The sequence below is a fragment of the Cupressus sempervirens genome, chromosome 2 (genome assembly GCF_028749045.1).
Source record: "Cupressus sempervirens isolate cs-2001-9-10 chromosome 2, ASM2874904v1, whole genome shotgun sequence".
In the NCBI taxonomy this organism is placed as follows: domain Eukaryota; kingdom Viridiplantae; phylum Streptophyta; class Pinopsida; order Cupressales; family Cupressaceae; genus Cupressus; species Cupressus sempervirens.
The window spans coordinates 757064876-757322951 of NC_143119.1; the positions used below are offsets into that span (position 1 = coordinate 757064876).

At 37.1% G+C, this 258076-nt stretch overlaps 3 protein-coding genes across 3 annotated transcripts; 1 reads left to right on the forward strand and 2 right to left on the reverse strand.

Moving 5' to 3' along the window:
* Positions 1-53269: 53269 nt before the first annotated feature.
* Positions 53270-241774, forward strand: LOC149575627 (putrescine-binding periplasmic protein-like protein). Its single transcript, XM_089815393.1, has 7 exons — positions 53270-54257; positions 127803-127957; positions 162836-163084; positions 187896-188030; positions 188377-188556; positions 188760-188921; positions 241043-241774. The coding sequence occupies exons 1-7, from the start codon at positions 53477-53479 to the stop codon at positions 241511-241513; spliced, it is 2133 nt and encodes a 710-aa protein (XP_089671519.1). The 5' UTR covers positions 53270-53476; the 3' UTR covers positions 241514-241774.
* Positions 154724-155698, reverse strand: LOC149575628 (uncharacterized). Its single transcript, XM_089812240.1, has 2 exons — positions 155620-155698; positions 154724-155484 (listed from the first exon to the last, which is right to left on the reverse strand). Exons 1-2 carry the CDS (start codon positions 155651-155653, stop codon positions 154901-154903), a joined length of 618 nt encoding a protein of 205 aa, XP_089668366.1. The 5' UTR covers positions 155654-155698; the 3' UTR covers positions 154724-154900.
* Positions 155791-158384, reverse strand: LOC149575629 (uncharacterized). The gene is made up of 5 exons (XM_089812241.1): positions 158077-158384; positions 157240-157885; positions 156885-157117; positions 156130-156767; positions 155791-156025 (listed from the first exon to the last, which is right to left on the reverse strand). The coding sequence occupies exons 2-4, from the start codon at positions 157854-157856 to the stop codon at positions 156565-156567; spliced, it is 1053 nt and encodes a 350-aa protein (XP_089668367.1). The 5' UTR covers positions 157857-157885; positions 158077-158384; the 3' UTR covers positions 155791-156025; positions 156130-156564.
* Positions 241775-258076: the final 16302 nt, after the last annotated feature.

Here is a 258076-nt window from a genome sequence, read left to right on the forward strand (position 1 = left end):
GTTTAATCATCGATAGCTTTCATTTCAACATTCAAGTTTTCAAGATTGGTCAACACCTCACTTGTCAAGCACTCTATGTACTATTTCAATACCATGTTCTTGCTTTTGAGTTAATAGTTCTTCAGGTACATTTTCTTGTAAAACATTAATTTTGTTGAACAATTGTAAACTCTTAGAAAGTGCATTATTATTTTCATGTATGTATGTATGTATGTATGTATGTATGAATGTATGTATGCATGTATGTATGTATGCATTTATATATGTATGTATGTATGTATGTATATACATATATATTTATGTATGTATATATATATATATATATATGTATGTATATACATATACCTATATGTATATGTATATGTGTGTGTGTGTGTGTGTGTGTGTGTGTGTATATACATACATACACACACATATATGTGTATCTATGTATGTATGTATGTATGTATACAAAGAGATCTTGTGGATTGTGGATTATGGATTATAAACAGAAAAGAAAACACAACATTAATCACTCCCCATTCATTTTGATTAATTGTGGAGAGTTGCATGCGAAAGAGGGCAGAGAGCTCCAAAAAGGATGGAGAGCTCTAAACATTGGTGGTGATCAATGGAGATCTAGGATTTTATTGCCATTCCCTTTTGATCACTACATTTCATTGTCGTGTCATGCCCTTATGATCTTTATGCCCTTGCTCTATGATTTTATTCAAGGTGAGAAGAGGTACCTATGTAAATATTCTTTTTTTTCCTTCTAAACATATACCTCTTGTTCATAAATAATAGCTTTGGTAAGATTCAAGGATAATTGATTATAATGATTGTATGCATATGTGCATATATGTATGTATATCAATTCATTATGTGAACTGCTTTAGATGCATACATACACACTTGCATAGTACTTGTGCTAAATTAAATTAATTATTCATGTCTTGAATTCATATGAGCAATTATCCTTGCATTCAATCGAAACTATTCATACCAAACTAAGTATGCAGAAATCTGTACTTACAGATTGTATTATCTCTTGGTGATTGAGTAAAGATCTCGTGCATAATATTGTCCAAGTAATGATCAGATGCATTCACATTAAGTCATAATAGGATCAAGTAGATGATCCATTTATGTTACTTCATACTTGTTTTATTGAATATTTTTTTTAACATAATTAGTAATACTAATATTATATAGTTGTGGCTAGTACTCTTGTTTATTTTATTTAATCATATACATTTAAGACTATTATTTTCCTTAAAATTAGATTGTATATTTATAATAGGTCATATGGAGGACTGCATAAAATAAAAGACCATATGTAGGTCAGAAAATAATGCCTATGTAATTCATGTCTATATTTGACCATATGCACGTTAGAGAACAAGGGCTACATGCAACTTTAGTCCCTGCCTATGGTGGGGTAGAAGGAAGGTGTGTATGGGTAGATTTGGGAAATTAAAGATGACAATAATGTTCACAGGAAGGAAATGATAGAGGGTAATATCAAGATACAAATGTAGGAAATTATAATCAATCACTATTCATATCTTTGAAAAAAAAATGCAAATAACTGCAAAACGTAATTTTACTAACATAGAATGTGCTCCATGTCCCAAAAAAGTTGTCTGCAAAACAACATCACAATAATTTTTTTCAAATATCATCTCAGGATTTTATCCTCTAAGAAAGTAGGGATTCTAAGTGAGTAGGGATATTATAATTTTGATAGTGAAGATATCAGTTGGTCTCCAAGAATGACACACAAGCCAGAAGTATATCTATATGGCTCCATTATAGTGTCATCTTACTAGTAAAGTAGTATTAATTCCAAATAGTCCACAAGTTTGAATATCTCTCATGGTATGAGCTTTATGTATGAGTGTAATTTATTATTTAGATAAATCTTTGGAACTACTATGCAGTTTGATAAAATGATAATGATGGACAAAGTATGGTAATTGAAAGGTCAGATTTGGATTACTCAATTGCTCAATTTCTTGAGTTCATCTCTGACATAATTATGATTATGTATAAGAGGATTATATGTTTCTTCATTTTTTCCACTATCTATGTTCATTATAAATATGTACTCTTGCTTGTTTTTAGCACATTATTTGACAACAATTTTCCTTTTGGCTATTGTTAGGGCCTAAGCTTCAGAATCAATGTATGATAATTTGCATGGTAGTAGAATTTCTTGAATTTATCGACACAGTGCTAAGTGGAATCCAAAAAAATATATTTCAATTCTCCATTGGGGACATAATCGTATTTTATTTATTAATTTTGGATGTAGTAATAAGGTTTTTAGTTTAGGCCATGGGAGATAATTTGAGTTGTGAACATAAAATTGGGAACATTTGAGCTAGAAACAACATCTAATCTTTTGTAAGTCTCTCTCCTCTAAAGACCCAATACACAGAGCCATTATCATCATAAGTAAACTCACTCTCCTCAAATGAATTCATCAAAACTATTCATACCAAACCAAGTATGCAAAAATTTGTACTTACAAATTATATTATCTCTTGGTGATTAAGTAAAGATCAAATACAATTTTCCAAGGTGAAAAAATTGCATATGCAGATGTATGTATATATGTATATATGTATGTGTATATGTATGTATGTATGTATATATGTATGAATGTATATATGTGTATGTATGTATGTATGTATGTATGTATGTATGTGTATGTATGCATGTATGTATGCATATATGTATGTATGCATGTATGTATGTATGTATATACTATATATGTATATATATACATACACACACACACATGTGTGTGTGTGTGTCTATGTATGTATGTATGTATGTATATATACAGAGAGATCTTGTGGATTGTAGAGTTTAGTGGAGATCTAGGATTTTGTTGTCGTGCCCTTATGATCGTTGCATTTCGTTGGCATACCCTTGTAATCTTTGCATCTCATTGGTGTGCCCTCATGATCTTTGTATATGTATGTATCTATCTATCTATCTATGTATATATGTGTATATATGCATATATTCACACACATATGTGTGTGTGTCTATGTATGTATGTATGTATAGATACATAGAGATGTGTGTGTCTATGTATGTATGTATATATACAGAGAGATCTATGTATGTATGTATGATTGTATACAGAGAGATCTATGTATATATACATACATACATACATAGACACACACATATGTGTGTGTATGTATGTATATATACACATACATATACATAAAGAGAAGCTTCTATAATCACCTCCTGGTGGAAATATAAAGAGACACATGTTTAGAAGGAAAAGAAAAGAATATTTACATAGGTACCTCTTCTCCCCTTGAAGAAAATCATAGAGAAAGGGCACACAGATCACAAGGGCATGATATGACAATGAAATCGTAGAGCAAGGGCATGAAGATCATAAGGGAACGACAATGAAATGCAAATATCACAAGGGCACGACAATGAAATGTAGCAATCACAAGGGCACATCTATTAGGAATAAGGTGTCTCAACCTTGTATAATTCCTATTCTTATTATTTGTTTTGTAAAATGTATTTCTTGCAAATAATGTTGATGTGTTGACATCTTGAATCGTGTGTAAGGAGATCATGACTAAAATGGTTATGAGGGATTCCCATGACACATAAGAGCTATGTTAGGAAGATTCAATGACAGGTGAAGACATGTGGCAACTAAGATATTTGAGTACTGTACAAAAAATTTTGGGGTTCCTATTTTCTCGGAGAATGGTAAAACCCTAATATGGTTTACCTTTGGGAGTAGCCCTAAAGTGAAGCACATGTTATAAGCATTTTTAGGGTTGCGAAGAGATGAGATGCGAAAAAGGTGTATTGTTGGTACTGTGAGTAGCTACTGGAGTCTTCTGTTGTTGATGTTGAACTTGCATTGCAAGTGTATTGTAATCTTGTTTTGAAGATAATGCATTGTGCAAGTTCTGAAGGGGTGGGGTTGTTTTACCAAAAGGTTTTTCCCCACCGAAAAATCCTTGTGTTATGTGTTCCTTTCTCTGTTTATTTTTTGTATGCATGGTTGGCTGCAATATTGTTGTTTACATGCTATTGAATCTATAAGTGTAGAAGATTTTAATAGGATTTGCATCATACTTTCCTTATGAGATTAGTGTAGGAAGTTGTTTCCACACCTGAGTTTCCTTACAAATGGTATTAGAGTTTGATCAACTTTTGATCCTAGTTGTTGGGTAGGGTTTTTTGAGCTAATCTCAAGTCGAGTGGAAGTCTTGTGCAAAGCATCCTGAATCTTATTTGCAGATTGAGATGGCGAGTTCATCATATGGAAGAATGGAGCTGGAGAAATTTAATGGCACTAATTTCGAGTTGTGGAAACTCAAGATGGAAGACATGTTGGAAGATTATGACCTATGGGAAGCAACTACAAGCGCTACAAGACCAGCAACTATAGCTCAAGCAGATTGGGATATCAAAGATAGCAAAGATAAGGGTCTCATAAGACTCTGTTTAACCGATGTAGTCCTTCTGAATGTTCTAGATGAGAAAATCACATATAGTTTGTGGGAGAGACTTGGGGCTGTGTATCAGGCCAAATCTTTGGTGAACAAGTTGTTCCTGAGGAAGAAGTTGTATTCTCTGTGAATGGAGGAAGGTGGATCCTTAACGGATCATTTAAATGCATTTAATCTGTTGGCTACATAGTTTACATCAGCTGGTGTCAAGTTAGAGGAGGAGGATCGTTGCTACACACTTTTGTGTTCTTTACCAGATTCATGGGACCATCTTGTGATGGCTCTCGGAAGCACATTAGTCACTTTCAAAATGGATGATGTGGTGTCTTCATTGCTATCAGAGAAGATGCGAAGAAAGGCTTCCGTTTTGAAAAAAGAAGCCCTTGTTGTTCGTCGGAGATCCATAGAAAGAGGAAAGAAAAATGACAATAAGTCTGACAATAAGGGTAGATCCAAATCTCATGGGAAGTCAAAGACTTCCAATAAGTCCAAGGCAAAATTTTGGAACTGTAATAAGACTGGGCACTTTCGTAAAGAATGTAAAGAGCCTAAGAAGAAGAAGAAAGCCTCAGATTCTAGTTCTGAAAAATCTCAAGAAGATGGCGATGCATTCATCGTAGCTTTGGCAGCTCATGCATCTGATGATATGTGGTTGGTTGACTCGGGTGCATATTTTCACATGACCTCTCATTGAAACTGGTTCTCAAGATATGAAGAGTTCGATGGTGGAAAGGTGTACTTGGGTGATGATTCTCACCTAAAGATAGTTGGACGCGAAAAGGTCACTGTCAAATTTCCTGATGGACGAGTAAAGAGAATCAATGGAGTTATGCACATTCTAGGTTTGGCACAAAACTTATTATCTGTAAGTATGCTAAATGATGTAGGTGTGCAAGTTGTTTTTTCTAAAGATGGATTTAAGATAATGAGAGGAGCTATGGTGCTTGCTAAGGGTACTAGGAGAGGTACTTTGTTTCAGCTTGATGCACACATTTCTCAGTGTAATTGTTCTTCTGTTTCAAAGAAGAGAGCAGCCATCACTTCATCCCCACCATCTGAATGAGCAGTAAAGAAGACTTTGGTTAGTGGTTATGATGGTAGTGCAACAAGTGTACCTAAGGGTGCAAACACTTTGGAAGGAAAGATTCCTTTAGAAAAGACAATGTTGTGGCATATGAGATTTGGCTACATTGGTGAGAAGGGTCTTAGAACCCTGAAAAATAAAAATCTTGTTGAGGAGTTAAATGATTGCAATCTTGAGTTTGACTTCTATGAACACTGTGTATACGGTAAACAAAATCGTGTTCAATTTTACTCTAGTTCTCACAAATCTTCTAATGTTTTGGATCTTATTCATTCTGATGTATTTGGTCCTGTAAAAGTTCCTTCAATCTCCAAGTCTATATTTTTTGTATCTTTCATAGATGATTACAGTAGAAGGACATGGATTTATTTCCTTAAAAGTAAGACACAAGTCTTTAGTCGATTCAAGGAATTTAAAGCCCTTGTAGAGAATCAGACTAGTAAGAAGATTAAGTGTGTGAGAACTAACAATGGTGGTGAGTTTTTCTCAGCAGAGTTTGAATAGTTCTGTAAAGAACAAGGTATCGAGAGGCATAAGACAACTCCTTATACCTAGGAGCAAAATGGAGTTGCAGGGAGAATGAACAGGACACTGATGGAGAAGGCTAGGAGTATGCTTAGTGGAGCTGGTTTAGAACAAAGGTTTTGGGCTGAAGTTGTGGCCACTGCTTGCTATTTGGTTAACAGATCTCCTACATCAGCCCTTTTTGGTAAGACACCCATGGAGGTGTGGTCTGGTAAGAAGCCTTCAATTAGACATCTTCGTGTTTTTGGTTGTGAAGCTTATGCACATGTTCGAAAGGAGAAAAGATCTAAGTTGGAAAACAAAGTTGTTAAATGTATTTTCATCGGGTACAGTGTTGGTGTGAAAGGATACAAGCTTTGGGATCCTGTGACTAGTAAGGTGTTTTATAGCAGAAACGTTATTTTTAGAGAGCTAACATCTTCTCCTATTGTGCTACAACCAAATGAAAAAGAAAAGGAAAAAGATGTTGTTCAGTTGCCTCCTACCCCTGAGAAGACTAAACAGAGAGACCATGTTGGGTCTAATGATGAGGAGAGCTCTTGCAGCTCTGATAGTTCAGAAGAAGAGGGAGAACAACCTCAACCTCAGCCCTTCAGAAGATCCACGAGAGAAAGAAGGCAACCAAAAAGGTTTGGTTATTCTATGTTAGATTCCAGTTGTGCTTTTGCTTTGATTACTAACACTGATGAGCCTAGATCTGTGAAAGAGGCTTTGGGCATGGAAGATGCAGGTTCCTGGATTGAGGCTATGGATGATGAGATGGCTTCATTAGAGAAAAAAAAAACATGGGACCTTGTACCTTTTCCTAAAGGGAGAAAATATGTTGGCTGTAAATGGGTGTTCAAGAAGAAATTTTGTGCAGATGGCAGTGTTGAAAGGTACAAAGCTAGATTAGTTGCAAAGGGGTATTCACAGGTAGAGGAAATAGATTATGGTGAAATATTCTCTCCTGTTGCAAAGTTGACATCCATTAGATTTCTGTTATCTCTTGCTGCATCATATGATTTAGAGATAGAACAGATGGATGTGAAGACAGCTTTCCTTCATGGTGATTTGGAGGAAGAGAGTTATATGTCACAGCCTGAGCACTACATTGTTAAAGGTAAAGAATCCTTAGTTTGCAGATTAAAGAAATCTCTATATGGTTTGAAGCAATCTCCTAGGATGTGGTACCTTAAGTTTGATGCCTTTGTGTTGTCAATTGGATTTGTAAGATCAAAATTAGATCATTGTGTTTATTTCAGAATTGAAAATGATCGCCTTCTTATTGTTGCATTATATGTTGATGATATGTTGTTGTTTGGGAAGGGTAAGGGTATGATTTCTGATTTTAAATCTCAGTTGTCAGTACAGTTTGAGATGAAAGATCTTGGGGCAGCTAGGTACATCTTGGGTATGGAAATCAGTAGAGATAGGTCTAACAGAAAACTTTGGTTGAGTCAGAGTAAGTATGTGAAGTCTATGTTGGACAGGTTCAGCATGGCAGATTGTAGACCACTATGTGTTCCTATTCCTGTGGGAACAAAGTTATCTGTAGATGATTTTCCAAAATCTCCTAGTGAGGTGGAGGACATGAGTAGAGTACCTTATGCTAGTGCAGTTGGCAGTCTTATGTATGCTATGGTCTATACTAGACCAAACATTGCCCAAGCAGTGGGAGTCCTGAGTCGATTTATGGCTAATCCTGGACGGATACATTGGGATGCAGTTAAGCGAGTATTCAGATATTTAAGGGGTACATCAGATTACTCCATATGTTATCATGGTAACTCTTCTGGATCTCAGCATTCAGTTTGTATTCATGGGTTTGTGGATTTAGATTGGGCAGGTGATATTGACCATAGGAGATCCACCAGTGCTTATGTGTTCACTATGTTTGGTGGTGCCATCAGTTGGATGAGCAAGCAACAACCTGTGGTTGCTTTGTCCACTACAAAATCTAAGTACATGGCTGCTACTCATGCTTGTAAGGAAGCCATTTGGCTTAAGAGATTGTGTTCTAATGTTGGTGTTGATGCAGAACAGATTACTATTTGGTGTGACAGTCAGAGTGCTATTTGCCTTGCAAAGAATCCAACTTTCCATGCCATAATGAAGCACATTGATGTGTAGTATCACTTTGTGAGAGATATGGTGGAAGATGGAAAGGTAAATTTGGAAAAGGTAGATACTGTGAAGAATGTTGCAGATGCATTAACAAAACCAGTGGGCATTGAGAAGTTTAGATGGTGTTCGGAGTCTATGGGCCTTTTGGCCTATAGCGGTTAGTTCCTGTTATGTTCCTGTTGCTCTTACAAGGTGTTTGACAAGTGGGAGAATGTTAGGAATAAGGTGTCTCAACCTTGTATAATTCCTATTCTTATTATTTGTTTTGTAAAATGTATTTCTTGCAAATAATGTTGATGTGTCGACATCTTGAATTGTGTGTAAGGAGATCATGACTAAAACGGTTATGACAGATTCCTATGACACATAAGAGCTATGTTAGGAAGATTCAATGACAGGTGAAGACATGTGGCAAATAAGATATTTGAGTACTGTACAAAAATTTTTGGGGTTACTATTTTCTCGGAGAATGGTAAAACCCTAATACGGTTTACCTTTGGGAGTAGCCCTAAAGTGAAGCACATGTTATAAGTGTTTTTAGGGTTGCGAAGAGATGAGATGCGAAAAAGGTGTATTGTTGCTACTGCGAGTAGCTACTGGAGTCTTCTGTTGTTGATGTTGAACTTGCATTGCAAGTGTATTGTAATCTTGTTTTGAAGACAATACATTGTACAAGTTCTGAAGGGGTGGGGTTGTTTTACTGAAAGGTTTTTCCCCATCGAAAAATCCTTGTGTTATGTGTTCCTTTCTCTGTTTATTTTCTGTATGCATGGTTGGCTACAATATTGTTGTTTACATGATATTGAATCTATAAGTGTAGAATATTTTAATAGGATTTGCATCATACTTTCCTTATGAGATTAGTGTAGGAAACTGTTTCCGCACCCGAGTTTCCTTACAACATCAACAAAATCCTAGATCTCCACTGATCTCTACCAAGGGCATGACAATAAAATTTCCACCAACATTCAGAGCTCTCCACCCTCTTTCGTGTGCAACTCTCCACAATCAAAACAAATGGGGAATGATGTATGTCATGTTTTTTTTTATTATCTAAAATCAATTTTACATTGTGTTGTAACTCTGACATAGGTGTTTGATGTTTGATAGATTTTAATTCAACATTTCAGTATTCAAGTTTTCAAGTTTTCTCTTCATTATATTTTTGGTTTATCAATGATTTCCTCCAGTTTGATTATAGTGCATCTCAACTAGTTGCTCCAATGATGCAATCACCCATCTAGCTCTAGATTATGCAAGAACTTGTTGTTTTACAGAATCTAGATAGGTACTAAGAGTTCCAAAGACATAAACCTGAAGACCATCATGTGTGTGTCCCACTTTAGGGAAAAATTGGATGTCGTGTTCTTGTGCATATATTTTAATGACTTCCTTCAAACTTAGTAGAGGTGCACCCATGGAATTATTCAAGTGAAACCCACTGCCCATGGAATATGAGGCTTGTTGTTAAGCATATGTTGCTGCTACTTATTGCTATTGAAGTGCCTCAAATTAGCATTGCTCTATCACCCTTAGATAGCTTACATTCTCTCTAGCCTCGGGTTGTTCCACAGTCGTACCCTCTACAACTTGATTTATCATTTCAAGGGATACATTTAGCTAACTTCTTATCCTCTCATTAGCAAGAAGCTTGAGGGAAAATAGTCCTTTCCACCCTAAAAACCACTTTGTTACTTCATTAAAATTGGGACTTGAACAAAGCCAATGATCCAAAACCTACTGCCACTTTGGAAAAAATGTTGCCTCCAACATTACAACCATATGATAAATGGGAATAACACATGCCCAAGCCATAATCCAGTGAAATTACTCTAGTTGTTGATTAGTTGGGTTGATTACAAATTCATGTAGAACTGTAAAATGAACAATTAGTTGTTCCCAGCTAGCAAGATCAAATACAGTTTTCCAAGGTGATTAAATTGCATATGTAGATGCATCACTTGCATGTCAGGCATGAAGTGCATTCCCTGATTGATAATGAATGGTTGGATATAAAGGCTACATACACTAGCCCAACAATGGAAGCCAAGGATGTAACCATACATGTATTGCCACAATCTTCCTATGATCATCCTAAGTATCTATTGTTGATGTTGATTTGGGCATCACTATATGATCTAGAATGTTATGAAGTACTAAAGTCGGTAGTAACTTCTCCCATGTCTCCATAAAATGTAGCATAGGTTTAGGGTCCCTTGGCTCCCAGAAATTTGTAGCATAGGTTTAGGATAGTAACTCCTTACACTCAACTCTTCACTAAAGTTATTCTCACTGTCATAATGACTTTACCTCTAAACCCATGCAAAGGATGTTCAAGCGGTTTCCAACCTTGAAACACTCTTATAAGCAATGGAAAAGAAAATGCAAATGCAATACATATATTACTATTTATGTATATGTATGTATGTATATATAGACACATGTATATGTATGTGTGTGTGTGTGTATATGTATGTATATACATATACATATGTATATGTATATATATATATATATATATATATGTATGTATGTATGTATGTATGTATGTATGTATGTATATATGTATGTGTATATGTATGTATATATGTATGTATATATATATGTATGTATATATGTATATATATACCTATACATATACATACATACAAACACATGTGTGTGTACCTATGTATGTTTGTATGTATATATAGAGAGAGAGATCTTGTGGATTGTGGAGATCAGTAGAGATCTAGGATTTCGTTGTTGTGTCCTTGATATCATTGCATTTTGTTGTCATGCCCTTGTAATCTCTACATCTCGTTTTTGTGCCCTTGTGATCTATGTTTATGTATGTATGTATATACATATGTATATATGTGTGTGTCTATGTATGCATGTATGGATATAAATAGAAAGATCTTGGCACAACAAAAAATAAATAAAACTCACACAACGTATGTATATATGTATGTATGTATGTATGTATGTATGTATGTGTGTGTGTGTGTGTATGTATGTATATATATGTATGTATGTATGTATGTATGTATGTATGTATGTATGTGTATATATATATCTATATATATACATACATACACACATGTGTGTATCTATGTATGTTTGTATGTATATATAGAGAGATCTTGTGGATTGTGGAGATTAGTGGAGATCTAGGATTTTGTTGTTGTGCCCTTGTGATCGTTGCATTTTGTTGTTGTGCCTTTGTGATCTCTACATCTCATTTTCATGTCCTTGTGATATCTGTATATGTATGTATGTATATATATTTGTATAAGTGTGTGTGTGTGTGTACATACATACACACACATATGTGTGTGTCTATGTATGCATGTATGTATATAAATAGAGAGATCTTGGCACAACAGAAAAACAATAAAACTCACTCAACATGTAGCATGGCCACAGATGCAATGGAAACACCTATTGGTAAGTAGATTCCTCTTTTTCTCTCTCATTTTTCATGTGTTTATTTCACTCAAACTATTATTTCTTAGGGGGCATTTTATAATACTATATTCATTTTATGCAAGACATGATGAGGACATTCTTGGATGTACCCATGTTAGATGGATGGGAATCACTAAAGAATTGTGATGAATTTCTCATGAGAAATGAAGATGGACTTTTCCTGAGAGTAGTAGGAGTTGACGAGGACATTCTAGGTACTTTAAAGATTGGTCTTTTCTTAAAGATTGATCTTTTCTTAAAGATTTTAGATGTTAATGGGGAATCTAGATGTTAGGGGGGGTGGGGCCAAATGAGCTTCCACCTTCATGTGGTTGGCCCTGATTAGTAGAGAATATTAAACTATTCTTGAAACTAAGTGAAGTTCAACATTAGCCTATGATTGCATGATAACTAACTATGTAAATCTCTTGGTTTCAGGCAATTCAAAATGAGGCCATAGTTCAATATGCAACCTCAATTTGTATGCATACAATATCAGGTGGAGCTAAAAAAACCCAACAGATTTTCATTTTTGTTAGAGGTTTGCATGGATCTATCAAATAAATGTAAATGTGGTGAATTTTTCAGCTCCCCCTATTTTCCATGCATATAGAATGTAGTTGCACATGCATTCTTGATTTAGAGTGGCATTCACAAGTTTATCAAATTAATGGTATGATGTGAACAAGGAATGTATTGATGGAATGAATGAGTTTTATTAATGAATGAATGAATTTTAGGTATTAATGGGAATTTAGATGTGGCGGTTGGCACAAAATGAGCTTCCACCTTCACGTGGTTGGTCCTGATTAGTACAGAATATTAAACTATTCTCGAAACCAAGTGTAGCTCAACATTAACCTATGATTGCATGACAACTAATTGTGTGAATCTATTGTTATCCTCAAACTCATATTGCTTCCTGAATTATCAAAGTAAACATAAGAAATATTTTAGAGCTCATTATAACTGGAGAAGTTGGGTGCTCTATCCATGATTATTAAAGCCATAAAAAGAAGGCATTGAGTTCACCTATTGAGGAGGAATATCTCAAGACCAAAGGTGGAACCATGCCATGACTAATAAATCCATACAAGAAGGCATTGCCTTCACCTTGATAACATGCTTTGGAGATGAAAGGCGGTATGGCGACTGTCTATTTGCAATGTCCCTTTCCATGTTCCTCAAGTGATTATTCATTCTTATCTGACCATCTTCGCCCTCCTCAACAAGGAATTTGTTGAAAAGAGTTCCCCAACCAAGTGTTCTATAAAACTCAATGTCCTATGCTACAATGGTCTCATTTCTTCTTTCTCTAATGAAGAAACATGTTGCATCCAAGAACATCTCCTTCTATTGCTTCCCTAGAGAATCATACTGACTTTGAGCCTCTTTGTAATGTCCTCATGGAGAATTTGGGAATACTTATTCAATGTTTGCCACCAAATCATTTTTTTAATAATTCAGCAAGTCATCGCAATGTCCAAGCTCAAGTGCTCAAATTCTCCTCCAAAATTGCTCTCCAAACCTATAGCACAACAATAAAATCTTGATCTATGAAAATGAGAAGGAGAGAGCTCCTTATAAAGGAAAGTGTGGAGAGGAATGCATCCTCACGAGCAATCTGGTATAAATCCCTAAAAAGGTAAGTGATAGGAAAAAGGCCAACACTTAGAAATATGTGCAAAAAAAGAATCTTTATTTATTTTTATTTGATTTATTTAATTTCTTTCTTTCTTTTATAAAAAAGAGAGCTTTAAGTGGGGAATTATTTATTTAATTAAAAGAGAGATTTTTGTTTAATTAAATAAGATAAGATCATTTAATTAAAATGGAGATTTCCTTTTAACTAAATAAGATTATTTATTTATTTAAAAGTGACGTTTTCTTTTACATCCCTTTTAAATAAATAAGATTATTGATGAAATGATAAAACCTTAGGAAATATTGAAATAATTGAATTAATTACGATTTGATCAAGAAAATTGATTTGAATTGAAAATATTGTAAGGCATTGATTTAGGAAATTGATAAATTGATTCCATCATTTGATAAATTGAAGAATGGGGGTCCATAGTTTAGGCAACCATTTTAAGGTGCATACATTTGCCCCTCTTTGACTAATGTGTGATACTTATGGGAACATATGTAGTCAAAGAATGTCAAAGAATGTAGTTGAAGTGTGAGATCAAGTCGAGATCACAAAACAACCCAGACGTGTGATCGACGAATGAGAACACATCACACCCTTGTAAATAGGTAATTGACATGTCCAAGATAAGAATCTTAAGAGAGGTTGCCTCAAGTAGAGCAATTGATAGGATTGATAAAGTTGAATCAAGGATTGAAGTTTGATAGGTATTACCCCCTCATGATCGAAATCGAAATGAGATAGAGGAGAAATAAAAAATTGATAAATTTGATCAAATCAAACTAAAGATAAGGTTCTTGATGTAAGATGAAAGATATAAGGATAACAAAACCAAGGTAGATCATCAAGCATGAAAGATTATGCCCCAAGGTTGAATTAGAAGAAAATAAATGGGGTGAAAGTGAATGGAAGATAGAAGTTTGGAAGAGGTGGAAAGAAATGGAGAGAAGAAAGAGAATTTGCCTTAAGAAAGAGAATGTCCCAAAATCAATCAACTGTTTAAGATAGAAAATTTTGATTGAGATCACAAAAGAAGATAAGGAAATGAAGATCAAAACATGACCACAGTTGATTAAGAGTCCACAAGAAAGATGGAGGGAAAAAAGAACCCTCTCAAACTCATAATGCAACCTAAAAATGCAAATTAACATGAAGTATAACAATGCAAACTACATGAAAATACAAAGGTGTACTTGGAATAGAGAAACTATAACATAAGATTTTGTGTTCATCATTCATTTAAGAATGTTAAGGAACTTATTTTCATCATTGGGCCATTATTAACAGACATCAAAAAATCACACAATCATCACTAGTCACAAGCACAACTATAAAGATATGAATGTGATTTATATTGGATTGGAATGTGGAAAGATTATAACATAAGCATCAAAGACATAAAGGTTAAGATGACTTTGATGTTAGCTTACCTAATTTAATGTAGCAAAACCATGCTCGTATCAAGGCATAGATGTCGGGATGACCATAAGAATGGTTGTGCAAAAATAGTCAAAGATGATGCCTCAAATCTCCTAAGTATTTCAAGGGGACAACAAGAGACGCTCTAGAGTTTCAAGACCACACCCACAAGCAGAAAGAAAATAAAAACATTCCCCATGTCCCAAGTCCTCTAGCTATGCATACTAGAGAGACTTATTAGAAAGGGACACTCAAAAAAAATCAATAACAGTCAGCACACAAAGAAAATATCATGACATAGCTCAAGCATTAAGTGTTTTGTTTTAAAATTAAGTGTGTTAACTAGGATCAAATGTTTTCCAATAGGTAAGATCACATGACAAAACTGGGTAAGACCAAACTGACAAGTGTTGAAAAACACTCAATGTTAGGGGTTGTATTGAAAAATATAGTTGGGGTGGTGTTAAAAAAATACCATTTGTGAGGTGTCCTAAAGACTAACGCATCCAAGAGACCAAAGCTAACATAGTTATGTCCACTAGACAATGAAAAATACCAATTCCAAACCAAGGCAACAAGGACAAGGCATGATGGAGAAATAAATGCTAAGTGTCGAGGACATGTGCTAAGAAACAAGGTTGCAAAGGCCTCAAGTAGCACCCATTTCCAGGTTTTCACCACTTAAATTTTATTGCAATTTATTTTTATTTTTTCAATTTTTCATTATATATATACATATACATACACACACACACACACACACACACACACACACACACACACACACACACACACACACACACACACACACACACACACACACACACACATAATTTTTTTGGAGATACATCAAAGCACCTATTGCTAGGTTTTCATTGAGATTATCATTTTTTCAGGACATTTTTTTACTTTTAAATTTTTTGACAATATATCATTTTTTTAGATTTTATCAGGATCAATAAGCATGTACAAAGGATGCCCCCAGACAAAATGGGCATCATGGATAGAACTTCTTCAAGTGCAAGATATTGATAGGATCAGGGAGTTGTTCTCCCACTGCTGGAGACAGTAAATAAGGAATTGACCCAAAAGTTGTTGTAATGATGTAAGGTCCAAGCCAATTAGATTCAAATTTTCCCTTTTGATCTCTATGTTGTTTATTCTTAGGATTTTCATGTAGGACAAGATCTCCCACTTGGAATTCTCTAGGGCAAACCCTTTTGTTGAAGGCTTTGGACATCCACTTTTGATAAACCCTCATATGGTCAAATGATGCTTGACATTTCTCATCTAGAAGTTCTAAAGTCTCATGGCACAGTAATCTTCATCTGTAACTAGACCTTTGAAGGAAACTCTAAGTGGAGGAATCTGAACCTCTAAAGGTAACACTGCTTCAACACCATATGTAAGGGAAAAAGGAGTAGCCTCAGTATGGGTACGAATACTCGTTCTATAGGCCCACAAAGCCAAATTTATCTATAAGTGCTAATCTCTACCACTCTTACAAACTGTTCTATGTAGGATTTTAAGAATGGTTTTGGTTGGTGCCTCTACTTGACCATTTCCTTACTCAAAGTAAATGGAGGACCAATGTTGTTTAATCTTGAATTTCTTGCAGAGTTGTTTAAGGTGTTTATTTTTGAACTAGCCTCCGTTGTCAGTGATAATCTTAGAAGGCACTCCATATCGATAGATGATATGGTTCAAAATGAATAGAGAGATTGTCTTGCTCGAGACAATAGAAAGTGGGACAACTTCTACCCATTAAGTGAAGTAATCAGTAGTAGTGATAATAAACTTGTATCCACCTGATGAGTTGAGATAAATTTGCCCAACAAGATCAAAGGCCCAATGCTGAAATGGCCAATGAGATATAGAAGGAATGAGCTCCCAACTTGGAGTATGTATTAGGTTACCATGTTTTTGACACTTTTCACATGACTTTACAAAAGCTACTGCATCAATCTACATCATAGGCCAATAGTACCTCACCCTAAGCAACCTTCAGGCCATGGCAAGCCCATTGGAATGTCCCACACAGATGCCCTCGTGGATGTCAACTAATGCTTGGTCAGATTCTTCCTTTTCTAAGCATCTAAGAAGTGTTCCATCTAGACCCCTCCTATACAAATCACCAGAGATAAGGGAATGGTGAGAGGCATTTCAGGTAAGGTTTTTGGGTTCAGATCAGTTAAAGGTTTCAAGTATAATGTCATCACGAAGGTATGTGTAAATGGCATTGTTGACCAAATTTTCCCTCCTGCCAAAATCACCACATTTGAATTTAAAAGATAAATAGCCACTTCCCATATTTTTTAATATTTAATACAATGGAAATATAATATTGTAAGTGTACATGGTATATTCACGTATTCATGAAACCTTAATGCAGAGTGCAAATAAAATGACAACGAACTAGACTAAACCCAAGAAATCATTGTCAAATTGTAAACTCTATGAACATCTCATGTTTCCCTAACTACAATCACTAAGAATGCTCTCAGACCAGCATCTCAGTGACAATTCCAAATTTGGAGTATGCTTAAAATGCAGATCTACTAGTATGTAATACAAGATATAAGATAAAAATGTAGATTATATGCAAGTAACAACTCTTAGAATGTTATCAAAATGGACATGCAATGAGCTAAAAATGTGTTAAGATGATACTAAATAACATGAAAACAAAGCTAAAAGGCTATCAAAATGACATAAACTTGCTAGAATAACAATGTTAATATGCTCAATATGACAACTTTGAATATACCTATAATGCAGATGCTTAAAATTTGGGTCCCTTTGCTCTTGAATTCTCCTTCTATTTATAGGATTTTAGAAGGGGTTGGGGTAAGAATCTAGGTTTTTACCTTTGACTAGTGAATGAATGTGAAATTGAAAATATCTCATAAGAGACAAGAAAGAGCCCAAAAGTTTTGATTTTGAGGATAAATGAGGATTTTGTTCAATTCTTTTAAAATAAAAGGAGGATTTTCATTTTTGTGATGATAAATGGATTTATTGATAAAATAAAAGTTCCATTTATTTTCAAAAGCTTTTTTTTTTCCTTCACCCTATTGAATTTCATTTTATGATTTTGAATTGTTTTTTCCTCTTTTTGAACTTGGTTTAGGTCTTATTAATTTGATAGATGATTTAATCGATTAATGACCTGATGTAATCCTTAATTTGAAAGTTTGTTGTTTTCCTCTCAACTTGTGTTGTTAGATTGAGATTTACAGTGTTTTAAGTCTTTGCCTATTTTTGGGTGTCTACAAATGCCCTCGTTTAAGCTAATATGTGAAGCATATTAGTTCAAAGACTATCTCGATTTTTTGATTTTAGGCCAAATTCTAATGATTGGATGTATGTTCAATGATATTTTTATGTTTCACAAGTTGATATGATGTCTGGCTATCATCCATGGCTTGTTATCTGAATGTCGTTGATTTGATTGATGTTGCGATGTGTATGTTGGATACCCTGGTTTTATTTGATGTTTGAAATTTTGGCTGAGGTAGAATGTTTTTGATTTTTTAGAAAATTTTGATGTCCCGATTTGGACACCGATTTTTTAGAAAATTTTGATGCCCCGATTTGATATGGATATACTACCCCCTAAGAAATGAAATTGGAAAAAAAATGAATAGATGAAAATTAAGGAGGTTCCAATTTTATTTCTAAAATGTTCAGATACGTGGCGGATAAAGAGGATCAAGTTGGTTTAAATACAATACCCAATTCACAAAAATGAGCAAAAAGGTTCTAATGTTGGGTAAATAGAGTGAAAAACTGATATAAACACCCCTAAGGAGGATTAAATAGTTAAAAAGGGCATTAACCCTAGTCATTTGCACACTCTCTTTTGACATTTGGCAATTTGGAGCTTTGAGCTTGCGAGGATGGTGGTTCCTATACAAGAGCATAAATTTGAGTAGGGTCGCAGGTACAAGTGTCTAGCAAACTATGATGCCCTAGTAAGTCCTCGAGGGCCTCCATTGTTAAGATTTTGGCATGTGTATCTGAGTTTTTGTGAATTTTGCACAAATTTTTGAAGTAGATGGGATAGTTTAGATATTTTAGCGCATTTATCTTTTCTTTTAGCACATATGTATTCTTTTACCACATGCAAACACTCTTTTAGCGCATACGTGGCGTGAAATAGCTCATATAAAACCTTAGGTTCAGAGCAAAATAGTGCATTTATTAGGGAAATAGCGCATGTGTAGCTTTAAATAGAACATCTGAGTGTTTAGGCACATTTGAATGATCTTATAGCATGTATACATTGTGTTTTAATGCTTTGGTTTATAATAGCACGTGTGCATTGTTAAAGAGCGCATATGATCATTTTGATAGTGCTAATACTTGTTATAGCACATCGGGCATAAGAAATAGTGCTTTCAAGCATTGTAATAGTGCATAGGTATATTTTAGCACATTCAAGGAATTTGGTAGCGCATATGTCCAAGGAAACAATGCAAATGAACTTTGAAGAACGAAAATAGATTGTAAAGCCTAAATTGAGCGTAAGATGACACATAAGGCTAGAGTCTAGGTTTTTCGGTTAGGGATTCATCATAACGAGTAAACAATAGTAATCAAGTAGGCATGAATTGATGTTGTAGGATCAGTTTGATGATAGATTGGTAAAGAATGATGCCACAACTCAGGATACAGAGTAGGGAAAACAAATAGGTCTGACTCAAGATAGAGAAGGACAAGTAATAGGTCCAAGATAGAACTAGTAGCTGATTAGCTAGATATAGGCAATATACTGATGTAAGATGATCATTTGGGATGAAAACTGACATTTTTGTGTGTTTGTTTGATGCAAACAGGTACGTGGGTGCAAGCTCATGATGTGAGGATTGTATCCATGGCACATAGAGGCAGGAGGTAGATTTTTGGTCACAGATCGCCAGGTGATAGACAGATGTGGGTTCACTTATTTATTACAGGTGCCCCAGTTCTTAGTGAACAGAGGGCTATTGATAGTTGTGGCTAAGTGATGGCACTCAGACCACAACACCTTTCATTTGCTTATGGGTGAGATGACTGTGATGCCAAAGGATGTGTATCAATTGTTGTAGATCTTGACAATGGGAGATTTAGTGTACTATGATCAGACTACAGATGGTGCTGCCTTCAGAGATTTGTTTGGAGATGATAGCATTGGGGATGATAGTGTATCATGGTTCTAGATGCAGCAGTATGAGCCATTGCTGGCAATTTTGGTAGGATTGATAAGAGGGTTTTTGTTGCCAGACTGATGAGGGTGAGGATGTCTAGTTGGATGGGGTCAGTTGATACAAGATATGATTGATCAGCCATAGAGCTTTGCATGGGGTAGTTACATTTTTACCCACTTATATCATGACTTGCATCAAGTTGTATATTCCAGAGCTTCATCACTATCAACAAGTGCGATATTGTTACAGCTATGGACATGGGAGCATTTACCCATTACTTGGCCTATATGTGTGCGAAAACATTCGCATGATATGCCTTATATATACTTACAATGGTGTGATCATGCAGCCCCATTTGGGCAAGACAGAGTATTGGCAGTAGATTTTGGATGACATTGATGAGGTTGTATGGAGATCATATAGGTTTACTGAGCCATGGTTCGAGGACGATGACGAGATGATATATTTCTTTGGTTCGAGATATTTGCTTGGCTGAGTGCCTACAGTAATCGAGAGATTTTGTTTTAGGCGAGTTGTGAGATAGTTTGGTGGGCAACAAGGCATGCCACAGGGGTTAGCACATTATGCTCAGGTTCATTCAAAGAGGGCAATGTGGGGGTCAACCTTGGAGTATGAGGCATTCCTGGAGGCTTTTTTGCAGATGATAGATATGTCACAGCCATGGGCATTACAAGACAAAGAGGCAGCTGCAGGGATGGAGGGGGATTATGCAGGATTGTTTCGTGAGTATCCATTCCTGAGGTACACGGATCCGATGGAGCCAATTCCAAGGATTGATGAGTTGTCGAGTGGGGGAGAGGATGGAGATGATGAGGGTGGTCTGGGGAGAGGTAGAGGGAGACAATGGGCCAAAGGGAGGACAATAGGCATGGTTAGAGTACGAGGGAGATATGGAGGGAGAGGGCAAGTAGCCATGGTACTACTGCAAAGGGGTGCGGCATGAGGTCTAGTGTAGATACCAGGAGATGTACGTACAAGGATAGGTAGAGGGATTCAGGGCCTGGAGGTGCGAGGTTGAGGGGTGGTGGTACAGGGGTAGTTGTGTGCAATAGTGTAAAATTTGTTCAATCTATGATAAAGTGGTTGTAATGGTTGGGCAAATTATCATGAGATGTGTCAATAGAAATCTGTAGCAGAATGCATGGAGTGTGTGTTGGCAGAGAAGGTCAGCAAAAAAAATTCAGTGTTAATTATGGCACAGTAATGGTAGAAGTGTACCTGGTACAGGTGCAATAGGAAGTAGATGCAAGATAAGGTTGGTAAAGGAGTCTAGGTGAGTGATGGCCATAAATAGCTAGATAGCATGGTAATGGAACAAAGCAAGGTGAAGAGTAAAATGTGGTCGTTGGATTGATTGAGAACTCTAAGGCAGTGTGTAAGTGAAAGCATGTCAGGCTCACTAGATCAGTGGTAGAAGAAGGGTGATGCTAGCTAGGGAAGATGGATTAGGCAAGGGTCAATAATTCCCAATATCTATTTTAGCTTTTTTATTCGATCCATCTGTTGTTTCGAAGATCCTTTTTGCCTTCATCATCTCCAATATAGCTCCCTGAGCCCACTCTTAGCCCTTTTAGCCCACTTTGGTCTCCTTGACTCTTTAGGTGCCTCCACACGGTCCTGACTATCTCCACAATCCAACAAATCTCACTCACATCCTCGCTTCACCCCCACCAGTTGAAAAATTGTCAAAAATTATCAAAAAAATTAAAAAATTGTAAAAAATTATATTAAAAAATCAATAAGTGTCAAAAATTATCAAAAAAATTCAAAATTTGTCAAAAATTATCAAAAATTTTCAAAAAAAATAAAAATTGTCAAAAATTATCAAAAACATTTAAAAATTGTCAAAATTTGCCAAAAACATTCCAAAGGGGGTAATAACTACCAAAAATAGCCGGAAAATTCAAAAAAAATTAAGAACATGCCAAAATTCCAGTTAGACATGACTCATCTTGACTCAAATAAGCTACTCAACTATACATAAATTATTGGGTATTTTTCAAACCAATGATCCATTGATTTCATGTCGAATTGGTGTCTGTCTATAACTATTGCTCCTTTGCGACAGGTTTTTGTACCTCGACCAATTTTATATGAAATCAATAGTGAGGCCCACTATATTGAAAAATATTTGAATATTTTATGGCATATTTTATGGCTCCATTATCTCTAGCAAAAAGGTTTGCGTACTTCGACCGATTTTATATGAAATCAATGGTGAGGCCCACTATATTGAAAAATATTTGAATATTTTATGGCATATTTTATGTTACCATTATCTCTGGCAAAACCAAAAAAAAAGGTGCCTCAACGACTTTAGGAAGCAATGTAGTTATGTCCTAAAACATCTCATTGGGCTTTGGAAAATCTAACACAACATGAATAGCAAAGAGGATCCAATAGCATCCCCTTTCTTTTCTGTAGCCAAGGAAAATAATTCCCGACAGATTATTAGTCTTATTTATATTGCAGTGGCCACAATTGATCTAGACCCCTCCAACAAATATATCAATGCTATCCTAAAAGGCCTAGATATCTATCGGATTCTTTCATCATCTCCTAACAGGGGGCACAAAATAAGTGTAAGTTTGAGAGTTTGCAGGGGTCTCCTTGTCTTTTTAGGCCCCTCAAATGCCTTTTTCAGGCCCCCGAAGTGCCTCTATAGGCCCAAATTCATTTTTCAATGCCCTATTTTGGCCCTCTCAGGCCCTCGAGAAACCATTTTAAGACCAAACACCTTTTCCAGCCCCCAAGGCAAATTCTTAGGCCCTCAAGTGCCTTTTTTGGTCCTAGATGTCATTTCCTTCATGGACACCCAAGCATCTTTTTCAAGGCCCTTCTTGGCCTATTTTGGCCATCAAAGCCTCCCATAGGTCCCAACACCTTTTCTAGTCCCATGGTGGGTGCCATTTTGTATACGGTATATTCACGTATTCATGAAACCTTAATGCAAAGTGCAGATAAAATGACAATAAACTAGACTAAACCCAAGAAATCATTGTCAAAATGTAAATTCTATGAACGTCCCATGTTTCCCTAACTATAACCGCTAAAAATGCTCTCAGACCAACATCTCAGTGATAGTTCTAGAATGAGAATATGCTTAAAATACAGATCTACTAGTATGTAATACAAGATCTAAGATAAAAATGCAGATTATATGTGAGTAACAACTCTTAGAATGCTATCAAAATGGACATGCAATGAGCTAAACATGTGTTAAGATGATACTAAATAACATGAAAACAAAACTAAAATATTATCAAAATGACATAAACTTACTAGAATAACAATGCTAATATGCTCAATATGACAACTTTGAATATACCTATATGCAAATGCCTAAAACTTGGGTCCCTTTGCTCTTGAATTCTCCTTCTATTTATAGGATTTTAGAAGGGGTTGGGGTAAGAATCTAGGTTTTTACCTTTGATTGGTGAATGAATGTGAAATTGAAAATATCTCATAAGAGACAAGCGAAAGAGCCCAAAAGTCTTGATTTTGAGGATAAACGAGGATTTTGTTCGATTCTTTTAAAACAAAAGGAGGATTTTCATTTTTGTGAGGATAAATGGATTTATTGATAAAATAAAAGTTCCATTTATTTTCAAAAGTTTAATCTTTTTCCTTCTCCCTTTTGAATTTCATTTTATGATTTTGAATTATTATTTTCCTCTTTTTGAAGTTGGTTTAGGTCTTATTAATTCGATAGATGATTTAATCGATTAATGACCTGATGTAATCCTTAATTTGAAAGTCGGTTGTTTTCCTCTCAAGTTGTGTTGTTAGATTGAGATTTGTAGTGTTTTAAGTCTTTGCCAATTTTTGGGTGTCTAGAGTAAGGTCGGGAGTCAAAAATCAAGGGCCTACAATGCTACAAAAGTTTGTAAGATTGTGCAAGGAAAGGTGAAGTGTTGTGATGTTATGGTGGTCGTAAGATCGAGGAGCCCAAATTATGAAGGTAAGATGCTACGACAAGGGGTTCACCATAAGATCGTAATATCAAAATGATGTCAAGGGTCATCATAGAATTGGTAAAGTGAAACATAAGGTCATCTGATATTATGATATGGCATAGAATTGGTAAAGTGAAACATAAGGTTTACAATATTAGGCCAGACTCATAAGATTGGGGAGTCCTAAGATCAAGGAATCGTAGGATCGGGAGAAGAGAGAGAAAGGCTTAAGATTCTATGTTGATTGAGTGGTCAAAGGTCTTAAAGGGCTCATTTGTGATTTTACAACAAAAGCCTTAATCCTAGCATCGAGAGGGAGAAATGTTAGTGATATGATGCTACAAAAGTCAGAGGATATTATAAGATCAGGGATAGGATTGTAAGGACAAAGGTGAAGATGTAAGATGTTACAAAGTTGTTGAATCTCATAAGGTCGTAAAGGGAATTTTGCTTGTTTCTAATCTTACGCTTGAGAAACATGTGGGACCTATTTCATTATGGGTCATAGGGTAGAAAAGTTGTCAGAGCACATTGGAGGGCCAGTTTCATTTTCATTGTCAGATGTAGGAAGATTAATGGATAGTGCTTCATCACATTGTGGAAGTGTCTGAAAGTTAAGGAAAGCGGTAATGCACTTATTTGATATGTGGACAAGTGGAGCGACCAAGGTTTAATGTGGTACCATTTGGATGTCAGATCGATGTTGAGTAGTGCATGGGCCCAAAAGATATAAGGATAAGCATAGTAATGATAAAAGTTTTCAACGATTGTCGATCTTTCGTAGATCAATGATCAACACACTCTCACATCATGGAATTGCGAGGACTTTAAACAATGCGAGGAAGCACTAGAACAACACATGTCCTCATAGACCTAGTTTGAAAGAAAGGCAGTCATAGTTAAAGCTAACCATTATGTGACATCGTGGTTAAGTTGGAGGTTGGCGTGGTTAGTAGGTTTTGTGGTCAAACATGTGAAGATGTCGCAATGTGGCAGAAAAATAAAAGAATATTGGTCCACATGGCACTTTTTGGTTGTAGAACTCGGTTGAGTTGTTGACCTTGTTGACTGATGAGCCAGAAATAGAGGGAAGAATTGTTTTCTTGCATGATCTGATCTTCATGATTGATTCCAACCACTTTCCAATGCATGTCGTGCCCATTGAACAAAGAAAAACATTCCACCACCTTTGGTTTTATCCATCTACTTGGTCAGAGTGATTTAATGGCATCGTTCTATCTTCTCAAGGCTCTTTTTTGGGAAAATGTTGGATTTCTTTATATTTGAATCCATGCCAAGATCATATTTTTTGCAGACCTGCATGATTCTTCTCTATACTCTTAAATGGTAGTGGTTGAATTTGGTTTAGGACAGAAAATATCTTAGTTATGCCTAAGCTATACAGGCAATTTTTGTAAATTTTGTTAAAGTCAACTCTTTTCTGTTTTCTCTGATATTGCTTTGCAAGTTCACTATAAATTCCATTTGCCTTTGAACTTATATGATACTCTACCTTATCTCCTCTAGCCATTGATGTATTGTGCAAGACCTATTTTCCTCTCATTGGTCTATTGTGAATATCTACAAGTTTGCATGACTGTATCTCTTTGACCTATGAATGACATATAAGTGAATCTTCATCTTCCTCGTGTCATTTATTGGGTTTTTTGATCTGCATGTGATTGTTAGATTAAAACAAATCTAGATGTGTATATCTTTTGGTGTCATGATGGTTCAAAAGTGCATGTATGGGCAGAGATTGGTTTGAACACTCTATTTTGGTGCATCACCCCCTTAGGTTAGAATAAGTAGATTTTTTTTCATGCATTCCTTCTCCCTTTCCCTTTCCAACTGTAGTTAGGTGCACCCTAATAGTAAAGGAATTTGACCTTATCTGAAGACTCAAACTCATAGTTCAAACCCCACAGCTTCGAGGTTGTTTCCATGTTTGACAAGGTTCTCCTTAGGTAAAAAATTTAGACAAGGGTGCAAAATTTTGTGACAATAAGCACCATAACAAGACGACTCGCAACCAACAAGGGTACACATGACATGACTTTCTTGGGATTCATTGATAGGATGATGTAGCTCTTCCACCAGGAATTCAAATCTAGATTCATGTTGATCTAACTGAAGGAGTGAAGCAAGTGTAGCCATAGCATCAACTGCTTTGTTTTCTACTCTAGGGATTTGTTGAAACATGACAAATGTGAAGTATCATTTCAAGTAATCAACCATTTACTTGTGAGGTACCATTTTCTCAATTTTTGTTTGATATTCATCATTGACTTCGTTGATTATCAACTGTGAATCCCCATATATGTGTAACTCTGTGATTCTCCATTCTATGGCCATCTTAAGTCCATTTGTTAAAGCTTCATACTCAACAATATTGTTTGTACATGGGAACATTAACTTGTAAGACTTAGGAATTGTGTACCCATGAGGAAAAACAAATAACACACTAGCTCCTAAATCATTTTCATAAGGGATCCTTCAAAGAACATCTTCCATGTTCTTTCAGTCATACACATGAGGTGTTCATCTGGGAAGTCAACTTGAATAGGTGCATTACCTTGTATTGGGAAATCAGCCAATTGATTTGTTATGGCTTGTCCTTTGATTGCTTAAAACTCAATGTACTATGTGTCAAACTCTAAAAGGATCATCATCCATTCAGCAAGTCTACCAGTGAGGGCAGCCTTACCTAGTAAACACTTGAGTGGGTTTATTTTTGTTATGAGGTGTATAGTGTGTGCAAGCATGTAATTTCACAAATTTTGGGAATCAAACACAATTGCAAGGCAAGCTTTCTCAATGTTGGTGTAGTTAACCTCATATGAAACAAGAGTGTGACTAATGTAGTATATTGCTCTTTCTTTCCCATGTTAATCAAGTTGAGCTAGTAATGAGACCCAAAGAAGATTTTGTCACTAAAATATATAGAATAAGTGGTTTCCCTGGGATAGGAGGCATTAAAATAGGAGGATTTGCCAAGTATTTCTTGATTTAATCTATACTCTTTTCACAATCCTCATTCCAAACACATTTGATTCCTTTGTGTAAGTCCTTGTTAAAAGGTTTAGCTCTATCTTCCAACTATGAAATGAATCTCCTTATGGATTGAAGACCTCCTTGAAGACTCCTCATTTGATTAATGTTTCTAGGAGGTGGCATATCTATGATTGCTCGAACTTTTTTAGGGTCGACCTCTATTCCTGTTGCTGAAATGATGAATCCCAATAGTTTTCTAGAGGTGATTCCAAATGAACACTTTTTAGGATTTAACCTTAATTGAAATTGTTCCATGTGATCTAGGATTACTTTTAAATCATCTAAGTGTGTGTCTCTTTTCTTAGACTTGGCCAAGGTGTCATCCACATAATCTGATTGTATCCAAAAAAACCATCCATCAAGGAATAAATCTCATAACCCATAGTCACATCCACTATCATGTCTATGTTTGGAAGTGGAAAATCATCTTTTGGGCAAGCTTTGTTAAGATCTTGGAAATCTGTGCATACACAAATGAATTTGTCATGTTTATATACAACTACTATGTTTGAGATCCATTCTTCATAAGCTATAGCTCATATAAATCCAACACTCAATAGTTTCTCTAATTCTTCTTTGACTAGGAGAGCTATGTGAAGATGCATCTTTCTCAATTTTTGTTTAACTGGTTTGACACCCAGAACTATGGACAAGTGATGCATGATAAGATTAGTGTCCAACCCTGGCATATCTGAATAAGTCCATGCAAAGTTGATCTTCTTTTTTTGTAAGAACTTAGTGTAAGTTTATTTTTCTTGTGGCGACAAGGATTGAACCAAGTGTACTAGCTGTGGAGCCTCATCTGTACCCAAATTGATTGTTTGTGTTGGTTCAATAAGCATTAAAGATCTATCTTAAAACTAGCTAGGGAGATGATCAATTACCTCATCCTTAGGCATCTCAAAGAGGTTTTCAACCTTGGATGCATCATTTCTTTTTACTTTTTTGGGTTTTGACACTGCCACACAAGGGTTTTCGCCATAAGAAATCCTATTCTTTTGATTTTCTTTTCTTTTTATTTTGTGACTAAGTTACTTGATATCTGGCTCTATCATGCTGGTAGCAAGTTCACTGGTGGAAGAGACTACCGCTTCAATGGCATTCAAGTAATAGGCTATCTCATAATCATTTTGAAACATTAAGAGCTCAGGTTCTTAATAGCGTTGGGACCAATCAATGAGGTTAGGATGAATAAGAGGTAAGTCAATGACTAGTTCAAGGTTGTAAATGTGAATGATACAATCTTTGGTGCCCTAAGAGTCAGAGTTCGTCAAGTATGCCTCTAAGTTACCCAAATCAAGATTTGTCCTAACAAGTGAAGAATCGTCCACTAAGGTAACATGTGGGTTCAAATATTCTAATCCTACATATGACTCATCATATAACTCAAGTCGAGAACTATAAGTGTGGATGACATCAACATCCATGTCAACTGTGGAAGGCTTTGAGAAGGAGTCCCACTAGTACTCATATGAACTTATTTCTGAACTTCAATTAGGATTTTTACACCATGAAGGTTTGGGACATCATGATGTGGAAGTTCTAATGTCATCAAGGGTAACACCTCTTTTCATCAAATGAACAAGATTCTTTTATTGACATTCTCTGATAGGATCTTCTACATCCGATTCATCTTGTTCTAAGGTTGCAACTATCTCATGAGTGACTAGACAATCTAAATCTCCCCAAAGGATATTAGTGGAAGGGTCCCAATATTCACACACATCTTGTTGATTTGTCAAATTACATATGTATTCTGGTTTATCTTCACTATTTGACTCATCAAGAATAGGAGTAGCATTCTTGTTGTGATTCACAAATCCTATGCCAACCGTCTCCTTAGACTTGCATCCAAAAAGAGCATGATCAAGGGGTTTGAATCTAGCATTCAATCTATGACCAAGAGGGCCATGTCCAGGATAGACCATCTTTTCGACAAAAGTATACCCTCTTCCATAAGCCTTACGAGAGGGAGAAAAGTTATCATTGTGTATGTATTTCTCTTCTCTAAAAAGACAGTCTCTAACAACCCTCTCTTCTTTCTCATCTTGAATAGGCACTAAATACTCTACAAACATGCCAAATAAAGTCATAGTTGAAGAGGAAGGTCTCATTTCTTGTGAAGGCTTACAATAAGACCTAGGTGAAACTAGTAGTGATGTGAGGGAATTGAGTTGCCCATGCCAAGGTCTACTGACTTGAACTTGTCTTTACATTCAGCTAAGGTTGCACTGAAGTCTTCTACTCCTCTATTTAGGGGAACATGATCACTGACTAAAATTGATTTAATAGATAAAGTGTTATCCCTGGGTATAAAAATCTCTATTCCATTGTAAGGGAACTTAACACACTGATGATAGGTAGATGGCACTGCTTGCATATCGTGAATCCACGATCTATCAAATATTGTATGCAAGGGGACCAACGTCAACCACTTGGAATAAAATATCTTTTTCAACAGGGCCAATCCTAATTGGAAAGACGACCAACCCTTTAGAACTTCTTTCTACCTCATCATAGGCTTTTATAGTGATCTTTTTCTAATATCTATGACTTTTTAAGAATAACCTAACTCCATAAAAATACTTAAGAAACAATTATTAATCCCAACACCCCCATCTATCAAAATGCACCTAACACGATTTTTGTGGATCATGACCTCAATATGAAGTGCGAGATTGTGTGGGTGACTCAAAGCTTTATCATCATCCTTCGAAAAGGTAAGGTAATGAGGGCTAGCAATATGGTTAACCATGTTTTGGAATTGATCAATGCCTAAGTTTTTGGGGACGTTCGTTGTGTGTAAAACATCCTTCAGGGCTTGCTTGTGTCTCAAGGACAACTTGAAGAGCTCAAAGATTGAAATCTGAGCTAGGGTTCTTTGCAACTGATCAACAAGATTATAGCTCGACTTAGCATTGACTATTGGTTTTAAGATGACATTCTTTGATGTCACTTGCTTTGGTTTACTTGGTTAACCTAAACTAGGTCCTCTAATGACAATGGGACCTTAACTTTGTGTCACAACATTGAGAGTTTGAGATGACATTCTAGAGTTAGGACCCCTTAGCACTACAACAAGTTCATCAAAGGTAGGAGAAGATTCTATGTCTAAATCATAACCATAGGGATTTGTACCCCTCATCATGTTGATGTTTTCTTCTATGACTTCAAGCATGTTGATAGTATTCTCTACATCTGTGTGAGTGCAATTGACCTCAACCTTTCCATTCTTAGGTTTAGAGGTCTCCCCCTTCTCTTTCTCATACTTGGGCAAAGGTTCTTTGAATGCCTTATGATCAACATTAGTGTTCAATCCATCTACCTTAAGTTTTCCATTCTTAATGAGACCTTGGATGATATGTTTGAGTTTCCAACAGTTCTCAATATCATGTCCAATACCATTGTGAAACTTACAAAAGGCTTTCTCATCCCACCAATGTGGCTTAACATCAGGTATAAAATGCTTCGTGGGATCTTGAGGATGTGCAAGGTTGTTAGCAATGAGTATTTTCAAGACATCCTCATTTGAACCAATAAGTTTTGAAAATTGACATCTCTCTTTCTTAGGTTTATCTTGGTATCTTGGCTTGTTCTCTTGTTGATTAGATGCATTGAGTTTCAAGGCTTGAAAAACACTAGACAAGTGGAGAACAACTTGATCATTGGGTTTGGAGAAGTTCACAACTCCATCATTGACCACTTGTTTGTTTCTATTCTAATGTAAATTCTTTCCTTTATCCTTGTTAGGGTTATTGTTATTTTGACCACTGATGTTGTCATTTCCATGTTTGGTCAAAATTCCTTGTTCTTTCAAAACATCCTCAATCCTACATGTGGTTTCAACCATGGTATCGAGAGAATCAAAAACCATCTTCCTAACTTCATACCACATTTTGGGAACCAAGTTGCTAACAAGGATGTCAATCTTCTCATTTTCAGGGATGGTCCTAGAGTAGCAAGAGCATTGTCATCTCCACCTTTGCAATAAAGTGATAAAGGATTCCCCTTGATTTTGCTTTAAGTTTCATAAGTCCAACATGGTGATAGATCTCGAAAGGTTGTATGCAAAGTGTTAGAAAAATCTATAGACAAGATCTTTGAAAGTCTTAATGGGGGAGTTATGTTGGTGAACCATTCCATCTCTTGACCTTTAAGACTCCTTGGGAACAATCTCATGAGGTACGAATCATCTCGGTGGAACTCAAAACCCATGATATAGAATTGATGCATGTGATCACGTGGATCTCCATTCCCATCATACTTGTCATATTGATGGATCTAAAACTATCTATGAAAGTATTTCATGTTAACAATTTTGTCAAAAGGATTAGGATAAATTGAATCAAGTGAGAATGAACTCTTGGGTGCCGACATATTTTCCATCATACTCTTAATTTGTTTGATCTCTTCTTCTTGAGATGGACCTTGCTTCTTAATCTTCTTGTCCACATCAAAGTTGTAGGGAACTCTAGCACCCTTCTTGATTCAACTATCTACGAACTTGTCCTTATTTTTCTCTAAGTATCTCTCCACATACTACTGTAAGAGTGGTTCTTGTTGTATCTTCATGAAGTCTTGGGAGTTGAGATCAAAACTCGAGCTACTACCCCCATATTATGAATCATGGTGAGCATGTTGTGAAGGTTGTCTTGAATTCCTAAGAGGTGTTCGTCTCCTTTAATGATCATGTCTTGAAGCCCTCCTTCCTCTAGGGTTGGGAGATCATGAAGGTGTTCTTGAATGTCTTCCACTTTCTGGAGTCTTAGGGGGGGTGGATGGAAGAGAGTTGCTTCCACCACTAATACACATGTTGTTAAATTTATCATTAAGTTGTTGAGCCAAGAGTCTATCTTGATTCTCCTAGTAGGCTTTCCTTTCTATATCAAACAAGGTTTTTCTCTCCAACTCTAGGAGTTTAAATTGCTCTTCTTTTTCAGCTTGTTCATCTAGGAAGGCATTCTTTTCACATACAATTTTCTTAAGTCTTTCACTCATGTATCTTGAAGTTGTTTTGAGTGGTGAACTTGGTCTTGAATGTCTAAACAAGTCATTGGTGTATGTTGCATTCACATGAGTGCCATAAGGTTCATCATCTTGGTCTTCATGTTGTGATTGTTCTTCTTGATAGGCTTGCCTCTTATCTCTTTCCGCCCTTCGGTGTGCATCTAGATATCTAGTTGAGATAAGCTGTGAGACTAATTGATTTTCATGGGAGGGGTTGCCAAACCAAATAATATCTCTATGTTTTTCAAATATGTCATCAAGGCATTTATCCATTTCTTCCCTCTCTCATTGAGTCATTGTGTAACTCATATCCATATTTGAACAACAATATGCTAAGGGTGTACTCAACTCACTAAGGTTGCTCTTGGGATCAAACCGAAATTCTAAGTTGTTCCTAGGTGATTGATCAAATATAGGCTCTTTTCCTTTATGTATCTTACAAGTTTGAACTAAGGGTAATTGTTTAAAGACTACTTGAGGTCACTTTCCTTGATCTACTTGATATTTTGTTGTAAACAACATGAAAGAAAAGGTACTAAGTTATAGGATGACCCTAAGAAACATTGGTACCAAAACAAGATAGTAAAAGCACTCACTTGTCCAAAAGAGAGGTGTTAAGATAAAATTTTGCAAGAGACATAAATCAACACTACCACAGAGGTTCTCAGTAAATGGGTAAATACCCTCATGCATAAGGATCAGGAGGATGATTTACCCAAGTTATATTGATTGAATTTGAATTTGTATGGAAGTGAATGGACAAGAGATTACTAAGACTCTCTAAGTGTGTTATCAAAGGATCCAAAGGTTTATCTTCTCAACACAAATGGTTTGTAGCTCACCAACTCCAAGTAAGGTCACTCGTGAAATTAGAGATTACTAGCTCAAGAGGTCAAAAAGCAAGAATCCAAACTGCAAACAGGCTTCTAACAATGTGGTAAGTGACTTGATCTAACCCGGATCAACTAAGGAAGACCGAAACTGACAGGATAGCAAATCGAGCAAGTTAAAAAAGTTGGTTTTTGACTTGGGAACTCAATTTTTGTTTGTTTTAATTGACCAACTAGATGCATTAACATATTTTTATCATTAATCAAACAAATAAGACAACAATCAGGGAGCTCAACAAAATAATTGTCTTCAAACAATGAGCAAGTGACAAAGCAACCTTGCACATGAACAAGAATGGTGACACAGTATTCTACTCTCTAAGGACTCTACTTGTGTAAGTTCTCAAAATATTTTTGAGTCACGCACATAGTCCTAGAAAAGAAAAAGTTGGTTGCACTATGGTTTGTAGTAATGGTCAACTCTATAACTCTTGCAATCTCAAGTGGATGAAATGCAATCCCGATGCACCAAGGTTTTGACACAATCCAAGAATTTAATCAATCAAGGGCTACTGAAGAGATCTGACAACCCAACAAGAGACCACACCTATGGAGATTTATCCAATAAGGACATTTATATGGCGACTGTTGCTCCACGACAAGAATGGATAATACCACTTGAGGTTTTGTCCACGTGGTTTACCCAATAAAGAGAGTGTCCAAGTTATGGTTAACCCTCTCTAACAAGGAAGACTCACAACATGGACCACATGGTGACTTGGTTCAAATTCAAGGTTTCCAAATTTTTGGTGCTCCCAAAGGGAATAGAGTATAATCCTCTAGCCTCTTCACCTCACCAAAACACAACAAATAGATTAATTGACCTGCTAAATTGCCGATACCAACTCAACAAATTTTTTCTATTGACAACGATTTTTGTTTCTCTCAAGAGAGAACATAATGTCAGTTTCCAAAGACTCGACAATGTTTGAACCTAGAGTTGATCAACATCTTCCCTACCTAAAAGTGGTTCCATTGTCAAGAAGAGCTTGAAGCCCACTCTATCAAGATCTACAAATAGTGTTCATAGGGACTAATTACTATGTGTAACAGATATGCGAGAAAATAAATCTATGTAGAAATTGAAATGTGATCTATGAAGACAAGAAATCACTCAAGTAAGATACGTGAGAGGTTCATTTTAATGAAAGGAAACCAAATTTTATAGAACTTTAAATAAAATACCTAGTAATCCATGCAATGCACTTAGTAGATTTTACCTCATTTTTATTTTGTTGAGCTTTTTTGTGCAAGCAAGCCACACACTCTCCAACAAACAAGACAAGCAAACAAGATATGCAATGTATACTCAACTTATGCAAACCCCAGGGTTAGATATGAAAATAAATTTTAACTAGTAAATAATACAAATGACAACTCATATCATGCATTGAACCATGTCAAAAATAAGTGCAAGCTAATCATTAAATGCCTTTTTTTCACGTAGTCAACGAGATTGGACCTATATGACATGAATTTGGATCCCAAACCCTAAATACAAAAAAGAGACACCTATTAAAGAATAAAGAGCTTTCCAAAAATGTTAGAATTTTAAAAAGATCTTTTCATTTGTGCCCTAGGGAGTTGTTTTGCCAAAATATACTAGTCCTCATAAATTTATCAAATGAGCTATAATATTGTATCCAAATTTAAAACACAAAGAATGAACCCCTCATAGAATTTAAAGACCTTGCCGAAAATGTAGAAATTTATGAGAAAAATGCTGATTTGTGCTGAAAATTAATATTTTATGAAAAATAAAGAAAAAATTATAAAAAATTCACAATACCTCAGAAAATTCTGAATTTGTTACTAAAGCTTCTCTAATATGTCACCGACCTACAAAAAAAAACAGAGTGAACCTACAATTTGTTTGGTAGTTATGATCAAATCTTTGAAAATCTAGGGTTTTCATCTCCAAACAAATCTGCACAAGGGGATTAGCTCCAAAAATAACCAAAACCAACATGTAAAGGTGGGTGGCCCCATGGTTTGCACCAAAAATGTGTGCTAAAATATTGACACACTTCTATGAATCATTATATCTAAGATTGCTCAAGAATGAAGTCTCAAATGACAACTCATAGCTCTCTATTCATGGAGTGCAAGGGTTTATAATGGAGGCCCTCAATTTAGACCTAGTTTGTGCCCCATGCAAGTACACCATAAAATGAGATATTCAAAGAGGAAAAGTGAGAGTGTTAGTCTCCATGATCATCAAATATGCATGCAAATGAAAATGGAAGCTATTCTATAAGATAACAACGCATGAAAGCAAACTAATCTATGTAAGGAAATGCAAATGCTAAATTATTCTATGAAAGGAAATATAAATCTAATCTAACATGCAAGTGAAAGAGTAATCTAAATGGATTTCCATGGATGCATGAGAGAAGAAGACAAGAAAAGAGGAGTTGCATTGTCCAAGCTCAAGTGCTCAAGCTCTCCTCCAAAATCACTCTCCAAACCTACAGCATAACAATAAAATCTTATCATATGAAAATGAGAAGGAGAGGGTTCCTTATAAAGGAAAGTGTGGAGAGGAATGTATCCTCAAGAGCAATGTGAGATAAATCCCTAAAAAGGCAAGTGAGAGGAAAGAGCCCATCACATAGAAATATGTGCAAAAAGGGAGTTTTTATTTATTTTTATTTGACTTATTTAATTTATTTCTTTTTTTCATTAAAAAAAGAGCTTTAATTGGGGATTTATTTATTTAATTAAAAGAGAGATTTTCTTTTAATTAAATAAGATAAGATTATGTAATTAAAAGAGAGATTTTAATTAAATAAGATAAAGTAATTTAATTAAAAGAGAGATTTTCTTTTAATTAAATAAGATTATTTTATTTATTTAAAATGGATGTTTTCTTTTAATTAAATAAGATTATTGATGAAATGATCAAACCTTAGGAAATATTGAAATAATTTAAGTATGATTTGATCAAGAAAATTGATTTGAATTGAAAATATTGTAAGGCGTTGATTTAGAAAATTGATAAATTGAAGAATGGGGGCCCATAGTCTAGGCAACCATTTTAGGGTGCATACAAAAGGTACATGGCAAATTCAAAGTATGTATCCTTTGGCATTTGATATCAGAGAGGGAGAGATTGGTATCATAAGAGGGAAAGTATATAGATGAGAGAATATACAAAAAAGAGGGAGAATAATGAAAGAACTACAAAGCAAAGTGATGATAGATGTAAACAGGAGAATTCATTTGGAAGTTGCTAAGACAAATCCAAGCAGAATCACAGAGGGAGTTGGTATGGATGAGAATCAAAATCAAACTAAGGATATAATCAAATTGCTCATACTTTTATCATTTTATGTTGACATGTTATGTTGCCATCAATGCCAAAGAGGGAGATTATTGGAAACAATTCTTCAAATTGCATGTTGTCATTGATGTTACACAAATGTCAGTATTAACTAAGTACACTCGGGAAATGAAGGAAATTCAATGTTAGTTGAGTCCAGTTAGGCAATAAAGAAAATTTAGTGTCAGTCGAGTTGAGTTGGGCAATGAAGGAATCACAATTTTAACCGAGTAGTCAGGCATCAAAGGGATCCTACATCGACAGTGTTAACCGAGTGGTTAATCCCAGTATTAACTGAATATAAGCATATTACACTTATTAATCAATTGACTAATTAAGGCTAACTAGTTGGATGTTTAATGATTATTTGAAAAAGTATTCAAGCCAACTTGACAAAGCTTAAGATATATAAGAGAGGTCAAGGAGTGAAATGAAAACTGTATGTAAGTCTGTGGAACAAGATGGATATGTGATTGAAGTAAAAAGGAAGAGCATAAACGTGTGGAAGATAAGAAGAAAAAATATTTTGATCATCAAGGATCTAGAGGTCAAGCCAAATAGAGATCTAAATCTGTAAAATAAATTGCTTCATAAATAAGGTCAAATTACTGTTATCTTCTAACCATTGTAGCAATGAAGAAATCTCCAAATAGAGTTGACTTAACAATTATATTGTAAATCCTCTAGCAAGGTGACATTTCAAGATTGAAGTGTTTGAAGGCCTCTAACCAGGCCACTCCTAATAGGGTGAACTAAATCCTCTAACAAGGTCATACTTAATAGCATGTATTGTAACCTTTAGCATGGTTGGCTCCTAATAGGTCTCAGTTCATAAGAGTGAAAAATATTGTAACTAATTGCATGGCGGCTTTCCCAAATTGGGTTTCCACCTTAAATCTTGGTGTTTTTTGTGTTCATGTTTTTTTTTTATGCTTTATATTCCTACAACTAAGTTACTTAAGGTTGAAACAAATTAACAATCATAAAACTTCTTTTTTAACCGAGTTACAACAATAACTTAGTTTTAACCGAGTTGGATAAAGAATTGCATTATCAGTGAAAAGTTTAATTTAACATCTAGGGACTAGGAATTGTTTTGTGGTAACTAATTCACCCCTCCCCTCTTAGTTACTCTCTTCGTTTCCAACATGTTGATAGCCTAAATATTTCAAACTAAGATGAGTTAGTCATGCATCGAGTCACTAGTATGATAGAAGCATGCCAACTTGCCTTATAGATAGAAGAAAATCAAAGTTAGTAGTATTTTGAAAATAACAAAGGAGTGAGAGTGGGTACATCATCATCGTTGTATGGTGGTTCAAGTTATAGTTGAGGATAATCATCCTAAGGAACAGAAAAACAAGAAGAATCCTTTAGAATTCACCAAATCAACAAATAGAAAGGAGGTTTCAATGAGGTAGAGGTTATGGAAACAATAAAGGATGGGAAGGAAAAGTAAGACCATTCACTTGTTTGATGTGTGTTGAAGAAGGACATAAAGAGTTTGAATCCTCAAACTATAACATGCAAAAGAGGAATCAGGAAGGACTATCCAAGTTGAAGCCAACTCAAGCTGATAGTGGAGCAAAAGAGGTATCACTAGACATAAGAGAAGTCTCGCAATGAGGGGGAAAATGGCGATTTCAATAAATGAGGATGCATAATATAATTTTTTTATCGATAGGTGCATAATATAATTTATTAATGATTTGTAACTTAAATTAAAAATATTATACAAAAGATTTACTTTAGGTGGAAATGTATGTTGAGTAATTATTGTTGCGGGTGGCTATGAGAATATAATTTTGAGAGAAATGGTAGATAAACTAAATCTATAGTATGAAAGGAGCCCTCACCCCTACTCTATTGCATAGTTCAAAAAGGGGAATGAGGTTATAGTAGATAAGATGTGTCCCATTAAATCTCATGAAGTATGCTATGATGTCATTCCAATGGATGCATGTAATGTCTTACTAAAAAGACCATGAAAGTATGATTGGAGATTTGTTCATGATGGACAAAATCCACATCAATATTTTGGTAGGATGAATATAAAGTAATTCTATTGTCTCTTAAGGGTGATGGAAAGAGTGAAAATGTGTTGTTTGAAAGTGATCTTGTCAAAAAACTATTTTTTTGATGTGTTATTATGCATTGTTAGTGCAAAGAGGAGAAGAGGGAGACTTATCAATACCACAAGAGGAAATTGAGACATTGAAAGAATTTGATGTTATCCTACAAGAATTACTTGATGGTCTCCTATAAAAAAGGGATATTCAACATCATATTTATCTTACCCTAATGCAAGTGTTCCTATTCAAGCAACTTTTTAAATGCATCCAAAAAAAATTCAAAATTGAATAAATTAATGACAAAACTTATAGGGAAAGGGTTTGTGAGAGAGAGCATGGGTCCTTGTGTTTTAACAACAATATTGACCCAAAATAAATATAAAACATGGAGGATTTGCATAGACAATAGAGAAATAAATAGGATCACCATCACATATTGCTTTCCCACACATTGTCTAGATTACATGATGGATGTTCTTGTAGGAGAAACATATTTAACCAAGATTGATCTATGAAGTGGGTGTCACCATATCTTTATCCAAGAAGAATAAACTTCAAAACTAGTCACGGCTTATATAAGTGTAAGGTTATGTCATTTGGTTGATCAAATTCTCCTAGTACCTTTTATGAGGCTAATGCACATTGTGTCACATCCCTACATTATCAAGTTTGTAGTGGTTTATTGTGATGCTATATTGACTTTTAATAAAGGAAAAAAAGAATATCTACGACACTCCAATATCAAAATATGGGTGTTCAGGAAAGAGAACTCTAGCCAATTTGAAGAAGTTCAAGTTCATGCAAAAGAGATTGTTTTTTATAGTATTTTTCATTTCTACAAATGGTGTCAAAATGAATGCAAAGAAGGTTAGAGCCATTCTTAAATTCCTAGTCCATATAGAATAACAAAGGTGTGAGAAGTTTTCATGGGTTGGATACTATATATATAAACTTTATTTTCAATTTCAATGGCATTGTAGTACCCATGTCAAATGAAACAAAAGGTAGAGAATGTTTATGGACTCAAGAAATTAAGAAAAGTTTCCAATAACTAGAGGATGTCATTAATCTCCTATAATGAAATTATCAAACTTTGATAGAGTTTTCAAGGTGAAGTGTGATGCTTCACATGTGGGTATTGAATTTTTAAGTCAAGTAGATAAGCCTACTACCTTTTTTAGTGAAACTTGAATGATTTACGAAAGAATTATTAAACTTTTGATATAGAGAACTATATGCATCTGTACAAGTTTTGAGACATTGGAAACATTACCTAGAGCCTCTTATCACAAAACTTTGGACCATATTCATAGTATAAACCCCCAAGAAACCTTTCAAAATATGGAAGAAAATTCTAAGCACATAACATTGCACACATGATGCCCAAAGTCTAGAGAATTTTGGTTTTCTTCTAAGTAGGGTACACCTAAACTAAAACTTTGATGGAAAAGTGAAGAAGGAGAATCAAAAAATTTAAAGGATGTGATGCACCATATTTATTGTGTAGTTTTTTCCTGCCCAAAATTGTACATAACATTATTAAATAACCCAACTTATAGAATCCTCAATGATCCACTTCATAAGACTCACACTCACATAAATTTTACAACTTATCAAATGATGCCAGGAAAGCAATCTTTACAATATAAGAACAACAAGCATATTTAACATGACATATAAACTAAGAGAACATAAAATAAACAATCGATACCAAGAGAACGTTGCTATGTGGAGCCTAATTAGACTCGAAACTTCATTTTTTCCCACTTCAATTGGTGCATTTTTTATCAAATTTGTCAACTAGGGTTAGGGGGTAGCACCCCAATGATGCAATCAAGGGGAAATGTCCCTTGGGAGGTCAAGGGGCAACACCCCTTCTGGCATCCTAAGGCAAGCCGCAGGTGCACAAGGCCAAAAATTGAATTTATTATTGTAAAAGGTGCCAAAATTTATTTTTCTATTGGATGACATAGTCTAATGCTAATTTTTCATTAACATAAGTCTTATATAAAATGTAGGGATTTTATGTGATGATTTGGTGGCTTCTTATAATAGTATTGAGTTGCAAAGGGATTGCATCTTGTAATTAGGTTGAACTACAAGATAATATATTGCACTCTATTTAGTAGATGTAGCCCAATATTGGGTGAACCACATTAAATATTGGTGACTTTTGTTCTATTCTTGTGTCCTTAATCCCTATATGTTATTGGTTATATTTGTATGTAATTGTTATAGTTTCAATGTCTAATAATCCTAACAAAGAGAAGCATGCACATGGTATTAGATTGGAAGAAGAGGTTACAACATAGATTTTAATTAATGCAAGGTAAAGCTCATATTACAATTGCAAAGCATAGTCACTACAAAGGAACTATAAAAGAACAACATAAATAGCGTACACGATTGCTTTTTATAGAGTCAACAATACTCAATTTACAATGAGTTCAAATTCTAACCACTCTAGAGTTAAATTATAAAAGGAAGAAGAAATCAAATCAGACCTACATATGATCTTTGCATGCAATATGATCCATAGAAGTGATAAAAAGGGTCCAAACGATGCATCCAAAAGATAGAAGGGACAATCTATAACCTTGCAAGTGATAAACAATCATGAGATGCATTGGAATCATGTTAAAAAGGCAAAAAAAGTGGTTTGATATTAGATTTTTAGTCCTAGTAGGGGAGAGGACCCACTACCTGAGCATGTTCCAATGGTTGTTATAGGAGTTGTTAACCTAATGCCCACACTTGTTGATTTAATATCCAACATTTTTGACAAGATTGTACCAATAGTTGTGACTTTAAATTTGTTCTTGCTAATGTGACTACCCATAATTGAATGAAATGTGTCCCTTTTCCCAAAAAACAACCAATAGTGTGATGCCACATCAGCTGCACAAGTATGGGAGTCTCTATTGCACTACGATTGGTCTCACCTTTTTTTGCGGTTGTTTTAAACACCTTGGCAAAAAGCATGTTGATGTGGCATCATATTTGATGATGTGGCTTTGAAACCTTAGTTATAAATAGGGGACTTGCCAAGTAAGTTATTGTAAAAAAATAAGAGTGATTTGAAATTTCCATAGGAATTTGAGAAGCGTGAAGTTAGGGTGCTCAACTATTGGGTCCTCTCCCCTACTAGGTCACAACTACTAGAAGTCAAATTGCATCACTGATAAAAGAACATTAAAATGAAAAATAAACCATGTTATCCCTCTACACACATATATACAAAGCACTTCCTACATATTTCTTAAAGTGTTTCCTTTTAGTTCACACCACTGCGGGGCTACCCAAAGTGAACCTTCTTCCATTTAACATTGATCTTACACGCCCACAAACTAGCATAAAAAACACATGGTAGCACTATAGAGGTGTGGGGCACTTTATATATTTTGTTAAATGCCACCTCATAAGAAGATAGAATAGAAGATATCCCTAGGGAAGAGGGGGAATAATATGACATGATGGTAGTAAACCTCAGATAACACAACAAGTTCATCACCCAAAAACATGGTGTATTATATATCCCTCTATAAGAGAGTTTAGCTCATAATAACATACCTTAGATAGGTTACCTACGATGGACTAATGGTGGCATAAACAACCAATAATGCCCAAGGAGTTTAAGTTTCTTACAAATCATATTGCTTTAAAATACTTAAACACTTAAAAGAAATTGAATAATAGACATTCAAAATGGGTCTTTTCTACATGGGTATACTTTTGTTTTGAAGCATAGATCAAGGAATCAAAACTAAGTTCACATTCCTTAAGCAAGAGTGTAGTGCTTTTAATTGCCCTTGAGTCTACTTTAATTGGCTTTGATGCAATCAAATATTTATATGAATCTACCATCATTTTTGGGAAGTTGTCTAATTGAAAAATCCAATATTTGGGCAAATAGGAAATGTTTAAGGTGAATATATTGTGCAAGATCGCTATATGTAAAAAGGAAAATAATTATGCATCCCTATTGGCTCTATGCAAGAAAATATTATCATAGAGTTTCATAGTAATGGTATGGTTGGACATTATGGAAATGATAATACAATATTCTTAGGAGCAGATAGATATTCCAATCCAAAGATGGAATATGAAATAACAGCTATATAGAGAGGCATGAGGACACTAACATAATACTAAGTTGTATATGTTATTTCTCATACTCACAAACCATAGACAAACACAAGAATGAATTTTGTATTGGGGTTGCCAACACACAAAATGAGATAATGATTACATCTTTGTTGTTGTTGTTAGGTTCTCAAAGAGGGTTCATTTTATTTCTTGTAAAAAACCTTATGATGATATAGGGGTAAAAATTTGTTAGAGATCTTCTTGTTCCAAAAACTATAACCTCAGATTGAGATACTAAATTCTTGAGTCATTTAAGGATCTTATGGAAGGAGATGGGGATAAAGTTATAGTTTAGTAGTGCCTATCATCCTAAAAAATGAGAAAGTAGGGGTGATCAACTAGAGTTTGGGTAATTAGTAAGATGCAATGTTGGAGAGAAGCCAAAATAGTGTGATTTGGCATTACCTTAGGCAAAATTTGTCTACAACAGTTTGGTGAATAGTTCAATAGGTAAATCACCATTTAAAGTTATTTATAGCATAAATCCTAGGGATGTTGTAGATTTGATATAGCTACCACTAGGTAATAGAATTTACAATGATGTAGAAACATTCACAAAATACCTTCAATTACATGAAGATGTAAGACAAAAGTTACAAGACAATAATGAGAGGTACAAAGATTCAACAAATTTTGGTGGATGACATCAGGTATTTAGTACAAGTGATATGGTGTTGATCTATCTATAGAAGGAAAGGTTGTTGGAAATGATTGAAAAAGATCATGAATGAAGAATGATGGAATTGGCAAAGAATATTTTCAATCATTGTTTTGTCATTGATGTCAAACTTGCTACTTGAAGGAATGACAATTGCTTAAGTGATCCAAATACTATCAATTGGTTGATTGACAAGGAGGAGGCAATCAATAAGATGTAACTAGAGCACCTAAAGAAAGGTTGAAGTTATGATGTTGTAATGAAGTATAATGATCAGCTAAGCCATTGATGAAATAGTGTATTGATGACATACTCTAAGACATAGGGAATGGACACACTAAGACACATCAAAGATGTAAGGTTTAACTAAGTCATTTGTAGAACCTGACTAAGTTCATTTGCGAGTGCTGAGCAAGCTAGTTAAAGCCGAGAAAGTTCAACTTCAGTGTGTGCTGAGCAATCCTTCAGGTGCTGAGCATCAGAAAAAGGTAGTGGATGCCAAGCAAATCAAGAATCATTCAGTTACCGAGTGATCCAGAAAATTGTATATGCCGAGTAATAGAGATGTTCATATGCCGAGCTATACAGAAGTCAACATGTGCCGAGTAACTCAAGACCAATAGGAGCCGAGCACTATAGAGTAAATAGAAGTAGAGTGATTCAAGAAAATAGTAGAAGCCAAGCAATACAAGAAAGCTTCAGGTGCTGAGTAAAGCATAAACTACAGAGGGTGTTGAGCAATCTAGACCTAGTTAATGTCAAGCATCAGTAAACCAATGATGCCGAGTTGTTGCATTATTGATAAGACAAAAAGATTCGCCAGATCAGTAATGATAAGTTTGTTATGTTGAATTTTGTGAATTAGTTGGATGATAAGGATGATGATTAGATGTCACAGAATTTTATGTAAACCATGCAAACCAATTCAAGTCGAATATTGATGGACTTATCATGAAGTTTCTGGAAGAAACAATATGGAGGGAAAACAATATCGTTCCCTTAGATCAAATCAAATTGATGAGCGAGAAGATTTGAGTGAGAAATGAAGAGCATAACTTCTTTATAAGGAGTTAGAGGTCAGAGATCAATAGTGAGAGAGGGAGTTGGTCATAAGTGTGGTCGTGTGAAGAAGCCAAGAGAAGGCTAGTATGAAGTGTTAAGAATAGGACATAGTGAGGAGTAAGCACAGAGCATCAAGAATCCGAGTTGATCAAGTAACCATAGAGTGCATTGGCATAACAAGTGGAAGAACTCAAGGAGATAGATCTTGAAGGGTGAACAAGCTGTCAGCACTGCAAGGAAGAAAAGCCAAACAAAGAAAATAACTGAAGAGTGATATGAAATCTGCAAGGTTAGAGTTGTAATTTTATTAGGTCAAAACCTTTCTAATACTTTCTTACCATTGTATTAGACATTGAAATCCTACATTGCTAGGTTAGCTTAACAACTAGGTGGATAAGCCTCAAGAAAAGGATAGAAGATCCCCAGGAGAAGGATAAGAGGTCCTTAGGAGAAGGATAGAAGATCCTTAGAGAGGGATAAAAGATTCTTTTGAGAAGGTGACTGTAAATCCCATGGACTTGGCTGGGCCTAATAGGTCTATGTAAATCCTTTAATAGGGTGGCATTCTAAGTTGAACGTTCTTAAGCTCTTTAACAGGGCACACTCATAACAGGGTGTAGAAATCCTTTAACAGGGTCACATCTGACAGTGTGTAAAGCCTTTAGCAGGGCAAACCATGAGAAGTGGTTGAAATCTATTGCGCAGTAATTTTGTGGGTGTCATCCCCACCCCAGTTTTACCTTCTTATTCTTGGAGGGTTTCTGGGTCACCAAAATCCTTTGTGTTACGTGGTGATGCATGTTTACTTTTCATGATTGTTTAATGTTTAATTGCATGCATGATAATTTCAATTATATGCCATTAAGGATTTGAAAATTTGTATTGGACATTATTGGATCTTGAATAACTGATTCACCCCCCTCTCCATTATTCTAAAAGAATTCTAACAGTTGGTATCAAAGCCCACTACTGATTTGTTTCAAGGTATCAACAGCAGGAAGATCAAGATGTCCAAGAGAGAAGTCCCCAAGCTAAACAAAGACAACTTTGTTGCATGGCGAAGTTTGATGAAGTTGCACCTTGGATCAATAGGTGACTATGCACAAACCTCAATCACAATTGATCATGTAGACCCTGCAAGACCCCTCACTGCAGAATACATGAACAAGAAGAAGGAGCACAATCAAGCGATGTTAGATATTGCTTCAACACTAAGCTATGTTGAGTATGATGACATCAAAGAATGTGATACCACATCAGATGTGGAAAACATTATCAAACATCTATGGAGGAGATGATAATGTCAAGAGAGCCAAAAGAGAGAGCCTAAGAGGAAAGTTTGATGACATGAAAATGGAAGAAGGAGAGAATGTTGCTCAATACGGTGCAAGGACGAAAGAAGTGGTAAGTGCCATAAGAAGCCTAGGGGGATAGTTATCAAAAGAAACAGTACGTAGCAAATACTTGAGAACTTTGCTTCCTATCTATGCTATAAGAGTATCAGCCATCCAAGAGCTAAGGTGTGTACCAAGCAACACATTGTCATTTGAAGGAATAATTGGAAGACTCATTGCATTTGAGCTATCCAACTTTGACAACTACAAGCCAGAAAACTTTGAATCTCAATTCAAAGCCAAGATGACAATAAAAGACAACAAGGAGGTGCAAACAAAGAAAAAGAGTGGAAAAGGAAAGTATGTATCTAGTGACAGTAGCACTGATGAAGATGATGTAGACCAATTGGAGGCATTACTAGCAAGAAGATTTCATAGAGGAAGAGGCAAATTCAAAGTTAACCTACCAATTATTTGTTTCAATTGTAATGAAGTTGGTCACATTGCAGCCAGATGCACACAAAAGAAAAATTACAAGGATGGAGGCAACCTCAAGAACAAGAAAGAGGACAACAAGGACTATAGAGGTAAAGGTAGAAGATGCTACATTGTTGAAGAAGACTCTGACGAGAATGATGATGAAGTAATCTATGTGGCTATGAAAGATGAATCAGATGAAGATGAAGCAACTGCCCTAGTAACCTGCATGAACAAGGATAACAAATGGATCATAGACAACGGATGCTCTCATCACATGACTAGAGATAAAAGTAAGTTCATTACCTTTATTCAATATGAAGAAAATAGTGTTATATTTGGTAACAATGCACCGTGTCAGATCAAAGGGAAAGGTAGTATCAAGCTTACTGAAAAGATATAATATGATAATGCATACTATGTTGAAGGCCTGAATTATAACTTGTTAAGTGTCTCACAGTTAGGCAACATAGGATGCAAGGTTGAATTTGAAAATGGAGTTGCCAAGATCTATGATTCTCAAGGAAGTCTAGTAGGAAAAGGTGACCAGACTAGGAGTAATTTGTTCTACCTAGACATGGAAGATGCTTCTTGTCTCATTGTTCAAACTGATGATGTATGGTTATCGCACAAGAGGCTATGTCATGTAAATTTTGACAATCTAATAAGCATCAACAAAATGAAGAAAGTTAGAGGTCTACCAAATTCGAAGAAGCTTGATAACACCATGTGCAAACAATGCCAACTAGGGAAGATGACCAAGTCAACTTTCAAAAGCAAGGCTTATACTTCTAATGAAGTATTAGAGCTAGTTCATACTGACTTGTGTGGTCCTATTGAAGTGCAAAGCTACAAAGGTGACATATACATAATGCTATTTGTGGATGACTACTCAAGGATGATGACAGTCATGTTCCTGAAACAAAAATCAGATGTATTCCAAATGTTCAAATAGTACTTGGCCAGAGTTGAGAAAGAGACTGGGAAGAGCCTAAAATGTCTCAAATCTGATAGAGGAGGTGAATTCACATCAAGAGAATTTGAAGAATTCTGTAATGAAAGAGGAATCAAAAGGCAGACATCAGTACCTAGGACTCCACCTCAGAATGGTATAGCAGAAAGAAGGAATAGATCAGTTATTGACTGTGCTAGAACCTCAATGATGGAGAAATTTTTTGCACTCAAGTACTGGAGAGAAGCTGTAAGTATTGCAGTATACACACTCAACAAAGTTCAAGTCAAGAAAGGTACAAATGCAACACCTTTTGAATTATGGTATGGGCATTCTCCTAATGTAAAACATTTCAAAATATTTGGATTGAAATGTTATATATATAAAGAGTCTAGAAATGGAAAGTTTGATGCAAAGAGTGAGGAAGGCACATATCTTGGTTATTCTACTAGAAGCAATGCTTATAAGTGCTTGAATGTTAACACTAACAAATTAGTAGAAAGCACAAATGTGAAATTTGATGAGCTTGCAGAAGTTCAAAGTGTTGAGAACACTAAGAAAGTAGAAGAATACAAGACCTTTGTATACTTTTATGAAGGTATACCTAATAATGGTGAAGTTGCAACTTAGAATGACAATCAACAACAAAATCCAGTATCTGTCGAGTCTCAGATAGTGAATGCCGAGCAGTAGACACATTTAGAAGCCGAGCTACAGAATATAGAGAATGTTCATTCAGATTCTAAGAACTGTCAACGTGAAGGAAATGAAGAAATATCCGATGAAAATACACATGAAGATTCTGATTCTGAAAGAGACAACATGCAAACAAGAAAAGAACCAGTATTGGCAAAGTATGTAAGAAGACATCATCCTGCAGATCAAATTATTGGAAACAAAGAGGCAGGACCAATGACAAGGAATAGACTCAGAAGTGAGACATGTCTGCTCAACAAAATGGAACCAAAAATAGTAAGTGAAGCCATAAGAGATGATGACTGATACAATGCTATGAAAGAAGAAATAGAACAAATTGAAAAGAACAAGACATGGACCTTAGTCACAAGACCAACTAACAAGAATGTAATTGGAACCAAGTGGGTGTTTAGAAACAAGTTAGATGAGAATGGTGAAATCACAAGGAACAAGGAAAGACTAGTCTGTAAAGGGTATGCACAAGAAGAAGGACTAGACTATGGAGAAAATTTTGCTCTAGTTGCCAGAATGGAAGGAGTAAGGACCTTACTGGCATATGCAGCCTTCAAAGGATTTAAAGTCTATCAAATGGACGTTAAGTCCGCATTTCTAAATGGTATACTTGAAGAGGAAGTCTACATAGAGCAACCAGGAGGATTTGTTGATGAAAATAACAAAAATAAGGTATGCAAATTACATAAGGCTCTATATGGATTAAAGCAAGCCCCTAGAGCTTGGTATGAGAGACTTCACAAGGATCTAGTGCAAATAGGATTTGAAAGAACTGATGATAACATCAACATGTACATCAAATCAGAAGAAGGTAAGGATATCCTTGTATTTGAAATCTTTGTGGATGACATAATTTTTGGAGGAAAGGAAGCGCTTTGCAAAAGTTTTGCTGACAAAATGAAACATGAGTTTGAGATGTCTATGTTTGGAGAAATCAAGTTCTTTGTTGGATTGCAAGTACATCAACTAAAACATGGTATATTCTTGACACAATCAAAGTACATCAAAGAGATACTCAAGACATTTGGATTGGAAGACTCCAAACCTGTCAACACACCAATGGCAGTAGGACATAAGCTATCCAAAAATGATGAATCAACTGAAGTCAATCAAACAATGTACAGATCCGTGATTGGAAAACTACAATATGTTGTACATAGCAGACCAAACATAGCATTAGCAGTTGGAATAGTGGCTAGATTCTCTGCTAATCCTAGAGAAAATCATCTCATGGTAGTAAAAAGGATAATGAGGTATCTCAAAGGAACTAATGATTTTGGCCTGTACTACAAAAAGAATGAGAAGTTTGAGCTCAATGCATAAACAGACATGGATTGGGGAGGCAACATTGATGACAGGAAAAGCACAAGTGGAGGAGCATTATTCTTAGGTAAACGGCTAGTTACTTGGACTAGCAAGAAACAAACATGCACATCTCAGTCCATTGCAGAAGCAGAATATGTGGCAGCAACAATCAATTGCACAAACATTGTGTGGCTCCAACATCTATTGAAAGGAATGAAAGAAGAGGTAACCAAACCTGTGATACTGTACTGTGATAATATAAGTGCTATAAACATATCCAAGAATCCAGTAATGCATGCAAAAACCAAGCATATTGCAATCAAGTATCACTATGTCAAAGAATTGGTGGAAGACAAACAAGTGAAGATAGAGTACATTCACACAAAGGAACAAATTGTAGATATCTTCACCAAACCATTGCCCAAGGATACTTATTAATATCTTAGAGGCAAGTTGGGGGTAAAGCCCCTAACTAAAGCAGTCTAAAGCAACAAAGAAGCTGCCCTGCATCAACAGGAGTAGATCATTGAAATATCAGAAGAATGATGCAGAGGATGACAATAGGAACAAAAATTCCAAATCAGTCACAAGCATGGTGACAGAGGAAAAAGACATAAGATGCAAAGCTCACACCAAGCATGTTGAAGATGCTACACCTTTGGCATTTATGTCAACGAGGGAGATTTATGAGAAACTGATCAATAAAAGGTAAGAGGGAGATGTATGAGATTAGTAGTAGACCAAAAAATGAAAGAAGGAGATCCAGAAGAGATAAGAAACTGATCAGCAAGCAGCTATGACAGATCAGGAATACAGAGTAAAGATGCAACAGTCAAGAGGGAGAAGCAGAACAAAGGATTCAGTTTGTATCAGCAAAAGAGGGAGACATGATACAAAAAGGAAGATATGTAATGACAAAAAGTTTTCTGTTTGGTATATAATTTTGGTGGTAGCTAAGTTGATAAGCTCAATCAATTGATCAGTTTGGTTTGCCATCAATGCCAAAGAGGGAGATTGTTGGAAATGATTGAAAAAGATCATGAATGAAGAATGATGGAATTGGCAAAGAATATTTTCAATCATTTTTTTGTCATTGATGTCAAACTTGCTACTTGAAGGAATGACAATTGCTTAAGTGATCCAAATACTATCAATTGGTTGATTAACAAGGAGGAGGCAATCAATAAGATGTAACTAGAGCACCTAAAGAAAGGTTGAAGTTATGATGTTGTAATGAAGTATAATGATCAGCTAAGCCATTGATGAAATAGTGTATTGATGACATACTCTAAGACATAGGGAATGGACACACTAAGACACATCAAAGATGTAAGGTTTAACTAAGTCATTTGTAGAACCTGACTAAGTTCATTTGCGAGTGCTGAGCAAGCTAGTTAAAGCCGAGAAAGTTCAACTTCAGTGTGTGCTAAGCAATCCTTCAGGTGCTGAGCATCAGAAAAAGGTAGTGGATGCCAAACAAATCAAGAATCATTCAGGTACCGAGTGATCCAGAAAATTGTATATGCCGAGTAATAGAGATGTTCATATGCTGAGCTATATAGAAGTCAACATGTGCTGAGTAACTCAGAATCCAATAGGAGCCGAGCACTACGAAGTAAATAGAAGTCGAGTGATTCAAGAAAATAGTAGAAACCAAGTAATATAAGAAAGCTTCAGGTGCTGAGTAAAGCAAAAACTATAGAGGGTGCCGAGCAATCCAGACCTGGTTAATGCCGAGCATTAGTAAACCAATGATATCGAGTTGTTGCATTATTGATAAGACAAAAGGATTCGCTAGATCAGTAATGATAAGTTTGTTACATTGAATTTTGTGAATTAGTTGGATGATAAGGATGTTGAGTAGATGTCACATAATTTTATGTAAACCATGCAAACCAATTCAAGGCGAATACTAATGGACTTATCATGAAGTTTCTGGAAGAAACAATTTGGAGGGAAAACAATATCATTCTCTTAGATCAAATCAAATTGATGAGTGGGAAATGAAGAACATAACTTCTTTATAAGGAGTTACAGGTCAGAGATCAATAGTGAGAGAGGGAGTTGGTCATAAGTGTGGTCGTGTGAAGAAGCCAAGAGAAGGCTAGTGTGAAGTGTTAAGAAGAGGACACAGTGAGGAGTAAGCACAGAGCATCAAGACTCTGAGTTGATCAAGTGACCATAGAGTGCATTGGCATAACGAGTGGAAGAACTCAAGGAGACAGATCTTGAAGGGTGAACAAGCTATTAGCACTGCAAGGAAGAAAAGCCAAGCAAAGAAAAGAACTGAAGAGTGATATGAAATTTGGAAGGTTAGAGTTGCAATTTTATCAAGTCAAAACCTTTCTAATACTTTCTTACCATTGTATTAGACATTGAAATCCTACATTGCTAGGTTAGCTTAACAACTAGGTGGATAAGCCTCAAGAAAAGGATAGAAGATCCCCAGGAAGGATAAGAGATCCTCAGGAGAAGGATAGGAGATCCTTAGAGAGGGATAAAATATTCTTTTGAGAAGGTGACTGTAAATCCCATGGACTTGGGTGGGCCTAACAGCTCTATGTAAATCCTTTAATAGGGTGGCATTCTAAGTTGAATGTTCGTAAGTCCTCTAACATGTCACACTCATAACAGGGTGTAGAAATCCTTTAACAGGGTCACATTTGACAGTGTATAAAGCCTTTAACAGGGCAAACCATCAGAAGTGGTTGAAATCTATTGCATAGTAATTTTGTGGATGTCATCCCCACCCCAGTTTTACCTTCTTATTCCTGGAGGGTTTCTGGGTCACCAAAATCCTTTGTGTAATGTGGTGGTGCATGTTTACTTTTCATGATTGTTTAATGTTTAATTGCATGCATGATAATTTCAATTATATGCCATTAAGGATTTGAAAATGTGTATTGGACATTATTGGACCTTGAATAATTGATTCACCCCCCTCTCAGTTATTCTAAAAGAATTCTAACAGAGGTTTCCCATAAGGACATGTCCGAAATTGAAATGTAAGAAAATTGGTCCTTGCCAGATTCTGGAGAGGATCAATGACAATGCTTATAAGGTAGATTTACCCACTAGTCTTGAAATTCACCTTGTGATTAATGGCTCTAATTCATATGCTTTCCATGGTGAAGATCAACATGCTCATAGTAAAGATGAAGTGAATTTGTAGTAGACCATTTCCAACAAGAAAAAAAGGGAAAAAATGTATAGGTTTTGGATAGTAAGATTATTAATATTAACTTGGATGAATGCAATAGATAACTAGTGTAGTGGAAAGGATTAGCACTAACATAAAACACATGGGTTGCAAAGTGATAATTGAAGAAGATGAATCAACCTAAACGAAAACAATTTGGGGATACTAACTTGCAAGAGTTGCTTTCTTTTCAACTAGAATGATGCAGGGACTTTCAACAGTCATATATTTTGGTTTGGCTGTTCATTTGCAATGAAATTTTAGAAGTAGATGCATCTTCAAGAGTTCAGCAATATGCCAATTGAATCCATTCCATACCAGGGATCCTTCACCCTTGCAAAACTCTCCTTTCATGCAGAAAACTTTCCATCTTTGATTGTATGAATATCTCAAATGAAAAGATACTTGAACAATTGGAAGTACTCATTATCAAGTTGCACAAGAAAAAAACTGAAATACATAAATTAATATATGAAACACTTTGTCCAATAAGCTATCTTTAACAAGTCTATTGCATAAAGTCACTTTAACCTCATAGAAGCTAAAATTGCATAAGAAAAAAACTAAAAACTAAAAATCAATACATGAAACATTGTGTTGCATAGGCTATCTTTAACCTCATAAAAGCTAAAGCTATTCTTTCTTTACTAAGCCGCATAAAAACATAGCTTAATAGCACATCGAAAGTGACAATGCAATCACGAAAATAGAGATATTACAAAGGGTTAACTCGAATTCTCGCTTAATTTTAAGCAGCTATAGTGTTCGACTTGATCCTTGGTGGGCTCTTTAAGAACCTTTTAACTTCAGCGGTAGACCAAGGGCCCATTGACTCTATGCATATTTTAAATAACATGAAAAGATAAAATATAATCGTCTCCTATTTTTGTAGGGGGACTGTTTAAAAATGAAAATAAATCTTGTAAAAGGTAGGGGGGCTGTAAATAATTTGGTAATTGCAATCAATGCTAATTGGAAAAAGTAATATGGGACTTCACAATTTGTTTTCCTTCTTATTATTTGTTTCCAATTTTTACTCTTAATCATTTTTATTAATAATTTTAAAATACCTTGTGACTTCACAATTTATTTTCCTTCCAATAATTTGTTTCCAATATTTTCTCTTAATCATTTTTATTAATAATTTTAAAAAATAATAATATTTAACATAATTATTACTTTTTTTTTTTGCAAGCATGGGTCACCTGCTCCACAAATTTGAACAGCTTCCCACAACAGCAACTGTTAGGATTTTCCTTTGTCCTTTGCGTCGCATTACGTGCGCCACGGTAATCACACGTTAAAAATTCGGAGGAGGAGAAATTGATTAAGCTGGTGAATAAGCTGAGGCTGCTTAAACCTTTGATTGATAGCCTGGATTAGGTTTGAGTTCAAAGGAATGGCTCTTTCTGTTGGGTTTACTTGTTACCACAGACAAATTGGAGCTACCATCCCAGTCTCAACATCCCAATCACGTTTTCAGTGGAAATACTCGCCACCCAAACGTCATTGCGGACATACACAAAGGAAAACACTTGTGTCTCACAAATGCAAACATACAACACTGCTCTGCAGAGCTCAAACAAATCCCAATCCTAAGCAAGATGTCAAAGACCTGCTTAAAACTCTCGTCATCCCCATTGCCACTTCATTCGCTGTGTTTTCATTAGCATTGGGGGCCAAGGCTTCGATATTTCCCAGGAGGCAAACCGTGCCCCTCTTTGCCAATGTCTCTTCTATGACAGAGACCAAAACTGTGGATAACGCGGCTCCTTCTTCCGCCAAGGAAAATTCAGTACCAAAAGAGGACTTTGGGGTTGAATCATCTGGTGAAGCGAGCCTACCAGAACAAAATGAAGATATTGAAATAAAGTCAATTCCAAAAGAATACGTTGGGGGTGAATCATTTGATGCGGAGAGGCCAAAGAACAATGAAGATACGCAAGTGAACACAAATCTAAAAGAAGTCTTGGGTGTTAATTCAATTGACGAGAAAGAGAACTCATTAAAGGGCAATGCAGAAATGCAATTAAAGCAGGGGATTGAAGAAGAAGCTCGAACAAATTCGGTTTCAACTGAAGCTCAAACAAATTCGGTTTCATCTCTAAGTGGTCAGAAGTCTAATGACTGGGAAAATCAAGACGGCCAAGATGATGCAAAGGATACCAGGTCCTCGTCTGGTCAGTATTTCCATGTTATTCCAATAGATAATTATTTAGGGTTTAGGGTTTACGGTCTAATTATGGCGTTTAGAATAGTAGAATTTAATTTGTTTTCCTTTGTTCGATACAAACATTAATGTAATTTGAAATCGGCGTAGTTTCATCGAGTTAATGGTTTTAAAGGCTATTCCTACAGCATTGTGGAGTCAAATACAGCTGTTCTGTACTGTAATCAATTCTGTTAACATAGGAGAATACATGCTGTTAGCATAGTTTACGAAGTATGTTGTCATCTCCACGTCCCTTCTATAAAAAAGAATTACACTCTTCCGCTATGATCTTTGCACACTAAACTGAAACCAAATGGCTCAGCACTGCTCTGCAAGTAGTCCCTTTTAACAAAGCTGCGAGGAGGAATTCTGCAGCAATATTGAGTGTATTAGTTTGTGGTAACCGAATAATAATATGATAGACCAAAGCTAATGTGAAATCTAAGCTTCATTAGGAGTCTTGTGCGGGTCTGTCTTTTCTTACTTTGCCAATAATGCATCTCCAAACTCTTATTATCCTGAAAATTAGGCAATTTCTTTCCAGCCATATTTTCTTCCCAATGTCCATTGGACTATAAGTTTGGCCATGTTGCAATATATGAGAGAGAGACATTCTTTGCCGTAGAGTAATTGTGTACATAATTAGAAAATGAAAATGATAAACAATATTACTAATCAGTGGCAAGTCAATGTGATGACACTTCGCTTAATTACTCATACTTGTTGGTGTAAATAAGTATTTACTATTTACACTTACTTAAGTTTACTTAGGTTAATGCATTATTTTTATATTTATTTATTAGCCACCTAAGAGTATGCATACTCTTGTGAGTTGTCATGTTGACAACACAGGAGTCCGTACCTCTTTTATGCACATGGTGTCTACAACACAGGAGTTAGCACACTAATTAAACACATGTTGTCTACAACCTTGTCATTCTTATCCACTCATCTAGAATGATGGATAAGGCATGTGCTTAGTTGTCATGATGCTTATCTTATCTCCTGGTTCTTTCTAGAGACGTTCTAGGTACTTCCTGAGAGGCCTTTATATACAGGCACTCCTAGTGTGTTTGGATATCATATACTGAACAGAGCAATGTATTAGAACATACTCTGATTAATTGATCATATTCATTTTTGGTCTACAATTGTGCTTGTGTTTGAGTTTTTAGTTCGTGGGTGAATTTTGCCCTTATGCAAATCCTTACATGGTATCAGAGCTATACCAAATCCTTGCATGGTATCAGAGCTATACCAAATTCTTACATGGTATCAGAGCTTGGAGATTTTCTCATCATATAGCCATTCGAGACCATTGTTGCTTCAACACCTCGGCCCGAATCCGGAGTACTGCAGAAATTGGGAGTGTCTAGAGCTAGATTTGACCTTGCCATTGCGTCTAGAACGCTGATTCGGTGAAGATCGACTGTAAATTCGGCTACTTTGGCCCAAAGTCGACCGCGAGACAAATTTTTTTCACAAACCAGCACCCGAAGGACCGATTTGTAGAATTGGTATGATCATTTCAGATCTGTACATTTAATTTTTAGAACTGCTTTTTTTTCATTTGCATCTCTACAAATTTTTTCAATTTACATTATTTTCCGGAATTTTTTTGGCCATTGGGCCATAGGGGAGATTTTTTACAGGTGAAGGTTGGTGCTTGTTGGTGCAAATTAGATATTTGCATCACATTCGAAAGGTCAAAAAACCCCTAGATCGGATTTTGTTTCATCAAAATCGGATATCTTAGGCAAAATCTAGAGCCATTTGATTTTTTGAGGCATGACGGTGGTGATTCAAAAAAAATAACAGCAGCAACAATTTTCGAATAGCGATATCTGCCTCATACAGACTCCTTTTTGCGAGCAATTTTTTTTGTTTTGTGGTAGAATTTCATGATCTACACATTGGTGCAGGTGGTTTGAGATCTCTGTTCTTGGATTTTTCTACAACTCGCAAATCCCAATTTTTGCCACTTAAAATGCTTAGTATGGGCTCATCTGGACTCCAGATCAGGTTTCTTTTTTTTGAAAGTGCATATTTTTTTGTCTACTTTTCAGATCTGAAATCAGATTATAGGTTCTGTAGACAGAAATATTGCTTTTAGAAATAGAGCTTAAATTGGCAAGTAGCTACCAAGTGCCTAAATCATACATTAGGGGGTTCTTTGATTCTTTGGGTGTTACATTGATTAGTCCATCATGGAAGAGGCAGATTTGATTTATTTGCACCTAGACAACTTTTAGGAATGGAGTCAAATTGCTATCAAATTTCTCAGTCAGCACAATGCACTACCATATGCGAGAGGACTTGACTATGATATTGAGACTTCTTCACTCATTAGTACTGTTCTCTTTCTATATACGGATTATGAGGTTCTGGATTCAATGACTCACCTTAAGAAATTTGATCATTATGATAATTAGATGTATCTTTGGGAGATGTATGGAGATCCAAACATTCCTTCATTCCCAAAAGATCTCATAGCTCCATTTGTAGTTGACTCCTCTTCAGATGAGATTACACCTCCAGATACTCCTATTGCTCCTACTGATCTTGTTCCAATCACAGATGCTTCGGATTTAGTGTAGTAGGACCTTTTATGTCTTCCTACTCTACCTTCACGCGATGACTTCCTTTCCGCCCTTGCAGGCTTGTTCGTGGAGTCTCACATTGAAGATGTGGGAGACACTATTGATGATATTCATCTTCTCTTTGAGGCGAATAATACATTCATTGCCACAATGATAGATTCATGTACTTCAACACAACAGGGTACACTTTGTCTTTCAGGTGATGACTTTTTGTCAGACATTTCAGGTTTGTTCATAGAGTCACACACAGCGGATTTGGAGGACTTCTTTGATGATCTACTGCTTCTCTTTGCTGAGGACGATCCTTCTACAGTTGTTGCGAGGGCCCACTCTGACCCTCATGTCCATTCTCTACATGATCAGTCTTTACGGGCAGATGTGATTGTGGATACTTATGTACAGCATCTGCAGGAGGTCTCTTTGTCATTTGAGAAGACTGTTGGTTTTTTGAAATAGGTTCTACATCACTCCTTATTCGATCTGCACTTCTCCTCAGCAGTTTTGCAGGAAACCATCATTAGCATCGACACAGGGACACTTGAACAAGTTCTAGAGACACCGTTCCTCTTAGAGATTGCTTCTCCATACAAGGGACGCATCTCCTTTGTACCCTTACATTTGTTTCTTCCAAAGGGGAGGAACATCATTGAAAGGTCATGGATCAGCTTCTACATCGGAGCATTTCTTACTGATCGACACACTACCTTTAGGGGGGGGACTACTTCGTCTCCTTTTTTTTGGGGAGGACTTTTTCCTCTTAGGGGGTTTTGTCCTCCATTTTTCTCTTGTATATACTTGATGTATGTCGTAATGGGGGGGTTCTTGATTACTCCATCCATCCATGCATCTCTTTTCATCTCTCTTTTTGGGAGAGGGTTTTTCCCATGAGGTTTTCCCTCTTTCCCCGCTTTATGAGAGATTTGCATATCATTATATACATGGGTACCTAACATGGCCTAGTAGCTGGGATCCATCATGCATTGCATCCTAGTTTTCGTAAGCTTAAGGGCATTCCCCTAAGTTGCACTTAAGGGGGGGTGTTGGTGTAAATAAATATTTACTATTTACACTTACTTAAGTTTACTTAGGTTAATGCTTTATTTTTATATTTATTTATTAGCCACCTAGGAGTATGCGTACTCTTGTGAGTTGTCATGTTGACAACATAGGAGTCCGTACCTCTTTTATGCATATGGTGTCTACAACATAGGAGTTAGCATACTAATTAAGCACATGTTATCTACAACCTTGTCATTCTTATCCACTCATCTAAAATGATGGATAAGGCATGTGCTTAGTTGTCATGATGCTTCTCTTATCTCCTGGTTCTTTCTAGAGATATTCTAGGTGTTTCCTGAGAGGGCTTTATATACAGGCACTCTTAGTGTGTTTGGATATCATATATTGAACAGAGCAATGTATTAGGACATACTCTGATTAATTGATCATATCCATTTTTGGTCAACAGTTGTGCTTGTGTTTGAGTTCTTAGTTTGTGGGTGAATTTTGCCCTTAGACAAATTCTTACATGGTATCAGAGCTATACCAAATCCTTACATGGTATCAGAGCTATACCAAATTCTTACAATACCAAACGCTTAGATCTAAAACACTCGCAGCAAATTCACGTTAAGTGCTTAGATCTGAAATATTCATATAAAATAAATTTGCAAATATAAAACAGGCTGGAATAGAATATTTTATTCAAATGTTTCCATCAATAAAATTGCTATCACAAACAATTACACAAAGACTTACTGAAATATTCGCTGAGTACAAAGATCACAGCGATTACACTTATCTTCTAAAAGTATCCAGGTTGCTGAAATTCTTCAATATTGAAGGGTAGATGCAACCTCCACATGAAGCTGCCTTAGGAAATCAAATAGTTTTTGCCATCCATTCTTCAGGAAATAAGTAGGTTTTCATTCAATGTGTTGAGTTTCGGTGCTCGTTTACTATGGGCGATAATTTGCCCTCCCAACCATTGACAATTCATTATTGTGTCCCCCGAGCACTTCATTTGCTTAATAAAGCAGATTGTATGTTTTCCATTATTCTATATATTCAAGGAAGGGAGATTAATTGTCCTTTATACTAATCAAATGAGTTTTTTCATGACTTCATGAAGGGACACCACACTTTCAAAGTTGGGCCTCCAATAAATAAATTATTAATACCATAAAGTTGGCCCCCAATATAATATAATAATATAATATTATATTAGTATATAATAATATAATAACATAATAATTATATATTATAATATAATCACATAATATTATATTATTGATATATTTATTACATTATTAATCACAACAACAAATATTATTATTGTATCATAATAAATATATTATCATAACCTTTATGATATCTATATCAGCCTAGAAGGATTCTGACCATAGCTACAATAACATTAACACTCCCTCTTAGCTAGGGAGGAATCATTCTCGATAGCTATTGCGGTATAGAGAAATCTTTTATGCTAAGGTTGAAGGCCAATTAGCATATCACAACTCTAGTCAGCCCAAGAAGGGATCCGACCTAGCTACAAAAATCAACACTCGTTAGCTAGGGAGGATTTCTTCTAAACAACTAGGTAACATGGTGACAACCATCATAGCTATTTCCAGAGGATGGGTTCATCATGGCTACCATTGTTGATGGAAATCAAATAAAGCACAAGTGCTTTTTATCATCTTAACATGACTTTCACCATAGCTACTCCTAGAGGGTGAACAAGCACAATCTTGGATTTCTTCGATGACATCCACTATACCTATTCACAAAGGGTAGATTTATCATGCCTACTCGTAGAGGATGAAAAAAAGTCTCCTCAAACTTCTCCTAGAGAAGAGTGTGTTAACACTTTGCTACTTGCAGAGGGTTGTTCCACCATACCTACTCACAGAGGGTGGACAATGAGGGCTTGCACCTCAAACTTCTCCCAAAAAAGAATGCATTATCACCTTGCCTACTCGTAGAGGGTGGACAATGAGGGCTCGCACCTCAGACTTTTCTAAAAGAAGAATGCAATTACCACCTCGCCTACTCATAGAGGGCGGAAGATACATCGAGGATACATCTCAATGTATCACAAATGCTGAAACTTCCTCTCAGCCAGATCCTCATTCTACACAATTCCAAGCTTCTCTTGGAAGTATGCGAACCTCATTCAAGCAAGAGGCTTGGTGAGAACATTTGGTGTTTGCTCCATAGTGCTAATGTACTCCAGTTGAATAGCATTCCTTTGCACCATATCTCAGATATAGTGATACTGAATTTTCACATACTTTGTTCTGTCATGAAATACAAAGTAGGAGTCTGCATTACTCGTGGTAAATCCCAAGCTCACCAAGTATCCAGGAATATCACGATCTAGTTATCCGTATAAAGGTCTTCCAGCGTACATAAATGGGATTCCATCGAATGAATCAGAGTCCTCTGCTGATCACTAGAGAAGCCATCTCAACATGGTCTACTCTTTTTAAACCAATATGACCAAGATCCTTGGATTTGGAATAAAGCAGATCCTCTAGCTGCTCTCTTTGAAGCTCAAGTTCTTACATCAACCTTTCCTTTGTACAAGGTTGCCTCTAATGGATTGTTAGACTCCCTCTGGATCTGATATCAGCCCTATGACAACAAATGGAGACTGTTCAACAGGGACACGTTCAACCAAGCAGCAGGAACAAACAAATCTACTGCAGATTCAGCCACAACCACGACAACAATCACAGATGCATGTGTGGCGGCAAGTTCAGGTTCTAGTGACAACACAGTCATAACCCCAAATTATAATGCAGCATCCATCACAGTGATCTCAACACATTCCTTCACATCCTCCACTGCATGCAGGCCAACAATCTCAGCCTCACATGCCACGTCAACCAACATCACAAACTTTACCAATGCTGCCTCAACTTTCTACAGTTCTCTCAGGTCAGCCATACGCCTGAACATCTCTGATCTCATTGGCAAGCTATGATGGATGACACAATATATTCATTCACTTGAATATCAGCAATTTGCATTTATAATGCTGCACTCTACATCTTTGAGCATCATTTGATTGAAGATTTAATTGCAATCGATTTCAAGCACCTTTGCCATATTGCATTGATATCGGATCAGATCTGAGATCAATTCATAGTGTTGCGGACATAATTCAGATTGTTCTCATACAATCAGCATCGATATTAACAAGCCTTGATGCTATACTCAGACTTAGTGGTTCAGGAACAACACCATACAATGTTCAACATCATCTTTTTTTTTTTTTCCAATTCAGACTTTACAGATGCCAACAAAATTAATATTTCTAAGGATCATCGAATTCCTGCACTTCCCAATGCAAGAACCATACATCTCTAAATAATCAGGCAAGACTATGATCTGACCATCTGGCATAAAAAAATGTCTTGTGATAAACTGTTTAGGTAGGCATGACTATGATCTATTTTCTGTGCAATGCTGAAAATTCCATCCCAGCTCTGCTTATTCGACTATTCAGAATAATATTGATCCTGTGGGTCAAAGGGCATGTCTGTGTACCTCTGTTATCAATCCTGAATACTGTGACTTCCCCTTTGTTCAATCTTCCAGCACGTACTCATCCGCTCAATCTATAGATGAGTAGCTTGCTAAAGGGAATGTTAATATTGGTCACATGCCAGATTTGTATAAGCACCACATCAACAACCTTATTCTCCTTGCCTGCACTGGAAATTGCAGTACCAACAGGTGGCAAAACTACATAAGCATCTGGAGTTCGTTAATACAAACAGGTCACAAGACTATAGAAGCATCTGGGGTTCGTTAATACATACAAGATCAGTCCACCGCTTTAGGAAAAACTTCACAATCTACCAAAATAGTTCTGAAAGAAGCTCACATGAGCATCAGAGAGCAGAAATAGTGCCCAAGCCTTAATGAATGCAACCTGAAACTCCCTTGATTAATACACCCTTTCACACTATGAAGAAGGATATTATATATTCAGGCTCAATAGAGCTTGAAGATGTCTGCGCTCACGTTTCCAATATTTCCAATTGTTGTAATATAAACCAAGTTGAATTTACTGGTATTTAAATAGAGGTATTCACCTCTTTGATCTGATCTTTAAGGACTCCAGAAAAGTTGTTGGCCAAGATGCCGTAATAAGTGTATCCTCTTCTTCTAATATTTGATTCAGGAAGTGTGTGAGTCATGTTATTTTACTCACATCAACTATGACCGGAATAATATTTCTTCATTCATGGGGAGTAAAATTATTCTGCAGAAATGCTTTAGCTCTTCATTCTTCGGCAGATGTGAGATACACTTTGGATTGGTCTGAAATATAATTGCTCCCTTGAGTATGTACTCACAACATGAATAGTAAGGTTTGTTGCTCAAGCTAAAGCTTCACTAAAAATCTCCTCATTGGCCTTGAAGTTATTGAGGAAACGAAATGTCAAATTGAGGAAATAAGTTGCTGCATAGATCGACTTGTGAAGCTGATTTTGCCATTTCCTATCAATTATCTCTCAAATGGGGCCATATTTATCCAACTCCTAAATACATGGATCTAATGGCCTCCTTGGCCCTATCCATCCCCTCATATATGTAGCCCATAGAGGGCTTCTCCCCATCATCAACTTGCAGGAGAACTACCAGAGGCTCAGTGACCTGCAGATAATGTTAAAAAAGCACTTAAGTTACACGTGTGCATTAAAATAAGAAAAATTGCAAAGTTGCAAACAAACAAGAATATATTTACTTGCATGATCTCTGCAGAAGTTGTTAAAAACCCTGGCTTATCAAATATACAATTTGCCACATCCATCCTTGCAGTGGTCTAGCATAGGATGAGGCAGACCACTCCTCATCAACAAACATGCAAACATGCTGTCCAAGGATTTTAGTGTGAGAAAATTTGAGATAAATCTCGTGTTAACAAGATGAATTAAGTCCTTTTGCCTTGTGAATGCTAAGGACCAATGCATGTTTGTAGATAAATTTACAGATATTTTTGGCCCTTAAATGCATGTTTCCACCCTTTTAAGCTTATCAACATCCTTGATTATGAGGTCAAGGCAATGGGCCGCACATGGAGACCAATTTTTTTTGGGTGCCTATTCATAAAAAGTTTACCTGCAACAATTTTATATTAAATAGAAGTTTAGATGTGTTAAGAAAATTTTAAATAAATTCATAGATGCCTGTCCATCAAAACTTAAAAAGTTAAAAGTTTGCCTTCAGCAACATAACTTGCTGCGTTATTCGTTATCACTTGCACCACATTTTCGTCATCCATCAAAAGTTTACCTACAACAATTTTAAATTAAATAGAAATTTAGATGTGTTAAGAAAATTTTAAATAAATTCATAGATGCCTCTCCATCAAAACTTAAAAGTTTTTGCCTTCAGCAACATAACTTGTTGCATTATTTGTCATCACCTGCACCACATTTTCGTTATCCATCAAAAGTTTACCTGCAACAATTTTAAATTAAATAGAAATTTAGATGTGTTGAGAAAATTTTAAATAAATTCATACATGCCTCTCCATCAAAACTTAAAAAGTTAAAAGTTTGCCTTCAGCAACATAACTTGCTGCATTATTCATCATCACCTGCACCACATTTTCTTCCCCCACCTCATGTATGACTTCCTCAATAGCCTCACATAAGCATGTGACATTTTTTATATGTGAGGAAGCATCAATAGACTTGCAGAACATGGTGTTTCTTGAAAATAAAGCAAAATAATTCTCAATTATCATGGATTAATCAACAAACCAAAATATAAGCTATACAAGGTATTTAGAGAAGTAGAAAGATCAATCACCTCCATAGGAAACAAATTTTTTTATGAGTGACCTATTCCTCCTATTCGTCTAACTATCTATTATGATTGTGCAACCCTTTTGGCTCCAAGATATTTTGTGATCCTCTGGCTCAACTTTTATATCATTAACCATTTCTAATAAGAGGGGGCCACTTAACTCAACATCAGTAGTGGCTTTAAATCTCGCCTCACAAATGGTTGTGACATCTACCATGCCTTGTCAATAAGGAGACTTGTCAAAAATAGATTATAATCTATCATTAGACTACAAAGTTCAACTCCAAACTATAAATTTTAAATTTAAATTTTAATCTTAAAGCAATCAAGTCAAAAAGAATTACTTGGCTGCAACAAATGGAATGTGACAAAAATACCAAAGCTTGCAAATTTGTTTTCTTGTAGTGTCATGGCCCTCCTTGTTCCAACCCATGCTCTCAAGCGAGGGTTGTGCACTAGGAGTAGTGCGTGGCACAAAATAATTGACCAACTTTGATTTTTGGAATCTAAGCCAAGGCTAACAACACCACTAGGAGTAGAAGTAGAAGCACCAATACTAAAACGAAATGGAGGCATGGAAGAACCCTCTCCAATACAACTTGTAGATATGGATGCAGATGTAGGTGTGATTGCGAATGAATGAGAGCATTTAACTCTTCTCGTTGCCTCTTCCTAATTTCCTTTTCTTGTGAATATTGTTAGGTGGAAATTTTGCAATCAACGGTTTGTTAAAATCCAATCACAAAATAGGTAGACCAGCCATAGCATATGAGACAGTCTCTCCTACCTTGAAGGGAAGGCTCCCCCTTCTCACCATTCCTTGAATCAACTCAAGATAAGCAAGAAGTTGAGAGATTTTGAAAGGGGTGTTACTGATATTCTTTTTTCTTATCTTTCAGGAAAGAATCCACTTACCCACGGAGTGAGTAGCGGGCAAGATGAAATCTCCAAGTACTCTTCAATCTAATAGTTGGAAACGGTTAGAGCGATAAACCAACACTAACTCAAAGGCTAGTTGAAAGTGTACTGATTTGGCTCTAAGTCTTGTTTTAATCTATTCTATAAGAATAACCTCTACCATTAGGGTGCAAAGACTTCCAAAAGTAGGGAATTCTAACTATTTTTGCGAATTGAGACGACAATACAAGCTACAGTCAATGCTTCTAGTTTAGTATCACCATAATCGCTCTATATATCACCACAATCACTCTTGTAAAAGTTTAAGCTCCAATTGCTTCTTTGTATTCACTTTTCTTCAAAACAAGACTACACAATCAAAGTTATATTTGCACAATTTTATTAGAGCTTTCTTGCATACAATAAAAGATTATTTTTACAATGAGGGGTGGGCACTTCTTATATAGGGAAAAGAAGTGAGAGACTATGCCAACTGCTAATACAACTTTTGCATTTCTTAGCAACTTTGACTTCCATGTAATGTCCCTTATCAAAATCAAATTTATAATAGTGGGATAACGATCTGACCACTGCAATTGTGAGGGACTTCTTCCTATTAAGACTCTTATTCTTAATAGTTATTTCGATAATAAACAGATGGTAGATATTATATGCCTTGATTTGTATATAAAACTATAATTGTAGACCCTAGAATATATATATATATATATATATTATAACTACAATGATCTTTTGGTCAATAAGATGATTATATTGGTTTATGGATGATCTTATCTCTATGTACCTTCTAATGATAGGGGACCAATATATAGATTTGGAGGATGTGAACTTATGGATATCTTGATTGATTTTTATATGATGTATTGGGATATTATTTGTGACTTCCTTTGAATGTCTATCTAGTATAATAATTTAAATATATAAATGCTAGTCGGTGTGTATAAACTCTTCAATCTATCATACACCTCCTTTCAATGGTCATAGGGATGTCTATAAGCACTCTTCAATTACTATCTTCCTCTATCCAATGGAAAGAACACACCTTTCTTTTTTCTGACAACTGCTGAAGATATTCGTTGAGTTGCTAATCTCTCGATGGTTGCTTTTGTATGATTATGTAGACATTTGTATGCTCATAATACTTGATTCGATGCTTGTCTTAGCGATGTTGGCTGCTATTTGAATAGTCTATCTACTTGAATCGCCAATTTAGACAAGGCTTGAAACACGTGTAGTTCCTAGAAATGGAAAGAAGTTATATATTATGATCTGAAACAATTCTATTGAACAAGGATTGAATATTGATAGCTATAGTTGGAAGCTGACGTGGCTGTTAAATATATCTTCCAATTGTTGTTTCTGCTCGATATATATATGCAGCAGTGAACTATAGAGATTGTTTAGTCCAGACCTTCCTCCATTTACCAGTAATCCCCTGATATATCTCCTCTGTCCTTTTCTCCAGTGAAGAGAGGTCGAATGCCCTCTTATACTTGTAGATGAATCCGATTCATCCAAGAGACATGTTGATCATGATGCACCTTTTCGTAACATATTGATTTGTTTATGGTAATTAGTAATTTTATTCATAGGATACATCATAGACTCCAGCTTAGCGACTATGTTAAACTTTCCATTAATGTTAGGATTTCACGTGTTGGCTCCTACTACTCGAGTATGCCTTCGTAGTGATGGGTGGGATGGTAGCCGTGGATCTACTTGTTGATTCCCGCCTTTGCAGCAATCACAAATGTCGTCCAAGGCCAAGTACTGTCGTGGGCCCCCTCTCTTACCGATCCCAGTATTACATCTTAGATGGAGGGTGAGGAACTGTGCATTCCGACGATCCCTGCAAGGGCTAGACGAGGGCATAGGTCCCGCCCCTCAAATAATGAAAGTCCTTTGTAACACAACAAGATATTGGCGGATACCGCTACAACTATATGAATATGAAATTATCTTTCTTGTAATTGATATGATTTCATTTGTATTATATATTATGACTTAATATTACATTATCACTAAATTATATTCATATTATAATCAAATAATTGATATGTAATATTATATCAATAATTAATTAAATATTATTATTATTTTAATTATTTTTATTTTTATTTTTTATTTTTTTATTTACCATTTATTTATTGTATTTTATTCTTTATTATTAGATTTTAATTTAGAAGGTGGGGACATCACATCCCATCATTTGGAAACTTCCAAATTGGTCCACTATGATCCATTTAGGATGTCTAGGCATGATTTAGCCTTCAAAACATCATTTCACATGATTTTGACCATTTTGACCTATTTGACAACTTTTGCACAATTGACATCTTTTTGATATCTTTCCCAATTTGTTTTTACCAAATGACAAGTTATGACCTCCAACCTATGCAAAAGGATGTAAAAACATCATAGAGGACAAGATAAGCTCACAACCACATCTTCCTCAGGCTTCTAGGGTATAAGATCCATAACCCTAGTTTTGCTTCCTAACACCCAAAACACAAGCAACATAAAGCAAGAAAACTGAACCACCTAGAGTGGATTGAACCTAGTCAAATTCACCTAGAAGCAAACCCAACTATGACCTTCTAAGGTCCAAACACACCTAACTGACTTGGCTAAGGTCAGTACAAGCCACAAACCCAAAGTGTAGAGTTGGGACTAGGAGTTGGCTTAGGTGCTCTTGCGCCACTTTTACATAACATGGTTCATTGTTTCCAAATCTAACACTTCCACCATCATATTGTTCAAAATGTTCAAATTTAGTTTTATCACCAGTCATGTGATGAGAACAACCACTATCTATGATCCATGTATCATTTTTGCTAACATGGGAAATAAGTGCCATTTTTTCATTTTCCTCATTATTAGATTCATCTTTAATAGCAATATAGACTACTTCATCCTCATCATTATCACTATTAGGATCTTGTGTAATGTAACACGATTTCTTACCTTTGTCTTTGTAGTCCTTGTAGCCTTTGAAGTCTTTCTTGCCTTAACCTTTTTCTCATCTTTATTTTCTTTGTTTGGACACCTTGCAGCAATGTGATCAAACTCTTCACATGAGAAACAAATAAATGGAATTTTGCCTCTGAATTTTCCCTTCCCTTTTGCTAGAAGAGCTTCAATGACTTCAAGGTCTTCATCAGATTCATCTTCTTCTTCACTGTCAACTTGTTTGCCTTTTGAGTTCCCTCCTTTTCTACCAAGAGTTAGTTTGGCTTTGAATGTAGATTCAAATTGCTAGAAGTAGAAGCATAGTTATCAAAGTTATCCAACTCAAAAGTAGTTAATCTTCCCACAAGAGCATCTAAGGTTAAATCATTTGCTGGATTGCATCTCATCTCTTAAATAGCTGAAACTCTAATTGCATAAATAGGAAGAAGAGTTCTTAGTACCTTTCTGATTATTGTTTCATCATCAATTTTACCACCTACAGCTTTGATTACACTTACACTTTCTTTGATCTTTTCAGTGTATTGAGCAATGTTCTCACCTTCTTTCATTTTCAAATGATCAAACTTGCCTCTTAAACTTTCTGCCTTGGCACTTTACACATTTTTGTCAGAGCTTTTCCCACATGTCAAATGCAGTGGGACAATCTTTGACCTTATCAAATTCAGAATAGTTCAGAGAGGAAGCTATATCAATCATCATTATATTGTGATCTTTTGCTTCTTTCATTTGCTCCACAGTCATAGGCTTGGGTGGTGGTACTTATCTGTTTTCCAAGTAGAACAGACCAATATCACTAAGCTTGATAGATGCAGCTTCATCAATTCTTGCCATGCTGAAAAGTTGTCTTTGTTAAGCTTAGGAATCTCCCTTCTATAAGATATCTTGATCTTTAACTTAGGTTCTTAAAACCTTTTTCCTGCAAGCACCAACTGGATTGATTTGACAAAATAAATGTTCTTTATGAGCTGGTGTGTGAGGTTAGTGTTAGAGAGAGTGCCAATTTGATAGGCCAATTTGTTCTCCTAGCTTGACTTCCTTGGTGATACCAATTGTTGAAAATGTAAGGCAGTAACTGAGAGGGGAGGGGTGAATTAGTTACTCCAAAAACAAATCCTTGTCCCTTAGATGTCAATACAAACTTTCACTGATCATGCCATAGTGACTAGCTTGGTTAACATTAGAATTTTACTGTCACTCGGTTAACAAAGCAATCTTAAGATTTGTTAATCTGTTATAACCTTAAGTAACTTAGTTGCAGAAACATAAAGCATAAAAAAATAAGATGAACACAAATGACACCAAGATTTAACGTGGACACCCAATCTGGGAAAAACCACCTTGCAACTAGTCACAATATTTTTCACTCTTCTGAAGTGAGTCCTGGTAGGAGCCAATCCTGTTAGAGGTTACAAGACATACTGTTGAGTATGACCTTGTTAGAGGATTTGGATCACCCTGTTAGGAGTGGCCTGGTTAGAGGTTTTTAAACATTTCAATCATGAAATGTCCCCTTGTTAAATGATTTACAAAATAACTGTTAAGTCAACTCTGTTAAAAGATTTCTTTACTGCTACAATGGTTAGAAAGCAACAACAATTTTTGATTTCATTGATGAAGCAACTTTTTTTGCAGGTTCAAATCTTTATTCTGGCTTGATCTCTTGATCCTTCCTAATCAAATGTTCTTTGCAACTTATCTTTCACAATTTCTTGCTCTGCCTTTGCCTTCGATTACATAGCCATCTTATTTCATTATTTCACTTGTTCATTTTATCCTCACAACTTGACCTTTCTTATATAAGTTAGGACAAGTCGGTTTGAATACCCTTCCAAAACAATAATAAACATCCAAATAGTCGGCCTCAATCAATTGAATATTTGACAAATGCATTCTGCAGTCACTCGATCAACACTAGGATTGAATGCTTGCTTGACACTGTGACTCTTTTGATGCTCGACCACTCAGTCAATATTGCAATGTAGTATCCTCCCCTATTTTTCCCAATAAAGAAACTTGCAAGCTACTTTATGATATCAATTAATTTGCTTAATAACTCAACATAGCATTTTTGTCAAACACTTGGCGCACATACTACAATATTTAGGAAAATCTGAAACTTCTAATTTACTAATTAAATATTGATTTTTGCCATGTAAATGTGCTCATACAATTGTTTAACATGCTGCGACAAATATCAGTCTTGTATTCAACAACTACAATGCAAAGTATAAAAATTTGACAGAAGAAACTTGGAATTAGTTGCTGTAGTATTTTTGCAGATGTAGTTGGCAGCCTTCCAAACCCCTAAATCAACAAGAATAAACAATAAACTTGTTGCAAATACTGTTCACGCACTATAGAAAATTCACTTTTCACGCGCACTGTAGCAACCACTATTCACGCGCACTGTAGCAACCACCATTCACGCACACTGTAGCAAAACACTATTCATCCGTACTGTAGCAAAACACTAAATGAAACCCAATGTGTTTGGAAACACCATTAATCCTCCTGACTGTGTCTTTCAACAGCGAAGAGAATGCTAGCAAAGAGGGATTCCATCCTCCGAGCCCGATAATTAGATATCCAGCAACATAACATTAATCTTTATCCAAACATACTAAAAAGAAGCTCTTCCATTTCTTTTATAGTGTTCTCACAAGAGCTCAATCCTTCGTTTTCTCAATGTGGGATAAAACATAACTCCCTTTATGTAACTTATGTCTCCAATTTGTTATAAAATAAAGGGGACTCTTTTAATTTAAATATTTTTCACAAACTATAGTCTATGCATTAATAAAGTTAAATATTTAAATTTAACTTTATAAAATAGCTTTATCAATGCATAACAAATCTTATCAATGATAAGCAAGTCTTCTTGTCAATTTTAAACAATTACCATCATCATACCGGTGCCACTGGATGTCCGACCATGTCCAAGATGACTTACTATAAATAGTAAGTATGCCCAAAGTTGCCTCAAAACTGCTCAGAAAGACCTGCAACTGAAACTATCTAGGCCAAATGGCCTCCAAGTCCCTTTGATGTCCTGGATAGCCTACGGGACCGTGGGGAAATAGGCTAATGACAACATCATGTTATGAATCTTAAAAAGGGGACATTACAGTTTGCCCTTCCCAAAATTGCTTGTCCTCAAGCAATTTCAACTCTGGATACTGTAATATCTACTCATTTTCCCAAGTAGCATCCTCCATTGGTAGATTCTTCCACTTGACCAAGTACTCCTTGATAATCCGCCTGTGAAGCACCCTCTCCCTAGAGTCAAGTATAGCCTTGGGAACCAAGATAAGCTTTCCCTCATCATCAAGAGGTGGCAATACTACTGAAGGCACCACATTGTGGCCCAATGCCTTTTTAAGGCGTGACACATGGAACACATTATGCACTTTACTGTCTGCAGGCAACTCCAACTCATAAGCTACTTCGCCCACTCTCCTAATTACTTTGAATGGTCCAGAGTAGCGTGGTTTCAATTTCTTTGCTCCACTCTTCTTGAGAGAGGACTGTCTATACGGCTGTAACATGAGGTACACCATGTCTCCTATCTCGAAAGACCTCTCAACCCTGTATTGATCAGCATATTGCTTCTGCTGATTTTGTGCCTTTTGCAAATTTCCTTCAAGGATCGCATAATGTCCTGACACTCCTGCAAAATATCCTTGGCCTTAGGCACCCTACTGTCCCCAAATAACAAATCCAGAAAATTAGGAGCATCATACCCGTATAGTACCATGAAAGGGGACATTTGAATAGACATATGGAAAGCGGTATTATAGCAGTACTCCCCTAGATGTAGCCACTTCACCCAAGCCTTCTGCTCTCCTGCAATGTAGTTTCGAAGGTACCCCTCAACCCATTTATTCACCATCTCTGTCTGCCCATCAGTTTGGGGGTGGTAATTGGTACTCGGAATTAGCTCTGTTCCACACAACCTGAACAACTCTTGCCAAAAGTGGCTCATAAACCTACTATCCTTGTCGTTGACTATGCTCCGTGGCATCCCATGTAATCTAAATATCTCTCGAAAGAATAGCTCTGTTGTCTGTACTGCTGAATATGTGGATGAAATTGCAAAGAAATGTGCAAATTTCGTCAATCTGTCTACCGCAACAAAAATACAATCCCGACCCTGTGCCTTTGGAAGGCCTGTGATAAAATCCATGGAAATGCTATCCCACTTCTTCTCTGGTATAGGTAGGGGTTGTAGTAAACCGCCTGGAAAGGAATGTTCCTGTTTGTTTTGCTGACACACTGGGCACTCCCTAACGAACTGTAGCACTTCTGACTTAAGCCCCTTCTAAGTGAAGCGCTCTCTCACCTGCCGATATGTCTTAAAAAATCCTGGATGTCCTGCTAATGGTGAATCATGAAATGCTCTCAAGATCTTTTGCTTCATGGCAGATCCAGGTACCAAATAAATCCTTCCCTTGTAAATGATCAAATCATTTACAACAGTGTATCGACTATCCTGAATAGCTCCTTCAATAACACTAGATGCCCAACTATCCTTGGCATACTCTGCCAAGATCAACTCTCTCCAATCATCCATGACTATCCCAACAGCAAGCAAATGAGGCCTTCTGGATAAAGCATCTGCGACAATATTTTTCTTCCCTTTGACATAGACTATGTCAAAATCATAGGCCTGTAACTTACCCATTTCTGTTGCCTGTCATTAAGATCCTTCTATCCAAGGAAATGTTTCAAGCTGTTATGATCTGTTTTTACTGTGAATCGGCTCCCTGCTAAGTATTGCCTGAACTTAGCTAGCGTGTGCATGATTGCTAGCATTTGTTTGTCATAGATGCTGTAAGTTCTCTCAACACCTCGTAATTTTCTGCTCTTATATGCGATGGGATGTTTGTCCTGCATGAGGACAGCTCCTATGCCCTCTCCCGAGGCATCACACTGCAGCTCAAAAGGCCTGGTGAAATTTGGAATGGCTAAAACAGGACATGTACTCATCAACTCCTTGAACCTGTCAAAACAATCCCGAGCCCTCTCTGACCACTTGAAACTGTCTCTCCGTGTCAAATCTGTAAGTGGTGCTGCTATCTGTGAAAATCCCTTCACAAATCTGCGGTAGAACCTGCAAAGCCCAAGAAATCCCTTGAGTTGTGGAGTGTTCCTCGGCGGTGGCCAATCTAGATGGCCTTGATCTTGTCTGGGTCAACCTGAACACTTCCTGCACTAATAATATTCCCTAGATAGAGCAACTCTGTCATCCTGAACTTGCATTTACTCATCTTGGCATATAATGACTCCCTCTCTAGAATGCTGAGCACTGCATCAATATGCTTCAAATGTTCTTCCCAAGTACGACTGTATATCAGTATATCATAAAAAAAAATCAACACAAACTTCCTCAACTGATCTCTGAATACTCTATTCATACAGGACTGGAAAGTGGCGGGGGCATTAGTCAACCCAAAGGGCATGACTAAGAACTCAAAATGTCCATATTGGCATCTAAAAGCTGTCTTCTCCACATCCACCTCTCTAACCCGTATCTGGTGGTAGCCGGATTTCAAATCAATCTTAGAGAAGTAGCATGCACCGTGCAATTCATCAATAAGCTCATCGATGCGCGGGATAGGGTATTGGTTCTTGATTGTCTTCTTGTTTAGCTCTCTATAATCAATGCACATCCTCATTGTACCATCCTTCTTCTTCACCAATACCACAGAAGAAGCGAAAGGACTCTTGCTTGGCCGTATGTGCCCCATGTCAATCAACTCCTTGATTGCCTTTTCTATTTCATCCTTATATCTCTTTGGATGGCGGTAGGGTGTGATGATGATTGACTTAGCCCCTTCCTCTAACTCAATAACATGCTCGATTCCCCTATCCGTGGGTCTCCCTGGAGGTATCTCACCAAACACCTTAGTATGTTTGGTTATTAGTTCCTGTGCATCAGGTGGATACTTTTGTTCATGCTGCTCTGTCATCTCAGGCATTGCTCTGAACTTTGCTGCCCACTGTACCTGATCATGTCTAAAGAAACTCTGCATCCGCTTGAGTGACACCACTCGAAGTCTCCCATCTGACAAACCTCTAAGCACTATCTTCTTACCATTTGCCTCAAACCTCATTTCCATTTTCTGGAGGTTTGATGTGAACTCTTCCAGAGACTTCATTCAGTTCATCCCAAGCACCATATCCTGATCACCAATGTTGACCACAAAGAAATCTCGTGTCATGTCATAATCTCCCAAACGAAGCTGCAAGTTGGAGATCTTCTTGGTACAGTCGATTTTGAAGCCATTGGCAACCATCACCTTAAATCCCCTATGCTCCTCTCTATGTAGTCCTCTGCATGACACAAACTTCTCATCAATGAAGTTATGTGTTGCCCCTGTATTAATGAGTGCCACAAATCTCTGTCCATCCAAAGTTCCCCTAACTCTGAAAGTGACGGCCTCTTGTATACTGGACAACTGAGCTATCGTGCTATCACTGTGTGCTTCCTCATGTGAAGAGTTATCATCATCTCCATCTGATTCTGATGATTGCTCTGAATCTCCATCCATTGACTCTTCGGCTGAAAAGTACTCCATCTGCTTAGCTTTTGCTTTCAATGGACACTTATGTGACAAATCCCAAGGCTCCCTGCAATGAAAACAAAGCTTCTTCTTCCTAAAATCATTAAGTGTCTCATTCTCCAACCTCTTACTTTCCTCCTTAGGTGGCTGAGCCTTTTTATGGAAAGGTTTCATGTCCTTATCTTTCCTCGAAGGGAAACTCTTTGTCTGAAATTTATTTTTAGAAGCTGAAGAGGAATCCATGTCACAAGCTTTCTTAATGGCTTCCTGCAAAGTGGGAGGGTTGAGAGCTTTAATCCACCCTCTCAACGGATCAGCTAACCCATCCATAAATAGAACCAATATCCTCTGTTCAGATACATCTGTTACTAACACTGCAAGTTTCTGAAACTCTGAAATGTATGTTTCCAATGATCCCCACTGTTTAAGCTGAGCTAACTCCTTGAAATGGAGTTCTGGATCCTTCCTGTCAAAACGTTAAATCAGTCTCTCCGTAAACTCCACATATGAGGTAATGTGTGCATGACCCATAGTGACCATACCATGATGCCACCACTCGTGTGCTAACCCATCCAGGTGAATTGCTGCATACTTAATAGCTTCTACCTCAGGCATAGGGTTCAATTGAAAGTATGTGTCAAGCTTTTGAACCCAAGCTCTTGCTGTAGACTTCCCCGAGCCATCATAATATGGTAACTGAAGTTTCCCTACTTTCTTCCATAGCTCATAGCTCTGGTTCCTGTCATGTCCACGTGGCATATGCTTCATCCACACATCCATATACTCCCTAAAGGTAATTGCAGTAGTAAAATTTGGACCTCCGGCTTTCCAATTTCTCCTCAACTGGTCCTATATATCAGTGATCTGGGGCTCTGGTACGGGCTGCTCTGGAGCTCTAGGAGGAAATGTGGGAATCATGGGCCTTGAACTCACTGTCCTAGTTTGCTGGGGTGCATGACCAAAATTGTTCCCAACTTGTTCCCCTCCATTATGTGTCCCATCCTGATTATTACCATTCTGATTATTTCCTCCACCCACATTAGCATTCAACCCCATTTGACAAGCCATCATCTGCATTATAGGCTCCAATCTCTGACTCTGTTCCTGTGCTCTCTGCTCTGCTGATCTCTGTCCCTGTGCCAAGGTGTTTAATAACTGTAAGAATCTTTCTTCTCCCTGATCTGGACCAGCATTCCCGCCTTTGCCTAATCTTGTATTCCTGTCATCTTGGTCACCCATATTACTGTCTTGATCAAAGAATACCTCCTCTGTGTCTGTATGACTGGATTCTATGTCCACCTGCATGGATGAACTAGACTGTTCACTCTGTAGGTTTGAAATCCTATTTTGTCTTGCTCCGGTATTGCGGAAATTATAAGGCCCCTGTTGCATGCTCAAACATAAATGCTCTGATTTTAGTGTTTTGACATTTCGTCAAACACTTTCCCCTCTATCCGGCTGTTCCAAATTCCCTATAAGACCTCCACAGGATGGCAGGACTTATAGCTCTGATACCACTGTAGTATCCTCCTCTATTTTTCCCAATAAAGAAACTTGCAAGCTACTTTATGATATCAATTAATTTGCTTAATAACTCAACATAGCATTTTTGTCAAACACTTGGTGCACATACTACAATATTTAGGAAAATCTGAAACTTCTTATTTACTAATTAAATATTGATTTTTGCCATGTAAATGTGCTCATACAATTGTTTAACATGCTGCGACAAATATCAGTCTTGTATTCAACAACTACAATGCAAAGTATAAAAATTTGACAGAAGAAACTTGGAATTAGTTGCTGTAGTATTTTTGTAGATGTAGGTGGCAGCCTTCCAAACCCCCAAATCAGCAAGAATAAACAATAAACTTGTTGCAAATACTGTTCACGCATTGTAGCAAATTCACTATTCATGGGCACTGTAGCAACCACTATTCACGCGCACTGTAGCAAAACACTATTCATCCGTACTATAGCAAAACACTAAATAAAATCCAGTGTGTTTGGAAACACCGTTAATCCTCCTGACTGTGTCTTTCAATAGCGAAGAGAATGCTAGCAAAGAGGGATTCCGTCCTCCGAGCCGATAATTAGATATCCAACAACATAACATTAATCTTGATCCAAGTATACTAAAACGAAGCTCTTCCATTTCTTTTATAGTGTTCTCACAAGAGCTCAATCCTTCGTTTTGCTCAATGTGGGATAAAACATAACTCCCTTTATGTAACTTATGTCTCCAATGTGTTATAAAATAAAGGAGACTCTTTTAATTTAAATATTTCCCACAAACTATAGTCTATGCATTAATAAAGTTAAATATTTAAATTTAACTTTATAAAATAGCTTTATCAATGCATAACAAATCTTATCAATGATAAACAAGTCTTCTTGTCAATTTTAAACAATTACCATCGACATACTGTTGCCACTGGATGTCCGACCATGTCCAAGATGACTTACTATAAATAGTAAGTATGCCCAAAGTTGCCTCAAAACCCCTCAGAAAGACCTGCAATTGAAACTATCTAGGCCAAATGGCCTCTAAGTCCCTTTAATGTCCTGGTTAGCCTATGGGACTGTGGAGAAATAGGCTAACGACAACATCATGCTATGAATGCTAAAAAGGGGACATTACATGCAAGCAGGAATCCCTTTATTAACCAACTGCTTGGTTAATACTGGAAGAGTCTTCTTTACCCGACTACTCGGTTAATACTCTACATTGCTCGGTTAATACTGACATTTGTGTAACATCAATGACAACATATAATTGAAGAATTGTTCCCAACATCTAGATGTTATTACATGTGGTAAAAACTCCTCATTTTACATGATGTAAAACATGCAATTGGGTTCGGAGAGTGCAATTACATAAATGGGAAAGTGGAAAATGAATGAGTTCGGAAAATGGTTGAAGTATGGGAGGTGGAAACATGGAAATGCACTTGCATTCTTGGGTCTAAATCTTCAAGTTTTCTCCAAAAACAAATTAAAAACAGGCAACATACAAGAAAGAAAAACTAAAAGCAAAACAACTTACCTCTTGCTTTTGACTCAAACTCGACAAACTTCAAAACCTCGTTTTACATACAATTTCGTTTTTGGAGTTTGGAAGAGTTTTTACTTTTGCAAATGAGAAGATTTCACACTTCTTTAAAGACAAAATGCAAAAGACATTGGCTGCACTTGAACAAATGAACAAAAATGAGCCAAAGAATGCAATAATATAGTAAAACAAGTAAGAAATACAAGCAAAGTTGAAACCTTCCACTTGGAGCTCAATGAGCCAAAAATGGAGGAAAGAGAAGTTTAAATGAACAAGTTTTTAACATACCGAATTACTAGACTGAATAATTAGATATTAAATTCTGAAGTTCATATCTTGAAACAGAAATCTGAAAGAATGTAAAACAGTTAGGAAAAGTAAATTACATAACCATATTACCGAAGTAAGCATCTTTTACACCTTATAATCCATTTCATGTGAAAGTGACTGAAATATTCTTTCAAAACTGAAATAACTAACTAACTTGTATCTATAATAGTTCAAAGAAACTAACTCATTTCATATATTCTATGAATTATATAATAATTACGATAAATGAACTTGCAAGATAAAATTCAAAAAAGAAAAACATACTGAAAAACTGAGGTATTTGAAGAAGTTGTTCAAGCCTCGACTTTTTGGTAAGAGGAGAAGCATTCACATAGGCTTAACCTCATAACCACGGACCTTATAAATCCCTACACAATCTTTTAGCAAAAAAGACCCTTCCCACCCCGAGGTTAGGCTTGGGGTACTCTAGTCCAACCATCCGAGCTTATTGATGTTTAGATTATTTTCTCAGTAATAGGTGGGCATGCTTGATTAACCGACACCATCGACATCTTGTTATAAAAAATAGGCAAGCATGCCTCTAAACGACCTTGGCCAAGGATTTAGATGGGTTTCTAATACCCGATCACCACCGCTCGACTTGAAAATAGGGTACATATTGGACAAACATGAGCTTACTTGGATGTTTTGTTGGAAGTTTTTATAAAACTTATCATGTTTACATAAATTGAAGTTCTGATTTTTGTTGCTTTCGCTTGCAGGGATTCCTTCCTCGTCACCCCCTTTCACTGGCTACTCTAGCCAAGGTGAGTCCTTGGAGAAAGTAATTTTTTTTTCTGATATAGATCATTTTGATTAAGCATGGATTCCTATCCATTGGCGGGTACACCACAAGTAACAAACTTGTGCAATGATGTAAATCAGTTCTAGCAACATGTCGGGCTTATATTTCAGTACGACACTATAGAATAAAACTCGTGGCAAAGTAGAAGGCAAATATTACAAACAGAAGACAGAGAAGAAAGAACTTTGATCTCAGTGAAAATTACTCATTCTGTACATCGGCCTCCATTTGAAATTAACAACTTCAGAGATTTTGAACAAAGAGGCCATAGAGCCTCGACAGAGAACATGAACTGAGTGCATAGACATTGAACATAAAATCTGATGCATTGATTTAAAATCATAAAAATCGGGTGCATAAATATTGAACATAAAATCTGATGCATTGATTTAGAATCATAAAAATCGGGTGCATAAATGTTGAACATAACTTGAATGAAAGTCTCTTGCGTGGTTTGATTGATGCTTCAACCACGCGGCTTAGAGCCGACTCTTGCTGTGAATGAAATGAGAAAAAGATAGGGAAGACCAGTGTTTGAACCAAGAGGTATTAAGCTTAGAGGGAGGGGCAAGAATACTGTCTGAAGTCAGACGTGAAATGTTTATATCCTTCCTTGGGCCCAAGCGAGCAGTAGCTCAAGGTGACAGTTTTTTCAAGACCATCAGTACAAGATCACCGAATTTGAAAAAGGTGGCACTAAGTGTACATGGTCGCCTCTCATGGAGAGATATATGTTTGAATTATAAAAGAGTTCCTTTTGAAAAACTTTTATGTGAATATATATATAAAATTTTTAAATGATTCCATCATGTTATTATTATATCTACGGTCACACCCATTAAAATATGCATATCTATATACATGCATAGTTCGAAGAAATATGGTATATTTTAACATCATATCCTCTTGATTTACACACACACACACACACACACATGTATATGTACGAACTATAGACATTATTTTAATATCATGGTGGTATCATACATTTATATGTATATGCATATATATGGGTGAAGATAAAAGACAATGGAGATGACATCACAAAGAACAAAGGTAATGGTTTTGATTCTTGAACATGAATTTTAATAATGATAGTTATATATATATATATATAATATATATATATATATTTTATATGTTTGTCCAAGTAGCTTATGTTTGTCCAGTGGTTTACTCTATTGTGAAGTCGCTAAATCCTTATCAAAGTAGTTAGAGGTCATACTTGGCGATCCAACAAATGGACTAGAATAGTGCCCCATTCCTTAAATCTCGTCTAACAATGCTTTCTCTCCTTTGTTCCTGCAACTACCAATGCAACATTTCCACAATAATAACAAGTTCTCCCATTTAAATCAATATTAAAATATATCACAAAATAACTGTAGCAACGGTTAACTACCATTATCAATAACAAGTGAATATGATAAAACAACGGTTAACTACCATTTTCCATAAACAAATAATCATGGTAACTGGTAACCCTTTCCAACAACCACTTCCACATGAAATAAATGGTTAACTATAACTTCCCTTTTCACATGATCAAGAAAATGATAGTTTTAACTAATCATCTCAACGGCTATAACTTATTTTAGTTAGGTCAAAATTTTGGGATATAAGAAAGTCTTCTCTGAAATCGGGGTCTCCCAGTGCAAATGCATGCAACAACTAAATGCCTTTGAATAATTCAAAGTTGCAAATCATGATTTTCAAGGTCAAATGCATGGACATTTTTGCATGTAAATGCCAAACTATAGTCTTCAATCCCCTTTAAATGCAAAACGTTTTGGCAAAATACATAGGGTTGGGATTTTTTGGAGAAAAACGTGCCCTACAAATGCATTTAAATGAGCCATTTTTGCTTGAAATGGTAAAAAACATGAACTTCAAATGCATCTACATGCATTCAAATGCTAAAATGTGCCCTCCAAATGCAAACGCATGGGAAAAATGATTGTCTGTGGGCGTTTTTGGAGAAAACGTGCCCGTATGCTGCCTTTACAAGAGACGTTTGGGCAGGTAATGGGCATGATAGTGGATCACAGTGTAGGGGTGTGTATGCATGTGTTATTTCTTCCTCAAACTCCAACGTTTTTGCTTGGAGAGCAAAATCGAACCCTCAACATGCAAACACATATTTAATTAAAATAAGATGTATTTGAGTTGGAAGTGCAAATTGCACTCTAGGAGAGTCATTACATGTAACACCCATCATGTAGTTGGGAATTTTTATGCAAATAGGACTCTTGGGAGGGCATTACATATTTAAAATAACATGGAAATGACATGCTTTGGTGTAAATCGCACTCTAGGAGTGCAAACACGTGATTTTTTGCATGTAAAAGGCATTTTTCATGTAAATCGGACTCTTGGAAGCCTTTTACATGTTTTAAAACTTGCTTTTTGTATTTGTCCTACTTTTCCTTCAAGTGGAAAATCGCACTCTTGAGGTGCAAATGCATATGTTATTTTTGGCTTCAAGTGCAAATCACACTCTCCAAGTGCATTTGCATGTGTTGAAGATATGCTTTGACTTATCATGCATTTGGGTTGGACAAGGTAAATCTCACTCTCTAGATGCAATTGCATGTTTTACTTATTTGCACTTGCATGCAAGAGGTAAATCTCGTTCTTTAGATGCAATTGCATATGACACATTTCAAAAAAGACATGTTATTGAGTTGCACAACATAAATTTTCTATTTAGCACATGTCTAATTGAGTATTGAGCAACTATCACTTTAAATGGGTCAAAATATATTATTTACACTATGTAGTTTACATATTGTATAGATATTTATTTAAAAGCAACATTTTACTTTGATGTTTTAAATAAAACATTGAAGTAAATCTCAACATTAAATTAGACTATATAGTGCACCATAGTCACTTAAGTGAAAAATAAAAAAGCAACTCAATATGAAATTATAATATAAAGTGCACTGTAGTCACTTAAATCACTTTAGTGATAAATCAAAAGTGATTAACTAACTTAAAATCATAACATAAAGTCGTTTTAAGTTATATTTTTCAAAAAGTGCAACTCAACATTAAAATATAACATCAATTTTTAAATATGCGATTTAGCTTGGAGAGTCCACTTTTTGGGCACTTAAATAGTCATAATTTTTGGCTAATAAGTCTGATTTAGCCCTAAGATATACCGAATTGAAGGGAAAACTGAAAGCAAGAGTTTGAAGGAAGCAAAAAGACTAAAACTAACTAAACAATTACTCGAAAATGCAAATAAGGACTTTGAAGGCTTCAAAAATAAGCATAGGTTAATAAAATGAAAAAACAAAAAGGATTTGACGAAAGCCTTTAGTCAAATGATTCACTACGCGAATTGGAAACGATTGGTTGATCAATGTTGGCCAATTAAATAATGAATTATCTCAGAGATATGTGAAACGTAATTGAAAAATCACAAAATGGAGGACAACAAATATATTTTTATCCAGACATAACAAAAACATTTTGCCTCGGAAGTTGTGAGTAAACATGGCTCAACATCATTGCCTCGTATGCCAGGCATATGGTATTTAACTCTATTGATGCCACCATAATTGATTTCTTTATAGAACATACACTTTGTTTTTTTTGTCTAGCATTAAACTCTTCAGTATATTTCCAAGATTCATCATTGGGAGGCATTGAGAAAAATTAATATTTTCAAAACTTGAAGGCTGTTGCAGTAAGATAATTTTATGAAAAAATTAAACATTTGTGCATTGTATTTTAGAAAAAATTGCAAATCCTACATTTTTTTTAGAAAACATTGTAAGTACATGTTTACATTTTTGCTAAAAAAATCTAGGGATTGCTATTGTTCTACTTGCCTTGTTGAAGTATGCATTTTACATTTTAACAGAAAACATTCAAGATTTGGAAAGTTAATTTAACAAGAAAATGGAAAATCCATAAACACACAAACAAAACCTACAAAATTTAACACTCACCTCTTTCAAATGAGTTGAAAAGTCTTGGAACAACTGCAATAGACTCTTTGATGCTCCCAATGCAAACCTATGGCCTCTCCGGTGTGATTTGTGCACTCCTTGATGCGCTTCTTCCTTGCTAGATGCAAACTTATGACCTCTTCTTTTTCTTCCCTTATCTCACTTTTCCTCTCTTCTTCTTATAATGAGCAAATAAGACACCTTTTAGAGAAATGATGAAAAGATATGAAAACAGATGGGGAAAAAGTGTTTTTTTTTGTTTTTTAGCAAGGCTAGCATGTGGGTCATGCCCATTAGACATGGCGAGTCATGACATGACCCGCTGGCTTGGTGAGTCATTTGGGTCATGACCCATGACCCACTGGGTCATATAAACTCGCCAGAGATTGCGTGGCCCACTACTCACTTCAACTTGCATGACTCAACACGAGTTATGGAACATTGGTTTGTTTGATTGACTTTTAAATTGGGCAATTTTCCTTGGTGGCTAGGCATCTTCCAAATGGTGCTTGAGGGAAAAAAGGGGGCAAAACCATGCTGTAAGTATGACAAGTCATGTCTTCTACCACTTTAATGGCTGGGTGCACATTCAAAAGATATTAGCTGCTTTTTAATTTGTTGTGTAGAACATTCACTCAACACTACCACCGCAAAATGGTGCCATTGATAAGTATTATTTTCTGTCTTTGGTTTGGCAGAACTTTATAAAGCGATTGACCTCAATTTGTGATTTTAGGCTGGAAAAAGTGTGCCACATAGCTTAATTTATGTTGCTTTCCTCTAGTCATGATTTCATAACACCTCAGCCACTTGATCACTTTTGTGCACCTTGTCACCTCTATACTATTGGTGGAGGTTTTGGGTTGTTTTCCACTTTGTGAAACTATTACGGAAGTAATTGGTAAAATACTTGCTTGTTATTAACAGAGACCAGATGGTCAATTTATACAAAAGAATGAGATGATGTTTCCTTAGGAAACGATTGTAAAGAATAGAAACATTCTATTCTAGAGAAAGCAAAAAACAAAAGTAATCTAAAGCTTAATTAGATATTTACAATAGATAACCATTAACTAATAGTAGACGACTTATCTATTATTGTAATACCCTCCCTTAATGGTTAATCTATCTAACACACTGAGCTGTCCTCTGAATTTGACAAACTTATCAGGACCAAGAGGCTTGGTGAGAATGTCTACAGTCTAATATGTTGTAGGAACATATTGCAAATCTATAGTCCCATCTTCAACTAGTTGTCGTATGTAATGACAGTGAACATCCACATGCTTGGTTCGTTCATGGAAGACTGGATTTCGTGCTAACTTGATAATGCCTTCGTTATCAACAAACAGAGTAGTCGGTCCTGCTGGTGACATCTGCATATCCCCAAGCATCTGACGAAGCCAAACAACTTCACATCCTGCCTTAACAGTCCCTCTGTATTCAGCCTCTATAGAAGAGAGAGAAACTGCCTGCTGCTTCTTGCTGGTCCATGGGACTGCACCGGATCCCAAACTGAACACATATCCAAATGTTGACTTTTTATCATCAATAGAGCCTGCTCAATCTGAATCTGTGAACCCACTGAGTTTAGGATTAGAACTTCGAGAGTACAGAAGTCCATAATTTGAAGTGCCCTTTACATAATGAAGCGCACGCTTTGCTGCAATCCAATGATCAGCCTTAGGAGCTGTCATAAAGTGTGAAATATAGCTAGCTACAAAGCTGATATTAGGCCTAGTAGCAGAGAGGTAGATGTGGCTACCTACTAGTTGCCTATATGCAATATCATCAATGGAAGGAGAATCAGACTTTGCTGATAACTTGAGACCTTTCTCCATAGGTGTAGATGCAGGTTTGCAATCCTGCATTCAGAATTTGTTTAATAGGGCCCTAGCATATTTGGACTGAGAGATGAATATATCTCAAGACTGTTGCCAAACTTCAACACCTAGGCAATGATGCATAAGCCCAAGGTCAGTCATATCAAAAGACTGGCATAAATTCTGTTTGATTCCCTAAATCAAAGATGCTGAACTGCCAGTGTGATCAGATCATCCACATAAATAACCAGAAGGATGACGTCACTGTCAGTAGTGTTGATGTATAGATTTCAGTTTGAAGAACTCCTCTTGAAACCTTGATCATTGAGGTACTTATCAATTTTTATGTACCATGCCTGAGGGGCTTGCTTCAAACCATAGAGAGCTTTTACCAATCTGAGAACCTGATGGTCTTTACCAACAACTTTGAAACCAGGAGGCTGTGTCATGTAGACCTCTTCACGGAGATAACCATTCAGGAAAGCACTCTTGACGTCTATCTGATGGACCTTCCAGCCAAACTTTGCTGCTATGGCTAGGACTAATTTGATGGTGCTCATCTTTGCAGTAGGAGAAAAGGTCTCCTCCTAATAAATGCCTTGACGCTGAGAAAAGCCCTTCGCCACTAAACGAGCTTTATACTTATCCAAAGTACCATCCAATTTATATTTGATTTTGTAGACCCATTTGCAACCAATGGGTTTCTTCTCTGGTGGAAGATGAGAAAGGACCCAAGTGTTGTTCTTCAGCAGGTTCTGGTGTTCAAATGTCATGGCCTGTTCCCAATCTGGAATTCCTTTAGCTTCGAATATGTTTGTGGTTCAAACACACTGTGAATGTTGGCCATGAGAGCAAAGTTAACAGAATCTGTAGTTTTGCTCTTTTTCCGAGCAGTTTTCCCATCAATGAGCTCATCATCATGAAGATCAGTAAGTTTCTTAGCCCACCACTTAGGCCGGATAGGAGAATGACCAACATTTGTACTAGGAGATGTTTGATTAGTAGGATCCTAATCAAAAGAATCTGGATCAAACTCAGGTGAAGCATCTACAAAGCGAGGTGATCTTGTAGGAGAAGCCGAAGGTGTCTGAATAGGTATCATTGGTATAACTGGAGTTACAGGAGCTACTGGAGCCCTCCCATTAGGTGGACCTAATGGAAGCCAAACTCCCAAATCATTAGCCTACATAGGCTGGTCTGCTGGATCAGAATAGGAGAAACAGGCATGAAAGGTCCTCGCTGCTCATCAAAGACTGTCACGACTGTAGATGAGATGAGATGTCTCAACATCGATCAGGCGGTACGCTTTGTGAAGACTGCTATGTCTAGCAAGCCTTTGTCGACAACCGTGTACTCTTTTCCGCCACCAAAAATAACAGTTTGAATAAGGCTGGTAGTTAGTAAACCAGTCTCTGTGGTGAGTGAAATGACGAGAGGCACTTGAATCAATGTACTAGGCAAATGACTTCACATGATCTATAGGTCTTTTAGCCATGAAGGCGTAAAAGGCAGATTCCACGTGCTCAGTGTGCTCTGCACTGTTTGCTTTGGGCTGCGAACTTGATTGTTTAGATTGTGCAGCTAAGCGTTTCTGACATTCAACCTTCATGTGTCCAAACTTGCGGCAGTTAGTTGCATTGAATGTTCTTTCTGGAACCATTTGATGTTGGAGCAGAAGACTTTTGTTGAGATGGCTGCTGAAACTTGGCTTTATCCTTCTGAAAGGATTTCGTAGCAAAGGCTTGCTCTGTGGAGGTGGAACTGGAGCTGCTACCGAACTGTTGTTTCCACCGATCTTGCTAAACCAGCAGGGTGCAAAGATCAGTGAACTTCAAATCAACACTAGTAGATGTGATGTTGAGAGTCTCAATAAAATGCTCATAGGATTTTGGTAAACTCCGAAGTGTAATAACCACAATATCCTCTTCCTCCATCTTGCGACCAATGGCAAGTAACTGATCATGGATTTCTTGAATTCTATTCAAGTGTGCCTGGAGCGAGGTGCACTCATCCATGACAATCGAAAACAGAGTGTTTTTTAGAAGGCTCTGCTTTTGTTAGAAGTCTCATGAAGACCTTTGAGATGTGTCCAAATCCTGGCAACTGTCTTGCCGGATGGAATCTGAGAAAGCTGATCATTAGCCACGGATAATTTGAGAAGAATCACTGCCTCTGGATTATTCAGGTCCCACGTATCTTGATCAGGACCCAGAGAAGTCGAACGCTTCGTAACACCTAGAACAAGTTGATCGGTGTTTCGATATTCAAAAATTACAATGATCTACTGTTTCTAGGTGCCATAATTTTGACTATTGAATTTGGAGTTATGCTCGAGCAAAATATTTGTCAGAGATGCCATGACACATTTTCCAATGAAAAAGTGTGAAAATCTGTGAAGACATGTTCTTCGAGGCAAAAAGACGGAAGACCCAGAAAAATTTGAGTGTGACCTAGAAGAGAGCTTGAAAAAATTAGAAGGAATATGTTGTCGTTTTCTGGATCCGTTGGCTCGAAAATCGAGGCACGAAAAATGATGTACCCAAAAAAATGGATGACAATCTAGTTGAACTCTCAAAAAACCCACCTAGAATCTAAAATCAAAATGTTTTTGCGACCCCAAAAATTAGGGTTTCGGGCCAAAAATCAATCGCGCGGCCATGGAGGTTGAATCTACATAAAAATGGAGGTTGCTAGGAAAAAAAAATTGTCTGATTTTGTTCGGAATAGGAGCGCTTTTTTTAAGACAGCATAGGCAATTAGTGTGTGGTGAACAAACTGTGATTACTCCTTCAAAAAATGCTCTCGTGACTTAAGGAAAAAACTCGAGTCGTTTGCAGTAAAAAAAGCACAGGTTTTCATGGGTTTTAGATGACACCTTTCAATTGCAGACGTAGGCCAACCATCCATAGGGAGAAACCGCAGCTTTGGAGGAAGAAATCACGGTTGGAAAGCGTGATTTTGTAGACAAAAAACAGACCTCAAGAAAAATGCGATTTTCTAGTCTCGAATCCGCGATTTGCAGACATTTTTGAAACACGTAAAACTTGTGCTGCTCGAAATCCAGTCTAAGAAACCCTAGCTCGAGATTGTGATCTGATTCAGATTTCTCCAGATAGAAAACCCTACGAGGGTTTTAGAGAAATAAACTGAATTTTTTTTGAAAAAAATTAAAAAAATAATTTCAAGAATTAATTATAATTTTTTCCAAAAAAATAAAAGTATTAGCTTTGATACCATATTATGGAAGTAATTGGTAAAATACTTGCTTGTTATTAACAGAAACTAGATCAATTTATACAAAAGAATGAGACGATGTTTCCTTAGGAAACGATCGTAAATAATAGAAACATTCTATTCTAGAGAAAGCAAAAAATGAAAGCAAACTAAAGCTTAATTAGATATTTACAATAGATAACCATTAACTAATAATAGACGACTTATCTATTATTGTAATAGAAACATTGGCAGAATTCTGGAATGAAATTGCCAATTTCACCATTGAAGTGCACCAAAAAACTGATTTTCAAGCGTTGTTTTTGGGTTCAGTAAAGTTAGTGTTTTGCTTTGGGCGTAGCGTACTAGGAAGTTTGCTGCGTTAGGTGTATTTCCCATGTGGCATTCTCACTTCTAAATAGTGCCATGTAACAATCAAACATTCCTTCATTGCTTGGTTGGGGATTTATGATGCGTTTGCTTGTTAAAGGAACTTTGGATGAACTTTGTCTTGATAGTGCAATGTTGAAATAGTGCCAAGATTGACTATTTTTCGTCCTTTTCCTCTTGGTTATGCTTTCATTCACTCTTTGCCACTTGTTTAGATAGCTATTTGTTAATGTGTTAGTTCAATCAGGATAAAAATATCATTGAAAATATAAATACATATTAGTTTAATATATTTCAATATATATCATATTGTTATTATTGTAGAAAATCTTAAATGAAATTCATATATATATCAAAGTAACGAGATCCAGGCGCGGCCCAAACTCGGCAATGGTAACTCGAGTCATGACTCGTCTCAGACTTGCCCGTGACTCGGCAGTGACTTGACAAAGTGACAAAACCCTTGAAATTTAGAGAATTTCTAGGATTTAAAGAAATTCTATGCACCCATTATTGAATAAAGCTTAAAGACACAATAACATCATGAAATAGAAGGTAATTTGATCACATACATAACATACATCGATTACATAAGTACAAAGGTAAATTTTAGATGTATTAAGAAATTTTTGAAAACAAAAATAAAAAATCAGATGAGTTAGATAAGTTAGCTGAGTCAGCTAGGCGAGTCAGCCGAGTTAGGCGAGTTAGCCAATTGACCTGTCGAGTCAGGGTCACAGGTCATTTTGACCCGGCACAGGTAACTTGACTCGTTGACTCGCCCAACTCGCGGCGAGTCTCGTTTAATAATATATATATATATATATATATATATATATATATAGAACTCAATCAATATATGTGAAATGTTAATGCAATAATAATTAGAAAGACCAATTGAATCAAGCTTTGACCAAATGCTTGCATGGTGTTTGGTTGACGTTAATATTAGCTAAGTGTATGTTTAACGTCACCAAGAACCACGTAAATGGTGGGATGTGAGTCCACAATGGAGTTACTCCCCATTGGGGACGTGGCTTCCTAGTTAGCTCCCTAGTCACTTATTTATTTTCCATCAAACATTGCTAAATGTATCAATGAAAACATAAAAGAATTCAGTCTTCAAGAGTATTTGCAGTGCTTGGTCAAACCCAGCCACATACAATTGTTTTCACTCCAGATCAATAGCAGCTAGCTATGATACCAAACTATATATAGATAAATTGATCCTTGTTCACTCTTCTCATTCAATCAAACATTTACTAATAGTTAGATATTTGGCCATAGCATTCATAAGGATCTTGTTGAAAGGATCAAAGACAAAATATATATCTCAATAAGCCTAATAAACAAGATCATGGTATCAGAGTAGCACGAAAACTTGGTTGTACAATAGTAATCAATATGGAGACAACCTACAATAGTCTCCTAGTATCTGGTGTATTACTACAGGTGCTCTTCCTCTATTGTGGTGTAAGAACCCTTGACTTCTATTGGTGCAGGAGCACCTATGTAGGGCTCATGGAAGACCTAGGGTTCCTAAGTTGTTTTGGCTTGTACTGGTCCTAGCCACACCTCTAGTGTAATAAGGGGACTAGCCTAGCCCTAATGTGAGGTGTGTTAGAGTAGGAAACCTTAATAAGACCTTAGTGAACTTAGTTGCAAGTATGCCCACATTAGGTCAAATAGGGTATTTTTGTGATTTTGGTGGTAAATTGGCCAAGCAAGGGACTTGAGGTCCTTTTTTAATGATTAAATACATTAGATAGGCATTTGGTGAAGTTTGGTGGACTTATGACCAAGTTTGTATAGCAAATCCTAAAAGATGTAAAAGTTGTCAATGTTGTCTTTGATAACATTGACAACATTTGTTGCACAAGAGCAACTTTGAGCAATGGGTTTCATAACTGTTTGAAACCGTTGCTTTTGAGCCTTGGTCAACTATTTAAGGCCATGCTCGACCTAATCAAGGGGTTGGCTTAATTGTTGAAGAGTGTGTACGGACTGGACAAAAGCAAGAACAGTCCCAGTTTTTGTTTTTCTGAGCATTTGGTGTTTTAACGGATTGAATTAAGTGTTGCAACCCTTGGAAGAGTAGTTCATTTCAAGAATTTGTGTGGTGTTGGATTTTGATTTTGTAAGCCTTTAGTTAGTTGTGTAAATTCTTTTGTTTCCTGTCAGTTTGCTGGTCTGAACCAGGCAACTGGTGAAGATGGGGTCATAAGTCCACTTCCCACCGTGGCACCTGCACGGGCTTTTGGGATTAGGGAGGTGACTCCATGTATATATTGTACAGTGAAGGATGGGCCTTGGAAAGCAAGCAAAGCATTTTTGAGGTGATGCCCTAGGCAAGCCAGAGTTGCATGGCTAGGGATCACAGTGAGTTGCGGAGGAGACAAGATGGATTGAAGGCATTGATAGCTTCAATCAAAGCTTGGAGAGTGGTAGATACATGAGTATTGAAGTCCCAAATTCAATGGGAAGTGTTGGTGAAGGATTCTTGGGAGGGAAAATGAAGTTCTTGTCAGCTAGGCTTTGAATGCCTTAAAACCCTGATTTATAGTTGTTTACCGTATGGGGTAAATGAATTAATGCATATAGACAATAGATAAGAACAACAATACTCCTTTTTTTATTCGCATATATGCTGAAGAGATTACATAAAGCTTCCAATGATGATTACAGTGATCTCGGATGGGGTATATATACTTCCCGCAGAACCTTCCCGAAGGGGTCCGTTGGCTACATAACAATTAACGACTACATACTACTCTACCCGTCGGCTACACAATATTTACCGACAACAATAGGCCTGTTTATAGCTAGCACTGTATGTACAGTTTGGCAGCCAAAGACCCTATGAATATTTTAGGTCTTTGAAAAGGGTGTCTGGACCAAAGTTTAGTTTTCCCCCTTGTTAAGGACTTTTTCAAGTTATTGGGGTTTTTCACCAAAAGCAGGCCTAATTGCATGTAGCCCTATTTGGGAAGCAACTGTTGTCTCTTGGAACTCGATTAAGGTTCCAATGCTAAAAGTGATTGCAGGTTTTGTAATGGGCCCTAATGACCTCCTAGAAGTCCACATCTCTTGGTGAGGTGACTGCTGATCATGTTGGGGCAGATTGTGGTGGAATTGGCGAAGAGGAAGCTAGAAGAGATAATGTAAGCCTAGGAAGTGGTATGTGGAGCTATTGTTCTTTCCAATTGGTGTTCACTAGTTGAAGGAAGTAGGATCCCATATATAGGATCCTAGGGAGAGTAGCGTTAGTAAGAAACCCTATTAGTCAGGAGATTGGCCTAAGAAGATCCTAGAGAAGATAGGGTAGGAGCAAGACTAGTGTTACATCATCTATCAGGTAAAGGATTAAGTCTAGAGAATCTGCTAATTTCTTGATGCACAGACAATGTTGGATATAACGAGAGTCGTGTTACATAACAACGAACTTGTCGGTAATGTAAGAGTTTGGACTTTCATTACATGTTTTTTTTCTCTTAGGACAAACAAGCCAAACCATCACAACCTGTTCTATTTGAAAAATTCTTCAGAGACAAGTTGATCTTTATATCAGGCACAAAAGATCTATTTCAATGGTCAACTTTCTTCGTGAAGCATCCATTATTGCTGACTGTCAGAAAGTTTTATATGTATATAGCTAAATACGACCACCAAGCTTAGGCTTAAAATCTAGTCGACATTTATTCCTCCATCTCTAGGCTTGGCGAGTTTACATTTAATACACAAGAAGCAACTCCAGTGCTCTATTAACATGTTACTCCAGAATAAGACTACATATGGGCAATAGTGTTAATGTTTTAAGGATCGTTTTCTATAAATGTAATAACACTATCATTGTTATTGGTGTGTTCCAAATGCAGATTTGAAGGCTTATAAATATGAGAGGACTTCTTTACAGTTAATCATCATTAGATAATAATAATATATTAATAATAAATAACCATATATATATATACATATATACATAAGAATATTTATTTTAATGATGATTTACCATCAACCATGTATCTCATGATCGAATCAGTCTGACTGAAGCTACAAACTTAACACTCCCTCTTAGCTAGGGAGGATTGTTATAGAACACATCACACTCTCAAGTATTTAAGGATATCAACATATATCCATCAACTTAGATGTTATCTTTCCATCCGAAGTATGATTCAACAAGAAATATCAATCATATGATATTCATCATACTTATACACACGTGTATCTCTAGACTCCCTTTGAGTATCAATCTTCTAAGCTCCTACATTGCCTTCGAAAAAGTGTCATACTCCCTCGTAATGTAGAAGGATATTCATAATCTCAATCATGAAAGATATTTGTGTCAAGAGCCTCACTTTATCTAGCCTGATCACAACTTCTTTGAAGTTACTGTCATAAGCTTCCTACTGTGTCATTCTTCTTTTCCTGCAAGATCAACTTTAGATACAAAGGAAAAGATCAAGGAAAAATAACTCATATGGTACATATAAAACTGCAAATGATAGAGAGACTATAATGAGTAGATAAATGTAATACTTAAGAATAATAATTACTTATTTGTACATCACCATCATTAATACAAGTTGCCCAAGAGATGATTCAGATTTGAAACTTTTACGGTGTTCCTTCTCTTACATCTCCCTTCTAAAGATGGTTGGAGTGAGAATGGAACATTGGTTATTATTCCCCCCCACAATGTAAAATTATCACTATTGTATGATTGAACAATTTTGCTTTACATAAAATATGACAATCTCCTTTTTGTTCTTCTTTTTCAAAAAATCATCACATCCCATAGCAGAAAATGTGTGTATTAGGATAATCACGTTCTTGAGTTACAAAATGTTTGTCTCCAGATAGTTCAATGCTTAATGTTTCGCAAATATTTTCCCGTCGTGAATATTTGGATTCCAAAGTTTTATCAACATAAAAGGGCCATTATAAGAAATTCTCCATAGAAGATCTTACAATAACCTTTAATCACTCAATCAAGTTAGTTATCTTCTTCTTAGAAGGCTCATTAAGAGAACATTGAACCAATCTACTAAAATTAAGGACCAAAAATTTAGGAAATGAATAAGCCCGATGACCATGAAGAAGTAGTTGATTCAATTCCTTCAATTTATTGTAGTAATGTTCATCCACTATGATAGTTCAACCATTATAACACAACCAATCCTTCATAGGTACCCCAATCTTTGTCTTTTAAAGGAGTGAAAAATACTATTTTTCAAATCATGGAACTACAAAGATGCTCTAGCAATGTTGTAATCAATTAGAGATGAATCAATATCCTTTCCTATAATAGGAGCATACCAACCGCTGAAACTCAGTCTCAAGACATTGCCTGAAGATGAAATCTGTTATATAGTAATCTGATGTAGAAAGTGGTTCCCCTTGCTAGTTCTCTGGCTCTTATCGTAAACATTGTACTAATATTTTGAAGTGCCGCATAAAAGAGACGTCCAAGAATCAAGGTCAAATAAGACAAATGGATCATTACTTAGAGGAACCTTATGCGATCAAAAGATATCATTGAACAATAAAAATATGGATTGTATTCCTTTGAAGGATTTGGGATTTCCAGTATGTTCCATCCTCACTATTAATTCCTAGGCAATATTTTTCAATGCAGCATTTTTCAGCGGCCAACGACCGTTGTGTCCAGTTCTCCATTGTTGCAATATTCCTTACTCAGTAGCTAAACCCACAACACTTGATGAGCAATTTTATTATATCCTCAACATCTAATGTTTGATTATGCAATATTTCATGCACTGCAGTGCCATAATATTTTTCTCATAAACACTATAAAATATGATCACATAAGTTTTGTTGACTAGAATTGTCGATTGGAACCTAGTTGTATGCCCATGTCACTTAGTGAACGTTTACCTAAACATCTATTCTAAGCATATTAATATTCATATCAATGCAGATAGTAGTAATTGATGTGAGTTCGAAACCTCAAAGCAAGCCTAGCTCTTCCGGACTTGGAGCCATCCATGGAGGTGAAGACATAGATAGTCTGTGAAAGAAAGCTGGAGTCAATGTAGAAAGTGTGATTTGAATAAATGCTGCATCATTGCCATATTGGTTGTGGCTCGTGTCTCTCCATGGAAGACTAGAAATACGATCACCGTCCAAGCACAAAATAGTCCACTAATTTTACTATGCATATGTGATTGTAGTAAGCTACTGAGTAAATTATGGGCTTCCACCGCATATGAGGTCGCCTTTTGTGCCATCTATTCGGTAGTACTATTGCCAATGATGAGGTCAAATCACCATCTTATTTGTTCATTTCAATAATCATACTTTCATTCTTTCGCATATATTCTTTGTGTTATAATCGCAGATTGATTTCCCCATGGCGAATGTAATACCTTTTATTTCATTAGGAATTCCTTTCATAATAATATTGCCCATTGATTCAGGGAATGTCCGTATTGCTCGGGCATTCGCAAATTCAATGTGTTGCACGGTTTATAAGGATGTCAGACTGTTAACATCTGATAGGGCAGAATCATGTAAGTTCCCTGGGCAAGCCAATAAGGAGGGGGCTCTTCTCTTAATACCTCACTTAACTTATTTTATTTGCATTTTTGGCATTATGTAATCTTGTTAGCGCTAGTAGTAACTGTTAGAAACAATAGTCCACTAAGATAACTGAGAGGGGGGGGGGGTGAATCAGTTATCCAATATTCAAAACATTCATCAACCTTAAACAATCTTATTCATTGAACCAAAATAAACAACAACCATAATAAGATGCACATTGACAATTATACTAGATATGTTAACTAGGGAAACCCTTGATCAAAGGTAAAACCTCGGTGGAAATGATGCCTACAAGATGATGTACTAATATAAATATTCCTTGTTAGAGGATGGACCCTGTTAGGAGTCTATTACAACATTTAGTACATATGAGTCCCTATTAGGAGACTTTGAATCCTTGTTAGAAGATTCCGACCCTATTAGGAGTTGTGCCAACCCTGTTAGGAGTTGTAGAAGACAGAAGGACCCACTGTCCAAACAGCTTCTGGGGCAAGACCACTGAACTCATTGTCCATCTAAATCTCTCAACTATTCCTTGCAGAATAATTGTGTGTATTGTACTTACCAACAATCTTTGCAACAATTGATTCTTTCTTAGCTCAAGTGTCCAAAGACACTGTTCAAATACATCCAACAAGAGTCCTAAATGACTCTATCCATCACAGATACTCACCCATACAGGAAGCATTAGCATTCAGTCCAGACAAACAATGGTGCTCTGTTACACTGGACTGATGCATTATTGCATCTACTCTAATGTAGGAAGGGGCATAACCTCTAGCATACTCCGCAAATACTCAAAAGTCTCTTTGGAAAGAGGCTTAGTGAAAATATCTGCAATTTGCTCTTTAGTGCTCACATACTCCAATTTAATTTCCTTTTCTGCAACTTTCTCTCTTAACATGTGATACTTGATAGAAATGTGCTTGGTCTTAGAATGCAACACTAGATTCTTAGACATATTTACTGTGTTTGTGTTGTCACAATGTATGACAACAGGTTCACTGAATTCTATCCCTATATCCTTCAGCATCTGCTTCATCCAAACAATTTGATTGGAATTGTTTACTGCTGCAACATATTCTGCTTCTCCTGTACTTTGTGAGGTACAATTCTGCTTCTTGCTTAGCCAAGAAACTAATCTTTCTCGAAGAAAGAAGGCTCCACCACTGGTGCTCTTTCTGTCATTCACACCGCCTGCCCAATCATCATTAGTATAAGCATATAGAGTGAAATCATTAGATTTATCATACCACAATCCGAACTCAGGTGTTCCTTTCAGGTATCTAAATATCCTTTTCACTGCTGCATAATGTGCTTCTCTGGGATCAGCTTGGAATCTTGCAACAATTCCAACTGCATTTGCTATATCCAGCCTTGTGTGAGTCAGATATTGCAAACCTCCGATCATAGATCTGTACTTCTACTCAACAGTAGGTGTCTCATCCTTTGTAGATAATTTATGTCCAGTTACCATAGGTGTTCCAACGGGTTTACATGTTTCCAAACCAAACCTTTTTCAGTAAATCTTTCAAATACTTAGTTTGAGAAATAAAAATTCCTTCTTTATCCTACACAATCTGTAATCCTAGAAAATATTTCATTTCTCCTATCATACTCATTTCAAATTCCTTCTTCATTTCTTCTGCAAACTTGTCACTTTCATCATCATTTCCTCCAAATATGATATCATCGACAAATATTACCAAAATCATTAATCCATCATCAATTTCTTTCCAATAAAGATTGCTATCTACCATACCTTTGCTATATCCAAGCTTTGTGAAATGCTTGTCCAACCTTGCATACTAGGTTCTGGGTGCTTCCTTCAAGCCATACAATGCTTTCTTCAATCTGCATACTATGTCCTTGTCATCTGTTAAAGGACAACCTTCAGGCTGTTCAATGTATACCTCTTCTTCAAGTTCTCCATTCAGAAATACTGACTTGACGTCCATCTGATATACTTTGAATTTCTTATACGTTGCATATGCTAAAAATAACCTTACTGCTTCAATTCTTGCCACAGGGGCATAGGTTTCATCTCTTGCTGTGAGTAACCTTTGCATACCAATCTTACCTTGTTCCTTACAACTTCGCCTTGTTCATTCGTCTTGTTCTTGAATACCCATTTAGTTCCTATCACATTCTTATTTGCTGATCTGGGACCAATTCCCATGTCTCATTCTTTACTATCTGATCCAATTCCTCTTTCATAGCTTGCTTCCAATAGTCATCTTTATATGCTTCATCTGCATTCTTAGGTTCGACTTGAGAAATCAAACATAGTTCTTCATTGATTCTACTTTTTGTCATCACGCCTTTATCTTTGCTTCTGATGATCTGCTCGGGTGGATGATTCTTTGTCATATTCTTACTTGAAGTAGGAGTTGTTATCTCAAATCTTGGCTCTACAGAAGGTTCTGAGCTTTGTTCCTGTCTTAGCTTAAACAATCTTATAAATTCAACCAAAGTAAACAACAACCATAACAATCTTATAAATTCAACCTTAAACAATCTTATAAAACATTTATCAACCTTAAACAATCTTATAAATTCAACCAAAGTAAACAACAACCATAACAAGATGCACATAGACAATTACACCAGATATGTTAACTAGTTAAACTCTTGATTAGAGGGAAAACCCCGGTGGGAATGATGCCCACAAGATGATGTAATAATATAAATATTCCTTGTTAGAGGATGGACCCTATTAGGAGTCTATTACAATGTTTAGTATATATGAATCCCTGTTAGGAGACTTTGAATCCCTGTTAGAAGATTCCAACCTTGTCAGGAGTTGTGCCAACCCTGTTAGGAGTTGTAGAAGACAAAAGAACCCATTGTCCAAACAGCTTCTGGGGAAAGACTACTGAACTCACTGTCCAACTGATCTCTCAACTATTCCTTGCAGAATAATTGTGTGTACTGTACTTTAACTTCTTTCCTCTACCCTGTCAACTGGACCAATCACTGTCAGACCTTGTAGACCAGGTCATGAACCTCGGATCCAAGTATCCAACTTCGGATCACACAATAAAACCTCGGCAATAAAGTTTTCTTTACTTCCACTCTGCTCTGCTTAACTTCGCATTTTTCTCTTTGATCATTCGCATTCCTTTATTCATCCTTCATTCATGATAAAGGAAAATGTCCTTCCTTTATACCGAATCCATAAAACAATTCCCTGAGTCGGCTGTTACACCTCAATTAATTATTATAGGACCACATTAAGAAAATGTTACACTTAGCAATAACATTAATCTTTCGCCTTGCAACTTGAATAACTTTCTGTACACGCAACATTATGACGATCGAGCTTAGCCACGTCATCTCCAACATGTCTTCTTCACATCTTTAACTTTGGCTTCTTAGAATAATTACTCTACTAAGAGATATAACAAGTTTACCAAAACATGCCTTTGTAAATTCTATCTCAGAACAGTGATCACCGAAACTTGCATAACTTCTTCCAGACTTAATATCTTATGCTTCCGAGGTTACCTACGTATTCTAGACACATAGTATAATATCCTTTTAACCTCGCTACTGAAAGGTACTCAACGATTTGTCCGTACCAACTTGATCTTTCCGCTGTTCTTTTGTCATATACCACAGAAAACTGCTATGTTGACATCAATGACAAATTGTTAATTTTAAGATCTCTGCAAATGTAATAACATTATTTGTAATTCTATGTGTTCTAATTGCTGATTTCCAAGATATATAAATATATCTTCAAGAGACATGTCTCTATGGTTAGACATATTAACTAACCATTAATTACAAACATTATTCATTATAACGTATATATATATATAAAATACAACATATAACATCTATATATATGTAGATCTATTAGAGTAAGTCTAATTAATGATTACTAATAACCATAGAAAGATTAACTCTATGATAGTTCAATCTGACATAAGCTACAATATTAACACTCCCTCTTAGCTCGGGAGGATTGTTATAGAACACATTATGTTCTCAATCACAATAATCTCAGAATGTCATAATAAAGACATTACTATATATCCATCACACTAGATGATGTCCTTTGATAATATAAGTTTCAACAAGAAGTCTCAATCATATCATAGTTGAGATCCTTTTGTTTATAGTAGACATCGCTTCATGAAATGTCTTAGTATAAATATGTCAACAACATCTGATTCATATATATATGTTTTGTAGATATGTAAGACATGTTCATACATGACAGTTCACTTGATGATATACTTTGAATCAATATAGCAGTAGAATAACAATGATATGTATATCAATTTGTTTTCTATCATGGCTATGACATAGATACAATCGAAGCTATATCTCAACACTCCCTCTTAAGAGAGGATTTAAGTAAATACCTTTTGAGTCTAAGTCTTCCATGACTTCCAACACAATTCGAGACAACAATTAATGTAGTCTTGTCATGATAGTGAACTTAGATATTACGATATCCGACGAAGTCAAGGACAACACTTAATGAATTGATTATGATATAATTCTATCATGTTTATATAAAGGGTTAGAAAGAATAAGAATCGTGACTCTTCAAGATCATGATCACATAGATCATGTCTATTCTTTACCCACTAACTAAGATTAGTTTACTTAACATCTCCTTAATTAGATAATCTTTTAACAAGATCGATCCATACAACTACACGAGGAGTTCTATTAAAGGCTAAACAAGAACAGTTTTAAGGAGAGCAATCTGCATTAATATTACAGTCAAGATAATAATCTGACTGTAATACTAATGCAGAATTTAATCATGTCTAAGCATATACTTTATCAGATATTAAAACTGATCGAAACTGCATTCAACACTTCCTCTTTAGCATTGAGGGTTTTGAGACATCTTCATATTACTAGGTATGAGTTCAACTCAATTGTGGCTAATAGAATATCCACCAGTAGTTTCAATAAACAGAATCGCTAACATCCTTAATACATGAATGAATGGTCATTTAAATAACCAATTTACCTTCAACACATTTGAAGGATGGTCATCTATTGATAACCAATTTACCTTCAACCCATTTGAAGGAGGGTCATCCAATATGAATAACCAATTTACCTTCAACACATTTGAAGGATGGTCATCCAATCTGAATAACCAATTTACCTTCAACACATTTGAAGGAGGGTCATCCAATATGAATAACCAATTTACCTTCAACACATTAGAAGGATAGTCATCTATTGATAAGATCGTCACCTTATAATAGAGACCTAAAACACATATGTCAATGAAAGATCGTCACCTTCCATGACATATACACACCAACTAAATGATGCAAGTGCACCTCCATATCAACTAAATGATAAACTCATCCTTGTGATAAGTGCACCAGTATCACTCTTAAGATACATATCACAAGGTCACATGACATTGAGTCATGGAGCATTTTCTACAGGACTAGATTTATCACTGTGGAGTATAATCATCAACCATATGATGTTAGTCAATAAGTGCATAAGAAACAACAAACATTAATCATATCAATTTTACCGCTGAAGTGATATGGTCTACTCCCTTTGAATAAAAAATTTGACAGAATTATGTTCTCTATTGCTCCCTCTTAATCTGAAGCAATGTTAGATTCCCTCTTCATAATCTTAATCATAAAAGATGTTCACTTCCAGAGTCTTCACAATAATGTAGCCTGATCATCACAACTTCTTTGGAGCTACTATCATAAGATGAGTTTGCACAATCTTGGTAGCAAACGTACCAACTTTCTTTTCTTGCAACAACATCTTCTGACATAAAAAGAAAAGAAAAAAAGGATCAAGGCAATTTAATTCTTATAGTACGTATAGGAGAGAGAGAGAGAGAGAGAGAGAGTGTATAGTAAATAGACAAATGTAATACTCAAGAGTAAGAATTACTTATCTTTCTATGAAAATCCATAAATGTCAAGTCTAGAGATGATTTCAAGTGGGAATGGATCATTGTTTATTACATTTTCCCCCCACAATGTGAAATTCCAACTCTTGTATCATGGAACAATTTTACATACCCATTATATGACCATGCAAGTTATTTATGGATTTCATTACTTTATGATTTTCACAAGGTGTAGGCCCATTAAAATTATATAGTCACTCACAAAGACTTCTGAACTCCTTCTAAATATCAATCTTCAAAGCTCCTTATCTAGTGATGTTTCCAATTAAGTGTCAAGCTCCCTCTCTATCTCAGACATCAATGCTGCAATAACATTCTCAAAGGAAAAGATCAAGATACACATCTCTCATAGTACATTGAATTATGGAAAATAGAAATTTTCTTTAACATATGTAACTTATGAATAGATAATCAGTTTAATGTTAAACAATAATTTAAGGAAAACATTATTTTACCAATTTCATCATATGTAATAATAATACATATGTTTATTATTACACACATATATATAATGACCATATGCTCATATAAATTAATATTTATCATGGTTTATTTCCTCCATCCCCATTCGATCCCCTTTTATTTCTTCATGATTTTGCAATGTAATAGTTCAAACATTTGAACGGAACAGTTTGGTTCAATTTACTTAAAACAGGAGCATGGTGAAACAGTAGTTTGACAAACCTTGTTAGCAGACAAGTTCCCAAATGAGTCAATTGATCAATATATGTTTGCATTGCCAAATTCCCATCTAGAAGTATTCTCATTGTTATTTTGCTTCCTTAATATGTTGAATAATTTCGTGATAAATTATTTAATACTTATTGTTGGTTATTTTATGCTGAAAGAATGATTATCATTTGACTTATGGAATTTGCATCCAAAATAAATATCACACATGATAGTCTGATAACTAATCTACTCCAATTTTTCCTTGTTGAAGGAAGGTTGAAATTGGGTCATTAGTTCTGGTTCTCTCGTGACCCATGTTGTCTTGACTATTTACGATAGCTTCAGGGAGCCTTTTTTTTTTTTTAATCTCTTTTCATTGGAAATCTTTTGGTTACATTCTTGAAATCTACTTTATAAACTTTATTAGTTGGGATAATGCATGGACTGGTCACTTTACCAGGCCTCACATAATCTGCTACGTATTATGGGTTCTAGTGAAAGTTATAGATATTCTGGCTATTGAATTTGCAAATTTTGCTAAAGACCTGGCAAAAGATGGGCATTCTTAGTGAGAGACTCAAACAAATGATGCTTTTCTTAAGACTTCAAGATTTATCTAATCTGCCCATTAATGATTTCAAGGTCATGTTTTCCAGCAATCCTTAGCATATGTTTTCGAATAATGTTCAGCTCATGTTTTCCAGCCATGCAAGATACTAGTTCTTTATTTTCTATGCATTACTTATGGTCTTATCCATTGAGTGGCCAGAGTTTGTCCTTGATGTCTGTGTTGGGTATTGCAGAGTAATCCGCTACTTTGACACCCTGTATGTCATAGCTAAAGTTACCTCTTCTTGCTTGCATATGGATTGAGGATTTACATATGCACATTTTTAGAATACATAAAATGTATATGACCGACATGGCATGCTTCTCATTCAGCCATTCCATGTGGTTCACCGCCTTCCATGGAATCACACCCATTTGTCTGTCCTCCAATTCGGGGTCCTGCAAGAAAGCCCACGGAATGGAAGGGTCAATTGAGATAAAGGGAAGGGAGTTTGATCTTAGGGAATTGATGGTTTCAAGCTCTAGCTCATACACAGTGTTGGCAACCACCTATGAAACATCCTTTACAACATCCAATTGCTATAGATAATAGTTGATGAATCCACTTGTTCCCATGAATGCCGACAGTAAATCAGTCGATTTCAGCTATGGAAGGCCCGGGATTGTCACATTTTCAGGCATTTTTTCTCAATCCCACCTTTCTCTATTTCAAAAGTGATGATAAATGAAAAAAAAGAACACAGAGGACTGCGTTGAGCAAAGAACCAGAAGGATGCCTAGTTTATTCGCAACATCTCAAACCCACGAAAGGAACAAATTGTAAATTATGCAGCAGACCGAAGGATCATGAGTGTTCTCGAGGGCATTGAGTCAGTAGATCAGGGGTTCTCAATGGCATTGAACAACTACGCCTTTTCCCTTCCGCTACTTTTGCAAGGCAATGCTTGATTCAATATTTCACTGATGAAACAATCTTGTATGACTCCTATCGAACAACCATGTCCCTTAGCAATTATTTTATAGTTGTTTACTCTTGCTAAGATAACTGTCCTATGCACGTATGCATTTTCCGGGGGATTGAATCACCTTCTCTGCCAACTGTTTCACCTTCTCTGCCGTGTTTTCCACATCAACATCATAGATTGGTATTGGTTCAACATTCATTTACACTTGCAGCATGACTCTGATACCATGTTAATTTTAGGATCTCTGCAAATGTAATAACATTATTTGTAATTCTATGTGTTCCAATTGCAGATTTCCAAGATATATAAATATATCTTCAAGAGACATGTCTCTATGGTTATACATATTAACTAACCATTAATTAAAAACATTATTCATTATAACATATATATATATATATATATATATATATATATATAAAATACAACATATAACATCTATATATATATGTAGATCTATTAGAGTAAGTCTAATTAATGATTATCAATAACCATAGAAGGATTAACTCTATGATAGTTCAATCCGACATAAGCTACAATATTAACACAAACACAGTCATGAATGTAACATATCATCATGATAATGATCTAATCATGTTTCTACAATACTCCCCCATAGGAATATCATCAGCATTCATGCTTCCAATAGTAACACTGATCAGTTTCCTCCCTTTTTGAACATGTTGCCTTGCTTCCCACATGACTGGTTTTCAAGTCTTCACTTGTCAATGTGATTGGGATTCTTTTATAACTATTTTTCCTTTCATGTATATATAGGTTGCACCAATCCAATGTCACCCTTTTAAACATGCTCAAACCATCTCCATATTCTGAACCTTCAGAGCCGGGTCCTCATCCTTCCATGGTGGCATGTATAATGAGTTGATAGCCAATTTCCTTCACACCGAGTCAGATATTCTCATCAGATATATTTGCTTGTTTCTTCTAAATTCTCAACAACACCTCTGTGTTGACTTATGCAAGATTGCAATTTGGATGAAGTTGTAATAATTCAATGCTTAAGATACATTATTTATCTGCAGATGTAACATTCACTACTTACACTTTCTCAAAAGGATCTAAGACCCTTCCAACAAATCTATCTTCTGCATATTGCACACTCCAAAAATGCCATCTATGTGTGAGAAATTATAGTAAACTCATTTGTGAACATAGAAGCTACATTCAATTTTTCTTTGTTACACTTGTAGTTGATTTTGATACCATGTTAATGTTTTAAGGATCGTTTTCTGCAAATGTTATAATACTGTCATTGTTATCGGCGTGTTCCAAATGCAGCTTTGAAGGATTATAAATATGAGAGGAGGAGACATGTTTCATGAAGAGACATGTCTATACGGTTAATCATCATTAGATAATAATAATATATTAATAATCATAATAAAAAACCATATATATATTATATACATAAGAATATTTATTTAAATGATGATTTACCATCAACCATGTATTCATGATCGAATCAATCCAACTGAAGCTACAAACTTAACAAATAGAGCCAATTTTGGATGTCCATTATTGCAGGTTGTTATGGGCTCTCTATTGTTTTGTGTGGTTCCATTGCCAAAAATGGATGTTTCATCAATAAACATAGGTGATATAATTGCCTTGGCCACAACTAATGGCAAAGTAGCCAAGACTGCTATCGAAATGGCAGTTGCAGATGTAAATAGAAACACCAGTGTTCTGAATGGAAAGCTCCTCAACATTGACATCCGAGAATCCACACAAGATGCACTCATAGGCGCTTCTCACAGGTCTCTTCTCCACTCAGCACATAGACATAGGAGATTGTATTTTTATCCCAAATGTTGTCATCCGGATACAGTACCAGGCATTGGAGATAGTAGCCCAAGAGAAGCCATGCGAGAGTTGTATGTGAGGGATTATCGAGTAGTGCACAAGAGTTGCTATCTGTTTCTCAAACTGCTGCCTGTATTGAGCAAACCACAACCCAAACTCGTTCACGACAACTCGCTGATAGTCAAGGCCTATCGCAGTCTTTAACCACAATGACTACCGAGTTGAGCAAGCTATTGCAAACAATTCGCAAATACAACAAGCTCCTAAATGTGCCTTTCTTGATTCTTCCCAGGATCTAGCCCAATTGCAAAGCCAATTCAAAGGAAAAGCCCTTACTCTTGATGTGCCAAAACCCAAGCTGCAAGAGCCAATGGAAGAATGTGAATATGGTCAAGCAAGAACTAGGACGACCATATGATCAGCTGCACAATTTTTCTGAGAATGTTCCACCTTTAGTCAATTTTGATGAATACAATCCCACAAAAAACAAAGCCACTATAGATGCCTTTCGAACTTGGATAGATAATGCAGTTTATGCTGGTAACATATCTCAGGAACAGGCTATCAAAAAAGCTCTCAATGCTCTCACAGGAATTGTCCGCTCTGCTTGGGATTCTCTTACACTAGAATATAAAGAAGATTTAATAACTAGTGGTGTCAATGTTGTCTGTGAAGCTCTATATAGAATGTTCATAGGACAACATGATAATGAGCAAAGAGCCGCTTACAAGAGGTTTAAAGAAAATCGCATTTGCAATATGAGATATTTTGATTCACATTGTAGTGAACAATACACCAACTTCTACTAGTCAGGATAGACAAATAATAATATCTAGATGTATAGTACTTTCTTTGAAGGATTTCCATTTCAACTCCAATGCTTCTATAGGGAAAAGATTCTTAACAGTATCTTGAATGCACCTGAGATGACTATCAATGATGTTACTTTTCCATAGTTGGTGCAGTTCATTCGAGAAATCAATAGTGACCTGTGTAGTGAAAAGAAGAATAGAAGAAAGAAGAAGGAAGTTCTTCCTTATCTTAAAACAGGCCTGTGCCAGTGTAATCAGAATAGCTATGGTTGTTATCATCATAAAGGAAAACATAAAGCAACCAAAAAATTCAAAAGCTATTCAGATAGGAAGCAATTTTCCTCTAAACCGTTTAAAAATTCAAAGCATAGGAAAACCTTTCTTAGAAAACAAAGTAAAGTGCACAAAAAGGATTTTACTCCTACGTGTTATATATGTAAAGGAGCTCACTATGCAAATAAATGTCCTAATAAGGATAAAAGGGATTCTAAAAGAGTTCGTACCTTAATAGAAGCAAATCTGGACTCTTTGCCCCTCACAGAAATTCAAGAACCTTCAAATTTTGAAGACATCAGTGTCATTGAAAGTTCCAGTGAAGAAGATGATCAGGATGATATACAAGTCCGACATATTGTGCAAGAACAAAATCCTGAAGAATTCTTTTCTCCAGATGAATCACCATCTGAATCAGAAATTTCATTTGTGTTTTATGTTCCATAAGAATCCTCATCTTGAATGAGGATATGGACAAGGACAGTCACTCAGTCAGAGTAATCCTCAATGGTTGACTCTAACCCCTGAAGAGCAACTTCAACGGTTGGCTATTAAAGCCTTACAGCTTGAAGCCAGAAAAGCCAATTTTCTTACACTTTTCCAACATCAACGTGTTTTGGCAGATTTAGCCAAGCTTGAAGAAGAACACCAGAAGCTGCTTGAAGAAAACCTTAAGCTCTACGAAGTTGCTCACCGTGCTGAAGAAGAGGAAGAAGACAGTCAGGAGTTAATACGACCCATTTCAAAGCAATCACATGGGTATGTTTCTAATCCTCTTGCTGAGAAAGTCTTTGCCAAAAATTCCAGAAAAGAATGGTTATCCAATCGCCTTTCCGTTTTGTACAACGTTAAGAATGATATTCTCAAGGAAATAGCAAGTGTTCAGAAAGAATTGCAAGAATTCAATGCTAGTACTAGTTCTCTTACTGCATTTGATAAACTGCTTGTTGAACTTGAACAAACTCAAGAGCTACATCAGACTATCTCTGAACCTGAGTTTGAACAATCTGTTGTACCACAACATGAAACTCCCTCATCTAATCAAGCCTTTGCCAATCTTAAAGGAGTTTCCAATCCTTGTCTGACATTCTTGTTAACTATTAAATTACCAAGCATCAAACCTTATACATTTTGTGCCCTCCTTGATTCTGGTGTTGACTGTAACCTTGTACGACCACAATGTTTCCCATCCAATTGCTGGTTACCAACTACCACTAGCATTCATTCTGTCTCCCACACTAATAATAAAATTCACTTTCAAGCTCATATTCCTATGCTGTTCCCCTCTCATGAGCCATATATTAATGAAAAAGTTGTATCTTTTGTTATTATTGTGTTCCTTGTCTGGATCATCATTCTATATCTTTGTTGTTTTGTTCGGTTCTTGCGTGAAGTAAGTCCTCATTTTAAAGTTGTTTGTCAAGGCGTATAGAGGCAGGGAAGGTAGCTCATTCATACCATTTTGCAGGACGAAACAAGATGTTGGAATTCTAGAATACTGTGAATGAAGGCAATAATATTGAAGGTCAACTTGTAAGTCTAAGCTCTGTCTTTGACACTATCAATGATGTGAATATAGATGAAGATTTGTTTCAGTCTGATAAAAGTAAATTAGATCTCCCATCTGAGCGTTTCAAATTACCATATAAAAAGTGGAATGAGATCTATGGAGATTTAGGATTTCTATCTTATAAATCTAAGTCTGTTTGTAAATTGATTGAAATGCAAGTTGTCGTAAAAAATGATCAACCCCATAGTTTTATCAACCTTTTGTCAAATAAAGAAATTCAAGGTCTTGTGAAACAGGCCAAACAAAAAAATGATTTTAAGTATTTGCATATAGTTAGTATTGTTGCTAGTGTTGAGACACTCTATCGTAAAGGTATTCTTGTAATTGTTTTCATGACCCTTTTGGATGTTTGACATAATCGCTATGCTGATATGCTTATGGGAGGAATTTCTGCCCGTATGGCTACTGGAGCCACTGCTTTTGATGACATACCCAACTTTGCTGTAAGTCTACTTGATGACCATCTTGACAAAGTTTTGATGTTTCAATTTGGTACTCAATATTTGGATATGAAACTTGGATCTAGGACACATGCTGTGCTTTTTCCTTTATATGGCCATTTGTTTAATACTACTGTACCAATAGTCAAGGATCCAAGATTTGATAAATCCAAAGCCTGTTATTCCCTTCTCTGGCAAACATAATCTAAAGGTGCCCAATTGACTATACCTCGAATGATCAATCTTACTGATATTAAGGTACCTAAAGAATCGATCATTGATGTCCGAGCCTTGAAACAACTTGATGCTCCTCGCAATCTGACTACTATTGCCGGTATCCATGGGACTGCCAGTGAAGCTCGCATTTCATTTGTTGATAGCAGACCTTCAAGTTGTTCTTCGTCTAGTACCCAGTCAATCTACAATGACTACATGCTACAACGTTCAGGTTCAACCCTAAGTCACAAAAACTTACCAGCATGCTCTTATATTGATGCACTTCCTAATCTAGCTCGTCCTCTATTTTGTACAATGTGTAACCAATCTTTTGAAGAAAAGAAATTGGTGTCTAATCCCTTGATATAGCAAATTTCTACTTGCCAACATCCCCAGTTTACAGAACTAGATGATGGTAGTCTACAATGTAACCATTGTCCCTATGTTCAATCTGTTTTCCATGTTCGTATGATTTTGTCTGGTCATCAGACCTCCTTTTTCGAGGAACGTTTTATTGATCCACAGATTCCACCATTTCATGATTTTATGTTACAATCCTCTGATGATAAGTTTTTCATTCCTTTTTGGCCACAATATGTTATTTCCTCTGGTCAACTTGACGCCACCACTCAGACTAAAATGCTGAACTATGCTAATCTTTGCATCCGTAAAGCTTTACTCTTTCAGCAAGATATGCATAAGAAGTTTCTTCAGGCTGAACTTGCCCGTCAAAAGGCAGAAGCTAGCATAAATTCTAACTTCCATAATATCCTTGCTACTTTACAGTCTCTTGATTCTTGCCTAACTGCCCATATGAATTCCACCATAACTGCTAACATTGCTGCTTTGCGCCAAACTTATGCTGCTTTTCGCACCTCTGCTGAAGCGTGGTGGACTGATCATACGTGCCAAATGCAACAATTGCAATCTGTTTCTCAAACTGTTGCCTGTATTGAGCAAACCACAATCCAAATTCGTTCACAACAACTTGCTGATAGTCAAGGCCTATCGCAGTCTTTAACCACAGTGACTACCCAAGTTGAGCAAGCTATTGCAAACAATTCACAAATACAACAAGCTCCTAAATGCGCCACAAATACAACAAGCTCCTAAATGCGCCACAAATACAACAAGCTCCTAAATGTGCCTTTCCTGATTCTTCCCAAGATGTAGCCCGATTGCAAAGCCAATTCAAAGGAAAAGCCCTTACTCTTGATGTGCCAAAACCCAAGCTACAAGAGTTTGATTCTTAAACAGGCCGATGGAAGAATGTGAATATGGTCAAGCAAGAACCAGGAGGACCATATGATCAGCTCCACAATTTTTCTGAGAATGTTCCACCTTTAGTCAATTTTGATGAATACAATTCCACAAAAGACAAAGCCACTATAGATGCCTTTCGAACTTGGATAGATAATGCAGTTTATGCTGGTAACATATCTCAAGAACAGGCTATCAGAAAAGCTCTCAATGCTCTCACAGGAATTGCCCGCTCTGCTTGGGATTCTCTTACATTAGAATATAAAGAAGATTTAATAACCAGTGGTGTCAATGTTGTCTGTGAAGCTCTATATAGAATGTTCGTAGGACAACATGATAATGAGCAAAGAGCCGCTTACAAGAGGTTTAAAGAAAATCGCATTTGCGATATGAGATATTTTGATTCACATTATAGTGAACAATACACCAACTTCTACTAGTTAGGATAGACAAATAATAATATCTGGATGTATAATACTTTCTTTGAAGGATTTCCAATTCAACTCCAATGCTTCTATAGGGAAAAGATTCTTAACAGTATCTTGAATACACCTGAGATGACTATCAATGATGTTACTTTTCCACAGTTGGTGCAGTTCATTTGAGAAATCAATAGTGACCTGTGTAGTGAAAAGAAGAATAGAAGAAAGAAGAAGGAAGTTCTTCCTTATCTTAAAACAGGCTTGTGCCAATGTAATCAGAATAGCTATGGTTGTTATCATCATAAAGGAAAACATAAAGCAACCAGAAAATTCAAAAGCTATTCAGATAGGAAGCAGTTTTCCTCTAAACCGTTTAAAAAATCAAAGCATAGGAAAACCTTTCTTAGAAAACAAAGTAAAGTGCACAAAAAGAATTTTACTCCTGCTTGTTATATATGTAAAGGAGCGCACTATGCAAATAAATGTCCTAATAAGGATAAAAGGAATTCTAAAAGAGTCTGTACCTTAATAGAAGCAAATCTGGACTCTTTGCCCCTCACAGAAAGTCAAGAACCTTCAAATTTTGAAGACATCAGCGTCATTGAAAGTTCCAGTGAAGAAGATGATCAGGATGATTTACAAGTCCGACATATTGTGCAAGAACAAAATCTTGAAGAATTCTTTTCTCCAGATGAATCATCATCTGAATCAGAAATTTCACTTATGTGTTTTATGTTCCATAAGAATCCTCATCCTGAACGAGGATATGGACAAGGACAGTCACTCAGTCAGAGTAATCCTCAATGGTTGACTCTGACCCCTGAAGAGCAACTTCAACGGTTGGCTATTAAAGCCTCACAACTTGAAGCCAGAAAAGCCAATTTTCTTACACCTTTCCAACATTAGCATGTTTTGGCTGATTTAGCCAAGGTTGAAGAAGAATGCCAGAAGCTGCTTGAAGAAAACCCTAAGCTCTACGAAGTTGCTCACCCTGTTGAAGAAGAGGAAGAAGACAGTCAAGAGGTAATACGACCCATTTCAAAGCAATCACATGGGTATGTTTCTAATCCTCTTGTTGAGAAAGTCTTTGCCAAAAATTCCAAAAAAGAATGGTTAACCAATCGCCTTTCCTTTTTGTACAACGTTAAGAATGATATTCTCAAGGAAATAGCAAGTGTTTAGAAAGAATTGCAAGAATTCAATGCCAATACTAGTTCTCTTACTGCATTTGATAAATTGCTTGTTGAACTTGAACAAACTCAAGAGTTGCATCAGACAACCTCTGAACCTGAGTTTGAACAATCTGTTGTACCATAGCATGAAACTCCCCCATCTAATCAAGCCTTTGCCTATCTTAAAGGAGTTTCCAATCCTTGTCCCGCATTCCTGTTAACTATTAAATTACCAGGCATCAAACCTTATACACTTTGTGCCCTCCTTGATTCTGGTGCTGACTGTAACCTTGCACGACCACAATGTTTCCCATCCGACTGCTGGTTACCAACTACCACTAGCATTCATTCTGTCTCTCACACTAATAATCCAATTCACTTTCAAGTTCATATTCCTATTATGTTCCCCTCTCATGAGTATATTGCCACCTTTTTACAGTTCCCTATTGACCAATATGATTGTATTATTGGAAGCAATACTCTGCAAGCTTGGAGTCCCTACACTGTTGGTTTATCTGGCACTACCATTGCCTTTAAGTTTGGGTCTGTACCTCAAATTAATGAAACTCGTGCCTATTCACCCAAACTAGCTTTGCCCCCTTCTCCTAAAGTCATTCCTCCCAGTATTCGTGCCTGGTTTGTCAGCCAGTCTTTTTCCACCTATGGAGAACTTGAGTAGATTCAACAAGATTTTGCTAACACTGTTCTCACCAAAGATCTGCAAAAATATACCAGAAATCTTGAATGTTCCTTACCAATGAAGAGAGATGAAAATGGAAAAGAACTGTTCCCAAAAAGTAAAGCCAATTATTTCATCCTCTCTAGAGCAGAACAAGAAATGTGTGAAAAAGAAATTGCTGACTTATTAAGAAAATCCCTTATTAGGCCAAGCTCCAGTCCTTTTTTCTTGTCATGTCATGTATGTTCCTAAAAAGGATGAAAATGGAAATGAAATTGCCGAGAAACGCCGTGTGGTTAATTATAAGCCACTCAATGTTTGTCTCGCAAGCAACCAGCATCCTCTACCTAGTAAGGACTATATCTGGCAAAGAATTCAAGGATGCAGTGTTTTCAGCAAATTTGATTTTACTAAAGGATTCTGGCAAATTAGATTAAGAGAAGAAGACATATTTAAATCTGCTTTCTCTGTGCTACAAGGATTATTCGAATGGAATGTGCTTCCATTTGGAATAAAAACAGCCCCATCTATCTTTCAGGGATTTATGGATCAAATATTTGCACCATATGCTAAGTTCATCTAGCCTTACATAGATGATATTTTAATTTTCAGTCAAGATCATAAATCTCATTCAGAACACCTGAAGAAATTCCTGTCTATTTGTCAGACTCATGGCTTGTGTTTAAATCCTACCAAATTAAGTTGGTGCATTGAAAGTCTAATCTTTATTGGAACTCGCATTGAGCCAAATGGTAGGCTATACCCTCAAGATCATCTGTTAAAAGCTATCCAAAAAGTAGAAGTCAAAGATAAAAAGAGCCTATAAAGATTTTTGGGAATGGTTAACTATATTGCTGGATATTTTCAGAACATTGCAGAAGCTAGAAAAGAATTAAACAAGCTTCTCCGCAAGAATGCACCACCATGGAATGACAAGCACAATAAAGCCATTGAACAAATTAAAGCACAATATCAGAAATTGCCTCCTCTCAGAATACCAGGAAAAGGTAAGAAGATCGTCCAGACTGATGCAAGTCATGAAGCCTGGGGAGTTGTTTTATTAGAAGAAGTCACTAATAATGGGCACACAAAAGAAGAAATTGTAAGATTTGAATTCGTAGCATTCAAAGGCTCTGAGTTGAACTATCACTCTACACACAAAGAACTCCTAGCTGTTGTGAATGCATTTGAAAAATTTCAATTATTCATAGGAGATCAAAAATTTGTGCTTAGAAGTGATTTGCAGAATCTGTCTGGATTTTTCAAAAAAGAATCCAAAAACAAGTTAGTAAGAGCTAGATTACTCAGATGGGCTCAGTTTTTAGATACATTTGATTTTGACATCGAACATGTGGAAGGAACCAAAAATGTTCTAGCTGATTTCTTTAAGTAGAGAAGGATGTCCAGAAAAAATCAATCATGTCAACACTTTGAATCAAACAGCAGTCACAGTCGAAGGCACACGAGTTTTACAACCCAATCTTCATGATACTATTGCAGATAGTCAACAAGATGTTTTGCAAAATCTTCATTACAGACTCTATGCTGAACCTAGCACATGGGAAGCCTATGCACAACGACATCAAATAATTCTTGAAGAAAATGCTTGTGGAAGACTAGTAGAAGAATACAGACAAAGAACATTGCATCATGTTCGCAGAATTAGAAAATCCAATCTTGAGCAGAAAGAGATTCTGCAACCAAATCTTGTAACAGAAGTTGTTCATGATCAAACACACATAATTGATCATATGCATCAAGTATTCCAGCAGCTTGCAGATACCACAAAAGTTGATAATAACCTTCATAATGAAAGGTATTGTGTTCTCCTTCATGAATTTAATCATCTTCCACCACAGGTTTATCATGTCAGAATGATTCAAGAAAGGAAAGAGGTCTACAATTTTATCAGCCATGTACCTTGGGAAATCAATAGATTTGCAATGACTTAGAAAATTTATCAAGAATAGAGAGATCGACATTTTGCCGCTTCCCGGAGACTATTAATTGATTCTATTATTCAAAAGGAACCCTGTCAGCTTGCAAATGAGGACATCAGGATTTATCTGCATCACACAGCAACAAGTGCTACAACTTTTGAATGGCCAGTGCATGTGCTCAGTAGTACACATATCCCAAATCAAAGGAGATGGTTGATTTTTGAGAATCCTATTAAGATTATTTCCGAGGCCTTTATCCACACTCTCATGCCTTGATTCCAGCCAAAGTGAATTATGGTTATTTGCATAAATTGATTTTTCACTCTTATATTTCTAATCCTATTAATCAGTTTGTGTTTGATCATTACGGGCCTACTCCTGAATAGTCTAATACAATTGAGCTCCGAAATCTGCATCACTTTGTAACCAAAAGAAAACCAATCTGGATTTTTACACGATACCAGACTTTGCCACAAAACCAGACTTTGCCACAAATAGCTGGTCCCAGTATCAGTCAACCTAATCCATTTGTCCGTTTGGATCGTAGCATTTTGTGGAAAGAAGAATCTTTAGAAGACCAACTAGAACAAACAGTGCAAGTCCATCGAGTTTCAACATCAAGTTCAGAATTTTCAAACAGTTTGGAGGATGGTTTTGATTGGGAATGTAATGTTCCTGAACAGAAATAAATATATTTAATTATTTTTGTGTAATGGGCTGATTGTTTAATTTAACTCGGACCCAAATTTAATTTTTGTCATAGTAGAGTGTGTCGCCGTCGGCTAATTTTGTACACCCTCGGAAAGCTTTTCCGATGGGTATTTAAGCACGGCTCGTAGTAGTTGATAGGATGCCTTTGGGATTTCATTTATCTGTATTGCGGATTCCTGTTGGAGTTCGGCATTGTTCGCCATTTCGGAAGTGAAAGACCTTCCCTATTTGGTTCGTGTGGTTTCGGTGGGAATCAACCCTCACCCTATTCCGTTGATGTTACACTGTTCCATATCCGGCAATTGGAGTGCTCATACTGTTTGCAAATTTTGTGTCTAAATCAATTTGGGGAATTTCCTTCCATACTCGTTCAGGCATTATTTCATGTTCATAATCTTAGTGTTATTAATGTTCTTGTGTGAATGCATCATTGTACTTTAATACATTGTATGGCTTCCCCCTCATCTTTTCTGTATACGGCATCCTATTCACATAATTGACACTATACGGGCTTAAGTTTCTACCACACGTCACCCTCAATTCCATTCACTTTCGTACACCACTTGCAGTTATCCCATTCACCGTACGGCATATTGCCTTCTATCCCTTCCACCGTACGACCTGGTGTGTTTCCCCATTCCATCCATACGGCCATTCATACCTATGCAACTGAAAGTTTCCAATTTCACACTCTGTACGGCTAGTGGAAGTCACCGTATGGCCCAATAATAACACAATACGATATCCTTAATCACCGTACGGTCCTCCTACCTCACACCTCCGTATGGCATCCTAGTCCACAATACATACCGTACGGCTCATATTATATACTCTCGTATAGACATAACTTCACCGTACGACCTGCTTCTTGTGCTTGCTCCTGTCGTACGACCATTATTCTGTACGGACCTGCCTTCATATCAGCCGTACGGCCAAAATTCTTGCCCTCCTATACGCTGAACAACCACACTCAGGCAATCACTTGCAGAGTTTCCAAGTTTTCCTGGATCCGGAGAGGTTCGGGACATTACAGTGGTATCAGAGCAATCGATCCTGCTAGCCTGTGATCGGTGAATGCGAGTTTATAGCCGGAAGAGAAGGACACATTCTATTGATTGAATGGCTGAAGAACAAAAATGGGAACGGGAACCAACAAGTGCCGAACTCATTGAACTTCTGAGGGATCTTGTGCGGAACTAGGCACAGATCACTGATACTTAGCGGCTTATGGAAGAAACTCTCAAAAAGTTGGCGAAAAACAAAATTTCTGGAGAACCGAATGGACATAGCGCATATTCGGTGGCAGGCAGATCACACCCTCACATTGCACACTCTCGACCATCCATGCCGACTTTCCCACCACGGACTGAGACACATCACGGAGAGAGACTTCCAACCTTCGAGGAAATACGGGAGGATTGGCGGAATGCAAATCTTGAAGAAGACATTTCCTACAAGGATTACGTAGATCTAAGAATGAGATATGCAGGAGGTGGAAACAAAGGAGGATATTTTAACGATGACCTAAGGAGAAAATTGAGTAAGGTGAACCTGTCTCCATTTGACGGTTCAGGCTCCATTTTAGCGCAGGCATGGGTAATGAAAGCCGAAACCTACTTCCAGCTAAATCCTATGCCAGAAGAAGAAGCGATTAAATTAGCCGCATTACACTTGGAGGGCGTTGCGCACGAATGGTGGCACCACGGCACTATCACTCTTAGGCATGATCAAATAAAGACTTATGCTGAGTTCACGGAGAGACTAATTGAACAATTTGATGGAAAAGACCCCAAGCTCAATTTCAAGGATCTGGCACAGCTGAGGCAAACGGGATCAGTAGATTAGTTCATCGCAGAGTTTCAGAGACTTTCTGTGTTGGTGACAGACATTTTTGAACGAAGGCGGGTTGTTCTCTTTATGGATGGACTGGTAGAACCACTGAAAGGTTGGGTAAAAGGATTCAACCCGTCAACCTTGACGGAAGCAATCAGTAAGGCACGAAGCATGGCGTTGTCGTCAGCATCATCCTCATCCTCTCGGATTCATTCACATCTGAAACCGCCGACATTCCCGAGGGACAAACCTTTGCCCAAGAAGCCATCACTGGATGAAGCATCCTGACAAGAACTCCGAAGAAAGAAGTTATGTTTTAATTGCAAGGGGCCTTGGGAACCTGGCCACCGATGTCTCGGGAAAGGGAAAATTCATTACACCAAAGTGATGTCCGATGAAGAAGATGAGCAGGATCGAGAGGAAACGCCAGTGGAAGACATCCAACCTAGCGGTGACATTGACATGGCCAACTTCAACCATACGGAGAGGATTGCCGCTTTAATAAAATGTGGAGGATCCATTGCCTTGGCTGGCAGTTCGAGGTGTACAGTTTTCCGTGTGCGAGGTACCCTTCAGGGACAAAGGATCACAGTGATGCTGGATAGTGGAGCTACATTGAATTTCATAAATTCATCTTTAGTACAGCGAAGAAATCTTCCAATGGAAGCACACGCGGGCTTTCAGGTCAAAGTTGCCGGAGGGACTTTCCTGCCCTGCACGCACCTAGTTCCTTAGCTAAGTATCATGATGGAAAATCACACGGTGACAGAGGACTTTTTTATAGTGGATCTAGTTGACATGGAGGTCATCCTCGGCATACACTGGATGGAGACGCTTGATGAATACACTCAGAGTTTCAAGCGAATGGACTTCACTTTCATGGCTGATGGGAAGAAGCTGGTCCTCCGAGGGATGGCAAATGAAGGACCGAAGGAAGTCTCTGCGCATTGGATAGAGGCAATCCTACGGCATGATGATGTTGCGTGGGTTGCACAATGTTTCATCTCGGCAAAACCTATTAAGGGGCACCAAACACCTCCACAGGATAAAGAGCTTCAGAATGTTTTAAGTAAGCATGAAAGGGTTTTCATAGATATTCCTCTTGGCATACCGCCGCATCGAGGATTTGAACATACAATAGAGTTGGAACCAAGAGTGAAACCTGTTATAACCACACCGTACCGCCACCCGAAGAAGTTCAAAGATGAAATTGAACGAATGATCCAGGAGTTACTTGATAAGGGATGGATCCGTCCTAGTTCTAGCCTGTTCACATCATCAGTAGTGTTGGTCAAGAAGAAGGATGGAACATTGCGTATGTGTGGGGACTATCTCGCACTGAACAAGAGGACAATAAAGAATAGGTACCCCATTTCGAGGATAGATGAGTTGCTGGATGAACTATATGGTGCGGTCTATTTCTCAAAAATAGATCTCTGTTCTGGATACCATCAGGTCCGAATGAGGGAAGAGAATGTGGAGAAAACGGCCTTCCGTTGCCATTACAGACACTATGAGTTCCTGGTCATGCCGTTCAAGCTGACCAACGCATCTGCTACATTCCAGTCATGCATGAACCGCATCTTTAACAAGCAGTTGTGTAAGTATTTGTTGGTGTTCTTTGATGATCTCATTTATAGCAGGACGTGGGAGGAGCACTTGAAACATTTGAACGAGGTTCTAAGTATCATGGAAGAACAATCCTTGTTCGCCAAACAATCCAAATGTGAGTTTGAAATGACGGAGATATTGTACTTGGGGCTTGTTGTCAATCAATATGGGGCTCAAGTGCATCAGGAGAAGATCCAGGCCATCCTCGGTTGGCCTCCCCCGAAATCACTCACGGATTTGCGAGGGTTCTTTGGATTGTGCAGCTACTACAGGAGATTTATCAAGGGTTTTTCTCAGCTCAGCGCACCTTTAACAGATCTGATGAAGAAAGGGGCTTTCCAGTGGAATGAAGAAGCGCAACTCACATTTGATAAGTTAAAAAAGGCCATGAGCACTTGTCCGGTGTTGGCATTGCTCGACTTCACTCGACCATTCATTTTGGAATGCGATGTGTCAGGGTAAGGCATTGAAGTAGTTTTGATGCAGGACAGACACCCCATCGCCTATGAGAGCAGGAAGCTTACACCAGCTGAGCGCCTGTATTCCATCTATGATAAGGAAATGTTGGCCATTGTTCACGAACTGACCAAGTTTCGGCAGTACCTGGTTGGTGCCAAGTTTGTTGTCCGTACGGATCACAACAGTTTGAAATATTTCCTGGAGCAGTGGGATCTGAACAAACGGCAACAAAAATGGGTAAGCAAGGTTCAATCTTTTGATTTTGATATTGAATATGTAAAGGGGAAAAACAATGTTGTTGTAGATGCCTTGTCCCGAAGACCCACCATCTGCTCACTAGAGCAGATCTCAACCGACTGGAAGGCACAATTGTTGTTGGAATATTCCAAGAATACTTTTGCTTGTGAGATAATGGATGGTCACATCCACGATGATCGTTATAAGGTGGTGAATGATATCATTTATTATAAGGATCGGATCTACCTAGTGCCTGAATCAAAGTTGAAGAAAAAGATCCTGAAGCACGTGCACGACTCCCCTCTGGTTGGTCATCCCGGCTTCCTAAAAACTTACAGAAGTATGAGGGAGAGGTTCTCATGGAAGGGATTGAAAGGGGATGTATTATAGCATGTCAGAGCATGTACTGTTTGCCAACAGAACAAATTTGAACACACTCTTCCTGCTGGACTGCTACAACCTCTGCCGATTCCCGAACATAAGTGGGAAAGTATATCCATGGATTTCATAATAGGTCTTCCCAAGGTGAACGAAAGGGATTGCATCTTCGTGGTAGTTGACCAATTGACAAAGTACGCTCACTTCTTCGCCATCCCTTCGGACCTTCAAGCTGCACAGATCACCGATCTGTTTTTCAGAGAAGTCTTCCACCTACACGGGTTACCTCGAAACATCGTCAGCGACTAGGATAGACGCTTCATCAGTATCTTCTGGACAGAACTGTTTCGGATGGCAGGAACTGAACTAGCACCGAGCACAAGTTACCACCCACAGACAGATGGCCAAATTGAAATTGTGAACAAATGGCTCGAAGGTTATCTACGGAACTATGTCTGGGCACAACAACGCGCGTGGGTGAAATGGATCCACCTCGGAGAATACTGCTACAATACCACTTATCACATGTCGATCGGAATGACGCCGTTCAAGGCTCTATACGGGCACGAACCACTCTCCTTCCTTGATACAATGTTGAGCGACAGTCGCGTTTCAAAGGCGAAGGATTGGCTTCAGGAAGGACAGGACATTCTGAAGAGTTTGAAAGAAAACCTCTAGCAGGGACAAAATCAAGAAAAGGTATATGCCGATAGACATCGATTAAGGAGGAGTTTTGAAGTGGGGGATTTGGTCTATCTTCGACTACAGCCTTATCGACAGTCCTCACTAAAGGGAATAGGGAAGGAGAAACTAAAACCTTGATTTTATGGTCCCTACCACGTAATCCGTCGCATTGGTGAGGTAGCGTACGAACTGGAGCTTCCCGAAGGTAGTCGCATTCATAATGTCTTCCACGTTTCTTTTCTGAAGAAGGCTATCGAGCAAAACATCTCCGTCACTATAGATCTTCCACCACTCAATGAGGAGGGGAAACTCATCTTGGAACCTGCTGAGATTCTCGAAGTATGCGAAAAAGTCTTGCGTAACCGAACGGTGAGAGAATACTTGGTACGTTGGCGACATCTATCGCTGGACGATGCAACATGGCAAGGCGAACACATCCTTCAGCATCCAGCACTGCATTTGCTTGAGGACAAGCAAATTTCGGGATGAGAGGACTGTAATGTTCCTGAACAGAAATAAATATATTTAATTATTTTTGTGTAACGGGCCAATTGTTTAATTTAACTCGGACCCAAATTTAATTTTTGTCATAGTAGAGTTTGTCGCCATCGGCTAATTTTGTACACCCTCGGAAAGCTTTTCCGATGGGTATTTAAGCACGGCTCGTAGTAATTAATAGGATGCTTTTGGGATTTCATTTATCTGTACTGCGGATTCCTGTTGGAGTTCGGCATTGTTCGCCATTTCGGAAGTGAAAGACCTTCCCTATTTGGTTCGTGTGGTTTCGGTGGGAATCAACCCTCACCCTATTCCGTTGATGTTCCACTGTTCCGTATCCGGCAATTGGAGTTCTCATACTGTTTGCAAATTTTGTGTCTAAATCAATGTGGGGAATTTCCTTCCATACTCTTTCAGGGATTATTTCATGTTCATAATCTCAGTGTTATTAATGTTCTTGTGTGAATGCATCATTGTACTTTAATACATTGTACGGCTTCCCTCTCATCTTTTCTGTATACGGCATCCTATTCACATAATTGACACTATACGGGCTTAAGTTTCTACCACACGTCACCCTCAATTCCATTCACTTTCGTACACCACTTGCAGTTATCCCATTCACCGTACGGCATATTGCCTTCTATCCCTTCCACCGTACGGCCTAGTGTGCTTCCCCATTCCATCCATACGGCCATTCATACCTATGCGACTGAAAGCTTCTAATTTCACACTTCGTACGGCTAGTGGAAGTCACCGTATAGCCTAATAATAACACAGTATGATATCCTTAATCACCGTATGGTCCTCCTACCTCACACCTCTATACGGCATCCTAGTCCACAATACATACCATACGGCTCATATTATATACTCTTGTATAGACATATCTTCACCGTACGACCTGCTTCTTGTGCCTGCTCCTGCTGTACGACCATTATTCTGTACGGACCTGCCTTCATATCAGCCGTATGGCCAAAATTCTTGCCCTCCTATACGCCGAACAACCACACTCAGGCAATCACTTGTAGAGTTTCCAAGTTTTTTTGAATCCGGAGAGGTTCGGGACATTACAGGGAAGCCCCATTTCCCTTATAGTCCACGATACTAATAACCTAATAAGTGGGGTTGTCACTTACCTGAGATACCTAACACTCAATGAGTAAAATTAGGTATGGACCTAACCATAGTAAACAGGAGGTCAGGTTATACTGACAACGTAACCATGAATTAACCTTCTTGTGTCTAAAAAGATGTTTGTCATAATTGTTGAAGTCATCTCGTATTACTGTTCAAACTCCCTTTTCTGCTAGTGGAGTTACTGTATGAGATTCTTTGGTGATAAGGCTTCGAGAACATGGACACATGTCCATCTTCTATGGACAGATTTCAAATGTTATTAAACTTGTTTGAGTTTCCCAGGACGATGCCTCTCCTATTAAAGGGTTTCAGTCTCCATGCTCAAAACAAGTCGGGTCTAAGTGTGATCAGTCCATCTTTGAAGAAGCTCCTTAAGTATCTAGGTTTTAGAAAGTGTGTTTTAGTTGTGTCTGTAAAATCAGCAAGGCATAGAGAGTATGCTCTCTTCCATTGGAAAATAAGAAATCAGACTGTCTTACTTGATTATAGTATGCCTAGTTTATCCACTTGTATAATCAGTGAGTGATTTAAGTAATGATAATAGTGTATTTATCATTCTCATAAATTGTCTTAAAAATTGGTTGAAATTAAATCTTTGAACATCTTATGAAAGTGTAGCGATCATTCATATTTGGTCACTCGATGACAAGAATATTTAATACTAATGTTTTGATGTTTGGTGCGGGGCTTGGTGATTTAATTTATCGACTTAGAAACTATGCAATGATTCAATACATTTGGACTAAAGAATTATTAACAATGTTGTTATTTGAATACTTCATATCATGGTTGTGCACAACATTAAATTATTGGTGTCGTGGTTTCTTGATTCCCGCTGCTTGCAAATACGCATATATCTTGGCATGCATGGAGGCTCCTTATGTTGATAAATTGGAATGAAGCATTTTGGAGTTGATATCAACGGATGTACGCTTTAATAACAAAGATGTGTTGTTTGTTTCTCTTGGGTCTCCATGTTAGTAGGAGAAATCATGGGGAGTGAAAGCTGCTAGGAAGTATCGTAAAACATGCGACATTTGAAAATGAAATGAACAATGAGGAAGAACATTGATAGTTAGAGTTGGAAGTAGTTAAGAAGTTGTGCAACTCTCGAGTCCCAACTATATGCTCTTAGTGGACATATTTAAATACATATATAAAAGCTATGCACATGAATAAGGAAGAATAGATTTTAGAATTAAAATAAAACGAGTGTTGTGTTCTGTAGGTGTAAAGTGGAAATTTATTAATGTGAAGAGTAGTGCATTAAAATAATTGCAGTGAAAAGTCTGCAGCTATTGAAGAATATGATGAAGTGTTCTTAAGTGAAAGACAACTTTTAGTGGCACCAAGTTGAATCAGCTAGTGAAGAGGAAGAATAGTGATTTCTTTTGACATGAGGATATGGCGATTAGTGAGAGCTTGAGCAAAGAGGGACAAATGAGAAAATGAAATTCATGTTCTCCACACCAAGCGCAACAACAACATTATGGCCATCTCAAAGGCATCTTCGTGTGAATTTTTAAAAGATCATTGGAAATGGATTAGAATAAGATGTCATTATAAGAAATGTGCATGCCAAATACAATAGAATATTGGATATAGAGTGGGGAAAATATCTATAAAAGCTTGTGATGATGCAATAGTTAGAAATGACTTTAATTATGATAATGATGTGTTTATCGACCAGAGCTGAAAGCTTGGCTTGATCGCTTCTATTGCATCCTCCCATATGCAAATATACAAAGGTTCCAAATACCCATTAAGCATAAATAAGTTTGTCATATTTGATGTGATGCAGAATTGCTCAAACAATATAAGAGTGAGAGTTTTACATTGTGGTGGGGAATAATAACCAATGCTCCATTCCCATTATTTGTTTATATGGAGGCATTTTCTTCTTTGATGCATATGGACCCTTATTGGAGCAACTTGTATCAAGGATGCATGAATAAGTGTTCATTATCTTTGAGTATTACATTTATCTACTTGTATTTCTATACAAATTATAAAGATCTATTTGCCTTGATCTTTTTCCTTCTTATTGCAGGAAAAGAAGATCTCAATCTTATGATAGTAGCTCCAGATAAGTTTGATCTAGAATTCATTAGTCTTCTAATGATCATGCTGGATAAAATGATGCTCTTGAAGCGAATATCCTTGATGATTGAGATTGTAAGTATCCTTCTATATCTAGAGGGAGTAGATGGAGGACATGTTTTAGTTGACTTCGGAGAATTTGGTCATATCGGTGTAGAAGGAGTAAACTATGCTGAGTTGGATCCTCTACTGATCAGAAAACTATCGTAATTAAAGGACTATGATTCATAGGATGAAGCTCCATGTATGTAGGTTGGAAGGCCTTATGCTATCAAGATATCCATTGAACTAGGGAAGCATGACATGACTTGCTGCCTGAAGGTTAGAAGGATGATAACAAATTCAGAGGGACTCTGACACTTCATTAGAGAGCAACTTGTACTAAGAGGTCAAAAAAATGATATCGGACTCTGAGGGAGTTTTGATACTTTATTAGTAACCTTGACAAAGAGGTCAAAAGGTTAGTGTTTCTTTGTGAAGAATAATTCCTAAGTGCAATCTTTTTTATTACATTCTTGTGTATGAGAGATAAGTTTGAGGTGAAAACCTTATTCTCTGATATGTTTCATAGTGGATGTCATGACAACACCACATGATAGTATCCATGGTGACTTCATGTGAACTTTTGATGTCATGCGTGTATGGGCCGGCCCCCTGTGTACACCATAAGGAAGTGATGACTTCCAAATGATTATCACTTGTATTTGCAGAAGTTATTGGAAGGCTACTATCTTACAATAACTTAAATCATGATATACATTTAATGTAAATGTTGAAATAGATCATGAAAGGCTTTATCTTGTAAATCAACAACTAAGTGCTAGATGTCATTAAATTGATTGTCTATAAGTTATTTGTATAGATATATGATAGGCATTGGGTGAATATCTTGTCCTGATATTCTGATAGGCCATTACTGCATTGAGTACTTGGTGAATATCATTTAGTTGATGTTCTGATAGGCCATTACTTAAAGTACTTGGTGAATATCATTTGACTGATGTTATGATAGGCCAATACTCATGTTACCTAATATGATATCATAATAGTATCTGGTGAATGTCATGTGTTGATATTTTGATAGGCCAATACCCATATGATATCATATAGTGGAAGTCTTGTGATCAAAGATTTCCTTAATGTGTTATGTCGAAATATTACCAATGGTGTTATATTTACATGTGTTTATTCTTCTAAACTAAGAGGGAGTGTTAATGTGTTAGTTCAATTAGGATAAAAATATCATTGAAAATATAAATATGTATTAATGTAATATATTTCAATATATATCATATTGTTATTATTGCATAAAATATCAAACAAAGTTCACACACACACACACACACACACATATAATGTTAATGCAATAATAATTAGAAAGACCGATTGAATCAAGCTTTGACCAAATGATTGCGTGGTGTTTGGTTGACGTTAATATTAGGTAAGTGTATGCTTATCATCACCAGAAGCCACATACATGATGGGACGTGACTCCATAGTAGAGTCACCCCCCATCAGGGACATGGCTCCCCAGTCACTTATTTATTTGCCATCAAATGTTGTTAAATATATCAATGACAGCATAAAAGAATTCAGTCTTCAAGAGGATTTGCAGTGCTTGGTCAAACCCAGACGCTTATACAATTGTTTTCACTCCAGATTAATAGCAGTTATCTATATATAGTTTATCAAACTATATATAGATAAATTGATCCCTGTCGTTCACTCTTTGTCATTCAATCAAATATTTACTAATAATTAGATATTTGGCCATAACATTCATAAGGATCTTATTGAAAGGATCAAAGACAGAATATATATCTCAGTAAGTCTGATAAACAAGAACACTATCTAAGTTGAAATATTTCCTTGTTATCAGTTTCACATGCACTATCCCTTACCTTGTCTTCAAATGTCTCCTCTTCATCACAGTTTTTGGTGGATGATGGAAAAACCGTTGGATCCTCTCCAACTTTTATCTTTATTCTGCTTCATTGCTTTGATCATTTACTGCTTTTATGTGGTATGTTTTTCTTGCAAAACTGTTAGTCTAAAAAGACTAAGTCAAGATAATCTCTGGTGACTGCCTGGAAGAACGACAACTGACTTGGACTTGGTTCAAAATCAAGGATTAACAGAAAAAAGAGGTTTAAAAGTGGAGTTTTGATAGGGTACCAATGAACCTCAATAGTACCCAATTTTAAAGTCCAATTGGTTTTTGTCTGATCTCACTACTTGGTCATTGTTTTCTTGTAGTTTGTTTAATTTTTTTTTCCGGGAAATGTTTTTGTCATGGTTGTTTTGTCTTACATAACTGTTGTAAGGCAGTCTCTTTGGATGCTTTCCAACTCACCTTTATGTTAAAAGCCCATTGCAGGTAATTCATACTGGGAGCAAATCACGGCCAAATTGAAATTCTTGAGTGATTCTCATAATCTCAGGATATAAGATTTGAAATTCAAAACTATTGTGATGTAAATTCATAAGCAATCAACATGAATACCAACAAATATGAATTATCAATACAATGCAAATGCTCAGGTTGCTCGGGTTCATAATTTCAGAGAACTGTGCCACCTAGATTAAATAATTTAAAGTCTAGTCAGTCATAGACAATGTCATAAAACATGTTTGAAGTGACGTTAGTTGAAATCTGTTACAGATGAGCAAATTGAGCTAAATGCACTGTGTGAGAGAGATTAGGGGTTATACCCCATAGCTTTTCAAATATTTACTTAACTCATATTTTGATTTGCTAACAAACAATCGCCTCATTGCGTGACATTGACCAATTTCCTACTCTAATTTCAATCAAAGTTGCCAGTTTAATAATTTTTGTGGTAGAGCCTTGATGTGATTAGAAAAAATGTTTGGAGTTAGGTACAAAAACAATGTTTCATAATTTATGTGCATATAAGTGGTCAAACGATTTTTTCTGTTGCCTTCATATCTTGAAAGATTTTATCCTTTCACAGTCCATAATGATTGGATTATTGATTGTTCTGGGCAAAAATTGTGTGCACAAATAATTTATTATCAATGTGTTAATCCACTCAAGTGTTTTATCATCAAGGTGGATCAATATGCTAAGGAACGAACTAGACCTTCTTATATAGATGATGCTAGTCAGGTAAATGATGGCACCAAGTCACTCACCAAAGAATTATGTACACTGCAACAAGCCATTTAAACTACAAAAGTGATGTTATAACTACTAATTTACAATAAAGGATTAATTTACCAAGGTAATGGAAGTATTTCATTTTTGTTTATAATGGGCATCAAAGAAAGACTTGACCTAATATCATCATCTCCATTGTTTACACTTGAGGACCTGTGTTCTTCACTTACCTATTTAGATAATGACTTCAACCACAAGTATTTTTGTGTCCCCTTTGGTTGCACAATAATGTTCTGCCAAATATTCCCACGATTATTTTAATTCTTGCTCCAAATGTTCTTTGTATGTTAATCTTGTTGTGATGTGGAGCCTAATCAGACTTGGAGGTTAATTTCTCCCTACTTCATTCGGCGTGGTTTCCTCCCATATTATTCTAAGGGGTTTTGGGGGCAGTGCCTCCAAGACGGGGTCAACGGGCAGCCCCCCTTGCGGGATCTTGGGCAGAGCTCCAACTGCACTCCCTGTCGTAGTACAGGGTGGGGTCGAACAGAAAGCTCAACCAACTTTATTATTGTAGAAGGCATCTGCTGCTATTTTTCTATTGGTCAGATTATTCTAGCCCTAATTTGTAAGCGGCAAAAAGGTTGTATAAAAGGGCATAGGGTTAGGGATTTCATAATGTATGATGAGATTGTAGCTTCTTGTGGCGGTATTGAGCTGTAAGAGATTGCAAATTGTAATCATTAGATAATAAGAATATTGGACTAGCTGTTCGGTGGATGTAGCCTAGGGATTGGGTGAACCACATTAAATATTTGTGTCTTGTGTTCTTTTCTATGCAATTTATTATTTTCTGATATTGGTTATATTTGCATATAATTGTTATTTTTGTCTCATTAATCGTAACAAATCTAAAGGGTGGTATTTTGTTTTTTAAGAATACAAGCTTTCTGACCTAGGTGGTCAGAGCTTGCATGTTTCAAGTGACTTTCAGTGTGGACACTTTTCCCATAAAACTATTGTGACCTGGACTGCATGGAGTGTTTGGGTGGTGTTCTGTATAATGGGGAGATGGGAAGACTGATCAACACAAGTTGCAGAGAATATCATTAAGACAGAGAATTTGAGAGGGGGTATGGTTTGGCAGAGCATAATTATGATGTGAGTAAACTCAACATCAGATTAAAGGCACTAACCTCATTTTTGGGTGAAGATTACGATCTAATCATCTGACTTAGGGAAAATTGAACAATGGATATCAGAGAATATGAGGCAGACTGTTCTAGAGAGGATGGCATTGGCTTAGTCTTCCTTGGAGGCCCAATTTGAAGAAAACTAAAATTAATGCTATCGTCTTCATAAATTGATCCTGATTGTATTCACTTGTTAAAAGTATATTATTTTATCTAATTGTAATGGCTAATTGTATTTTATAGATTTCTTTGGTGAGCCTCATAGTGGCATCATGTACCCAACTAAAGTTATCTATAGGAGCTGTAGTTACTTCCTATCATATCAGTCCATCCTACCGATAAGCCACTTGAGTTGTTCAAAACATTGAGGACAAAATATTTAGGACATATTGTTTATTTAGAAAATCAATATCTCACATTTATTCCTCCTAGTTGTGTGCCAAAATTCTACTACATTTGCATCTATCATAGTTCACTAGAATGGCATCACGGATTCTGATCATGACAGAAGAGTTGTTTTACTTTGCTAAAACAATTGGTTTGGCAAATTCTGGGTATGATCTGGAATCTGAGATTGACTTCTAGAGTGGTTTGGTTTGAGAATAATAATATTGAAGACTGAAATTTGAACGAAAGTGGATGTATATTTGATTAGAAATGATATGCTAGATAAGAAGGGGCATAAAAAGTCTTTGACATGCAAGATACTTTTAGTTTTTTATTTTGGATATGGCAAGTGAAGATTGGATAGATGTTATTGTTGTGCTGATTGTGGCTTGACTCATTGGGAAGGAAATCAGATTGGAGAAATGTCTGAAGGATTAGAGTTGCCTGAGGATGAAGAGTTACAGAAAGCATATGAAAAATGGAGGTCTAAACCATATGCTTTGACTGTACCTTTGAGAATAGCAGCTCTTCGAGGCTCAGTGCCCCCAGCATGGCTTAAGGTATTTTCTTAAATTTAGTAATCCTTGTTTAAATTGATTATTTTTTCCAAATTTTTTTATCTTGTTTTGTTAGTAAAGTATTAGATGTAAGTAATGAAGTTCATAAACACAAAACCCAACCAGGTTGGAAGCTTTGAGACTGAACGTTTAGGCTTTAAGACTGAATGTTTTTAAATACTTTGTCTTTAAGTTTTTAATTCCTAAGAACTCGGGAAAATTCATCTTCAAATCAAAAGGGCAGGTGGTATCTATTTTCATAATTTCTACTATTAGCTGCATCTTACATGAAAACTAAAGGAGGGTCATTCTGTGGAAGTAGCTCCATTCTGTTCTGGTCTGTAATATCCTGTACCCAGATATTTGATATACATGCAAATTTTTTGACTTCTCACTCAGACATTTTGTCAAACAGTGGTATGCAGCTGGTCCGATTGTGTTCATGTAAATTTGTTTGAGGAATATAATATAGCATTAAATCTGTAGAGTTGAATATTGAAATTTGGGTAAAAAACACAAAGTAATTGCATCATGTATTGCATTGACAATTATTCCTTATCCAATTTTCTGGTGATACGAAGTAAATATACTCAGAACTTACATCAGCAATAATATTATTAAATAAATCATCAATAATGAATATTCCAAATGGTTGATCTACTTGAGATGGTTGGAGTACTTGCCAATCTGCTGTTGGCTGGTCAAACCTCCACATCAGAACTCACTCTTTATTATGTTCCCCCGAGTTTCCAGTACGGGGACGGCGGGATGGGTTTCTTGGACGGCAATTTTTTTTTTGTGATCTTGGGGGGGGTGGGGGAACGACAAACAGGGACAGCTATATATATAGGGAAATTTTAAAATATGCATTGAAATTTGCAAATATACATGTCATTTATATGAAACTAAGCACAAAGCATGTCATTTAAACATTATAGAACCATAACATACAACATCTGAATGCCATCTAGAAAATAATATCCGATTTCAGTACTCAATTGTCAAAATGCATATCAATATTAGTGACCAATATCATAATGATAAACATGATAAATCTGAAAATCTAAATCTGAATATGCCTAAAGCTATATGCCCAAAGGTTAGAGGGTTGCCATAAAGTAATAAGTATCAATGTATCATAATCATGTTCACGTTCAACATAAAAAACATAACATAGAAAAATGCAGACTGCTGGTCCTATTTTGCCTCTACTGCATTTGGAGGGGTGGGGCTCACCTCGGCGAAGGGTAAGGAGATTTAAAATTATTTTTTAATATTCATTTTAAAATTTTTTTGCATAATTTTTTTAAATAAAAAAAAAAAAAAAATTGGGGACAGCTAGCTGTACCCGGTATGGCCAGCCGTCCCTGAGTTTTGGGGATGTCCCCTGGTAATTTGCGTTTTTTGGGAATGGCTGGGGGACGTCCCATACCTGTCCCCCCGTCCCCGAGATGTCCCCATTTCTGAAACTCCTATTTTTAGGCCAGGTACGCATCCTCGGGGAACATAGCTCTATGTACTTTGACATGCAATTTTTTTGATTTGTCACTCACTGACACTTTTGTCAGACAGTTGGTATGCAGCTGGTTAGATTGTGTATATGCAAATTTGTTTGAGGAATATAATATTTGGGGTACTTGCCAATCGTCTGTTGGCTGGTCAGACCTCCACATCAGGACTCACTATTTATACTCTGACATGCAATTTTTTTGATTTCTCGCTCAGAGACACTTTTGGCAAACAGTTGGTTAGATTGTGTATATGCAAATTTGTTTGAGGAATATAATATAGCATGTAATCTGTAGATTCAAATATTGAAATTTGTGTCAAAACACAGAGCAATTGCATCATATATTGCTTTGACTATTCTTCTTTTTATCCTATTTTCTGGTGATAGAAAGTATATATACTCAGAACTCACATTAGCAATTATTTTATTAAATAAATCATCAATATTTTATATTTTAATGTTTAAATGGTTGACTTACTTGAGGTGCTTGGGGTACTTGCCAATGTGCTGTTGGCTGGTCAAACCTCCACATCAAAACTCATTCTTCTATACTTTGACCGGACCCTTGGAAAATTCCAATTTAAAATTTCTTCTTTTGTGCTAAATACTCAACTCTAGACTAATGCCACTAATTATAGAGCAGCTTATATGTATGGGCATAGCAAATAACAAGGTTGCAATCCCTTCCTTAGGTGCTGTGCCAGCTTTAGTTGAATTAATAAGAGCCTACGACACGGTTTATGAAACCTTCTCTTATTTACTATAATATGTCTTAAAAAAAAGTTAGGTCCATTATTTTTTATTTCTTGAACCAGAAATATAATATAGCAACAAAAACATACAAAATTTAAGAAACAACTAACACAGGGAGTTATCCTGGGAAAAACCCTCTGGAAATAACCCATCCCACAGAACGATGGTTCCTCTATGCAGATTATCAAATCAATTACAAAAATCTTTGCTCCTTATTGATGTCTTTAACATTCAATGATACACAGATTTCAAATCACAGAATAGTCTCAATGCATATAAAGTTATGATCATTTACTGAGCATGGCATTAATATTTGAAAATGAAATATATATGATCTTCTAATCTTCCAAAATATTGAACACACAATCGCCTGCTACAACAGTACTCTTAATATTATGAAACAATATTTAGTTATCATCGATACTCTCCCTCGATGACACTCATGGCAGTACAATAAGAAAATCACAGATACAACTATGAACTGACTCAGAAAAAATGAAATGATGCCTTTTGGGATACACGTTACCATTGAGAATATAAAGCGATCAAGAAGAAAACCGACAACTGTATCAATGCAACGATAAGTAAAATCCTGCAAAGTCAGAATGGAAACAACGATGAAGACAACTGGCATGTAACCGATGCCATGTCAGCATCTGAGAAGAAGAACACGAGCGTAGTAAGGAGAAAGATGAAGCATTGTGCCAACTAGGGACAAAGCCTTAAACACATAAAGCCAAATATGAACTGCATGAAAGAAATACTGAACTCAAGCAAAAACTGTGAACACAACAGGAGCAGAATAGAATAGAAAACATCATCACAACCTTAGCAAGTTGTCAATAGGTAAAAGATTTATTGCACGGCTACCAAAAATTCAACTCTTTCTCTTACCAAGAGAGAGATCTCCACTTGTCATCCCATGACAATTACACATAGCTGCAATATAAAAGAATGTCAACAAAAATCTCTTCACAGATTTTCTCAATAGAATTGTTATTTCAGCATAACAATATTCACCATAGCTACTTTTAGAGGATGAATTAGAAAAAACAAAAAATTAAGTCATGGAGTCACACACATGAATTCCACCATGGCTACCCCTAGAGGGTGGATCGACCATAGCTACTCCTAGAGGGTGGATCCACCATAGCTATTCCCAGAGGGTGGAACAAGGGATTTCACCTCAAACTTCCCTCGCATAGAAGAACTCATTAACAAGGGATTGTACCTTGAACTTCTCTGACAGAGAAGAACTCATTAACAAGGGATTGCACCTTGAACTTCTCTTAGAGCTTTAAATCCTTAAAATTTGGACATCACTTCATCAGATTCTTTTGACTTAAGAAAATAAATCATACACTTACGAGAAAAGTCATCGATGAAGGTAACATAATACCAAAAACCACTAAGGGAAGCAATTGACACAGGACCACACAAATCAGAATGAAGTAACTCAAGGATTTCCTTTGCTCTACTTTCATTACCATGAAGAGTAGTGTTAACGTTCTTACCTAGAGCACATCCCTTGCATAATAAACCTTCATAGTTTTAGTTCAGCTTTTGGAAGACCAACCACCACCTTCTCCATTGAAGTCCAAATTCTGAAACTTAAGTGACCAAACCTTTTATGCCACAGCTCATTGGAACTTGAAGATCATGTGCTAATGCTTGAATAGGACGGGCTGAAAGATTGTAAAGACTATCATGACGAACACCAATCTCACGAAGCTGACTAAATGTTGGTGTCCTTCTTCCATGCAAGAACTTTTACATCAGAAAGAACAACATGATAACCCTTGTCCTATAACCTTGAAATAGAAATCAGATTCCTCTTAATTCCAGGAGCAAAAACAGCATCACTTAGGTGAAGAGGAACTCGAGAATCCAATTGGAAGGAAGTAGAATAATACCTTTCACAGAATAACATGCATCATCACCAATGATAACTTGATGATGAGAACCTTTTTTCTTCAAGTTAGAGAGGTGCTCAAGATAACTAGTAATGCGACAAGATGCTCCACTATCAATCAACCATGTGTCACTTTTAGTAGGTACTAGGAACATTACTGGAAAGTGTAGAAATAGATAAGAATCCTTCAAAATTTTCATTTGACTCTCTTTGAGGAGAAGAGTTCTCAACATTTGTAGCAGCTGTTTGAGGCTTTGATCTCGATGTACAATCTCTAGCAAAGTGTCCGAATTTGTTACATCTGAAGCACTGGATCCTAGAAAGATCCTTCCTTTTCTTGGAATCAAGGACTGACTCAAAATTATTCTCTCTGAATCTTTTGAAATTACCTTTCTTTCCTTTCCCCTTTGAAGTGCGGGAAGCTAATACATGATCATCTTCATTATGATTTTTACATCCATTGCCTCTAGCTTCTAGTCTTCGTTCTTCCTTAATGGAATCAACTCTAAACCTCTCAAATTTAGGAAGATCATCTCTCCCAATGACACCTTGAATGAATGATTCCTAAGAGTGGCAAAGTCCATTCATGGCAAGCATGGCCAAATCTTTATCTGCAAATGACTCTCCAATTGCATTGAGTTGATCTTTTGTCTCTGTAATCTTCATGAAGTATGAAACAACAGATTCTCCTCTAGCCATTTTAACATGTAGAAGTTGATGTCTTAGGGCTCTGCTAGTATTGTTGAATTTGTACAGGTCCTTTAGAGTCTGAAACATCTCTTGGGCTGAACTCATCTTTGAAATAATGGGTGTTGATTTTATTATCAGATTTATCTAAATTCAAATTTATATTCATTGATTTATTGATTAATCTAGTTGATCCTTGATTCCCTTTTGATTAGAATGTTAGATTAACATATATCATGGTTTATATATTTATGATTCTATGAATCACTTAAGATCCAAACAAGTACGTTGATGTAACTTTACCATCTACAAGATATCAGTAGTTTTTCTTATGTGACTGGCGGTACTCTTAGTTGAAAGCAATTGATGTGAATGACAATAGGCATGGTCAACCAATAAACGCTGATGAAGAACCCTAGAACATTTGATGTGTTTTCGATTCGATGACTAATGAGTAGCAAATGACTTTGGTAACTTCAATGTTTTCGTTCAATGATTTTGCACAATATCTATTCTTAGTCTGATGAGACTGATGGTTGTCGGTGATGTAGACAATGTATTCACTACATTCGACTGCTGAAGACTATAGATGAAGATGTGTCAACCTGTGAAGATAACTAAAGGCGTGGATTGTTTTACTTATGTTTCATGTGTCATAATTCAAATGTGTTCGCAAAATATATATATGACTATGGGTCATGTTTGATAGACGTGACTTGGGAGTCACAACCTATCAAACTTGGCTCTTAGTGTAATATCCAGTTTTCCTGGGTCTTAATTAACAACTAACATATCCAGGAAATATAGTTATTATATCATTTTCATAGGAAGCCAGTTAAGTCAGTTTCATTCATATGAAAGAGATTGATGGTTAAAATTAGTTAAACAAATTTTCTTAACGAAGAGCTGAAAACACCATCAATGAAATTACTATAGAAGTTAAAATCCACATACCATGGAATTTGAACCAAGAAACATTGTAGGGATGCTTCTGCAATCACCTAGATTAGTCCACAAATACCACTATAACAATATCATATAACGACTTCCATCCAATGCTACTAAATCAAAATCAAATGATGATTATCATTAACTATATAAAAATCAGGACATCACATACCATGGTATTAATTAGGGCATCAATTACCACTGGATCATTTAGGGCATCAGATACCACTGTACCAATTAGGGGCCAGGGCTTCAGTTACCACTAGATTGTTTAGGGCATTAGATACCATAGAATCAATTAGGGTTTCAGATACCACTGTATCCAATTAGGGCTTCAAATTTGTATCATTTCTTTCTGTCGGATTGCTTAATTGTGGCAATAACTCAAGATTAGAAAATATGCTTATTTTTAATATTCTTATAAATAAAAACAATCCATAAATCTATCTCTCGCATCTAGTGTAAAAATAACTGCAATGATAATATAACTCAATCAATTGTACCTTCTTGCATATACATCATAAAAGTGATAATACCTGTTTTCCGACAACAATTTAATGTACAACTTATCTTTGTATGTTGTACTTCCGACAACTTGGGGAGAGGTGAAACATTGTCAATGGCTTTACCACCCAACCTCAGACCTTAACTTATTCCCCGCACAATCTCCAATGAGAAAGGCCCTCCCTACCCGGAATTGGACTTGGAACATCTGTCATCTACTAAGCATCTTGGTGTTTAACCACACCCCTTGACTTGACAACAGGGGATTACAATAACAGGATTATGCATGAACTATTAAATAATTCAAAACTAATAATGATAAGAATTGTTATGTCATAACTGATATTGTTTCATGTTATTGCGGATTTCTCTCTCACCTCTCCACGCTTTTCTTTGGCCACACAGCCGGGTGAGTGTCAGGTGTTCAGAATCCTAGAGAAGACAACTCTGCCAATTATTCAGGAAGATTACATACATCCAACATTTCACAATCTGTGATTACATTATTATGTTCTTTAAAGATTCTAGAATTGATTGTTTAATTCTAATATCCAGTGGTGTAATGATTCATGGATCCATACTATGGTTATTTGGTTATCACTTCCCATGATCTAATCTATTTTAAAGAGAATTTATTCTGTAATATCAACCAGATATCAAATAAGATATTATCATAATAAGTATTGTAGCATACTGCTATAAAAAATGGAAGAGCTGTAGCAAATTGGTAGAAGTTACATCGCAATGTCTGGTTTTGGGTTAATCACATAACCTGATATGTTCTGAAACACGAATGGTGTTTGCTGAAAGTTCGTCAACCTGCCTTAAACGCTGGTTCCTAGTATAGATGTTGCTCTCAATTTGTGGTTGGTACCATGGAAAAGACAGGTGCTTGAAATGTATGGAAGTCGGTGCTTCAAGTATGTAAAAGTCGGGGTCTGGAACTTGCTAAACAATTTTGTATTTGCACTTCTTTCCTTTTCCTTCAGGTGTAATCACAGTATTTATATCAATCCTTAGAAGAATGATACATACGAGAGACTGAAACAAGAGTGATGCTGCCATAAATTGCAGAGATTTTGAAAAGAGAATGAAGCCAGAAGCTATGTGCAAGAAGATGGAATTAATGGGAAGCCGAAATTGATAAAGGAAGTCGGAATGCTTGCATGACAAGGAGCAATAACTTGAACTGCTTGATCAAGGCTTCAATGGACGGTATTGCAAGTATTGGCAGTAAATAAAATGAGGAGAAGTCGGGGTATGGAGCATTGAAGTTTTAAAATGCAAAGCAGGAGGAGGTTGGGAGAAAAGAATATGGTGCACGACTCCTCTCACGGCTTTCATATAAAGGAACATGCCATGACTTCTTGGCTTCCATCGGTTACAAAAAGATTATACGCAAATTCAAATTCCAAATGTTTTAATTCGATTAAAACAAAGAAAATTTAAATGGTTGGAAGATAAAGTTGGAAGATTATAAGACAATTTGAATTGCTAAATATTAAATTGATTTTCATGCCAAATGTTAATCGGTTAAAAGCAAGAAATTTAAATGGAAAGAATAGAGTTGGAAGATTATAATTTGAATATTATAGTTCAAATGTTATTATATTTTGAATATTATTATAATATTATATTTATATATGTACATGTAAATATATTAACAAGGTAGCATCACTTTATTAAATTATTATAATAAAATGGTGCCAAATGATTTTTATATTTATATGCACGTATATAAATATATCTATTATAATAATAAGGTGAAAGATCATATTAAATCCTTAGAGGTACGTTTTTAATTTTAACTCAATTATTTATGTTTCTTAAATTATTTATTTAAATAGCTCATGCGGGTCCCACAGATGTATCCTGTTTCAAGTTGCTAAGTTCTCAACCCATTGCCCAGTGATGGTGATGCTCCTGTGCATAATTCTTTTTTGACAATGTTTCCACCCCTTCGACATCTTTTTTGCAAAGAATTTATCCGTAATTAAATTATATTATCATAATAAATTATTTAATCATAAATAATCATAACGGTTAACCATCTTCTCAATTCCACAAATTCGTGATAAATGATCAACTAGCTTGTTATCTTCATTTTGAAATTATAATGACTAACCATCTTACCATTTCATAGGATTATAACCAAATTAACTGTCAATTGACTTAATGTGAATGTCAACGGCTATATTTTAAATTAGGTCAAAAATTGGGATGTAACACTTAGTCACATCACAATATAGCAAAAAATAAACTAATATTAACCCAGCCAAATTGACTGATATATATATAAATATCAATTTATAATTCATTAACTATATCAATTTTAATATATGTAATTAAATTACACACACACACACACACAAGTAAATATATTTAATGTGCAATAATAATAATACTAACAATAAAATAAATACATTACATCAACATATTTTCTAATATTATTATATCCAACTAAACTATACATTAGCAATTGGAGCCATATGATCCTTAACTGAATCAATTAGGATCTTCTTTGTCATGATCTTGCTCTTTTTCCGTTGAGCTTTCTCAACTTCTTCAGAAGGTTCTGCTACATCAGAGTTTACATTGTCTAGAAGATCATTCTCTTCAAGAGCAATCAGAATCCTTAACTTCCATGAAGAGAAGGTAGAAGAACCATTTGATTTGTTTTCCACTTTCAGACCGTTCACCATTGTCAATAGCTGGTTAAGTATAACTCAATACATGTGGTTCTGGATTGTTTACTTAGACCCACTCTGATACCATGTTAAATTTATGAACCAGAAATATAATATAGCAACAAAGAAATAAAAAATCTAAGAAACAACTGATAACACAATGAGTTATCTTGGGAATAACCTTCCTCTCTGAGGGACTGAGGGAAATAACCCAACCCACATAAAGATGCTTCCTTTATTCAGATTAAAAAATTGATTACAAAAATCTTTGTCCTTTATTGATGTCTTCAACATTCAATGATCACTCAATGATCAGAGCAAATAACATCAACAGAGTATTGTTTTTTAGGAAGTCATGATTTACAGATTTCAAATCACAGAAGTCTCAATACATATAAAGTTCTGCCCAAACATTGAAAATGGCATTAATAATTGAAAATGATATTATGAGACAATATTCAATTATTGTTGATACGCTCCCTCGATGACACTCACGGCAATACAATAATAAAATCACAGAAACAACTATGAACCAACTCATAGAAAAAATGAAGCAATGCCTTTTGGGATACAAGTAACCGATGGGAATATGAAACAATCAAGAAGAAAACTGACAACTATATTAATGCAACAATAAGAAAAATCCCATGAAGCGAGAATGGAACGAACAATGAAGATGAATGGCATGTAACTGATGCCATGCCAACATCCGTAAAGAAGAACACGGGCATAGGAAGGAGAAAGATGAACTATTATGCCAACTAAGCACGGAGCCTTAAACACATAATGCCAAATATGAACCGCACAAGAGAAATACTGAACACGAGAAAGTCTCCAAGGAACATGAGGCAAAAATTGCGAACACAGAAAGAGCAGAATAGATTAGAGAACACCATGACAACCTTAGCAAGTTGTCAATAGGTAAAAGATCTATCTTGCAGCTACCAGAAATTCAACACATTAGAGTCTTTAATTGTCTGACAAGTTATGGAAGGTTGTGATAAATATTATATTTAAACTTCCTCCATAAGACATACAACACCTGAGATGATAATATATTTAATGGCTCGTGCTGTTACAATTTTATGCTTGCCTTCAAACTTTATAACTTTATATCTGGGAACACTAATGACAATATCTACAAATAAATCCCAGTAATTCAATATCAATATGAATACCAAGGTTGGCTAAAATGGGTTTTTGTCCAATCAGCTAGAAGAAACCCAAGGATTTTAGTTCTAGGGCTTTCTAAACCATGAGCCAAAATATCTCTAAGGTCTCCAAGAAAAAATATTAAAACCAACAATAATGCAAATGATCTCTCAAAAAAATTATTTTTAACTATTAGGCTTCTCATAAGTGACTTTATGCAATATTCCCCCTTAATAATGAAATCTGATACCAAATCGTAAACCAATTAAAAGAATATACATAGTAACTAGTTATATAAATAAATAAGATCATTAAATAATTATTTAAGATAAATTACACTTCACCAAATCAACATCAATAAATCAATAGTAAAGTGTCAAAAAATCAGATAAAGAGATTAGATATCCAACTATTATAAATGAATAAATATCAATTTATAATTCATTTACTATATCCTAGTAAATATGTTAACTAAATAATACTATATATTCACATTAATATTCTCTTACTGCATCAAAATAATAATAATTTATTTTGCCACCTTTTCGATGGGCTCAAACCTTTATGAAGCGAGATCATCAGCACAATCAATGAATATAAATATATATCGGGATATCAAAGAGGAGTCAAGGGAATACACAAGAAGGAAAAAGCATGCAAAAAAAAAAGAAACAAGGACAGATTGATCGGGGAACCCACTTATCCATAGCTAACGTGTCCTCTGCAAAACAAGGGCAAAAAAAAATACTTAACATTGCAAGTTTTGCTATGTACCTCCGAGCGTGGTATATATATATCGGGAAGATATGTCTGATTGTATTGAACAAACATATTCTTCTATTCATCGAACCAAAATGGACAATGAGGAAAAGGTAAAGGGGAGAATGTGGCACTTATATAATCAAGGAAAGAGTGGACGCATTTCTCCCAGAAATTAACAAGGATGAACTCATATAGAGTCTAAACAAAGACTACCATTAATTATGTGGGAGAACACTAAAATAGTAAAGTTATGATACTATGCATCCTTCGTGCGAAGTAGGAAAACTTATTAAGCTTGGAAAAGGGAGAAATCCGAAATTATAGGGGAATGGACCATGTAAGCACTAAAGTGTGCTTGAAAATGAAATAAATAAAACTTTTTAAGGGAATACTCCAAGTTAATAAAGAGTTAAAGAGGGAGATACATGAATGGGCTTATAAGGTAAGGTAAAGGTATGATATTATTTTATAATTAAATTATGTTATTTTCATTTCATTTGAAAGTATTATATTATTCTATTTTATACATGAAGGACTATATATGTGTGTATTTGATATTTTATGAAAGATCAAATGATTCTTATGGTGGAAATATATTGATCTCAAATTCTTCATATCCGTATCAGAGATGAGTTAAATTCTCATTTGGTTGACATGATAGAGATGAAACTTCAAACACCTAGTGTTAGTATCAGAGGTGGGTAAATTCCTATTTGACTGACACAATGGAGGTGAAACACAAACTCTTAGTGTAAATATCAAAGATGGGTGTAATTACTTATTTGGCTTACACTATAGAGATGGATATTTAGTGTCAGTATCAGAGATGGGTATAATTCCTGTTTGGCTGACACCATTTAAATGGATATAATATCTATAATGTTGGTATTTGAGATTGACATAAATTTCCATCTGACCAACATGCTTGAGATTGACATAATGAATAGAATATTCTGGTGATGTCAACATATGTATGTGTGAACCTTAAGGAGTGCACTCTAAATAAGACGGTTGAATAAGTAAGTTTTAGCAAACCCGATCTAGAGACGTCTTTAAGGTTGGGGTTAAGTTGGAGTGTAGGATAGTATGTTTAAACTATTATTGTCGAATTTTGACGTCTTTAAGGTTGGGGTTAAGTTGGAGTGTAGAATAGTATGTTTAAACTATTATTGTTGAATTCTGACATCTATTTTGCAGAAATTACTGGTCCCAAGATAACCCTAATAGTGGGGACATTACACTTTATAATATTTATTTTATTCCATTTATAATTTCCCACTGACGCAAAATAAGTCCATTAAAAAATCATGGTGAATTCAACACTTTCTCAAACAACTTAGTATTGTTCGAAATTCAATTAATTGATTATTTCTATGTTCTTTCCAAACATTTGAAATTGATGGTTGTTAAATTTACTTTTGTTTTGACAACTTAATGCTAATCAATTAAATTATTCCTGAGGTTACATAAAAAGGGGACATTACAAGGTCCTTGCAAGGTCTCTTTTAAGCTTGATTGGAGTTTTGACAAATTTTTGGAAGTGAGATAGTGATCTTCAAGGGTTGTCCTTGCTAGAAGAACACAATGCAATCTCTTCAGATCCTGCAATAGTTTTTGGTCCTCATTATATTACACTTCTAATTCCTTTGCCATCTATTTGAGGGTATTTTGTGCTTTACACACTTCATTATGATGGTGCTCATGTAATTCATTTCACTTTAAGCTTCCTAGTATGCATTTCATTTCCACTTGGATATCCTTATGCACATCCTTTGTTTCTGTCTACATTTCCTTGCAAGTTCGAATACATTCTATTACATTTGAAAGATTGCTAGAGCAAAGTAGAGCATTTTTTTTGAAATAGATTAAGGGATGGCATGGATCTTGTTGTTGATAAGGCGGGTTTGGAAAATGATTCTCAAGATCTTCTTGGAGGTCCTTTACATGATATTATTGATTAGGATGATATTTTGACAACATAAACATGGTAGACAATTCTACTTATTTTGATAAGAATTTCTTTGAGACTATCCCTAGTTCCCAATACTTAGAAGCAAAGGGTTGGATTGACAACAAGAGAGATCCTAACTCATTAGAATTGATCAATTGTCACTCAGAAAATATCTCTAATAGCTTGCCTTTCTCTTGGAATGAAAATTTTAGGGTTGATTCCTTTGGGTTAATTTTTTAAGGTTGGTTACATTGGGTTAGTAGTTGGAGCTAAAAGAACAAGGGACTCTATTAAAGGTTCTTGTTCAAAATGAAAAAAGCTTCTATTGTGATTTGATGGATCCAAGTGCTACAGTTGCCTTTGAGGGGGGATAAAAAAAGGATTAGTGGTGCTCAAGGGGGTGATGAAAATGTTAGACAATGATGTTATTAGGGTCATGCCCTCATAACATTTATATTGTTTTTATATAAGATTTTAAAACCTTATGATAATCAAATGCTTTACAAAGTATACACCATTCAATAATTAATATCTAATAAACTATTAGATTTGTAATCATTTACCAAATGATTGTTTAGCCTTCTCATCCCCACTTTGGCTTGGCACGCTTGTTGGGTGCAATCTATAGAAGTCCACCCACCCCTAGGACCATTATTGAAGCCTTGTACCCAACGTTTTCTTGAATTAGTGATGCAAGTCTGTTGTACACTCCAGTCGATCCCAACACCCAGATTTGGATGTGCATTACTGTCACAAGCAGATTCTGATCATTCATAGGGACCATGTCGGGGCCCTATATCTAGATTACTTGGCCCTAGCTTGAGCTTATATAAGGTATTTGAAACAAGCTATAGGATAAATAGATTATACAGGCTTATATACTTGCTTTATAGTAGACATAGGTACACTACCATAGGTGATGGGGAGATGTCGGAAAAGGGGGACAAGTTTCCAGGTAGGGGGTCAAAGGGGCCTCAATTCAGGGATGGCAGGGTGATGACGGTGAGGGACGAAGGCGGGGGGGTATGTGCTATACATGTGGCACTTATATTCTAGTTATGAAAAGATATATAACAATATAAGACATAAGTACTAAGTTACTAAAATTTAGATACTTTAACATTGCATTGAACATTGGACAATAAATAATAAAATTTTAATTACTCAAATCAACAAATGGAGGAGTTTTAGCTTCATTATATAAATATTAAATAATAATAGTCATAGATATCAAAACTGTGAGTATCTCATCATAAAGATGATTATATTGAGCAACTTGATATGATATCCAATATGATATTCAATACGACCAAAAGAATATTAAAAAAATGTTTTATTTTTATTGGACGAGGGACACCTGATTGTCCCTTGAAGGGGTTGAGGGACCCATTCCCACTCCCCTGTCCCCTCAAGGGACGCCAGGACGTCCTCCCATCTCTGTCGGAATGACAAAAGACTGGTGTTGCTGCTGGAACGATGTACCCCATCCTAGTGCGCCTTGGCCTCAAAGACATTGGGGTTTTCTTTGGTGGGGGGGGAGGGGGGGGAGGCGGTCTCCCCATGTTATACTAGTACCAACATTGCAGCAAGGGTGGTTCAATGAATTGCATTGAGTTATGGATTATGGTGGAAGGGAGCTATAGTTCATGACACTGGAGAAGAAGAATCAATCCCTACCTGGATTAACTTGGTAAATAGCTATATTATGGCAGACTTACGGGATTGAAGGCGACAGGGGTGATAACCTACAAGAAAAAATGTTGGGGTGGGGGCATGTTACATAGAGAATCTTGATAGTTGACCTAAATGGTAGTGTTGAATAGGTGTGATTGGAATTTCTTAAGGTACTTTGCCACCCCTTGTAAATTCTTGTATATTTAAGAATCTTCTCTCTCATTAAGAAGTAACTCAATTTGGCTATTTATAAAAAAAATCTATCACTATGTGCAAGAGTTGTTATTGGCTATGTGAAAGTGAGAAGTTAGGTGTCTTATATGAATTTATTATAGAATTGTAGTTAGTGTACAATGCCTATTGTTATGTTTGATAATATTGGTTATTTGATGATATAGCAATCATCCAAATTAAGTTTGTTTTCATTCTTGGGTCATTGTAAGTGTTGGTTGGTTGATGGTTGTGTTCTTGGCAATTGCCAGGTCCTTTAAATATGTTTTGTTTCGTCAAGGAAAGTGGTATGGTGTAGCTAAATGAATTGTAATCCTTGGCTGACCATCTTTGGTCTTTTTCTTTGTAAAAATATCATGAGCAAATTAAGATACATTTTACTTGTATTTGGCATGCAGAGTCATCTTTACTATTTTTAACTTTCTCAATTTATCAAATACAATAGTAAACAATAATTGTGTAAGTATTTTATAATAAAAATATGGTTTATGGTGTTGTTAATCTAGATGGGTTTTCCTCATGTATATATTGTGTAATTTGTTGAATTCGCGCGTCTTGTAATAATATTCATTTATAGTATATTTTTATCTGAGATGATTAGTAACGTAAAGATTTAATTTCTTGTGGCATTAGAGCTAGATTAGCATATGCTAATCACTCCAAAAGTTCATTAATTATACATTTTGTCTCATTTCATCTAACTTTCGATATCTATTAATTTATGTTGGTTTGCATATTTGCTCTTTTAAACCATAGTATAGTTGTTTACTTGAAAGGCCCTTCTTCCTTGGCTATTACGATGTACTATGCAAGTTGAAATACTGAGTATACTTTTGTAAGCATGACTGAAATTAAAATGAAATGGTGGAAGTTCTATGAATTTTGTTCCTAGTTAGTAATGTATAATGTTTAGTTTTGAGTATTAGATTTTATGATCCAATTGATTCAGAATTATTTGATTATTCCCAAACTATAAGATTCTTATAAGAAAATCACAAGACCTTTTAAGTAAGAATTCTACAACAAGTTGTTCTTTGTTAATAGATTAAAATCCTTTTTAAGAGTAAGAAGTTTTGTCTTTTAACATGATGAAAATAGTCATAAGTTATTACCCTCTCGTTAGAAGCATGAAAACTTGAAATGAATATATATTTGTCAAGAGTGAGATATGTAAGGTGGTTGAATTAGTTGAAGCAAGCATTTTGTTATTCATATAAGAAGTAGTCGAAGCAATTATGGTTTTGTCTAATATTCTTCATGGCACTACTGTGGTTGCTGATGTGTCCTCATTGGGACACAAGTTTCACTTGGTGGGAAAAATATGAAAAATATATGCAACCTTGTTTCGAATATGACTTAGAACTCTATTAGAGTATTGTAATGTTTCATTGATGGTCACCTTAGTTAGTCTCTAGTTATTAACAAGTTTCTATTTTTGTCTTTAGTTCACAACTGTTTCATAATAGAAATATAGTCTTTATAAATCTATATAAAGAGCTTTTGTTTGTTATGTTTAATACAACATCAATTTACCATAACATGGTACTAGAGCGGGTCGATGGGATTTATAAAATTTGATGAATTCGTTAAAAAAATTCGAGCCTCTTCTAATTTCGAATTTTTTCTACAAATTTGTTTATCAGTTTTTAAAATGAAAATTGTTGGAGGTATTTTATGAAAATTTTGTGGTTTGTCTTCGAAGATTTTGGCTGAAAATCACAATCCTTGTTGAGGGTTTTGATTGTGCAATTTCCTGATTTAACTTCTAAGCAAGAGTCCTTGATTTTTTAGGGTACTTGTATGTTGCTTGCATGTGCTTTTTGTGAGTTGCATATTTCTTGCATATGTTGTTCACTATACAAAGTCTCGTGTTTTGCCTCATGAAGAGCTCTCTGAAGGGTTTTCGTAATTTTTTCTTTAAAATTTTTTTTGATAGGTTTTCATAATTTTTTCCCTTCAAAAATTTCTGATGGGTTTTTATAATTTTACCCTTGGTTTTCATAAATTCTCCCTTCAAAAAATTTCTAGTGCATTTTAATAACTTTGCCCCTTATAATTTTTCCTTCAAAAATTAAAGGTTTGCTCATGTCAGGGAGGGCTCTCTGGTTTCTAGAAAGATTTTACTGTTTTTTCCTTAAAGATGTTTGTATATTGATCCACTTTTTAGATATTGTGCTAGCCATCTGTTTGGTTTTTTGATTTTATCCTCAAAAATCAGTTTTGGCTTCTGTAATTCACAAAGTTGCGTGGGATTCTTTTGTGGGTTTCTACCTTTTTTATCTGAAGGAAAACAATGATTTGTAATCTTGGGTTTGGGGATTTTTTCCTTAAAAATGGTCACTTTTTGTAATTTGTTCTAGGGCATATTGTTGTTCAACAAAAAATTGGAGAGTTTGCCAAATTTTCCTCAAAATTGTGGTTGTTGTTCTCGGTGTGTCTTTAGCTATAGGGAGGAACAACTTTGTTATTTAACATCAAGTTGGATGTTTTTTGATGATTTTTGATCAAAAGCTTTGCAAATTTTGGGAGGGTTAGTGGCAGACCATCTTAGTGGCAAGCTCTTGTCTCTTGTGGCTGAGAATTCTAAAGAAGGGGGCATTTTGGCTACTCTTTGTCATTGACATTCTATAGTTCCGAGGAGGGTCACATCAATTGCAAAATGTTCAGAAGAATCTATGACCGCAAGACATGTACACTTTCCAATAGGGTAGTTTGATGATGACCATCAAGGGAGGGTATTAGAATATTGTAATGTTTCTTCAATGGTCATCCTAGTCGTTAGTTTCTTAGATAATTTCTATTTTTCATCTTTAGTTCTTAATTGTTTCATAATAGAAACATTGTCTTTGTAAGTCTATATCAGGAACTTTTATCACCTCTGTTTTATTACGAGAAGTAATTGGTAAAATACTTGCTTGTTATTAACAGAGACCGAAAGGTCAATATATACAAAAGAATAAAATGATGTTTCTTTAGGAAATGATTGTAAATAATACAAACATTCTATTCTAACAGAGAGAGCTATTAAAGAGAAAGCAAACTAAAGCTAACTAGATATTTACAATAGATAACCATTAACTAATAATAGACTATTATCTATTATCGTAATACGCTCCCTAAATGGTTAATATATCTAGAACACCAAGCTGTCCTTTGAATTTGACAAACTTATCAAGACCAAGAGGCTTGGTGAGAATGCCTGCAGTCTGATCTGTGGTAGGAACATATTGCAAATCGGTAGTCCCATCTTCAACCAGCTGTTGTATGTAATGACAGTGAATATTTGCATGCTTGGTTCATTCATGGAAGACTGGATTTCGTGCTAACTTGATAACGCCTTCATTATCAATAAACAGAGTAGTCAGTCCTGTTGGTGACATCTGCATATCCCCAAGCATTCGACAAAGCCAAATAGCTTCACATCCTACCTTAACAGTCCCTCTGTATTCGGCTGTGTAGAGGAGAGAGAAACTGCCTGCTGCTTCTTACTGGTCCATGTGACTACATCAGATCCTAAACTGAACGCATATCCAGACATTGACTTTTTATCATCAACAAAGCCTGCCCAATCTAAATCTGTGAACCCACCGAGTTTAGGATTAGAACTTCGAGAGTATAGAAGTCCATAATTTGAAGTTCCCTTCACATAACAAAGCACACACTTTTCTGCCATCCAATGATCAACCTTAGGAGCTGTCATAAAGCATGAAATATAGCTGATTACGAAGTTGATATCAGGCCTAGTAGCAGAGAGGTAGATGAGGTTGCCTGCCAATTGCCTGTATGTAGTATCATTGAGGGAAGGAGAATCAAACTCTGCAGATAACTGGAGACCTTTCTCCATAGTGTAACAACCACTTTTCTTGGGTCTTAGCTAATAGCTAACATATCAAAGAAATACAGTTATTACCTCATTTTCATAGGAAGACAGTTATATCAGTTACGTTCACGGGAATGCGATTAATTGTTACAATTAGTTAAACGGAACTTCATAACTAACAATTGAAGACACCATCAATGAATTTACTATGAAAATTAAAATCTACATACCATGGAATTCGAAACCGAAATCAATCTAGGGATGCTTCTGCAAACACCTAGGTTAGTCCATAAATACCACTTAGGATCAAATGACGATTACCATCCATTACCACTTTATCAAAATCAAATGACGATTACCATTAAATGCCACTTATATCAATTAGGGCATCACATACCATTGTATCAATTGGGGCATCCATTATCATTGAATCATTTAGGGCATCACATACATGATACTATTGTGTTAATTAGGGCATATATTTACCATTGGATCATTTAGGGCATTAGATACCACTGTATCATTTGGGCGTCAGATACCACTATATCATTTAAGTCATCAGATACCATTGTATCGTTTAGAACATTATATACCACTGTATCATCTGGGGCATTAGATACCTCTATTTCATTCCTTTTCTTCCTATTGCCAACTGTGGCAATAACATAAAATTAGAAGATATGCTCATAATCATTATTTTTATAAATGAAAGACTAAAATAACAATCCTATAGATATATTCCATATTCAGTTGGAAGGTCAACCGATCTAACTGGTTACCAATTACATTGACGAGAAAGGTTGCTTTCATCAAAGAAAATAACTGAATTCAACAATATAAATTAATCCATCATATCTTCTTCTTGTATAAATATCATGAAAGTAAAAATACTTGTTACCAATAAATGTTTGAATAGTCAACTTATCTTTATTTGATGCACGTTGTGACATCTTGTGAAGAGGGGAAACATTGTCAGGGGCTTAACCACCCAACCATGGACCTTCAACTTATCCCCACACTTTCTCTAACTAGAAAGACCCTCCCTACTCGGAATAGACATGAAACACCTTGTTAGCCATTGAGCGTCCTGGTACTTAATCACACCACTCGACTTGACAACAGAGAATGAATTGGACATGCATAAGCTATTAAATAATTTTCCTTTTTAAAATAATATATAATTGTTATATCTGATTCTGATTCCATGTTATTGCAGATTTCTTTATCACCTTTTCACTTCTTCCTTGGCCATACAACTGGGTGAGTCATTGGTGTTTATATCTCAGAGTAAACCAACTCATTCTGCTGATCCTCAGCTAGTGTATGAAAATTACATGTTCCAATATATAATCAGCTTTTATAACTTGAGGAAAATAATCTTAAGACTTGTAGCAATACAAATTCGATTCTATCATACAGTAGTAAATATTTAAAGATGTATAGACTTGACATGAACAATTGATCTCGACTCAGCATGGGAATAACTGGCTCACTAAGAAACTATTCGGTGACACCAAACAAAGATGAAGTTTAGTATTTCATGGAAATATACCTTATTGATGTAAGTACAAATGTAGTAGTAATTTGATAAAGAAAATATATATATCGTTTGATTATGGAAAATTGACCACATAACCTGGTTGTTGGAAGAAGGAAGAGTCTTGGCTAGGCACTAACAATCCAGTTCTTCCACTAGAGTAATTCCAAATGCATAGCTCTGAGTGATTAACAATCACGACTTCCAGCGGAGGTAGAAAGGAGAAGGTAAGGACATGACAAATACTGCAGAGATAAATCAAAAATAGAATAGGGAGAGAAAATCAATTCTTCCTCTCGATTTCTCACGGCTCCCAAATATATAGAGGCATTTGATTTCTCAAAGGCTTCCAAGAAGCCGTAACTCCTAAAGAAATGTTTCGCCTTCTTGGACGCCGATATAATATGCCGAGTGTGCATTTCGGTTTCAAGTAAAGAATTGAATAAATAAGGAAAGGTATTCGAAGGTTATAAGTCAAAAGAATATTATAAACATATATATTTACTTGCACGTAAATATATTTTATTAAGATGGCACATAGTAAATGTTTATCCAAGGTCATACCTTTTTAAATATGTATATCTAATTACATGTTTCATCCTTGAAGATTTATTTTATCTTCTTGTACATGCATTTAAATGTACGTATTAAATAAATGAAATCTTGTATAAGAATATATTATGATGTCACATTTATTTTATATTTGTGTACAAAAATAAATATGTATTATAATGATGTGGTGGAAAAGTCAACCAAAAGCCATTTGAGGTATGCATTAATTAAGTTAATATTCTAAATGTTTATTTAATAGCTCATGTGTGTCTAATGTGTGTATCCTGTTATGTAGTGGCTAGGTCCTAAACTATGGTGATTTATGATTCATACCCATTTGCTCAGTAATGGCGATGCTCCTATGCCCAATTCTTTTATAACAATGCTTTCACCCCTTCGACGTGCTCCGTACAATAAAATTCTCTGCAGTTAAATCATATTACTATAACAAGTTATTAATCATATATAATCATAATGGCTAACCACCTTTTCAATTCCATGAATTCATGATAAATAATCACCTAGCATGTTATCTTCATATGAAATCATAATGACTAACCATCTTACCATTTCGTAGGATTATAACAAATTTAACTGTCAACTGACTTCATGTGAACCTCAACGGCTATATGAACATTTTAAATTGGGTAAAAAATTGGGATTTAACACAGGTGTAGATGCAGGCTTGTAATCTTGCATACGGAATTTGTCTAACAGGGCCCTGGCATATTTGGATTGAGAGATGAACATACCAGAAGACTCTTGCCAAACTTCAACACCTAGGCAATAATGCATGAGCCCAAGGTCAGTCATATCAAAAGATTGGCATAAATTCTGTTTGATTCTTTGAATCAAAGATGCCGAACTGCCAGTGATGATCAGATCATCCACTTAAATAACCAGAAGGATGATGTCACTGTCTGTAGTTTTGATGTAAAAATTTGAGTCTAAAGAACTCCTCTTGAAGCCTTGATCACTGAGGTACTTATCAATTTTTATGTACCATGCCCGAGGGCCCTACTTCAAGCCATAGAGAACTTTTACCAATCTGAGAACCTGATGGTCTTTACCAACAACCTTGAAACTAGGAGGCTGCGTCATGTAGACCTCTTCATGGAGATCACCATTCAAGAAAGCACTCTTGACGTCCATCTGATGGACCTTCCAGCCAAACTGTGCTACCATGGTTAGGATTAATCTAATGGTGCTCATCTTTGTAGTAGGAGCAAAGGTCTCCTCATAATCAATGCCTTGTCGTTGAGAAAAGCCCTTCGCCATTTTTGCTTGTCCAAAGTACCATTTGATTTGTATTTGATTTTGTAAACCTATTTGCAGCCAATGGGTTTCTTCCTTGGTGGAAGATGAGAAAGGACTCAGGTGTTGTTCTTCAACAGGCTCTGGTGTTCAGATTGCATTAGCATGTTCCCACTCTGGATTTCCTTTAGCTTCGGAATATGTTTGAGGTTCAAACACACTGTGAATGTTGGCCATGAGAGCAAAGTTAACAAAATTTGTAGTTGTGCTCTTTTTCCGAGTAGTTCTCCCATCAATGAGCCCATCATCACAAAGATCAACAAGTGTCTTAGCCCACCACTTAGGCTGGATAGGAGAATGACCAACATTAGTATCAGGAGATGCTTGATGATTAGGTTCCTCATCAGAAAATTCGGGATCAAACTTAGGTGAAGCATCTACAAATCGAGGTGATCCTGCAGGAGAAGCCGAAGGTGTTTGTACAGGAATCACTAGTATAACTGGAGCTGCTGGAGCCCTCCCATCAGGTGGACCTAATGGAAGTCGAACTCCCAAATCATGAGCCTTCATAGGTTGGTCTGTTGGATCAGGAATAGGAGAAACAAGCATGAAAGGTCCTCGCTGTTCATCAAAGACTACATCACGACTGTAGATGAGACGAGATGACTCAACATTGATCAGGTGGTAGGCTTTGTGAAGACTGCTATATCTAGCAAGCATGAGTTTCTGACTCTTGGCATCCAACTTGGTGCATGACGCATCAGGGATCCAAACAAAAGCAAGGGAGCCAAAAACCTTTAGGTGACTAATTCTTGGCTTGCGACCTGACCAGGCCTGTTCTGGAGTTTTATCTTTGACCACCACTGTGGGTGACCGATTCAACAGATAAACTATAGTGTTAATTGTTTTTGCCCAAAACTTCTTCGGAACATGTCTGCGTTTGAGCATGGATCAAGCCATCTCGGTGATTGTCCTGTTCCGACGTTCAACTGCACTGTTATGTTGTGGTGTGTTGGGTGTGGTTAACTGGTGTTTGGTGCCATGCGTATCCAAGAAGCTAGAGAAAACATTAGAACACCCCCCATTGTTTGATCTAAGAGTAATAATAGATTTCCTAGACTCTTTTTCAACTAAAGGTTTAAACTTCTGAGAAATACAAGAAATGCATCTGATTTCTTTTTAAGGAAATGCACCCACATTTTTCTACTGAAATCATCAACAAACAACAGAAAATATCTGGACCCAAGAACAGAAGGAGTGGCCATAGAGCCGTAGATATCGGCATGAACAAGCTGAAATACTTGAGAAGTGTGCTATGAATCACCATTGGTGAAAGGTGTGCGATGTTGCTTCCCAGCCTGACATGCATCACAAACTCCAAGCTGTTGGGTCTGTATCTCTAGCAATCCAAGAACAAGCTCATCCCGAGCAAGCTGTGAGAGATAATGCACATTGAAGTGCCCATAATGTTGATGCCAAAGTGTGTTGATAAAAGACTGCCAAGCAGCCATCGCTAAGTCTCGAGAATCACCATAATTAGTAAGTCTGAAAAGACCATGATCCTCAATGCCCACTGCAATAGTAGACTGAGTCGCTCGATTAGTGATGGTGCACTAATGTGAACTGAAGGTGACATCTAGGTGTGGAGAATGTCGTAGCAATTGATTGACCGAGAGTAGATTTAGTTCCATCCCTGGAATGTAGTACACATCAAGGAATATGAGATTCCTCTCAACGGACTGAAACTGAATGTTGCCTTTGTCGACAACCGTGTACTCTTCTCTGCCGCCAGAAATAACAGTCTGAATAAGGCTGGTAGTTAGTAAACCAGTCTCTGTAGTGAGTGAAATGACAAGAAGCTCCTGAATCAATGTACCAGGCAGACGACTTCACATGATTTGCAGGTCTTTTAGCCATGAAGGTGTAAAGGTAGACTCTGTCTGCTCAGTGTACTCTGCACTGTTCGCTTTGAACTGTGAACCTAATTGCTTAGATTGTGCAACCAAGCATTTCTGACATTCAATCTTCATGTGTCCAAACTTGTGGCAGTAGTTGCATTCAATGTTCTTCTTTTGGGAACCATCTGATGCTAGAGTAGAAGACTTCTCTTGAGATGATTGCTGAAACTTTCCTTTATCCTTTTGAAAGGATTTTGCAGCAAAGGCTTGCTATATGGAGGTGGAGGTGGAGCTACTACCGAATTGTTGTTTCCACCGATCTTGCTGAAGCAACAGTGTGCAAAGATTAGTGAACTGCAAATCAACACCAGAAGACGTGATGTTGAGAGTCTTGATAAAATGCTCATAGGATTTTGGTAAACTCCGAAGAGTGATAACCACAATACCCTCTTCCTCCATCTTGTGACTGATGGCAAGTAACTAATCACGAATTTCTTGAATCCAATTCAGGTGTGCTTGGAGTGAGGTGCGCTTATCCATGACAATAGAAAACAAAGTGTTTTTTAGAAAGAAGGCTCTGCTTTTGTCAGAAGTCTCAAGAAGTCCTTTGAGATGTGTCTAGATCTTGACAACTGTCTTGTCGGATGGAATCTGAGAAAGCTGATTATCAGCGACGGATAATTTGAGAAGCATCACCGCCTCTCGATTATTCAAATCCCCTGTATCTTAATCAGGACCAAGAGAAGTCGGACGCTTTGTAACACCTAGTAAAGTTGATTGGTGTTTTGATATTAAAAAATGGCAATGATTCGCTGCTTCCAAGTGCCATAATTCCGACCATTGAGTTTGGAGTTGTGCTCGAGTAGAATGTTTGTCAGAGATTCCATGGCACGTTTTTCAATGAAAAATTGTGTAAATCTTTGGAGGCACATTCTTTGAGGCAAACAAATAGAAGACCTAGAAAATTTAGAGTGACCTAGAAGAGAGCTCGAAAAACTCAGAAGGAATATGGTGTTGTTTTTTAGATCCGCTGGCTCGAAAATTGAGGCACCTAGAAAAATATGACGACCTAGTTGAGCTCTTGAAAAACCCACCAAGAATTTGAAACCAAAAAAAATTTTCGAGGCCAAAAATTAGGGTTTCGAAAAAACATACAGGTCTTCAAAAGAGCTTCAATGACGAATGTTGTAGAAAAAAATGGTAGATTCTGGGCGTGAATCTAATGTTGAGGGTTTTAAAAAACTTGGACAACACTAAATACAATTGATCTATCTATGATCTAGAGGAAATAATGGTGTTTGTTGTGTAGGTCGACCTCCAACGTCACACAGGTTGCAGAAATGCACCTAAACAGAGTTGTGATTCAAAAAACCTTTCAAAATGCAGCTAAAAATGCGTCCACAGAAGGGGGAAATAATGGACACGATTTTCAGAGGAGAAACGAAGCTAAAGATGACTAAAAACTTGTGCGATTTGTAGACGAAACTTGGGTGCGAGTTGCAAAGAAATGCCACCCAAACAGACACGATTTCAGCAGAAGCAAGGGCCACAATTTTTTTGAAAGAAACCAGCCAATTTCGACAAACTTAAATTTTTCAAAAAACACTGAAAATTCATTTCAAATTTTTATTAGAAAATTTTTTCATAGAAAAGGTTCTATGGCTTTGATACCATATTACGAGAAGTAATTAGTAAAATACTTGCTTGTTATTAATAGAGACCGAAAGGTCAATATATACAAAAGATGTTTCCTTAGGAAACAATCATAAAGAATAGAAACATTCTATTCTAATAGAGAACTAAAAAAGCGAAAGCAAACTTAAGCTAACTAGATATTTACAATAAATGACCATTAACTAATAATAGACTATTATCTATTATTGTAATATGTTTAATACAACAGCGATTTACCATAACAAACTCATTGTAATAACACAACCAAATATTATATGATAGCAATCGGTGGTCTTGCCAATTTGACTTTCCGACCAAGTGAAACTTAAAAATTTAAAATTATGGAACATTATTGAAGTGTTGGTGTGGAATATGTTCATCTCAATATAAAGGAGGTAAATGCTTCTATGTTTCCCTATTTTTGGGGACGGGGACAGCAGATTATGTGTTTCTAGTACAAGATTACTCATGGACCATTTTTTAGGGATGACACGAGACAGCCATCAAAATGTATGGAAATTTTAAAAATTATACAAAAATTTCAAATATTCATATCATGACATTGATAAATGATTCATCATAGACATTGTAGAAGCTTAATGCAAAGCAACAGACTTAAATTAAGATTTTAGATGACAATTGGCAAATAAATTAACAAAACTTAAATGCTTTCATTGTCAATGTGCATAATAAACACTATATATGAATCATAACAAAAATGCCCAAAGTCTCCAAGTTCAACCATGGAATGACATAAGTGTATAAAATATATGGGTGTCCCTAATCAGCAGATGCAACTTGTAGGTCTAAATAAAAATTAGAGCTCCAATTTGAATCACTACAAATACAAGGGCCTGCCTACAGCAATAGAATCCCAACTAATCCCTTTGATGTCTCCTTATTGATTTGTATAGCATCTTTTTGATAAACATCCCAATATAATGTTGGAGTTTGATGATACTTGGTATGGTAAATTGGTGTTCTTGTCAAAGTAACAAGAATCGGAATCGGCAAGGCCGAATCGAATCGTGAATCGGCAATGAATCGGCGATGAATCGGCAAATTTGAAAAAACCCTTTAAATTTAAAGATTTTAACAATTTAAAACTTATTTCATGCACCCTTTATTGAATACAACTTAAACACACTATAACATCATCAAATAGAAGTTAAAACTTAACATACATAAACATGGAACATAAAATCCATCACATATGTAACTATGTTATCTAAAATGTAAATTGTAGGCTAGCTGAAGTAAATAGAAATCAAATGATCACAATGATTTAAATCATAGAATGTATGTAAGATGATCCATAAGACATCAAATCATAAATGTATGTAAGAATCTAAGATGAAGATCCATGAAAGTTTGAAACATATGTCTATCAATGATTCAGTATCAATATCTGTAAACAAAATATAAAAACAAGGCTCCAGCTCAAGCCTCAGACTCATAGTCATCATCATCATCCTCAACATCATCCTGAAGCTCGGCTGCAGCCTCAGCCTCAGCCTCTGAGTATCCAGTCTGCCTAGTAGCAAGGCGTCTAATGTAGGTCCTAGAGGACTGCCGAGCCATATCTCCCGCATGTAAGATGGGCTCATGAACGTCGCTAGGGCCTGTGCCTGTGCGTGCACGTGTGCGTCTACCAATGCCTGAAGAACGTGCTCTAGCTGCCTCAGCTTCTATATCCACCTGGTCAACCCACACACAGTCTTCCTCAGTGAAGACTGGATCCACAACCTCTGTGAGCCACTCTGATTCTGGATCAATCTCCTCTAGAATGATCGGAGAGGAGTCAATGCCCAAAATTTGTCTGATCCTAAGACGGAGGTTGTAATGAACAAAGACAATATCATTCAACTTCTGCACTGTCAACCTGTTTCTCCTCTTCGAATGGATGTGCTCGAACATGGACCAACTGCGCTCACATCCAGAAGCGCTGCTTGGCTGACTCAGAATACGAATGGCAATTTTTTGAAGTTTTGGGGTTGTGGCCCCAAACATTTGCCACCATCTATCTGCAATAAGGGAAAAATTGAAAATAGAAACAATTAGTCTCATTTACAAATTACAAGTTAACTCTAAAATTACATAATCAACTTTAAGATTAGAATCTAGATTCATGAACATTGAATATATTATTTAATTTTTACCTGGCTGTAGTGTTGTCTGAGCATTTATGGCCATCCTGCTAGAGAAAAGTGGCCCCTCTTTATTGTTGAACTGGTCTAGCTCAGCAATCGCAGCAGCGCTATCTTCATCGCTACTCAACCTCTGAATCACTGTTTATAAGCTAGTGAGAACCTCCGCATCCGCCTTGAACTCAGGACGGAAACAATATGCCGGATTCAGAAAGTAAGCTGCTGCATGGATGGGTCGATGGAGCTGATTCTGCCATCTCCTATCGATGATGTCCCAAATAGGGCCATACCTCTCCTGCACTCCTGCATATTGGGCTCTGATGACCTCCATGGCCCTATCCATGCCCTCATAAATGTAGCCCATAGAGGGCTTCTCCCCATCAGCAGTTCGTAGCAAAGCTACAAGGGGCTCAGTGACCTACATATAAAGTAAAACAAAAAACTTGAGTCAAAACTTAAATATAAAATAATATAACTTAAAGTAAAAGTAAAATACTAAATGTTAAATTGCAATAAATTTACCTGCAGGATTTCTCTAGCGGGTTTCCAAAAACCATCCTCATCAAATATGCAATCCGCCACATCTATCCCTACAGTGGTCGTAGCATAGGAAGAGGAAATCCACTCCCGCCCAACAAACATGCTCCTCAATTCATCCCTTGATGTCAACAAGGACTGCAAGGTGATGAAATTCGAGGCAAACCTCGTGATACTTGGGCGAGCTAACTCTTTGCCTTCTGTGTACTTCCTCATTGTGCTAAGGACAAATGAATGATTATAAATGAATTTGCATATTTTTTTGCCCTTTCCACACATGACTTGACAAACTCAAGTTTGCCAATTTCCTCCAACATGAGGTCAATGCAATGTGCCGCACAAGGGGACCAAAATATGGTGGGGTGCCTCTCCATCAAAAGTTTACCTACAACAATTTTAAGTCAATTAGAAATTCAAATTTCAAAATTCAAATAAATTTATTTTCAAAACTTGAAAAGTTAAAAGTTTACCTGCAGCAACATAACTTGCTGCATTATCCGTCACCACCTGGATCACATTTTGTTCTCCCACCTCTGCTATAACTTCCTCAATAGCCTCACATAAGTATGTGGCATTTTTTACATGTGCGGAAGCATCAATGGATTTGATGAACATGGTATATCCTACAAGTAACAAAACAATGAATTAGAATATTAAAATTAAATGGATCATCAACAAATTAGCATTCAACAAATCAAAATTTACAATTATGTATGTAGGAAAGTAGAATGATCAATTACCTCCACAGGATACAAGAAAATTGAGGAGTGTTCTATTCCTCCTATCTGTCCAACCATCAGTCATGATGGTGCAACCCTTTGCAATCCACTCCTTTTGGTTCTCCTCGAGCTCAGCCCTCATGTCCTCCACCATCTCATCCAAGAGGTATCCGCTCAACTCAGCCTCAGTTGGGGCTTTAAACCCCGGACCACAAATAGCAACCGCGTCTATCATGTTCTGCCAATAAGGAGCCCTGTCACAAATAAAAATTTAGATGTCAAAGACTCAAATTATAAAACAAGTAAATATAATTAAAGTTTTACTTTTACTTTTAATTTTAACTTTAAAGAAAACAACGAAAAAAGAATCAATTACCTGGTTGCAATAAATGGAATGTTGCAAAAGTACCAAAATTTGCATATCTCCTTTCTGGCAGCATCATGAATTTCCTTGTTCAAACCCATGCCCTCAAGCGTGGGTTGGGAACCAGGAGTAGTGCGGGGCACAAAGTAACTATCCATTCTGTTTTTCCGCACTCTAGGCTGCAATAGGTTGGTGTGGAACTCTGTCTCAGTATGTGACCGACTAGCACTAGCACGAGCAAAAGAACTAGGATAAAAAGGAGGCCTAGAAGAACCCTCTCCAACACAACCTACAGATGCAGAAGCTGATGCAGATGCAGATGTGGATGCGGCTGCAGATGCGGATGCGGGAACATGGGAGCCAATACCCCTTAACCCTTCAAGTTGCATTTTCCTATTGGCTTTGTCTTTTTCAATTTTTTCTAATGCCATTAAGCAAGTGCGTTTTGCCTCAGGAGTTTGGTGAGTGCAAATTGTAACATCGTGTCCAGGTATAGCAGCAATGTGGTATTTCAATCTATAAATACCCCCAGAAGTTATTTTTTCTTTATAAAAAATACATTTTGTTTGATATTTGGTTCTTCCAAGAAACTCTTCGTTATATTTCCAACATTCATCTTTTCTACCCATTGCGAATTTGCAAAAAATGAAAGCAAAGGCTGCTGCAATAAAAATTTATATGTAAAATATCAAAGTTTGAAGCTAATAAAAGCTAAAAACAACAAACCCTAGTTTGCAACTTAGTAAAAATAAAGAACATTCAAGATCTAAACTAAAAATCTTGAAAACTATAAAAATTTAACAAAAAATGCATAATACACTAACATGCAAAAGAAAAAAGAGCACTTACCTCTTGCAAATGAGTTGAGGAGTGTTGAGATTGGCTCCCTAATGCTCCCAATGCAATTGATGGCCTCCCCAAATGGATTGCTGATCTCTTTTGTGCTCTTTCTTCTTGCCGGTTAGAAACCTATGGCTTTTCTTTTCTCTTCTTCTCTCTCACTTTTCCTCTCTTCTACTCATGTTAAACAAATAGAAGGCCCTTTAGGGTTATAACAAAGAGAATAGGTCAAAAACAAAGTAAAAAAAACAAGCAATTTTTTTAAATTTTACAACTCTATACTTTATTGGCCGCGGGCGATTCTTGCCGATTTTTCCAGGCGATTCATGCGATTTTTTGCCTGAATCGCCTGAATCGGCGATTCAGGCGATTCACTTGAAGAAATTAGCAATGGCGATTTCCGATTCCAAAAAAATCGCCATTGCTGAATCTAATTGCCGAATTGTTGATTCAGGTGATTTTATGGCGATTCTCGTTACTCTGGTTCTTGTAGTTGTATTAAACAAAGGAGATGAAAACTCCTCATATAGATTTACAAAGATTATATTTCTAAAAGAAACAATCGTGAACTAAAGACAGGAATAGAAACTACTTATTAAACTAAAGAGTAATTAAGGTGACCATTAAAGAAGCATTATAATATTCTAATACCCTCCCTTAATGGTCATTGTATAATTGCTGTCTTTTGGTCACAAATTCTTCAAAACATTTGCTGCTGCTAAGATCCTCCTTGGATCTACAAAACGTCAAGGACCAAGAAGCCAAAATCTATCCACAAAAGAAGAGAGAAGGGTGTCCCTTTCTTCAATATGTTATGCAACAAGAGATAGAACTTGCCACTGAGATGAGTCTGCCACTAACCCTCCTAGAATTAGCAAAACATTTGACCAGAAATCTTTACAAAACATCCAATTTGATGCTGAGTAACAAAGTTGGTCTTCCCTGGAGACAGAGACAAACACTAAGAAAAACTAGCACGGTTTTGAGGAATAATCGACAAACCTTCCAAATTTTGCAAATGAGCATGATGCCCCAAAATAGATTGCAAAAAAATACAACTTTTTGAAAGGAGAAAATTCAAAAAACTAGACACGCTTTTTGAGGTGAAAAATCGATGAAAACTAGGCAAAAGAATTTGGGACACAGATTAGAGAATGCAAAACTTCATTTTTTAGGAAAAAGTTATAAACCCATTTGATAATTTTTGAGGAAAAAATTATAAACCCACAAAAGAATTCCACACAACTTTGCAAATTATAGAATCATAAATTTTTTTTAGGAAAAAATTATGAAAACCCATTAGAAAATTTCTTAAAGAAAAAAATAATAAAATGAAAGATTTTAATTACATCCATGAGGCCACAACAGCCTATGCGACCCACAATCAGCACATGCCCCCAAAAAAGGGTAAAAGAACTTAATTAGGCTATAACTTGTTGATTAACTCCTCTCTGTGCCGATGGATTTTAATAATCAGGTTTGCCGTTTTGCCCAACTGCTCTTCTTCAAATAGGTAGTTTAGGTTGCTGCTTTCTAAAATCTGCGCATACCCACCTCTGATGTCCTTGTATGTTGGGCACTCCATAACAAAGTGATACTCCGTTTCCACCTCCTCCCTATCACTTAATAAGCATGTCTTGTCCTCCCATTCTTCTTTAGGCCCTCGCCATCTATCCATTTCACACCTTAATTGATGAGAGCTAATTCTAAATTGGGCAATGATCATTTTTGCTTCCATTTAATAGTAGCCCTGATATACGCTTTTTCCTCATAACCAGTAGTTGGATTAAATTCCTTGATATAATAAGTTTTTTTTCTCTGCTTTTGTCTTGTCCACATGATATTGTGAATTTTTTCACGCACATACATTTTTATTTCTTCATTACTACCTGAGCACACATGGATGTTGATGTCCCACATGGATGAAAACCCATTAGAATTTTTGTAAGAGAAAAAATAATGAAAATCCATCAGATTTTTTTAAGAGAAAAAATTATGAAAGCCCATCATGCGACAAAACATGAGACTTTGCATCGCAATATAGCACATGCATGTACACGCAAGTAACAAACTATACATGCAAGAACATGCAATTCATATGCAACCTTTGAAATTCAAAGACTCTTGCTGAAACAAAGGAATTGTGCGATCGAAACCCCCAACGGTCATGTGATTGTCAGCATAAATCTTCGAAGAAAACCACAAATTTCATAAAACACCTCTTGTGATTTTTGTTTAAAAAATTAAAAAATAAATGTGAAGAAAAAATTCCAGATTAGAAGAGGCTCGAATTTTTCTAAAAAATTTAGCTAAATTTTACGAAATCCCATCGACCTGTACTAATACCATGTTTGGGTAAATCAATGTTGTTGTAGTTGTATTAAACAAAGGAGATGAAAACTCCTCATATAGATTTACAAAGACTATGTTTTTGAAAGAAACAATCGTGAACTAAAGATAGAAATAGAAAGCTACCTAATAAACTATAGAGTAATTAAGATGACCATTAAAGAGACATTATAAGATTCTTATAATGCTTAGGAGTTTATTGATTGTGCAACCGCAAATCATTATGTACAATTTCCAACTTCCCTAATCATCTATATGTAAGGATCTTCCTCTTGATTGATAGGATTAAGCTATAGTGAATCGATTCTTCTTCACTATAGAGGAACTAGCACTCTATTAAACAAGATGAACAACAACTAACCTCGAACTTTGGTGCATTCTTGATATGCAATGTCCACCATCGAATATGATCAATTTGAGCTAATGAGGCTTTGTCCTACCTTGCCTTTGGTTTGCTCTAGGTTGGACCACAGAGATTGATAAATATAAGCCACTATGTACCAAGTAAAGCAATTTTCTCTTTAATGTATGGGATTTAGAGAACAGGTTTCCATATGGATAACTGTGCTCATATTGTTCTACAATTGCATCACAATAGACCTAAAATGCTCCTTATAAAATCCCAAACTAGGGATTATACTATAAATTACTTGCTCGATTGGTCCGAGCATGCTATCAAAGGTCTCATAAAGCTCTCCAAGGCTAGGAAAGTTAGTATCAACATAACTAATCATTCGCATGATTGGCTCAATGAAGGAGCAAATGTTTGCAATTGCAAATTGAAATCGTCTAAAATAATTTTACAAGTGAATAACATTAACAAATTATTAAATTAACATTTAAATCATTAAATAATAAAATCAGCAATTTTATTACCTCATTGTGGACCACCAGTCATTGTCAGGGATTTTTTGTTTCACACTTAATTCTTTTGGTGGGCTTGCTTCATGCCTCTTTAACAAAATGAAGTAGCTGACATATGTGGTGTCCATGGGCTTAAGGAATTCTTTCTTCTTTAACAAAATGAAGTAGCTGACATATGTGGTGTCCATGGGCTTAAGGAATTCTTTCTTAAAAAGTGTCTTGAACAAAGCAAAAAGTGTGAGGGTTGCAAATGAATATTTGCTCATCTGTAGTTTTTTACACTACTGCTTTCACCCAATCTATCTTCGCAATGTCCTTCAAGGTATTGTTCAATTCATAAACTCAACATGGGGTCCAAAAAATGTGCTAATGAGCACCCTCCACCATCAAACTAGTTAGCTTATAATTATGTTTTTTTTGAAATTGTCAAAATCCAACAAAGCCCCAACAACAAAAACCACAATTCTTGGGAAAAGCAAGAAAAACCAATTTACATAAGAAAAATCAAGCTTTTGTGGGGGAAAACTGCAAAACCCTCCACTATCATGGAAACCACCATAATTGGAATATTCGTACGCAGCAACTTCTCACCAAGGCTTCTATGAGTAGGTCATTAAGATGTATTATTGATCAGAACATGATGTTGTTGCTGAGAAGGCAAAAAAATCAAGTCCATAAGGGGGACCGAGAGAGAGAGAGAGAGAGAGAGAGAGAGAGAGAGAGAGAGAGAGAGAGAGTATTGGGAAACATATGTTTATTAAATATTGTATTAGAAAGTAAGTACCTATCTAAGGGTCGTATAGATATTGGAAATGTCTCTTGCTGTTATTGTAGTATGCCTGTAATTTGTCTGCCATATCTTCTATGGCTAAAATAAAACTTTAATGTTGAATAATTATCTGTTTTCTTGGAACTCCGACAAACTATATTATAACAATAAATGTTCTGTGAGTTTGTGCATGGATTTTAAATTGTTGTATTGTGAGTATTGTTTCTTTGTTTCACGGTCAATTGTTGAAATACTTCAATAATATTTTATTCTAATTTCTGTGATGAAATATGACCAACTTAAGGTTTTTGTGAAAAGGCAATTCTTTATTCAGGTGGCTATGTCATTTTTGAATTCTTCTGCTAAGGCTTCCAAGATTTCTATCCTACATTCTGTTTTTCTCTTAAAAGCAATTGATATTGACTTCTTAATAATCCTTTTGTCTTTCTCATGCTCGTTGGCCGCTGTTGAATGCGCCATGTTGTCTACTTCAAGGTGAAAATGAATGCTCTCTCTCATAAAGGAAATGCTTCAAACGTCTTCTGTTATTACAAATATGTCATTAATATTAGGTATTTAAACTGATATACATTTTCAAACCTTGTGTGTGGGAATATGTTAACTGGAGGTTAGTGTTATGTTATAGAATTTCAAAAACCATCATTTAAAATCAGGATTACAGAGGTCCTACAGAATTTGTGTACATTATTGCTGACATTTATTTGTGATGCACATTGAGGATATCATCAATTCCTCAATCAATGGCCTGATGATTGGTAATTGCAGGACTTTGTGCAAGCTCAAGGTAGAAGGTTGAAGTTACAAGTTGAGTTCAGAGGAAGCCTTGGTGGAATCATTTCTGAGCTTGCTTCAGGTTTAAGAAAAGGTCATTTGACACCTCGGTCTATCATTGCAGCTGATCTTGTAACAGTTGGGGACTCATGGCTAGAGATAGCTATTCGCAATAGAGTGATTGAACCAATAAAGACTGCTGATCAACAAGATTGGTTCATTCGTCTAGGTGATAGATGGAAGGTATCTCTTTCAACATTTACATATTCATTTGACATTTCAAATGGATGGCATACTGTGGATAAATGAAATGGATAAAGTTTTCTCATGAATTCTAGGCAAACTCATTTGTATCTATATTCTGTTATTTAGTAAGTTTTTGTTTCAATTTTCAAAGAAGGAAAAAGCTCAAGATAAAAAACTTGTAACCTGTAATTGATATGCTATCTTACATATATTCTGTGACATGTGTTGCATCTGAATTATTTTAAGGGAATACCATGAAAAATAATTTGCCTCTTTAGAATGATAACAATCAACATATTATAATTTCACAACTTTCACAATGCAACTGCTCTTGCAATGTGAATTACTAACATAAACCAATGAATATACCACAAGGGGGCTCCTATGTTAAGGAATTGTTTCTAGATAGTGGATATATGTCATCTATCCCCATTACAAGGCTTAGATCCTGCTGCAATCATATAAATTATCATTCACATGAAGCCTTACTAAGTTGCTTGTTTGTACCCTTTCTATTATCGTTTTTTGTTATAGATGTAAATAATTACAGTTAAGGGGTCAAGATTTAAAATCTGACCATCCTTGAGAGTACTTTGCATTCTCTTTTGATTTTATCCAATTTTTGAAATAATTTCATCATCATTATTTTTTTCTTTGTAATCTCCACCTGTTTCAACTAATTTTAACCCTATCCACTTATCCCTTCATCATTTGCATTAGCATATTTTAATTTTTACTATCATTTTATTATTATGATTAATTTATCACTATGTTTTTTAATTATTATTTTTGTCTTTCATCACTTGCCCCTTTATCCAGAAATTATCTTATATCAATTTTGTGTTATATAGTTTTATTCTTATTTTTGTTACATGTTTTCTGAGTCCTTGCCATTATCTCACTTTTTATCTAGCAATGTCTGCAATCCTCCTTGTTGTGAACTAATCTTAGACTGATTTCTCCGGAAGTGTCTGAAGTATGATTTGGTTATAATTAATCAAGATGGTTTATGGTTTGTTTTTTAAAGAGTACATTAAGGATTGGGAGTTACTATTGACAATGTTGCATGGATTGCATGGAGTTGGCATTTTGCTTCACATTTTGTGGTAACTATTGTTTTGACCAGTACTTCTATTTTTTTTTATGACCAATTTTCAGCAACTTGCTTCATATATTTTGTTATGTTATTGTGCCCCTATGTGATGTATCGTTTTGAGATTTTCCTATTTTTTTTCAAAAACCACAATTCCATTTTAAAATAAGAAATCTAATCTATTTTTGAATATTCATTTCCCAATTGAAATGCCCCTTCAAAAGAATTCTTGGTTTATATCCTGCACACAATATTAATCACTGGAAATTGACATTAAACTATAGCCAAGATAACATCTGTTTTGACTTGGCATTTGTAGGCCTCGTGATTGTGATGTATCATTTTGAGATATTCCTAATTTTTTTCGAAAACTACAATTCCATTTAAAAATAAGAATTCTAATCTATTTTTGAATATTCATTTCCCAATTGAAATGCCCCTTCAAAAGAATTCTTGGTTTATATCCTGCACACAATATTAATCACTGGAAATTGACATTAAACTATAGCCAAGATAACATCTGTTTTGACCTAGCATTTGTAGGCCTCATGATATCATAAAAAACATTATTCATATTAAAAATCCAATTAAGACAATAGCCACATGAATTCCTATAATAATCTCATTAGGGATTCATTAAACACTTGTAAACTGCAATCCCAAGGCAGGCAACCCTTCCATCTCATAGTTCACCTTGTAGGCTGATCATCCTCCTTGATCAAGCCCAATAGCATAAAGGCCACTCTTCTATTCCACTCTTTGACCAATGGGTATGGAAGGCCAACATCCGATCCCAACTCAGGGTGGTGTACTTGATAAGTGCATGAAGGCTGGTCTTCCTTAAACTATCGTGAACTCGGAAGGCTGGCTATCCTTCCTGTTTGCAATCCATTTCTCTAAATTCAAGATGAACTATTATACAAATCTGCTATGACATTTTCATAACAATGATAAGCATTTATATTACTCTCAAAGATCAATAATTTCTCCAAGTATAACTGGCGCACACTATTTACCGTACAAGGTAAAAGGATACTTATCGCTTTTAGTAGATTGAGATGTAACACAGAATAGGGACTTTATTCATATATATGCAATATGTAGCTCCAACTACAACGATTACAATGATAATGATGTTCCAATAGTCCATTCGGACAATGTACATATACTTTCCCAAAGGGGTGACTCAACCGTCACATGCCCTTTCAGATACAATTCTACCCGTCTACTATAATACTTTTTACCAACAATGTCATCCCCCCCAAAATGTAAAGTCTTCTCCGGACGACAAAATAGAGACAATCCTTACAACAACTAAAAAATATGACTCAACAACTTAATCCCTTAATTACATCAAAGTTTCACAACTAGGAAGAAGTACGTGTCCCTGGTGTAGTAGACGTCCATGCTCTAAGCTCGTCCAACTCTGCTCATAGCTCCCGCACTTGTCCAGTCCGTACTTTCAAATCTGCTTCAGCCTCAATATGAATCTCCAAGGCTGTGCATCATTTCAGCAATTTCTCCAAGCTCCCTCTCCTTCCTCACTGCCACCTGCTATAGTTGACTTTGTTGGGCCAAAAATGCTGTCCTCTCGGACTCCCAAGCTGCTCTTTCCGACTCCCAAGCTGCCTTCTCTGCAGCTAGTTTCGCCTTCATCGCTGCTACCCTGGTATTGGAATCCTCCCGAGCCCTCTCTATTGCTACTCAGTCTGCCTGGCTCCTTCGAAGGGCATAATAAGCATCCTTGTGTATTCGGACTATCTTCTCAATTGAAGTCTCTATGTGGCTCTCCATACCTGTCTCCCTCGTAGTGGGCCAATCCTAACGCATTTCCGTAGTTTCTATACTCGGCCATTCGCATTCCTCAAAACAAACTGTAAAGGCCACTGGACATCCCACTCTCATGAAGGATATGATGCTCTACAACTCCTTTACCAATGAGTCCAAGGCAAGTGTCTGTGTAGAGGCCACCGCTTGGCAAGCACGAGTCAAAATGTCTCCACAAGCTCTCCCATCAGTCTCTAGCCCCACTGTAGGCTGCCATTGGGCACCCATGGCCGTCGCCACTGCTTCCGCCATCTGCTCAACAATGCTATGTGGTATCCCATTGGTTTGTGTCGGGTGACTCTCCTCCTGAGTCCGCGCTACTTCTCGTGTAGGTGTGAGGATGCTTGTTGCTTGTGGGGTTGGTATACGGTTAAACCTTGTACTCAAGTATGTGCTCAACCTCTGAGCTCTACTCTCTGTCTGGCTCCCCGACAGTGCTAGCAATGTTGCATCTACTGTAACCACTGCATCCAAATGAACATCGGGCATTCTCAAACCCTCGCTTGCCGGTATCTCCATCACTCCCTCCTGAGTGTCCATCTCATTCGGGCCAAGTATCTCAACCCTTACTTTTGGTATGGCTGGCAAAATCTCTCGACCAAGCTCCATCGCTACCTCCGGAACGATTGTCACCGTCTATGATGAATGTGACTCTATCCCCCCTATGGCTGCAGCCTTTGGAATGGGTAGTATCTCTAGAGCTAGTTGAATCGCAACGGTAGCTGGAGTCATCACCACTAGTTGTTTGAACTGACCAAACCTTGGAATGCCGTGTGGACCCACTGGAGCCAAGTGTGCCGTTGACGAGAGTGTAGGTCGTGGAAATCTTAATGGTGTCGCTGTAATCACTTCCACCTCATCCTCTTCTTCATCCTCCCTGTCGGTCTCACTCTCGTCTGAAGAAGTCTCCTAGCGACCACTATCAGTATCTCCTCCATCCGGTCTTGGTCATTTTTGTCTGACCGTGGTCTTGCTCCCAAGTGTGTCAAGGTGCCTCCACTGCATGATAGGGGGTTCGCCTGGCGCGAGTGGTCCAAGCTTAGTCTCTAGCTTGTCATGGGGAATCATCCACATCGTTGCCTCCAAAAATAGCCCAATTGCATAGTGCGACATGTAGAACGTCTTATGCTGTAGTGTCATAAATTTGTACATCCTTTTTGCCAACAATGCAGCCCAATCGTACACTTTTCCATGTAGGAACCTGTTCATCATTGCCACCTACGGAAATGAAATGTCTGAAGCATGGTTAGAATCTGTGAGGCGACTTTTTACTGAGTCCATAAGATAGTGCCAGTGCCCTTCCTGAACATTGGACTTCTTCAGTCCTCTAGCCTTTGACATGTCCATGAGAGCTTCTTTCTTTGTTTGCATCAAATCTCCACATACCAGCTATATCAACTGCGCCTTCACCTCTCGACTCAATTTCTTTGGTTTGTTGTTGACTTTCCTTCCACCTTGTGCATAACCAGGGATTCTGAGTACCTGTGTGAAGTGTGCTGGTCTGAATGATATTACCAAGTCACGTTCAAGATAGACAAATGAACTAGTTCGAGAGAACCTATCGTATGTCTCTATCATTGTGCGTAGGAACCCTTCATAGTCTCGAATGCAAAATACAGGCATCTGTATTGCCCATTCAACCCGTGCCTTCCGGATGTTGGTTTTCACCAAGTGGTTATCAGGTGTCTCCTGCCAACATTTCTTGCATTTTGCTCCATTCAAACCCTCAAACGAGACATTCTATGTTGTGAAATTATTAGTTGCACCTGGCTGTGCTGTTTGTTTGCCCTTCTTTTTACTTGCTCCTGTACTTGTGCCACTTGCAACATGCACTCCGGATAGCAAAGTTTTCACATTTTTGTTCATGGTTGCAGTATCTTCCTCCAACTTCTTTTTCCAAGCCCTCTTTCTGACTGATTGCATAATTGTTGCTTCTTTTGTCTTTTTGCAAAGAGAGCAAAGACGGTTAGGTCAGTTGCAATTTTCTTTGAATGATGGTAGCTATTGACAAATTCGTATTTACTCCTTTACTTGTTGTGGCCGTACAGATGCATTGCTTCTCTCCTCTAGAGGTTGTACGACTGTTCTTCCCTTCTACCAAAATTGTTTTGTACGAAGCTATAAACTCTTTCCTACTGTACAGTGTACGACAATCCCTATTTATTCTGTTTGGCCATATGGCCTTCCAGTGTGTCTAGTATGACAACACAGGCTGTCTCCCTAATAATCGTATGGTATGTGTTCCAATGTGCTCCTTTTGTTTACTTGACCGTACGTGGTCACTTATGTGAGTTTCTATGTCGCATGGTACTTGGCACGCTTGTTTTTCTTCTGCTTGAGCTGCTTGGGCTGTATGGTATTTTGTCTCTCCTAGTGTCTGTACACTGTTTAGTTGAATCACCTTTGTGTTTCTTGACTGTACGGTGCACATAGAGGCATTTTCTTGGTTTCAAGAAGGTCGTATGGTACTTTATGTATTGCCTTATTTTAAACGTATGGCTTGCTCCCCTCTAGTTAACCTGCAATACTGTACAGTGCATACTCTTTGTGTTGCTTTAATCCATACAGTGTATCCACACTTGGTTACTCTCTACACTTACCGCACTAAGTTGTATGGTGGTCCTTTTCCCTTTCTTCTTGTTCGCTTGCCAACCCATACGGTGCTATTAGCTGTTTCTATCTTTTCCTTATGTCTGTACGAGGTACCCAATACTAATTTTAGGGTCGTACGGTCGTACGACACTCAACTTTACCACTTGCAAAGTCCGTATGGTGTTCGATTTTCTTCTTTGGTGGTCTCAACCATCCTTATAGACACACCAATAATGCGCTATTAACCTCAAGGGTGCCGTACGGTGTACAATCTTTTGCTTTTCCCTGTCTTTTGGCTGTACGGTGTTCTCTTAAATTTGCTCCCTATGTCCGTACGGTACCCAATTCTTGTATTTATAATAGTCATGATCATATTCCTTTCTATATAAATGCTTCTTATCATTTCTTCAATCCCATTATTTTAATATGCCTTGTATAACTTTGTTGCTTTTACTATTCTATTTATTCTATTATTAATACTATTACTATTTATTTATTTTCTATTTCACGTTCAACTTGAGTTATTCGTCGGGGTCTTATTTTCTCCCCGGCCTTTGTTCCTTTCATGATATATTTTTAGCTTCGACCATTTATTGCATCAGGCACTTCCTTCCAGTCGAGTGCCCATAATTTTATTACCCCATTCTCTCCAACTTTGCGATTTTTTGTATGGCCCGACCCATTTCGCTTTAAATTTGCTTGGTTTGATCTCGTTGTGGCCATTACACTTAAACACTATGTTCAACTTCAAGTGCCTGTCATGCCATGCCTTACGCCTGTTTTGTGTAACTTCCATGGCCCATTGTGCTTGCAGTCGTTGCTCGTCAAGTTTATTTAAATTATACAGTCTTTCACTCAGTCTTTCCATATCTCCTAGTTTGTTTTCAATCGCGATCCTTAAACTTGGCACATGAATTTTGTCGGTACCACTGCCTCCTGTCCATACATCAACCGAAACAGAGTGTGTCCTGTGGTTACCTTGTATTAAGTAGGGTATGCCCATAATGCTGATGGTAGCTTTTATTCCCAATCCTCTCCTTCGATTGCGCAAGATTTATAAATCTCTCTGACTAATATCTTATTTGTAGCTTATGCTTGTCCATTGGCTCTTGAATAGTACGGGCTCGATAGGGAATGGTATATCTTTAACTTTGTGGTTAGTAGGCGGATGATGTGATTCACAAAGTGTCCCCCACAGTCGCTTGTCAACTGTAGCAAGATTTTGTACCTTGTGATGATTTGCTCATAAATAAATTTTGGTGTGCTTACCGCAGAGTTGTCTGGTAGGGCCCGCACCTCTACCCACTTGGTAAGGTACTCTGTCGCTACCACAATGTACTTGCATCTTCCAGTTTTACTTACCATGAGGGGTTTGACAAAGTCCAACTCCCATCTTTCAAATAACTCCTATGCGTATGAAGGGTTGAGAGGCATGAAGTCCCTCTTCAGTGGTTTCCCAACTGTTTGACATGTGTCACACACAACGACCCAATCCCGGGCGTCGTCGTGTACGGTTGGCCACCATAAACCTACCAGAAGTATCTTTCGTGTAGTTGTATCCGTCCCCATGTGTCCTTTTGCTGGTCCTTTATGTGCTTCCTTCAACACCCTTGGTATTTCCTCTTCTAAAATGCACCATCGTAGAATTTGGTCAGGTCCCATTTTATACAGTAACCCGTTGATCAACTGAAACATCCAACTCCTTAGCACTAGTTTCCTCTTTTCGTTAGGCGGCATTTCCCTAGGAAATTGTCCCGTGGAAAGATATTCCCTGATACTTGTGTACCAGGCTGGTAGTATGGCAATCTGGAATAGTTGTGCATCCGAAAAATCGTTGTTGACTCCTTCCGCTAGTTCTCCTTATTTGATCCTTGATAAATGGTCCACACTCACATGACTTTTTCCAGGTCGTACCACAATTTTGAATGTGAATTCCTGTTGAATTCCTGTAACAGTAATAGCCAACTACTTATCCTTCCCTTGATGATCTGCTTGTTCACGCGATATAACAATGCTTGATGATCCACAAAATATGAATGACGTCGCCAGTAGATAATGTCTAAATTTTTTTGTATGGCGTGTCGCCGTATACCATTCCAAGTGCCTCTCGCTTTGTTGTACTGTAATTCTTCTCCGCTGTAGATAGTTGCCTACTCGCAAAGTACATCGGATGATCCAATCCGTGATCACCTATTTGTGCCAACGTTGCTCCGATTGCATAGTTCGATGCATCAACATAAACATGAAACTCCTTATCCCAGATCGGATAAGCCAGGATATGTGCTGTAACTAGTCTGGTTTTCAGTCCTTCAAAGGCTTCATTTTGCTCTATATGCCACTTGTAGGGTTCTCCTTTGTAGGTTAGTTTGTCCAGCGGGTAGGATATTTTCGCAAAGCTCTTAATGAACCTTTGGTAATATCCAATATGTCCAAGGAACAATTTTACCTCTCTTACATTCATCAACGGTGGCATTTCCAAGATTACCCAAACTTTGTCAAGATCCATCTTTAATCCTTCTTTGCATACTATGTGCCCTAATAACTTCCCCTGCGGTACCATAAATCTGCACTTCTTGAGATTCAGTGCTGGTCTTGCCCGTCTGCATCTTCCCATGCATTCTCTGAGTGTAGTTATATGCTTGTCCTCTACACTAAAAATTGACCAATCGTCCAAAAATGCCTTGAAACTCCTGATTGACATCTTATTGAATATGTGCAAGATAATTCTTTGAAATGTTGTTGGAGCATTACACAGTCCGAACGACATCCTATTGTAGGCATATACTCCATCCTCAACTTGAACGTTGTTTTAAGCCTATCTTCTTCGGCGATGGATATCTGGTTGTATCCAGAGAATCCATCCATAAATGAATAGATTTCATGCCCCACGACTTCTTCCAAAATGCTATCGGTGAATGGTATCGAAAATGGATCCTTGATCGTTACTGCATTCAGGCATCAAAAGTCCACGTATATTCTTATTTGAGTGGTTTCCTTTTTCAGAGATATCACAATCGAGATACCCACTTGCTTGTTTGCAGCTTGAAAAATAATGCCTGCTTCTAGCATTCGGTTGATCTCATCAGTGACCTGTGCGGCATAATTTTTGTTCATCCAGTACGACCGCTTTTGTACGGGTACTGCGCCTTCTATCAGTGGTATCCAATGGACACATAACTCTGATGATACCCCTTTGAGGTCCTTATACGTCTATGTGAATACATCCTTATATTCCATGAATATTTAGAATGCTGCTACCTTCAGGACTAGATTCCTATCATCTCCCACAAATATATTTTTCGGATTGGCTTCATCTCCTAAGTTCAGTGTTTTTACTGTAGGCTCTTTGTACTTAATGGGTTTGTCTTCACTAAACGTATGCACAGGCGTTTCATCGATTTGTGCTTCTCCCTCCACTTCTGTATACTCCTTCAGAAATTCATTCTCTTCTTTTCCATCTTCAACCCCTAACATGTTACAACTCGGAAAGAGCTCGTAGTCCTCCATCTGCCAATGGAGTAGGCCGTTCACCGAGTCCAGGTTGTCATCATTAGATCCTTCTTCCAATCTCAATATTTGCTCTTTGTCAGGTTCTATTCTTTTCTTCCTCTTGTCTTCGCCTTCGCCTTCAGAATCCGACAATACTGCCTCCTCTCCAACCATCTGTGTGTGTAAGTCGATTAGAAATCTTTGGCCTCTGCCTTCCATGGATAGGGTATTCCGTTTCCAATCATGTTTCACCTTCGCCTGTACCAGCCAACCCCTTCCGAGGATGGCATTGTACCCTTTTCTTTTTAACGGTATGACCACGAAATCCAATAAGAATGTCTGTGTCCTGATGGTTACGGGTTACGCCATCAATGTCCGTAAAGGCATGATCCCATGTTGATCGGCTGTGAGTAGTTGAAATGTAGGTGGCCACAATGTAAGTTGTCACAACTTCTTCCATACATCCTTTGGTAATACATTCACTCCTGACCCTCCATTGACAATTTTGTCCATGAGTATGGTTCCAAGGATACCCATCTCTACTATTGCAGGATGTCTTCCTGTAGTGGGTGCTAGTAGCATTGGATCTGTTGTAGTCGTTCCATTGCCATCTTTTCCTATCTCTTCCGTTGCTTTTGAGTGTGGTGTCATGTTCAATATCGCAGTTCGTAGCTGAGGCATGGTAAGAAGGTCATTCAGTTTCATAGGAACTTCCATTTGCATTACCTGTCATATAATATTTTGTTTTGTTAGGTTCCCCTTCAAAGTGCCGACAGTGTCTTTTGTTTGTGATTTTTGGGCTTCCGTTTGTTTTTCCAATTCTGCTCGTGCTTGTTGCAACCTTTTCTTTTCCTCTTTTGCATCTGGATACATTGCCTTCTTTGCTTGCTCATAAGTGATGGCTAATGTCTACTCACATGTTTCAATACTTAACAAATTCACCCCTTGGTTAGGGCATTTTGAATCCTTGTGGTCTGCTAGACCACACCATCTGCACAACAGTTGTGGTGTTTCCTTCATAGTACAGTCTCTTGCGAAGTGTCCCTAGAGGTTGCACACACGACATTGTATCATCGATCATCCACTCTAAGTTGTACTGTATCCGACTTTGGCTTCCATTATTGTTATTATTATTATTGTTACCACCTTGTCCGCGCCAATTATTGTTCCGACACCCTCCTGAGGTTGTGTCATTGTTCGTGTTCGTTCTTGCTCCTGCGGTGGACACTTCTTGCATCAGTAACACCTGCTGGTGTCCCTTTGTCTTCATATTGAACGGGCATTCCTTGGTGGAATGTCTTGCAATTTGTTAGATATCGCAAAAATGTTTCTTTGGGCAGGAGCCCTTTGTGTAGCCCTCCTCCTTACAATTCGTACACCACAGTTTCCCTTTCACCGAGTGAGGATTTTTTTTCTTCAAATTTTTGAACTCCATCATCCGTAACATATCCTTATGTAATGCTCGAACCTTCTTATTGGACTCTTCGTCGCTGGTGCTGCTTCCGGAAGATGAATCATCTGAGTCCAATGATTTGTTTTTTCTTCTTTTTGCCCATTTTCTATTCTCTCCAAATCCATTGCCTGATTTTATGCATCTATGTATGACGTTGGAGGTAGGATTTTCATCTTTTTCTTCAATGTTGGTTGTAGCCCTTCCACAAACCACCTTTTCTTTAACCCGTTAGCTGGTTGGCTTTCCATTTTTCCCACCAACTCCTTTAGCCTTCTTGCATATACACAGATTGTTTCATTCTTTCCCAGTTTCATACTGTATATTTCCACTACTATTTCGTTATCATCCCTCAGTATCAGAATTCCTCTATGAATTCTTTCTTGACATTCGGCCATGTAGTTAATTTCTGAGGATCGGCATCCGAAAACCAATCAATCGCTAAACCTCGTAGGGTTGCCAGAAACTGTCGCACCTAGTCATCCTAGTCCGTTACATCGTTTGCCGTCTAGATTGTTTCGCATGTTTTACAGTATGATTGGATCAATCATTCCATCACCATTGAAATTCGGCAATTTTTCCTTTGGTCCTGCCATTGCTACTTTTTTCTAAATCTGTGGTGCTTGCTGTGCATCCGCGCTGTTCTGAGTACTCACGTTGTTTTGCACAACTGCCCTACTTTGGATAACCACGTTACCCGGTGTGAAGGGATCTTTAAGCGAAATTGTTCGATTCTCTACCTGTATCCATTCGTCAAGTGTCTCTGGAATGAAGAGTTCACCCCACGCTCGTGCTCCTTCAACACTTCGAGCTGTGCGGGTACTTTGCAGTCGGAATAAAGTAACTGTTACGTTTAGTACTTGTTAAAGCTAGTCAGGCTATGTAGTTAGGAGGTGGGGGAATGTGCCGGTTGGTTCCCAACCAATCGACCCTTCTATAAGTACTTGGAATATTGTCAATGTACTCATGTTGATTTTGGTATTAATAAAGAAATCATTTCCTCGCCTACTAGTATTGTGGTATGAATGGTACATTCTGGGTTTTACTTCATATGTATCTTAATTGGGTATTTTGTATGGTTAGCATAGTATATCTTTGTGAACTTGAGTGATATTTCCACTCTACGTTGTTGGTATCATTGCTTAAGTCCGAACTTGGAGGTTGGCAAGATGGAGTAATGGGAAGGTCCTTTGTACTACTCATCCAAATAACAAATAGTGACAGGGAAGAGGAGGAAATGACCAGGGAAGATTATTTGACATGTGATTTGGTAATGACTTGGGAAGTTGCGGTTGATCAATATGGACAAAGGGAAGCTTGTGAGAGAACGGTCCCTGAAGGTATGATACGCGACAAACTCTTGGTGCCACCAGTGGTATATGATCTCCTGGGAGAGATCCCTTGCCTGTTAGCACACAATTTGTTACGAGTAGAAGAGGAAAGGGCTGAGACACAAAGGGAACGAAGGAGACAACAAGTACTACAGCAGTTTGTGAAAAGGCGAAGAACTTGAAAATTCCAAAAAGGGAAACAGACAATAAAATTGATTCATGCCCCTGATTCCAAACATATATCCGAGGCGGGTACAAGGAGAAGAAACTGAGGAAGAAGTCTCCTTGAGGATACTACCTCTCCAACAATAGGAGGAGAGACGTCATAACTTGAAGGGAGCACAAGGGGATTCCACGAGAATCCAAGAAGGGTTGATTGAGCATACAATCGAAGGGATTGCGAATTTGGTCATCTCGGAGACACTAGCAAGGAAGCTGGGATACAAAAATCCAAAGATGCCTGCAGGGAAAGATCTCCAACAAGAGCAAAGTCAAGAAGAAGAGGATACTTTTAGTAGTTCCTTCGCGAGAGAGAACTTCTAGCCGGGAGAAGGTGTCCCATTAGGAGGAAGTGTTCCATCGGGGGGCGGTGTCCCATCGAGAGGAAGTGTTTCGAGGAAGTGTTCCATCAGGAGGAGGTGTTCCATTGGAAGTGTTGGAAGAAGTGTTTCCATAGGAGGGAAAAAGCCTCACATAATGGCAATAGACAAACAAAAATTACCAAGATTCACAGGGGATGGCTCAGAGGACCTTGCTTGCCATTGTAAAACATGTATAACAATATGGCAAGCAAATGGAGAAAATGATGCTACAAAATGGCTAAAAGCTTTCCTGACCACACTAAGAGGTATTGCCATTGATTGGTATATTGATTTGGAGGCAACAAAGAAAAACACATGGAATAATATCCTCACAACCTTCGAGGAAGAATCAGGCTCCTGAGGGATAATGATGAAATAGTAACGGAGATTTATAACACACGGCAAGGGAAGAGTGAATCCGTCAAAGCCTACAACAGAAGAATGAAAGAGTTAACAGGAAAACTAGACAACAAGCTGACAGATGGACTAAAGAAATGATGGTTCATTGAAGGATTAACACTGTCCCTCAGGAAAAAGATGAAGATAGTCCCTCCATCAACCTTTGGGGATGCATGTACTCGTGCCATGGACATAGAAAGCGAGAGTACAACTTCCAAGGCAAGAAGGCATGGAAGCGAGAGTGAAAGTTCGGAGGAGAGCGAAGAAGAATCCAAAACCATTCAAGCCCTCAGAAAAGACCTGAGGCAATTGATGAACTGGCAGGGAGTAAAGAAGAGAAGAAAGAAGGGAGAGAACTTTGGTGTACTGAGTTCGAAAAAGAAGGCCATACAAAAGGAGCATGCCCCAAGAAAGCATTTTATGAGATTTGTTCGGTATTGGGGCACACAATTAAAGATTGCCCCTACAATTTAAAAACAAGGAGCGCTCAAGTATTCCTGACCCAAGGGGGGCAATTTACAACCCCCTCCACTCCATCGAAGAACACAAATGCAAAAGCCTCACCAGGAGGATACAAAAATAACAGGAGAGGAAGTTGTCATGAGCCTTAATTATGCGAATAAATATATTCAATTTGTATATTATTTTATTAATATATATATAAGTTGTTATGATTAATTGTTATATATAATATTAATGGTTATTAATTATTAATATTAATAATAATGTTTATAGCATCGATCAGATAAACTTTAACATAACCATCAAGAGGACACCTCAGATATCAAATGAGTTAACTATAAAAGGATATGCAGATAGTATTTGTTCATATTTATAAGTTTATCTACATTTCATATATTATTAAGGTATACCCTATATCCTTTCTCTTATAAAAATTTGGACATATATATATATATATACCTTGGCATATAAATGTTATATTCCTTTCTTACTATGGCAGCCTCCTCCTTTATTTCAGCTTGCTTTCGGTGGTCTTTAGGTTTAGTTAATTATTAAGAAAACCTTGCTTTAAAGACCGATCCCTTTATAGGGATATGACTATTAATTGAAGACCTTTCGGTCTTATATTAAAAGGAGCATAATGTTTCATTAAGAGGGGAGAAAAAAAACATAACATATATTGAGCGTTATAAGAGGAATTAGGACCGAACAGACAATTCCAATAAAGTTCGCAAAGTGAAGGCTTTGGTGAATAGGCTCGGTGAGAAGGAAGGTGATGTGGAAGCAGGGGCAAGCGATATATATCGAATATAGAAGAGATGCACTGAAGCGATATAGAACATTAAAATATAACATCAAAAACATTAAGTGGTTCATGCACCGGATTCAAAAGGATAAAAGAATATACAGAGGACGAAGGCTATATTTGCATATTTCTAGCTGTGCAGAACTCAGTCTATTGTCAGCAGTAAACAAGTGATACTATGTGATTACAAATCTGTGACTTCTTCGAGACCACGGGGGGAAAGTTTATAAATTACTAAACTGAACATATTTTAGGGTACTAACCTGATTGAATTGGATCATTGGGAGAGCTATATCAAGGGATTAGAGAGTATACAAACATATTAAATGAAATGGAAGAATATATAAGATTAAGCACTGAGCATTAAGAAGGAAGCATAACATATACATATTGAAAACATATTACATATAAAGCACCGAAGCAGGAAAGGTTATTGCATATAGATCGCGGAACTTGATAAGAAGGAAATATCGAAGCATATGATATAAACCACTAAAAGACATTACTAAGTCCGAATGCGTAGACCGTTGGCATAGATCAAGGGTTAGGCCGAAGGAACATATTCAATATTCCACTCTTCCTCCTTAATATATATTGCATGCTACAGACTACACTTAATGGATCGGTCATTGTTGATCTAAGCAATGATACACTGAAACCATGGGAAGACATAATAGCATCGAAGATATTAATACCGATGACCAAGGTACGTACTATGACAAAAATGGTCATCAGAAAGCCACAACACATTAATCAGAGGTATTGAGAGGTACTGCCTACTTTGCCTTATTTTAATCATTAACATATAAGTAATATATTTCAATTTATGAAACATTAAGGAAAGGAGATTAAGTGGTATGGGATATATCACTTAATTTATATATTTATAGATATAGGATATATTTATCTGTTATCACTTGATATATATTTATCTTAATATATAATATAAGAAAATAGATAAATAATATATTAATATATATAAAGGTAGATAGTCCTTAATTAAATAAAGGATTATATACGTAGTTATAACGAATTTGGATGTATTTATTAAGTATATATGAATACATAGATATGAATTATCTATTTGAAATATAAATATTATTTGTCTTATAATATATCAATATACAATGGAATAATAAGGTATGAATATAAGTATTTGGTATTTGGATAGAAAAGACACTAAACTTAGAAGATAGAGAGTTATATTTTATGAAGTGAAAGATATGATAAGAATATATATATCATATTGCTGATTTATATATATGAGAAGACAATTATGAGTAGTAAATATCAAATGAAATATAAAGATGAGAAATATAATATGACGTTAAAATAAATTTCAATTATAGTATAGAGAGTCTATCTCTCATCCAAATTACGAGATCTTATGATAGGGAGTTGGTGGAGGGAGAGGCGGAGTAAATTCAAGCACTCGACGGATATCCTCCAGGGAACTGCTTGGAGCTTGTTTCACGTGCCCTCTGCACCGTCAATCTACTGTCTCAAGATGATTGTAACAAGGAGAGGGAAAGTCGTCTGTGTACCATAATAAGGATTTTTTCCTAATGAATCCAATAAATTAAATTAAATGCTCATCTTCTCAAGCACTTTGATAATAATGTTGGTCAGGGATTTGCTAATTTTGGATGATTCCCTAACCTATGCCCGAATTTTGAATTTTAGGTCAAGGGAATAAAAAGGGGTCATCACAGAAGTAATATTAATAACAACAACAACACACCACGGTGTCCACTCCAATATGATTCCGAGGGTAGGCCGATGATCCAATGTAGGAGATGCAATGAATGGGGACATTTTGCACAAGATTGTCAAAGCGACGGCGGACAAAATGGAGGAATGCTCTGTAAATGGTGTGGGTCCGAAAATCATGAGGATGCAAATTGCCCGAGATAGAATGGGGTAAATATGCTACACATTGAAGATCCAGAAGGCGAAATTCTTGCAGTCACCAAGATGTAAGCCAGAAAATTAACCTATCTAGATGCCACTACGGAGACTGAAAGATTTCAGGAAGCAAAGAAAGACATTCAAGATATCACGGGAGAGGAAGGCAAGACAAAGTCGAAAAACCCTACTTCCAGTAGCGGTGTAACGAATATTGTGCGACAAGTATTGGAAACTACTATCCCAGTGAAAATAGGAGATTTATTCGAAACATTACCCCAATTGCAGGTGGCAATAACACAGGGGGCAAATCCGAAAGGGATAACCTCAAAGAAAGAAGAGGGAGAAGTACAAACAGTAGACAATACCCTGTTCACCATAGGAATGGGGAGAACACCAGCGGTAGTAGAGATGGAGATACTCGGGTGCAAGCTCTCAAATACTATTGTTGATGGAGGTTCCAGTGTAAATGTCTTATTAGAAGAAACATGGAAAGAAATAGGGAAACCTACACTCTAGCCACCTACATTTCAACTAGTGGGAGCGGACCAGCATGGTATCAAGAGTGTACGAATGCTCATAGGACAAAAAGTCATAGTTGGTACACAACAATTTTTTTTGGATTTTGTGGTTATCACTTTACAGAAGAAAGGGTATGATGCTCTATTAGGAAGAGGATGATTGGTTGCAACAAAAACTACCCATAACTGGAAACGAAACACTTTATCTATTGAGTCCGAATGTAGAAAGTACATCATAGATCTCAAAAACCAGTCAGTTAGTCAGGACTTGGCATTAGACTCCGAAGGAGAAGACTATGGAGGGATGGAACCAGATGAGGAAGGAGTACATAGATTAGGGGAATGCTCAGAAGATGATACAAGTTCCCTTAATGGATTATTTCACTGGCAGATGGAAGACTATGAAGTTTTTCATGCAGAATGTAATATGTTGGAAGTACAAGAGTTTGAGTCGGAAGAATGATCCCTGGAAGGGTACACAAAGTATAAGGAAGGGGTGGCAACTCTCAACAAGACACATGCACACATTTTTGAAAAAAAAGATGGAATATGAAGAGGCCAAACTCCAGGCTTTAAACCTCAGAGAAGTAGATCAACCTAAAGAAATATGGATAGGAGATGATTGGGACCCTTTGTTGAAGGCGACAGCCCTTAGAATCTTCTTGGAGTATAAGGACGTCTTTGCTTGGACGTACAAAGACTTAAAGGGAGTACCCTCGGAACTGTGTGTCCATTGGATCCCATTGGTACCCGAAGCAAGAGCAGTGTGAAAAAGGCCTTATAGAATAAATAAAAAGTATGCAGAAAGGGTTGGGGAAGAAATTACAAAGCTTTTAGAAGCAGGGATAGTATTCAAAGTACAAACAAGTGAATGGGTAGCACCTATAGTCATATCACTCAAGAAGGATGGTGCTCAAATTCGGATGTGTAGATTTCAAATGTTTAAATGCGGCAACAATAAAAGACCCATTCCTCTTTTCGTTTACTGATAGCATTATGGAGGAGGTAGCCAGCCATGAGATGTATTCCTTCATGGACAAATTTTTAGGATACAATCAGATTAGCATTGTGGAGGAAGATAGGCTAAAAATTACATTTGTGGTTGAAGACAGGGTATATGGCTATAATAGGATGCGCTTCGGACTATGCAATGCACCAGCCACATTCTAGAGGATCATACTACATATCTTTGATGGCATGTCTAAGGGGAATTTCAAAGCATTCTTAGATGATTGGTTGGTTTACAATGGGCAGGAGCAACACCTCAAAATTCTTGGAGAATGCATGGAGAAATGTTGAAGAGCAAGATTAGCCCTTAATCCGAAAAAATGCAGGTTCATGGTTTCACACAGGAGACTTCTTGGGCATATTGTGTACAAAGAAGGATTAAAGACAAATCGTGATAAGATCAAGGTGATTTTTGAAATGGAAGCATCGTCCAATGTAACAGGTATCAAATCATTCCTGGGTCATGTAGGATACTATAAAAGGTTTATAAAAGGTTTGCCGAAGTATCAATGCCACTGGAGAAATTAACCAGGAAAGGAGAGCGGTTTGGGTGGAAGGAAGAGTAGGAAGGCGCCTTCCAAGAACTGAAGAAAAGATAAGTTGGGGCCCCTATCCTCATATATCCCAACTGGGACAAAGAATTTCGTGTCCATGTGGATGCCTCCAATTATGCAATACATGTTACCTTGGCACAAACAGGGAAGGAAGGGCTAGATCATCTTGTATATTTTGCAAGCAGGCTTCTATCTAAAGCAAAGCATAACTACAGTACCACGAGTGGGAAGCATTAGGTATGGTGTATGCGGTACAAAAATTCATGCATTACTTACTAGCTACACCCTTCACATTTTTTGTTGACCACCAAGCACTAATGTACTTAGTAAACAAACTGATGATCCAAGGGAGAGTAAGTAAATGGCTAATTCTACTACAATAATTTACATTTAGAATCATAGTTCGGCCAGGAAAATCTCATGTGATTGCTGATCAATTGTCAAGGATCAAGTCAAGAGAAGCCTTGGGTAGTGGGGTGTGTGAGGATTTTCTAGATGCACACTTATTTTAGATTGCAGTGTTACCTCAATGGTACAAAAAAATTGGACAGTACTTATCAACATCAACGTTTCCAAAAGAAATGCCTACAACGAAAAGGAGAAAAATTACCTTAGAAAGCAACACATTCCAGCTAATTGAAGGGTTATTGTACACAATGGGACCAGATGGAATACTGAAGAAATGTGTGATGGAGGAAGAAATTTTAGGTGTTCTAAACGAATCCCATGAAGGACTGGTGGGAGGTCACATGGGACCAAATACTACGGTGAGGAAGGTACTCTTGGCAGGGCTCTGGTGGCCGACATTGTTTGTAGATGCAAGGGAATGGGTATTGAGTTGTGACACTTGTCAAAGAGTAGGAAAGCCACTCAAAAGAGACTTCATGCCACTGTCTCTATCCAAACCACAAGAATTATTTGAGCGGTGGGGACTAGACTTTATAGGACCCTTACTAGTAAGAAAAAGTCATTGGTGTAAATACATAGTGGTGGCAATGGAGTACTTAACAAAATGGATTGAAGTACGGGCCCCTTCCAAACAACACGGCTCTCAGCATAGCCAAATTTTTGTACGAGCAAATAGTCATGAGATTCGGGATTCCACTCTAGCTGACAAGCGATAGAGGAGTACATTTTGTGAATCATACCATCAGGAGGATGACAAGTGAGTATAAAATTCTTCATTCCTTCCCGAGTCCTTATTATCCAACACCAAATGGCCAAGCAGAGGCCACAGACAAAGTAATAGTAGCAATCCTATATAAAACTTGTGGAGTAGAAGGGCAGGACTGGGAAGAATGGATCCTGGTAGTGGTTTGCGCATACAGGACTACGTATAAGGCCACTACTAGACACACTCTCTTTTATCTTATGTACGGACAGGAGGCCATGGTGCCAATGGAACATATAGTACCATGTTTATGGGTGGCAATCCAAAACAGATTGGGTGATGAGGAGAGCCTCAAGGAAAGACTATGTACTTTACTCAAATTGGATGAAAGGAGGACATTTGCTCAGTGGAGTATAGAGGTGGCCTAGCAAAGGCGGAAATTTTGGCATGACAAGAATTTGAAGAAAATTAATTTTAAACAAGGACAACTAGTACTAAAAGGTATAATGGTAAAAATTAAATAAAGCTAGGAAAATTTAATGTCCAATGGCTAGGTCCATTTAGAATATCAAAAATAAAGGAGAATGGAGCAATAAAGTTATCTACTTTAGATAATAAACCTATCAGAGACCTAGTAAATGGGTCTAAGTTAAAAGCATATGAGAAAAGAAATAAATTGGCAAGCAACTATTTTATAAGTATGGATGAGGAACAAGTACGAGAAACAAAAAGTGAAAGTGACGAAGGAGAAAGAAGTAAACCAAATCCTTCTAAAGAGATGGAGTCACAAAACATCACCATACTTGACAGAGAAGTAGAGGAAGAAGCAGTTGAGAGAGTAGTCGTACAACAAAAGCAAATGGTGGACAAACAAGCAGATTTCTAGACAATAGCCGTATGAAAGAACAGGGTACGAAAGGTGTTCGTATGGTAGCAGGCATCGGGTGGTAACTTCGTATGGTAGACATAGGCATCTCTGCAAGGACATCAGGAATCCGTACGGGAGACAGGAAAAGGCCGTACGATAGTAGGCATCCACAATTGTACTGCAAACACAGACATCCATACAAGTATAGGAGAAATCCATATAGGAGGCAGGCATAGACATCCATACAAATACGTTAGAAATCCGTATGGGAGGACAGAAGGCAGAGGAGTCCGTAGAAGCATCCATATGAGGGGAGTTTGTATGTGAGGAGTCTATAGCAGAAGCATCCGTATGGAATTCCGTATGAGTGAGGTTATCCATACTTGCGGAAGATTCCGTACAGTTCGTACAATAGGAGACAAAAAAAGGAAAACCTATTGCCACACTTCTCATCTCCGAGACAGGAAGAAATTCAGGGTCGTATGATGACAATCTATATTCATGTACTTTAGTGCTATACGTGGAAGTTTGTTACAAGCAATCACATCACAAGAAAGGTTGGTATAGGTGGCATGTACAAATAGTTAAAGTAATCTTGGAATTGACACCTCAACATACAATGGTGAAATTAAACATAGGAAATCCAAGCAGAGGGAACATTATTGACTCCAAAAAGAAGAAACCTGTGGCATTGAAAGCAAAAATGGAGACAAGGAAGAGGACAAAAAGCAAAGGGAAAATGGCACAAAAAATCACAATCACAGCTGAGAATATTACGTTTGAAAGTGTGATGGGAAGCGACTGCAGGACTTGATGGGAGAAAGCAGAAGTGGATCATCCTTTGAAAAAGGCGTTGGGCACAGTAGAGGTAGACAAAATAATCTTCATGCCAATTTTTTAATTAAAAGAGTTTGAACCTATACTACGGAATTTAATCACAGGTTATGAGAAATCATGTCATAAATCTATAGTACAGTATTTTCAGCAACATGTGATAGTTTATTGTTCAACGGAAGAAATAAGTAGGGTTTTTGGAATTCATAATAGAGGACATGAACTGGAAAAACCCCTATTACTGTAGAAGACAAGAAGAATTGGTTGAGACTAATGTGTCGAAAAGATCTTACAAGTTTGGAATGGAAAGGAATTTTGAAGAACAATAGGGGTCTCAAGAAATTTTTTTATTACAAATGATGAATGGCGATGTATTGTAGATTTGGTGAAAAGTAAGCTCACTGCAGACAGCCGCACTTTCGACATTAAACTTTGGATCTTGCCTGTAGTGGATGGTCTGTATAAAGGACAAGCATATAACTGGGCTAAATTTCTTTCTGATAGACTTCGAGAATTCATGGAGTTGAAACACAAAGCCTTTTACATGCCTCATCATGTCGTGGCCTTATTTTTAGAAGTAGGGCGCACTCAGGTGAGCAGTGAGCACCAAGGGACACTAGTATCGGCTAATAGAGTATAACCCTACAAGCCGGCTATGACATACTAGCTCCATCTCAATACCATGGGTGTAGGATCTCATAGTGGAGGCGAACCAAAGAAAAAGAAACCGAAACAAACAGTGGTGATCGAAGAGGATGAAGAGAGTTCAGAAGAGGAGGGCAGCGATATGGATTCATCTTCCTCGGACTCACAGGTGGCAGAAATCCACCTAAGTCACTTGCAAGGGACTCCACGAGAAGTTACTTTTTTACCACCTGCAGAGGGGCCACTTCCAACTAGGATATCAGAATCCCCAGAGATTTACCATAACATGACTAGTGATCCCAAAAGAACTACTATGACAGATATTTCCGAACCAAATCAGGCAGGGGTGGAGGAAGGAGCAGGTGACAGGCAACAAGTTCCAATAGGGGGAACTTCTAGAATGTCACTTCCAAGGTTGGCGCCATTGATCTATCCGGAACAACAATCCTGTACTAAAGTAATAGATTTGAGATGCCAGCCAAACTGTGCACATAAAGTGAGGTTGCAAACATCTCTCGGCCCAGAGACAGTACATCCAGTTGCTCTCGTGGTACAGCCAATAGGAGTAGTAGTAGGAGCAGTGGATAAACAACAAAGGGAAATCCACACTTAGGAAAGTATGACGGCTGGGGCTATGGTAGATACAGTCCTGGAGGAGGCTGATCGGTTACTTGAGGAAGAAGGCACGGTGTCTTCCCCTTTACAGGCAGTCGTTGAGGAACAGGTAGAGATACACAGCGAGCGTGGGGAACCTCCGTACACGACTTCTTTTGTAGCCAAAGCAGAGTTGTTTCTCATAGAGTTGCAGGCCATGGAACATTCTACCCAAGAGCTAATGCAGTCGGCTAGGTTTCGAAATCTAGAGGTTGTCGTAACAAAAGGAAAAGCATTGTCCGTGTTTATGCAGACTGGCTGCCATAAAGATTGGGGATTATTAGAGCAGGGTGGATATTCAGAGGAGGACATAGCCACTACATGGACAAGTCGTTCTATCATTTCCAGTGGACAGAAACACTCATCGCCGCTCATGGAGACTCTTGCAGCCATAGAAGTTGCCTTTTGAGGAACCTTCTTGGAACTTCAACAGAAAAAATGCCTTGTTAAAGCATGGGGGCTAGGAAGGCAGAATCTTCAACATGAAGGGGAAGCCGAGAAAGTTGCAATGCAGGAAGCCTGGAAAACAAAGAAAGCTGAATTGGAAGGCAAGATCAGCACATCGGAAGCCAAGAAGATGGAGGCTTTAAGGGTATTGAAGGGTGTTCGAGCAAAACACAAGACAGCTGAACGGGATCTACAACGGCTACGGGGAGCTCCAAGAACAGGGATGTCCTCCCATCCTTCTTTTGCTTGAAGTCAAAGTTCTCTTTTTGTTGTTTCATGTTCAACAGTCATCTGGAAGACGACATTTTTTTGGGGGGAGATAGATGAAGTCGAAATAAAGTAACTATTACGTTTAGTACTTGTTAAAGCTAGTCGGGCTGGGTAGTTAGGAGGTGAGGGAATGCGTCGATTGGTTCCCAACCAACTGACCCTTCTATAAGTACTTGGAATATTTTCAATTCACTTATGTTGATTTTGGTATTAATAAAGAAATCATTTCCTTGCTACAGGTATTGTGGTATGAATGGTATGTTTTGGGTTTTACTTCATATGTATCTTAATTGGGTATTTTGTATGGTTAGCATAGTGTATCTCTATGAACTTCAGTGATATTTCCACTCTACATACTTTCTCCTCTGCTCGGGTTCTTTACCCTCGGTGTATACAAGTTAAGGAACTTCTCCCTTGTCTCTTCCACCAAATTCAATCTCTATCATGTTTCTTCAAGCAATTCCTTGGCACTCCTCGATCTACTAGGTGAATGCACTTCCTCTGTCAGTGCTCCCTCACCGCCTCGGTGTCCGTCGGTAAGTTGCTGAAACTTTTGTTTGCGCTCCGCCTGTTGTGCTAAAATTAATGCTTCTCGTGCTGTGCGTATATCATCATTGTCTTTTATTTTATTTCTATCTTAATTGAGAAGATTCAGCATTAATCTTCATAACACCTCTTGTATACTAGGTTTGACTGGCAATGGCGCCAAATGTTTACCGTACAGGGTAAAATGATACTTATCACGTTTAGTAGATTAAGATGTAACATAGATCAAGGACTTTATTCATATATATGCAATATGCAACTCCAAGTACAATGATTACAATGATAATGATGTTCCAATAGTCCATTTGAACGATGTACATATACTTTCCCAAAGGGGTGACTCAACCATCACACGCCCTTTCAGATACAATTCTACTGGTCGGCTATAACACTTTTTACCGACAACACACGCGTGCCTATCATTTACTCTATTCACATAATTTATATTTTAATGTATTTGCTGCTATTAAATATTTATTCTTTCTCTTAGTTCAGTTCTAATTCCTCAATTCCTTTCATACTTTTTTGATCATTCCATTCCGTGATGCCCCTCCCAAATGTTTTATCTCCTTGTTAAATCCTTTAAGGAGAGGGAGTCACACCTCTTCATTGAGACTGTTGCTTTTGTAAAGGATGCATCCTTCATAACTTAAGGGCTCCCTTCTTTTTTCAATTTAATTCTTAATAGAATCACTGCCAATGACATTTTCTTGTTTAATTTTAATCAACCCCATCTTGTTACTAAACTCCATTGCCTAGGGTATAGATCATAGTTTGTTATCAAGATCATGACCCTTAGTTTGGCAGTGGTATGACACTTCATTTTATATTAATCAAACACAAAAATTGAATCACTGCCCTTTTATTTCTCTTTGTTTCACTCCTGAGGCAGCAATTTAAGACTTGTACTATCATGGGTCAAGTTGGGTGCATGACACCCTACAAGATATTGAGCATTTCGGGTAGTGTTTTTTCAACTTTTGATATTTAATAGGGGTCAAATAGGACTCAAGGTATCCCTTGTGATTAGATTTTCTCCTGTCTGATGTCCTAAGAATGGTTCAAAAACTCTCCATGACTCCTGTGCAACTTGTTTTATGCTCTATGATGCAATAAGATTACTCTCTTGTTGATTCTTCTCAAATGAGATCAATTCCTCACATTAGCTTCATAGTGAAAAGCTAAGGGTTGCAAACATTTACAAGCTGGATTCTTCTGTGAGACTTTTCCTCTTACAAAGATACATTCCAGCTCCGCATTCAGATATATTAAAGTTTAGAGTAATGTACTGCCTAGATTCGAAAATGTAGATAGCATTTCCTGTGATGATATTAGCTGCATAGGTTGCCCTATGCTTAAAGTCAATGTGCATAAGAATTACAACTCAAAGGAAATACATTTTAACTTCTTCTGCAGGTGTATTTACGGAGGAATCGTGATGGTCAAATAGATCCCCAAGGAGAAATCTGGGGAGCTCCATATCGTTGGGGATGCATGGTAGTCGCATACAGGAAAGATAAATTTCTTAAACACAATGTACCTCCAATTGAGGTGAGTGGTTCAATCTAGCAGTTTGAATGCACAATGCCATATAACAGCATAGCAGTAGCTTAGTTGGTGTTACCACTATCATCTCAAATTTTATTTATACACTTGATATTGTTATCATATCCAAAATTCCATGTGTATTTATAATTTACATATCTTGAGATTATGGAGATATATGTGTTGACTGTAGAACTTGATTAGCAAAATACTTCTTTGATTGGCGAGGCCTACTTTGAAGCAAAATTAGAAGCTAGTAATTGATATTGCCTTTCTATATATGCTATCCAAGATATCTTGACCCTTTGACTTTTAAAGGTTCAGTGTTATTCTCATGTAAGGAGTCTTGCAGGACTGGACTGATTTGTGGAGGCCAGAACTTGAAGGCAAAATTTCTATGGTGGATGCTCCCAGGGAGGTAGTTGGCATAGTATTAAAATGTCTGGGAAAGTCCTATAATTCAAGTTTAGAATCTGATATTTCTGATGAGAGACATGTAGTGAAGGTAACACTCACTATGTTACAAAACCAGGTAAAGGGGTTTTCTTTGTATGCTGTTAGTCTTGATTGGAAAACATGTCTAAAGAAATGTGCGAAATTAATTTTAGGAAAGAATAATATTAATTTTGTAACTATATTAGTTCAGAAAGTCGATTCTCACTTTCTGTCATTATGATATCTCATGCTTGACATCTCATTTGAACTTAATAATATTTTTTGACTTAAATCATGCAGGTTCGGTTGTTTGATAGTGCACATTATCTCAAGGCTTTTGGATCTGGAGATGTTTGGGTTGCAGTAGGATGGAGTAGTGATGTGCTTCCAGCAGCTAAACGCATATCAAATGTTGCTGTGGTTGTCCCCAAGTCTGGTACCAGCTTATGGGCAGATATTTGGGTACTTAACTGTTACTTATCCTTATGCAACATACACATGAACATAAAGGCACATCTCACAGGCCTTGCATTTTCAGCCATACATATATACACTTGAAAGCTCATAGGCAAAAAATATGCACAAGAGTGCACACAGACACACAAAAGCACACATGCAAACATCGGTATGTAGAAGTATGGATAAACAAAAGCACTCATGTGCCCACTACATGCACAAATGTATGCATAAACACAGAGAAGACAAACAGCTGCATGTACCCTCTTGCATATGCTTTAATTTTTTGAAAGTATGTTGGTGCTGTGCGTTTTGCATATTGCATGACTTTGACATCGATGTACACCTTTTAATTTGAACACATGAGAGATTAAAAGGATCATTCAGTTTCTGGATTGCGTCTAAGCATTTCTCATCTTCATAATCTTAGTGCAAGTAGCCACATCATATGGACATTTACCATTAGGACACAGTACATGACATTGCTGTATGAATCATGATGCGCTGTGCCTTTCCCTTTCATGAATCCCCAAAACCCATTGGTAGTATAAATGCTAATGTGTTTCAAGCTGGATAATTTGTGAAGTTGCATTGTACACTCGTATGGCACAGGAAAAGTGCAAATTAAGTACATATCATAGGATACTTTGTTTCAATGCATGTTCATTGTTCAGCCACAATAACTGTTGACATGATGAAATGAATCCCAAATTGGAGGTTTTCTGGGCTTGCTATAGAATGATTGATTAAGGTTTCTTAGAATGGCTGCCAGATTTTGTATTGTCCATTTTTTGCAGGCTCATTTTGGTACCATCATTGGAGTTTGGGGGCATGCAGAGGAATTCTAGTCATCTCCTCTACTTTTTTGGTCTAAGCTGTTAACTGCTCAACGCATGCAGTCTATGTATACGCTGTCTATTACTTAACAATATTGAGAGAGGAAGAGTAGGAGCATTCGAAATAGGGAGCATAATTGGGACCTACATGGTCTAGCCCTAACATTATTTAATTTATTTATGAGTAGATTTTTAAATATCTAGCAATTTGATTAGTTGTAACAACTTATATGTCATAATTGACAAACCTACCATGAATGATTATTGTAGGGTTCTTTATTTTCTCCAAAATAAACAAGGCAATGATAGCCTTTTCTTTTAGATCATATTGCAATAGATAGATAAGGCAGCTTTGTTACAGTCTTCTTTTGTTCCATATTGCAACAATTGAAATATTTGAAATTTGTACAAACAAAAATAAAGTTAAAAAGAAATAGTATCAATGAAGCTATACAATATATTCAATGGAGAAAGAGAGGAATTTTTTTTTGCAATTGCTATCTTCCATGCTACTTCCCGACTCTACAACACTTCGGAACTCTGCAACACTTTCGTTCAACTTTTCCCATCATCTCCTCAGCATTCTATATCAATTCCGTATAGATTCACGTCACCTTTCTACGGGTTTTTCCCTCCAATGTCAGTTTTAGAGTTAAAGCTAGTTTCCCACAATTCTTTTTTGGTTAAGTATCACCTTTTTCTAGTTATTTGCCTAATAAAATGCAAAAAAGCATTGAATGTTGTTGACAAAAAATCTTTTTATTTTGGGGAATAAATTGCTGCACATTACAACTCTTGATTAATCATGTATAGTAGTAATTTTTTGCCACTTTCTACTTGTATGCTATTAATATATACTAAGAGTGAAAACTCAATAATAATTTTAAATTTGAAACTACTTTATAACATTAATTATAAACTAAGTTGTCTTTTTGGATTCCGGTATGGATGCAGGTTCGAAATTCGTCCAAATATTTTTTGGGTTGGGTTCAGATACATTTTGGGTTCGTTCGTACCAAAACATATGTTATAAAAAAAAAACTGTTTCTGTATGCAACAACAAATAAGTCCATACACCACTCTGCTAATAGTAAAGCAACATAGCAAAATATACCACCATATCTATGTTTCATTTCAGTAGGATATTAATTACATCATTTAGCCATATATACAATATATACTTGCTTGGTCACATGCATGGGACATATTTCCATAACAAGGGACAGTTTGAGAATGAAAGGAATCATCAGAAGATAAGTGCAACTACTTTTTAATTGGTTAGAGGATTTCTAACCAAGCTAGATCAAAAGTTGAGATTCAGATTTTGAGCCCTCAGTTCAAAGAATACATCATTTAAAAAAAAAGAAATTCCTCAATAATTGTCAAATTGGACTTCCACAATTGTCAATTTGGATTTCCTCTATAAGCAAGTTTTCATTTTCACTCACAAATGCATAAATGACATATAAACCATCTTTTTTGGCCTTTTTAGTGGTCACTTTTAGGGTTGGGAGGATCGAATAGACAAAATTAGGCAAAAAATAACTTTAAAAAAGTAAAAAAAAAAATGTTTTGAGACCAAATTCGTCTCGGGTTTGGGAGGTTTGGCTACTAGGCAGTAGATTCTTCAAAATTCGCTCTAAATTCTGCCCAAATTCCTATGACAGAATTTGTGGCAAATCTATGGCTCTGTAGGCAAATTTGGGAAGAATTTGACAAGGACCAAACTTTGTACACAATTGAAGCAGACTTTGAGGGTTGCTAGAGAGAATGCAGTAACTTAGATTATAAACTATAGGGATACTTTCCCGTTATAGGATCATCTATATTAGTTCATAATAGTTATAATTTTAAAATTTGTGTATAATATTAATTATATATTTGATCTCATCAAAATCCATGAGGTGCAGAGAGCTCAAGGCATATTGAAACCACAATTGAGAACAAATTCATGAGCTAGCATCAACACTATCTCACATGCCCCCCACAATTCAGGTTGATTGAGGCCCTTTCAAGCTTCGTTGGCGACAAACATTGCTCCTCTTGTTCCCATGTTTAGGGTTTTCTAGAAGTTGGAAATAAAACTAAAGGAACAAAATTACAATTTTTTTCCATGCTAACTCTGCATTGACTTCGCTTCCACCTTGAATGAACAATATTTTTGAATGGTATGTTAATTTCATGATTTTTTTGTAGGGTTTTGTGGGTTTTTGCAATGATTTTAATATTTTTTTTCTGCTCCATGGGGACACGCCCCTTGGATTGGTAGACCTACTCCCTCCCTAGTATTGTACAAGGACACAGGAATAGATTTTGGCTGCCCCCACTGGCATTTAAGAATGGGCCAATCAAGTACCATCCTCTAAACACCACTTTTAGAGCAACAGGTTACGGGGTATGAGTAGAAGTCCCCTAACCGTCTCAAAGACTTCTAACCATCCCCTATGGCCCAAGCCATTTTTGGACTGCCAGTGTTAAAAAATAAGGCATTTTTAAATTTGAAAGAGAGGTTGGTTGGCCCACAAGGGCCCTTAAACCACATTTAATGATACCGAATCCTAATATAAGCATAAAATAAGCCAAAAAAAGAAAAAGGATTTTCACATTCGCTAAGGAGAAGAGGAGCAAGAGAAGGAACAACTAGTTAAGGAATGAGCAACAGTTGAAAGGGGATGTTTGGGCATCAAATCTACTTGATTTAGACTCTTAGACCCACCTTGATTATGGGCAGTTAAATATTATTACAGACTTCTATGTTTATTGTTTAGTAGTTTAGTTATAGTATTTATCTTTTAATATTTTATGTCATTGCATGGTTGAAATTTGGAGCCTTTGGGCATTTTTCTATATTTATGTCATATATTGACAATGAAAGCATTTGAATTCTATTATTTTTGTTGTTGATTCACATGTGACTCCATCTTCTATCTATAATTGCATGTGACTCCAACTCAAGTTTCAAAAGATAAGCATCCAATGCTACAATTCTATCTAAAAATATGTTGAAAGCTTGAACATTGATTACCTTCTTTCAGGTGAGAAATGATCTTGGGAGCCATGTCCTTATTCTCAATTGTTTGTTCTCCCATTCCCTTCAATTTACCTTCTTTATCAATGAAGTTAGGGATAGACCAATGTTTAACTGTATCAAAGGCAAAAATCTTTTCCTATCCTCTTTTCCTCAATTGCTATATATTCAATTTCATCCATAACCATTCTTTTAGGTTCCCCAGTTTCAGGAGGTGCATTTGGATCTGTTTGGGCAACTTTGCATAACTGATTAAGAGAAACATAAGGACACAACCATCTTTTTTGAAGTCCTTCAAGATTGGGATCAATTGTCTTGAAATATTCTTTCCATCTCCAATAGGGTGCTATACCTACTGTACATGTCATCACATTTGCTAACAACCAAATTCACTCTGTGAAGTAAAATTCGCTCTATTGCATTGCATACCTGTTGTGATGTCCCCAATAAACTAGAACTGATTCAATTAAATTAATTTATGAAGTGGTCCCAAATTTAAATAATATAACACAAGCTATTTAATTAATTTCATTATAAAATAAGTAATAAAATAATTAATTATGTCAACCTGCTCGTAACCTTTCACCCTTCGAGTAACTTCCTGGAGCTCTCTATAAGGCCTTGGTTGGCATTATAGCAAGTCATCATGGAGTTTATGTTTCTTTGTATTTGTGATCCCATTTAAAATTGGGTACTTGGTTGTATGCTATTTCGGAGGTGGAAGATCGTCCTGAGTTTGTAATTGCAATTTCAGTGGTTAGCAACCACCATAGTCTATCATTGGAACTATGATCTAAGATATTTCAACTTCTACTTGAGTGTACAGTTTTGTATTGTTAAACGTCATCAAAAATATATCTCAAATCTAGAGGTACAATATCCAATTTGCAGCCATTCATTCTTGTATCAGTAATGTTGTTTGGTATTGCAAATTTATCAATATGTAGTTCTAGAGTTAGAGGAAGATCTGTTTGTGTCGTCATCGTGCACTTGGAGAGGTGAGTTGTATGCTTACTTGGTGTACAATGACTAGTCAGTATAGTGGGGTCGGTGTGCTGGTGATCACGCTAGCTTGTTGGGAGAATCATGGCACCCAGTGATGGAATAGGAAATGCACATCTGTATATAACAACTTTGTTAAGGGAGTTGACCAAAAGTCAACAACAACTTAGTAAGTTCCTTGCAAGAGGGTACCAACAGATGGAGGAGACACTCAATCACTTGACAAAAGCAAGGATGAAGGGAGCTTCGCAATGCTTCAACACAAGGCCGACAATGCCAATTTTCCTTCCCAAGTCAAGCAACAAGAAATGCAAACACCTTCTTTGGTTGCGTTATAGAAGAAAATCAAGGATGGAATTGATGGTGGATGGCAAACATACGTATCTCTCAAGGATTACATAGACTTGTTAATGAAGTATCCATCCTCCAAGGGTAATATAGTCAACAACAATAATCTCAAATAGGAGATCAACAATGAGGTACTTAACATAATGTGCCCTACAAAGGATGAAGTCATGCATACAACTTCACTGCAACCACAAGAGGATTTGGACAAGCAAGAATCAATAATTGCCCCTTCGAATTTAGTACATCTAAATCCTCAAGACAACCAAAAAGGTGAAGAAGATGCTTGCACAACTTTCATTGAACCAACTCTCGTTGATTGACTTGATGGAAATACGGGCTTTATCAGCGATCCTCCAAATGAGAAAGCTCTACAAGTGGTTGATCAACCTCATGGAGATGCAAACTCTACCAATGATCCCTTGCAGGAGCAATCTTTATAGTTTTTTGAATATGGAGTTTACTCTTTAGTTGGACATGAGGTGTGCATGATTGCAATCTCTTCCTGGGAGTGGTTTCCTCATGAGAAGAAAAACTTGCATTTCAAGCGTTGAGATTCCAGACCATCATTTTTTGAAAAACAATTGATTGGCATGATAGCATGAAAGCTTGGAATCTCAACATTGATGTGTTTGATGATTGGCTTCATTGGTATCCTAATTAATTCAAGCACGAAAATGTTTCTATCAGAGTGGGGCAGCAGAAGCTGATGGAGATTTACTCTTGTCACTTACATCTAGGTGCATACACGTGGTAATGATGTGATATCAAGCTTTAAGTAGTTATGATTATCAACACCTGTGCTTGGTTTGGGATCCTAGAGCTTCATAGTTGGCAAATGGTTTGATGACAGATTGCTTGAGGGAAAGCAATCTTTGGGTGGCGAGATTGTGATGTCCCTAATAAACGATTAAATTAAATTAATTTATTAAGTGGTCCCAAATCTAAATAATATTGTACGGGCTATTTCAATTAATTAATTAAATTATAAAATAAAGTAATAAAATAATAAATCAGCCTTCTTGTAACCCTTTGGGAAACTTCTTGTAGCTCTTTATAAGGTCATTGTTTACCGTACAAGGTAAATAGATACTTATTGCATTAATAGATTAGAATGTAACACAGAACATATACTTTATTCATATACGCACATATGCAATTCCACTTACAAGGATGATCCATAAATGCATTTGGACGATGTACATATACTTCCCAGAGGGGTGACTTAATGGTCATGTGACCTTTCAGATACCAACTCAGCCCCTTGGCTACAATATAGTTTTTACCGACAACATCATCCCCCCCAAAAAGTAAAGTCATCTTCGGACAACAAAATAGAGACAACTTATACATCAAAACTCAAAATATGACTCAAACTAATAATTACATCAAGACTCATAACAAACTAAGAAGTAGAGGGATGCGCCCCTGGTAGTGCTGATGTCGTAGATGTTTTATGTCCCTTAAGCTTGTTCAGTTGTGCTCCTAGCTCACGCACTTTCTTGGTTCATATCTCCAAATCTGCTTCGGCTTGCATCTGGATCTCCAAGAATGATTGCATCATCTTGGCAATCTCTCCAAGCTCTGCCTCCTTTTCTGCTGACTCCTGCTGTAGCTCACTCTTCTCTCGCCTAGCCTAATCTAGTTGAGCCATAAATGCTATCCTCTCGGACTCCCAAGCTACTCTTTCTGACTCCCGAGCTGCTCTCTCTGCAGTTAGGTCCACCTTCAGTACTGTTAACCTAGTAGCTAACTCTTCCTAAGCCCTCTCTATCACTACCTGGTCTGCTTGGCTCCGAAGATTACAATAAGCATCATGATATATCTAGACTACCTCACGAGTTAAGAGTCTCTATGCAGCTCTCCACAACCAGCTCTCTGGTGGTGGCCCAATCCTGGCGCATCTCTGAAGTCTCTACTCTAGGCTACATGTGTTCCTCAAAGCAGACTGAAAAGGCAGTTGAGCACCCTACTCTCATGAAGGATATGACGTGCTCCAGCTCCTACACCACTGAATCCAAATCATGTTTCTACGTAGAGATCGCCACTTGGTGAGCCCGAGTCACCATGTCAGCCAAAAATGGCTCAACATCCTCTCCCATCGATGTCTCCGGCCCCACTATAGGCTACTGGGTACCCATAGCCGTCTTTACTGCTTCTATCATTCGTTTCTTAGTGCTATACGTTGTGGAGTGTGGTATCTCATCGATTTGCATCAGACGACTCTCCTTCACCTATGTTTGTGTGCCAGTAGAGTCTCCCTCCGAGGCTACTTATTGTGCAGGTGAAAGAATGCTTGACGCTTGTGGTGCTGGTATGTGGTTAAACATCGTACTCAAGTATGTGCTCAATTTCTGAAATTTGCTTGCCCTGCTCGGCTTCTCTACTATTGGCGTTGCTAATAATGCTACATCTATTGTGACCACTGCGTCTAAACCCACTACATCTAAGTGAACCCAAGGTGTCCTCAAACCCTCACCTGTTTCTGCCTGTATAGGTACCTCCATCACTTCCTCCTGTTTAGCCTGTGTAGGTACTTTCATCACTCCCTTCTGTGTCTCTACCTCATCATCAGGTATAATTGTAGATGTATGTGTCTCAGCCCCTATCTCTGGTAGAACTATGACTGTAGCTAGCAAAGCCTCTCGATCGACTGAAGGCTTGGCAACTCTTGAAGGTGCTACTGCTGGTCGGACTGATGGTGGAGGTGTTAGCTGTGCTGTTGGTCTGGTTGCTATGGTGACCGGAGTCATAACTACAGGCTACCTAAATTGTCCAAATTCAGGAATGTGAATGCCTGCAGGGACTAAGTGCGAGTGAGATGTAGCTACGAGGGACCTCGGAAATAATAGTGACGGTGTTGTAATAACCTCGACGTCCTCATCATCATCCTCGTCTTCCACTTCCTCCTCTAAGTCGTCAGTGTCTTTGGAGGATGTGTCTTGCCTCCCACTATCAGTGTTCCCATGCTCTTAGCTCTCTACCTCCTGCCGCAGCCTCTTCTGTCCGGTGGCATTTTGCCCTCCTGGAGCATGAAGTTGCTTCCACTGCATGATCATAGGCTCCCCTGGTTCTATTAGATCCGGCTTGATCTCGAGTCTATCAATAGGTATCATTTGTGTTGTGGCGTCGAGAAATAGGCCGATGGCGTAATGTGGCATACAAAATGTTTTATGCTTCAGTGTCATGAACTCATGCATTGCCCAACCAATAAAGATACCCAGTCATATACTTTACCAATCATGATGTTGTTCATCATGCTCACCTGTGGGAATGAAATATTTGATGCCCTACTTGATCCAATGACTCTAACTTTTACCAAGTCCATCAAACAACTCCAGTGTCCTTCCTGTATATCAGATTTCTTCAATCCTCTTCCCTTCAAAGTGTCCATTAAGGCTTCGTTTTCTGCCTGAGGTTGTTTGCCACATACCATCTCTACCAGTTGTGCCTTCACTTCTCGACTTAATTTCTTTGGCTTGTGGTTGAGTTTTCTTCCTCCTTGCACATGACCTGGTATGTCAAACACCCTAGTGAAGTTTGCGACTCTAAAAGATATCACGAGATTCTGTCCTAGGTACGAAAATGAACTCATTCACAAAATTGGTCGTAGGCTTCTAACATGGTGCGGAGAAAACCCTCAAAGTCGCAAATGTAGAATACTGGCATCCGTAGTGCGCATTCCACCTGTGCCCTCTATATGCTTTCCTTCGCAAAATGGTCATTTGAGGTCTCCTGCCACCACTTCCTACACTCCATTCCGTTCAAGCCCTCGAATGTCACATTCTGGGGTGTGAGGTGCATAGTTGCAGCTGGCTGTGCCCTTGCCTTCTTTTTGCTTGTACTTCTTGCAATACGCACTTGCGATGGTAAAGCCTGTTCATTGTGCTACTGCTGAACCTTCTCCTAATTTCTTCTTCCACGCTCTCTTCCCGGCTGAATGCATAACTGTCACCTCTATTGTCTTTCGTGTGAAGAGGACAAAAAACGGTTAGGTTAGTTGCTCACACTCCTCCATACAATTTATCCCGAGGGCTCTTTTGCTTCTTCAACTTTCGTACGACTCCTGAGACATAATATCAAGAAATGCTGTCCTTTCTGAAACAAATACTGACAACTTATGCGGGGCCTATTGACACCAATGAACTCTGATGATATTGTGATTCCCTTTGAGAAACCAATTTGCAAAGTTGTGTGTATGACCCTTTTTACGATCATACTCCAATGGCCTTAACATTATTCTTACCTTAAGAGGTAGCCTCTCAACTTGATGACCAAGAGCTCTGAATATCCATATGACAAAAGAATCATAGTATATCTTGTAATTGTAATCTTTTTTATCTCTATCTCATTTACGACACCATTGTTGAATAGACAATCTGCTACCTTGGCAATTTGTGATAGCCAATTGCATGCTATTTCTAAAAACATGACTATTTTGGATCAAGATTAAATGACACAGCAAAGATTAATGTTTATATTCCCTCCTTTAATTCCAATTTACTAGTCGATTATGAATCAACCTCTCAACTTCAGAAGCAATATTGAATTCCAAATGGACTTTTTGGTTCTGAATTCTCATTGCCGTAAACATCAAGTCAACCACATTTTGCTTCTAGCATAATCTACAAGTAATTCGCATCATCCATAATAGGTTTTCTGAAAAAGCTCCATGAAACCCTGAGCGGAAAATGGCTTACTCGTGATTGGCACGAGTCTAGTATTTTCACCCCTCTTTCTGTAATATGTTATCTCCCTCATCCCAAATGTCTTCACCAGTCTCTCATAGTCTACCATAAATCCCTCTTTTTCAATTTTAGTGAGGGCTTCCTTATTTAATTTAAAACATTTTATTAAGCATGATTTAATAATAACCAATATTGGGTCTCCATTTAAACCTCTTACTGTCCTGGTTTTGGGTTTGTAGTGCATCACCAATACATTAATTGACTCGACATCAATAAAACCATTTGGGACTATCCATTTTGCTAAGTCAAGACTCCATCGATTTGAGCATGGGACTTTCTCATTTCTATTGTTATAAAAATACCAAAATAGAATCGAGGGTAAGATCTAGAATTCATGCAACCATTGGAAGGTGCTCGAGTGGGTAGAAGCCAGTTTTGAAAACATACAGGTCTGGCATACATAAATCAGCTTCCTGCAGGACAAAAAGGATGATAGGAGATGACAGGCTTCTGCTAGGCTTCCATGGCAGTAGTGACCAATGGGCTGGGACTATTCGAAAGGTAGGGTTTGGACAAATGGGATTAGTAGGGATGGAAGGAACTGGGATGGCAAAATGCTGGTGCTTTAGATAACCAGCCAAGGTTTGGTTTCAAGCAAATAGAGTTAAAGTTTTGGATGCTGAAACAACCTAAACCAGTGCAGGTTTTGGACCAGACGTCGACAACAATGGAGAAAAAACAGGGTATGACTCGTGTCGTCGGTAAATATTGTGTAGCCGACAAGAAGTTGTCGTCGGTAAATATTGTGTAGCCGATGGGTTGATGTCGTCGGTAAGTGTTATGTAATTGACAGGCCCCTTCGGAGAGGTTCTTGTTATGTAGCCAACGGACCCCTTCGGGAAGGTTCTTCAGAAAGTATATGTACACCATCTAACATCATTGTAATCATCATCGTAAGCACTATGTAATCTCTTCGGCATATATGCAAATAATAAAAGCAATACTGCTATGTTACATGTTCTTGTCTAGCGTCTGTATGCATTAATCTATTTACCCCATACGGTGAACATTTGGCGTTGTTGCCCAATGGACCTGGAACGAAGGTAGAGGAATGAAGATTAATGCCGAATTAGCTTAACAAGGATAGGAATAAGATAAAGGGAAAAGATGGAATACACACCGCACAAGAAATTTTAATTTTGGCACAACAGGTCGAGTGCAGATGGAGGTTTCAGCAAATTGCCGATAGAAGAAGCAAGGGAGGAATTTTTGAACTTGTATACGCCAAGGGAAGAGAATCCAAACGGAAAGGAATTAACTCGCATGGCTCAGAGTGCTGAGGGAGCACTAGTGTGGAGTGAACTCTTCGTTCGCGATATACTTCCGGAACGGACAATTTTGCTTAACGAAGACATTTCTTCACCAAAGAATGTAGCTGTTGGAAATAATACGATTGCTCGAAACAACGCCGGTATCGGAGTGCAGAGCGTCGGTAATGCAGAACAACACCGGTGTTGCAGTGTCGAACAGCGCCAGTATCGTAGTACTGAACAACGTTCGTACACAAAATCCAGTAATAATGGCAGGACCAAAGGAGAAATTGCCAAAGTTTGATGGTGATGGAACGACCGATCCAATCAGACACTGTAAGACATGCGAAACAATTTGGACGGCCAATGGTGTAATCGACACAGATGAATGGGTTCAACAATTTCTAGCAACCCTAAGGGTGTAGTAGTGGATTGGTTTGTCGACGTCGATCCCCAAAAATTAACCACATGGGCGAGAGTTAAAAAGAAGTTCATCACCGAGTTTCAATTGTTGTGGGATGACAATGAGATCATAGTAGAGATCTAAACCACAAAGCAAGGGAAAAATGAAAGTGTTCGTGTATATGCCAGAAAGCTAAAAGAATTAATAAACAAAATGGAAAGTAAGCCCACAGATGGGTTGAAAAAGTGATGGTACATTGAAGGACTATGCTCGAAGTTAAGGAAGAAAATAAAGATTGTGTCGCCATCATCATACACCAAAGCATACAATCGGGCGATGGACTTAGAGAGTGAACAGAAAACAAAGAAGAAGAAAAGTAGCTCATCCGACTCAGATGACTCGTCTTTGGAAGGAGATAGCAGTGGTAACGAAAAGGACAGTAAGAAGGTCCGAGCCCTCCAGAAGGATATGATCAAAATGATGAAGGAATTTAAGAATATGCAGAATGAGATGAAGGGAAATGAGATATGGTGCACAGAGTGCAAGACAAAAGGTCACACGAAGGGATCCTGTCCAAAGAACCAGTTCTGTGAGATCTGCCAAATTATGGGACATTCCACAAAGGAATGCCCCTTCAACATGAAAACAAGAGGACATCAACAAGTGCTCCTAACACAGGAGGCTTTCGCGTGAGGAGGGAACGAAAACACAAGCAATGATGGTGCCACTTCGAGTGGGTACAAAAATAATAGAAGAGGGCAAAACAACAATACCAACAATAACAATGGGGCTGCAGCTGAATTTAGTACGATGCGAACGGTCGACTGATGGTTCAATGCCAAGCATGCAATTTGTGGGGCCACTTTGCATGAAACTGTACATCAGCGAATACATCAAAGTTGTTATGTTGATGGTGCGGTCCTGGAGATCATGAAGATGCCAAGTGCTCGAAATCAGGAGTGAATTTGCTCAGCATTGGCGTGGACGAAGAAGTCGTCTTAGCAATCACCCGTAAACAAGCAAAACTATACCCCGACCCGACGGAAGAAAAGAAGAGATTGGAAGAAGTGCGGGCGAAAATTGAGAAAGCAACGCAGGCAGAGAAATCACAATTGAAGGACACTACCGGTACCTCAACAAGGAATTGCGTAGAACAAAACATCATAAGGCAGATATTACAAACTGAAATACTAGTCAAGTTAAATGATATGATCCTCACAATGCCTCAACTACGGACAACACTCACAAACATGGCCCCGACTGCTAAACTACCAGGAGAACATGGAAGGGAGAAGGAAAGCAAAGCAAGTGCAACGGACCCAATGCCGGTAGCCCTCACATCCGGACATCTGACGGTCGTAGAAATGGGTATATTAGGAATGGTCATTTCAGACACAATTGTGGACAAAGGTTCAGGGGTAAACATCCTACCAGAAGATACCTGGAAGAAGTTGGGACAACCAACGTTGTGGCCACCTACATTCCAATTACTAATGGCGGACCAACACGACATTAAACATCTTGGGATCTTGATGGCACAACCAGTGACTACTGGAACACAGCGGTTCCTGCTCGATTTCATCATCCCGTTGAAGAGGAGAGGATATGACACCATTCTGGGCCGGGAATGGCTCGTACAAGCAAAGGTTAAGCATGACTGGAGGAAGAATACATTATCAATGGAGAGAAAAAGATGAAAATTCATTATTGATTTATACACGCAAATGGTGGACGAAGAAGCCGGATCATCTGATTCCGAAGAAGAGGATGAAGGAAAGCAGTGATTGGAACCCTATGAGGAAGGAGTCCTACGGTTGGAAGGCGGATCAACGGATGATGATTTGGATTCGGTGAACGGATTATTTCACTGGCAGATGCAAGATTACGAGCTATTCCAGAGCTGCAACGTACTAATAATAGAGGAAGGGCACAACAGAGATGGATTTCCAAAGGAGTTCACAAAAATAAAAGAAGGGGACGTACTGCTAGACAAAACACCTGCACATGTATTCGGTGAGGGGAAGCCGATAAGATACAACGAAGCCACAATACAAACCATGAATTTGGGAGATGAGGCCGAACCAAAAAATATATTGGTGGGAGATAACTGGAATCCAGTACTAAAAGTAGTGGCATTTAAAATATTCGTGGAATACAAAGATGTATTCGCCTGGACATATAAGGCTTTGAAAGGAGTTCCGCTGGAGCTGTGTGTTCACCGCATCCTGCTGGTTGAAGGTGCAGTGCCCATATGGAAGCGACCTTACAGGATGTATAAAATTATGTGGTGCAGGTTGCAGAAGAAATTAACCGAATGCTGGAGCCCGGTATTATCTTTAAGGTCCAAAAAAGTGAATGGATATTACCCATAGTCATATCCCTGAAAAAGGATACCACCCAAATCAGGATGTGTCGACTTTAGATTTCTCAATGCAGTAACGATTAAGGATCCATTCCCGATACCATTCACAGACAACATATTGGAGGAAGTAGCTGGACATGAGATTTATTCATTTATGCATAGGTTCTTGGGATATAATCAAATTTGCATAGCAGAAGAGAACAAGCTGAAAACGACATTTGTGGTAGAAGACGGGTTGTACGCATACAATTGGATGCCATTCGGCCTATGCAATGCGCCGATGACATTCCAAACAATCATACTGCACATATTCGACAAAATGTCTATTGGAAATTTCAAAGCATTCCTGGATGACTGGTCTGTATTTAATACCAAAGACAAACATTTGGCGGCGTTGGGCGAATGCATGGAAAGATGTCGAAGGGCGCAACTAGCCTTAAATCCAAAGAAATGTAGATTCATGGTTCCGCAGGGAAGATTGCTGGGGCATGTAGTTTGTAAGGAGGGATTGAAAATAGATCTAGACAAAGTCAGAGTGATAATGGAAATGCAGCCATCTACAAATGTAACAGAGGTAAAGTCATTCCTGGGACACATAGGCTATTATAGAAGATTCATCAAAAACTTTGCCAAATTATCATACCCACTAGACAGGTTAACATGCAAAGGCAAACCATTCAAATGGGAGCAAGAACAGGATGAGTCATTCGAAGGGTTGAAGGTACGATTGGCCACAACACCTATCTTGGCATACCCAAATTGGAACAAGGAATTCCATGTTCACGTCGATGCATCCAATTATGTAATAGGAGCAACTCTAACGCAGACAGCCAACCATGGACTAGATCACCCGATATATTTTGCCAGCCAGCTACTCTCAAAAGCAAAATAGAACTACAGTACAACAAAATAGGAAGCCTTAGGAATGGTCTACGCAGTGTAGAAGTTCTGACATTACTTGCTGGCGACACCATTTGTGTTTTATGTCAACCATCAAGCTCTGTTGTACCTGGTGAATAAACCTATCATCCAAGGAAGAATCAGCCAGTGGCTACTTTTGTTGCAGGAATTCACCGTCAAGATCATTGTACGGCCCAAGAAGCATCATGTTAGCGCAGACCATTTGTCGCGAATTAAAACAGGTGAACCGGCGGACAGAGTGAACAATGATTTCCTTGATGCACAGTTATTCCAACTTGCAGTACTGCCAAAATGGTACATGAGTATTGGGCAATACCTTTCCATGGGACAGCCACCGAAGGAGATGCCACAAAATGAAAGGCGAAAGTTTGTAATCAGGAGCCGTACATTTCAATTGATTAATGGATTACTGTACAAAATGGGGCCTAATCACATCTTGTGACGGTGTGTGTTAGAGGAGGAAATACCAAGAGTGTTGAAGGAAGCACATGAGGGTCCAGTAGGAGGGCATATGGGACCTGATACCATAGTGCAGAAAATATTGCTGGCAGGACTGTGGTGGCTGACAGTGTACAACGACGCACGCGAATGGGTCATTGGGTGTGACACTTGCCAAAGGATCGAAAAACCACTAAAGAGAGACTTTATGCCGCTTCACCCCTCACATGCGCAGGAATTATTCGAATGATGGGGATTAGATTTCGTGGGACCCTTGTGAGTAAGCCGAAGGCACTGATGTCGATATATAGTTGTAGCTACGGAATACTTAACGAAGTGGGTGGAAGCACGGGCTGTACTGGATAACTCAACGGTCAGTACAACAAAATTCATCTATGAGCAAATAATCACTCGGTATGGGATTCCACTTCAGATAACGAGTGATCGTAGAGAGCATTTTGTCAATCACGTCATTAAACTATTGACGATGGAATTCAAGATATATCATTCTCTATCAAGCACGTACTACCCATGAGCAAACAGACAGGTTGAGGCTACGAACAAGATCCTGGTAGCAATCATCTACAAGTCATGTGCGGTTGAAGGTGAAGACTAGGAGGAAAAATTGCCCTTTGCCCTATGGGCATACCACACAACATACAAGGTGACAACGGGACATACATCGTTCTAGTTGATGTTTAGACAGGAGGTGGTGGTACCAGCAGAATTTATGATACCGAGTCTAAGGATTGCGCTGGAGAATAAGTTGGACAACATGGAAAGCCTGAGGGAAAGGTTGCATAACCTGGACAAACTCAAGGAGAAGCAGCTGTTGGCACAATGGGCCACAGAGGTGACGCAAAATAGTTGCAAAGCATGGCATGATAAACACCTGAAACTGAACAAGTTCCAACCGAGACAGCTGGTGTTGAAGTATGATTGATGAAACGAAATTTTAAACTAGACATGTTTAAAGTCAAATGAATTGGGCCATACCAGATCCGGGGAGTAGGTGATAACGGAGCAATAAAGTTATGGACATTAGACAGGCAGGAAATTTTGAAAACGGTGAATGGTTCCAAGTTGAAAATATATCATGCACGAACTTTTCTATCGTCGCCGAATATCGAAGAGCAGTAAAAGTCTTAAAAAAAAAGTATCGTACAGTGGCCATATTGTATGGTGGCCTGCTACACACACCTGCACCGTACAGCTATACAAAGTCTTCTTGGCAGACACTGTACGGCTATACAAAGTCCTCTTGGTAGACACCGTACGAAGTATTGTTTGGCCCCGTACAAGTTTTAAGTACGGTATTCAACATCCAACGTCATCATACGACAACCCTAGTGCCTCTAACGTACACATGTGCGATATTTTATAAAAATCAAGAAGTATTGGAAAGGAGGGAGTTTTTTGTTTTACGCTTTTATTTTTCATTTCTCTTATGAAAACATGACAACTGAGCTAGGGGCGTATTCAATGAAGATGGAGGCAGCAAGGGAATGACTGAATTTGAGAGTGCAATCAGCTAGGAAGGCACATATCAGAGTCTTGGAGCGCCACTTTTATGCAAGGGTGGGTTGATCCTTCCTCACGTGAAGCATGAGATTGAGGAACGAGCGGTAAGTAGGAGACATCCAGGGGGGTTAGAGGTTTCATGGCCCATGTTTTCCAAGTATGGAGTTTAGCGTGAGTTTTGGACTTGGAGGTGGCATACGCATGATTGGAGAACTCCCAAATGGTGAGGAACAAACTGAATGATATCTGGGTGTAAGATCAACTAGGTCATGGTGTTTTGGGCCACGTTGTGCCGAGGGGAGCCTGTGATCACCGTTTTAGGGTCAGTGATCATCTCTTGGTGACTGCGGCTAAGCCTAGATAGGCTGCGGATAGAATTTGGGAGCCTGCGATTTGCTTCTAGAGGTCTGTGTTGAGTTGCTGGAGGGAAGGCATATTGTCCGTACCGTGCTCCCAACAGCTAAAAAGCAAGGACAACCATATGGCCGAACGACATACAGGGAAAGGAGAAAAGTAATAATAAAAATAAATATATAGGTGGCCAGGGGTCGGTACAATCGAAGGTCAGGGGGTGAATTTTTGCAATAGACAGTTGTACGGGAAAAGTAACTGACCTAACGGTAATCTATCCAGCAAGTTGACAAAGGAGTAATAGGTATGCAGTCAGCCAGAAAAAGGGCTTGGAGAAAGAAACTTGATCATGGTTCAGCCATGAGTCAAAATACGCAAATAGGGCCTTCTAGAGCACGACTAGGCGGAAAAGACAAGGGGAAACAAAGGGCCAAAGTGCAGAACCAGCCGGATGTATAGATAACACCACAGAATGTAGCATTCGAAGGGTTGAATGGGCTAGAATGCAGGAAATGGTGGAATGAAAATCTGGATGACCACCTCGTCAAAGCAAGCATACAGAAGGCACAAGTAGAGTGGGCAATCCGGATGCCAGTTTTTTGTATCCAAGATTTCAAAGGTGTCTTGCGTATCATGATTGAGGCATACGATAGGCACTCCCGTAAAACTTCAGTTCCATAGTTGGGGTATGATGTGGTGATATCATTCCGGCCAACTGACTTTACCAGGGTATTCGGCATACCAGGAACAACACAAGGAGGAAAGAAAATTGACAGTAAGCCAAGAAGGATGGACAAGGAGATAAAAGTGAAGCTGGTGGAATTAGTGTGCAAGGATCAGGTACAGCAGAAGAAAGATGCTCTTACCAACACCTCCAGGGGAAGAGGGTTGCAGAAATTTGACATCAGAGAAGGCCATTGGAGGTGCCTCATGGACGTAATAAAGAGTCGACTTACAAGGTCCAGTAGGGCATTAGACATATCCTTTCCGCTAGTCAGTATGATGAACGGACTCATGAATGGGAGGGTTTATGACTGGGCTTCTCTGTTGGCCCCACGCATGGATGAGGTCATGACATTGCAGCATAAAACATTTTACATGTCGCACTATGTCATTGGATTCTTTTTGGAGGCGACTGTGAGGATGATACCCAAAGAAAAGCTGAAAATTCAGACGAGTCTAATAGTACTCGGCAAGCCTCCACTAATGCAGTGGAGGCATTTAGACACACCTGGAGGGCAGAAAGGCGTTGGCCAAAAGAGGATACGACAAGAGATGGAGGAATCTGGAAACACGGATAGTGGCTGAAAGGATACATCTTGTGAGAAGGATGACTCAGAGGAAATGGAGGAGGTGGAGCAAGATGAGAAAGATGATGAGGAAGTCTGGGTGATTTCAACAACCCCACTTTGCTTTCCGCAGTAGTTGACGACTGCACCGGTAACAGCTACGCCATCTTTTCCAACACCGCATGTCCACACTATGGCAGATGTTCACATCCCAAGATTCGGACAGTTTAGGCAACCAATGGTGATGACCCCAGTCACCCTAAACCCCAGATCACTAACAGCACGAGGAGCGGCAGGATCCATTGCACACTCAGTGGCTGCCCAACCTTTAGGAAGCCGGAGGACAGCATCACCAGCAAACACACCTACGGGAACGCAATCTCAGCCAGCGGTTTAGGAGGGAAGAGAATTGACCTTCGTACCTCAGGAGCATGGATCACCTCAGTCAGTAGCGTTGAGTCCAATAGCATTGAGTCTGCCTCAACCACATCCAATAGTAGAGTCGACAGCCACGGAGGGAGGAGATAGTCAGGGAAGGGCACAAGAGCAGGTTCAATTAGAGGTGATTGGGATGGATTTAGTAGTCATGGTAGCTAACACACTGTTGGATGATGCAGTAGATCAGGGTGCTGATTTGGGCATGCCGGAAGCTGAACACCGGGTGCCAGCAGCTGCACAGATTAGCTCAGCGAGTCGAGCGAGTATCTGAGACGATGACTACTTTCCCCTGTTACCAGAGGCCCTTCCATTCAGTCTCCCATGTGAGAGGATCTTCAGTTAGAGGCGATTTGGTCTAATAGCGAGGTTGTTGAGGTCCCTACATCACCAGAGGTAGGATATTAGAGTGCAGCGGTACCAGAGAAAGTAGAAGGAAGGGTACAGACGCAGGGTTCTATACCAGGAGCGGAGGAAAAGCTATACCAGGAGCGGAGGAAAAGGATAAGGATATCCATTCATGCCTCAGTGACATCACTGAGAGAAGCAAGTTCTTGGTGGACTTGGTGCTCATAGAGAGACGACAGACAAAGGATGGGCAAGAAGCTCGGGAGGCCGCAAAGAAGGCTCGGGAGGAGATGGCCGACCGACTTGCCACCCAACAAATTGCATGGGAAACGGAGCGGACAGCATTATTGGCACAACTCGAGGAAATTGTTCGAGGGAAGCAGGAGGCATAACAACAACTTGCAGTAGTACTACAAGAAAAGGAATCAGCAAGGAAAGCACATGATCAGAAAGAAGTTGAATGCCATGAGGTCATGATGATGCTGAAGGAGGTAGTGGAAGAGAATTCATAGATAATAGCTGATCTAAAGGTCCGAACGGAACAAGTGTATCAGCTACGAGGAAGCCAGTCTACACAGTCAGAGACACATCCTTCGGTTTAGTATCTATACATTACTGTAATTAGTTATTTTGAGTTTTGTTGTGTTGTCATCCTTAGACGACTTTTCTTTTTGGAGGGGATGATGTCGTCAATAAATATTGTGTAGCTGATAGGTTGTTGTCATCGGTAAATATTGTGTAACTAATGGGTTGATGTCATTGGTAATTGTTATGTAGCCGACGAGCCCCTTCGGGAAAGTTCTTGTTATGTAGCCAATGGACCCCTTTGGGAAGGTTCTTCGGAAAGTATATGTACACCATCTGAGATCATTGTAATCATCATCGTAAGCACTATGTAATCTCTTTGGCATATATGCGAATAATAAAAGGAGTACTAATGTGTTAAATGTTCTTGTCTAGTGTCTGCATGCATTAATCTATTTACCCCATACGGTAAACAACTCATGCGCGTGTAGCTTCTACATGGTTAAGCAATCGATAATTTAAACCTAGGAATTTCAAGACAAAGGGAGGTTTTTTAAACCCCATCCATGATCCTAAGCCAAAGGTTGGGGGAAAAAAGAGGAGAGGTCCAAAAACTAGTAGGATGAAATTAAAGTAGGCTAGTTGTGCAACAAACCAAAAAAAATTGCTGAGATTGGGAATAGGCTATGCCTTTTTGCGACAACAATGAGGTCCCTATTGTGGAATGTCGAGGGCTACAATGCCTCTGACAAGATTCACCTGATCTAGTAATGTCTTGACTTTGCTAGGCTAGATGTTGTTCTATTAAAGGAAGTGGAGATAAAGGAAGACATTAATTCTATCAAAACTCATTTTGGTAAATGACAACTAATATGCAGGGATTCAGATGGAGCTTCAAGAGGGCTAGGACTCATGTGGGATTACAATGTTGTAGAGTTCTCTCTAATCATGCAGATTGCGAATTCACATTGGGTGGAGGTAAAATGAAAACAACTTTTCTCTACCTTCTTTTTGGTTAATATTTATGGGCAAAATAACTCAAATAAGAAAAGGATGTTTTGGCAAGAAGTTTCTTCCATTTTAGATCAAGGGAAGGATGCTCTTTTCTTATTAGGAGGGGATTTTGATGCTATTACGAACCCCAATGAGAAGAAAGGTGGGAAAGGCTGGGCTGGAAGGAGTCATAAGGATTTTAATGATTTCATAATAAGAAATGGGCTTGTAAATGTGGAATTCAATAATAGGGAATTCACATGGATAAATAGGAGAGGAGGTTTCCTCAACATAGCTGAAAAGATGGATAGGTTTTTATTGGCTGGAGATTGGGAAATTAGAGAACGGGCATAGTGCTATGAGATCCTTCCCATTTCAAGATCAAATCACTTCCCCATCTATTTCAGAATACAGGAGGATTCCACCTCAGATAGGTCTCCCTTCAAATTTGAAGCTATGTGGTTAAGGGAAGAAAATTTTATGGAATTAATAAAGCAATGGTGGTGTTCTACCCCATTTAGAAAAGGGAACAAAGCTTTCTTGTTCTTCAAAAAGCTTCAATTTTCGAAAGACGAGTCAAAAGTTAGGAACATGGTGGTTTACAAGAACATATTTACTGAAAAATTCAAGTTTGAATTCCAATTGGAGGAACTAAATACAAGAATTCTGAATCATAGAATGATTGAACAGGACTTCAAATTAGAAAACTCTCTATCCACGCAGTATGCAAAAGTTCTTTCCTGGGAAGAGATTTTTTGTAGGCAAAAATCCAGAGAGGTTTGGTTGAAGGATGGTGATAGGAATACAAAGTTTTTTCACAAGTCTGTGAAGGTGAGACATTCTTACATAATAAGATTTTCTCCCTAAAAGATAAGGAAGGAAATATGTTATAGGATAGGGCAGAAATGTACATGGAAGCAACAAGATATTTGATGAGGAATGCATGGAGGTCTCTTTAGATGAAGTGCTACTAGACTTATTCCCAACTCTATCTCAGAAGCTCATAATCAATCCCTCATTAAACCCATCTATCTGGTGGAAGATAAGGGTGTCATTTTTGACATGAATGGTGATAAGGCCCTAGGATCTGAATTAGCATAATGTCTAGCCGACTAAGACTTTGACAACAATGACAACATAACAACAGATATAACTCTTTTACATTATACATTTATAGCATTTTCAGTCACATCATCAGCTGGGACTAAAATTATCCCCCCTTTAACATTCATGGCAACACATCAAGAAATGATTTTCTATTACAAAACATTCCATAAGATAATCAAATGTATGCATTGACAACGGTACAACTTTTCAGCTCTGTGACTTCATTCAGGTTCTCTGCAACAAATTTCATCATCAGGCTTACTCGTTCTTTATCTTCAGTATCATCAATCTTCAACATTTCTCCCCCTTAGGATATGTCTGCATTTTGTTCAGTGTTATCTTCATTCTCAATTATGATTCTCTCCCTTTGAGTATTCTCTGCACCTTTACTTTTTCTTCATCTCCCCCTTTGATAGCATTGCCAAAGGTAACTATTAGTTTCAATGTAAAACTTATAAAACCTTGTAGTTATACCTTGTACTTTGCATGTATTGTTTACATCAATTTCATTCCAATCGTTTTCACAACTTCAAAATTGCTCCTAAAGTGTGAACTCTTGCATCAACTCCACAAAGATATTTTTGTTCATCCATGAATTGATGCAACATGCATCTCCTCTTAGTGAATTTTGAATAGGGGAAGGACCCACACTTTACCTCTTAGATATTCAAAATCATCTCTAGGCAATGGCTTAGTAAATATGTCTGCAATTTGCTCCTTAGACTTCACATATTCAAGCCTAACTTGTTTATATTGTACGTGCCCTTTTTGACATGAATGGTGATAAAACCCCAGGATCAAAATGATTGAATAGGACTTTAGATTGAAAAACTCTCTATCCAAGCAGTATGCAGAAATTATTTCCTGGGAAGAGATTTTTTGTAGGCAAAATTCCACAGAGTTTTGGTTAAAGGATGGTGATAGGAATACAAAGTTTTCCCATAAGTTTGTGAAGGTCAGACATTCTTACATAATACAATTTCCTCCATAAAAGATAAGTAAATATGTTACAGGATAAGGCAAAAAGATGCAAGGAAGCATCAAGATATTTCAAAGAGATCTTCAATGGGGAATGCATGGAGGTCTCTTTAGACGAAGGGCTACTGGACTTTATTCCCAACTCTATCTGAAGCTCGGAATCAATCCCTCATTAAACCCATCTCTCTAGAGGAAGTTAAGGGCACCCTTTTTGACATGAATGGTTATAAGGCTTCAAAGACCATATGGTTTCCTTGCCTTATGTTTCTAGAAAGCTTGGGACATCTTAGGAAGGGACATATGGAAAGTGGTGGAGGAATCAAGGTTTGTGGTTTTCATCTTGAAAAATTTCAATAGCACCTCTATTGCCTTAATGTTAAAAAGGAGTGAAAGATCAACTTTTGAGGGTTTTAGGCCTATTGCCTTATGCAATACTATTTTCAAGGTGATTACAAAGGTAATGGCCAATAGGTTGAAGCCACTTCTTAATTTTGGTATTTCTTTAGAACAGAGTGGTTTTGCCCCTAATAGATCGATTTCTGAAGGGATTATTGTGGCTCATGAGGTAGCGCACTCGTTGAGGCTCTCTAGATTGGAAGGATGATGATAGAATTAGACATTTGAAAGGCTTATCATCATGTTAATTGGGATTTCTTGCTTAAGGTCTTGGGAAAATTTGGTTTCTGTAAAGAATGGATCAATTGGGTTGCGAGTTGTATTAACACCCCAAGATTTTCAATCTTGATCAATGGTAGGCCTCAAGATTTCTTTGCAACTTCAAAAGGGATAAGGCAGGGCGATACCATTTCCCCCTTTTTGTTTATAATATTGGCGGAGGTCTTGGGTCACCTTATCAAGAAAAGGAGAGAGGATGGTCTATGGAAAGGTTTAAAGGTGGCTGAAGGTGTATATACCCTTTCTCATTTACAATTTGTAGATGATACCTACCAAATGGGAGAAGCTTCATTTAGGGAAACTCAAATTATGAGGAAAACTCTAGATAGCTATGGGAAAGTAACATGTCAATGTATAAATTGGAAGAAATCAGAGATTTATTTTTCAAATATAATGGTGAATAAGCAAAGGGAGATACATAGAATTTTTGGAATCAAAGCATGGAAATTGCCTAGTTGTTACTTGGGGCTCCCTCTTTTTCAAGGGGCAAACAGGCATGTGTTTACCGTACTGGGTAAAGAAAACAATGCATACGAATAATAGCCAGAATAGCAGAATTCCTTATTATTCGCATATGCCAGAATATTATATTATGCTTCATAAGATAAGATGAAGGATAGATGATTTACAATGATCCCAGACGGGATATAAATACTATTCGCCGAACCTTCCCAAAGGAGTTCGTCAGCCACAAACATTATGTCCGCTACAAACTATTTACCTGTCGGCTATAGAATACAAAAACACCGATGACAATCACTCCATCGGCTACAGAAACACTGATGACAATCCAGTCGGTTGACACCATCGCCCCCAAAAAGAAAAGTCGTCTCCAGACGACAATTACAAAATATCTGAGACAAATTAACAAACAAAATATATTAACAGAGGGACTACAACAAGAAGAATCTGCTTTTGTCACATCACTTCCACATTCATCTTGTGCCTGTAGCCTCTGTTAACACAATACTGCCTTCTTAATGAAGCTGACCTTGATAGCCACCTGTACTGCTTTCTCGGTTTCCAACTCCTGGGAACCCTGAGCTAGGTGTCGTTGTACTGCCTCCAACTGGATGATTAGCTCCTCCCGAGCTCTCTACGCATCCACCACGATAGTCTCACGGCCAACACCTACTCCAAGTGCCTCTATTACACCGACACTCCATGCCTGCAACAGCTTCAAGTCTTCTCAACTGGTCAGACTCCCACGACTGATATCCACAATGACTGGGGGTCCAGGGGGCAATGCCCCCGGCGAGGTTGAGGGGCAGCGCCCTCGCGGGGTCCTGGGCCAAGTCCAAATTAGCACTCTGAAACCCACACAAAAATGCACGGAACAGACTATTTATTCCACACTCTTTCTGGCAACCACTGATGCTTCCCCTTCCCTTTGGCATCATCTGCTACTCATTCTGAACAATTTGAATCTGTCGTCATTTTTTTTTTTTTTTTTTTAAAAGAAAACCTCAAACCCTCGCCTTACTATTCCCCAGCCAAAACACCTTCCCTCTCCACTTGTCCTTCCATGCCTTCCGCAGAAACTTGAACCCTTGACCTCGACAAACTCCTGCTGACTGTATCTCTGCAATCGATACGGTGCTGTCCTGAGTTGACGAAATTTAACCCGCAATGAACAGATTTCCCAAACGTCCCAATACTATACCAACTTCAGCATATATGTTCGACCTTCAGTTTGAGTCGATCCATAATTCGCAGGCCCAAGTCGCAGCAGTAGTAAAGAAACAATATATTGCCCCAGATTGCCAACTCAAACGGTATAGATCCATGCAAGAACTGAGGAAGCCGGCGTAGAACAAGAGCACCCTTGGAGAGAAAATATCCCCGTGGAAGATTAAGCCCGCGAAGAACATAGTGGCTCAATGCTCATGTATGAGCCCTCCAAGGACTCCGTCTGCACCTCCTGAAAAAATTTGACGCATGGGAAGAGTTGAAGCAAAGCTCCACAAAAAGAAGGCAAAACAAATGGAAAAGAAACTCGGCAGGAGACATAATTGTCCGCGGAAAGATTGTTTTGTGTGCCGAAAAAAAAACCTTAAAGAAAAGAAGTTTCGCGGCCACAACACTGTGGGAAAACTTCCGCGGATAAGCTGACCTCTCGCGGACACGGCTTCGACAACTCCCGCGAACTCCCGCAGATAAGCTGTCCTCCTGCGAACACGGCTTCAACAACTCCTGTGGAGACGGCTTCGACAACCCCCACGGACAGATGTCCGCGGAGCACTTCCCGCAGACTTGGTTTCTTTCTTTCTTTCTTTCTTTTTTCTCTCTTTTTTTTTTCTTTCTTTTTTTTTCTCTTTTTTTTTTTCCTTTTTTTTTTTTTTTTTTTTCTTTTTTCAAAAATAAAATAAATAAACAGCACCTCAATTTTGCCTGCAGGCGTCGCCATTCTGCAACGACGAGGGAGTCAACTAGCCATTCTGTGATAGAGTCTTCTTGGCACCATATATTTGCAATTTAGATCCATTGACTACCGGAGGCACCTCTTGCTCGTCCAATGTCTCCAATTTTATCAATCCATTGTCGCCGACCTTCCGGATCTGATATGGTCCAACCCCTCTGGCCTTAAACTTTCTTGGCATGATTTCATTCCGACTGTCGTACTTGAGTACCAACTGCCCTGGCTGAAACCTATTGAGTTTGTCATGCTACGCATTATGTCTGTTTGGTGTCACCTCCGTCGCCCACTGTGCCTGCAGTCATCATGCATCTAGCTTATTTCCTTGCTGTCAGCACCCTTCAAGTAATTTTATGGTACGATGCATTCTTTTCTTCCTGTGCGGTCCGTTCACCATGTACCGGACAGTGGAATTTTTCTTTTTTCTGGGTTTGGACTGTATGTTCTACCCCTCAGCTTCAGGCGTAACTGCCTTTCCTTCTTCCGCTGCTCTGTATTCCTTCAGACATTTATTTTCCTCCATTTTCTCACCTTCATCGACCCTTAGCATATTACAACTCGGAAAGAGTTCGTAGTCTTCTATTTGCGAGTGGTAAAGGCCATTCACCGAGTCTAGGTCATCGTCATTCGATCCTCCTAGTGTCAATACTCCTTCATCCGGTTCCATTCTCCTCTTTCCTTCGTCGTCACTGTCGCCTTCACCTTCTGAGTCTGACGATGCCTCTGGTACACAGACACTCTATGCCTGCGGCAACGTCAAGGCTTCTTAATTGGTCACACACTTCACGACTGATATTCGCAAGGACTGGGGGTCTAGGGGGCAACGCCCCTGGCAGGGTCGAGGGGCAGCGCCCCTGCGGGCTCCTAGGGCCAATACAGGGCGGGGTCGAGGGGCAGCACCCCTCGCCGCCAAAACCAAATTAACACTCTAAAACCCACACAAAAATGCACAGAACACACTATTTCTGTCATTTTGTGCCGATTCTACACTCTTTCTGGCAATCACTGATGCTTCCCCTTCCCTTTGGTATCATCTGCTACTCATTCTGAACAACTTGAATCTGTCATTTTTATTTTTATTTTTAGAAGAGCTGAAGTCCGGGGAAAATAGAAGATGTTCCTTGAGATGAAGGTAATAATTTGTCATTTAACTGCAACAGATCTCCCCAACAATACACTGTCATAGATTACCAACTGAAACTTTATGCCTGCGGCAGATAAGGTGGGGCGCCATCAAACCTCTAAGCTTGTTCCAAAATTTTATTTCGCCCAAGCACGAACCTTGTGACTGAGACCTATTTGTGAGAGATTTTCTGTTCGATTCTCGCTAATTTGAGCTAAATTTTGGCGAAGTGCTACATCACTTGCTTCCATGCAGAATGGTGCAAACTCTATGTATTCGACCGCAAAAGCTTTCGGAGCTTGCCGATGCAGGAATAAGGCAGTCATGCAAATCTTTCATTTATTTGGCTTTAGATTTTACAATAATTTGCGACTCTCGCCTGCCTAGTTTGTGAAAAACATCCAGACAAAAGGTTTTAAAAAGAGACAGAGAAAGAGAAGGGAATCCACGGGAGAGTTGAAGCGGAGGATGACTTGCGGCAAAACAAAGCCCGTAGAAGTTAGTTAAACGCGTAGGACAAAAGGTCCGTGAAAAGCTCCATGCGGAGGTAGAAGGCCGTGGAGAACAGTCAACCCTGCAACGCACGCGCGGGAGAAGCAAATCATCCACTGCTTGAAGGAGGTCTGTGGCAGAAATGAACAGTCTGCACGCAAAAGAGAGTCTATGGCAATGAAAAAAAAATCTCCACAGGAATGAGAGAAGATTCCGAATCCGCGGGAAGACACCCGCGGACAGCTGTCTGCGGACGTGTGTCCGCGGGGAATCTGCCCGCGGAAGGCAGAGACTGCCATGGGCCGCAGGGCATAGCCAGCGGAAACAACAAATTGCCGCGGGCATGTGTCAACGGGATAGTTTCCCTGCGGGATGATTTTTTTTTTTTTCAACTTCAATTTCTTTTTCTTTTTTTTCTTTTTTTGGTCAAAAAAATGAGTAGCACCTCAATTTTGCCTCCAAGCGTCGTCATTCTGCAACAACAACAACGAGGGAATCATCTGATCATTCTGCGACGGTGACGACGACGGCATCTTCCTGGCACGGTAGGATCCGTTGACTACATGAGGTACCTCTTGCCTGTCCAACGTCCCCAACTTTATCACTCGATTGTCGCCGACCTCCCGAATCTGATATGGTCCAACCCATCTTGCCTTAAACCTTTCCTGTTTGCTTTCATTCCAATCGTCGTACTTGAGTACCAACTACCCCGGTTAAAACTTGTTGAATTTGTCATGCCACGCCTTATGCCTATTTTGTGTCACCTCCGTCGCCCACTGTGTCTGCGATCGTCGCGCATCTAGATTATTTTGTTTCTGTCGGCACCCTTCAACTAATTTTATGGTGCGATGCATTCTTTTCTTCTTGTGCGGTCCGTTCACCGTGTACCGGACGATGGAATTTTTCTTTTTTCTGGGTTTGTATTGTATGTCCTTCCCTTCTTCAGCCGTAACCTCCTTTGCGTCATCTGCTTCTCTGTATTCCTTCAGACACTCATTTTCCTCTTTTTCCTCACCTTCGTCGACGCTTAGCATATTACAACTCGGAAAGAGTTCATAGTCTTCTATTCGCCAGTGGTAAAGGCCATTCACCGAGTCTAGGTTGTCATCATTTGGTCCTCCTAGTGTCAATACTCCTTCATTTGGTTCCATTCTCCTCTTTCCTTCATCATTATTTCTTTCGTTGTCACTGTCGCCTTCACCTTCTGAGTCTGACGATGCTACCTCCTCACCTACCATTTGTGTGTGCAAGTCAATTATGAATCTTTTGCCTCCGCGCTCCATTGATAGGGTATTTCGTTTCCAATCATGTTTTACTTTTGCTTGCACCAACCAAGTCCGTCCCAGAATAGCATCATATCCTTTTCTTTTCAATGGAATGACTACGAAGTCCAATAAAAATGGTTGTGTTCCAATAGTTACCGGTTGCGCCCTCAAGGTTCCCAATGGTTTGATGCCGTGCTGGTCTGTCATGAGCAACTGGAATGTAGGTGGCCACGGCATCGGCTTTCCCAACTTCTTCCAAGTATCCTCCGGCAAGACATTCACACCGGACCCTTCGTCAACAATTGTGTTTGTCAAAACATTTCCCAAGATCCCCATCTCGACGACTGCTGGATGTCTTCCCGTCGTGAGCGCCAGAAGCATTGGGTCTATTGCCGTCGTTGGACTACTGTCCCTTGCTATGTCCTCTGTTGCTTTCGAAAATGGTGTATGATTCAGAATGGCCGTCCGTAACTGGGGCATTGTGAGGAGGAGGTCACTTATCTTGACCAGTATCTCTGTTTGTAAGATCTATTGTACAATGTTTTGTTTTGCGAAGTTCCTTGCCAAGGTGTCGGTGATGTCCTTCAACTGAGATGTCCCTGCCGACGATGCCTTTCCAATTTTCGTCTGCGTTTCCCCTAATTTTCTTTTTTCCTCCGTCAACAGTTTTGCTTGCCTCTGCGTAATTGCCAAAACCTCCTCTTCATCCGTGCCGACAGTGATCAAGTTTACTCCAGACTTGGGCACTTGGCATCTTCATGGTCGCCGGGTCCGCACCATCTGCATAATAATTTCGATGTGTTTGCCGCTGTACAATCCCGCGCAAAATGACCCCACAAATTACATGCTCGGCATTGAACAATCGGCCGTCCGTTTGCATCATACTGGGTTCGACTTCGGCTCCCATTATTATTGTTATTGTTTGCATTGTTGTTATTTTGCCCTCTGTTATTATTCGTGTACCCTCCAGATGTGGCACCTGCGCTATTCGTATTTTCGCTACTACCCGACAGGGAAGCCTCCTGTGTAAGAAGCACTTGTGGAGATCCTCTTGTCTTCATGTTAAAGGGAAACTCTTTTGTCGAATGGCCCATGATCTGACAAATGTCACAAAATTGGTTCTTTGGACACGATTCTTTAATATGACCGTCGGTCTTACACTCTGTGCACCACAGCTCACTGCCTCTTGGCTCCTTCTACATGTTTTTAAACTCCATCATGCGGATCATGTCCTTCTGTAGGGCACGAACCTTCTTACTCTTGCCTTCATCCTCGCTGCTATCACCTTCAACAGGCTTGTCGTCATCCGAATCAGATGAGCTAGTCTTCGTCTTCTTCTTTGTCTTCAGCTCACTTTCGAGGTCCAATGCTCTGTTATAAGCTTACGTATATGACGACGGTGGCACAATTTTCATTTTCCTCCGTAACTTCGAGCTTAGGCCTTCCACGAACCATCTTTTCTGAAGTCCGTCTGCCAGCTTACTTTCCATTTTGTTTATCAAGTCTTTTAATTTCCTAGCGTGAACGCGGACGGTTTCGTTCTTCCCCTGCTTAGTATTGAAGATCTCTGCTACAATTTCATTATCATCCCGCAACAGTTTAAATTATGCCAAAAACTCCTTTTTAATGTTATCCCAACTGTTTAGCTTTTGTGGATCTGTATCAGTAAACCAATCAATTGCTACGCCCCGTAGGGTGGCCGGAAATTGCCTCATCCAGTCATCTTCATCAGTTATCCCATTTGCCTTCTAGATCGTTTCACATGTTTTGCAATGTCGAATGGGATCGGCCGTACCATCGCCATTGAACTTCGGCAGTTTCTCTTTCAGTCCCGCCATCACGATTGTTTTCTGTAAATAGGCGTTGCTCGGTCCTGCAACACTGGCGCTGTTTAATCCCACACTGGCAGACTGGTCTCCCACATCGGCGGACTGCACTCCCACATTGGCGGTCTGCACTTCCACACCGGCGAATTGGTCTCTCACACTGGCAGACTACACTCCCACACCGGCAGATTGTTTTCCCACACCGTCAGACTCAACAGCTGTGAACCTTGATGAAGAAGGGTGTTCTGAAGCTGTCCCCTGCAAAAGTATATCCCAGACGAAGAGTTCACTCCACGCTCTTGCTCCGTCAGCACTTCGAGCCGTGCGAGTCGATGCTCTTCCGTCTGGATTCTCTTCCCTCGGCGAACACAAATTCAAAAACTCCTCCCGTGCTTCTTCCACCAATTCCACCCGCTGCCGAGTTTCCTCCAACAATTCTTCCGTGCTCCAGTTTCCGTTGGCAATCTTCTGGAATCTCCTTCGGCGTTCGGCTTGCTGTGCCAGAATTAAATTTTCTTGCGTAGTACAGATTCCATCTTTTCCCTTGACCTTATTTCGATCCTTGTTAAGCTGATTTGGCATTAATCTTCATTCCTCCCACCTTCCAAGTTCATAGGGCAACAACGCCAAATGTTTACCATACTGGGTAAAGAAAACAATGCATACAAATAATAGCCAGAATAGCAGAATTCCTTATTATTCGCATATGCCAGAATATTATATTATGCTTCATAAGATAAGATGAAGGATAGATGATTTACAATGATCCCAAACGAGATATAAATACTATCCCCAAACCTTTCCGAAAGAGTCCGTCGGCCACAAACATTATGTCCGCTACAAACTATTTACCCGTCGGCTACAGAATACAAAAACACTGACGACAATCACTCCGTCGGCTACAGAAACACCGACGACAATCCAGTCGGCTGACAGCATGATTTGTGGAAGGATCTAGTGGATAGTTGTGTGAGGAAGATAGATGGTTGGAAAAGTAAATGGCTTGCTTTGGCAGGGAGAATTTTGATGTTGAAATCAATAATATCTATTATTGCGGTCTACTCCATGAGTTGTTTGAAGATTCTAAAGAAGACCCCAAGGTTCGTTGAAGGAAGATTAAGGAAATTCGTTTGGAATGGATTAGGGGATGAGGCAAAACTCCCACTTTTGGCTTGGGACAAGATTTGCCAACCTAAAAGTGATGGTGCTGGAGTGAGAGATTGGCATAAGATGACAATGACCTTAGGAGCAAAGTTGGTTTGGGGCATCTTCACCAACCCCAATTGGTCATGGGTATTGATCCCTCAAGCAAAATATCTAGACTCTAGAGAATAATTAGATCCTGACTATACATAACCCTCCTAGAGGGTCGACAATATGGAATATCATTTTAGATTATAGAAGCTTAATCACCAATCAGCTCTCTTGGAAGGTAGGGACTGGTGAAGAGGTGAAGTTTTGGGAGGACTCATGGAATGACCACCCTAGGCTGAGAAATGAAGAAACTTTTAGGGTAATAAAAGAAACATGTAAGAGCAAATGGGGGAAAATCAACTGCAGATTATGTTGAGGAATATCAATTAGAGGTAGGTCCAATATGGAAATGGAAAGACACTTCATATTTGGGGTTAATCCTTGAACATTGAGAGATACTGAACTCATTGTTAAAAGAAAGGGAGTTTGTGAGAACTAACTGTAGAGATAAGATCATTTGGTGTGCTACGAAGAGTGTCATATATTGAGTCAAGCTAGGTTCTAATCTTTTGTATGTTGGGGAAGAACTAATGAATGGCCAGTAAAGCTATGCTGTAATGATTGTCTTCTAGAGGCAGGATCATTTGCATGGTTAGCTATAAGAGGAAGAAATACTAACAAGGGAGAGAAGGAAGAAATATGGCTTTATTGGCCCTACAAGATGTGTTATGTGTGAGAAGGCCTCTGAGGATGTTGATCATTGACTTTTGCAATGTCCGTTTGCGCAAGAATGTTGGGACATGGTCAGAGGCAAATTTAATTGGTGTGGTCCTTTCTCTCATCACCCTCAAGATTTTTTCTTGAGCTGGCCAAGGAGGATGGAGAAGTCAATATCTAAAGTTTGAACAATACGTCCTTCACTAGCGGTTTGGGAGGTCTGGAAAGAAATGAGTAGCAAGATATTTCGAGGGAAGGTTGAATCCATTGATTGAATTAAACCGAAGATAAACAAAGAAATTGTGAAGGTTTTCAATGTTACCTCTAACAGAACTCTAAAGAGATTATATATATACTAAAGATGATTTTAGAATTCAAAATGAGTGGCTTGGTCTGAGGTTCAAAAAGGTGGTTGATGGAACTCTTGATAAGGTGGAAAGGAGGTCAAAGGATGTTGTCCACTGGAATTTCCCATGTAAGGGATGGGTGAAACTAAATTTTGAGGGTGATTCTAAGGGCAACTCAGATCCCTTTGGTATTGGTGCTATTGCTAGGGATTGGAAGGGGAATGTTTTGACCTTTGCAGAAAAAAGGATTAAAGATGGAACAAGCAATGAGGTTGAAGCCTAGATTGCTCTCCTTGTTGTTCAGATTGGTTCTCTTTTGAAAGAAAAAATTGTGCACTTAAAAGGGGATTCACGCGTTATTGTGAATGCAATAAAAAATGCGGATTCGCAAACATGGCATTTGCTGAATATTATTTGAGGTTAGAGCTTTTTCAGAGAAATGTCAAGACTTTAAGGTAACCCACATAAGGAGAATAGGGATCATAGAAGCAGATGTATCAGCTAAATGTGTTGTAGGTTTTGAAAAGATTAATGAAGTTCGACGGGAGGACATGAGAGGGATGGACTTGATGCAAATGGATTTTTTATTCTTTTTATTCTTCAGCAATTTAAATTCCAGTTTATAACTTTCAGAAAGTAGTGTGACATCGTGGGGGCTTTTTATTTTTGGATGTTTAAAACATAATAGATTAATCCAACTTAAATAAATGCATTAATGTTCGAATTGAAGAATATTGGACAAGGATGACCTTAATGTTAAAAAAGTAGGTTGGCACGAGTGAATAAGTTAATCATGCTTGGGGATTATTGAAGGATAATTTGAATGTGTGAAATTCTTTTTTGGAGACTTGAAGTGTGTGACAGTCAAGAAGATGTCCAAGTTACTATTACTAATAGGCAGAAAGGACTGCAAGATAATAGGGTGGATTGTAGAGAAAGTGACAACTTAATAATTAGTTGTTAGGGATTGGGGATGAGTTTATTCTATTTATGATTTGGAGGCTTCTCGTAGTGGAGGTAAAGTTGGAAACTTGTTTGTGAGAGAGTTGAAAATCTGAGTGGTAGCTTTGGAGAGGAAGCCAAATTGGGGGAAGTAAAATGGAGGTCAATTTCACAGTTACGACAAAGACTAGGCAACAGAAAAGGGTTTGAAGGATTGACGAGTGATGAAAGGATTCAAGGTCTGTTGAAGATTAAGTCTGATAGGACGGTGGAGCTAGTTGTTGGGCTTTTGGGGCTGATGTTTCAGGAATGCACCAAAAGCTGGAGGGTTAACTTGAATATTATATCAATGGTGATAGTGTGGGGCCCAAAGGTTTGGGAGGAAATGACATTGGTGAAATGAATGGCTAAATCCCTTTTTGACAAGAAGCTGTTAGTGGGACTTGATCACCTTTTGGAAGGGACTATCCCAAGGTTTGGAATAGAATTTTGGAGAGCTCTAAAAGTGAAGAGGATGCTATTGCATTTGGGTTCACTCCATTCATATCGTGGACTACAAAAATGGACAAGGATGATTACATGCTGAAACACTTTTTCAAATGGGAGGACATGAAGGCAGAAATTCAAAGCTCATTGCTATTGGAACAAGCTAGCAAGAAGAACCTGTAGGAGGGTGAGTCTCCCAAAGGATCTAGAGGAAAGAAGGGCAAGGTTTGCGACCGTCGTGAGAAGGAAGAATTGATGTGCAAGAGTCGGCACAAGATGAAGTCTAATCCGGTCAAAGGGACCTCTACTTCAGATGTGACAAACTCTACTACTCTTATGAAGGTGTTGCGCAAGAAGATTGACAAGATTAATACACAAGCGGAGTTCATCCCTAATCTATCAAAGGAAGAAATGTAGTGGTGGTCCAAATAAGGCTTTGTGTGTGTATGCTCTGGGTGTTGTGTTGCTTAGCTGGTTAGCCCAATTTTGGCAATTTCAGCCTTTTTTGTTGATGGAAAATGTTCATGTAATTGAGTTGTTAATTTGGATTTGGTTTGGGATTTCTCTTTGGTTGTATGCTAGGAATGTCGATGGCAAGGGTATAATCCATTGCAGTGGATCTTGAAATTTTTATTACTATATTAATATAAAATATTATTATTGATAAAAAAACAATACCTAAATAGAGCCCTGCCAGATTGTGGAATTTTAGCATCTCTCTACCTGCTACATGCATTCTGAAATGCTATCTTAGCACCAATGTCCTAACAATGTGTCTAGCATAGCCCTCTGCAAGGGTTTCTTAGCTGGTTCAGTTTTCTTAACCCATTTCTTTCTTCTAAGGCATTTTATAACAAATGAATTCAGACCGAGGAAAAAAATTCATACTTATTGATAGCTTCCGCTAGAAAACTTGAGCACTTCCTTGTGTTCTTTGCACTTCTGCACACCTAGCTTTTACTCCAACTCTGTTCACGATGAATCAGTCTTGTCACAATTTTTTGTACTTATAAACTAGATTTTTCTGTATTTAACTAATCGATATGGTCCCTTCAAAATTTGAGCTTGAGATGATTTCACTTCACTTGAATTTAATGTGTGTTACTTCTTTACATGTGCTCAGTCAGCTCATTAATTGCCTTCATTATTACTTTTTGCTAATTTGCCAAGCCACAATTTGTCTCCAATGAAATAGTGGCCTTTTTGCCATTTTGCTTCAATAGAAGTTCACCCTTGCAAAATAGTGAAACTTCGTCATTTTGCCACTATTAAATTTGCCTCTTGTGAAATAGCGACAAATTCATTGTTTTGGAGTTCACTGTAATAGCAACAAGTTCACTTTTTCGTAGTTTACTATCTTGAAGTCAGGAAAATAGTGAAATATGATGGTAGATAGTATGTGCAACATTTTGTGTGATTTATGAAATTATTTCAATGATATCATGATGTTCATGCATCATTACGATAAGATAATATAAGATAAGATAAATCTATTAATGTCCAACAAGGGATCACAAAGGATCCAAGGGACTAAAGAACATATTACAAGCTACAACTAACAACAGGAACACCAAACGGTGCTTGGGGAAAGAACAACAAGAAAAAGAAAACCAACAATAAGCCTGAAAGAGGCAAACATGAAACAACTAAATTGCCCAAATTGAGGAAAAGTACTTAGAATCGAAGGATAGGAACCGAGATGAGAGTGGGGCTCAAACTGCCTTGAAGTGACATTAGAAGTGGGGTGTTGCTACTGAGTGAACCTCTACAAGATCTCACAGATGTGATGTAACCAGAGAGAGGAGGGTCACACAAATGCCTCGTGCCCCAGGCCAAAGACATGGGTGTTGAAAAGGAGGTGATAAGTTGAGCGAAAGCTTGTCTTGATGGGAACTGAAGTTGCAAGGTGTGAGCTTGAAGCCTAAGGCCTCGTGAAGGTACAGTGTAAGACACCGCTAGTCAGTGCATCGGAAGAAAGTAGAGAGAGACTTACACTATCTAAATAGATAGCAAAATCTCCCTCTAATCTCGTAGTTGATGGGGTAGCAGAAAAGAAAGTGTGTCTTAGTCTCTGCCTCCCCTAGAAGACTAAGGCAACAAGTCCGACCCTCATGATCAATCTGATGGTCTGTCTAAATATGGAGCTTGTGAGAGCCCACTCTGAAGGAACCTAATGAAATGTTGAGAGTGTGAGTCCAACAACGAGAAAGGTATGTAGGACTCACAATAATCTCATCCTAAATATCCATGAAATGCTCAACATAAAAGGCCATCCTTAGACATAGACCCCAAGAAAGGTTACTCCAAGTCATTATAATATATTGTCTGTAGACATGAAGTCTAGCATGCTCATTGAGCTCTTGCTGATAGGGAAGGAGGTGAGTAGGAGCATCCAAAGAAAACTAGAAGGGAGGAAGGCAATCTATCATGATCCCTTTCGAACCTAGCAAAGCAGGGGCTTGAGTCTACCAACTGTGGGCCCTGTTAGCATAAGTAGTATCTGCAATCACCTCAAAAGAGCAATAGGCTAGATAAGTGTATTTGTGACGCCCCTTAGTCATGTCGACAAAGCAACAAAGTCAATGAAAGAACCAAACTAGATCGAAGATGGCCCGGAGCCTAAAACGATGAGCACTGAACTCGGTTAGAATAACACTGCGAGGAGTGGACTGATGGCACCTGATGATACGCCAAAGTGACAAGATTTAGATTCTCTCCACTCAATTCACCTTTGGGAATGAGGGTCCCCACACCACAGAGCCATAGAGCACGATCGGTTTGATTAAGGAGTTCAAAAGAGAGACAACTTGGATGTAGTGTTTGAAGCACTTCCTCTCCAACATAGTTATTGTCTCAAACTAAAGCAGGGACCAAAGCACTTGACCCCTAAATAGTTATAATAAGATACAATCTCAATCTCACCACCTTGAAAATAGAAATGGAGATAAGAGGCCTTTAAACAGTTGAAGATCGTCACCTGGGTCTTACCGAAATTCACAACCATCGTGAGTCGCAAAAGGCAACTAAACCATCAAGAAGCTGTTGGAGATCCTCCCGGGAGGAGACCATTAAAACCACATCATAACAAAATGAAGAATGGAGATTAGAACCTAGTGTAAATAGGAGTCATCGACAGATAGCACAAAATCCCAAAGGAAGGTGCCAAGGTCATTATGCAAGGATAATTTTGGTATCATTCTACTCCTAGGAACACTACAATTTTTCTTTAAATATTATGGTTCCAACACTGAGGACTTCTAGCCATACTCTTGTACCTTGCTACTCTCAAAGTGATTTCTTGACGACGGTACTTGATTTGCCCATTTTGAAAAACCATTGGGGATGGCAAAAATTCGTCCCCGTACCATATCGGGGACAAGAATGGGTCTAAAAGTCCATGGGACGCATCTTTGTGGAGCACAAATGTATAGTGATACTCATTTTTTAAAAGCATATAAGCTATGCAAAAGTTTTCTTCATATGAATCCACTAAATTTTGGTTTGTGGAGCACAGTTAAATCCCCAAGGAAAGGACACTTCAGAAGTAGGGAAGGTAAGAATTTTGAAGTTAATATGATTTTCTGATTATTTACATATTTACAATATAGTTTTACTTAGTTGTAGTAAAACTGGGTTAAAAGAACATTGTTGTATTGGAGTATTTGATGCCTAAAAGCTCCAAATTTGGTCAAGATGTCAATCGTGTATTTTCCTTGATTTAAGAAAATATAGTTTTCCTTTTGCCATACTTCTAGACCTAAGAAGTAATGTAGAAGTCCAAGATCTTTCATGTCGAATTCATTTGCTAGATCTTGTTTGCACTTTGCTATAAGATGGTCTTCACCTGTTATTAGTAAGTCATCAACATATAATAGGAGAATAATCATATCACCATTAGATACTTTGAAATATATATTAGGATCAACTTCATTTTTGGAGTATCCTAGTTTAGAGAGATAATTGTCTAACCTTTCATACCATACCCTAGGGGCCTGTTTAAAACCATAGAGTGCCTTCTTTAGTTTGCACAGTTATTTTTGTCGTGAGTGACAAATCTATCAGGTTGTTCTATATGCACTTCTTCTTCGATAACTTAATTAAGGCTGTCTTATCATCCATTTGATGTATCTTCCACCCTTTAGATGTTGCAATGGCTATAATGGTTCCAAACAAAGTGTACCGAGCAACTTGAGTAAATGTCTCTTCATAATCAATTCCAACTTTCTGAGAAATTTCTCAAGCTATGTGTTACATCCCAATTTTTGACCTAGTTTGAAATATAGCCGTTGAGGTATACATGAAGTCTGTTGACAATTTAATTTGATATAATTTGACGAAATGGTAAGTTAGTTGGTTGTTATGATTTCAAGTGAAGATGACATGTTAGTTGATCGTTAATCTCCAATTCATGAAATTAGGATGAAAGGTTAACTGTTATGATTATTTATGATTATATAATTTATAATTTAAATTACGGAGAAAACTCTTGCAGGGAGCATGTGGAAGGGGTGGAAGCATTGTCAGAAAAGAATTAGGCAGGGCATCACCATCATTGGACAGACAGGTAGTGGACCTAGCGATTTGAAACAGGACACATCTTTGGAACTGCATGAGTTGTTAATAATTAATTTAATATAATTAATTAATTTTAAATATAAACGTATTCTTAAGGATTTTAAATTATCTTTCGTCGTATTATTTTTTTAATAATAGTTTATATATGTGCTTTTGAATATAAAAATATTTTGGCATCTTTATATTGTAATAGTTAAGATTTTAATAATCTTCGAATTATAATAATATTTGAGTTATTTTTCACCTTCCAACTCTATTATTTCTAATTTAATATTCTTTAATGTTAGCATTTAGCATAATTCATCAATTTAAACATTTGCAATTTGAATTTAATCTTTTCAACTTCTCCTTGAGGTATTCGAATGGCATCTTGTAACGGCAAGGAAGCCGTAAAGTGGGCTTGAAATATATAAATGGGAGCTTTGTCGTGTTATGGGGTTCACCCCTTGTTTATGATTGGTATTCGTGGGAGCTATCTTCTTCATCTACAATGGTTGTTCTCTTACCTGCATTGGTTCTTCTATTGGAAACTATAACCTACATCAGCGTTGATGCTTCATTTGTTAGCTGGCTGAAAGACTTCATTCTTTTCAGTCTAGTCATTTAAAAAGACTTTGTATATTTGAGAGAATCTCAGTATGAGATGAAGAGGCTTATTCTTGGTCATCGCCAGTTTCATAGAGCCATGTGCGTACGTGCTTGCTAGGCATTCAAGAGTTTTTATCTTGCGTGATATTTGGCAAGTAAGAGTTACGACATTGAAGATTGTGAATAGTCAGCATCGTCAACAAATGAAATGTCACATGCCAGTGTAACTGTTGGAAATTGAAGAGTCACTCTGTGCCGTGTGTCTGTTTGGAAATCAAGAGTTTCATCCTTGCATAAGCGATGGACTTCAGGGAGTCATCTTGTTGCACCTTAAAGACATTGCGTGACTGTTTGAATTATTCATTCTCTTTGGTGTCACTGTAATTGCAACTATAGAGGTTTCTTCTAGCTTGGTTCTTAGTATCTCAGTGGTTTACAATCTTTGGTGATGTTTCCTTTGAGAACTGATTACTAGTGTTGAGGTGATAGATGTTCATGTTCGTGTCGGCGTGAATTATAACTGTGGTGTATCACTGCAGGAGGTTCTCTTGTTCATTATCTTTTGTATCTGTTATAGGTTATTGTGTGTTTTCTATAGGTGATCATTGGTGTAGTGTATGGGGATTATTCTGTTTTAGTTCATTGTCACCATTCTATGCATTCAGTTTTGAGTGAACACATTCAATCTTCTGTGTGTATTAAGGATATCTAAGACGATATTATTGTAAGAAGAAAATAGTGTGGTGTTTGTTCAGGGCACGCAGTATAAGTATTCAAGTTTTGATTCCAGACTATTATCATCATTCAATAAAAGATTGTGCTTGCTGTGGCTGGGTTTTTCACCCTCATGTAGAGGGTTTTCCTAGGATAATTTTTTTGTGTTTTCTTGTGTTTATAACTTGAAGTTCAATGGATGGTAAGATGTTCCCTGCCAATTCCGGGTAGGGAGGGCCTTTCTCATTAAAGATCGTGTGGGGATATATTGAGGTCCGAGGTTGGGTGGTAAAGCCCCTGACAATGTTTCACCTCTCTCAAGATGTCGGATATGCATCAAACAGAGATAAGCCATGTATTCAATTGTTTATCGGAAACAGGTATTATCATTTTTGTTTATGAGAAGGTAAGATTAAATTGAAGTATTTCATTGTTATCATCATTTTACTTCATATAAATGAATACTGAATATATGTAATTATCTAATCTTGAGAAATTGTCACAGATAAGCAATCAGAAGGAAAAGAAATCCAAAGCCCTAATTGATTGAGTGACAGCTGGAACCTAAATTGAATCTGTGGTTGTGGAAGCCCTAAATTGAATCCGTCATCGCGGAAACCCTAGATAAAACCCGTTGTTGTGGAAGCCCTAAATTGAATCTGTGGTCGCGGAAGCCCTAAGTGGTGAAGCAGTAATAGAAAGCCCTAAATAAACCGATGGTAATTGATGCCCTAATTGGTAAGATGATATGTGATGCCTAATTTTAGTTATATTGGTATTTAGTGGTATTCATCGAATGATTTTTGAGATAGCAGTCGATTTGAGAAATTGTTATAGTATATTTGTGGACCAAGCCGGGTGGTTGCAAAAGCATACTTAGATGATTTTTCAGTCTCAATTTTTCCGAGGTATGTGATTTCAAATTCTGAAGTAATTTCATTAAAAGGTATTTCAAGTATTTAGTTAAGAAATTTTTTGTTTAACTGACTTTAATGGTAAATCTTCTTCACATGAACATGAATGATGTAACTGCCTTCTTATGGAATCGAAGTTATAACCGTATTCCATGCTTATGATAGATGTTAAAATTAGACCTTGGAAAACAAGTTGTTACACTATGAATCTAGTTTTGTATTTTTAAATACTACCATCTAGAGCATGTTTGATTTTGGATAACCATTTGAAGGAGACAATAGATTTATCCTTAGGTCTAGATATGACGTCCCAAACATCATTTTTTAATATGGATTGATATTCTTCAATCATTGCATCTGTCCAGGGTTGACATGTTAATGCTTCTTCAACACTTGATGGTTCTGATTCAATGAGTTTGGATAGTAGAGCAATGTAGCATGAATGGTTTCTCGTTTTCTTGCTTTCTCTGAATACTTCATCGAGTTCTACTTGGTTTTCTTCTATAATCTTTCTTGCCCAAAGTGGCCTCTTTTTATTGTTAGGGTTTACAGTATTTTTGTATTAGAATGATCTTCGGGACCACTCTCCCTCTGATTCTCAACTATGGGATTCTCATCTACTTTAGTAGTGGATTCTATGTTTGAATCGTCAATGTTCATAGAATGGTTATAAGCAGTATCTTCTTCAAATTTTACATCTCTGCTGATTTCAATAGTTCTCTATCCAAGAACATAAACCATGTAACCTTTGGAGGATTCACTATACCCTATAAATATAACTTTCTTCCTAGATGGTTCTAGTTTAGTTCTCTTTTCTTTCGGAATATGAATATATGCAGGACATCCAAAAATTCTTAGGTGACTTAAATCTGGCTTGTTTCCTGTAAATACTTCTTCAAGGGTTATGTTCTCTAAGATTGAATGAGGACATCTATTTTGAATGTAAACTGCAGTATTAGAGGCTTCAGCCCTAAATGATATGTGAAGGTTTTGGTCATGCATTATGGCTTTGGCAGAGTCTATAATAGATCTAGTGTTCCTTTCTGCCACTCCATTCTATTGAGGATTATAAGGTACATAAAACTCCCTCTTAATTCCAACATAGCTGCAAAATTCTTTAAAGTTTTCAGAAGAGTATTCACCCCCATTGTCTGATCTTAGTGTTTGATTTTCAACTAATGCTTTAAACTCTTTGAATTTGGATAATACTTAATATGATTCCTTAAATTTTAGGAAGTAGATCCAGGTTTTCCTAGAGAAATCATCTATGAAAATTACATAATACAGGCACCCGTCTAGGGAAGGAACTGACTTAGGACTACACAGGTCAGTGTGAATAAGTTCAAGTACGTTTTTTGATATATGTTCACTTTTCGGAAGCAATCCTTTGGTATTTTTTCCTAATTCACATCCCTTGCATGTTCCAAAATGACCGGCTTTTAGTCTAGGTAAACATGTTACAATCTTTTCTATAGATGGTAGGGCACAAAAATGAAGATGGCCAAGTCTTCTATGCCAAATTTCATTTGAGTTGAAACTTCATGATTTAATGCTAGCTTTTGATGATTACAAAGTTTGTACAAGCTTCCATCTCTAAAGCCAATGGTGATTGCATTCCTAATATTGGAGTTCTTGGGCCAGGATAGAACTTGATCTTCTTGAAATGTGATACGGAACCCTTGCTCTGCAAGGCCAGAGATTGAAACCAAGGTTCTTTTGATGCCAGGTACAAATAATACATTATTTAACTAAAGAGTGACTCTTGTTTTCAGTTGTATTGAACATGTTCCAATTCCCTTTACTGGATATGTGGAATTATCCCCTATTCTAACTTCTTCAATGGAGTAACCTTCAAAAGTTTCGAATTTGTCTTTGAATCCCGTTATATGACGAGATGCTCCACTGTCAATTATCCATATATTTTTGTTAGTGTTTAGTTCACTTGATAGAGCTAAATAAAATGTTAAATTTTCATCCTTTACTTTTGCTAGAGCAGCTTGAATTTTCTTCCTTTTTGGGCAGACTTTGTAAGTGTGACCAAATTTGTCACATTTAAAACATTGTACTTTAGACTAGTCTCTTTTCTCATATGTTTGATTTCCTTTTCCTCTTTTCCTTTTGGATTGACCCTTCTTCCCTTTGTTATTTGTATTTGTTTGGAGGGCTTGACTGTTTCCCTCTTGATGTAAACTAATTCCTCTTGAAACCAGTCTTGACTCTTCCTGTATACAATCATTCTTAAGTTGATCGAATTTCATTAATTCAGGTCTAGAGCTCATTCCACGGATAAAGGTTTCTCAGGACATGGGTAACCCTTTAAGGCCTATTAAAGATAGTTCTTTGTCATCCACCTGATTTCCAATGGTTGCAAGTTGGTCTTTTAATTCTACAATTCTTAGGAAATAAAACGTAATAGTCTCTCCAGTGTTCATTTTGATATAAAGCAGTTGTTTCAAGGTGAGCAATCTGCTGGTGTTATTGATTTCAAATGTGTTTTTAATAGTCGTGAATATTCATAGGCAGTTTTGAGATTTGATATAGATGGTAGTATGTTATCTCTAACAGAATCTATGATAATCTTCATGGTTTTATTATGATGCCTTTTCCAAGTTGATTTGTCTGGATCATTTTCAGGCATTTTCTTATCTTCTTCCACATACCCTTCTAATTCAAGTTCTCGTAAAATAATTATAATTTGAATTTTCCATGAAACAAAATTTGGTGCACCTTCAAGTCTATCTTCCAGTCTTACGTAGTTCACCATGATTTTAATTTGAGGCTTTGGTAATAACTGAGCATAAATGCTCTATTAGATTGGCTTTGATACCATGTAAAAGTGCACAGGATCTCTGATAGAGTGATATATATATTATTCTGATAATACCTTATAGAAGATATGATGTGAACTAAATATACTTGAATATCATATATAAATATATATGTCAATATGTATATATAACTGTGAACATATTAATATATCAAAATATATATGTGACTGAACTTGAGATGACTGAATGCTAAAGACATGATTCTAAATCACTGCTGCAGATACTTGAGATATTATTATTTCTGATGTCTTTCTCTACAGCAGCGATAGTGTTTATAACTTTATATATATAAGACTGGGGTCAGGTCTACATAGAGACATGACCCTATGTGGCTTATGGCCATGTAGGGTCATGTCCCTACATGGACCTAACTATAACTACTCAATTTAAATGCCCATTCTTGTCTTATGGGCCCGTCGGTTCATTCTGCCAATATTAAACACAGACTATATGATGCTCGATAGGAATACAAGGAAAGCTCGGTGAGAATAGGGAATTTTGATTATGTGTGTGTGTGTGTGTGTGTGTGTGGCGCGCTTCAATTCGACTGAAGCTACACTTTAACAATATTCTCTCTTTATGTATACATCATATGAATGCTCTAGAACTATACATTTCTCATTTAAAGAATTCTATTTCTAGAATCATGATTACTGGAGTGCGACTTATACAGGGATATTTGAAATATATTGCTTGAGATAAGAAAACAACACCTTGCAAATCAGGAATAGTTTCTCTTTGAAATCAGGTTTTCTTTGATAATGCCAAGGCCAGATCGACATATACAATGGCTGTGAATATAAATGTTATAAACATTCAAAATATATTTTATAATGCCAAGCCCAAATCAGCATATACAATGGCAGTGAATATAAATGCTTCAAAGCATACAAATTTTCTTCTATAATTTTGAGGCCAGATCAACATATTCAATGGTTGTGAATAAAAATGCTTAAACTTTTAGATTATCTTATATAATGCCAAGTCCACGTTGGCGGATATAATGTTTGTGATTACAAATGATGACACATCCACCCAGTGATTCATTTAGGAAGACTAGTATGGTCGAAATGAAGGGTGTGAAATGGAAATCACTAAATTATGGTTTACTCCTGCATGATGATAGAAAAGAACCATCTGTAAAAGTAATAATTTGAGATATTTAAACCAGTGTTAGCTCATGATAGTCCTTAGTATAGTCTTTTTGTCAAGTCGAGCGGTGGGTGATCGGGTACATAGTCCCCTCACAAATCAGGTTAGTGGCATACTTGCTGCTGTGATCAGTAGAGGTTAGGGTTGCTAACAGTTGGTAGATAGGTGTATGGAAGGTATCCTAAGCCTAGCTGGTTGTTTAGCCAATGCTCTAACACTCGGATGCTCAGTGGCTGGATAGTGGTGCCCCAGGTATAATTCCCAAGGTTAGGGAGGGCCTTTCTCAGTAGAGGTTATGTGGTGATACTTAAGGGTCTGCGGTTAGGAGGTTAAGCCCATGGCAATGCTTCTCCTCTCCTCCTGTAGCCAAGGCTTGCACAACTCAAGGTCAAGGTTTATTTGCAAACATCTGAAATTCAGGGACTTTACTTCATATTTATGTTATGCATTTTCCTGTTAAGTATTATAGTTAGATGATATGGTTAGTTCCTCTTTATTTGGATTAAAAGCAATTATTCTTTACTTGTTTATGTGTAGATAGAAAGGAAACAATAATCGATGCATAGGTAGTTATAATTGTATTTATGTTATCTTGAAAAGAAATGCTATTTTTATATATTCCCAATTCATTAAATTAGTATGGATTTTTAGCTTGTTACAGGGGGAGGCTGGCTGGAAGCCACTCCCATCTAGTTGGACATGGTTTCCACCCATCCCCAACTGGCTGGAAGTGGCTTCCAGCAAGCTTCTGCATGCATTTGGGAGCATCCAACAACCTTCGCGGGCCTAGACGGCTGAAAAGCCATTTAAATTTTTTTTTGCCACTTAGAACTCTTTATTAGCACATGGGGAAAAACTTTTTCAACCTATTTTTTGCTCCTAAACCCTATGACAGCCTTAAAAAGAGGTCATTCAACCACTCCTAATCTCATTTTGTTTGCAGATAGACTCTCTTCTCAGTTGGTTTCCATTTTGGCATTTTAAAGGCAAGGTTATTATTTTTTAAGAGGATTGTTTGTAGGGAAAGAGATAGCTTCAACAAACAAATTTTAAGTATCTAAGATAAGCATTTGATCCCATTTTTGAGTTCTTTAATGAAAATTTTTAAGTTTTTTTCATTTTCTTTTGAAAAAGAAGTAAAGAAACAAGTTTAGCTATCTATTTTAGTAGTTTTGTATCATTGTTTTGCACTTGTATACTCAATGTTCATAGTTTATTTCTAATTTAAATTTATTTAATTTCTTATTATAGGGATATCAAGAAATTAGATTGTATTGTGCAAGAATGGTTGCCACCATTAGTCAAAGTTCAATGGGAGGGCAAGGAGTTGATAGTTTTGAAATTGATGCAGGATCTCCTTTATGGAGACATACCACAAAAATCTCATAGGTTTTTGAAGGTGGCTCATATATTTGGAAGTGCAATTATCGTCAAAGTAACAAAGGCAAACGATTCAATAGCTCATATTCCTAGGTCAAACTTCATTTTATGGGCCTTGTTGGTAAAGGATTTGCAATGTGCAAAGGCACAGATGGGAAGGGGTTGTCTAATGCACAAATAAGTTTATTTGTAAAAGAACAAGAATTTGCTGATAAATTGATAAAAAAGTCAAAAAAAAAGCTTTTATCAACCTCCATCCTCAAAGGAAACAATGCAATTACCCACGGAACCAATTCTATCCTCCAAACACCCATTCTTTCAAGTACCTATACCAAGAGTGGAAGAGGAAGAAGTAGAAACCATTGCCTGCAAAAGACGCAAGAGAACTTGTTGATCAAGCCATTGTGTGTTGCCTTGATGTCAACGGTCTTCCTTTCAACTTGGCGAGATCACCCTATTAGAAGGAAATGTTGGCAGCCATAAATAAAGCACCTATTGATTACACAAGTCTTGGGTATTAAAAACTGCGTACTACTTTATTGCAAAAAGAGAGGGCTTGTATAGAGAAAGCTATTCAACCAATTAGAAACTCATGGAAAACTTTGGGTGTTTCTATTGTTTTAGATGGATGGAAAGACACGAGATACCAACCATTGATTAATGTGATTGCAGTGTCACCCAAAGGGGCAATGTTTTTTGAAGGTAGTTGATTGTGAAGGGGAAGTGAAAGATTCACAGTTCATTTCCAAAACCCTCATTGAGGTTATAGAGATGGTGGGTAGTGAGAATGTAGTTCAAGTGATTACACATAATGCAAAAAAATGTACGGGTGCATATGCTTTGACTGAGGGCTCTTAGGTTCATATTTTTTGGACAACATGCAACATACACTCCCGAAACTTGGTCATGCAACAATTGGCACGAAACATGTGCAATCTGCATTAGATTTCATGGACCCTATCATGACTATGCTCCACTTTGCTGATTTGGATCAGCCTTGTTTTGGGGATATCTATGACATGGATACAATGGTAGAGAAGGTAAAACTTTCTATATAAACACATGGGAATGACCCCACAAAATGTGGAACCTTATGCAATTAACTAGAAACAATCGTTCATCATCGTTGGAAAAATATGACTACCCCATTGTACCTCCTTGCATATGCCTTATCTCCAAGGTACAACCATTCATCATCGTTGGGAAACGATGACTACCCCATTGCACCTCCTTACATATGCCTTATCTCCAAGTAACTATAGCGAGGAAGTACTTGGTATGCCAAATAGAGTAGCACCCTGTGTGCATGAAGAAGTTGCTAGTAGGTGCTATAAAGCTTTTGCAAGAATCTTCCTAGATGATGACATTCACAAAAAAAGTTAGGACAAAATTTGGCTTATTTGTTTCGGGAGCAAAACCTAGTCCACTTGCAATAAAGGACCAACGTAACATGAGAGCTATCGCATAATGATGCCTCTATGGTCAACCATTTAAGCATCTACAACCTCTTCCAATCAAAATCCTCTCACAAGTAAGTTTAATTTATTTTTTGGTTACCACATGTATTCATTAATTCTTTAAATTGCTTTTTATTTTTACATTTTACTTTAATACTTAATTTTGTAATTGTGAACATTGTCCAAGTTGCAAGTTCTCTTGTTGTTGAATGGAATTGGAGTAATACTATTTTATCCACTTAGTGAAGTGTAACCGGCTGGGCTCTAAAAAAGCTGAAGTCTTGGTTTACATTCACCCTAACTTGTGTCTTTTGTCATTTAAGAAGGATCGCTACAAGGAAGGGGCATCCAAGCTTTGGGGTGTAGAACTTGAGTCTGCAAACTTGGATGCAACGGTTCAAGATCTTATTACTACAGTCATGAATGATGATGTTGATAACATCATGACACATGGTGTGTGTCTATCGCAAGTGGAACCTTTTGGTTCAAATGATCTTGAACTTGCAGCAATTGGAGGGATTGGAAATTATGAGGAATGTTTTGCGATTGATGAACATTGAATGATGAACTATATTTTGATTTTGTAATTGTCATGATTTGTTGACTTTCATTGGAATCATGAACATAGACACATATGATATGGTTTATAATCTTATTGAATATTTGAATTAATTTGAATATGTATTGGTGATGTTGCAGTTATCATACTGTCAAATGTTTTAAATTTTCTATATTTCTTTCATTTCTTTGCATACACATAAATATGAATCCATATGCATACACATCCACATGCCCTCCAAACAGAGTTCCGCTTCACTCTTCCCACATCTGCATCCGGATCAACATCTGAATCGGTAACTAAGCCCAAAACCCTACCTAATTCTATACCTAAATTGGCAGCTTTGCCCTTACCAAGTGTCCGCTTTAAGATGATTATGTTGGTAAGTGGCTGATCCTGATTTAGATTGACACATATTCTTGCATAATTAAGAATTTTATTTGGCAAGCTCAATTATCAGTATATTTTGATATTGCATTTCTAAGTATTTATGAAGATGACACGTCAATGCTGCTAGGTAGGAAACACAATCTTTCCCATATTGGTATTGTTTTGGGGAGATCTTTAGAAGTGTAATCAATTGTAGCTTAATGTTTCATAAATAGTCATGTTTTTCTGGTAAACCAAGGACTCCCTTGAATCATGCAATCATTTATAGATATGGCCTAAATGGACTCCATAAAGAATGGTTTATAAGGCACAAGACTTGCTCATAGTTTTGCAATTGGGTTAGCAAGTGAAGTTGGCTTGATCTTTGGGCAAACTCTATGTTAAACATGCTTAAGCTACTCTTGGAGTAACATTTGAATAGTCTGGGTAGTTATCTAGTCCAAAATGTAGTTGATACAATTGTGTCTAACTAAATTTGTAAGATGGAGCATACATTTACCCATATCATGTATAAACTTTTGCTCTTCTCAACTATAACCCATTTAGATGAGATGCATACCGAAAATATGTGCTCATTTTTTATGCTAGCTTTGCCTTCGAAAGTTGTAAAAGTAATTGGTCATTAATTTTTTTTCCATTATTTGTTTGGAGTATTTCTGAATGATGTGTTTTATTTTTCAACAAAAGCTTTAAAATCATGAAACTTCTCAAGCTCGCTGTTCTTAGAGTATACAATATAAACTCAAATGGCTTGAAAAGTCATTAGTAAAATTGAGCATAAATGTTCAACATGAAAAGAGAACATGAGATGCTTTATCCACCAGTTCCAATAGGTAACTATGCACAAGGTGGAAAGGTACTTGTACCCTTTCGTCTTTTCCAATATGGAAGTTCTTCCTATATCATACACAACGACCAAATCTTTGCATGCAGAATGCTTAGAAGAAATAGTAGGCAAACCATGGCCCTTGCCTAAATTGACTATCTATTGGATACTTCTATAATTGAGATGATCATACCTCTTATCCATAATTGTCTGCCCTTGTCAAAATGAGAAGCAGCACAAGAATTTAAAGATGAAATGATGATTGATTGAATTAACAAAGGAGACAAAGGCTTCTTAAATAAAGAATACATGGTGATCTTTTTATAACAAAAATGGCTGAGAATAGAAATGGAACTTCCTAAAACTAACTGAAGACCAAAGATATAAAAGGAAATTTCCAAATATCAACTAAGATGATCATTACATCAATATTACAATATCCCTTAATGGTCATTGTTCTAACTACCCTATAATAGATAGGTAATTTGGCCATGAATGCATAGAAGGATGACTCCTCTTCAGAATGCTCTGTGATATGAGCTTGCTTTTGAGACACTCCTTGATTGGACTTTTCATCAGGCAACTGCTTTCTGCAGAAATGCTGTATATGACCAAGTTTACATGTGATATTCTTCTTGAAATTCTTGTCAAATCTATCAAGTTTTCTTGTTCTTCAATAATTATATATCGAAAGGATTCTAAAGTATTTTTATCAATTTCTCAATTTAAATTACATAAAGACAAAAATATCACACCAACGTGATAAAATTTGCAGAATAAAATTGATTATTGTTATTCAGTCTTGACATAGTTTTGAGTAAGGTTTTAAGAAGTGCAATTTCAATTCCTTAAATGTTCAAGATATTCTTCAATCTGGTTAAAATCGGTGGGTTATATTTAATGTATCACATGGTAAATCTGGATAATGCAGCATGATTAGCCTGATCAAATACTTTGTTTATGCGTCTAGGCTTCTATGAAGCCTTTCTCACGATGAATGTTATTATAAAAGTCATCCTTTGGTCACACCAAGAATCACTTAGGGTACCGTTCAAGCTTTTTGATAACATCGAAGGGGCTTTTGCAGCAAGATAGAACATCTATATATGCTTCCAAAGAAGATAAGTCCTTAAAAATGAAAGTGGGTGTGAGGCTACCCTTTGATGGGAACAAAAAATCTGTTAATTGGTAGAATGACCCGAAACAAAAGCTACACCATAAATCCCCTATGGTAAATACTAAAATTTGATGGTGAGCTTGGAACAATTCAAAAGTGGTAATGGATCAAGCTTAGTTTTAGCATGCAAGACTCTTTAAGTAATTAGAAATGCAAAATACACCTCACTGCAAGATTTCAACCCAATCTAAAAATGTCTAGTCTTGAGCACAAATGATAAGTTCCCCCTAAGACAATCTGCAAATGCCTGATTAGAACTTAAAGCAGAAGAGAATTTGATGTATGGGCTGATACCTATTTTATGGTGAATCTTTAAGTGAATGGAGAAGTTGATTCTGGCATGAAGTGGCCCAGAAAGGTTACACAGCAGCTCAACCTGAAATGCCTGAAGAACTATGAATTTATATGCACTGAATTTCTTGCAAGATTTTGTGTCAAAAGGAGAGTAGCAAACTATTAACAACTGCACCACTACAGAATTTAGCCTGGGACATCACATGACACAGACAAAGCTCTAATTGCAACTTCAAGCATGTAGTAAATTCTATTTCTGAAGGAAACTCCCTTTTCAAATAAGTACACTCCATGCCCAGAAGCCATAAATGTGTGACAGTACTAGCAAGCAAGCAAAATTCAAAGGTTACTGAGATGGATGTGACGTTAGTTACAAGCATAAATAATAGGCAAAAAAAAACACAAAAGAAAAGATGGATACCACTAGCATCCAGATAGCCAGATATTAATGTATGTCTATGTTCCCCTCAATGATGGCAACTGCTCATAGTATGTAAGGTATGCCCAGTGTAAGTGCAGGAATCAATGAATATGTATGGTTACAGACTTACAAGCAAGGGCAGAAAAAAATTCCCATATATGATTTCTCCAGCAAAAATAAGATATGGGGAGCTCTGTCCTGTCAACTAATTAACTACCTTCGTAGATATTAGCACAAACAGTTTTCTTCTTTAAGTAGATTTAGACTATACGCTTGTCTGATATTTATGTATACAAATTGCCAACATATTTCATGTGTTGTATCCTGATAAATTAACCTATTTTCCTTGTCTTGATTGATTCCTGGTGGGCTAAAGAACCCGTGGGGTTTAACTTGTTGATAACCCTTATCATTGTAGAATGCTTTGTACTCTTGCAATATTTTGAATCATTTCCCCTGACATGGCCTTTTTATGTTTCTTTTTGACAGGCAATACCAGCAACCCCTAGAATTGCTACCAATAAAGTTGGAGGACGTATACGGGGTCCATCTCCACTTATCAGTCAGTGGTTTGATTTCTGCCTTCAGCCTGCAAGGGCTACACTCTTTCAAAAGAATGTCTTTCCTGGGTCTTCTCCATTGTTTTTACTAGACAATTCTGTTGACATAAAAAGTGAAGATGACATTCTACCGAAAGCACCCACAAATCGGATGCAAGCTGCAGTTGTAGGGAAAGGTGAATCAGAGTTTGAAACAAATCTTGTTGGAGGCATGCCACCTGCTGACATTCTCCAGAAGTGTGAATTTTTAGAGCCCCTATCAGCAAAAGCAAGGTTGGATTATGAGTGGTTGTTGACTCAGAAACGAGAGAAAGGAAGACAAGATTTGGCAAGTTCTTTTTGGCAATACTTGAAAGGAATACGAGAAAATTTTACAAGTGCATCTCCACGCAACACTTGATGAGAATAAAAGATTTTAAACCATGGCATAGACAGTCACTAGCCGGCTTGTACATGAGGCACTTACATGTTTTTTCCTTTTGACACAGTTTAATGAAATTAAGCTTCTGAGTTCGCAGTCATATTATCCAGCTCTATTCTGAGTTTACATGGACTGACTGATTTTGTAAGAATAATTGAGCAGCTATGCTTTTGAAAATTACTCTCTTCTTATGGGTCTAGAAAGATTCAATATTTCTTATAGAATAGTATTTTTTCTGCTTGGTTGCCTTATTTTTCTCATTTGTGTGGGGCCTGTTTCACCTGAAGTTATTCTATATAATTATGATTCTATATAACAGATACTGGAATTACTGATTTTTATCTCATTATCATGATGATGGATCATGGAGTGTGATCCAAAACACTGAAGGAAAAAGGAATATACACAGTTTTCCGCAAAAAGCTTGCTGATCTATCTTATGGACAGTGAAAACCTCATGTTCATCACTAATTTTTTTTGAATGGTTAGTCTGTAAATTTATTGCCAACTTGAAGGAATTATGAAATAAGATAGTCGCTGTGCTCATTCGTACTTTTTGGGTTCGTCTGTGGTGTATGAATATGAGAGTAGTGAATAGATTCATACACCACTATCCTAAAATTAAAGCAACATAGCAAGATACACCACCATATCAATGTTTCAGTTCAAAAATAACAATGTTAACATTAATAATCAACATATCTTTAAAAAATATCATAATTCTGCTGTTGCAAATTAGAAGCACAGATATTGCCCCTAGCGTTTGTCCTAGCAATCATAGCCTTAAGAGAAATATTGACATCACTACATCACTTGTGATCATTGCCATTAACTACAAGTGCATCAAATTGGGTGATTGAATCTTCCAACTCCACATGCTCTAGTTCAGCATGCCAATGCTTTGCCTTCCTTTATTTGTAAGCATTCTCTGTGTATTGCAAGCCTCAAGTTTGAATGCACACAATCCAAGTCTTCTACCTTCTTGGAATATAGCCTGTTACATTTTATTAAGTGGATGGAGCCTGTTACATTTTATTAAGTGGATGGAGTATGTCCTCCAATTCCTCTCGCATGATGATGAACTAGCAACCTATGAATGCTTTCAATTCAGAAATTAGAGTTGTAAATATCCTGCAAATTCTGAGTTTTCAGATCTCAGATAAAACCTTCTTAGTTGCTGTTCTGATCTTCTTTAATTTTAGACCTTGAAAGAAGTTGATAATATTAATTGCTTTTCAAAATAAATGTAATTATCACAGCAAGAATCAATTTGAGATTGGATTGCTTAAAGGAGCAGATTTGTGATTTTCTGTGTCCTTTAACTACAATAATATCCCCCATATATACAATACCCAAAGGGCATGTCCCTAAAGGGACATGACCCTATCTAGGTCGGCTCACAAATACTCCTCATAATCGGTGCCTAGAAGGAGTTTTAAATTAAACAGAAACATAACTAATAGTTAGTGTTTTATGCTAACTTAGAGTCACCCTAAAAGACTGCTGATCATGCCTGTTAAAAGGGCAATGCATTAATAGCCTTTTTAATGATTTTATATGCTCTAAGAGGAATGTGCAATCTACACAATCAGACTGTATGAGAATCGAAAGTTGTAGTTTTAACACTCCCTCTTAACTTGATAATCATACTTAGAGATAACATATCTAGCATCATCAATTACGATGAATAAGCATAGAATGATACTCTATATCTATCTGAATCTTCTTCTTGGCATGTGGTATTATTGAACACATAATACAATGTCATATTACTAAACCTATGACATGACATATCACTCATATTAGTGATAACAATATTGCAAAGAATACAATATGCAGGATAAATTTTGAGAATAGTTAAATTTTTCATTTATCCAAGTTGTGACTCATAGGTACAAGTATTCCTATATCACAACATGATCTTGAGTTAAGACCTACCAGAACATAGGATAAACTTCAGAGAATAATAAATTTCTCCTAATTGTGATTTATAGACATGGCAATGTTTGCTTCACAATGTGATCTTGAACTCATTCGGATCTTACAGTAGAACTCTACTATTTTAACACATTATCGAAGAGATCATCATCTCTCATAATGTCATTCATACAAGTGTTTATTATCTTAGAGATTGTCATCTCTAAAATAATGAATACAAATGGTGGAGCCCATAATAGTCAATAACTTGACAATAATTTTTTATATTAATAATTTAAAGAATACGAATGAATTACAATTCAACCATACCAAGTCTTTTCCTAAAGTGATCTATCTTCACTCTAGAGAGAGTTTTGGTGAGAATATTTGTTCTTTGATTTGTAGTACAAATGTATTCTAATTTTATAGTATTCTTGTCTACCGTATTTCTTACATAATGGTAAAGAATTTCAATATGTTTGGACTTGTCATGAAAAATTGGATTCACCGAAAGCCTGATGGAACTTTGATTATTACAATGAATAATCGTAAAATTCATAGCTTGCCCAAATAATCCCACAACTTACTTTCTAAGCCAAATTGCTTTCCGAGATGCCATCGTTGCTGCAATGTATTCAACTTCTGTGGAACTTTGTGCTAGTGAAGACTATTTTTTTGCATATCTGAGATATCATTGTTGATCCTAAATTAAAACAGCATCTCGAAGTACTTTTCCTGTCTTTAACACTTCCACCCCAATCTGAGTTAGTGAATCCATGTAAATCTAAATCAACTTTCTTATATTTGAGCCCAAGATTTAGAGTGCTTTAAAAGTATCTCATAATGTGTTTGACTGCAACTAGGTGAATCTCTTTTTGTTCACACATAAACTAACTTAAGGCATTAACAACATAGCAAATATCAGGTCATGTATTTACCAAATATAGCAAGGACCCAATCATCTGTCTGTAGAGAGTAGAATCTATGGAAGGTGATTATGTTGTTGCTTCTTTAAGTTTATGTAGATTAGTCTTCATTGGAGAAGACATAGACTTGCAATTCCACATTCCAAATCTCTTCAAAATATTTGATGTATACTTCCCTTGATTAAGTATAATGCTATCAGAACTCTGTCGTACTTCCAGTCCTAGAAAGTAATGAAGGAGTCTCAAATCTTTCATCTCGAATTCTCTAATTAGATCTTTCTTGCATTGATGTATGAGATAATCATCACCTGTTATTAGTAAATCATCAACATACAGTATCAGAATTACCATATCACCTTTATCTTTTTTACAAAATAAAGTTGGATCCACTTCATTTTTGGAGAATCTTAAGCCGGTGAGATACTTATCAATTCTTTCATACCAAGCCTTTGGAGCCTGCTTAAGCCCATCGAGAGCTTTCTTAAGCCTACAAACAAAAATATTAAGATCATGAGTTTCAAATCCTTCAGGTTGCTCCAAATATACTTCTTTTGTAATCTTTCCATTTAGAAATGTTGTTTTTACATCAATCTAATGTACTTTCCATCCCTTCAATGCTGCAATGGCTAAGACTACTCTTACAAAGGTGTATCTGGGAACATGAGCAAAAGTTTCTTCATAATCAATCCCTTCTTTCTGAGAGAATCCTCTGGCTACAAATTTTGCTTTATATTTTTCAATGTTATTGTTAGCAGCATGCTTTAGTTTAAATATTTACTTGGAAGAAACAACAGATTTTCCTTTAGGTCTTTGAACAATTTTTCAAACATCATTCTTCATAATAGATTGATATTTTTCTATCATAGCTTCTTTCCAAGCTGTATGTTTAATAGGTTTTGATTTGGACAAATCATTCATGTTTGTTGTATAAGTAGAAAATATTTTGGGTCTTTTGCTTTCTCTGATTGTTCCAAAAGGTGCAACAAAGTATTATGCTTCCTCAACTATTTTAATGGCCCAAAGTGGTATTTTCTATAATTTTGAGTTTCTCCAAGATTAAGGTTTTGAATTTCATCTTCAATTTCATATATGTTCTCCTTCTGAGACTCAGACTCAATATTTCTTTCAAAACTTAGGGCTCTTTTGAATGCTAGATCTTCTTCAAAGATTACATCCCTACTAAGTTCAATATTTTTTTGTCCATGTATGAAAATCCTATATGCTTTAGATGCTTCACTATACCCTACAAAAATACATGTCCTCCCAGAGGGTTTTAACTTAGTTCTCTTTTCTTTTGGAACATGGATATATACAGGGCACCGAAAAATCCTAAGATGGCTTATATTGGGTTTAACCTTAGTAAAGACTTCTTTAGGAGTTTTATCTCTAAGGTAGGAGTGAGGGCTTCTGTTTTGAATATAGATAGCAGTACAAGAGACTTTTGTCCAAAGATAATATTCTAGATTTTGATCAAATATCATAGCTCTAGCAACTTCTATATTATATTCTTTCTTTTTGCTACCTTGTTTTGTTTTGGGTTATACGAAACGGTATACTCCCTCTTAATTCCTATTTTTTTACAAAACTTTTTAAACAAGTCTGAGGTGTGTTCCCCTCCATTATCAGTTTTAAGAGTTTTAATTTTATGTCTTAATAAGTTTTCAGTTAATGTTTTAAATTCTTTAAATCTCTTTAGGATTTCTTCTTATTATTTGCATTTTAAGAAGTAAATCCAAGTTTTCCTAGAGAATTCATCTATGAACAAAATATAGTACCATAATCCTCCAAGAGAAGGAACAGACATAAGTCCACATAAATCTGAATGGATTAATTCCAAAACATTGTTGATTTTTCTAGTGCTATAATGGAATGGACTTTTGGTGTTCTTATCCAAAGCGCACCCTTTGCATATGTTTGAGTGGTCTTTGTTTAGTTTAGGTAAACCAATAACCATCTTCTCCACAGTTGATAAGGTTTTGAAATATAGATGTTCTAACCTTCTGTGCCATATTTCATTTATGTCCAGAGCTTCATGAATTAAGGCTTGAATAGGTCAACTAGGCTCTAAATTTAATTCATACAAATACTCTTTTCTCCGACCTATCAATTTTGCTTTCTTAGTTGAGGAGTTCTTAGCCCAGGTTATTGCATTACTGTCCATGAATGCAACATTATGTCTTTTTTATTGAGGAGTTCTTAGCCTAGGTTATTACTTTACCGTTCATGAATGCAACATTATGTCCATCATCTTCAAGTGTTGTAGTATTTGAGCAAATATGCAAATCAAATCCATGAAGCCCTCGAATACCTGCATGTAGAAAACTTGTCACGGAGAAGAAAAAGACAAGAAGAGGCAAGGGTTTGATCTGATAAACATGCAAATTATATATTCAGATGAAGAAGAGATAATAATTACAAAGAGATCAATCCTTATAAAAGGAGATCGAACCCCGAAAAGGGTAACCTAATAAGTTACAAAGGGTAACCTAAAGGTGAAAACTATTTAATAATTAATAATTAATTATTAAATAGAGAAAGCTAAAAAATGCATAAAGCGAAATCTTAAGAAGGGAGAAAAGATAATTTAATAAATGAAATTAAATTAACTTTTTCTTTAACAACCCTCTTAAAATGAGCAATAATGCAATTACACACAATACAAAAAAAGCAAGGAAACTACACTGCAATGCCAAAAGAAAACTTGGGTCCCGACAACAAGGTCTGATGAGGTACCCAATCACAACAAAATCTCTATGAAAAAGAGAAATAGAGAAAACCCAATGGGAAAAACTTTACTCCAAAAAGAGATAGTTGAAAACCTAGTGAAGGACTATAGAAGCTTCCAACTAAAGGAATGTTCCAAAAAATAGGAACAAAGAGTGATCATGAAGAAAACCACTAAAACATGAAGAAGCTGCAAATACTGTCAAAATGAAACTGTTGATCTGTAGAACCTCCTTTGAAATAGAACCTGACTAGGTAGAGAACACCGTAATCTACATCAAATCAGGAGGCAAACAAAGACAAACAACTAAACTTGAAAATACAAATGGCATGAAACACCGAAGCCTGCAGAGCTGATCAATCGAACCAAGGAAGGTTGCAACCAAAGCAGGAATGAAAAGAAGAGTGTCTATATGGTAGATGGTCCATCTCACCGAAATGCATAGGTATCCAACCACTACAATTGCCTAGTACATAGGATCAAATACTGAATACATAGGTCACTCCAACGAACCGAGGAAGCATTAGAAACAACAGAAGAACCCCCCCTAATGCAGACAAGGGTGAGGTGACAGGCAGCTGAGAAAGTGGGTTAAAAATCTCTTGCAAAATAGAAAGAACCAAGAACATCGAGAGTGAGGAAGAAGTACAGACACTTATAAAGGCACGTGTCATTGACACATCATGGGGCTAATGTCGTGGAAGGGACACTCACTTGACAAGGAATAGGGCACTAAAAGGAAAACAACTACCCCCCCCAATGGCATTTTATACTATAGTGCGAGTACAATAAATCACAATAATGAAAAAGATCTTGAAAAGCAAGGAGTGGCACTTTATTTCAGTGTGTTTGCATTAAAAATGCTTACAAATGATATCAACAATGATCAGAAAGCGGAAAGAGCTAATACAACAGATAGTACAACCCAAAAGAGGAGATCCCATGCCATGAAAACGATCCCTAGACCTGAAACATCCACCATAGAAAAATAAAGCAAAAAATATGATAGAAAGAGCATGAAGTAGAATCTGGAAGAAATTACAACATTTCTAAAAATTAGACAGAACCAACATTCCAAAAATATAATGTTTTTGAAAAACAAAGATGGGACGCTCAAGATTTGCCCTTCGGAGTGAAAAATTGAACATTTGGCTTTGACTGCAAAATAGACAACCAAACTACATCAAAACTAAAAAAAAACTCTTGCACCAATGTCTTCGTCTCAAAACCAGCTTTCCAGTGCTTCTTTCGTATCGAAAGAATACATCCACATACTCAAGTTATGATGAAAAAACCAACAGTAGGTCAAAAAAGGACTTGGAAGGCTTGTAGGGGGTGTTGATGCAGTGTTGATGTCATGCTGACGTCTGCATTTCACTGGCTTAATTTTGACGGCTAGGGGCTCATCACAGCAAAAAAGTCTGCCATGTGGTCTTATGGGCCCGAAAAAATGACGTGGCAGGTGCCTACATCGCCACGTGGGCAGAGCTACAAGGTGGTCGCAGGGGTGGCAGAGGTGGAGCAGTCGGAGTGGTCGGCGTCAATGGAGGTCAATAGCGATCGTTGGTGATGACAACACCGCCAGTGGATTTGCTGTCGGGAATTAAAGATGTTGTTGGAAAAGTGATTGCCACGTCGAAAAAGTTGTCGCCGAAAAAATGGGTCTATGGACCGGAAAATGGCCTGGGGCTGTTTTTAAATTTTTTTTTGAAGAAATTGCATCGTAACATGTGCAAAAGGTCGTATGACCTTCTGGGTAAATTTTTTTTGCCTCACAGATCAACGTTGTCCAAAATGGATAAACTTTATATGGAAACATGGGTTTTGACGCCTTCTGGATCCATTCGTGATGTCTATTTGGCTTCAAACTACTTTGAAAATCAGTGACACCCTATTTTCTCAGGAAATATCTGAAAATCTCTATATCTGATTCGTCAAACCCTTGTTCTTCCTTTTTCTTTAAATACCAAACAAGCTACAATAGATCTAGCTCTAATACCATGTAGGATTTGAGCAAATACACAAATCAAATCCACAAAGCCCTCAAATATTTGCATGTAGAAAACTTGTCTCAGAAAAGAAAAAGACAAGAAGAGGCAAGGGGTTGATCTGAAAAACATGCAAATTGTATATTCAGATGAAGAAGAGATAATAATTACAAAGAGATTAATCCTTATAAAAGGAGATCAAAACCCGAAAAGGGTAACTTAATAAGTTACAAAGTGTAACCTAAAGGTGAAAGCTATTTAATAATTACTAATTAATTATTAAATAGAGAAAGCTAAGAAACACATAAAATGAAATCTTAAGAAGGGAGAAAATGTAATTTAATAAATGAAATGAAATTAATCTTTTTTTCTAACAGTTGTAACTGAGATTAGATTTCTTTTTATTCTTGGTACATAGAGTATTCCTTTGAGAAGAAGAGAATTTTCCGATTTTAGTTTCAAGGTACAATTTCCAATTCATTTCACAGAATGTGCTGAATTATCACCGATGGTGACTTCGCCATTAACTTTTTTCTAATATAGAGTCTAGTGCTTCTTTATATCCTATAATATGTCTAGATGATCTACTATCAATCACTCATACTTTACTTGAGACTTCATTTGATAGTGACGAATACAATACACAATTCTTAGGATCATAGTTATCTTTTTCCCTAGTAACATTTGTACAGTTCACTTGTTGTTTAGAATTCTCTGGGCAATTAGATTTGTAGTTTCCAAACTTTTCGCATTTGAAGAATTTTATTTTGGATAGATATTTCTTAAGTTTGTCATTCTTTTGATTACTCCCTTTTCTTCTTGAAATGCTTCTTTTTACCTTTATATAAGAATTTGTATTAAGAACATGAAATTCTTCATCTTCTGTTTTTAGTTTTCCTCATTTCTTAAGTTTTCTAGATTCTTCCTGAAGGCAATCTCCTTTAAGTCTATTGAAGTCAAGAAGTTTATCTCTGACACTTACTTCTTGTGCGAAAGTTTCCCATGAATCTGGTAATCCATTTATAGCCATCAGTGTTAGTTTCGTGTCACTAATGATGGTTCCTATACTTGCAAGTTCATCTCTTAGACTGGCAACCCTTAGGAAGTAAGAATTCATCGATTCTCCCTTCTTTATTTGTATGTGATTTAGTTGTTGTTTTAGTGCGAGAACTCTAGTTGCATTCTTAACCTCGTATGCATTTAGTAGTGCATTCATCATAGCAAATGTTATTTGATGTTTTGTTAGCATAGGTACGATATCATTTTTCACTCCATCTAATATGATCTTAATAGCTTTCCTATTTCCTTTAATACAAAAGGATTTATGAGGTTCAACTGTAGGTTGTCTGGATGTTGATTCAACAAATTGTTTTACATCACTTTCTTCAAGAATCATCATAATTCTGAATTTTCAGGCATCAAAGTGTTCTTTCCCATCAAACCCATCCTCGGGTCTGATTGTATATGTCACTAAAGATAGGAGAATGATGCTAGATATATATAAGGTATGATAACTTAATTTGCAGAGCCTAGGTTCGACTACCAGAGCTCTGATATCATGTAAATATTTTGCAAATTCTTTTTTTCCAGATCTGAGATAAAACCTTCTTAGTTTTTGTTCTGATCTTCTTTAATTTCAGACCTTGAAAGAAGTTGATAATATTAATTTCTTTTCGAAAAAAAAAAGTAATTATCATGGCAAGAATTGATTTGAGATAGGATTGCTTAAAGGAGAAAACTTGTAATTTTCTATGTGTCCTTTAACTACAATAATATCCCCCATATATACAATACCCAAAGGGCATGTCCCTAAATAGACATGACCCTATCTAGGTCGGCTCACAAAGACTCCTCATAATCAACGCCTAGAAGGAGTTTTAAATTAAACACAAACATAACTAATAGTTAGTGTTTAATGCTAACTTAGAGTCACCCTAAAAGATTGCTGATCATGCCTATTAAAAGGACAATGCATTAATAGCCTTATTAATGGTTTTGTATGCTCTAAGAGGAATGTGTGATCTCCACAATCAGACTGTATGAGAATCAAAAGTTATAGTTTTAACAAGAGTAACAGTTTTGAATAAAAAAATAAAAAATAAAAATTCAATATTCATCAACAAGGATTTAGAAATTAGAATATTAAGAGTTAAGAATTTATTTGTAATAAAATTGTGATGACAACAGGTTGTAAGTGTTGGTAAATTTGTCCATGGAAGTACCACCATTTGTGAGCATCAACATTGTTCTTGTCTTAAGGATCCTCAAGACCACAATTGTCGGTGTTTGTGAAACTAATGAATTCAAATCTCATTGTAAGTTGTATGTCATCAAGATAGAGTCTATGAAGCATTGCCTTGTACCTGTGAGTGATTTCGGGATCTCTTTATTGGGAAACTCTAATGTACTCTCCTTGAGGACCAACTGATTATAAAACTTGGAGCTCAAATCAAAGGCAAGGAGATGCAAAGGAATAGTCATTTTGTTCCATCTCTCTATCATGATTATTTGTAGTTCCTTGAAGACACTCTTCTCATGATCTTTTTCGTTCTCATTTATGGTCTTTTTAATATCCTTAATCACAGAGTCTATGTCATCATATGCCTAACCCAAGCAAGGCCTATCCATGACAATGTATCAAATCATGTTCAATATAGACTTAGTGAACATCAAGAGGTACTAAACACAATCCCACCAAGAGTCATCTAATATCATTGCTTTAATGACAATTACTACAGTACTATTAGGTTGCCTCCATATGCTCCAATTAGTGTTGATTATTACCATTCTAAACAATGTCTCTTTAACATTCACACAACATCTTCAAATGATATTGTTGGGGGGAAAACAAGTCTCAAAACATTAATAAAAATAAATCAAGGTTAAGATTTAAATTAAAGAACATAGAACTTTACTCAAGCCTAGATCTCTAAAACATATTTAAATTTTAATATTAATTTGTTTTACCTTCAAAAGCTCCACTTATGAGAATTGTTTAAATATGGCTTGCATCATATGGTGGCTTTTTGTGAACATTTGGATCTCTCGTGCATCTTCATACATTTTTTTATCCACTCAATTTTAGTGTCAATTTCTCATGGCATTAGATTGAGTGGACAACACAAGGTGTCCAGAAATGTGCTCCTTAACCAATAACATGTCAACCCTACAATTCTTGCCACAATCATTTATTACTTGAACAACATTTTGAGGGCCAATTTGATGACTTGGGTGTGAATGTTTGCAATGAATGAGATGTATTGTAGTTCCTCTTCACAATCAATAACTTTCAAACATTGCACCTTTTTTGGACACTGTAATAACATTGACCAAAGGACAATTTCCTACTTCTTTCCATCCATCAGATATTATGGTCACTCTTGTTTTGATCCATGAATCCTTGATGTGCTACAAGGAAGCCTCTACATAACCTAGGCCCTTGAAGCCTGTTTGGTCCTCATTAATTTATCTTGCCATTTTATACCAATATGGTGAGAAAACATTAAATGATAATCCATTTGCATAGGTGCATTTCACCATGTCTTCCTCAATAATGTCTCTAGCGAATTTTGAGCCCTGTGGCAGACTTTTGTGTGAATGTGACAAAGACCACATTTTTGGATGAACTGGCTCAGGGATTCCACAGTCCAAGTGTGAATATGGTAACTTAGCTTTCCTGACATATCCTTTGTATATCCTTTTTTTGTTGAGATGCTAGTTTTCTCAAATAGTAATTCACCTAAAGAAAATAATATCAAGACTATATTAGTCCAAAACTAATTTCATTGAGAAATAAACATACAGATGGTGGTACTTATCATTGTTACTTGGAGATGTGTTCCCCTCCCCTCTTTTATGTGAGTTCCACCCCTTAGTTTTTCTAGTATTTATGGGTGACAATGAAAGGCCCCTTGGGCATCCCTTTCCTTACATTAATTTAGGATCAATCCTCAAAACATAATTTAGTTATGTCCCTAGGATGGCCTAGAACTCATGAGATGTCCTTTATCATAAGGATGGCCGAATGTCCTTGTGTGATTTTTTGCTCTATTTAATAAATAAGCATTGTAGCAAAAATTGCAATTTCTCATAGCCTACTTTACTGAGTGGATTTTTTATCAACTAGGTAATGTTTAAAATTAACTCATCTAAATTTTTATATACCCAATTTTTGACAATATGTATGCAAAATGTCACGATTTATTTCCTAATGTCTCACTTTTCATTTTATAATCCTAACTTGAACCCTATTTTTCAAGTATTTTAAAAATCTTGAACTTAACCCTAATTGTAACTCTCACCCCTTCTTTAATATTTTTTTTCTTTTGACATGCTAAATTATTCCAAAAATGATGTTTTCTACCATGATTAGAAATTCACAAAGTGCAATTTAACAAATTTCATATCAATTTTATAATATTAGATAATATGCAAGACATCTACAGATGAATTTATTTTCTCTTTGAGAACAACCTTGAGATACACCACCTTAAGAATGCATGCAAAAATGAAAGATGGAAAACATAAAAGCTCTTAACAATCAATAAGATATAAACATATACATTCAACCAAGAAAGGTATGTCAGTTGATAAAAACTGCCTAGACATAAATACGTTCAACCACCTATCATAACTTAAAAAACGGATGTGTTAAGTTTCCTTAAAATCTAGTTTTAGAATTGAGATAACGATGAGCTATGACTTTTTTGTGTTTATTAATGCCATAATAAAATGTCTAATTTTTCCCTCAATAATAACTAAGTTAGTACCTAGTAAATCCAATTCCTTCATTTTTATTATCGCACAGGAGTGTATCTTTTAGTATATTATTGATGCTATAATTTAATAAAAAGTATTTGGATATTCTATTATGAATTTGATGCATTATGTGAATTTCCAAACTTGAATTTATTAGACTTGTGTGTGCTTATATTTTATGTAAATGATGTTCACTAAAGGATCTCAAATAACTGGGTACTATAAGGTGTCAATTCATTCTAAAGAGCTTGAAGTCCACCACTCCTCTCAACAATTATTTGAAGCCTTTAAGGGAATCCATAGAAAGATCTCTCAAGTTATTGTCCATGTCCTCATCCATGTCCCCCAATGTCACTAACATAATCGACCTTTCATCAACACTTTTAAACATATTTGTTTCGTATATTTGTTTTTACACTATAAGGTGTTGACTAATTCTAAAGAGCTTGGAGTGTTGTAACTCCACACAATAGTTACTAAGGCCTCTCTTTTTTTCAAAATTTTCATAAAATGGTCTCTCAAGTTACTGTCATAGTCCCATAATGCCTATAGCCTTATAGGTCTTTCATCAACAGTTTTAAACATACATTTTTCAAGTATCTATTTTTTATGGATTTTGTTTGCATGATTCTCTGTTATAGCCATAGGAGAACTAGATGTGAAACGACCACCTATTGTATTATTTGAACTTGTTAGACCTATTATGACATTTCTAGGATAATACATACGTAATCGGTGTATCTAGTGCAACTTGTTCTATTTTGTCACTAAAACTTATTTAGGTGCATGGAAGACTTAGTTAAATCCATCAAGTGATATTTTATGCTAAGCATTTTATAATCATGTAGTTGGTCTAAGAATCATTTTCTTTCATGAGGAGGATCCTAATCATGTATGGATCATATGCACTTTCTGCATGAAAATCTAACATTCTTGAAGATGATTGCCCATTGTTTCTTTTTATGGTTTTAACAACCTTTCATAAACATATAGTAAATATTAAATATAGTATCCGAGAATATTATAGGGTTTGTTTTGAGTTTTTTTCCATATTAACTTAACAAGATATAATGTTGGCATTAAGACATAAAATGAAGTACATTGATCATGCCAAGTTTAGTTGTTAAGGTACAATTTTTCTCTTTGCATATTTTAAATCTAGAACCACCTCGAGAACATGGCATCATCATTTGCACAGTTAAGTTTACCATCTTTCAAAACACCCACAAGGCCAATTTTGGAAAAAAAACTAAAGGTCTGTAATAGTTTGTGCAAAAATGAGAAAGGACCTGAGTTTGGAATGTTGTGGGATCAAGGGGTTGGGTGCAATCACTCTAGTTTTCATTACTGGGAGACAATTTAGAATATTGAGATCGGTTTGTCAATTCATTTCTTTGTCAATGCAACCTATAAAAAAGTTGATGATTTAAACATCATAGACTAATGACTAACTTATAGAATAAAAGTGTTAGAAAAAAGTTGACTATTTTTTTCTAGGCTTAATTTGTCCCTTTGTGTGTGATGTTTAAGGGCTGCCTAAAAAAACCCATATCAAGGAATTAAAGTCATTGCATGGATAAAGACAATCAATGCACCCATCACCTTCCCAATAGTAATGTGAGAAACTTACATATCTAGGTGAGGAATGAAAGAAACAGCTTCTCAACCATTCCTTTCAAGAAATGGATTTAGATCCTATGGTATTTTAGTCTCTCATTTTGACACAAGATGTTTTTGATAATTTTTTGAGGCTATTTTTGAATCGTTGGTAGCGATGGAAAAATTCAACCAGTATTAGTAGGAAATGGCTATACAAGCATCAAAAAAAATTGTGACAAAATAATTTTTGAAGGTTAATAATTTAAAAATAGAATAAAGCCTTATCATAGGGAATTTGGCTGTCTTGATAGACAATTTTGTATTAGTAGCCATCTGATTATTAGCAGATAGGCACATTATAGTTCGTGTCATGCATATTGCCTCTCACATTAGCTTCTCTCAAACTTCCCTTAGAATTTGTCATGTACAAGTGAATCACGCGATAGGTCCTTGCATAATACATATAGTCACAAGTGTTATGAACTTATATGATCATCATGAAATGTGTAAATAAATTATTTGAGCATTTATAATGACATTAGCCATGCACTAATCAACTTAATAATTAATAAAATAAAGTTAAACAAGACTCCGACAAAGAAGATCCCATGTTGCAGAAGTATATTAAGGATGGAGGTTTTACATGTTGTACATAATAGAAATATATCACAAATGACTTTCACTGAACCAAGGAAAAATTCTTAATAGTTTCTATAAGTATTTGATAATCTAGGGTGGCTAAGTGGGATATATGACAAAGCACTTCATATAACTAAATACCTAAGGGAAATATACAATAATATAAAGATGAGACCATAAATAAATACGAAAATAGATGATAGCTTAAAATTTGAAATAGTAATTGAAATCGTAAAAACAAGTTAGGATTTTGTAGGATTTATTAGCTTTGCCAAAAATATAAATGAAAATAAACCTCTCTTTAAGTATAGTTTATGCTAATCATATGGCATACATATACATAAACACAAGTAAACTAGACAAGTTAATTGTCTAGATGGATGTGATTAATTATTTAATAGTTTCCAACTGGTATGAAATATGGGAAGTAATTGAAACATTACTACTTAGCTCCATAATTGAAGGAGGAATTCTCCAAGGGAATGCTTCAAAAATTATGAAGCCTTAAATTTGAATGACCATGTGGTATTGAGTAGTTGAGGTAATCTTACTACGACTTGAGGCCAATACTTTCCTTTCGAAGTGTGGTATTGAGTAGCCAAAATAATACTACTATTCTAGTTAAGGTTTGGGATTATTCGAGTTTTGGGCTAGGACTAATATTGTAGTAGGTGAGAATTCACAATTGGATTCACATAAGACAACTCTTGGATTAGAGACAAGCCATGCTTGCAAACTTGTCTTACGCCTACAATCATGTACTATGGAATCTGCTCATAAGGAAATGGAAGAAACCATGAAGAATTTGTTGCCCGTTGTCCAACAGATATGCGATGCAGGTTTGAGAGTGTCGTCGAATTTCTTGGTTCAAAATTTTTAATTTTGTTTAACGAAATAGAGAATAGGAATACATATTCGCATTTTCTATTCCAAAATAACAAATCCAAGATATGTATTCCTATTCCCACAGCGAAACGAGCCCTTAGAATTAGAGAGAAGTCATGCTCACAAACTTGTCTTACACCTACAATCATGTACTATGGAATTTATAAAGCTTGGTATAAAGTTTGGTTTTACAATTTGTTCGATGCACCTCTTATATAGATATGTTAATATTAAAGGCTTAAAAAATTTAAAGCATTTTAATAGATCTACCAAATGGTATAACATGGCATGTTCCTTTTGATAAACTTGTATAATGATCAATACAACAGTCTTCAATGATACATATGATCACAAGATGTTTATTTAAATTTGGAATCTTGCTAGTGCATCAAATCTACTAATGAATGAAGAAGATGAATACCTAGTAAATTTCATATTCATAATTTGATGCATTACAAAAGATTAACTTGAGATCTTATGTATTATTTAGATTTTATTATTGATAACAATTTGTTAAACTTCTATATTAAGTGACTAGTACATTTTAATTTTAAACTCAAATATAAATAATCAAATTTATATTCAATAACTTGAATTATAAGGAAAATAATTATTCAACCATTACTAACATAATTAATTTTTTTTGAGACTATGTTATGGATGGAAACAATCAAAACTTCAATTAGAGCTCCAACTATAAACAAGGGGCGCAAGCGCCAAAGTTCCTGCCTTCATGATTTTATGGTTGATTGAAGTAGGTTTTGGTTAAAATATAATGTATTTAGTTTAATAAAATAACAAATAAATAGTAATGACAAATAGAATATTATAGTGGTAAGCTAAATTAAATTAAAGAGTATAGTCAGTATATTATTATTAAATTATATAACTGCAATGATATATATTAATTAAAATAGTAAAAGAATATATAAATAAATATTATAGTATCATGGTAAATTAAAATTAGATGACATCGTAAAGAACATTTATGAGACCAAAGATATTTATGAACTAATTATATATAAGATATAGATAAAATTATATAATTTAAAAAAAAAAGAGTTAAATTGATTAATTTTAATGATAACATTGTTTGATATATCTT

Bases quoted from the DNA above. Each gene is read 5' to 3' on its own strand.
- LOC149575627 (XM_089815393.1), top strand. From the start codon at position 53,477: ATGGCTCTTTCTGTTGGGTTTACTTGTTACCACAGACAAATTGGAGCT. The intron at 127,958-162,835 runs GTATTTTCTTAA...TGGTAATTGCAG, and splicing joins TGCCCCCAGCATGGCTTAAG to GACTTTGTGCAAGCTCAAGG. The intron at 188,557-188,759 runs GTAAAGGGGTTT...TAAATCATGCAG, and splicing joins TCACTATGTTACAAAACCAG to GTTCGGTTGTTTGATAGTGC.
- LOC149575628 (XM_089812240.1), bottom strand. From the start codon at position 155,653: ATGGCCATAAATGCTCAGACAACACTACAGCCAG. The intron at 155,485-155,619 runs GTAAAAATTAAA...CCCTTATTGCAG, and splicing joins TCAGACAACACTACAGCCAG to ATAGATGGTGGCAAATGTTT.
- LOC149575629 (XM_089812241.1), bottom strand. From the start codon at position 157,856: ATGGGTAGAAAAGATGAATGTTGGAAATATAACGAAGAGTTTCTTGGA. The intron at 157,118-157,239 runs GTAATTGATTCT...TATTTGTGACAG, and splicing joins ATTCCATTTATTGCAACCAG to GGCTCCTTATTGGCAGAACA. The intron at 156,768-156,884 runs GTAATTGATCAT...TGTTACTTGTAG, and splicing joins TTTTCTTGTATCCTGTGGAG to GATATACCATGTTCATCAAA.